The sequence below is a fragment of the Chelonia mydas genome, chromosome 6, assembly GCF_015237465.2.
Source record: "Chelonia mydas isolate rCheMyd1 chromosome 6, rCheMyd1.pri.v2, whole genome shotgun sequence".
In the NCBI taxonomy this organism is placed as follows: domain Eukaryota; kingdom Metazoa; phylum Chordata; order Testudines; family Cheloniidae; genus Chelonia; species Chelonia mydas.
In genome coordinates, this window is record NC_051246.2 from 27,229,649 (window position 1) to 27,487,547 (window position 257,899).

Here is a 257,899-nt window from a genome sequence, read left to right on the forward strand (position 1 = left end):
AACATAAGAATGGACATAACACTGGAAAATCTACTGTAAACTGGAGAACTAACCCTGCAGTAAGGCCAAGGGGATGGACTAGAAAGATGACCCTGGGATGTTAGGTCTTTTCCATCTTAAACTTCTACTGCTCTTCAAGCAACAAAAGTACATGGCTCAGTTTTCACACATGAGCATCCGTTTGGTTAGTTTTACTCTGCAACTGAAGATCTCATGTGCTTCCCCAGAGGAGTCCCTCTGCCTCCAGCCCCACTTTGAGAAGGAGACAGGCAGAGAGGTGAGAGGACTGTCAGTGCCAGTCACTTTTGTACTGCAGGGAGGAAGGGGAATCTGGACTCCCAATGCCAGCTTTTGGGCCTGATTCTGGGAGATTCTAAGCATCTCCTTCAAGGTGCTGAGAGCCCTTGACTCTTAAGAACTTCAGTTGGATTTCAGACCTTAAAGTGCGGTTCTACCCTGAAAAATGATGAAGTACAAAGGGCAGCTTTTTACTTGGCAGGTCTGTTCCGTGGTTATTTGCAGAGACAGATCTGCTGAGTTGGCGGAGAGAAGTCAGTTTGTACTGGTTTCTGATCCTGTGAGCTCTGCAGAGCCAACATAGTGACAGGGGAATCAGCTGGAGTCTATTCCATCTTGTGCACCACCAACAAAATTGTTTACTGAATTCCAGTCAGTTACAGGCAGTAAGGTGTCGGAGGTGTCATTGAGGTCTTAAACTGGCCTAGTGCAAAGTCTTTATTCCTGGTGAGAATTCATGAGAAGGAAAGAACTCAGCTGGACCCTGAGATCTCAGGCTGAGTTTGCAGGGTTAATGGCAAAAAGCCTTGTTATTGTATCTATAAAGGGAGCCCTTTTATCTGTAGTCACTGAGAGACCAGTAAATATAGGGACCCACAGGGTGATTTTTTTTTTAATGATTAATGTACATAGACGAGCCACATTTAAATATTTACACTTTGGCCCACCCTAGAAGTGATGGATACAAGCCTAGGACAACCAGACAGTTTAAATGGATAACCCAGGTGCAAACAGCTAATGAGCAAAAGGCCCTTAACATGCAGGGAGTGGTTGCCCCAGCTTTCCAGGGGGGCCTACAAAGGTGTTCTGTCATTGTGAGGCACATGAGCTCATTAGTATGTAATTTCCTTTCATACTCTAACCCTAGCTTCTTAACGACCCATTTAAATGAGAGGCCCTTTCTCTTTACTGCTCTCTGTGGTAATCTTTGGCTCACTGACTTAGTTACAGCTGCCTATGAATATTTTAGGGAGTTATGGTTTTCCAACCCACTTTTCCTGAGGAGGGTGATTTACCAAACTGCAAGTGAATCCTTTTGCACTCTGCTCTTGGTCAGCTGGGGCAGATGGAAACAGAAGCTGATTAACACTGAGCTGTCTTCCAGTTCTGATCTTTCCTCTGTGTGGATTAAATGGTCAATAAAAAGACAGTGCTGTGATGCATGGAGCAATCCAGTCGTCAGGGCTGAGTCCAGCTGATTTCAAGACTTTGTTCTCCATCCCAGATGTCGAGACTCCAAATGAGTTTTCCAGGGTGTTCCTCTCTCTCCTTAACCCGAGTCTGGCTCCAGGCAGCCTAGATCTAACCAGTTCTGTTTACCCAGTGAAGCAGATGTTTAGCCAGGTGCCTATTGCTGAGCTGTATTAGTCCCTTCTCCAGATGGCTCTTTACCAGAAAGACCTAAGGTTAGAGAAACTCTTCTCCTGTTATGTTGTGGAGCATTCTCCCAAGAGAAGTTGTGGAAGTCCATTGCTTGGCGCACTGCAAACCAGACTTGACATGGTCACTATAAAATATTCCGCAGGCAATAATCCTGCAGTGGCAGGAAGATGGACTGGGTGGCCTAGCGGGTCTTTTAATCTCTAACCTCTATAGACAATCCATCCCTGGTGTAATTTGACTGGTTTCAATGGAGTTTCCTCTGAGATTAATTTGACTCAAGAATTCTATAGCTGTGTCATATGACTGAAGCGATCTTCCCCCTCCACCACACTTTCTACAGGGGCTACCTACTACTCTCAAGCCCTGGCTAACCCCGCATTGATGTAAATGACCCTGCTTTTCTTCTGTAGTCCTTTTACTTTATTAGTGAAACCTCTGGAGTGGAAATACACATTTGATGCTGCTGTCAGTGTGAAAACAACAAAGTAATTTCATTTATGGTGGAATCAGCATTCAGTGCTTGAGAAAATAGCAGGTATTGGCCACCGTCTGTTAAAACCAAGAATGGTGGTTTGTGTACTTTGATATCTCCCCCTTGATACTTGGTGAAATTCACCCCGGGCAGAAGGCCAGCACAAGGGCCATGCATTCCTTAGATTCCCTAAGTGGGAGTTAAGTAATATATAGGCCTTGTGCTAGCCCTCTGCACAGGGGTGAATTTCACCCACTGACATGGCAACTTGGAGGGTGACTGAGACACCCAGAACAATGTGGGTGTAATAAATAGTGTCACCCCAGGAGGAGATTTTCAGGTTAGGAGCTTCACAGCTTTTAGAAAACCTCAAGTGGGCTGGAACTGACCTGGAATGACTTCCAGAAAAATCCAGAGTATCAGTGTCACCAGCACCCACCATGATGCCAGAAGACACAGGAAGAGCCTTGCAGGGGATCTCTGAGATCTGTATGCAGATTTTATATGCACTGTATAAAATGTCATATTGATCAGTGTATTTGGTTAGAACTGCGACAGCGGCTCCTCGCTTTCCATTGCTGATCACACGTGCTGCTGTAATAAAACCACATGGTCCACAGTCTAGTGTTTGATTGAGTTACATCACATCACCTGTTGTAGCAGCATCACAGTGTGATGAAAGCCTATCATCCTTGTGTCGTAGGCATGTTTGTCCAAATGCCAGGTGTCTAAGAGATGCTTTTCTGTTCTAAACCTACTCCTTCTTTCTTTTTTCTTCGTGTCAGGCTTGCCAAAAAATCCTGGTTCGGTAACTTTATCAACCTGGAGAAAGAAGAACAGATCTTTGTGGTCATTAAAGATAAACCACTAAGCTCCATCAAGGCTGACATTGTGCACGCTTTCCTTTCGGTAAGTAAATCTGGCCCGTGCTATAGACTCATCTCACTATTCAATTCCAAGGACATCCTAAGTCCACATATTCTTGGGCAGGGCCCCCACATCCTGGAATTCCTCCCCAGTACCAAATTTCCCCATGGGACTTGCAAAGCGCTAAAATGAAAGAGTCTTCCATGGACCTGCTGATGCTTGGGGTTTAAATGCAGTCAGAGCCTGACGTGCTGCTGCGGTGCCTAGAAAGTCAATTCCCTTAATCGACTGTTCCATTAGATTTATGGCACATTATTTTTCCCTTCTCCTTCTGGGGATCCTCAGGGTGCTCCCTCCATCCCTTGCACCAGATGGGGAAATCGGTCTCACATCAGACTTTCTAGTCTTAATTTTAAATCTCCCCTGTACTTTGCACACATAGAAAGCTCACTTTCTCCTACGGCTGAAACATCCATGGTTGGGGATGGTGTCTGTCTGCAGCTTAAAGTCTCCACACCTGGGATCTTGGGATTAGTGGGGGAGGGGGCATCTCTTCTTCCCAGGCACAGAAGCCCTATTCTCTCCCACCCATAAGTACAAATGAAGAAAATGTAAATGAGAGTGAAGCTGATTTGAGAGATGTTTTTGTTCTAAGGAGTTAGGTACATTTTTTAAAATTTGAGATGCGGATAGGGCTTAGTTTATTTTATATGTTTTGCTGTATGACATTGTTTTTCTGCAGAAAGGCACTAATTTTCGATCTCTATGATATACCTGCTGTAATGAATTCCATTCCATAGAGCAGTCAAGACCCCTGAACTTCTTTGCACACAGCACAGACCTGTAAGAATGGGCTATAACAAAATAGTCTGCATCACCCACTGTAAATGATCACACATTTATTTAAACTATGCCTCTCCCTTACATGAAGTCCATGAATTCAGCTCCACATATGGGACTGGTATATTGGCTTTTAGTGCCAAGAAGTCACTGTGAATACCCCAGCTGCTCTCTCTCACAGCTAGCTTCCTAATTAAAGATAATGCAGCAAGCTGCTGAATGAATCCCTAGGGACAGATTTTCAGAACACCATTCCTATTTAGACACCCAGATAACTGGCCAGCTTGCTAAGATTTTTAGCATGTTGAATGCTGAGCCTATTTGGAATTCTGGCCCTGACTGTCAATGCTGGGCACCTGAAAACCTTGCCCTGAACAGTTTAGAAACTCTGGCTCCAAGTGGAAGATCTTAGGAGTACCCTAGAGGTCACTCAGAGGTCTGTTTCCTACTAATAGGAGGTGGGGGGTAGTTAGGTTTTTCACAGGTAAACAGTCCCTGTAGAGATCCCAGGTTCTGGTCCTGTTTATCTGTCTAGGTCAGCTATCGAGTATCCCTTTTCCTGGTCTCTCTTTGGTATCCAGCTTTGAATTTTCTACCCCCACTTGATATCATTTCTCACTGAGCTGTGAGGATCTACTGGAACTGATGCTTGGGAGGACCCACTATGCTCAGTTGTACAGCAGGGGGAGTTCCTAAGTATGTCAAGTACCTTCACCAGTATGCACTCTTTAAACCTGGCTTGATCCGCAAAGTACTGTGCATTCCTGTGAGGTGCTGAGTGCCTCAACTCCCACTGATTTTACAAGAGTGCACAGCTCATTGCAAGGTGGAGCCCATAGGCCGCAAAGCTTTCTCTCTCCGATGGCTGGGAAGTCCAAGCGAGAGAGAGAGAAAGAGTGGTCTTCTTAAATAGAGCTTTTGCCCTCTGACGATATCATCCCCTACTGCCACCCTGTTTCAGATTCCCAGCCTCAGTCACAGCGTCATCTCACAGACAAGTTTCCGAGCAGAGTACAAGTCCACAGGGGGTCCCGCTGTCTTCCAGAAGCCAGTGAAGTTCCAGGTGGACATAACATACACAGAAGGGGGCGAGGCACAGAAGGAGAATGGGATCTACTCAGTCACTTTCACGCTCTTATCAGGTAACCAAGCAGTGGCTGCAGCCTGTGGGCAGGGGAGCATTCACCCTGCCAGTGGGGAGGTCAGAGCATGAGGGCAGACATGGGAGCAGAGAAGATGAAAGCCTAGAAATCAGGAAGAGAGGAAGAACTTGGGAAGGGAAGAGGAATGACAGTTTAGACCTCCCGCGGTTTGGCAGTGATGGGCATGCTGGGAGAGACAGGGAAGGTCAATGGGAGCAACTACCGTTGAAGAGGATGCCATCATGGTCAGCCAGACAGGTGAGCTAGAGTCACTGCTGCTCAATGCGTTGGACTTGAAATGCTCCATCTGTCCTGGCTTATTGTTGCAGTATAAGGTGTGTCTCTGAGCAAGGTACTGGGCGGTCACCCACAGGGCTTTTGCCCTTACCCAGAACATAAGTAACAGGGTAGCCACTCTATTGTCTTAGCTGGCCACCAGGCACACTGTGAGAGAGGCAGGCCAGTCTGACTCAGAACTGCAGAACTAGGCCCTTGACTAACCTGGATTCTCTTCTGGGTCCTCTCCTCCTCCCTCCTCCGTCAGACCTTTACCCCTTCCCCAAAGGCTGTGAGTAAATTCCCTCCCAAAATAGGTCCAGTATCAAGCGAGCCATCTCGATAGTGGCTGCACAAATCCAGGCTGTGCACCAATACCAGAGCCTCCCCTCCTCTCTAGGGATAGCTCGTATCACCTTTTGACACACACTTGCTCCCCACAGATGGGCTGTCAAGTCTGAGGGAGGAGTCATTTCTGATTTTAAATCCTTGGGAGGAGGGGCAGGGGGGCTAGACCTAGTGGAGATGTGGGCTGTTTAGATTTAGGCTGTTAAGCACCACTAGGTTACAGACATGCTTGGCTTTGATAGGATGGATATAATTATTGCCAGTGTCCAACCAAACCCCATTAGAATAGATTTTGAATGGATCTGGCAATAGGAACCTTTGGAGGAGGGCATTGCTGTAATTCCCACTGAGAATGCTAATTCTGGAGGGCAGGGGAACCGTCTGAGGGAGGAGAGAGATTAAAAAGAGAAAACGAACCTCACATTTAGAAAACCAGCCCCCAGGGCATTTCAGATACTAGGATGGGAAAGGAGCATCTAAGCTCGACTCTTCCATGGAGTCCTTCACAGCCTAGCTCTAAAGTGGTCATTCAGTAGCTCTTCAGTCACACCCCACCACCTGCCCACAGACACACTACCCATCTGATAATGGGGGAGGGGTGGAGATTGAAGGAAAGATGCTTGTTTTTCCTTCCCCTGTGTTATGCCCTGTGCCTTATGGAGGTATTCAGCTCCTGCTCTCTCACCATTGTTTGCGTCTTTTCTCCCCCACAGGTCCAAGCCGTCGCTTCAAGAGGGTAGTAGAAACCATTCAGGCACAGTTGCTAAGCACACATGACCAGCCTTCAGTGCAGCAGTTATCAGGTATGTTGTTTTCACTGTTCAGTGCTTTGCTTCAGCAAGGACATGAAGGTGAAGTGCCTCTCAGTGGGGGGGAGGGGAGAAAAGATGGGGGAGCACATCCCTCTGATTGCAACTAGAAACTAGCTTCATTCAGACAGAACAATAACTCTCCGCCCCCATCCACCCTACTCCTGCCTCCCACACTCCATCTCCAATGTCCCAAGTGACTTCCCGAAGTGAGAAGCCCTTCCCATCTCCCACCCCAAGAGCCATCTGTACCCGCTCAAAGAAAGCAGAAGTTCCAGATTTTCTGTAGCTCCCAAATAGCAGATTAAAGACCCCTCTAGAATGCTGTAGAACCCCCTATATCCACTCCTGGAATAAAGGTTGGAGTTGCCTTTAGCAAGAAGTTAAGAGCAAAGGCTTTCTGAGCATCAGAAGGTGGTTCCCAGCTATGGGTAGTGGTGTTAGACACCTGGCCCTGTTGATCGATTGGTGTAGCCTTCATAGTGTATTCAGGTTCTGCAGGATCCCAGCTTTCATTTTTTTAAAAAGCAAGTTTCTAGCCCCAATGATTGTAAAAACCCAAACAAACAAACAAACAAATAAAAACCTTCCAAGTGGGACCCCAGTGTAATTAATGCAGTCATCTTCCTGAGTCTGCAGTCAGCCTGAAATGGTCACTCAGAGGTGTGAACTTCCTCACTCCATTAAGCACCTTGGAGTGTTCGCCCTAGAGCCTAATGATGACACATTAAAATGTCAGCATTACCACTCATTGCTGATCATTTTAAGAGAATGGAACAGGGAAGAATGTGAGAGTTGAAACCCCTGGGAAGGTTGGGAATTGGGAGTTACTGCAGGAAAGGAAATGCAGCCGGAGAAACAGAGGAGACACAAGAGAAAGAAGGATGGGAAAGGAAGACAAGAAAAGGCAGAAAGAATGGGGAGAATTTTCCCATTTGAATGATGCTGACACCATTAAGTACTGAGCAAATACAAAATGTTAGTAACTAAAGGATATGTATAAGGCCCAAATCGTCTGCTTGACCTTTGTGTAAACCTGCCATTGCTGTGAATTGGGGATTTGCTGTGGATTTAGGTAGATATGGAGTCCTAAAGTTATACCCTGTCCCATGGATTATAATTAAAAATGGAATTTGGCCCTCTTCAAGAAGGAGTTCGATGCCCTTGCTCTAACAGTGTGGCAGGTGAGTGAATTAAATCTGGAGACAGTTCCAGCTGGGAGGGCTATAGAGAGAGTTTTTCCACAAGAAAGAAGTTGTCACTCCGTTTAGGACAGATCTTTCCCACCTCTCCTCCTCCTGCCAGTATTGCCTAGCCCTTTTCCCCGTAGTACTGGAGACTTCTTCGCCCTCCAAGAGCCACTAAAGGAGATGGGAATGACTGGCAGTCGAGAGCTAGATTTGTTTTAGGTTAACTTAATCTCAAGGAACCAAGTGCTTTTTTATTTACTGTCCAGTCTTATGGCATTAAACCAGACACCAGAAAGAAATGAGACCTTTCCCTCACCCGACACCTGGTGTCTTGCCCTCTCTGGTGGGGTTGAGAGAGTTGGGTGATCAGAGAAGCATCCTGTGGTAGAGATCTGGCCAATTCAAACTAGTTCTGCCATTCCTCCTGCTGTTTGACTAAAGGTCCCCCTCTCCTTGCCACTAAGGGGAAGAAATCCCTTATCCTCAGCTGACCAAACCCTATTAAAGAAATTCATGACCTCTCTAACCAGCACCATGCCCTGACCCTCTGTGCTTCATCTACTGAGACTAGCTCGAGAGATTTAGACCCTATTTTTCCCAAGTGTTTAAAGCAACCAGGATGTCCCCATTGGAGAGTCTTCTCAGTGACATGGAACAAAATGCATTCGTCTGCCTGAGAGGTGAGGGAAAGCATTCAGGACAAACCACGCTGTGGGAAATGGATCCAACATGCGTCTTTGTTCTCTCTCTCTCTCTTTTTCTCATGGGAAATCAAATTATAAAAGCAGAATTTCTTTCCTCTGTCCAAAGCTTCCGCAGAGTATCTCTGCGGAGCAATGGAAACCCAGCCCGTTCCTTAACATCACCTCCATGTCACTGAGAAGGGGGGATTATGCATAGAAATATAACATACAACAGGAACAGAATGGGTAGGCTCTTGTAAGTAAGAATGACAATACCCTGCAGCAGGGCAGGGGAAGATTCCAGGCAACAGGACACAGGAGAGACTCCAAGTCAAACAGTCCCGCAGTCAAATATTCTGCTCAACAAGATGTGTATGTTTCTCAATAAGGAGAAAAAGGATGCCCCTTGGAAAATTTAGATTGGCATCTAGGGCCAGGAGAGAGGGAACATGCCAGGGGGAAGGAGAAAAGAGGATTGTTTCCATTAAGGTGGCTGCCAGCATCTGAAAGCTGGCAAGCCAAGGAGCACATCTCCCCAGCTGTACTGGAGCGGGTGAAATGCGATAAGGGGAGGGGAGACAGAGAAAGCAGTGACAGGCTCAGTGTCCATCAGCTAGTCCCAATGAGCTCTGGTGGGGCAGAAGAATTTGTCTTGTTGGGTGGCAGCCGTGCCAGTCATGAAGTCACTTCCCAGAACCTACCATGGGATTAGTCAACTCTCTCTGAGTGGAAAGCAAAGATAATTCTGTTTCTTTCCTCTCTTCCCAAAGCCTGCAGAGGATATGGGCAATTGTGTTCCCTGTCCACAGGGCTTGGGGATGCTGTGGAGACACAGTGCTCAGCCACAGGAGTGGCACCAAACAGATCCGCAGGGAGCTATGCCCAGCCTTGCTCATTCAAAATCATGGTTTGCCACAGGGTGGCGTCTTAGGGAGAGTCAAGGGGAGGACGTGACTGAGAAGGAGGAGAGATTGAGACAGAGCTTGCCCATCCCCCACGCCTAGGAAACAAACCTGTTCCCTTCCTCTCCCATGGCTTCGAAGAAGCTTCAAGTCTAATGATTGAGGCAGCAAGACAGGGCTGCTGGTCTCATGCTGCCGAGGTGCTAGGCACAAGGGGGTCTTCCTGATCGTTGTTAACACCCCATGCTGGGCCTTGTCAGCCTCTCCTGCAACATGAATTTGTCCCCAGTGCTGCTCCTGTTATCAGGTTAATGAGATCCATTGCACTTGGCCTCTGCAGCATGGTGCAGTGGCTCACTTAGCTTTGCCTGTCTCCCTACCAGCCCTGATCATCCCAGCAGTTGTACTGCGTGTTAGATAGGACCTTACTTCACTGGTCGTCCCACTGAAAGCAATGGGACTCCCAGAGTACGGTGCAGCTCTGCATAGGCACTGACTCCGTGGGTGCTCTGGGGCTGGAGCACCCATGGGGAAAAATTAGCGGGTGCTCTGCACCCACCGGCAGCCAAGCTCCCCGCCCCACCTCATCTTACCTCCTCCTCCACTTCCTCCCCTGAGCGTGCCACGTCCCCACTCCTCCACCCAGCGCTTGCCGCCGCCAAACAGCTGTAGCTTGCAAGCTCTGGGAGGGAAGGGGGAGGAGCGGGAACGTGGCGCGCTCAGGGGAGGAGGCGGGGAAGAGGCGGGGCCAGGCCGGGGATTTGGGGAAGGAGTCAGAATAGGGGCAGGGAGGGGGTGGAGTTGGGGCGGGAACTTTGGAGAAGGGGTTGGAATGGGGTCGACAGGGAGCGGGATAGGGGTGGAGTCGCGGCAGAGCCGGGGGCAGAGGGGGGTTGAGCACCCACCAGCGCCAGTAGATGTTGGCACCTATGCAGCTCAGCACAAGTAAGTCTGGCAGGATCTGTCTCCTGCTTGCTGCCACAGACCTACCAACTATGAAGTCATGTCTCCTGACTTCCAGGTCAGATGCCGTTATATGTGGGGCCATTGGAACAAAAATGTATAAAGTGAGAGACGTGTGGGAGGATCAGTTACAGCTTTATTTTAGAGCAGGATTACCCATCACTGAAAGTGTCTCCAGTTCCATCAGTGTCAGTGAGGACTTGTAAGCTCATGATGCTGATGTTTATTCTCTCTCCTGCCCCTCTTTGATCCACTAAGTGACATGCCTGCCCACTAAACCAGCTGGCCTGGGTTTCAGAACAGGACTCACCTTTCTCTGTCTCTCATTTCCCTGAGCTCACATTAGCATTTGTAGATGTTGCACTGTGTGTGTGTGTCTCTCTCTCTCTGGTATAAGTGGGTGTGTTTCTGTGTCACACCTCTGCACCCTCTGGTCTCACTCCCCAGGTAATATCCTCCCTTCATACCCTCATTCTTCTTCTTGGGACTCACTTTGTTTATTCCCTCTCAACAACTCTGAAGCAAGAAAATAAATACATAAATGAATGAAGTCCATAGTAGAACTTAAATTAAAATAGTAAAAATCCATTCAACATCAGAAACAGAGTCCAGTTGGCCAATGTCAGTCCAACACACTCCCCCAGGCAGTGCAGGGAATTAATGCCTTTATATTCTAACTGCTGGGACAACAGCAACATCAATAAATCCATTATGCTCCGCCCTGCCCTGGAAGGACCACGCTGTCCTGGTTCGAGAGAGAAGAATACAGTCTCCAGGGGCGTTCAGCCTTGATCCCACTCCACACACTGCTCTACCTGCCGTACTCAAACTTGACCTAGACAAGACCACCCTCTGCTGGAACAAAAGGATCCCCATGGGGGGAAAAATCTCAGCTCTTTGCCTTTGTCTCCATCCAGTACAATCTCTGCTAAAGTATACTGCACTTTCCTCTGATGCATTCTGACACAGGAATAATAAATACAGCTGGTAAATAGGGGTCTGCAAGAACTAACAGTGATCATTTCACTGTGCATCAGTTTTCCCTGCATTAGCATTTCCTTTCCTTCCTTAGGCTTGTTCCTGGAGAAGGGAGTTCTCCACATACCCTTTTGTCCCGTTTTCTGGGCAAACAACATTGCATCTCTGCAGTAGACTTGCTGCTTCCTTGTTTTCTTTTTGCTACTTTATATCAGGCTTTAACTCTTTGGTAACTGATGATTTCAGAACATTTCAGTGTCACAGCTGAAAATTCCAGCTCCCAACATCAGAGTTAACAACCACATAGATGCCTCCCCCCGCCCCCTCCCCACACACACACACCCCACCTCCTCAAAACAAGGCCTGTATGGATGCTTTCTGCCATATCTCTGTACTTACACCCAGCATATACATATGCTGTCTCCTGTTGTACTGATACATGTACTGTGCAGAATAAATGATCCTTAGCTGACTGAAATAGCTTTATTAGTTTATAGGCTTTTCTTGCTGTGCACTCACATTTTGCCCAGGAGCTGTAACAAACTGAAAGATTACCTAGGAAGATGGATATGAAACTTGCAACGTCCAAATGTGAAAAAGGAATTGCAGATTTTCATCCTCAGTCTAGAAAGGTTGAGTACATAACAACTGAGCAGCAGGAATTTACAAGGAAGTAATTCCACCAAGGGGGTTCTGGTGAAGATCTAAACCATAAGAATGAAATTCAAGCATCCAGATCCTTGATGAGAGAACAATATACTTCAGACAAGTACCCAAAAGCTGGGGAACGTACTTGAACTACCTTGGAGCTGAGCAAGCTAATGGCAATCAAGGGCACTCAGCACCTTGCAGGAGATGCTCAGCACTTGGTAGGATCAGATCCTTGATCTGGAAATCTCACAGCCACAGTCTCTTGCCTGATATTTTCTTTATTAGCAGAAATCAGAAATACCAGGAAACTGGATTTTTTTGCAGGCAAATATAGGAAGCGCAGAAACATATGAGAATGTAAAGAAAAAAGAAAAGAGAGAAAGAAAAGTTGAGAGAACTTCATCAAAATAATAATCATCAAAAATAAGGTTCAGGGCTGCTCTGAATTTTGATGCGAACCAGTGTATCCATATCCTCATGAAACACACTGGATTTGATTTATAACAGGGTCTTTGTTACATCAGAAATCTGATTGACTGCAGGAGTCTCTGTGGTATAAGGAGTACCCAAGATCACCAGCAAAGATATTATTTATTAATTAACATCTGTTGTACACTTTAAGAAGTGCAGTTACATGACACGCCCACGCTTCTCAGATGGCTGAAGACACTTGGAATTCGGCCTCATTTGCCTCACAAGACATCTGGATTGTGCAGGCATCCGGTTCTGGATTATTATCCATGGAGAGAAAACCAGCTGCAGACAGTTTGCCGGGTTGGTTTACATTAAATATTCTATGGATAAAAATGCTATTTTTAGGTTGTGAAACTTTTATCATCTAGAATTAGTATTAGAACAAAACATTACAATATGATGGAAAGGACTGAAACTATTCAAACGGTTGTTATAAGGAAGACGGGGAGGGGATCGTTAACCACTCAGTATTTAACTGATGTCCTCTGAACTACAGTTTCCAGATGCATCTGTGTGGTGTTCTTTAAAAAAAAAAACCACCTGATAATGCATGAGGCAGGCATCAGAACTAAATATGGATTCTTATGCAGTTACAGGTACTATACAACATATAGAAATGCAGTTACAGTCGTTTTGGTTGAACATTTTTAAGAAACAAAATGAGTTATTTGTTTTTGCCCTCCAGATATTTTTCCATGCTCTTGTAATTCCAAAAGAATTTTTGCATTTTTCCCTACCCATCACATACACGTGCATCACATAACCTGCAATTCATATTTTTGAAACAAAACTATTATATAATGCCTAAGATATTAAATTGAATTGCATCCACAAGGCCACCTTTACAATAATTTTTTGTTTTGTGGATTTGTCTTCTTGCATTCGAATCACTCAGTTAATGTATTTGCAGCAATTAAACAATTAGATGGATCTAAATCAGATTGCAAAAACATCTATGATAGCTGACCACAAGTGACTTTTAAAAAATAAACAGTATTTGCACAAGATATCCATTGAATGTAATATTAAGTTTTTGAGCCAAATCCACAAATGCATGGAAATATCCATTTCACTGGAGAAACTCTCCAGTATCTAACCCCCAAAAGCATTACCCAAATATTCCCCTTTGTGTGTGGAGTGTTGGTAGCTGAGGATCCAGTCCAATTCCCTTGGAAGTCCATGGAAGTCCTGAAGTCAGTGGCAGTTGGATCAGCACTTAAAAGCATGGAAATTCCCATTTAAGAATTAGTTTTCAGTCCTTTAAAGGACTGGATCTGCTAATCATTGACTAAATTCCCTGACCTTTAGCAATAGGTGGTGAATACCCCCAACAGCTAGCAGAAGGGGACTATACCATTACACATCAGAGGCTTGATCTAATACGAACTGAAATCAATGGGAACTTTTCCATGGCTTCAGGGCAGTTAAACTGAAGATGGATCCAGCCCAGCTAATGTAAAGCCATTTTTTCTTAGGTCCTGCAACATCCCTTAAGAACTCAAAGCCAAATTCATCCTAATGTAAATCCATTGAAGTCAGTGGATTTATTCCACGGAATAAATTATGCCTTGTGTGCCTCAGTTTCCTCATTGATAGAATGGGGATAATAAAACTAAGCTACCTCCCAGGGCTGTTGTAAGGATTAATGTTTGTATGGCACTTTGAATAGATAACACTATGGCATAGAAGTCCTAAAGGTTATCCTCCTCCAGCCCCATTTGGATCACTGGTCCTTCGTAATATCCCAGCATGCAATTGTGTTGGTGACATTACTTCAACCAGAGAACCAGGGCCTGTCCCTGCTCCGTGGCAGGTCAGGTGAGTGCCATAGTTGGTTTGATTATATGGTGCAATTTTGTGAAGTTTGTAATAGAGATGGGCCTGGAAGTTGGCAATCTGGCTCCAGATTCTAGGGTTCAGTCCCATCACTGGTTTGTAATATTATTTTATAACCAAAGGGTATAAAATATCGTTAAAAAGAAAACCTTTGTAAATCCAGACCACATAGTAAAACAGGCACGTATCTGGCAAACACCCCTCACCCCAGTCCGCTCCTGGCCCTCAGAACAGGAGCAGGCACTGCAGGTGGGGCTGGATATTGTGGTTGGCGGTATCTGCTGTTGGAGGCCTTGGACACAGTTTGCGGCAGCTGGGGGAGTTCTAGCCAATCCAAACCATTTGCAGACTCACCTTTGATGTCCTAGTAAATTTGAAATGTTGTTATGTAATTTCAGTGAGGAACATGGTTTGTGCTGCACATACATAGGAATACATCTAACTCCTACCCTTGCCCTGTCAGGGGCAGGATGGCCAAGGCCCCTAAAGGACAATTAAACCTCCTGGCCCCCCTCATGTGCCTGATCCCCTTCTCTTTGTCCCCCAGTCCCTTCCCTTGAGCCCCACACCACCCCTATGCCCTAAGCCTCCATTACAATCCCTGCCCCCTCCTCCTAGCCCCTCTCACACACCCTATTTTTCCTCTGCTCCCTGATCCCCTTCCTTTTTTCCCTCTTCCCCAGTCCTAACCCTTTTTCAGGAGCCTCCCATGCCTGGTGGGTATTATTTCTCTGATGCCTCTGCCAGCCAGACTCTAACCTTTGTGTTGGGGATCGCTGGAGGTTCTTCTCTGCTGCTCCGACCAGTGGCAATGGACCCAGAATGCTCTCCCTTTTCCATGGTCTCTAGAAAACACCTATTGTGATCTCCCCACCTTGGTTAACATCTGGGGAGCATCTTATTCAGGCACATGGTGTCCTCTACCTTCTTTTTTAATTACTTTTCTCAGCATTCTGGGGAAAGGGGAGCTGACAAATTACCCAGGCCTGCCCCCTTCTTGGCTGGCATCAGGAAGCCTATCACTCTGGTGTCTAAGTGCTGGTAGAGAGTCAGAGCAAGAAGAGAACTTAAACTGAATTAAGTGCATTAGAAATCATCTAGCTGCTCGGCAGCCAGTGGGTGCTCAGGATTGCCCAGCGTTCTGAAGCCATCCCGCTGGGGAATCCAGAATACTGACAGACTGGGGAGGAGTTCCACGTGGTCATGTTCAACCTGGCTGGTCTTTCTGCATTAACACTTACATTTACTCTACCTTCTGCACCCTAGTTTCCTGGATTTGGTTTAGAAGCACTTAGCTGCCATGGTGATGGGAGCTACAAGCAATTTTGATAGAAAGTGCACATAAAACAATTTTCGGGCATATTCCACTATCCTTTTATGTTAAGCAGAACTTTAGTCTGTGAGCAATCCCGTTAAAATCCATCTGACTAAGGGACTACTCTGTCTGAGTAAGGGAGGCAGAATTATGTTTATGACTGAGAGGATATCCCTTGGAGTATATGAGGTGATTTTGTGAGGGGGATGGATGCCGGAAGAGTGTGGCTGACACCTAGATCACATACAAAATAGCATCCTGCCAACGTGGTGGTGTTGCACAGATAGCTGCTTAGTCACCATCTTGATTTTGTAGGGCTACTTTTGTGGCTGGCCAGGTGAAACAATATAGTTCAAGATTTTTAATTCATTGATATAGTTGCAAAACATTATTTGCTTGTTTTAAACATCTGTAACTGAGATAAGAGACTGGATAGAAATGGGGGAAAATGAGGCAGATTGTGCTCTCAGTTACACCGTGGGGGTTCCGCTGGCATAAATGGGGGCACAGTTTGTCCTGGGTTCTGGGTTATGTAAACTCCTAGCTTTGTGCGTTTCCTGCTTCAGGAGATAATGCGCTAAGTGACTGCTTTGTGCACAAGGGTATGGAAACCTTTTTTTTTTTTATGTTTTTCCATCCCTCCCTCCTCTTTCCATTCTATGATCCAGACACCACTAACTGTGTGGAGTTGATGACTGGCAGACTTTCCAAATGTGGTAAGAACTTCCCTTCTGCCTTCTATCCCTCCCCTAACCCCTGCTGAATCACATAATGTCCTCCTCTCCTCCCACTCCTTTTGCACATCTGCCCACCCCCTGACAACTCCCTATACCTCTCATGTACCTTCTGTACATACGCACACCTACTCCTGTTCCTCCCCATCCATACCCCTACACACAGGGCCCATCACAGTTTCACCCTGCACAGCACAAGTATGCGTTGTTCCACTTGTGAGTTTCTCCCCTCACTCTAATCCATGCCCGCTGGCATTTTTGCTTTTTCGCCTTTGACTCAGACTTCACTTTGAAGTCGCCTTTCTGTGGGTGAGGCTGTGCACCGCAATCCCTGCTTTTGAGTTGCTGCCTCCTTGTGTCTCCTGCAACAGAGAGAGAAGACTACTTTCATTCTTCTCCTCATCACTCTCTCCTCCACTCCCCAATGTGTGTTTGGGGTAATCCCCTCTTTCTCCTGGAAGTCCACTGCATAAGACAGATCCCACATTATGGGCCAGATCCTCAGCTGGTGTAGATCAGCATAGCTCCAGTCTGACTCTGAGGATTAATATTGCCCTTCTGGGACCAACCATAGTTGAGGCTTTTTACTAGGGATGGATTAACTTGTTTCTCCCAAAACTCACATTTGACCTTGCTTGAGGTTCCACAAATTTCATTTAAATTTATACACACACACACAGAGATTTTTCCTTTCTTCCTGTGTATTTGCCCTTCCTGGTGAGAGCAGAAGTGGAAATGCCCGAATACACCAAGGGAGGTTTTTCACTTGGTACTTCTGGCCTGAACAGAAACAGGAAGTTCCTGAAATGACACAAGAGAGCCTCTTTTCTTTAGATGTCCAATCCAGGATGGTAGGCCTGAAACATTCAGATGTTTATCTGAACCTGAAGTCCAAACCTGTTTAGGATCTCCTCACTGAGTCAAATACTGCTCTTGGTTACACCACTGTAAATCCCAAGTAACTTCTTTAGCTTCTGTAAAGTTGCTCTGAGGTTACAATGGAAGTAATATCGGATTTACAGAAGTGTAGCTGAGAGAAGAATTTGGTCTGTTACCTTTTATGCTCATGATCTCTTTCCATTAAATTACAGTTTAGCTGGAAGGAGTTTTTCTGTTTCTCTGGAGGGGGTTCATTTTGAATTATTATTTCAGTTCCTGGGTTATATTGTTCCCACTCTCCGCCTGGAGGCTCATTTATGTCCTAGGCAGATCTCCAGCCTCTCTGTAAAAGCGTCAAACAGCAAATCTGTCCTCTCCCTCAAGCTGCAGTTAGTTGCCTGGAACCGGCAGCAACATCATACAAAAATACTGAAATTCAGATTCCACTGATTGCTTGAAAGTTAATTGAACTACACAGAAAACCAGTCGGTGCTCTGCACTCTCTAAACAGTGTGTCTATTGCTGTTCATCTTCTGTCCAGCCACGCCCACCAGCTGTCACAGTGTCAGCTTCCGTACTAGCAAGGGGAAGGGAGACTGGAGCAAAGGCCAGTGAAAGAAAGCATTTTGTAGGCAGAGGAACAGAGGAAGTACATGGGCAAATCCACCTATGCAATAATAGGATTTGTGTGGCTTAATGGAGCCACTGTCTATGTGTCACACACACTTACACACAGAGTAGCAATGACATATGTTGTGCCAAATTCTACCCTCATATGTAACTCCAGTGTCATTCCAGAATTTGACCCCCCAGAGGCAAACTCTTCCCTGTGGCTTTGAGGACAAGCAGCTTTCTGTGAGGCTGAAATGATGGTTCACCAACTAGCCACTAGAGGTGTAATAACAAATAAACAACAGTGTGTAGACCCAAGCACCATACTCCATCAAGTGTCCCAAGTCGTCATAGTCAGAGAGCACCATCCTGAGGGGCTGTGTGGTTTAAGCTTGGTTAGACTGTATTTAGGCTCCAGCTGAAGTGGGTAACTTTGTGATCGCTAATGTTGAGCCCCGCACTGTTATCTATACCAGGGGTGCAGTGGCAGAGAAGATCCTGAGCTGCTGCTCCCTTATGATGACCCTGACCCTGTAGGCACTGGACAGAGAAGTTCTGTTCCTTATAGAATCCCCCCGCCATTTGCTCTGCCCCTTGCCCCCCGACACAGCGGCACCTGCAGGAACAAGCTTGCCAACGTGTGCTGCCCTCCTGTAGCGGAAGGCATGGCTCACCATGTCTGTGCTGTGAGCCTGTACAGAAGGGAACATTCTGGTTTTTGATGAAATCTGACGTTTCTCAGTCTCCTGCTGACTATCAGCCATTACATATATAATTGATGCAATCGGATTGATATTGATACAAATTGTGACCCCAGCCATGGGGGAGTGGATTTGGGGGAGAAGTCCACCATTAAAGATCATAATCCAATCAGGATTTAACTATCACAAGAAATACTACGGGCCAGAGTTTCCAAAGAGCTCAGGCCCAGATTTCCAAGTGCTCAGCACCCACAACTGGGGCCAGATTTTCCAAAGGGCTGAGCATCCAGCAGTTCCCACATGGGGCCAGACTTTCTAGTCTCCAACACCAGGTGTCTTCCTCTCTTAATATAGCAATATGTCTGCCTGCAGAAAACTCCGAAACGTCTGTTTTGATTAGGAATATTGCCATACAATCTGCACTTTATTTATGTCAGTCAGTGCCTCTGAAGGTCCCATGTGAAAGTCGAGGTACTGTGCTAAATAGGAGTGGCTTTCCTTTTAAATGAAACACAGTGTTGATGAGATTATGTCACAGGAAATAGGAGGTGAGAGGCAAGAAGCAAGGAATGAAATTTTCACCAGTGCCACCTTGGGGACAGTTCAGCGAACTTAAAACTTGCGAGTTCACTGTTGACTGTCTGATAGAAAGGGGCAAATCCTGTTCTTAGGTGCCAGTATTGTTCTGGCACCGGGAGCATCATATATGAACAGAAGATGGGGATTGGGAAACAAAGGCCTTTAAGACAATGGACAGTGGCAATGCCCATGATGCTGGCCGCAGCCATGGCTTTAAGAAAGAAAGGAAACCTTATATTGAAAGAACTCCCTGTGATGAATTTCCTGTGTTTGAAGGCCAAACCATTTGCAATGAGGGTATCTTTCAACACCAAAAGCTTAGGCCCCTGTCCCCCACCCTCTCCTGGCATGCTCTCTGCATTGCCAGCAGATGTTCAAATGCACACACAACTCCTTCCACTCCCCCTCCCAGTCGGTTCTCTGTAATGTTGTGTGACAGTAGTGACTTGGCCGGTGCTAGCTCTTGGTAGTGATTTTTGCTGGCAATGATTGATGCACGTACAAAACATTCCTGAAATGGTAGCAGAAAAGAAAGATGCAAGAGAGGTAGAATGTGTGCAAGCCGTAGCAGCTTCCAAACCCTCCTGATTCCTTTTTGTTTCTGATAGTTCCGGCAGACGGAGCTGAGGTTCTTTATGAGGTCAAAGCAAACACAGTGTTCCTGGTGTAACCACCCGCTCTTCTTCCGTGAAGCTTGTCGGCTTTGCCCAGGGTGCCTGTGGCCCCACTGGTGCTAAGTCCATGTCAAGCAAATTTCTTAGCAATGGCAAATGAAATATGGGGTCTTGAGAGAGAGTCCATGCAGCCTATCTGGACAGGGTCTCTTCACCTCCTTGGTCTGGTGTCTGGCTGCAATTCTTTCCTCTTAGTGCTGGCTGTACCCAGTCCATTCACAGTTGCAGCTTCTTTTGCGGCGTTAGGCAGAGTCTGTGCCGCACATGAATTACCCTCTGCGTAAAGATATTTCTATTTCACTTCCTCAATGCCCAACCCCTCCATAGCTTCAGTACTTGTTTTCAAGCCTTTTACCCTCTGCAACATCCACGCCTACCATCTGGCTCAGAAATGCACATGCCCCAATCATGTCGCCGCTCAGTCTCCTCTGTCTAATGAATATAAACTTAATCACCACATTGCTATGATGCTTCTTGCGCTTTACCATCCTTGCTGCCCTTCCTCCGGTGTTTGTACTGCATCCACCAGAGTTTGTACTCAGGATTAAAGAAGCTCCCAGTCATGGGACATTATCTCTCATTCAGAAATATTACACTAACCCTTCGAGACCCTGAGCTGGATTGGCAGATGTGATATATCCCACTGCCTGTACCAGGTACTAATAGCAGGAGACTTCTAAACGTAACTAGTGATGGTCCTGCAGGTTCAGGCCCCATTTTCCTGGCAGTATAAACCCACCAGGTCTGGCAGTTAACCAGCACTCACCATCTTGGTGTTCTCAACATGCCTGGCCCTTCTTTATTTGTCATCACAGAGCAAGTATCAGTGCGGGTGCCCTTTACCCAATCCAAGACTATTATCTAAGTGAGTCCATGGGTGTCCTAGCAGGCAAGAATATGGATGCTGTGGTTGTCCATATTGCCTGGCCCTGGTTACCAACAGGACAAGAGAGGATGGAGACAAACTATTTAATTGCAAGCTCAGCTACTGTAAAAGGCAAAGGAAAGAAAGGGTTAGTGAAATGGCCTATTTTTTTTCAATAGCTCTCTCTGAATATCCCTAAGGATTTCTCACTTCCCATTAAAATTTGAGCTGAGAACGCTGATTATAAGGAATTCAGTAGTGATATCGGCAAAGGGGAGGTAGGCTATTAAATACTGTTGGCCCAGTAAATCTCCAGACACTTGAGAGCCAGTAGGGCATGGGGGTGGGGGAAGAGCTGAATATTTTAATAGGAGGATTTAAAATCCTATATCAGGACTCACCAAATGCAGAGCATTTACATATAAAATGTATTTAGCATTTTGTTGGTCCATTCGTGCAAATTAGACTTTTGTCTTCTGTACCTGTCTATGCAAAGAACTTAAACCTTCCCAATCCCCATAGAACTCTGCTTAGTCTGCCCTCCCCCTTCCCTCTAAGCCTGTGGAATAAACTGCTCCGCTGAATCACTAGAAATACCCCCCTCTCCTTCCCTCCCTAGCCCGCATTTTTTTTTAGTGCTCTCTTCCATTCTTTCTGTCTGCTGACTCCATTTGTGTATGAAGATGAGGGTCCAAAGCCACATAAGAACTTGCCCTGTCCACAATCCTGCATTCAAGGCTGAGTGTTACTTGCATTCCCTGCCCTCCCACCCACCGCGTCCACTCGTTTTTCCCACTGGAAGGGAGTAACCACCTCTAGAAGTAGAGAAGAGTCTGAGCAGAGCGTGTGCCCGCAAGCCATCTGGCTAGGACAACTTCACTGAGCCTTAGAGAGGGGCCTCAGTAAAAATCCTGTGGCTGAAACCTCCATCCCCCTGAACTCTAGGGAGATTTCAGAATCCAAACCAGAATGTGTGTGTGAAATTCATGGCATGTCCAATCTCAGCCACAAATTTAGGATCCATGTTTTAAATTTCCCCCAAATCTGAAGGTGTTGGTGTTGGAGTCTGAGGTTTTGGTGTGGGCCATCTCTAAGACTGAGTCAGGTAGCTAGGTCACACCTGTCCAGCAGCTAATGGTGGCTTGGACTTGACAGCTGTATTCAGTGCAAAGAACCAGCACCTGCACTCAGTTAAACACTATACTACCTACCAGACAAAACCAGGCCTATAGTTATGCAGGTAAATGAGGGCTCCTTACATAATATTTGTGCCTTTTAAAGTGAGGAAATCCCAAAATTAGAGAGACAAGGTGGGTGAGGTAATATCTTTTATTGGACCAACTTCTCTTGGTGAAAGAGAAGCTCTCCTGCTGACAAAGTGCTGTCTACACAGCGGGGGTTAGGTCTGTATAACTACGTTGCTCAGGGGGTGTAGACAAAACCTTAGTGTTGTTCCATTGTGGATGTGGGACAATGACACTTCATACACTAGAGAACCATATGGCAATGATAATAAAACATATCGAGGGTGTTATAGAAAGGGGAAATGGCAGACAAAGAGATTTTTTTTCAGTGACATGAAAGGCTGTGTTCTGACAGATGCGCAGCACCCAATCTGCGCCATAGTTTGCCCTAGTCTCGTGGCTAAATTAATCAAAGTTTCCTAATGCTGTTTTCTATTAGCGTATGACGCTGCAATTCCTTTGGCTTCCAACTCCATAATAGTGAAGCTCATTGGCTGTTTTAAAGAGGGTGGAGTGCAGAGTATATCAGCCTGATACTAGTTCTTGCTTTGTGGTCCCACCAGGTTAAATCGCGGCCAGAAACCACATGTGCACAGGAGCCTGGTCCTGCAGTCTGCTGAGCATTCTCAACTCCCGCTGTTGTCAATAAGGATTGAAGATGCTCAGAACCTTGCAGAATCACAGCCTCACACATACTAGCTGAGGATTACCCCCTTGCATCCCAGCCCTACTCATGTCTCAAATGCTCGTATTCCCCTGGAATGCACAGGTGTTCCAGGTCAAGTGGCTGGCTGAAGGTGGTTGAGTGGGTGTTCAGGGAGAGACCAGTCAGCGTAACTAAAAGAAGGAAGAAAAGCATAATGTGTAACACAGAACTTGCTAAGGCTGCAAGGCAAAGTTGATTATGCATTAATGCCCCACCTTTATCGATGCAGTTACACAGGAACTGCATCCCCTGAGGGTTACAGTCCACTCATAGAGTTGCCAAATAATTCCAGACCAAAGGTATAGCTGTTTCCACAACGTGGTGCGGTGTGCCAGGCTTACACAGCAATGGAGTTCCCCTGCTAGGTAGGATCTCTGCTCCCAACCACATGGTAGCCAAGTAGGACATTCCCCCCTTGGCACGTTTTGCTCCCAGCCTCTTTACTGCCAGAGGTGTCCCATCCTAACACTCTTCCTCTTGCTGCTCATCATCTTCATCCTCCACACACCCCCATGCACGTGGCTCTGGATCTCTCATCACGTTCTTCTTGTTAAAAACCCCATTGTTCATTTGTTTGTTTGTTCTCTCTCTCTCTCTCTCTCTCTCTGTTTCTCTTTCTCTCTGTGGTTTTTTTTTTTTGTCTCTTCTGTTTTGTGTACCCAGGCAGCCCATTGAGTAACTTCTTTGACGTAATTAAACAACTTTTTTCAGACGAGAAGAACGGGCAGGTGAGCCATCCCCCCGGCACGCCAACCAAGCATAGCGCAAACAGCAAGCGGAGCGATTCCGATGCTAATGACTATGGGTCTAGAGGAGACAATAAGTACCCCGCTGGCAAAGACAAGGCAAAGATGGTCTCATCAGGCGGCCTACAAGACCAACCTTAAATAAATACATTTTAAAAAATTAAATAACTTAAAAAACAAAAAGCAAGAAAGAATCAAAGAATATTCCTTAGCAAGCTAGCCTCTAAACTAGAAGGATGTATATACCTTTCCACAACAGTACAAAACTGTCTATAGACAAATTTTGTAAGAAGGAATGACTGTATATATATACATATATATATTTATATATGATATATAATATATATCTCAGAAACAAACACACACACAAAGAAAGAAAGAAAAAGAAAGAAAGAAAGAAAGACAAGGTAGCACAGATGACAAAATCCAGTTCACCAGATCTTGGGTTGTGGCTTTTTTGGTTTGGTTTTTTTTTGTTTTTACATCTCCCTGTATTTTGAGTATTTTTATTTTTTTCCCCTCCTGATGTTTTGTTGGATTTTTTAAATTATTATTTTTGTTTCTTGTTCTGTTCTTGCTCTCTCTGTTTCTGACGACACCACTTGTTTCCGCTCTGCTACCAGGAATTATCCCGAAAAGTTAACATGTCAGCCACGGCTTCACCTTCTGTGCTCTGCGGACACTTGTTGACGGAAGGAAACCGATGTAGACTGTCCAAGGACCAGTCCTGTTTGAGGTTCCCAGCCTCCCCCTCTGCCCCCAGGAAATGGGTTTCTCCCCCACCTCCTCCCAAACACCTCCCCAACATGCACTTTTTCTCTTTTTCTTTTTGGTGCTCCACGAGGGAGATCTGCTCAGTAATGGGATTGCACAACCTGGGCTGGAAGCAGGTTGCAATTGTTGGAGTGACACCATTGCCCTTGACAACATTCATCGGTACAGGTGAACTCAGACTGGCAGGGGGAGGGGGGCAAGAAACAAGGGGAAATGTTACCATGAAACCAGGGAGCTCTCTCAGCCAAAACCACCAAGGAGTGAGTAAAAGCAAAGCGTCAAACCAAGACAATATCGGGGAGTTTCACTGTGGGATTTTCTCAAACTCCTTTCCCCCCCACCCCCGTCCCCACCCTTTCCTTTTGTTTTTGTTTTTTTTTTAAATTGTGTTTGTTTTTTATACTCTTATCATTTTGCTTTTCGACCTGCTGGAAGGGGGGGGGATCCCCTCGTGGGGGTGGGGGGAATGAACAAACACAAATACAAACAAACCTTAAAACTTAGGGAAAAGGCAACATACGGCAGCAAAAGAGGCGGGCAAGGATTCTGCCTCTCCGAGAACAGCCTCTTGCCACCAGCTGCCGTTGCCACTGCTGCTGCTCCTTCTTCTTCATCTTCCTCCCCCGTCTTCAACTCCCCGCCTACCACGCTGCCGGGTTGGGACCTTCTTCCGCCATCTGGATCTGCCAACACCCCCTGCATTTGGATGCAATTGTCGTGTCGCTCGTGCTGCATCAATATCAGTATTATTATTTATTTGCTGGGTTTGATTTATTTATTTGATTTATTGGGTTTTTCAACAAACAGAAGAAGAAGAAAAGAGGATAACTTGGGGGGTATTTTCCCATGTGTGTGCGTGTGCATACCACTGGCACTTAGTTCATTTGAGTGAGACGAGGAGTCAGTGCTATGGGCAAGTGAATCACGAAGCTACTGTAAACTTTAAAAATTACTGCAAGATATTTTTATAAACTTTTTTTTTTTGAAAGGGGCTGGCGGGTGGGAGTGGGTGGGTGAGGACTGTTTTTTGTGCTTAAGTTATTATTAGGTCTTGGTTATTTATATATACATATATATTGAAAAATTTAAGCTGTTAGATAGATCTTCTGTTTTGTTTAATTACTGTGTAGAGGCGACACTGATTCCTATTTATTTTTGGGGGGGGGGGAGGTAGAAAAAACCTTAAATGTTCCTCTTGCGAACTTGACTTTTTATTTATTTATTTATTTTGGTCTTTTTCCCCTGGGAGCTACATGACCAAGTGTAATTTATTCTGGCCCAAGTTCAAATGAACAAACAAACACGGCTGTAAACGTCAAAGACAAAAACACAATGAGAAAGACTTCTTTACTAAGGTTTTAAAAACATAGGGTTAGCATTAGAGTGCAAGTCTCTTATGACCTTCAGTTGCTGTTTGTTGGGTTCCCTCTGGGTGTATGTTGTAAGACAAGAATTTTTATTTTTTCTAAATGATACCATCGGGCAGTTTCTCTCTTTTTGTTGTTGTTGCTGTTGTTGTTTAGTTTGTTTTCCCCCTCTTCGACCAGTTTCACTTGTACATAGGTTTGAAGATTAAAAAAAAAAAAAAGTAAGGCACAATTGGGATGGTAACCTTTAACCCTTGACCTTTCCTTGTCCCCCCAAATGGAAGAGATTTATTTTATTTATTTTTGGGTTGTTTTTAATTTATTATTTTTTTCCTATTCTTAAAATTGTATCGCTGTGTGCATGTCAGATGCCGTGGGGGTGATGGCTGGGGATGGGGGGAGGCCAGGGTGCAGGAGGGGGGGGCAGTTTTAATTGCATGACATTGCTGTAAATTAGTCTCTTTTGCTTTCGTTGTCTTTCCTGCCTCTGCCCTCTCTCTCTGCCTCTCCTCCAGGACCTCCTGCGACCACCTCCATCCTCTTTTCCCTCTTTTCTCTGTGTGTATAGATTTTTGATGCTTCTGTTACATTGTACCTCTACAAAAGGCTGGGATTTCGATACAAAATAATAATAATAATTTACAAAAAAAAAACAAAAAAACAAACCCTATATCAGCAAAATCCATGCAGTACAAGCAGGAAGGGGATTACTTACACAAGATATAAGAATAAACGAAAGCAATACCTCTTGTTATCCTTCCGATTTTGTACTTTGACGACACACATGCGCGCACACACACACACTCACAGAAACAAACTGACATTATTTAACAGTTTAAAATGGACAAAAAATCTGATGTATCCCTTGTTAAATAACTGTGAGCAACTTTAGTTCAAAAAACAATAAATTCATTCAGTAAAGACACTAGCTCTTGAGTGTCCTGTTTATGTCTACGGTGGAGAATCCATCCCCCTGCCTGCCAGCACCGGACTCAGGTAAGTACCGAGCAAAGGCCTTTCAAACCTAGACAGAGAAGTGTGACTTGCACTTATCCAAGTCTCCTCCTAATCATGAATTAAACACAGGTTTGCTACAATTTAGTAATTTATGTTTTGCCTGACCAAGCCGAGTCCTGCACCCACCCAGCCGGGCAAGGACAAACAGCCAGAGTAGTTTAACCGTATGTATCTGTTTCTTGCGTTAACACACATGCAAACGCTGGATATGAATTAGAGACCAGCACAAACCAAAACCCCAGTCTTCAGGAGTGTCTGCTCATTCTGGGCATCTCAGTTTTTGGCTGGCCAGGTCAAGCTACCTAGCTCCTGAGTTTATCAAAGGTGCCAAGCACCCACCGTTCTCACCGGTATTCATTCTGCATAAGGGAGATGTATTTGATTGGTGCCATGGGGTTTAGGGGTGTTTAACCAGCTGTTGAATAGGGGTGAAATTCTGCTCTTTGCATAAGCAGGTCTCCAAAGGGAAAACTGAAAGAAGCGTAATGAATATGAAGTGCACCGAATGCTGTTTTTTGACTTTTGCATGATTATCGACTATGGTGTTTTGATTCGTTTTCAGGCTTCTCCGTGGCCTTTTAATGGGACCAGTCGGTTAACAATATGATGGTAGGCTGCTCCCTGGAAGTCCCAAATAAGGCTTTTACTGTCTCCCTACTATGCCAAGTCCTGTGGATTACAGGGCCTCCCGCTCCTAGAGCGGCCTGTACTTATACAAAAGACCTTTAGCGCTTCAGTGTCTTTCCTACAGTAGGGCCATAAACCACTGGGTATTGCACCTTGAGCTTCACAGGTCTGTTCCGTGCTTTCCATAAGCACCCAACAGCCATGCCAGCTGCGCTGCTGGTAGCAGTTTGTTGCAATGCCTACAGCAGGAGGATGCTTTGCAGTGGGAAGCAGGAGCTAGCCTGCCTTGGGGACTCATAGAGCACAGCGCTACTATTCGCGGGGTGGCTAGTGAGGAGGCTACAGTACTAAATCCTAATGAGTTTTGCAGGGTGGGGGGAGTGTCTGCACCCCCAGCACTGCCACTTCCCCCCAATTCCTTTAGTTCTTAAACTAACCACCCACCTGCCCCCCCCCAGCAGCACAGTGAGGTGGGCTCAGGCCAGGGGTGGGAGGGACGAGCGGGCTGGGCCTGCAGTGCGGCATACACGGAGCAAGCACAAGGGGCCTGGAGGTCTACCAGCGCTTTCCTGCCTCCCCCGGGCGAGGCCCGTGCTCACGAGCCACGCTGCGCTCCAGGCCACATGGGGCCAGCCCCGGCGTGTGAGCGCAGTGCAGCACCCTGCCCCACAACCCAGGACCTGCGCAAGGGGTGAGCCAGCCTGGGCCTGAAAGGGAGCAGCAGGTAGGGGCTGGACTGGGGAGGCCAGTGACCTGGTAATGGGGAGGGGGGAGAAGCAAGGGCTGTGTGACCTGCTCAGGAGAGTGGGGGATGGGGAGCTGTGAGAGGGTGGGGGAGGATTTGGGTGCATAGGTGCTGCTGCACCCCCTTGAAGTGGTTCCCATCACACAGGCTTTAGAGTTTGGTTCAATGGCTCTCCACACCCCTGCACAGGTGGGGGTGGCATGTGACTTGGGGAGCCAGGACCTGATGAGGGTGGGTCGGGGATGGGGGGGCTCTGACTTGGCAAGGAAAGCAGGAGTGTGGGTGGGACTGGGACCTGGCAAGGGCGGGAGGGTGGCTGTGACATGCTGAGGAGATTTGGGGTGCAGGGCACAAACATGGGGTGCATGTCTGGCCTGGGACTCTGCAGCCAAGGGCTGGTGGGGAGCAGAACATTGGAGCCACTGGTGTCCCTTCAGGCGGGAAGGGGCGGCATGGAGCAGAGTTGGGGGGACAGTGTCCTCACAAGCAGGAGGAGCCGTGGGCAAGGGAAAAGAGCCTAAAGTAGGTTTGTTGCTGGATTTTATGGGGGAGATGAGTCAGAGCTGACTTCGAATGAGGGGGGAGTCATGATGTTTTTGGCGGGGGAGGAGTGTCTGATTGCCAGCCCCAACCCTGCCACTTTTTAGGGGCACCAGCTCCCCACTGACATGGTGAACCCAGGAGCAGCCAGCAGCTGAACCTATGGGACGAACCCCTTAACCAACATTAGGCACAGGCCATGTGTGTGGCTGGCTGGTTCTTGCTCACATGGTTCATGCTCCGGGCCTATATGGGGTCAGGAAGAACTTTCCCCCAGGTCAGACTGGCAATGAACTTGGGGATTTTTTGTTTGTTTTTGCCTTCCTTTGCAGCGTGTGGGCACAGGTCTCTTTCCAGGATTATCTGGGTATATCGCACTTAAACATTTCCCTGCCAAACACTGCACGGGAGCCTCCAGCACTGGTATGCCTCAGTCCCTCCGAGTCTCTGCCTGTGGCACATAATAGTCTAAGCTTCTATGGGCTGTAACACTTTGGGCTAATGTGGGTTGTTGGGTTCGGTGTGCGTGTGCTGGGTGGTGCTGGTGGCCTGTGAGGTACAGGAGACAAGAGTAAAGGGGCTGGTGATCCCGTCTCTGTGGCTCTCAGTGCTAGCCAGGGCACAAGAGGCTGCAAAAGGGGGAAGGATATTTTACATCCCCCTATATTTCCCAAGGTAAATATTGTGTCTGATACCTAGAAAATCCCATAGAGTGGAAAACCATTGCTGTATGTTAATCTTCATGGTATGGGCTGAGATGACAAATCAGCAACCAATTGGTTTACAGAGAGTACGACCTACAAAAAAAAGGCAAATGTCAGCACTCGCCTCCAGAGTGTGTTGGAGAAGGTGAAAATAATGAGGTATGTATGTCTGCTCAGCCCATTGTGTGCTAAATGTGTCAGTCAGAAGATAACATGTGCAGGGACTCTCCAACCTAATCTTATTGATGGGTACACCTCACGGACCCCACCCCTCATAAAACCATCATATGGCCATTGCAGCTGTTGCTTATTTGGAGAAGTGAGAGGAGAAAAGTATTAAGTTAATTGTAACTGTTCTGCTGATGGCTCCAGTCCAAGAGATGAATTTTTGCTTTCTCTCCTGCAGATTGAACAGCTAAGCTGGCATCTTTTCCATCTCTCCAGCTGCTTTAACATGGATTCACGCTCAGGGAAGAGCTGTTTGAATACCTGTAGAAACAGCTGGAAGTGGGGAGTTGTAGCCAGCACCATGTAACCTGCCAGCTCTTTGCAGACCGCCAGAAAGTATTCTGCACACTAACAAACAGTGGTCCGTAGACCACAGTTTCAGAACCACTGCCACTGAGGGGTGTATTCACTTCTGTAGCAGATGACATCTCTTGGAAGGCAGTTGCTGTATGAATGGGATTATTAAGGGATGGAGGATTGCATCCATATTGGTAGAGGGTTATGTTACTATAGGAGACTCCATCTCCTGAGGTTGTCTTGATAAAGTTGGTAGCACATGGTATTTTCCAAGGAAGATGCTCACATTAAGTCTCTGGAGTGGATAGCATCATGATTGGGGTGATGCTAACACTGGTAAGATACTCAAGCTTTGTGGGGCAGGACAGAGAGAAAATCTTTAGCAGGTGGCACTTTTTGAGGGTCATAGTATTGTCACTGGAGGAAGGCATCTTCAGAGTGTCATGTTAAAGTCAGTAGCAGGCGCAGTTTTCTAGAATGTTGTATTTGTGGCCAGTGGCATCTGTGCGGGGAAGGCTTTTGCTGAACATCTACTGCAGAAGGTGGAATGTGTAGACTTCTGCTGAAGAGGACATCCCCTGTGGATGTCACATTGTACAGCATCTCCTGGGATGAAGGGTCATCCCAAGGTCATAGCGCTTGGTGTTTATGATGATGTCTGATGCTTATGTTGAAACAAAATTATCATCTCAGGAAAAGTCACTGCTGTGTTATAAAAGGTTTTTGCAGACCTCTCAAGCTGTTGGTGGGGTGGAATGTGTGACAAAGGCCCAAAACAAGGGTTCCAAAACAATCATTCATGCAGGGAACTTGAAATGTCGTGGAATTCAATCTCTTAGCATTGATGATGTGTTCTATAACCATAGTTCGTGATTCTGTATTTCTGATCTAAATAATTTTCAGTTACAAAAGTGACAGGAGAAGCCAGATTGGTGTGGAGTGTAGGTGACTGGTGCCTACAATGAGGGACATTTGAGAGACTTTGATCACATGCCTTAAAAAAAAAGTTTAATTTCTCTCCTTCTCCCTAAAACAGTTGTTTGTAATTTCTTCCGTGTGGTTTCTTTATCCTCCCAGTACTGATTTATACATAATTACCTGCCAAAACGCTACATTAAAAGAAAGCTAAGTTGCCAAGTCAAGCACTCAAATGTTAGGAAATGCCTGAACTAGGGCTGCCTGTGTAACCTTACTCAGCCTCCTGGGGTCATGCATGTCTTTAATTACATAATCACATATAATTTATTTCAATAGGACCCCTGCCTCATTCAGTGCACGGGATGGACGGTGCTCATTAAAAGAGTGGCTAGTCAACATTTCTTTTCATCCTCCTCATTCAGTGTGTCTCCCCCACTTCCCCTCGTTATTTACCTACCAGTCAAACCCTGCTCAGAAGACAGAATTATGAATTTTCTCATGGGCTTTCCTACAGTGCTCTCACTGTAGCAAGGTGTTTGGGATTTTTTTTTTTAAGGTATGCTCTACTTCAAACAGGAATAAATTCAGGCAGGTCTTATGGCCTGTGTTATAAAGGAGGTCAGACAAGATGACCACAGTGGTCCCTTCTGGCTTTATAATCTGTGAATCTTGTATGTCAGTGCTTTCCAAACATTAATTGATTTATCTTCACAACACACATGTGAGGTGATATTATTATCCCCATTTTACATATGGGGAACTGAGGCACAGAGATGAAGGCCAAAACTGTCAACTAACTTTGTGGGCCCAATTTGAGCTGCCTAGGGCCTGACTTTCCAGAGTGTTTCGCATTTTACAGCACTCTACATGTTTAAAGTAGAGCTCCTATTGACCTCACTTGCAGCAGTGAGTGCTTAGCAATACTGCAAGTCAAGGTGTCTCACACTGGGCTCCCAAAAACGAGAAACACCCAATTAGCAACCACCACTGAAAGGTTTGGTTTAAGTGACTTGCCCAACATCACACAGGAGCTCTGTAGCACAGACAGGGAGAATCTGTTTTTCCAGGATGCCATTCAGTGACCTGAACCATGAGACCGTCCTTTCTCTTTCTGTCTCATTCATAACACACCTTCCAGGTTCCTCAACAAATGAGGCTTGGGTGCAACAAACAACAGCCTCCTTTAATACACAACCCTGATTCATTCCCAGACAGCATGTTTCATCCTGTGCACCGAAAGAGGCAGGAGTCCTGGCGGGGGAAGGGAGGAAATTAATGTAATTAAGGAATATGTTATAATGCATGCCGGCAAGGGGGCTGAATTAAGGTAGCAAAGGCAACCTTAATTCCGGTATTACCTAACTTTTGAGTGCTTACTACCTGGTGCCGCCTGTAATATATATGCACACTTTTTATATTGCATATTTATACACAAACACTGCGTCTAACTAGAGAAGCGAACCATTAGAAATTGAACCAGAGCATAAATATGTACTGTATAAGCAAGAAAATAAGTAACGTGTATTCAACAAAAGAGTTGCTCGCGCAGCAATCATAATCTGGTATAACTATTCACCATTCATCGGTACGCAGGAATAAGGAAGATTTGGGGTTGACAAGAACTCAGTTGTTGCTCACTTGAATGCGCATCAGTCCAGGGTTTGCAAGTGAACATGGTTATTTCCTCCATAGTCAGGTTTGCTGTAATGAAATTGAGCCAATACAACGAACAGGATTTATCTTTAACGGTCTAGACAATCAGAATGCACCTCTAGGCCAGTATTCACAATAACAACCAAATGTTTGTAAGGCTGCCAGGTAGTGCTAATTCTGGCAATTTACATGTTATGGACCCAATCCTACTCCCACGGGCTCAAGTAGGAACAGGATCAGACCCAATAGGCCTTTTTGGGGGGTTGGGGGGAGGGTTAAACATTGGGGTTGATTCTGCAAACTGAGCAGAAAACCTGCTGCGATTGCCATGCATGGGGAGCAGGCGGGATCGGGCCCAGTGTCCATGTCAGTAACCCTGTACTCCACTGCAGCCCAATGCTAATACGCGCCTATGAACTCCTAATGATAGGGAAGCAGATTTCACTTCCAAGTGCTTAGTATAGAAAACCATAAGTAAAAAAAGATGGTGTTTAAAAACTGGCAAATGTCTCAGCCTCTGGCTGCGCCCTTTAATCTTCCTATTTCATTTTAAAAAACAAAACAAAAAACACTTCAGCTGCTGCGGTTTTAGTTTTAATTCAGAGAACAAAACCGAGCAGCTGCACTGGCTGGGGACACTTGAGGCCAACAGTGGAGGGGGAACCCACACCCAGGGTAAGTCCTTTTCTTCTTCCTAATGCGCACCTTATTGTGTGGGTTATTTTTAGCGCCATAATCTCACTGAACGCCCACTGTGCCGCGTCGTGCCTGGCAGGCTTTGAAGGGCTTGAGAAATGGGATTTCCTGGTCCACCGGCTCAGAGCAACTCTGGCCATTGTCAGGAGCTATTCTCGCGTGCGCCCGGCCAGAGCAGATAATGCCGTTTCAAGGGCAGGGAAGACACAAGCTCTTGTTGAGCTGCAACGTTAGCAGAGGAAAGAGTTCATTTGCAGACAGAACTAGAGTGTGTCAGCCTCGTTTGGTCACAGGGCTCAAGGGCCTCTTCCTCAGCAGTGGAGACTGCTTCTGGGGAGCATAAGGGAAACACATTTCCTCATGCCCCAACTTGTTTGTATCCCAGTCAGTCTGGCTGCAGGAGTCGCACATCCTCACTGCTGCTCGTCCCTCGCATTTTTGCTTGTGAGACTAGGAGGCAGTCGCCCTGCAGGACCAACAGAGAAAGGAAAGGAAAGCAGGGTTATATAGGGAAACTTCCACCCCCACTGCAGGTGTGGGAAGTACTTTCATTTCCTGAACTGCTAGCACAACATTGGGCCAGGGCACAAGTTGTTACTGCAGCAAAGTGTCCGGTGGAATCGGGTTCCATTTTCCGTATAAAGCATATTCCTTCCATGCTTCTGATGCAGTGGGCTTTGAATCACCTTTCTGATGACTGTGAAGCATTGGCAAAGTGCGATTCCAAGATTTATTTTGAAGAATTAGAGCGGTTCCGCAAATAGCATTGAGTAACACACCAGCTTTAGCATTATACTGTAAACAAACGGCCTGATGTAAATCTCACAGAGATGTAGCTCTGTTGACTGTCTGAATTACGGTAATGCTTAGAGGCCCCAACTCTGTTCAAATATGTGATAAACATTCCCTGCCCCCACAGAGCTTAGGTCCAGCTTTTTAAAGGTATTTAGGCATTGCTGCACTCAGTGTTGTGGTGCCTCATGGATTTAGGAGCCTAATTCTCATTTGTAAATGGGATTAGGGCATTTCAGAGCCAAAATCAGAGGCACAGAGAGGTGAAGCGACTTGCCTAGCTTCACACAGTGGGTCAGTGGCAGAGCTGGGAATAGAACAAGTCCAGGACTCCTGCTGGCCCTAGTCATTGGCCAAGCTGCCTCTGCACACTAGTCATTCAGCATGCCATAGTGGATAGGCCACTGGTCTGGGACTCCAGAGACCTAGGTTCTATTCCTGGCCTGGTGGGTGATTTCTGCCTCTCTGCACCTCAGTTTCCCCCTCTGTAGAATGGGGCTAGTGATACTGAGCTCCTTTTGTAAAGCACTTTGACATCTGCTGATAAAAAGCACTGTATGAGAGCTAGGTAATTATTATTACTACTCCTGATTCCCACCAGTGTCAGAGAAAGGAAGAGCAGGTCCAGAACATCCCACCTATAATTTACTTTAGAACTTAACAGTTTTTTCTTGGGGTCCTTGATGTGGCCAGCTCCTCCTCATGAGACACGCACCTCAGCAGGCATTCCTCTGGTGCTGGTACTTCCAGTATGATGCTCAGATACCATACTGGACATTCTCTCTCATGCTGGTGTAAATCAGATGTAACTCTGGAGCTACACTAGTGTGAAATCTGTAGCAGGAGAAGAATCAGACCCAGTCAGTGCTGTTTGTAGCACATTGCATGGCCAGGCAGTTTTGCATTTCCTTGCATTGCAGTCCTATAGAAAAGAAAAATATAGCTTATTTTGTAAATCCCCAAACCATTCACTATATTAAACTACTTAACTTACACACCCAGACTCAAAACAGGTCTGACATCACTAGCTTTGTACATGCCAGGGCATTTCAGAAAGGGAATCACTGATCTAGATCTTCACTGGTTGGGGAAAAACCAAAAGCAATTGATACTCCACCTCTACATAGAGCACCGTACAGAACAGCAAAGCTGGTGCATTTTTATTTATGCTTGTTGCAGATCACATGTGAGGCATTTTAACCTATAGGCTTGCAGTGTACAAACCATTTAACAGCGAGAGGAGCCAATGGGAGAACAGAGTGGGAGAGGAGAAAAGTGCTATGACCAAGTATCTGCTTGTGTAACCCGGGGAGGAAATATAGAGCCATTCTGCTTACACACCCTGGCCGCCAGAGCAGGTAGGTCTCATTAGCTCCAAGTCAGGGAGGAGAAGTGATTGAGGCTCCCTTATGGAAGAGAGAAGGACCTTGGGACCACGTTCTCCCTTTGTATCTGAACATACTTAGTGTAAGAATAAAGGAAACCCCCAGGAAGAAGGGCGTGGGTGAGTTTGGGGCACTATCCCTGTGTGTGCATGCATGCAGTGTTGCAAGTGGGGGAGGGATGAAGTCCCCACTAATTTACGCCAGCAATGCAGAGAGGCAGCACAGCTTTGACCATCCCAGCCTTGGTCTTGGGATGAAGTGCTTTTACGCCGAGTGCTTGCTTAGTTTGTCAGAATTTTTTTTTTTTAAGTTATGAAACTCATCTTCTGACAGCCTCAGACTGTTAAGACCGCTGCCATGGAAGCCAGTTGGTTCCGTCCTACTTGACAACAGTCAAACTGAGCTCCCCAGCAGTAACTCCCCACTAAAGCATAATGTAAACTTTATGGAGTTGTCCTGTAGCTTCATATGGCATAAAGCTACACGAGGACCTGCACCTCTAAAATCCCTCTGTTTCACATGTTTGTGGATGAATTTAGTCGCCTGATAGATAAATATATAGAGCAGGTCTTATTTCGTTTTTATTTTGCAAATTGGGGCTCGATCCTGGGAGGGGCTGAGCACGTGCAACTCGTATTGAAATTAATGGGAGATGAGGATGCTTGGCCCCTCTCTGGGTTAGCTCCTGAAGTACAGCAACGAATCATTAGAGTTTTGCTTTCTGACATGGACTTGACAGTCACTACTAACGAGAGGAAGGCAGGTCCAGTAGTTAGGGGGCCAGCTTGGGACCCAGGCAAACCAAGTTCAGTTCCGTGCTCCACCCCAGACTTTGTGTGTGACTGTAGTTATCCCTGTGTAAAATAGCACATCAGAGGGGTGCTGTGAGGATAAATCAGAGGTGGGCAAATTATGGCCCGTGGGCCACATCCGGCCCACGGGACTGTCCTGCCTGGCCTGTGAGCGCCCGGCCGGGGAGGCTAGCCCCCAGCCCCTCCCCTGCAGCCTCAGTGCGCTGCACCGCCGACTCTCTGGCCCGCCGCTCCTGCCAGGGAGTACGGCAGCGTGGCTGCGAGCTCCTGCCACTCTGTGTGGCATGGTAAGGGGCAGGGGGTCCCGGGGGGTGGACAGGGAGCAGGGGGCAGTTGGATGGGGTGAAGTTTCTTGGGGGTGGGCAGTCGGGATGGGGAGCGGGGGAGGGGTCCCAGGGGGGCAGTTAGGGATGTGGATGGGGGGGTTCGGGCAGTCAGGGGACAGTGAGCAGAGGGGGTTGAATGGGGGGAGGGGGCAGTTAGGGGCAGGGGTCCCAGGAGGGGGCAGTCAGGGGACAAGGAGCAGGGGGGATTGGATGGGTCAGGGGTTCTGAGGGGGGCAGTCAGGGACCAGGAAGTGGGAGGAGGCAGAGGCCAGGCTGTTTGGGGAGGCACAGCCTTCCCTACCCAGCCCTCCATAAAGTTTTGCAACCCGGCTGTGGCTCTCGGGCCAAAAAGTTTGCCCACCCCTGGGATAAATACACTGAAGACGGAAAGGTGCGCAGTATTGCTCTTATGGGGACCATTTCATAGACTGCAATGGGGACCTTTGGCCACCAGCTGGCAGTAGAGTACGATGTGAACACAGATCAACCCCCTGTACGGTTAGAAAGCTGTATTACCAGCAAGAGAGTGAGTTTGTTTGTGGGAGGGCGGAGGGTGAGAAAACCTGGATTTGTGCTGGAAATGGCCCAACTTGATGATCACTTTAGATAAGCTATTACCAGCAGGAGAGTGGGGTGGGAGGAGGTATTGTTTCATGGTGTCTGTGTATATAATGTCTTCTGCGATTTCCACAGTATGCATCCGATGAAGTGAGCTGTAGCTCACGAAAGCTCATGCTCAAATAAATTGGTTAGTCTCTAAGGTGCCACAAGTCCTCCTTTTCTTTTTGTTTAGAGCAGTGGCTCTCAAACTTTTGTACTGGTGACCCCTTTCACACAGCAAGCCTCTGAGTGCGACCCCCCCCCCCTTATAAATTAAAAATACATTTTTAGATATTTAACACCAGTATACATGTTGGATGCAAAGCGAGGTTTGGGGTGGAGGCTGACTGCTCACGCCCCCCCCCCCACCCAATGTAATAGCCTTGTGACCTCTTGAGGGGGTTTAGAGCTCTCAAACTGACCCCTCTATGAAGGCTAGTTCTGATTATGGTCATTACTCCTGTCAAAGTGTCAGGATAACCCTATTCTGTACACTGATATTAACATGGGACATCAAATAGGGGATTATTTAAAGATTATCCAGCCTATTCTATAGTAATCTCCCAAAATGAGAATTCATTACTCATTATATTAAGCTTTATTTACACTCCCGAGTTATAATTCATTGCAAATAACGACTCAGCAGTTATTACTTTGTTAAATAGACACTGCCCTCATACAACTTGACTGCGCACTAAACCAGCTATATTGTGTAATATGTGATCTGATCATAGAATCATAGAATATCAGGGTTGGAAGGGACCTCAGGAGGTCATCTAGTCCAACCCCCTGCTCAAAGCAGGACCCATCCCCAACTAAATCATCCCAGCCAGGGCTTTGTCAAGCCTGACCTTAAAAATATCTAAGGAAGGAGATTCCACCACCTCCCTAGGTAACCCATTCCAATGCTTCATCACCCTCCTAGTGAAATAGTGTTTCCTAATATCCAACCTAAACCTCCCCCACTGCAACTTGAGACCATTACTCCTCGTTCTGTCATCAGCTACCACTGAGAACAGTCTAGATCCATCCTCTTTGGAACCCCCTTTCAGGTAGTTGAAAGCAGCTATCAAATCCCCTCTCATTCTTCTCTTCCACAGACTAAACAATCCCAGTTCCCTCAGCCTCTCCTCATAAGTCAGGTGTTCCAGTCCCCTAATCATTTTTGTTGCCCTCCGCTGGACTCTTTCCAATTTTTCCACATCCTTCTTGTAGTGTGGGGCCCAAAACTGGACACAGTACTCCAGATGAGGCCTCACCAATGTTGAATAGAGGGGAACGATCACGTCCCTCGATCTGCTGGCAATGCCCCTACGTATACATCCCAAAATGCCATTGGCCTTCTTGGCAACAAGGGCACACTGATCCTTTCTAGTTTAATAAAATAATAACTGGGGACTTAATATTTATCTTTCAGGCTCAATCCATATGGTTCTTACATCACATAGGAGTTTTGTGGCATAATTAATGTTTGTAAAGTGGTTGGTGCTCTGTGGATAGTATGATAGACCTCCCTTTGCCCTAGCATGGAGCCCCGTTGCAGTAAATGGATTTGCTTTTGGGTGCAGGTCCACCTGCATGGATGCAGTTACAGAACCTGATTCTAAGAAGTTTCCACTCTTTGTCTGGTCATGGGTCATTTGTGCATGTTCACACAGAATTACAGGTGCATTCTTTTTTAAACTGTATTTAAAACTGTATTTACTGTACATATACCATGCATTACAATGGAGGTGTAACGATACAGACAGTATGGTCTAGTGCAGGGGTTCTCACAACATATTTTTTGGTGGCCTCAGAGTGCGACCACCAACTCTTGCTGGTGGCTGCGCTGACAATTTTTCCTAAAATACTTAATTCACTTTAGGAAAAACAAAATAAAATGCGCATATACATGTCCAAATCATTGTAATTTATTTATGTAGGTTTTTTCAGACTCAGTAATAAAAATAATGTACAGTGATCTCTATTCTTTACTAAACCTAAACAGAATAGAAACACAAACAGGGGGCTTTGCATGTTCTTGACTTTTTGTTGTTGTTTCTTTTGGTTGCTTTTTTTAAAAAAGCTTGCTAGATAGTAAGTCTGCTGCTGTGACAAGAGATATTTGTATGTTTGTTAATATCACTTTTCACAGCAGACTTACTCAGCCCCAGCGAGCTCTGGGACAAATTAAGCCCTAGATGGGGAGGTGGGCAGGGAGGGCCCAGGGACGATGGCATGGGTGGTGAGCCTGGGACCAGAACCTGGAACAAGAGCCTGCTATGGAGCCCGAAGCGGCCCCCCCACCCCAGGGAAAGTGGGGAATCCTCCAGCGTTTGTGTCTCCAGAGAGGGGCAGGGCCCAACCCGCACTGGTGGCCCTGGAAGAGGGGCCACGGCTTCCCGCCCCCATCACAGCCCAGGAGGCTGTGGCTGCAAGAAAAGCCCCTGGTGGCCGGCCTTGAGAAACCCTGGTCTAGTGGGCAGGGCACTGCCCAGGCAACTGGGAAACCTGGGTTTTATTCCTGGCTCTGTCATCGACCTGCGTTGGGACCTTGGTTAAGTCACTTACTTGCTCTGTGCCTCTGTTTCCCCTCCCACCTTTTCCATCTTGTCTGTTTGGATTATAAGGTCTGCAGTGCGGGACTCTCTCTTACAGTGTGTTTGTACAGCATCTCGCTCAATGGGCCACAATCAGTTACGGCCTGTGGGTGTCACCATAATATAAAATGAATAATATTTTAAAAATTTAAATATTTCTCCCTCCTGGCATTCCAGTAGTGAACAAAGAGAGACGTCTGAGCAGGTAAGACCTGCCCATGTTCCACTGTGCGTTCAGTGGCAAAATTCTCATTGGGCCAAATTCTGCTCTCAGCTGCACAAGAGAAAACCCCCGGGACTTCAGTGGGAACGGAAAAGTAGCCGTTCTCCCAAAATGGGTTGAAGCAGGGAGTGGAGACACATGCCTTCTTGGAAGCAACAGAGCCTGGAAGCAACACTCTGTCCTGAAGATGACACCCTCCTTGGAAAGTCAAACTTTGAAAGCAATCCACTTTACTCTGAGCCTGTGTCAACACTGTGCTGTCGTGTGGACTACAGCGGTGGGAATCACAGTACGCCCCTAGGAGTTGCACTCTAATTGCCCTGTGTGGGCTCTTCTGGTGAGGACTAAAAGGTACCTAGGTTTCAGAGTAACAGCCGCGTTAGTCTGTATTCTCAAAAAGAAAAGGAGTACTTGTGGCACCTTAGAGACTAACCAATTTATTTGAGCATAAGCTTTCGTGAGCTACAGCTCACTTCGTCGGATGCATACTGTGGAAAGTGTAGAAGATCTTTTTATACACATAGAGCATGAAAAAATACCTCCTCCCACCCCACTCTCCTGCTGGTAATAGCTTATCTAAAGTGATCACTCTCCTTACAATGTGTATGATAATCAAGTTGGGCCATTTCCAGCACAAATCCAGGTTTTCTCACCACCACCCCCCCCCCCCCCCCCCCAAGGTACCTAGTTCATGTTCTCATAGTCCTCTGTCTGAAGATCACCTTCCTTGCAACCTAGAAGGGGTTGTGAGGAGAAAAACTGATCAAGTTCACTGTGTCTGCTGATAACAAATGTCCCTGGATAGTCAACATCCTATGACAACAATGGCTGCATTGTCTCTAGCTGGATATTCAGGTAGAACTAGGGGGCAGGGCAGGTGTGAACTTACTCTCTAAATGGGAATACATTGTAATAAGTTTATCATTTTGGGCAGTTCTAAACTGGGCTTCAGATGATCACAGAGCACTGCCCACTTTCCTAACGGTCAGGAACCTGCCTATCCTTGGGTTGCATAAGAGAAGATGGGTATAATGAATAACGTTAAGTAATGGGGTTGAGATTTTTCAAGTATTGGCCCACCTCTGCTGAAAAAAAACCTCCCCAAATCTTCAATGGGAGCCCAGATAGGCCAGTGCTAAACACTTCTTAAAATCCCACTTCAAGTGCAGCCCTCTGCACTAAGCAGAAATAAGCACCAAGCCCCGGCATGTCGGCTCCCTTGACTCACAAGTGCACAGGGTAGAAAAGGATGTGTGAGGTGAGACGAGCTTAAAAGCCCTCAATCCGTCTTCAGCATGCTCTTGAGGCCCTTAGCTATGTTGTGCCCTTGCTGGCCTTGATTCTGCCAGGCAGGAGGAACATGGTGTCCGTACTGCAGCCCTCTCATGAATGCACAGTCAGGTTCTCCTTACTCCTCATTTTTACCTTGTGCTTATCCATGCAGTCCTTGACACCTGCACTGTGCAGCACTCAACCCAACACCCACTGCTTATAGTGTTACCTCGGTGCAAAATGCATTGCTAGGCCTTGGGCAGGACACGCTCTTCTCAGCGTGCCTGCAGGAGTCAGGTGAGAGTTAACCAACCTTGCTGTATCAGAAGAAATCATAAAGAGACCTATCTAGTTCAGTGACGGGTATAAGGCAGGATCTGAGCCCTTCAGACAGGTCAAGCACAAATTAAGGTCATCACTTCAGGGGTTCTGTTCGGTTCTCCGGCGGAATTTCATTTCTGTCACGCTAATTAATATTTAGAAAAGGACAAATGATCCATTGACTGTGGATCGGAAATCAGTGTAGACAGGCTGCAGCAACAGGACATGCAAGTGAACAACAACGTGCAAACAAACGTTTTAAAAAAGACAGAGAAATAAGCATCTTCGCAGCTGGTATAAAGCTGCACAGGGCCTTTGACCTCAACAGAGATACACTGACAGCAGCTACAGATCTGATGCTGAATGAGGAAAAGTTCTGCTTTTGGTCTCTCTGTTACCCTCTTGCCTGTCTGTATTTCTACATCTCTGCTCCATTATGCAATAATCTCAGTTTACAGTACCGTCGCTGATGTGAACCCCAGATCATCACACAGTTCCAGTGAAAAGGTTGTTCTCTTCCTTCCTAGACGAGAATGAAGACATGGCTGCCTAAAAGAGATGCTCTAACTCCAACACAAGTTATTAGGTTCGATGCAGGAATCACTTTGTGCGGGTCTGTGGCCTCTGCTATGCAGGAGGCAAGTCTGGAGGATTGTAATGGCCTGTTCCGTCCTTAAAATTTATGAAAAGTCCTTGCTTTAAAGGTGTAAGCTTTACTCCCGTCACACGCCCTCCACCCCGCAGCCTATTCCAAGAGGGACAGATGTGAATGATAGCTTTTGATCCGTGTCTAGAACAGAGATTCCCAAATCATAGTCTGCAGAGAGCTGGCTGGTCACACAATGCTGGTTCTTTACCCAGTTTCCCCACTATTAGAATATGAAACATTTTCCTAATGTTATTTTCCCATGTATGGATTTGATGTGGGAGTGTTACACAGTCGCAAATGGGAAATTATTGTAGGGTAGAATGGAGTGTTTTAAGTTGTTGAGTGCCAAGGAATTTTATCCCCCTAATTACTAAAATTTACAGTTTAGAGAAAAAAGAAATGGCAGGCCAAACTTTAATAATTCTTTTTTAATGGCAGTTTAGGGATTTTAGTCATTTGGGTTTCTTTGCTGTGCTGTAGCAGAGACTGCAGTTAAAAGCAGGCAAAATGGTCATAATTATTAACTGTGTCCTTATTAAAAAGGGAAAAGAAAGAAGAAAAAATGGCTTGTTTTTAAACAGTGGTTACTTCTGTTACAATCTCTTCTGTATGCCTCTCTTTGGAGAGCTTTTAATAGAGATCATGTGTTAGAGGGTGGGTCCGCTTCTGGTGGAGAAGCTCTTTTCTTGGTCAATTAAGACCACAGTATATTATTTTCAAACTTAGTAGACAGTCCTGTTGTAGCATATCAAAGTAACCAGAACAGTTTCATAGATGGGCCAAGGAATTTTGTTTAAGGCTAGGTGAGCCCTGTTTGATTTATCATAGATAACGTAAACTATTTATAAATGGGCAGAGGTGAGTGATTTTAAACTAACTTTTATGAAACCAAAGAAAGTATTTAAATTCAGTTACTTAAAGAAGCCATTCAAGGAGCTGTCTTGAGACAGACAACCTAGTGAACATTAAGAATTTTAAATATTCAATTTAAGTGTGCTAATTTTTTTTCCTGTTTTACCAAGGTTAGCGTATGTCTCCTCTCCAGGAACACATAGCCTAAAACACAATCACCACTCTCTTCATAACATATTTGAAGACTATTACTAGGTCCCCCCTTCTGTCGTCTTTTCTTAAGACTAAACATGCCCAGTGTTTTTAACCTTTCTTCATAGGACAGGTTTTCTCAACCTCTTCTCTTTTCTCTTGCTCTTCTCTGCATTCTCTCCAGTTTGTCCAAATCGTTCCTGAAGTAGGGCACCCAGAACTGGGCACAGTACTCCAGCTATAGCCTCCCCAGTGCCAAGCAGTGGGCCAATTGCCTCCCATGTAATACATGCGACACCCTGTTAATTTACCCCAGATTGGTATTAGCTTTTTCCACAACTGTATCACATTGTTGGCTCATATTCAATTTGTGTCACCCCCAGATCCTTTTCAGTGATACTAATCCCTAGCCCGTTATTCCCCGTCTTGTAGCTGTGCATTTGATTTTTCCTTCCTAAGTGAAGTACTCTGCACTTGTCTTTGAATTTCGTCTTGTTGATTTAAAACCAATCTTCTAATTTCTCAAGATCATTTTGAATTTTAATCCTGTCCTCCAGAGTGCTAGCGACCCCTGCTAGCTTTGTGTCATCCACAGATTTTATAAGCGTACTCTCCACTCCATTTTCCAAGTCTTTAATGAAAGTATTGAACAGCACCAGACTCAGGAAAGATCCCTGCAGGATCCCACTAGATATGGCCTCCCAGTTTGGCAGCCAACCATTGAGAACTGCTTTTTGAAGACTTCAGAGTGTTTATAAAAGGAATCAGAATTCTCTGTGAGAGTTTAAAACTGAGGTTTCACTTTATACAAGAGAAGAGGCTCCTGTCTCAGCTTTATGTGGTCCTGACAAACAGGTGCTGTACATCCCTTCTTTCTGAGATCCTTGGAAAGGAATATCTCCACATTCCTTAATTAGGGGGAGGCATTTGGCTCATTGAGAAGGCTCTCCTGTTGGGTATTTGCCTTTTAAACCAAACCATCCCCAAGATTACAATCTACAGTAATTTCACCCACAATTCACAATTTAAAACTGCTCCCAAACGCCCTGTACAAAAACAAAAATCACGATTCAAATGTAAAGCTTCTAATATTACATAAAACAACCTATATAGAATATCACAACAAAATAGAAGTTATACAAGTGCATTCTAGTGTCTGGGAGTTGGACCTGGGAGTGATAAGTACAGATTTATGGGAGAGGAGGAGGTATTCTTGCTGACGCTTCTCGTGCCTGTCAGTTATTAAGAGAAAGTTTCTTTAATTAGCTTGAATACTTTGCTTAATAAAACAAACAATTAAAAATAAAACTATTTTTCTCTAAGCACCACGTCTACAAAAGCACTTAAGTATTTCTTCAATTTTATCCAAGACGCAGGCAAGTTTGTAACAACCTAACAAGAATAAATTATAATAATTTTATTGAAGACCATTTCTGCATCTGTGTTGAGGATTATTACCTACACACCCGTGTGACAATCTATGGAGAGCTAGTCCACATGCTGGTAAAGGCTGGGCACAGCTGGTCTAGAATGCCAACCAATTAAGCTAAATGGCTAGAGTGGAGTTAAGTTTAAGTTAAAAGCTACAGGTACTGAATCAATCTCAGAAACGGCTTTTGGGGACTAGCACAGCGATCTCTTTGGCTGTGTTTGTAGAGACCCAAACCAGGCCAACCACAACCATTTTAAAACCCAGTTCTGCCAAACATGGTTTGAAATATTCCCACCCACTTATATTAGCAGAAATATGCTAGAGTGAATACCCCGAACACTGATTTCAGTGGAATTCTACCCGCATTGAATTTATTCTAGCACGTGGAGGGAAGTAAGAAAAGAGGAGATCCCTGCTCAGGGACCCCATCCCTGTAGGGACAAAGGAGATACCCATCTCAGGATCTCATTTGTGAAATGGTGAGAAAAGCAAGAAATCCTGCCCTTGGCCTCTGTCTCTCCTTGGTGATGCACCATCCCTCTGTCAGGATGGAATGGGCTCGCTCATCTCTGAATGGTCAATGACTGGTGCTGTAGCGCCAATTAATTGGCTACATCCTGTGCCCCGCTGTGTATGCAGAGTATCTAGTTCCACTAGCCTGTTTCACATCCGGGAGGGGCACCGGAGCAGTACTACGTTAAGATGGATTCAGCCGGAAATGCATAAATCAGTCTTGGACCTACACAGCATTGAAGGGTTATCGTTCCAGCCAAGGTCCGAGTGCTCCTTGCTCTAGTCAGAAATGCTGGGAGTGGTTTGCAAATATGTGCCTTGCAAGTGCACTAATGTAGTTCGAATGGAGTTAAACCTGTCAGTCCCCTGGCTACTCCCACAGCCCCTGCTCACTACCCTGCAAAAAGGAAAAAGCCCTTTTCTTTCTCAGTAGAGAAGATCTCAAGCAGAAATAAGCTCGTAGCTCATGAAGACCAACCAAGGAGCAACTGCAGAAGATGGTGTCACTGTGATAGGATGTCGCATGCCCATGTTCAGAATAGAATGCACTGGAGAGGTGTTCTAGACGAAGACTTAGTGAAGGGAATGCATGCCCTGAATGTCTGCAAACCACCTTCAGCTGGAATATTAAGAAGAACAACCTCTAGACTCAAAAGCCCTCTTGAAAGAGTGCCCTGCCTCTGGAGTTCCAGTCTAGGGTCTGTAGCTGAGGAGCTGTTTCCTTGCTTTGATCCATAAAGACCTGTATGGTCTGGATCCATTTGTAATTGCACTAGATGCAAAAAAAGGAGGCTACTGCAATGGACCAAATGCAGGTGTAATGTTGTCAAGCCGGCTGCCATGTTCTGCACTAGCTGAAACTTCCAGGTAGCCCTTGGGAATTGCACGGTAGGGTGCATTACAGGAATCCAGCTCAAACGTGGCAAAATGGACAGCTAACCAGCGTGAAGTCTGTATGTGAGAGGAAAAGATGCAAAAAACTTCCTAATTAATCGCAGACGGAGAAGGGCAACCGCTGTCTGAGAATCCTGCAACAGATGACAGTTCGCAAGATCCCCTAGATTATTAATGTATTTATTACTTAGAGGTCACAACTGAGCTCAAGGCCACATTGTGTTAGGTGCTGTACAGACATAAAGTCAGGGACTGTCCCTGCCCTAAAGAGCTTACAGTCTAAATAGATAAAACAGACAAGGGCTGGGGGATAGGAAGTGGTGTTATCCTCATTTTTACAGGTGGGAAACTGAGGCAGAGAGAGACTAACCGACTTGCCCAAGGTCTCACAGGAATTCTGTAGCAGAACTGAGATTTGAATCCAGACCTTCTGCGTCCCTGGCCAGTGCCCGACTCATAAATTGCAAGGCCAGACGGGACCATTGTGATCATGTAGTCTGACCTCCTGTGTAACACAACACACAGAACTTTCCCAAAAGAATTCCTTTGGAACTAAAAAAAAAAAAAAAAAAGTCCTTAGCCTCAAGACCAGGCTTCCTCTCTCCCTGATTTCAATTGTCCTAGCAGGAGCAGTGTCTCGTTCCCCACTGAGCAGGTTGTATGTGCAGTGGTGTCACAAAGAGGCAAGTTTCAGAGTAGCAGCCGTGTTAGTCTGTATTTGCAAAAAGAAAAGGAGGACTTGTGGCACCTTAGAGACTAACCAATTTATTTGAGCATCAGCTTTCGTGAGCTACAGCTCACTTCCTCTTCAACTTCACTGCATCCAATGAAGTGAGCTGTAGCTCACGAAAGCTGATGCTCAAATAAATTGGTTAGTCTCTAAGGTGCCACAAGTCCTCCTTTTCTTTTTACAAAGAGGCAAGTTTGCTCGCCTCCTTGAGACAGGTGTGCATAGATACCTTAATGGAGTCTTCTCCCTTCTCATGACATCACCCCAGAGCAGCGGTTCTCAAACTTTAGCAACCCGAGGACACCCATTTTGATTTTAAATTTTTCGCAGACCCCCAAGCCCTCCCGCCCACTCAGTCCCAGGCCCCACCCCCACCCCTCCTCATCCCCACCTCTTTCCGCCCCCTCCCCTGCGTGTGCCCCATCCCCACTCCTCCCCTTCCCACCCAGTGCCTCCTGCACGCTGCGGAACAGCTGTTCCCCAGCGTGCAAGAGGCACGGGGAGGGAGGGGGAGGAGTTGATCAGCGGGGCCGGCGGACCCCCTGGAGTACTCTCACAGACCCCAGTTTGAGAAACGCTGCCCTAAAGTATACCCTGTGTATGCAAAATAAATAAATAGGGTACATTCAGTCTTTTGACAGTAAAATAGAGATCACAGCAGACTCTTGGCACAAGATCTTTCTTCCCCCTTCTGTTATCCACCGTTCAAACAAGCTACAGCGTCACTGCAGTGAGAGGATATGGAGGAAGCCTGAGTTCACACCAGCTGCAAAGCAGCTTTCCTGTTGTACAAGTAACACATTAAAAACAACCAGAGGCACCGTGATTCTTCAGCACAGGCCAGACACCATTTTCCATGTGTGGAACAAGCAAAATAAAACAGCTTTCTACAAACTATCCAAGCCATTTCTCTGAGTAGCACCTGGAGCAGAAATGAACACTAACAACAGATAATTAACCTGTTATAATGGATTTTCGAATCTCCCTTCTCCAGCTGTAATTCAGCATTTCCCTTCACCAGGGAGATTGGGGGGAGGGATAGCTCGGTGGGTTGAGCATTGGCCTGCTAAACCCAGGGTTGTGAGATCAATCCTTGAGGGGGCCACTTAGGGATCTGGGGCAAAAATTGGGGATTGGCCCTGCTTTGAGCAGGGAGTTGGACTAGATGACCTCCTCAGGTCCCTTCCAACCCTGATATTCTATGTGATAATAAAGCAGGGAGGGTTGCTAATCCAATCAGAATCCCATAATGGGCTGGAACATTCCTTACTTTCTTATTTTGAGCAGTAGGTACCCCCGTATGATTGCCCTGATTCCCATGGTCACCATCCTGTTATTAAATCCAAGCCATGCTGTGGCGGGGCAGAGAGGGGGTGGGCTCCGGTTCACACCAACCCATGAACGTACACAAATGTCAGTGTCTGGGGCTAGGGCTACGCTACAGCTTAAGTCGACATCAGTTATGTCGCTCAGTGGTGGGAATTAGCCACCCGGCCTCACCCCGAGCGACATAACTTATGGTGATTTAAGCGCCAGTGTGGATGGTGCATGTAGGCGGGAGAGCTTCTCCCACCGACATAGCTACCGCCACTTGCAGGAGAGCTGTCGGCTTAGAGCAACCGTACCAGCGATCGTACAGCAGCACTGCTGTAAGCTCTCTAGTGTAACCGTAGCCCGAGTGTTACATTACCAGGTTGCTGACCGGCGGGTCTCCTTCCTGCCCCAAGTCTGCAGAGCCGGCAGGTGGTGCTCCCTTTATGTTCTGAACACTGAACAAACATTAGTGACAAAGGGTATTAATCATAGTTAGCGGCAGTCATTGGGACTCTTTCCACTGACATAAATGGGCCAAGAATCAAGACCTGGATGAGCCATCTTTTGGCTAAGGCCTTTCTAGCAGTGCTCACTTTGAGGGCTTTGTGTGTGTTAACAAAGGCCTGGGCTACACACACAAACTCTAACTACAGGCGTATCTGCATGAGAAAGTTGCACTGGTTTTAATGAAATCTGTTTTAAAAAGGATTTAGTTAAACCAGTGACAGAGTCTGTATAGAGGCTCTTAGTAGGAAAATGTATGTGTGCTTTCCTGAAAATTTCATTTCTTTGAGTAAAAAAGTCCACAGGTCCATTCCAATGGGTACGTCAGCCAGCTTGCAGGCAGACCCAGACTTGTCAGGCCCTGGCAGCTGGGGAATGCCCTGCCCCCCTCAATTTCCCTCTAGTTGAGGCTGCTCCCACAGCCAGGGTAATTCAAATCTACTTTCCTAACGTACCGACTGTGAAATATACTTTGCGAAGAAAGCGCTGTGATTTCTCACCTTGCAGAACTTGGTAAATTCCACCTAATGACAACAAACCCAAATCCTTGGGTGTCAATCGTCACCTCCATTCTGGATGATCCATTTGTCTCCAAGAAATTTTCAGGTGAGCACCAATACGTTTTGGGTTTTTTTGTCTTCATCATGCCAAAGGCTATACATCCATGACAATCGGATTTTTGTCGCACTGGGCCTGTAGGGTGGAAGCAGGCTCTTTATCCTCCATCTTCTCTTGAGCACTAAAGCATGGAGAAGATTTCTGCCAAAAAAAAAAAAAAAAAAAGGGCATTGGCTAAAGATGACAAATACGTACAATTTTGGTGAATTCATATACTGATGGCTATGAAGCTGCCTAGCAGATCTCAGTACAGGAGACATGACTTCTTTGCCCTGAGCTGTCAGTGCTCCTAAGGACTGGATTTTGATGCTTAACAGCAGAAGAATATTTCTTGGATTGACTTGAGGAACGAACGCAATGACAGATGTGAGGACCACCCATCTGAATTAAAAGTACAGCACTGGTTCTCATAAACTCATCTGTTTGGAGATAGTGGCTACCGGGAGGTCTGCTTTAATGAGTGGGAAGTGTAATAACCCCTCCTGCAGGAGTTCAAGCTGGGTCCTGTTGTAAGGAGCAGAAAGAGGTTCCAGGTTCAGGCTCTATGGCCTTTTGGGGCTGGAGTAAGCTTTGTAGCCCTAAGGAAGCCTTTAATGTCGGACTTTGTACAAAACTTCCTCAAACACGCAGCTAACAGTAGCCTACAGAGACTTGACCTTTTCGTTTGGACACCTACATTCAGGCCCCCCGGAGGGAACTTAATGCTATGTTTCAACTTATTCAGCATGGTAGTTACACTATGGACTTTGCACCATGCACTAGACCAGGGGTCGGCAACCTTTCAAAGAAGAGGAGCCATTTTTAAATTTTTTTTTGGTCTTTGACCAAAATATTTCGACAGCCGCATCACACACAAAGCTACTTGTAGAGTTAGAATTTATCAACTAATAATAATTGAACACATTCAAGTTATCATTTCTCACCAATACTTTCAATGCAACTAGACTCCAGGTGCTTCAGCGAGGGCTGCACCAGACTGCCCACAGCCTGGGTCTGTAGCCGCGGTGTTAAACCCTGCTGGCTCCATACCGCTGCATCTTCACGGATATCTTTAGCCAGAGGAGCTAAATTAAAGCAAGCAGAGCTGCAACCACGCATCTGGTTGCAATGTATGCACACCCCCTGCATTTGTACAGGACCCCCAGCACAGTGGGGACCTGATCTCAGTTGGGGCCTACTGATGTTACGGACATACAAATAAGTTTGGACCCATCTCTCCGGCAAATACTTGCGTTTAGATTTGGGTTTGTTAAAATGCATTTGCTACAGGGCCTGCAGTGCCGTGACAGTCCCTCAAGTGAGGCTCTGAATAAGGCCAGTATCCTGGCAGGGGGTCACAGTAAAATGTGCGTGCTCCCTGGGGGCTGAGTGGTCTCTGCCCTGCTGTATCACAGGGTGCCAGGAACTTTGTGTACCCAAGACGACAATAACTACACCCGTGCTGCGGTGGATTATGTGCTTATGAGAACTTCACCCTGGCTTTGTATCAGACTCCAAATCCCCTGCATGCAAACCTCTCACCTCTTCTGCTGGGTGCCAGTCTTCCTTGATCACAAAGCAGGGGATTGGGGTGCGGTGTCTGGGTGCAGGAGGGGGTTCTGACCTGGGGCAGAGGGTTGGGGTGCAGGAGGGGGTGCGAGGTGGAGGCTGTGGCCGGGAGGCACTTACCACAGGTGGCTCCCAGCTGGTGGCGCAGCAGGGCTCAGGCAGGCTGCCTGCCTGCCCTGGCCCCATGCTGCTGCTGGAAGCGGACGGCTGCTGGCACGTCTCTGCGCGCCCCTGGTGGGGGACGGAGGGGGCGTTCCGCACGCTGCCCCCGCCCCCAGCACCGTCCTCACAGCTGCAGGGGCGGTGACTGCAGGCACGGGCAGCACACAGAGACCCGCTGCCCCCCTGCCCCCAAAGGGCCAGCAGCCGGCCGCTGCAGGGAGTGGCGTGGGGCCAGGGCGGGCAGGCAGCTTGCTGAGCCCTGCTGTGCCACCGGCTGGGAGCCGCCTGTGGTAAGCGCCTCCCAGCCAGAGCCTCCATCTCGCACCCCCTCAGAAAACGGCTGCCCGCAAGGGGGCGGCCAAAGAGCCGCATGCGGCTCCAGACCCCTGGGTTGCCGACCCCTGCACTAGACTATGTTCTTTTTTGGGTCCAGAACAGCAATCATCACTTCATCCTAATATCCATTCGAAACTTGTCTGGTCCCGGATGGAAGATGGGCTTTGCAGTAGCAGACCTCCCCTGTGGGCTAGAGGCAGGGGACGGTCAAATGTTAGGTGAAGCAGACCGGAGAACCAGAGCCTCTTCGGCGGGGAAGGCCTGCACAGTAGCACGCTGCTCTCTTGTTCTCACATTTTGCATTGTTCTGGGGGGCTGTGGGAGAGGTGGAAAGAAAAAAAAAATCTCCGCTTTGGGAGAGGTCATTCATTCCAGGTCCTAGCACGTGGCAAGGCTACAGGGTACTTTGTGGCTGTGTCCCGATGCAGAGAGGTCAATCACCGGCTCATCCAGTTGGCTTACAGTATATCAGGATATTTCTGGGTACAGGTTACACTCTTCAATCCAACTTCATCTTGTAGCTGCTGGATGATTTCATTCATGTCATGGCATTTCTACGGGTTGCTTGATATTGGGAATGAAACAAAGCTATTCCTGCGGTTCTTGCACCACTGGGTACTCTCTGTGGACAGTGTCCTGCCACCTTGTTTTGGCCAACGAGACATTTGCTCCCACATTGAAAGAAGCCGTGGCCCCATCTGGAGCCGAACTCCAGCTTGAGCTAGCTGGGAGTCACGCAGATCGCTGTGAGGCAGCGGAGGGAAGCTGCTGTCTCGCCTCAGCACCCTGCCTGCATTTGTTCTAGGCACCATTTGCAAACATGTATTTTCTCCTGTTATTTCAGGGCAGGGATGAAAGTAACTTTAAGGACTTACCGGTATGCCAGAGTCCTGAGCAGGGGGCAAGGCCTCAACCAGAAGGGGCAGGGTCTTTAAAATCCCCTGGCCCTTTAAATCATTGCCAGAGCCCGAGGCCACCACTGCCGCTACCCCAGGGCTCCGATAGCAGGGCTCTGGTGGTGATTTAAAGGCCCTGGGGAAGCTGCCCCCTGCCGGTACGGTCGGTTGTGTACCAGCCCTTGCTGGTACGCCGTACTGGACCGGCTTACTTTCACCTCTGCTTCAGGGACTAACTCACCTTGCCTTGTGACCTCTGTTCCTGTCTATAATGTCCTGTTAGAATTGTAAGTGGACACCTCTGACGACTCAGCAATATCCTCTACTTTACCTTGTAGCACTAAGAGAATTGAGCACGGATTCGCCTGAGCAGCTGATCTCAAGGAGTGAACCTCCATATACCCATGAGAAACAGATTTATATCCCACTATCATTTTCAGGGAGAAGGCCTTAAGCCACGGATTGTTAGGTTGAGCGTGACCCATCTGCCCCCCCTTGTTAGCAATGCTTGTGGAGACGCACAGAGTGTGTGGGATGACAGGGCTGTCTTTTTTTCCCCCTATAATGCCACTGGAGAGTTTTCCTACTGAAGAGACAGGCTTTAAGGTGATGCCTGCCTGGACTTGGCTCCCCGTGAAGGGCTTGTATAGTGAGGTGGCCGCTCTTCCAGGTAAAAACCTCCCTCGTTTAGAAACAGAGCCCCTGAGCACCACAGAACTTTGGTCATGTTACCACGATGTGTTTGGATTGGTGCATACAGAGGAACCTTCTGGCTTTATAGGGTGGAAGGCAGCAGTGGGGAAGGTTAGAAAGAAAGAAAAGTAAGGGGCCAAAAAGCCCCCATAGCATCTGCTTGTTCTTTCACAGCTGGGCTACTGTCCATCTTGTCACACCCTGGCCAGCTGAGATAAAGCATGGGAATCTGCAACAGATGCTGAGGGGAATAACCTGCATACTAGGGAATGGTGACCCACAGCAGCAGGGAAGGACAGCCCAACTCTTTTCCTGTCGTTTAGGTGTGGTAGAAAATCCTTTTGTTCCATCTTCACAAGTACAAAGAGGGATACATACAGCTATAGCTCGTCTAAGGTGGCTGCAGACCTCCTAAGTGTGGTTTCACAGTCCTTTGCCTGATGGAGTCTGACCTTTGGGGGGGTATATATTTGATCAAATAATATATAAAACACCCTAACTCTGGTTTGGACAGCTGCCCTCTTTCCCTGAGGAGGAATCCCATTTGGGGGGGTCTGTGCATGCCTAATGGAATCAGTACCTAGCTGTGGCCTGGGTTTTTTCCCCAGCACTGAGCTGCCAGGCTCCACTCCATGAAGCTGGATGCTTTATTCATTTAGCTCCTTCTGGGGAGTTTGTCCCAATAATTCTGCTTCAGAGAATGGTCCAAAAATATTTCAAGTGACTAGCTATCACCCTGTCCTCAAAGAGGCTGGGTTTATTGTCTCCCCTCCCCTGCATGGGTTTCTCAAGGAAGGCACTGGCTAGGGCTTCAAGATAGAGCTCTCTTGACCCTCTGCCTTCTCTTGTGCATGGAATCTATTTGGTCTGTTCTTTCAGCAGAGATCCCAGCCTGGGATATCACTAGGGATCAGCTGGAAGGTCTGGGAAGAGGTGATAGCAGGAGGAGAGAGCTGAGCTTGAAAGCCCCATCTGTGTCCTCCATCCGTGCCCGGAGATGGCGGCTGAGCTCCACAGGCAGGAGCGAAGGCTCTAAGGACTTGGGCATGAACTTCCATCTGACACACTTCCCTCATGGAAATGATCTGTTCGTGCCTAAGGGCAGTTTTTCAGTCCTGTCTGGCTACTTTCCTATGAGCAGCAGCCTGACCCCAGACCAGGTTGAGCTCCCCAAGGAGACAGACCTTTCTTTTAACTCTGGCATTTTTAGCTTAGATCTATCCCTGAAGCAACACATGCCTCAGAGAAGGGCAAGTGGAACTGTGAGGACAATGTTATCAAAAGGCAGGGACAGCTAGGACCAAATTGTTATTAGGAAGAAGTTTGAAATTCTCCTCCCTAAACCACTACAGCAGGGAGGTGTGGCTGAGTTGCTGACTGCTAGTGAGGCAGATAAAATTAGCTGGAACTTCAGGTGAGATGCAGCCTACTGCCAGTGCCTGACAGATCTGATTCTGCCCCAAGCTACGAGCAGATGGGAATGTCTCAGTCCAATGGCTCTGCGGACCTTACCACATAGAAGGCTTTTGTTTAATTGTAGTTTAAGTTGGTAAGGAACTGACTTAACCTAACAGATAGAAGGTGCTTTTAAACCAAGGTAAGTGTCTACATGGGCTTGCCTACAATGATTTTAAGACACCAGCACAAGCTTCCTCTTAGGCAGGAGAGAAATTTAATCCCATGCTAGACATAGGGAAATTCAAGCAGAATGGGTGAAGTCAACAGGAGCTTTGCCCTAACTTTGATGACTGCAGAACTGGGCTCTAACACCTAAATATTCAAAACTGACTCCTGATTTGGAGTGCCCAACTCGACACTTTTATAGGTTTTGATTTTCAGAGGGTGAATGCTCCGCACTTTCTGAAAATCAGGCCCCTTTAAGGGATGTCTCAGGTTGGGTTCTCAAAAATGGCAGCCCCCCCAAAATTACTGTTTACTTTTGAGAAGTTGGCCCTAGCTAACTTGCCCAGAGGTTAGGGGGCAGCCAGGATGAGAACTGAGGAATTCTTAGCTCTCACTTTTGTACTCTGTACTGGCTGCTCTCCTACCCATAGAATGCAGTTGAAGACCACGATACATTTAACACTGTTTAGTCATCTGTCTTTAATGGGAGGAATGGTTTTTTGTTTTAAATGGGGCTAGGTGATGTCATGGGCTTGTGCATGAATACTTAGTAGCTTTCTAACTTTTGTAAAGGCACTAAATTAATGAATTCCTAACTTACCCTGTGTCCTACTAAACCAGCTTACTGGTTGGAAGTAACTGTCCGATGCTAATTATCCATTAAAAAGATGTCTCCCCTTCACATAGGCAGGATACTGTACCTCAGGGCAGAGGCTTTCCCTTTAGATTAAGGACAGTCACTAGCCTTCTGTCCCTGACCTTGAGCAGGTACAGTGTTGTGGGAAATCTACGCCTGGCATATCATGGCATTTCTGAACATATAGCTGTCCAGCAGACAGGGTTGTGAAAGTTTATGCTCAAAGTAGCCCAAATAGATCAGCCCCTCCCTTAACTTCAAAATCACCACTATTTTCATAACACCAATCAGTGCCTGAATGTCCCTTGAAGCAAGCAATTATTGGTCCAATAGCTGCTCTGGTGTTTCTACAATATGGGGCAAACAAGGGAGTACATACAAAAGAACGATGTTTGCAATAGCCTCGCTAGGATATAAGATTGAGTATACCTTAAGCTGACACCTTCCCTGAACTAATTAATAAGGTTACTGGTCTCTCCAAGTCCCACCTCAAGACTTCTGCCACAGTGCCAACAAGAAATTAGCCAAGCAACTGGTGAGAAGTCTTTATGTAATGAGAAACAATATACAGACTGGAGATTAAAGTGTGCACGAAAAGTTCACACAGGTGTGTATATCCCTTGTCCCCACTACTTCGGAGACTGTAAGCTGTTCAGCACCGATTCTGTACCAACAGGTAAATGCAGTTCTTATCACGCTGCAGCACCCTCTGCGGGTACTTGTTTCTATTATGGTAGCAATGCATAAAATGAACAAAACGCAATGTATGGGTTGGAAAATAGCAGGTTTTTTAAAACTGGTTGACATTATCCTTTCAAAATTAGACTCTCTGCAGGTACCTAGCCAGGCTAACAGTCTCCCATATGTTCACCTGGCAAACCACCTCTGCATCTTTTAAGCAAACATTTAGTGATTTGTGTCGCTGCAGACAAAAACAAGGCTCTTGCCTGATAGAAATTTTTTTATTATTGAACAGATGAACTAAAAATAAGCCAACAATATAATTTTATGCCAACAGCCATCTCTCTATCACACCCGGTGACTGACCCAGTGCACCCTTCTCCCCCTGACCCTCTTTTCTATGGGAAGTTAATGGTGGTGGCTCTTACAGACCCCAATGATCTCACTACTATTATTTCTGGATGTGTGCCTGGGACGGGCGGGGCAGAGAAACAAGTATACATATTTTGTTGGAGCAACAAGCAGAAAGCCTTGTGGATCCTCTTGCAGGCTCATAGACAGATGAAGCATCACACCCACTACATTTGTAGCAAGCCCCTACCGCTACTGCAGTCAAGCCAGGCATCTCTTCTTCCCATTCCAAGCCAGCAAAGGGCAAGATGCAATTGACTGGGGACTCTATGTAAAACTGGGAGGGGGAGTCTATGTAAAAACCAAACCCCAAAACAAAATCTGCATTTAAGCCACTTCAAAGTAAAAGTCACTTCTTATAACATAATATATATTTTTAAAATGGCAGTACCACCATCCTAGAAAGACAGAAGGGCTTGCACTCAAGACTGAGGGAAAAAAGACCAAAAAAAAAAAAGAACAGCAGCCCAACTCAAACACATGGTTCTTCTCTAAAAACAGCATTCGTCAGCCATCTGACAGGGGGAAAAGAAAGAAGGAACAGGAGAAAACAATAAAATAAGATTGGTGCAACTTCTCATCAGATGGTGCATTAACAAAAGCTCCGTACAGTCCCACACGACTACACGTCCTGTGGTGGCAGCATAATTTCTTAAACTTTCATCGCTGTGTGTGTCTGTATATATATATGCACATATACACACACACATACACACACACACATATATATAGAATATATAATATTGTTTTTATGTTAATGTTAGTTTTGCTCCAGAGGAAGGCTCATCTCTCCTTCACATGGTTCTGTGCTCCTGCGCAGCTGTTGCCACTCCCATTACTACTGCTCCCGCTGCTGCAGAGGATCTCCGTGAGGTCATCCATGATGGTGGTTTCTTTAAGGTCCACCAGGTTGAACTCCCTGATGAATAGGATGAAGTGTGTGTAGAGTGTATTTAAGTGTCCATGCAGCTCCAGTGCCAAAGTCTCCTTAAAGTGGGAGGAGTAGATGTGGGCCAGCACATGGAACAGATACTTGCAAATCTTCTTCACTAAGGACTCAAAGGAGTTGGGGAATTCTTTGCCTGTGAAGAGGAGAGAAAGAAAATCTGAGACACACACGTAGTGCTAGGTAATCAAATCCATCGTTTCAGCCAAAGGGAAGCATCTGTCCCTGCCAATGTACAGACTGGTGCAACTTCTTTTTAAAAGGCAGGATATTGTCTTTAAAGCTGTAATGGAGAAGTAGGATTTAACTGGATGGAGCCCATCAGTCAACAGTGCCATTGCTTATTCCCCTTCCAGGGCTGCCAACTCTTGCAAGTTTATTAGGAAGCAAACAAACACCCACATTTATTGTTTTTAATATCTCAATTTTGGGGGCCACAACTCCAGTGAAACCTGGCAGACAACTCCTCATCTGCCTGCCTGTTCACCCTCCTCAGTTGTAACCGCACTTCTGCTCCACCCCCCAGGTTTTCAGTCCACACGTCTGGGTCTGGGCCTAGATGCTGCTGCAAGTACCCGCAAGCTGGGGGATCCATTCGTAGGTGGAGTGGGAACTGAAGAAAGTTCCATACCTGTACCATATTGCACAAATCTAGGCCCTGGTGTGTGCGCAGTACAGGTATAAAGTCCTCTACAAAGTTGTCCATTGCAAGATTTACCATGTACTGCATAATCTAGAGGCACTAATTTAGACTTGTGATATTAGGATTACTTAGTCCTAGACAATAGGACTTTTTATAGCCTGATGACATGCTGCAGTAGGATCTGCACTGCTACAAAACAAGTCTGGACAAACTAAATTTAGATTGCATACTGCCCTGTGGACAGGCACCTGAGTGCCGTGTCCAGAGTCGTGCACCTAACCCAAGATGGAAAACTTATTTTCTTTTTAACAGACTCCTCAGTTTCCTTGTTAATAGCACCAACCAACAGGAGAAACAGATTTGCCTTCTCAGGTTGCTACACAGCTATGTTCCTCTGCCGGCTTGGCTCCCTAACGCACTCTGGGGAGAGCACATGCAGAATTAGAAACATACGCACACTCCAATTAAAGTGCAGGACACAACTGCTGTTTGATGGCACTCATGAGGAGGTCAGTTTTCATTTTCAACCTAACATGCACCCAGGATTTAGGTGCAGACCAGATCAGCAGTCTGGCCTTCATCATCATCATGATAGTAGTCAGATTATATTCAGTGCTGTTCAAACATTCAGGGACAGCAAACATACATGTAGGGGAGGACTTAGGACAGTCATACGCGCAACTTCTCATTTGGCTCCTTTGTGACAGCCACATTTGCTTGTGAAGTAGGCCAATATGAGATCCTGATGACCCCTGTAATAACTAAATTAAAAAATTTCATAGGCAAAAGGGGGTTAAGGAACTGGCTTAGCTAGGAGCTAGTTGCTTCGATTGCCAGAATGATATTCTCACCCCTACATGCCTCTGGTCCACATTCAGATGCTTGTTATTACTCAGCTAGTAGCGCCACACAACATGTCTATGTAACAGCGAAGTCTCTCTCTGGGGGCTGAAGCAGCTGTTTAGTTCTTGATTACATCCGTCCCCCAGTGTGCTGGCCATTCTAGTGTGCAGGTTCCATGATGAATACAAGGGGACTGTTCCCCCCTCCACCCCCATAATAATCTAGTTAATCACATCTAGAAGGTACAGTAAATTCTTTCAGATTCTGTACATTGTTGAGGCCTGGCTATATTGCTAAGATTGCATTTTTCCTTACATTTCAAGTCCTAGATGGGTTTATTGATTCACCACTCAGTAAGACACAGATATGGAATAAGGTGGCAGGTACATCACTTTCTACGGAGCGGGGTGGGGGTGAGGGGGAGGACTTCAGACTAAAGAGGCAAAAGCAACCCAAACTCTCCCCACCACCCTGCGTAGAAAGTTGGGTTTTTTTTGTTTTGTTTTTAAATAGTTGTAGAAAGAGGTTGTTTCATCTCCTGCAGCTGCCTGCTAACTGGTTCATCCCCTTTGACGTTCCAGTGCTCCACTGGCAATGGTGTGAAGGGATTACAGAGGTCAGATGCTGGTGCTATCCAAACAGGCGTGAAGGTGGTCTCTACCTCCGTGAGCTCACAAATAATTTCCCCCCTCTGAAAACTGGCTCCTCCAGAATAATTCAAAAGGACTTTGGGTAGGTCCACAGTTACGGTGGCCTGTAGAGAGTACAGGCACTACACACCCAGCATGGGTGTAAATACAGCGCAGGTGGGGAGGTATTTTTTCGGTGAGTTGAATAGACAGGCCAGAACCCTTAGGGTATGTATCCTACATGCCCAAGCAGTGCCTGCCATGTCTACGCTGCTATTTTTAGCAGTGTGGTGTCCTGCTGCCAGAGCTTTTCCCCACCCCAGTGAAAGACTCTGGCAGTGCAGAAAGGCTCTTTCTAAGGGACACAATGGGGAAAAGTCCCAGCAGCTCCTTGCTGACAGTCTCCCCCTGCCAGAGCTTTTCACTGCCACAGGTAGCTACACATACCCTACACGCCTCTACAACTGTGGACAGGGCCTAAGGGAGTGGAAGAAGATGGAAAGACCGGCTGGTTTGGCAAAAAGGTGGCTCTGCAAATCTCTAGGAGTTCATGGTTTCCTTTTCTCTCCTTGGGTTAAGCTACGTGCATTGTGTGTCAATGATTTAACAGTTCCACAGTCCTTAGTCTGCAGAACACTTGCTGGTGATCTGCACAGAAAGCCAGGTAGCAGAGTGGTAACGCCAACTCCTTACTTCCAGCTACTTGTGCAGTGAAGTAACTACTTCATTGCAATTAAGAACCTAGATCCCTGCTAAAGCAGCTGGAAACAGGGAGGCCCAGCCTCGCTGCTGCACAAGGAGGAGTGGGGGTGGCTGGAGCCACAAACATGACAATTAACAGTAAACAAATGCTTTCCAAATATCACTTGTCTAGGTAGGCAACTGATGTTTCCACAGCAACATTGTGCAGCTGTGAATGGGAGAGGTGTCGTCCCCGGCACTATCCAATCTGTTTATAGAACGTGAACCATGTATTGAGAAGCCCCGTAAAAAGTCAACACACTTTTCCTGGATTAACCATGGGACTATGGGTTTTCTGTGACTCTACGGATGCAGTGTTTATTTCCTGCTACCTCACAGGCTGTCATCTGTCCCCTCTTCTCTGCCTGTGGCACACAACACTTCAGTTTCCTAAGGGCTAAAACGCTTTGTTCGAACTGGAATCATTGGGCTAAACGTTGAGGTATTTGGGCAAAATGTGATGGCCTGTGATATTGGATAATGTAATAGTCCCTTCTGGCTTTCAAGGCTATGAAAATAGGAAATAATGGGATCAATTTGTCCCGTTGTCTCCTGCAGTACTGTTACTAGATCCAAGCTCTGGGAGAGTGTGCAAGGAAAGGTGTGAAAAAGGAAAATGCTCATCACATTAGCACACCAGGAGAGACTGAAGGATTGTGAGAATCAGGGTGACAACCCCGATGCACATGGCAAAGATAAACAGGCCATATTCATCACTGGAGTAACCCCACTGCAATTCAGGGATGAATCAGGCCCAGTATTCTCTCCCTCCAATCAAAATGCTTTTGTAACTAAAAACCAGCTTTAGAAGTTTTGCTCTAGCTTTTCAAAACATTCATATTTGGGTTTAGACCAAGCATGCAAAATTTCAGCCCAGAAAGAAAGAATCAGCAAGTTCAGAGTAATAAATTAAAAATAGACAGCACAAATGAAGTACACTTCTGCACCTTTAGTGCAGCGTTTGTGACTTCTGGATGATGAACACCCCTTTCAGAGAGAGAGATCAGAGGACATTTCTCCCAGGAGCAAACATACCATATTTTGTAGGAAAGACATCCTCGTCCGTCACTAGCTTCTGCACCGAACTCATGACAAAGTCAACGTACTGAGGGGCCGTGCACTTTATCTTCTTTCCCCGCTCATCATACCAGTAGTACTGTCTGTGGAGAGAATTGCCAGTGTTGTATGTTACACTTAGGACCCTCAGCTTGATTTACAGCACACTTATAAAAGTACACAGGCACATGCTTCTGGCCAAGTAGCTTAACGCTCTAACTAATCTATAAGAACTTCAGCAGCAGCAGATAGATTTCTTTTCTTTTTTTTTTTTTTTTAAAGGACACTTACAGTTATATGTTGATGTCAAACTTCCTCCAAAACCCAATGCCTGGCAAGAGACAACATTTATTTTTTCAAGCTGTTTGGGCTTTTAAGCGAGCCAATAACATTACTGAAGTACAGGCCATGGATTCCTATAGCGACTCACTTCAGAATGGTTTCCTAGATAGGAAGTCCGGACACTAATCTCCTTTATAGAAGCAGTACAGAACTTTCCATTTACCGTTCTGCTTCTGCCAGCGAGCTCACTCAATGCTGTCAGCAGTACTAGCAACACCGACAACTTGCAAAGGAAAGTCCTCCATAAGATAAGCCCAAAATGGAGGCCTGTATCACCTGAGTGTTACTTTCCCCAAACAGGACAAATCCACAGAAAAGGGCTAAAGAGAACGCCAGGAGGCAGCTTTGTTAAAGCAGGCTCTCACAGTTCTGTTCCCAGCTTTGACAGTGACATATTGCGAGGTTTGGGTAGGTCACTTACCCTCCATGTGCCTATTTTCCAAAACATTTTGAGGGCTAATGATACCCACCACACTGTACAGCTTAATTGTTTGCGAAGCGCTTTAGAAAGCCTCCGATGGAAAGCACTATAAATGCAAAGTGCTTGGTAAAGCACAGCCACATCACTATTAAATAAAGTACTTTGTCAATTATACTCTGTGACCCTCCCAATGCTTTAAACAAAATTACCAGAACTGGGGAGGAGGGACTCTAGGCCAGTGGCTCTCAAACTTTTTTTTAACCGGTGACCCCTGTCACATAGCAAGCCTCTGAGTGCGACCCTCCGTTAAATGTATAAAAAAGTATTTTTAATTTGTAACACCATTATAAATGCTGGAGGCAAAGTGGGGTCTGGGATGGAGGTTGACAGCTCGCGACTCCCCATGTAATAACCTCGCAACCCCCAGTTTGAGAACTCCTGCTTTAGGCCAACACAATGTTAATTCAGTGTAATAACATTTGCTGTCAGGAGATGGCACCATAATGCTAGGTACCCAGTTTTGGTTTCCCTCCAGTACCTGCTGCATTTCTTTATTAACTAGCATAACAGCTTAGTCCATCTTCAATCTAATTTTTGGACAAATGTTAGAATCCCCTCTGCATCCCCCTCCATCTAACCCCGTGTCTGCATTTACATTCTCCACTCACTCTATGAACTCTACCATCTCTCCCCCAGCATTGTGGAACATGTGAATGATCTGTTTCAAGGGGCATGGGACATGCAAACTGTTTCCAAGAAAAGGTAACAAGTATAATTAAAGTTTACTAGCCCCTAACCATATCAATTAACAGCGGCCTTCAATTAACAGCGGCCTTCAAATAAATCCATTGTTAATATATAACAGGAAATTTTAATAAAGAACCACAGATACAGTAGAACCTCAGAGTTACAAACACCTTGGGAATGGAGGTTGTTCAGAACACTGAAATGTTCATAACTCTGAACATTATGGTGGTTCTTTCAAAATTTACAACTGAACATTGACTTAATACAGCTTTGAAACTTCACTATGCAGAAGAAAAATGCTGCTTTTCCTTTATTTTTTAGTAATTTATGTTTAACACAGTACTGTACTGTATTTGCTTTTTTTCCCTTGCTGCCTGATTGTGTACTTCTACTTCCAAACGAGGCGTGCGGTTGACTGGCGTTTGTAACTCTGAGGTTCTACTAGCTCCCTTCCACCAAACAGAATGATTAGAATCATTGAACTGTAGGGCTGGAAGGGACCTCGAGAGATCATTTAGTCCAGGCCCCTGCACCTAGGCAGGACAAAATATACCTAGACTGTCCCTGACAGGTGTTTGTCTAACCTGTTCTTAATCTCTAAAGATAGGGATTCCACAACCTCCCTTGGAAGCCTAGTCCAGTGCTTAACTATCCTTATAATTAGGAAGGATTTCCTAATATCTAACTTAAATCTCCCTTGCTGCAGATTAAGCCCATTACTTCTTGTCCTGTCCTCAGTGGACACAGAGGACAGTTGATCACCAACCTCTTCGTAGCAACCCTTAACATATGTGAAAACGATCAGGTCTCCCCAGTCTTCTTTTCTCAAGACTAAACATGGCTAGTTTTTTTTTTTTTTTTTTTTTTTTTTAACCTTTCCCCTCGTAGGTCAGGTTTTCTAAACCTTTTATCACTTCTGTTGCTGTCCTTGGAACTCTCTCCAATTTGTTCAAATCTTAAAGTGTGGCGCCCAAAACTGGACACAGTGCTCCAGCTGAGGCCTCACCACTGCAGAGGACAATTACCTCCCGGGTCTTACATACAACACTGCTCTTAATATACCCCAGAATGATATTAGTCTTTTTCGCAACTGCATCACTTTGCTGACTCATATTCAATGTGTGATCCGCTGTAACCCCCAGATCCTTTTCAGCCATACTACCACCTAGTCTGTCATTCCCCATTTTGTAGCTGTGCATTTGATTTACAATTATAATCATTAAAAGGAGTGAATCTGAATTCTAATAATAATTGTGATAAAGTAGTGTTTATTACTGATTTATATTATGGTAGCACCTAGAGGCCCCAACCAAAATCAGGGATCTACTGTTCTAGGTGCTGTACATGTATTTGTTAAGAGACATGCCCAAAGAACTACACTGTGAACAGCCAAAGGGTCGGAGAAAGAAAGTATCCCCATTTTACAAATGGGAAACTTCAACAGAAATTAAGCATTTTGACCAAGGTCACAACAAGAGACTTGGGTTCATATTCCTTAGTCATCCTTTAGGAGTGAAAGACTCAGTTCTGGACACTCCTCAGTTATCATCAGAGGGCTTGGCTTCACTACCAGTGTAAGTCGACCTAAGTTACGGTACTCCAGCTAGCTACGTGAATAACGTAGCTGGAGTCAACGTAGCTTAGGTCAACTTACCTCAGTGTCTTCTCCCATCAACTTACCTTAATCTTCTCAGGGAGCTGGAGTACCGGGGTCGACCGGAGAGCACTCTGTGGTCCATTTAGTGGACCTTCACTAGACCCGCTAAATCGACCCCTGCTGCATTGAGGCAGCAGCGGAGGTAATGAAGACCAGCCCTAAGTGTAAGAAATTGATTGAATTGGTGTCTCTCCCATTTCATACTTCAGGATGGGCAGGGCTTGCCAGGCAGAGTAGAAACCACCAGCCAGTATTGTTTGTGCATCTGAATTGGCCAGGGATATTTTGCCTCACGCCAAGGATCAAGCACAGTCCTTTTGCACACCTGCCCAACTACTGAACTCTTAGCTGTCTTCACTGGACCAGGGAGATGTGTTATCTGACATTCCTCAGAGAAGTCACTTTTTGAAAAGCATTAAAAGGAGATTAGTGCTGTATCCCTAGCCAAACTATTGCTTCACTACAAAGTTGAACCACCTATGTTATCACTAATCCCTGATAAAGTGGGTGTAATGTCCACCCAAGAACACTCACTCATATCTTGGCTAAGGAGCTAGGAAGACTTCATGACAGATGCTGTCTGCCTGCTATTTGCAGAAAAATCTGCATTCAACTGGAAGGATGTGGGGTCACAGGCTGGAAAGTAAAGTTCCATGTGTACACGAACCGTGTGCACAGAACAGTCTCCAAACAATTAAAGGAAAACACTGATTTCAAGATTAAGGCGCAACTGAAAGGTTTGTTCTATTAACAATGAGTTTGTTTTCATTGTCCCAAACGCTTTTCTAGAAACACTAAGGACACTGTTCATGTCCCCAGTGCTAAGCAGAAAAAGGAAACCTCATGAGGTTCTCCTAGTGGCTGTTGTATTCTGCTCGACTGTAATACTTCAGCCTTCACTGCTACTGTTCTCCATTACAGAACTGCAGTTTCAACAGAGGCTAGCAGTGTCAGTAAACAGAGGAGGAGAAAACGAGGGGAAAAAAATTGTAGGATTTTCCTCAATTTGCAGGAAGTTATCAAGACTTCTGCAGACAGCTTTTTGTTTTAATACACTTATTCACTGCATGGTGCTAGTCATTCATATCTTGTTCATGGTTACCTAAAGCAGCATTATTGACTCTAGAAGGGCACAAGAAGGCATGTTCAGGCAGAAAAGCACCAGTTGCAAGTTGCTGTGGAGCCACACTAGGTGTCTAAGACCCACACTTATATGTGGCCTCATTCTTGCACTCCTGAAGGACTGTTCCCCACCACCACTTTTAATTCCCTTAAAAATAGTCGGTATGCTTGCAATAAACAGTGGGTTGGATCCTGAGCTGCACCAAGCACACGTCACTTACCAGAAAGCCAATCTGTCCCAGGTTCAAGTTACTGCGGCCACAGGATTGGCGCTAACTTATGCTGGCCCACAATTGCTGGAACACATTGTGCTTTAGCTGCACTTTTCTGCCTTGGAACACCCGTGTGCCAAGAGGGAGGAGCAGCTGGTGGAGAGCTGGCTATGCCAGCTTTACACCAGCAGAGGATTCTCCCATGCTGCAGAAATCCACAGCTGCCCAGTAAGAGCAACTCCAAGTGCTCTGTGCAGCACAAAGGATTCTGAGGGATCTGGCCCTATTTTAAAAATGGTGTTTGAACCATGCAGAGGGAACAGTGCTTAAAAGAAAAGTGTTAAGACCCTCTTGATGCTGCCCTGATTTGTGCATGATGTTGACAGGGTTAAAGAAACTGTACATGTCTTGGGGACAGAGAGACGAGGTGACACAAACCTTTGATGTCACCTCTACAGATTTCACTTGGCAAGCGAGTGATCGGCAGCAATGTTTGTTTGTGCTTTAAAAAGAAGCTGCAACTGCCACAGAGGAGAGTAAAATTCAGAGGAGAAATTCCAAAAGGTTCAGTTATGCACAAAGAACCCTGATTACCTTCCAGCTCAGACAGGGAGACAGGAAAGTCCTGCTTTGAACAGTGCATGGAGATCTTGGAGTCATTGTGGATAGTTCTCTGAAAACATCCACTCAATGTGCAGCGGCAGTCAAAAAAGCAAACAGAATGCTGGGAATAGTTAAGAAAGGGATAGATAATAGGACAGAAAATATCATGTTGCCTCTGTATAAATCCATGGTACGCCCACATCTTGAATACTGTGTGCAGATGTGGTCAGCCCATCTCAAAAAAGATGTATTGGAATTGGAAAAGGTTCAGAAAAGGATAACAAAAATTATTAGGGGTATGGAATGGCTGCCATATGAGGAGAGATTAATAAGATTGGGACTTTTCAGTTTCGAAAAGAGACGGCTAAGGGGAGATATGATTCAGGTATATCAAATCATGAGTGGGGTGGAGAAAGTAGATAAGGAAGTGTTTACTCCTCATAACACAAGAACTAGGGGTCACCAAATGAAATTAATAGGCAGCAGGTTTAAAACAAATAAAAGGAAGTATTTCTTCACACAATGCACAGTCAACCTGTGGAACTCCTTGCCAGAAGATGTTGTGAAGGCCAAGACTATAACAGGGTTCAAAAAAGAACTAGATAAATTCATGGAGGATAGGTCCATCAATGGCTATTAGCCAGGATGGGCAGGAATGGTGTCCCTAGCCTGTGTTTGCCAGAAGCTGGGAATAAGCGACAGGGGATGGATCACTTGATGATTACCTGTTCTGTTCATTCCCTCAGGGGCACCTGGCACTGGCCACCGTCAGAAGACAGGATACTAGGCTAGATGGACCTTTGGTCTGACCCAGTAGGGCCGTTCTTATGAAAGAGAACCAATCTGACAAAAAGGACACAGAAGTGCTTGAAGACTATGGTAAATTTACGAAGTGCCTAAGAAGCCTAAGTCCTATTTACAAAAGTCAATGAAAGTCATGCACCTAAGTCACTTCTGAAAAGGGAATTTAGGCTCCTAAGTCACTTGCATGTTTCTGAAATTTCCCCCAATACGCCAAATTTTGGCTACCCCTGTGCATATGCACCTGACTGAATTCAGTACTGGGACTATGAAGAAGTTGTATGTCCTAATAGGGTCATTAGTGACTTATGATGGCAATTCCAGTAGAGTGGACAAAGCAAAAAAGTCAGATTGGAGCGAAAATGTTAGGTGAAAGGGAGTCAAAACACTAAACGTAGGCAGGCCACTTCAAGGGCTTATATATAAAAAAAATAAATAAAGTGGGGGGGGGACATTAAGGCCAGAAGGGACCATCATGATCATCTAGTCTGAGCTCCTGCATATCGCAGGCCACAAAACCTCGCCCACTGAAAGTCAACTGGATTTAGGCCTTGCCTACATGTGATGGGAAGGACTATAGCAGGAATCAGCACACTAGAACAGCAGTCCTCAACTAGGGGTCTGGGGCCCCCTGGGGGGCCGTGAGCAGGTTTCAGGGGGTCCACCAAAATAAACTAGAGAGCAAAACAGTCGTTACTCGCTGGGGCCCAGGGCAAAAAGCAGAAGCCCGAGTCCCGCCGCCCATGGCTGAAAGCCAAGGCCAGAGCGACTTAGCTTCAACAGGGCCCCCTGTGGTGTGGGGCTCTAGGCAATTGCCCTGCTCGTTACCCCCTGGCTTTTAATCTACTGGATATGCAGAAAAACAGTTGTGGCACAGGTGGGCCATGGAATTTTTATAGCATGTTGAGAATCCTTGCACTAGAAAACCACACGGCAAAGTTACTGGAGTACCTTTCATCCTGCTAATCAACATCTCCTTTACAAGGAGACAAGCTTTCTCTGTCCACTGATTAACCCGTTTCCTAGCTTTTGGACAATTATCCTCATTTTTGTGTGGGGGAGAGTAATCACTCCACATTCCAGACTGCTTTCAAAATGTTCAGAAAGCTCGTATTTCTTGGGTAATTGGAGCTACGTTCCCTCTTGGTAATCATTAGTAGCAAGGTCCTCTTTTTGAGCCTGCTACTGGAAGTTACCCTGCTGTTAATTTTCATATCTGAAAAAAGTATCCTTTATAACTTCACATACGCCATCTTCATGAACGCAGGAGCGCCTCTCAAATCCCCTCCCTGAAAGAGTGTCAGTGTGAGCTGTTAATACACAACTCTGGAGTTCTTCTGAAGTGCCACAGTATAGGCAGCAATCACCTATTTGGCATTACATAGCAATATGTTGCAATCATTATGAGTCATTTTAATAGAGAGGCCTGTGTTTGCTGTGGATAATCTTTATAGCTGCTGGTGTGCTAAGACATTAACGACTGTTTTGTTTTCCTCTTGAAAACCCATCTTCACTACAGATTGAAGAGATCTCAAGAAGCATAATGGAGAAGGGGGTGGGATTATCAGTGTATGTATGGGGTGGAGGGGGGGAAGAGGAAGAGAGGGAGGAGGAAACTACAAGAGTGCATCTGCTGGAGCTCTCAGATTCCCTCATGTCTGAATCTTTCAGTCAAGAGCAGCAGGTTGCAGTAAAGCCCCATTTTAAAATGGCCACTTTGAGCCAATTGCATTTTCCTCTGCGTCGTGAACATGTTAAAGCACCAATGCTCTCTTTCACACCTGACAGATAGCCAGCCGTAAAAGATTTGATCGCTCCTAGAGCAGGAAAAGACAAAACCAGAACATTTCCTTTGCCCTTTGAGAAACTTCCACTTGGACATAGAGGGCACAAGAGCTGAGGCAGACAATGGCTCACATCAGACTGGAGGTTATCTGTCAAATGGTCTGGTGCCCGGTTCACATTCCAATCACAGAGAGGGACCTCTGAGGTTTTTACTATTCTTCTTTTATCCTTCCTGCCTTCTATAGACTCCCATCAGCTTTCCCAGACTACACCGTTTTACTTTCCACTCCTCCCCTACAAGACCCCAAACAAGGTATTTTCCTTCTGCAGTATGACCTTGCTGCTTTTCTGACTGAGCTGGTTTTCCAAGAGGTCATCTCTCCTTTACTGAATGAGCAGGATTTCCCCCTCCCTCCACTGTTTCCAGGAAGGGTGTGCACTTGTCATGTCCTTAACAGATCATAAGGAGATCCTTCCTTACTTCCCTGTCTAACCGCCTCCAAATCCCACACACCCATCCCCACCAAGTCTAGAGGCTCTGTTGGAGCAGTCCAAGCAGTGAACACATGCAGGCTGTCACTTACGTATTGCACACCGCCATGGTCTGACACGACTCTCCTGTGCAAAATTCTGAGATTGTACTATACTGTAAATTGATATGGTGGAAGAAGGTCGTTGCTAAAAAAGACAGACAGGAAAAATAAAAATTTTAGAGATGTAAGCTACTTATCAGAACACTGACAGGTAATGCACAAATGAACAGGTAAAGCGGCCTAACACTCCTGAACTTGGAGATCTTAATGTTACAATGTACTGACTTAAAATCAGAACTCAAAAGCTGCTCAAGATACAAATATGAGAGTGGTGTCTGACTAAACCCAAATGACTGTTTGCACACCTAACAAAACCAGCATACAGTTTAGATTAATCTCTCATAATTAGCACACACTGCTAAGAAATAAACGTGACTGGGTGTGACTGAAGGTTAGGACTGGCAGAGCTATCTGAGTAGCAGCAGGTGGTGTTGCAGGTCAGAATAGAGATGCAGTGGGGAACGTACATAGCATATTATCTTTAGTCAGCCACTTCTGTGAGTACTATCTTTGAGTAAACTTTAAAATTCAAAATAACTCCACAAGGGCTAGAAGGGGAGATGAAGAGAGAAAGAAAATCCAGCTAAAAGACTTCTAGGTTTATCTTAAAAAACAAACAAACAAACAAAGGAACTTTACTGGGACTTGCCTGCAAGTCAGGGTCTTAAAAAATGTTTTTTGGAAGACCAGTGCCTCCAACAGTCAAACTTGCTGAACCAGCAGTTTTAATACACCCTTCAAAAGGAAAATGAGGGTCCTCAGAGAGACCTCAAAAAAGTTTAATGTCCTCACCAATGTCACAATGAGAGGGGGAAGAAGGGGAGATGCACTAACATTTCCACCCTGTAGAGCACAGTTGGTTTATGCTAAACACAGCTTAGTTACCACTCAAGATATCGTGACCTGCATTGCATAGTAAACATGCAAAAACATTCAATGGCTTTTAGTGTTGAAACCAGTAAAAAGAGAAAATGTAAATGAAAGCCCCTTTTGGGCACGGGCATCAGGCAGTGAGCTGTGTTCACACTACTTACTATTGCTGGCTAGCCACTCATTGAGGTCTATTTCTCGTGGTAACATCACTAGCTCCTTGAATTCAAAGTCAGTAATTCTCAACTTTGTATATTCTGGCTCTAGGTAGAGTTTCTTCTCTTCTGGTACTGGCTTTTTACCATTTGGTTTTCCCTTGGATTTCCTGCAAAGGATTAGAAAAAGAGAGAAATGTTACCATTACTCCTGGTAAGGAGCATACCGATATGGTCTGGTTTATCCAAACTCCCCCACTCATGTACACTCCATGTGTTCTCTTTTGTAGTACATAGTCTAATTAATTTTAATATTAGCAAATAGAGAAAGATTCTATGCTATTAGACGCCTTGCCTGGAGCATACTATCAGCACTAGCAGAGAAAAGATATGCAACCCTGCAGAAACTCAGAATTACAAAACTCCAAGCAAGCAACCTTTAAGTGTTTTGCTTTTTTCCACCAATTTATTTTATTAAGGTATAATAATAAACCCCACATAATTAAAAACCCCATACCGAGTGACTTTATAAATTTCATAGAATTATGAAAGCTTTTGGATGCTTCATGAACTTCAGATTTTTTTAATTTATACATCTTTCGCACTGTCTATTTAGATTGCTCAAGATACTGTGAAAACACACAGTGAGAGACTGTCACTGCCCTAAAAAGAGCTTGCAAGGAGGCACAGAGCTTGGTTGAGGCCTCCAGAAGCTACTACAATGAAAATTACTACAGTCTTTGCTGTATGCAGCAGTATTTTGTACCTGTGATGGGGAGGGATGGACAAGACAGATGTTGGGAACGAGCAATAAAAAGATTCGGAGGTAACGAGGGAACGACACAAGGAAATGCTTTGTAAGCTCTCCCCAACCCTTCTCTACCAGTATATTGCAGCTCATTCCTGAGCTGCAGCACTCCTTGCTACTCCAGTTCTGCATCTTTCCTGAGTGGGGACTAAGAGGTGTTCTGAACTGAGCACTAAGAACTAGGATAAAAACCAGACATCTCACTTTTTAGACACGGGAGCGGTGATGTAGACCTGCATATATGGTAAATTTTGCCTTTTTTCTCATCCAGTTTCACAAAGAAGAAACAAAGCCTGTCCCAGTTACCACTGTTTTCCTCATGGTCTGTCCTGAAGGTTCTCAGACTGAAGTCTCAGCCCAAGCCAACAATCCCATGGCTAGACTTCAGTGAATCATGCATGGTTGAATGTGCTGACCCACCACATGCTCACTGCTCCTGATGGGTTTTTAAACAAAAAGGCAATGTATGCTGTCAAGCTTTTGTTTATTTACCTGTCTCCCATGTCTCTCCAGTTTCACAACTAACCTAACTGGAAGGAAAAGGGACTATTCTGGTGCTGAACAAGTACAATAGGCATTGTACACTTAGCACTGGAACATGAACGTTGGGTACCAGATGCTCAGATTATTTTACCTCAGGCATTCTTGGTTTAGGACAAAATGTTTTTCAAATCTAGAAAACCAAGACAACTTCACCTTTGGAGATCATTGCTTTAAATTGCGCTATTGAAATGAGCCTGGATTCTGTCCCAAGAAAACCTGGCCTTGAAGTCATGCTGTAAAAGGACAGCATATAGACTTCAAAAGAATCTTTAAACAGTGCCCGTCTGTGATGTATGTAAACTGTAATTATGGCTGCAAAGGATCAGACAAATCCTTCCTAGAAAGGGCACTTGAAGGTTCAGTAAAACCTGAATGAGGAGTATGAACCTTCCTCCGCCAAAGGATGTATGACTATCAGAATCTAACTTCTTAGGTACTCTCTCTAAGTGTTCCCCTTTAAAAACGCTTTAAACACTCATGTGGTTGTGTGGGAGACCTGGATTTGATTTCTGGTCTCTTGCTCCCTGGGATGGTAGAAACTAGGAAGCCAATGTAAGAGTGCCTCATATTATTCTGTGCCAGCTGTTCTCAAACTGTGGGTCGGGACCCCAAAGTGGGTCACGACCCCGTTTTAATGGGGTTGCCAGGGCTGGCGTTAGACTTGCTGGGGCCCGGGGCTGAAGCCGAAATCCGAGCCCCACCGCCCAGGGCTGAAGCCCTCAAGCTGTGTGTGTGCGCATGCGCGCGCGCGCACACACACACACACACACACACACACACACACCAGGGCTCAGACTTCGGTCCCCCTTCTGTGGGTCATGAAGTAATTTTTGTTGTCAGAGGGGGTTGTGACAATGAAGTTTGAGAAACCCTGCTCTATTCTGACTTTACATTCAAGAGTTGTCTTCCCACCCCCACTTACTGGCCAGAAGGAAGGCACTCAAGACTTTGCATGTTATCTAAGACAGTTGTAAAGAAGAGAAAAAAATCAGGGAGATCTTCAAGGCTGCAGAGGATGCCTCATCTTGTCTATTTGTACATTTTACACGTATTTACGAGCCACAGATACACAGAAATGTCATAGTAAGTCCCAGTTAGGGGAAGGTCACTTCGTCTAACTACAATAATGAAAGGGTTAATGAGATGGCTGTGAAAGAGGACTTTTGTAACCCCAAACATGTTTTAACTAGTAGGACTGGCCTAGGAAAGTAAACTAAAAACCAGCTATACAAAGCCTGGCTGATTTATTATACTGCTTCTCACCACAGTCAGCCCCTGCCTTCCTGTTGTTCAGAACAGTGAATTCAAACTAAGCTTAAAAAAGTCTGCAAGGTTTCTCTTCTGAGTTTGTCTAACAAAGAGAACCTGGCCTACAAACTAATTCTTCAGACTACTTCCCAGCCAGAGGACATTGTGTGTCAACTTGGATACATTTTCTTTATGTTAAAATCCTATGTTTTACAGTGGACAGATGTATAACAGTGGAGGGCTGCAAAGTTAGAACAACTCTGGGTTTGATAACGTAACTCTTGCCTTCATCCCTGCAGCTGCAGTGAACCTCAAAGTATAATGTTGAGCTATAGACAAGAGAAAGGTTCAGGAAAGATGCACTTGCTGCTTTGAGAGACATAAACCAACTTATGCAATGTATACTTGAATGCTTTGTCTCTAGTTCTACTCAAATTTTCACAGAACTTGAAGTTTTCATAATTGAAAAACTATTTTAACATCAGAAGAAACTGTCTTTTTCAGGTTTCTGTCTTTGGTTTTAATCTAAGTATCTTGACTGTAAACAGATGAAGCAGCCTGTTCGACCTCTTTCTTTTGCAGGAATGTTATACTCAGACTTGGAACCAGTTTATCCTGGCAGTAAACAATATAAATCCAGTTGAAACTATGTACTTAACCCCTAGCTAACCCAAAGCACTCAAGGCCACTGAATTGCTCCATTCCAAGCAGAGACCTACATCACCCCGCCACTGCTCAAACCAACCTAGGCAGGTTCTGTACTGCACCTTTACACCTGCAGAGGGTCTTAGTGGAAATGACCATACATGCAAAATAAAATCATGTTTTGGGATGGTTCAGGGCATTCAGAACAACAGATAGGTGGTGTTTTCAAAACTGAAACCAGTTTCAAACTGGAGCAAAAAGAAGCCTGGTGCATTCAATGTCCTCATCCCTGAGAGGCTGGCATGAAAAGTTTCACTAAATTGCTATTGGCTGAGATGAGTGTAAAACAATGCTCTGAGGGAGAAGAGAATCTGACTCCTGTCTCTTCTACAGGATAGTGCTACATCAAATGCCTGATGTGGCATACATTATTCCTCCATGTCTTAGGCAAGAGCAACCTTCCATGGGCAGGAGGAAGTGGGAAAGAGGGATTAAGAGGTCAAAGCTGGCCTGTCGTGCAGACAGGCTACTGGGGGGAACCGCAGGAGAAAGCCAGATGTGCGGTGCTTGAGACAGTTTTTCAGTGAGTAAGTGGGCTGTTCCTACCTCATGCAATGCCTCTCCCCATCCAGAAATAATACAATTTCAGTACAGAGCAATTTACTTTCACTAAGTCTGCAAGTTTCTGAACACAAAAGGCTATGCTCAATCTTAAAAAAATGTTTACCTGTGCATAGGAATAGCAGTTTTATGCTGCTGACCATTTGACCATTTTGTGTCTTTGCGACATTGCAATGGGCACCAAATCCCTCTATAAAATGCCCAGTTTAGATTTCCAGTACCCTGGAGATGAACTACCTGAAGGAGAACTAGCTCCCTTTCCAATGTTTTAGTCCCCTTCTCAAAAATATTAATTTGAGGGAAATATCCCACTTGCCAAATAGATACATGATCACAAAAAATGAAGGTTTATTCACATCACTAAGACACTTGAATATCAAACTTCAGATGACAGTAGGAAAAATTCTTCTTACCTTGTGCAGCTACTAAGGGCTTGTCTACACTACCGCTTAAGTCGATACAACTTACGTCATTCAGGAGTGTGAAAAAACCACCCTCGAGTGACATATGTTACATCGACTTAAAGCTGGGTCTACACCATGCTACGTCAGTGGGTAATGCTCTCTCGCTGATCTAGTTTCCGCCTCTCGTCGAGATGGGAGTAATTATGCCAACGGGAGAGCATTCTCCTGTCGACATAGCATGTCTTTAGTAGATGTGCTACAGGGGCATAGCTGCATCGGTGCAGTGTTGAAGAACCACCATAAAAGTTGTTTCTACCAGTGAGTTTTCAGTGTGTATTGGTAATAGATGATACATAATAAAAAATATTGTAGTGCACAATAATTAGGCTCAAGAGACTCTTAAGAACATCAAGTGCTGGACTGATCAAGCTTGTGAAATTGCAAAGCAACGCTCCAGCCTAGCAACCGAAGCTGAATTAATTGTTTTCATTAACCCCAGATTCCCAGGTGCAAAGTGCTGGTTCTAGTGTGGAAGATAATAGCCAGTACTAAGTATTTTACATGTTTATATTCACTGCACCATGCCCCAACACTACAGAAACATTTTTAAAGGTGATCACACTTGAGTAAGAGCACAAATGTTGGTACTACATCCCAAATAAACTGGTCAAACTGAGGCCCATACATTAATTTAATGTTGACAAATATAGTTACCTACAAATATAGGTTAAAACATTACCTCCTCCTTCCTACCCCAATCCTTCAATCAAGTTTACACAGTTACTTCAGCTGAGAGGCTGCTTCTAGGAAAACACTCACTATGAAACATTTCCAAAGGCTCTTGAGGAAATATTTTTCATGCTTTTTATAGGTTATAAAAAGCATATGTCCAGAAGCCCTATGCACATTCTTGATTTAATATAAAAAAGCCACAAATAAGTGAAAAATGGCTTATGCAGCCTCTTTCAAGATATCCCAGAGCATTCTCTCAGATGAAGAAAAAAAACACTGATCGTGATATCTACTAACAAATATGAGCAGCAATAACTCCTGGAGCCCTCGATGTTAGAAGCTGCTTAAAATAAGAGGGAGGGTGATAACCAGGACACTGGAATTATTTCCAGTGTGTTCAAGGAACATCACAGAATCCACCATCTACCTGGGTAAATCACTAGAGAGCTTGATCCAATGCCTCCTTAAAAATGTGACCTTAAAAAAAAAAAAAAAAAAAGATGGCACCTATCAAAAAGCAGCACTCCTAGCCCTGCACTACAGTGTCAACACCTAGAACAAATCAAGTCTTGATTCAAATTCTGCATCTATGCCCTTCTAGAGAAAGAGCAGAGAGAACTCGGTAATTAAGCTTTTCTGATTCCAATATTTATCAAGCCCTAGCTGCACCTGCAGAGTATGCACATGCGTTTGTCTTTCTGTATAAAAGTTTCGTTGGTCGGCAGTTGGATACAGTTAAGGAGGCTTCCTGAAAATTTGCCCCATATCAGTGTTTAAATGCCCGTGGAAAACATCCTTCATGAGGCATCCAAGCATTTTTTCTTCCTCATCTGTTGTGATGAGAGATCAGTTCACATCTCCTCTGCTCTCTCTGAGGAAACAGCTCAGCTGTGGTTATTCACAGGTAAAGCAAGACTGCAAACTAATTCTTCATACTGCTCCCAGTAAAGGTTATATCAGAAAAGAGCTCTGTTGAAGAAAATGCCACAGGCACAAATCACACCAGACTGGGAAGGAGTGCAGAGGGGCCTGAAGGGGGTGGGGGCGGGGGTGGGGAGAAGAAAGGACACAGACAGTAGGGGGGTCACTATGTAAAAGAAGAAGGTTAAGTAAACTAGCTAGAGCCAGACAATACGCTCATTACAGCTGTGCTTCTTGCAGCGTTTCCATACTCTCTGCTTTGTATTCATCTGAGAAAACATTTGAGCTCTAAGCCTGCCTGGAATAGCTCTAGAAAAACAGGACGTAGAGAACAACCACAATGAGTGACAAGCCACCTGGGTCACTGATCACTTCCTTTAACTAGCTGCATTTTATTTTTCTTAAAGAGATTTAGTAAAAGTGGCTATTTCCCAGGTGTCTTTGTTATATCTGTTCAGTTAATCAAGATGTGAAACCCCATCTCTCTCCCCGACCCCTCTTTCATATCTTCCTTGACTAGAAGCCAAATAACTTCATTGGCCTAAATACCACTTTGGAGCTTTACATGGTCAAAGCACTGAACAACTGTTTAGCCTCAATACCATATGAAGTAAGTATTATCCCTATTTCACAAGTGGAAACTGGCTTGTCTATTTTCAAAAGTTGCACCAGTTTAACTCAGATTTTAAAACTGACCCAGTGAAACCAACATAACCTCCCTCCCGCACAACATAGGTGAAGTTTAACCTTGTTTAAATCAATTTAACTTGCACTGGCAATTTACTGAGTTAAAATGAAGTTATTTAAACAGGTTGATGGGGTTTTCACAAGTTTAAGTGACACAAACCAGGCCTAAATAACTTCCCTAGCAAATTCTGTAGTTTACGTTGATCTAAGTTGAGCATCACACTATTCCACTGTTCCAGTGTTTTATCCAGCAAACCCATGGTAGCTATTTCTAAGGTGCTGTTGTGACACTTCACAGAATATAGCTAACATTTGGATTTACTTAATAAAGAAAATCTGCTTCATCACTCCCAACATAAATTAACTAGTTTTGGACAGTCACCAATGGCTTGCCTATCTGAGGTGTTTTTATAAACAGCATCGTGTCACAACCTTGAAAAAGTCTAAAGTGATGCTAATAGAAAGCAGTGAAAAGGAAGAGACACCTGCATGCAAGGCCCCACTTATTCTCCCCCTCCCCTCCCGCCTCCGGGGGAATGTAATCCAATGTCAAAATTCCAACCCAAGAATCAATTTCAGTGGAAATTGACACAGGAAGTCTGATAGGCATCCTATGCCAGGTTTCCTTCTCCCCATTAGCCAAGCCTCAAAACTCACAACCCATCCCAAATCCCCAGGAAAAGGAGAAAGGAAGACAATGGATTAAGAATCTGGAGTTCAGGCCAATGAAATACTGATCTGAAGCTAGTAATTTATAGAGACTTTTTACAACGGCTAAATCATGATCTCAGGTATCATCCAAGATTAAGGTTGTGCAGTGATAAATCCTAACAAAAGCCAGGAGATTCAAGGCAAAGCACCTCCCTTACATTGGGACCGCTTGGCTTTAGTGGTCTGAATGTGCAATTTTTTAAAATTAAGTGAACTCAAAGACTTAAAATAATGGATATAAAAATATCATAGAAAAAAAATCTTTACTGAGCAAATTGAATAAAAAAAATCTTTCCAAAAGCTTAATGTTTATCAATTTTTAAAAACAAAAAGATACCCATATAAAATTTACTAATTTCATTTTGAAAACACATAAATCAAAGAAGTTATTTGAAGTTATCTATTTAGTTACTTATAAACTAGTCCAAAATACTAATACCCAAACTCTGCACATTTTCAAATTATTGAATGTTTTGAAAATTGTTAAAGAAATGCACATGTGGATTTAAATGCTGTGTTTCAAACTGGAACAATTGAGTGGGTTATTTACAAACCCAGCAACCCAGAAATGTTATAATGCCTTCAACCTACACACATTTACTGCCATATTACTGTATATATTAACGTCATAAGCCAAGACACTATGCCAAAACATGTTTGTCTGGATTTTATTCTTGAGATTTCAAAAAGAAAAAGGAATGAATACACATCTAGATTTTTTTTTTTTAAAATATCAACTGATAAAATTATAGTGTGAAGCATTCTTGTCAGATGCTACCTTTTCAGTAGTCTCCAAAGACACAAGTTGGCCTCTTAAAACATGAGCTAATGTGGAATTATACAGGCAGTGAGCCAATATTTTAATCATCTCTTCTAGGCCTTGAATTCCTCGATGTTTGATGCTTTGCAGGGAAGAGAACTCAAAAGGGATGCAATTCAAGACGACAATTTTGTTGGATGTTTTAATTTCAGCTTCTCTCTCCACCTCCCTTCTGTGTAATAAATCAAATGGGAGGTGGGTGAAAGGCGAAAGTGAGTATAAACAACTTGAAGAAAAATCTCACGCTTCTATGTGTTCTCTCCCCAGAAGACAACACCAGAGATTTCAGCCATCCACGAGAAAGTCCAAGGCTTTATGGGGAAATGTAAATTAACCATTAATAGATTTCTTCATTACCATTATCCTTTTCTCCATAATCAGCATAAATCAGTGTGAGATTAATTAAAAATTGAAAGCCCCAGGCTCCTCTACTGGAAATCAGTTATCAGTTAATTTCTACTTAGGGTTATTCTGCCTAAGTGTCAGAGCTTTTAATCTATTCACAGAAGGAAGGAAACAGTTTATGACCTAACATTTATGACTTCCATTTAAGTTCTAGGCAAGGAACTCCCATCAAGAACAATGAGGCAGCAAACAACACTGATGTTTTTACAGGACAGAGGTGGCTGCTTTCCCACTCTCAGCCCTTCCCTTCCCTGAACCTCTCTCCTCTTCCCACCAAACCACAGTCCCCATCTACCCTTCCCCCTCACTTAAAAAAACAACACACTTCTTACTTTAGTTAAATATCAAGGCGGGGGGGGGGGGGGGGGGGGGGGGGAATTCTCACACCTTAAGACAGCTCCCTCATAATCAAAGACTTAAAACAACAACAAAAACTTACTTCTATGGTAGGCAAGGCAACTGTCAATGCTGGGTTGCATTTGAAGAGACAAAGTACATCCACTAATTCTGATCTCCCTTGACAACAGTCTGAGACTATTCTCACGTTTCCCTCTCCCTACAAAACCATTACCTATCAATAATGAAAATGTAAGATACAGCTTCTTCCGTCCTCCCCCCCCCCCGCAGGATAGCAGACAAGAGCATACACTATAATACTATGTATGGTTTCATCATCTGCCAGGATGCCAAAGTGGCAGCTGCAACTTCCCTTTCCTTTGGGCTGTGCTATATTGTATATCAGGGCTCTAGACCTCTCACAGTTGGTAATATTTGGCTTTGCATGCCAAGTGTAGATTTTAAAAGGCTAAATTTTTCTGCAGTAGCATAGCCTGTATTATCTAGAGTCAGTGCCACTCCAACAAGACAGACACCATCTGGTGCTAGATCCAACATATCAAGAGAAGTCTGGAAATGTGCATATTTTCAGTGTTGGAAAGGAAAAGAAAGGAAGAGCATCAATATAGAAGGGCTGTATATAGTATAGTTACAAAGGAAGCCTAGATTCCATTACAACACAGCCAACTTGTTCGCAGTCTGTTGTGGTCAGATTATTTCCATGGGACATCGGGAAGGGAAGGAGACAGTCTTTTTGCACAGCAACTATTATGTTTTCCTCCCTTTCTAGCCCTGTGACAGACCCCACCTCAGAGTTTCATTCTTCTCTTCTCCCATCCTGAGTCATTTCCAGAACCCAGTTACAGTGTAGCTCTAAGGGGGCCGTGCAGAATAAAATGTCTTTGGCAGCATCCCTGGCCTTGCTTTTTCATTTTTGTTCTGTTTTTAAAAGTTACTAATAGTTTATTTAAGAGGAGGAGGAAGGAAGAATGTTCCCTGCATGCCAGGGAAACTTTTTTCTTTCATATTCTCATAGCTGCTCTTTACCTTAAAAGGCAATCTTTACTTAGCCTCCGGATGCTATGCTGTAAACAGCCGGTGCCAAGGCATGGCAAGCATGTTAAGGATGACAAGTGCCATAACACTATTTCATAATGTTGCTTCTCAAAAAAAGCGTACAAACATTCTATAGACAGATTTTGAGTTTAAGACCAAATTAAGCTCCAGCTGGCCTCACCTAGGAAGCAAGAGGAACAGGGTGCATCTGGTACCCACTGCATATATTGGTACAGCAGAATTTCCCAGTCCTGTCTGCTCTTTTCCCCTGCTTTTAACAAAAAAAGGAAATAAGTAGACAAGTGCTTATCACATTGCCTGCACATAGTGGTTACATGCTCCTGGCAAGCCATATATAACTGCCTATCACAACAGCTGTCTATTGACAGAAGAGACTCAATTACAAGTCTTTGCTGGTGTCCAGTTTCTGGTACTACTCCTTCTCCTGCCTGGTATTCGCAGCTTTCTCCATTGGTGTACCACTGGGAAGGAGGACTACAAAAGCAAGGCGGAGCTTGCAGAAAGTTCAGCTAATGCTAGAGGAATATGCAGTGTGGAAGAAAACAAGTAGTTAGGGTTTCCTTTTACTTTATCCTTAAATTAACTAAAACATCTACCCCCAAATCCTCCTTTTTCTCTTTTTCTGTTTCCATAGCAGAGTGCATTCTTGTTGTAAAACATACTGAACTAGAGTTTCCTTCTTCCTTCCTGAGCACCTATCCACCAGTAATACCCCTTCCCCCAAAACTAGAGGATGCATCTAACTTCCAGTTATCTTTGATGACTCTTTTTGACTGTACAATCACCATGTCATTCTTCCGTGGTCCCCCTTTCATCAACTCTTTTGCAGGGCGGGGGAGAGCGAGTTATGTGCATGGGTCAGGAAAGGAAGGTCAGCTGGAAGAACAGAACATTTTTGTGGATTTATTTCCAGGAGGCAATGCTGAAATACAGACGCAGCCACTTTCAACAGCTCAAAATGTAGGAAACTGTCCAACCCGACAAAAGCATTCTACGTGGCCTCAATGACGTAGCTCTGCTTTACTAATTTTAAATGCTCCTTTTCCAACGTCTATGACTCTATCCACTAACTCTGTCCACTACAGTTAACTCCTCAGTGAGCCAGTAAGCCTTCATATGCCTGAACCAATAGGCAAAAACATGAAGGCTCAGCAGGTTCCTTATCCTGAAGGATATTTTGCAGTGCAATCTGTTTAACTAAGACTAAGATCACCTACTAGAAAAAAACCCTTCTGATTTCAGGTAGTGGGGAAGTAAGAGGTCTACTGCTCTTCCAAATCTTTGAACCATTCTCAAGAGCTCTCTGCACAGAGCTGTGATTATCTGTGTGTGTATATAAGGTAAACGCAATAGGTCACAGATGGAATAGTGTTATACACAATAAACTTATCTGAACTAATGTCCCGAAAATAGAATTAAAAGGGATAACAAAAAATCAAAAATAGTACCAGTTCCTGACCACCCCAAAATCCTCACATGAATGCCTTTTTTCAAAAGGCAGCTGAATGTGGCTTGCCAGGAATGCAAGACTTGTAGTTTTTCTCACTCCCAATAATTTTTTGAAAGTATCTAATAAGTAAAATATTATCTTTTTCCCTTAAGAAATATAGTTCAGCTGACTTAGTTCTGTATAACAGGTTAATAACAGTCTCAAGATTCTTGGCCTTATGTATAGGAGCTCAGCCCATCAGTTTGAGCGGCACCCTGACTACAAGGTGGCTTAAAGCCTCCTGGGGCACCTGTGTACCTTGCTGATCCCAACAGAAAAGGCACAAGGTTCAGGAAAGTCCTGACTACGCCAGCTACATTCATGATCTGTGTGCGCATTTGCCCTGCTATTTGGACCTTCCCCCCACAGGAGATTCCCTACACTAGAATGATAGTTTGCTATGAGGCTATCACTTTGCAACAGTGGTGTGGCATAAATCAGGCACAGCACAGTGGAGAATTTGGTCCTGGGTAGCTCTTCACAGCAGTGTCACTGTCTTTACCTCTCAAAAGCCCATCAGTTTAGAACACAAATGTGGGGAAGCTCCAGGGTCCCATGTCTTGTCAAACAGGATGCTAACCAAGTAGTGTATTTCAGTAAGAAGTCCCCAGGACATGTACCCTGCCTAACCCATCAAAGACCCTTAAAAATCAAGAAGGTAAGGGCACGTCTTCACTAGCAATGTTAAAGCAGTGCTGTGGCAGCAATTTAATGTGGCTTGTGTAGTCGCAGCACCAGTGCTATAAAAAAAACCCACTTCCACAAGGGGAGTAGCTCCCAGCGCTGGTGCATTATCTACAGTGCCACTTTACAGTGCTGAAACTTGCAGCGCTCAGGGAGTTGTTTTTTCACACCCCTGAGCGAGAAAGTTGCAGGGCAGTAAAGTGGCAGTGTAGACAAGACCTTACAATGTTACTGTATCTAATTCCCATGCAGAAGAACCACTCTCATTAATATCAAATACAGACCCAACTCCTCTTCACTCGCAAAAATGTGAGCTGAAATTTACCCAGTTTGCAACTAGACAGAAGGGTTTGCCTAACAAAGACAGATCTTGCAGGTAAAGTTTCCTCAGGAGGGACAGGGAAGGCAGGGGTCACCTTGCATCTACTAATGTTTTAAAATGGTATATGAAACAGGAGTGCTGACCTCTTACATGTCTATTTGAACAAAAAAAAGTCAGAGGACATGTCTGCATTGGGGATTTTTGTACCAGTGTAGCTACATGGGTGCACAGCCCTAATGTAGATGTGCTGCACCTGTGTAAGCTAGTGACTGGCACCCACACAACTTAGCCCAGGTTAACCTGTGAAAATCTACACAATGTCCTTGACTTCCTCTGAGGGAGGAGTGAGAAAAAAATTGGATGATAAGTAATTATCCTTGCAAGTACTACAGAAAAGCTTCACTCCAAGCAGAAGAGAGACACTGTTGTGAGAATAAGCAGTATGTTTTGGCAACAAAATACAATCGTAATTTTATTTTGTATAGTGTTTTTCCCAGCTATCCCAAAATGCTTTACAGAATTAATACAATTGCAAAGTTAAATGAAATAGGGAGAGACACAGAGATTCAGGCAAGGGTAAGGAGAGGTCTTCAACTGACAAAGTGAGTAACAGAGATGCACAAACTGGTTGGGATACAGACTGCAGACAGGAAGCCTCCTGCAACAGGAGTACTGAACTTTCAAAGCGCAGAGACAAGTTTGTGTAAACGACCTGTATGAAGATTGTTGGTTGGAAAAGAGGTGTTTCAGTCCCCCATGCTTTTGGGAAAGCAAATATCTCCAGATTGCAGCAATCCTTAAACATTTATAGAAAAGTTCTGCTCTAAAAAGTGTGTAATCTTAGAAGAATATGCTCCCTGTCTGTGTGTATTCAGACATATCTGATGACTAAAACAAGCTTTGATAGGTTTCCACTCCTACTGTCTTGCAGAGCCAACATATATGGGGGGGTGGGGGGGGAAGGATTTATTTTGGTTCATTTATCATCAGTAAGACTGAGTTCTAATTGCAGGACCAAATTCTGCTCTTGGTTACTTCCATGCAACTCTGTTTTCTTTAAAGACAGAATTTGAAGACAAGGTTGATGCATGGGTGAAACCAAGGAGAGAATGTGGCACGCAGAACCTATTACTGCAGACACTGCGCACACCAGAAAGGATTCAGTTTGACTCTCAGAACCCCAGATGAGTTTATAGCGCTGGCAGTTAGCAAAGCGCTCTTTTTACTTGTAAACCGAGCAAATTTGATCAGAAAATCTTTGAGGCATCCTAAGTGTGGAATTTCACAATGCCTTTTACACAGAGTCGAGTAGAATCACGCTTTAATAGCAGGGAATAATTTCACCATGGCAACCTGGCTTTAGCAGTGACAGACTTTTTTGCTCTATAACTCAAAACATGCAAATGCAGACAGATAGCTGTTTGCAGAGGGTAGCAGGGTTTAGACTGGTTTGTCTTTGTATTGCAGCTGTTTTTCTTTGGCTCTGTTGTCTTTTTCCCCGACAAGCAACGATCACGTCACACAAGTTTTGAGTATTACACTAGCCTGCAGAAAATCTATTGTAAGTCAAAAACATTAGAGATGCAGACAAAGCCAGCAACAATCATTCCGACCTACCAACATCTTTCTGTCACAAACTTGATGGAAGACTTCAGTTTTAGCTAGAGCATTAGGAGGCCAGGTTTCAGTATGCTAATGCCCAGTGCATTATCATCTCCAGTTCAGAGAGGAGTGGCTATATAATGGGACATGAGGACTGTATTTAAACAGATTTAATAGTCTGAAGACAGTCCTGCCCAGGAAGAAATTTTAAATGTGCCGCTTTTATATAACTTATTGTAAAAAGTTCTTTTGGTTACTATGTATGTTCTTTAATCTCTTTTCTAGATCTGCTATAGAAGAAAAATCTACCCTACTGAACTGGAGCAAACTAAGGGTGGCTGCAAGACTATCCCATTATTGCGTTTTGGGAGTGGGCAGGGCTAGTGTTCAGCTTTTCCTTATGCTTCTACTGTACAAAGTACAAAAATTGCTGCTGAATGAGATTTTTGTTTAACACACTAATTATGTCAACTGCAACTAATTAAATTGTTAGCCTGATTAAATGGAATATTTGGAAATGCAAAAAAACCCAACATCTTTGTAGGTGCACATAAAATTCTATATACTTGTAATCGGATTTCTAAAACAGTTTCTCAATTAAGAAATCTATAAAAATACTTTCCCAAAGATAATTTAGAACTGATACCACACTACTGAGGAAGAAAGGTACAGATCCTGTGAGATTGTCCCAAGGAGTTAATGACAATACTCATTCCAACAGGCTGAGCTCTTCGAAAGAAATATTTTTCAACATGGTGCAACACGTCAGCTCTCAGCTGAGCTCAGTCATAGTTGTTTCTCTCTCAAGCTCCCCAGAAAGGAGAAACAGTAAAGGGCTGTCTTTAGCTCTTCTGGCAGGACTGGACAAGTTCTAACTATTCAGGCATGAAAAGCCTTGAGCTGAAGGGGTTTGGTTACTTTCTTTTGTATGTGTGGGTGGGGTGGGGGGGATGGTCATTTATTTTTCACACCTGCCCTCTGCATCTGTATTTCTACCTCTTACCACCCATGACCACCCATTATAGATACAGTTCCACCTTGGATAACTTCATCTCATGCATGAGCATAGAGTAATCAAGTTTGGGCTGTAAGGACCCTTTACACACAAAGGGTATTTTGAATCTGAAGAAGTTGCTACAGAGTTTAAACACTGTATGTACACATTAAGTAACGAGATACTCAAACCGTAGCTGTCTTGGTTAACGAAAAAATGCAAAGTGAAATTCTGTCACTAGCTTTAGCTTTGCTGGGTTACAGATTAAAAAAACCTTACCTATAGAATAAGGGTTAAAATAAGGACTGAGTATCTGAATGGCTGATACAACGTAACAGTTCTGTTAGAAAGTTAACACTCTCTACCTCAAAGTAGCACCCTGGACCCCCATATTCACCACTCTCATATGATGATATGTTTTGTACAATGCATGCCTTGTGAGGTATCATTTTAAAAGTCTTGATCTGTTGAACATTAATATCCTGTTGAACTATATGTGAAGTTATGAAGTCTTGCTATATGTGTTACTGAAATATGTTGTGAGGTTGGGAAATGCCCACAGTTGCAACAAAGAACAGCTATCACTGGCCAGACAGGCGTTAATGGCCCAGAAGAATCCACTCTCCCAGAGGCTCCTTAGGAGAGGGCACTTACCCAGTGGGAACCACCTGACCTCCAAGTCTGGGCAAAGATCTTTCTAGCAGCTGGAAGAAAGTATAAATGAGGGACAGCAACATCATCACTTGGCCTCTTTCCCCCACCCCTCCATCCTCAACACCCGGAAGATCATATGGAAGACAAAGTCTTTGAACCAAGGAGATTGGTCCCAGGCTGGAGGGGAGATCAGTGTGAGTAATGGTACTGAGAACTGTGAGATGCCTATAACATCTATTAGAGAGTGAGACACTACTTGATTCAAATCTTGCTTAGGTCTGCAGAATTTAGGCTGCAAATTTATTTTTTATTTCTTAAGTAACCAACTCTGATCTCTATGCCTGCTACTTATAATCATTTAAAATATATCTTTCTGTAGTTAATAAATCTGTTTTATATTTTATCTAAAACAGTGTGTTTTTGGTTAAAGTGCTTGGGAAATCTCAGCTCAGATTACAAAGGCTGGTACATGTCCATTTTCCTTTAAAGAAGTGGCAAACTAACTAATGAGCTTGCACTATCCAAGGAAGTCTTGAGCAGTGCAAGAAGGTGTATTTCCAGGGTGCAAGGCTGGGGGCTGGAGTGATTGGCTGGGGCCTCTCTTTGTATGATTCATGAGTGCCTCAGGGAGCATTCATGCAATTTAGCTGGGTGTGTGACTCTACATGCTGATGGCTGAGTGGTCACAGCGCCTGGAGGGGTTTGTTGCTTGTCACTGGCATAGCTTTGTGAGAGACAACCCAGGATGGAGAGTTAAGGAGGCACAATGGTCCCACAGTTCCAGGTTGTACCCCGCAGATTCCATCACAGACACGAACTGGTGAGTGTTAATTGGTTTGAGAGAGAATAGGGATTTACGATCCCAATTAGAAGTGACCCCAGAGTATTGTGTAAAGTTACAAACTATGGGAGACTGAAAAGAATCGTAATTAATAGAATTTTATAGATATTTACCAAACTGTTAGCAATTAAAAAATACCTTTAACCTTGGGAAGCTAACTCAAAGAGCTTATTGAAATGAAAGTTCACTCATCAAATATCAAGAACATGATTATATTAAAAGGCACATAACTAAGACAAAATACCTTAAGGATATGATTTAAAATAAAAAAACAAACAATCAAAATCAGGCATGTGTTAATATTGGTTTCCAGACCTTATAAAGTCTGTGCCACTAAACAAACAGGAGCAGTTCTACAGAAACAAAGCAAGAAAAACATAGGTGATAACTCCACCCACACTTAAAATTGAGAAATGGGTCCTTCACTGTAGAGTCCAGTCTATTGTAAACTTCCTCACCTCAGCATTGCCAATGAATCCCAGTTCTGACTTAAGGTATACACTGTTAAGTTAGTTTTAGATACTCTTGAGCACAGACTGAATCAGGCTGATTAGTGATATGGATTACAGACCACTAGAAAGTGGATGGAGCCACCAAAACCCTTCTTTAAATTTGATCTAAGTGGCATTTGAATTTCTGCCTTCAGAGAAGAAAGCCAGTTTGTTAATTCATTGCACCAGCTACTCTATGAGAAATGTACAACTATTCAAAATCTGTTCATCGTGAACAAGGAGGAGACTGCTCAGAAATTTTTCACTGAGAAGTAGATATAAACACAGGATACAGATACTTCTGTAGTGGGGTGAGAGGAGGAGAGCCTGTTACTTTCACTGCTGCTTCCTTGTATACCTACTTTGTATTTTTCCCTACCCAACATATGCACCTCTCCTATGATACTCCTTCTGTCTGGAATATCTTCCCTTACCCCTTTAGTCAGGGAACTTCTCTCTCGCTCTCTCTGATCTAAGCTGTCCTCTTTGGACAAGCTCTGAACCCCACTTATCCTTCAAAATGTGTGGGAGGGAACACAGCTAAGATGAAAGGGGAAGGGAGAGAAAATGGGAAGACTGGTCTGGAGCGGCATTTTCTGTTGAACTCTGAATTACCCAGTATCAAACAGATTTCCAATATCTGTGGTCTCACTGAACCTTATACAGATCATTAAGGGCTTACATTAATTCCGAAAACTTGATCATCTTTCTTCGAAAGAGTGGATGCAGGGCTAATCCACATTCAGAGGTTCCCTTTCAGGAGGATAAGCAATCACTTATTTCTATAATAAAGTGTCAGTGACCAACGAACTATGCAGACACACTATGTACTGGCAGTCCACAAGTTAAAATCAATGGGTGCAGGACTTCAACTCACTGTTTTCTCTCACCAATAAAAATAAATTCCAACAAGAGAATCGCTTTCTCATTTTCAATTCCCTATCATAACTGCAGAATCTGTGCACATCAAGACAGGACAGTCTGTAAAGAATGGGCATTTTTTGTTAACGTTGGCCAGTAGCAAGAACACCCGACTCTCATTAATGTTGATGGGCCTCAGACAGGCATTTCGGATCAACTCGATGTTGCAATATTGTTTTCAGATGACTCCAAACTTAACGCTACGTTTCCAAGATATAAATAATGCAGCAGCAAAACCTGCACTAGAACTAGTGTCCCAAAAGTGGCGGAACCAGAATGCAGATATTCTGAAGTCATCAACAGACTAAATATAAATTTAAATTTTGCTTGTTTACTAAAATAAGAGTCAAAGCAAATCGAAGTACTTTAACAAAGCCAACTAGATTTCTGTTCCACTATTAAAGCACCATGCATACCCCTACACTTGGTGATATACACAAATATTAAATAAAATGATTAAGCATTTATATAGCATCCTAGTAAATAAATGTTCAAGTAAAGGCTCATTTTCTGTACCTTAGGATACAGAAGTCTGAAGTTTTGATGTGCCTGATAACGTAGAGGATACAAACAAGATTAGGAAGTTGCTTCTCCTAGTTATCCAACACAAGAATTTCTTACCTGCTATTTATTTTCCGTGACTTGGCTACATTAGTGCAAACTGATGTTTGACTGGTGGGCAGGTAAATCTGGCCCTATCTCTCAAAGACAGTGTCAAGCAAAAAGAGCTCAGAGTTCTAGTAAGATATTTCCAATCAGCAGCCTGCCCTAAAGGAGCAGAGTTATAAAATGTTAGTTAAAAAAACAAGAGAAACTGCTCTGTCAAGAGAAAAACAGAACTGATTTTGTGGCCTATATACACTCTATTGGTAAAGGGTTTGGGAGTGTTTACACAGCATGAGAAAACATGGCACAGATGGACTTTCAGTTCACACAGAATGCTGGATACTTATTTAAAATCTCTGAGATAAAGGCACCCTCCCCCATCAAAGGAGAGCAAATACTCAATAAAAGGATGAGTTATTAAAACATGGAAGATAAAATGGGAAATCAAAGATTCCAGGGAATTCTCAAAAAGGTTCATGCTGCATGTTCATCACTTGTGTGCACAGGAGTAGAGAACATGATCTAAGGCAGAATTAACCAGTAATTGAAATGTAAAGCAACTCCTATGACACAGACCCACAGCAAGGAGTCAAGAGACAGAGGATAGCAGAACAGTTTCAGGGTTTAAGATTTCTGTGAACGGTTTATTATTCCCAAAGACTGGGCCCACAGGGTCCCAAAATGCCTCGGATTGATCTTTAGAAAAAGACCAATATCTGTACCAAAGCTGAGGAAAGAAAGGTTTAACCATAAAAGCTTAAAAAAAACCCACACACACACAACTAGTGGGGGAAAATACAGTAAGGGTTATTTCAACACACAAAAAAATTTAGTGGTCCTACCCCCTCTGGCTACCACTTTGCAGGACAAAAAAATATGTAACCAAAATACCTGCACAACACTGTAAATGCCTGTGAAGAAACAGTGACTCCACTCCATTAAGCTAACTCCAAAAGATGGTACACAAACATAAGCACTTTTATAAATACATATGGGTCATGACATTTCTACAGCAACTACAGATGGAATATCCTTCCACTTATTCAAGTGAAATGGAAAACTGCATGGCTCAGTGGGCTGGTAACAGGATGTAGAGCCTCTCTCTAGATCACCACTTCAAATCCAGCCCAACTGGTAGATAAACTTTTTAGCATTCTTTGAAAGAAAAACAGCATCTGACGGCTCGTAGCAGTCCAGTTGCAAGCAGAAAAACTACCATCTAAAAGCCCACTCTTATTACCAGCACTAGAAGCAATTTTGTTGGCCACATAAGCAAAGAAAGTAAGGACTGATAAATCAAAGTAATGTACATTAGAAAACATAATCCCAACTACACATATAAAATGATGGGGTCTAAATTAGCAGTTACCACTCAAGAAAGAGATCTTGGAGTCATTGTGGATAGTTCTCTGAAAACATCCACTCAATGTGCAGCAGCAGACAAAAAAGTGAACAGAACGTTGGGAATCATTAAGAAAGGGATAAAAATAAGACAGAAAATATCATATTGCCTCTATATAAATCCATGGTATGCTCACATCTTGAGTATTGCATACAGATGTCGTCGCCCCATCTCAAAAAAGATATATTAGAATTGGAAAAGGTTCAGAAAAGGGCAACAAAAATAATTAGGGGTATGGAATGGCTTCCGTATGAGGAGAGATTAATAAGACTAGGACTTTTCAGCTTCGAAAAGAGGCGACTAAGGGGAGGGGGGATATGACAGAGGTCTATAAAATCATGACTGATGTGGAGAAAGTAAATAAGGAAGTGTTACTTACTCCTCCTCATAACACAAAAACTAGGGGTCACCAAATGAAATTAAATAGGCAGCAGGTTTAAAACAAATAAAAGGAAGTATTTTTTCACACAACACACAGTCAACCTGTGGAACTCCTTGCCAGAATATGCTCTGAAGGCCAAGACTATAACACGGTTCAAAAAAGAACTACATAAATTCATGGAGGATAGGTCCATTAATGGCTATTAGCCAGGATGGGCAGGGATGGTGTCCCTAGCCTCTGTTTGCCAGAAGCTGGGCATGGGTGACAGGGGATGGATCACTTGATTACCTGTTCTATTCATTCCCCCGGGGCACCTGGCATTGGCCACTGTCAGAGGACAGGATACTGGGCTAGAATGACATTTGGTCTGACCCAGTATGGCCGTTCTTATGTTCCGAGTCAATCTAGAGAACTAGCTACATTTTCCCCTCAAGTAGTGGTCTCCCCATCAACACTGTGGGGAAGCCTGCACTGCTTCTGCCTAGACTGTATCCATTCTGGGCATAAGTGGAAGAGTTCAGTCTCCAGGGATGGTTGGAAATAGCTCATTTTTGTTAGCACTTGATTCACACACCAAATTAGGAAAAGAGCCACCCACAGAGTCCCCTGTATACTTCTTCCTTATCATGCAATGGCAAATAAAATAAATCTTGCCCAGTCTCTAATGTCAGAGAGGGTTCAGTCCCAGGTCACTTCCTTTCTATCTCTTTGCAATGATGTAATGAGGAAGCCTATAGTGATTTTGATTAAAAAGCAATCATGCTTCACTTTAAAAGGTAAGACACTGAACTCTTACTGCAGACAATGTGTCACGCATTTCTCCTTTAAACTATTTTAGCACAATGGAAGTTAGAAAAAGAACAAGACAAAAATAATCAGGACAGTTCTAAATGGCCCCAATCTACCATGTTAGGGAACATGTTTAGCCATGTTAGGGAATGTTAGGGACATTTATAGCTAATATAGTTAACATTGTAGTCTGGGCCAAACTGTTAAAATAGTGTTTTAACCTAGGCTAGAAATTTATTTATTTATTTATTTTAAAAGACACTGCTTGGCCTATCTGCACTGCACACTTCAAACCTCATTAAAAACCAGTTGGGATAGCTTTTAAACAAAGCTTGTTAACATGGTTAAAAGGCCAGTACAGATACCACTTAGTTTTCAGGTAAGTGCTGGGGGAAGCAAACTGAGCAACATGAAAAGGTGTGGGGGGCAGGAGGCAGAGAGATCATTCAATGACAAGAATAAAGTGCAACAGGAGATTACAGTATGGATACTATCAAAAAACAGAGTACAATGTCAGGACTATGCTTTTTGTTTTCTTTTTAACCTCCCCAATACCATTTGGTGGAGAGAAGGCTAAAGGAGTGGGAGCTTTGTTTCTGAATTCCTAAATATTTTTTGGTGTATAACATACAAAAGATACTGCACAACTATGAGAATCCGACGCCAAGACAAATCAGTCTATGAAAAAAATGCATTCATGTATCAAGCATCAAGGCAAGTTACAGTAGCTTGATAAGAGACCAGACGCACATTTATATTTTTCTGCTTGCAAATTGCCTTACTTAACTTACCACAAAGAAAGGGGGAGTGCTAGCTAGAAAGAAGAGTCTAAAGTAGCCTATTTTTACAGACTCTCCGAGAGGTGAAATATGTAGGCGGATGTAAAGCACCATGCATACTATGTCTAATAACCGGGGTCGTTAGATTACATAATTCAGGCAAGACCCAATTTACATCATAACATATCTGTGACACAAGGCAACTACCCAGGATGACTAGATTTCAGCAGAGACTTAAAAGGAAATGCAAAGGCATGGGAAGAGATGCTACATGATAAATGAAGTCAGTCATCTCTGAATATTGCCTGCATAGGATCGAAGCTGTCAGAGGAAAAGCAGACATACCACAGACCACTCCCACTCCTGACTCAGGTTCTGAATCACATTTGGGTGTCTATTCACATGATGAAAATATTTACACAGATAGAGAGAATTGTGTCTTAAAAGTATTAAAACACAGCTCAGAGCAAGTATTAAGAGTTCAACTGGCCCAGGTCAATTACTAATGGGAACAGAATAAGGAAGGGTGGGCTGGATAGATTAGTGTTACTTCCTCTATTATCTTTTAATTATTCAAGGTGACTAAAAAGAAGATTTTGATGAACAGTCTATACTAACCTCCTGCTTTCTTGTGCATGGAGTTTTACCAATATTTGAAGAGTGACATATGGGTAAACGGAGTTCAGTGTGCTTACAATATTTTGCATAATTATTTTTGCCTTCTCCCCCCCCCCACACTCACCCACCCCAATATCTCCATCTTGTGCTAAACGGAAGAAACAGTACACAGTGTTATCTGTTTAATTTTCTTTCTATAATTGGATAAAAATAACTGTCCAGAGTTCATCTATGTTTGGGGGGAAAATAGTTAAAATTAACATATTTCAGAAAGGCATTTATATATCAGAGAGCCTTTTACCTGTTGCCTGGAAATCCTATTAAACTCCTTGCTAAGTGACATGTGCAACTTCAGGTCAGCTATGTAGAGGTGAGTTTATCACTGCTCTAATGGTGTTTTTAATTTGTTATATCTTCAGCAAAAATCAGCAGGCTTTGTACTGGGGCTAGTAAGTTTTAGGTAAAGTTTGCAGTCTATAAGTATGGACAGGATGAAAAAGAGGAACTGTGCCCAGCTCTCCAAAGACAAGCCCCCTACAATTTAAAGGAATATTAAAAACACAAGAGTAGGTCTCATTTAAAAAAATGCAAGTAGACAGACAATACATCTGCTGCTTTTGTTGCCCCTACTTTCCCTTCCTGGTTTCATTTGGTTTTCCCCTTTTCTTTCCTATAAAGGATTATGGTTCATATTTTCTTAAGCTATCGATTGTTTCTTCTTTTTCCTCTATTCACCCACTTGACATCCCATTCTCTTTCCCTACTTTGTTATCTTACACCTTCCCTATATACTCTCCCTCTTTTCCCTCTGTCCCAAAAATCTCTCTTTAGTATACTATTTTTGAAACGTATACATTAATCTTTCCCCACTGGTCTCTCCCCTATGGTTTGGAGACATTACCTGACACAACAACAAAGACGAATTAACCCTACATTACCACCTAACAGAAGATAAAAACAAAGGTGGGGGGCATTGCAGTGCAGAGAAAAAGTTAACTGTAAAACATTACTTTTAAGTAAAACAACATATTTGTCATGATTAACGTGTAATGCATCTGCACTAGAAAATGTGTCACTTGTAATTCTCAGCCTGTGCAGCTCCACAAGAGGTAGCAATGGTGGACTCTGTGTAGACAGTGGAATTTTTACCACTGTTTTTTGTCACTGCTGAGCCACGTCCACATCAAAACTTCCAACAGTGGAGCTGCACCAGTGTGGAATTTACGGTTCTAATTTTGCCAGTGTAGACAAAACCTTAAAGGTCACAGACTATTTACATACTCAGCACTGGCACACACAAAAATCCACCAAGCCTTTCTCCACCCAGCTAATAGCAGTCCCTTTGATGTTCTCCACAAGTAGTTTCATGGCCTGATCTACACAGGAAAATTACCGGTCACTGCCAATGGGCGTCATTCAGAAGTTCACACCACTTCAACTTCAGTGTAGACTACCACAAACAGAGTTTGGTATGGTTTAAGAAAGCCACATTCATAACTGTGCTGAATACATTTTGTCCTAGACTAGAACATAACAGGGTTCAAAAATGAACTAGATAAGTTCATGGAGGATAGGTCCATCAATGGCTATTAGCCAGGATGGGCAGGGATGGTGTCCCTAGCCTCTGTTTGCCAGAAGCTGGGAATGGATGACAGGGGATGGATCACTCTATGATTACCTGTTCTGTTCATCCCCTCTGGGGCACCTGGCATTCGCCACTGTCAGAGGACAGGATACTGGGCTAGATGGACTTTTGGTCTGACCCAGTAGGGCCGTTCTTATGCCCTACGCTTGAAGTCAGACAAGTACCAAACCAATGACACCAATCATTGGCAAGAAGAAAATTTTCCTATAACCAGGCCTATGTCTCTCCCACTTTCATCAACAGCATCACTGGCCTCACATGTGGCTATGAAGTGCTAGCAGACTATTTCTGCAACAAACTTGCATACCTCACTCCTTAGACGAGAGGTAATCAATTTTTTGTCAAGATCAAAATTTCTTGGTGACGTTATAGCCAAGGTCCAAACTCCAGAGCAAATTTTTATACCACAACAACAGTAATGATAAGAAGTAGTAAATAAAAAAATTCCGTAGTTCATTCAAAGCATCTGGCAGTCCAGATTTGGCCTGTGGTCCACCTATTAACTTCCCCTGCCTTAGACCAATCTCAGACCTATGTTCTTACTATCCCCCATCATCCTAGTATCTGAGCTCTTTATAGGGTGATGAATTTATCGTCAACACTCTTAGGAGGTAGGGAAGTATTATTCCATTTCACAGACTGCAGCAGAGCAAGATTAAGTGACTCACACAAGGGCACATGAGGAGTTTGCAGCAGATCCAGGAAACGAACCCAGATCTGAGTCCCCGGCCAGAGTCCAAACAGGCTGAGCTGGGCTGGGCTGCTGTCTGGCAGGGACAGTGAGGTGACTTCACATTTTCTTCTTTTTGGATGCAGAAGCTGGTGGCCCAGGACAAACAGGCAAATACAAAAAAGGACAGCGACACACAAGAACCATCAATTCATGGGAAGTATTCAAATGTAGGAGAAGAGAAAGTACTTGTGCATTATCCATACGTTATCCACAAACACCTGTCCAATAGTAGCCTAGGCAAAATAAAATCCACCTCATTTCTTCATCATCCAGGCCCAAAACATTACACATACTGCAGCAGCTTTTCCCTTCTTTCATGCTAGAGTTATGGTATATGCTTGAGAAAATGAGACATGCCATAGCACAAGTAACTTCAGAAGAAATTACTCTGTGGTTACCAAAAATAAATTATACAGAAATGTAATATACGCACTCTCAAAATAGGGAAAAAAATCAGTAAGACTTAAAGTTCATTGTGACTTGTCAAATTATTCATCTCTCAAACATACAAATGTATATATGTTTCACTTGTAAGGCATAGGAAGTTACCTGTATTTAAGACCAGCTATTACAGACCCTGAACAAAGGCTTTGGCAATACTTTCCTTCAGAGGCACCAATGTATCTACATCTGGGAGTGTTGCCAATAGAACAGCTACTAAACTTCAAAAAGGTTCACAACATGAATAGCCAGCCCCTGGCCAAAGTGTTTTAAGATAGGACTTACTGCATACCACCACACTGAATTACAGAACCTAAAAAAAAGCTTGCAAACAAAGAATGGAACCTGAAACAGTTCTGAAACACTCAAGCTAGGAAAAGAACTTACCATTCCTCAAAACTCTACCCCTTAGAAAGTATCAATGAGAGACAAAAGCATGAAAAGGGGAATGACAGAGCAAGGAAAAGGGGACGATAGCTATTATTTACAATTAACAATTTAAAAAAAATGCATCCCACCTAACTTAAGCACAGTCAAGTTCTCTAGCAGAAATGAAAGTCAGATCTTAGTCCAGTTTTCCCTGTCTTTATTTAGTTGTCACAAAGCTCAAGTTTAATGAACATCTTCACAGTGCAGACTGTGGTGTCAGAGAACCCATAAATCAAGGAAGGAAGACGTGGGATAATGTTTCTGTTGACAAACGTTTTTAACAATTTGCCATCAATAAGAGGAAACAGCCGCAAGCAGAGGCTTGCCAAATAAAGTTATGTGCATGCAACAAAGCCCCTCTTTGGCACTAAGGGCACTAATTCTTCAGTTTAGAAAGATATTTGAGCTCATGTTAACGGAAATAAAAAGCTACATTTTCCCCAACATCAAGCCTGTTTCTCCTAATATTTGTGAAGAAAATTTCCTCTCAACTCAGAACAGATCAGACCTCTCCCCGATCAAGGTATTATACTTGCCAAAAGTTTTCCTTTTGGTCTTGATATTTACATACACACATACAATCAGACCCATAACACTATGTTTAGAATACATTAAAAAAATTAGTTCAGCATATTACAAATATACAGACAAAAAAGCCATGTGCATTATGTAGATTCTTGGTCAAACTACTTACTCGAGTAACACTACCAATGAAGAAAACAAGTACCCATTCACCAACCATCCCCTTGAAACTCAGCACTCTCAGATGCCTTCAAACTCTGTTTCACAACAGTATTACATTTGACAAACAGTTTTAAACACTGGTATAGATTCAAGAAGTTTTTGGGAGAAATTCCACATTTAATGGCTTCCAGTTAAGTTTTTGAGACAATCAACACAGCTTTCGATTCCCCATTCCTTAAAAATGTTGGATAAGACCAACAGTTACTTTGCCAGTTGTATACCTCACAACATTGTTTAAGTCCCCCTCTCACAATGTATCTCCACTTTACAACATTGTCTTTACAGAGTTTCCACCACTACATACCTTATTTGTGCTTATGAAATCAAATGAAATAAAATACTCCCCATTGTGCTGTGCATGCCAACTCCCTGCCCTGTACCTCTCCCTTAATTTCTAAAATGATGACAACCTGATTGTTACCTTAGCACTTTACCCACCGCCTGTAGAACCATTTTGCAGCTTAATCCAGGTTTGGGATTCTGGGAGAGTACAGGTCTGTCTCCAGAGAGGTTACAATGATCCCCAACCATGGCACAAAGAGAAAAGGAGGGACGGGAGGGAAAAGCTGAGGGGAATGGCCAGTACAGCCTCACCTCCACTCTTTCAATATCTCTCCCTGTAAAAACTAGTCCAACCACATTCACAGAGTGTACACAGCTTACTTCACCCAGTCCTCCCTCCCTCTTTTCCTCAGCCAATAAGCAAGCAGCAAGAGAAAGAGAAAAAAACCTCAGCTGGAAAAGACAAACAGCTGCTCTTTTTTTTTTTTTAAAGCATATTCTGAGCTAGAGCCAAGTCTGAGGAGCCAGAGCCAATAAGGGAGCATCTGAATTGGCCTTTTCAAACCGGCGCCAGCCGTGCAGCAAGACAAGAGTAGTAGTGTGGGGGATAAGCAAGCCTCTTTCAGCCAAGCTCTTTGCAGTACTGTGTTGGGAGACGTATTTCATTAACTAATCCCTGTAGAGGAAAGGAAGCAGCACTTTTACACCAAACTTCATATTTTATCATTCTTATTCCCAGTGCAAAAGGCTAGACCAGGGTGCACTGGGGTACACAGAAAAACCCATTTCTAACAATATCAGCTTCTGAAGTCCTCTACCACGCTCTGCAAGACACTGCACAATAATTTCATAATAAATTAATACCACAAGCAGAAAAACCCAGGCAGAGGGAGAAATTCTACATAAAGAGAAGTGAAATTGTTCCAAATACAGCATAACAAAACATCATCGACAAAGTAAAAGTTTTAGGTATTTTTAAGTGGAGAAGATGGATGTGAAGGGGTTGGGGGATAGTATCCACAGCAAAGACAATTACCTAATAACCTAAGGCCTGCTAGTGAATTCCCTAAAAGAGATGTGCGGATAGAGTCAGGATGAAGTTCAAAATCATCAGCAGCAACAGTTAATTTACAAATTTATAGGCAGCCAATAGTAAACAAGACCAAGTGGGCATTATAGGATCATGGTTGTTCAAGACAGTGAGCAAGCACGCTATTGTTTGCAGCTTGTGCAGAGCCCAATGACGTAACCATGCTGAAAGCCCTGCTAGAAATGGGAATAATTATACTTCATTATCAGCAAGGTAGTGTGTTGCTCTTTAGGGCTTGTCTACACTGGCACTTTACAACGCTCCAACTCAGGGGTGTGAAAAAACACCCCTGAGTGCTGCAAGTTTCAGTGCTGTGATGTGGCAGTGTAGACAGTGCACCCAGCGCGCACTGCCATGGCAGCGCTTTAACGTTGCCAGTGAAGACATGCCCTCATACACCAGCTCAGCATAAGGGCACAGCCTATCGAAACCACAAAACTGGCCAAGCCAGTCATGTTAGACATAGCTTTCCATGTTAAAAACATAACGTACGAAGGAATCCCCTAAACAAAAGGAGGAAGGAGTGTGCAAAGGAAGGGAGAACAAGAAAAACAAAACAAAACCACCAAGCAGATTATTTCACAATTACAATCTTTACAGCAAGCCTACTCTTCCCAGATTGAGGACAAGTAAGCTTAACTGGCCTTATATTCCTGCAAGACAGAGATTGATCTAACAGGGATCCAAGGGAAGACATACATTGTGAAAAAACAGCAGCATACTGAATTTAGAAAAAAAAAATCTCACCAAGAGTTTTCATATACGCATTGATAAGTCCTTGAAGGGATGCTGCATAACTGATCCCTTAACAATGGAAAATGATCATTGATCTGGTGTCTTCCTGTTATTTATCTAAGTGCAATTCTTAACTGTCCCAGATACCAGTGACCTACTAAGGTAGCAACTTATGGTTAAAATCACAAAAAAGGAAGGAGAGGCTCAAAACGGCCCAAAATATTCAAGCAAACATGATCTAAAAATCAGAGTATTATCTGTGACCCTGACAAGCACGAACAACTCCTAAAGAAGGCTAGAACGCAGACTGAAACTGCTCCAGGGTAGTTTTACATTAATCCAAAAGTGGCCGTTTGATACAAGGTAACTACTCCCAAGCTCTTTGCCAACAAGAGGTTTTCTGAGGAGTCTTCCTACTGCATGCACTTGTAGGACTGGCGCCCTGCCTTAACTAAGCAAAGCACTGACAATGCCAACAATAATGGCCATGTATGCACCACTTCCTTTAAGGATTCAGAATGGACAAGAGCATGTCTGCAACTGATGTGCATCAGAAGACTATGGACATCTAATTATACCAGGGAGCCTGTGGCTTAGTCAAAAAGCCCAGGGAGAATACTGTTTTGCATTTATGTAGTACCTTCTATCCACAGGATTTGTAATCCATTAGCTTTAGTCTCAATATCCTTGTTAAGTAGAGGGATATTACAGTAGGAGGTATTTTTATCCTTGTTCTTCCAAGTGATCCAGCTGAGACAGAGGATAAGTGACTTCTACAATGTCACATAGGAATTCTGTGGAAAGGCTGGAAAGAAAACTTCTCTCTCCAACTTCTTAGTCCTGTGCCTTAATCACAAGATCATCCTCTCTCTTGGAAAAGTCTGGTACTGCCCAAACTTTTCCCCCCTAAATAATGCAAACTTGTTATATTAAGTCAATCACGCTAATAGAATGAGGCAGAATCCCCACAGAAGGAACACACAGTAGCAAGGGAAACCCACACACTTTATTCACCAACTAAAATTCACACAGACATTTAGTCCTTTTAAGTCAGTTGTAAAACAATAAGCATTTTAAAAAAATTTACAGTGCACTAATGGACAAAATATTAAGGAAAAACCTTAGTGTCTCCAGGTAAGTTAAAGACGATTTCATGGATCAAACGAAGGTAAATATGAAACGCTATGATAACACTGTTAACAATTTTAACAAGAAAGCTAGCCTCTCCATGCCACATTAGTAAGCTAAAAGATTCACACTATCAGATAGAGGGCCTCAACATCCTCATATACAGGACCGAATTTAGGAACTTTCGTGATACACCTCTTGAGAAGGATGTCAAACAAGAAACGAAGACTTGAACAATTTGAAAACGTGATCTTTTCCCCTTGACATATGTAATCAGTGATCCATTTGCAGATGGTTAACCTCTGTACCACACTTCTACTTTCAATGCTCTTTTGTGAAACTTTCCCCAACCCCCAGAGCACTCTTCCTTTCCTCTATTTCTCCAATTATCAGTTCTCTGTTGGGCAAGCTGCATCCCTTCTTTGGGCTGATTGTACTATACAGTTGTACGCTTACATAAAATCCAACAACATCTTTTAGTTAAAGATGCTGAATCTCAGTTCTTATTTTAAATACCCCAAAATCATGCACCTGAAAGTAAAGGTTTTTAGAAAGCACAACTCAACCACTGTGAGCAGGTATGTTTACAATGTATGCTGTCAAATTTAGTAACTTAAAAATATGTGCAACATGGCCATTAGGTGTCATGGAAAGTGATAACTTTGGATTTTCAGAATTTTAAAACAAGAGACTTTGATCATAAGTTCAATGAACAGACAACAGATTTAACTGAAAACAGTCGTATCCAAAAAGGAGTACTCAAATTCAGCATGTTTATTTGAAGGTGTAATAACTGAAAATAACGATGTATGTTCAAACTGATATTCACTTGAATTACAACAATGGTGTACATTAAAGGTCCAGTGGCAGACTTCACACTCAATTATATTCTTCCCCTTTAAATTCTCCTGAAAGTTCCTCCTGGATACATAGTTTTCATATGCTATCTAAAATTCTGCACAATTGTTTAACAGCTCCTGAGTTCCACCTTGGACATATGTGCTTTTCAGTAGTGGGAGAAGTGGTTCCAAAATATCCCTTTCCTACAACACAGGGATAATAAAGAGGCTTTTTTTGGAAGGTGCACTGAAATTAGAGAATAAAGTGTCAGATCCCCACAGTGGGTGTGAGAGGGGTGGGCCAGTTACAGACACACTTTGTTATAGTAGCAGAATCAGACATCTGAGCATAGATTCTCCCAGTACACAAGATAAATTAAGGTTAATCTCATAATTGATGACACAGGGTAAGAAAAGGTACCAATCAAAGACAGTGGGAAAGGCAGAGCACCCACTGACATCTATTCATAAAACACATGCATATACTGTATACTGAGGGCACACTTTCCATACTAACTCCAGCCACTGCCAGACCAAAGACAAAGAGCTTTATGGTTGATACCATCTACACTCAGACCTCACCCTGATGGGAATGTTGACCCATCAGGTCAAGGAGTGATATTCAGAATCTTATGAATAATGCTTTGTGTGTTTACAACCATTTTATAACCAACTGTTGCTCAGTTAGTTATTTATTTGCCTCTTTCAGGGTTCCATAAGAGCAGCATAAAGCAGGTATACAGGGAAGTATAGTTGTATCTAGAGGCTTGGAAAAGAGCAAGTCAAAACCACTCAGACAAGCGAATAATATAAGAAACAAAAATAGAGGCCGTTAAAGTGCAACTCAGCATTTATATGAGAAATGAGGGCTTGTAATGTCAGATTGTTAAGTTCTGTTTTAAATTAAATTGCAGTCTATTGTGTGTCTCTGCCTCCCATGTAATATTTCAATTCAGCTAGCTAATTGCCCCTTTTGTTTGACTTTAATGTGCTTGTGCTATTACCTTGCCAAGTAACCTTTCTAATTACCACAGAACATGTCCCCAGCGCTCTGGGACCACTCAAGAATTAGCAGCAGGAACGTTTACATCATTTAGTTTACCTCCAAGTCTTATTTACACTGGAAAGTAATTTCAGTCTTCATTCTGCTATCATCCCAACAACAGCGGGAGGGGAAAAGCACTTGGTGTTTTGTCCAAATCCAAAGTCTCATAGCTCCTGACAGAAACTGAAGGCTTGTCTACACAGAGCTGCAATGCACTCTGCGGGGTTTGATTTGCAAAGTGCTCCAACATGCTGTCCATTAACTGGTCTGTGTAGACCATGCTGGTACAACCAAAAAATTCCCTAGTGTGCTTTAACATAGTACTGTTTTAAAGTGTACTACGGAACTTTTTGTCGGTGCTAGTAGGGTCTACTTGGGCCAGTTAGCGTGCAGCACATGGAGGTGCTCTAAAAACCACACACCCATAGAACACATTGCCTCTCTGTGTAGAGGAGCTAGGGTTGCCACCTGGCTAGTTTTTGACTGGCCTAGCCAGTTTTAATGCTGTCTTGCCGGTTACTCAGAGATGTGGCATGCCGCTGTGATGCTCAGTACGTCAGGGAAACACCCAGCAGCCCCATGTTCATCCTTGTAAAATGATTGTGTGGTATCCAATGCAAAGTGTGTCATGTCGGGTGTCTTCGGAAGGCTCAAGATGCACTGAGCATGGTTGTTATAGGGATGTTATAGTAAGATTATAATTTCATGTATATAGTTAGGAGGCTGAAAATGTGTCTTTGTGGTTTAAAATAAGCCCAGGCAAAAATTCTTCAAGAGCAGAGAGGCAGTTCACACCTCATCAAGGCATGTATGGGATAAACCCAGCCCAGCCTCACAGGAACAAAGGATGCTGGCCTAGGCTGCAACAAAAGGATCTGTTGGACTCTCGAGTGAGTCACCCACCCCCCTTCCTTTGGTCAGTTTGGGACTGCGATGAGGTAATGCTCACCTGACTCTGAAGGGTGGGGAAGGGAGAGACGTTCACCATGCTCTTCCTCTCTCTTCCACCTCCATCTACAGACATCACAACCAAGCAACTGAAACGCTGATCAAAGGAGAGAGCCTAAGGAGAGGGCTAGTCTACACTGGCTACGTTAAAGCGCTACCTCAGCAGCCCTTTAACTTGGCTTGTGCAGTCGCGGTAGAGCACTGGGAGAGAGCTCTCCCAGCTCTCTTAAAAAAAACAAAAAACAAAGAAACCCCACACCCCAGCTCCACGACGGGCGTAGCTCCCAGTGATGGTGCACTGTCTACACTGGCGCTTTACAGTGCTCAAACTTGCTGCGCTCAGGGGCGTGTTTTTTCACACCCCTGAGTGAGAAAGTTGCAGTGCTGTAAAGTGCTAGTGTAGACAAGCCCTACGTTTGTAAGGGCACTGAAAGTGTTAAGATCAGCGTGGAGTGCGTTTTGCTTTTATTTCATTTGACTAAATCTGCCTCGTTATGCTTTGACTTATAATCAATTAAAATCTATCTTTATAGTTAATAAATTTGTTTGTTTATTCTACCTGAAGCAGTGCCTTTGGTTTGAAGTGTATCAGACTCTCCTTGGGATAACAAGCCTGGTACATATCAATTTCTTTGTTAAATTGATGAATTCATATAAGCTTGCAGCGTCCAGCCGGCATAACTGGATTTTGCAAGACAGAGGTTCCTAGGGTTGTGTCTGGGACCAGAGATATTGGCTAGTGTCATTCGGTTGCACAATCCAAGGAGCAGCTTACATGCCAGAGGCTGTGCGTGAACAGCCCAGGAATGGGGGTTCTCACAGCTGAGCAGGGTAAGGCTGGCTCCCAGAGTCAGGGATTGGAGTGACCTAGCAGATCACCGGTACAGATAACACCAGGGGAACATCACAGACGCTTTTTGTTTTTGCTGCCCATGCAGCAGTCTTGGCTCCTGGGAGTGTCACAACCTGGACGGTGCCCTACTCCGCATGCATGCAGCATGCTAGGCCCTTGCCTCCTGGCTGCCAGGGCCACAGCAGCTTCTCTTGGCGCTGGGACTGAAGTGGGGGAAACAGACCCATCATCCAGGGACAGGACTCACCAGCTGCAGGGGTGGGATGGGGCACACAGTCAGTGACCCACTTGTCTGTGCCTCAGAGATGACAACCCTAACATAGGCCTTAAGAGTGAAGTCAACCCAGAGGCAGTTTAGTGTTGGGGTGGGGATCCTATAAGAAGGAAAGATGTCAGAAATGTATTTTCAACTCAAACCCAGAAACTTCAGGAAGGGAACACGCCCTCTTGACCACAAAGCGTGCTGAGATAAAAGCCCCGTAATTCAATTGATGCAATAATTTCAGAAAATTCATCAAATTTGAAAAATACTTTCGTAAATACAAAACGTTGACATGGTACCTAAACTGATCAGTATTTTACTGTATTCTTAAAGCTGTGGTGACAATGGTTAAGAGTCAGTATTTGGAGCAGCAACCACTTTCTTTAGCTTCATCTATTGCTATGCTTTGCTCTGCAACAGGCGGAGAGAAGAGATTGGTACATAATATTCTCACTAAATGCAAAACACCCGCAACAGCCAGCTGTTCTGTGGGGGCAAGAGCAGCAAGTTGGAGTGTGGAAGTCAGAAGAAGCCTAATGTGAACCTGCAAAAGTCTTCAAGATATTGTTCAAATGCCAACTGGACTTCTTAAAGCATTTGAATTGTGGACAAGACCCACAAAAAGTAGGACAGTCATTGAGACTCAATAAAGTTAGACCTTACCAAAAACAGGAAAGTGAGTGTTAGTGCATGTACTAAGAAAAAATAAATCATGAGGAGTTTGATCAGAAAACTTCTAGCGAGTATGTAGGCGTGCACCCATACCACCTTGTGCCGAGATCACTTCAGATCTCTAGCTAAATGGAGCTAAGTCAGATCTGTATTTGGATGGGACACTTCTAAAGAACATGGAGATGTTTGAGTAAAGATAATGGTTCAGCAGATGGTACTCTTGCCTGTGTCACTATTGAAAAAAAGCCGAAGAGTTGTTCAGGACTGCTATGCTGTTGGAGGGCCAGTCTCTAGAATTAGGATATGTCTTCAATGCAGAGTTAATGCAAGTTATCTACATTCTACAAATTCAAGTGAAAACCTTGCAATGACCCAATGCCAAATTAGACAGCACAGCAGTGTGTGGTTGGAAGGCGCAATTCACCTTAGACAAGATAAAAAACCCTTTCATTTCTCTACATTCTCTCCCCTTCAAGAAAAGATATTCACATTCTTTCTCCCTCAACAGGAAAAAGAAAAAAAATCCACAAACAAGGTTTAGTTTCTACTAAAAAGTACAGGTACACTGATGATCTGGTACATATGTCCTTCTGAAGGCACCAGCACATGGCTGCAACATACATACTGAGAAGTGAAGTCAGAGAAAGCAATCTTACTGAAAAAACGTATCTGCCTCAGTGCAGCATGGATGAGTTGCTCCTCGTAGACCGCAAAAAACGGGGCGCTCAGTTATGCCATTCCTAACCATTGTTTTTTTTCTGGAGATCATAAGAGATGGGAGTTTTATCTCAGACTTAACTATTCCTTTTATTTTCTTGCCCTAATTCTGAAGCTTAAATGGCCTGCTCTCCAAGGAAGGATTAGTGCAATAATGTATTTTAATATTAAAGAGCTAAAGTGAAAGACTCCTGTTCTTCTCCTTCCGTCCCACAAACACACAAGACCCCTAGCTTCACATTAAAAGGCTGAGCTTCTAAAACTTGGCTAAGAAATTCTCCCCAGGGTCATTTAACATTCTGAACTACTTTCTACACATATACATAACCTCCCTGTAAGGTGTACAACACAACTACTGTTTTCAGTTTTACGTCAATATGGCATAGCAAACGAAGCCAAACTGCAAGCTGTCATGGAATTCTAGGCTGAGGGCTACAAGGTGTAATCAGCATAGAGAGGGAGGGTCCTGGAGTCTGCAGTTCTCATTGGACAAGACTATCCATGCTTTGGGTGGGAAAGGAGTGGAAGGAAATAAGTGGAGACTGCTTGGAGTTTTCCCAGACACAGAGCACCATTCAAGAAGCACGAGTTTCTCCCCCTACTTGGTGTTATAACTCCAGCCTCATTTCAGTCTGCTCTAGGCAGCATTACTGTAGATGATTTTATCTGATAATGTCACACTTAGATGAGGGCACAGGGAAAACAAGGGTTCATAAAAGTAACTGTGAAATATGCTTGAGGAGAATTCTCTCCAGGCATGCTATATTAAATACATGTGGAAACACAGTTTACATTATGTGAGATTAAACAGTAGAAGCTATTCAGTGCAACTCACAGCATCTAACAAAAAATGTCTCAACTACAGTTATTAAAAGCCAGGTCACAAAACTCTGAAGGCACAAAACGAACTTGGTTCACCCCAAGCCCAGGACTTGTTAGCATCCCTCACAATTAGGCTTATTACAGGATTAGCTTTACCTATAGAACACGCGTGCTGCACCTTCACCTATTTTCAAAACACCTAGCAGTGCCAGCTTAATCCAGTGCTGAGACAGGTGCACATCAGCTCCTACGATGTAAAATATACCATAAGCAGTCTAGTTAAGACCAAAAATTGTAGGAGCTTCTGAGACCAAAAAGTTCCCAGATGCAGCTGGGTCTTGAGCTGTTTTACTGTTGTTTGTATTGCAGAAGACCAGTTTAGGGGGGAAAGGACCACTTTACAACCCCAAAGTAAAACCTGTTTGGACAGTGTGCATGTAATGGCATGAGAGAGAGGCAGACAGCTGCAGAAAGAATTTAACAAGTACCTCATCCCAGTGACCTACTTACTGCTAAATGTAAGTCAGAAAGGATTGGTTAGAAATACAACCCCAAGTAATAATGCTGAGGATTGTTACTATGAGGGACAAAGAGTCCTGTGGCACCTTATAGGCTAACAGACGTATTGGAGCACACGTTTTTGTGGGTGAATACCCACTTTGTCGGATGCATGTCACCCTCAAGTCTGACATATTGCTAAAATCTTATCGGTTGATTATGAAGTACTTTTGACAACTTACAAATATATTTTTAAATGATAGGGTAGGGAGGGGAAGTAAAATTTTAAAATTAAAAAATTTTAAATGTATATTTACAAGAAAACACAAAAACTCCACCTCCATACACTTTGTTATAGTTGAGTTGTACATACAAGAAGTAGTAATGACATGGCTCCCATACCAATTGCAACTTGGCTCCCTGGTAAGTATGTTCTATTTTCTGCACTTGTAAATTTTAGTGCACACAGACTGTGTGTGCACATGCATTTTCCGTTCCCCCCACCCCCCTTTTCCATCTTCTCATGTCTCTGAAATCTTAAATTACAAAAATGAATTTAGTTTTCACTTTGATGTTAAAGAGGACAGTGTTGGTACACTTGACTGAACACAATTTATCCATTTAATTCACATCTTAAATGCTTGGAGACTATATAACTCATTGTACCGCACTTTCCAGAGAACACAAAATTTGAACGGATTGTGCAATCTAATACTCACATGTTCAGACAAACATGGTACAGTGGATTCAGATTAAAGAATGACTGGCCAGTATCCAGAGTACTCCAGTGTAAGACTGGTTTATGCTGTATGCAGTATTTCATTCCCCAGACATTGATGGAGCACATGAATCTGGACCACAGCAGTCTGGTATATTAAGGAATTAGAAGAAAACAGAATCCTATGCATACGGTCTTCACATTTTTTAAACTTACATAATTTGTAGATAAAAATGTCTTCAAAAACAGGACACTAATATTCATTGAACTAAATTCGTGCAAAAGTTTAATTTAGGGTTTTTAATTATCAAAGAGCATCTGAAAGACTGAGTGATAGAAACTACTATTTCTTTCTTCACACTATAATATATCCACTTAGATACGTTTTTTGAATTTTCTCAAACTGTCAAGTTTCCTCCCTGGTCTCAAAGTTAGTGTAAGTAATTTTAGCCTAAGGGTAACTTCCCCAGAAAACAGTAAATGCTTGGAGAAAAAAAAACCAGAAACACACACACACACCACTTATGATGCAAGTGTCTCCCATGCTTCTGTTAAAATATCATGCCAGTGACATAAATGTTATTATAGGGACACATGCATGCACTGCTATATACCCTGGTTTTTAAGAGCTTGTAACTTTGATATAGACAATGAAAAACCCAACAGACGGGCTATATTTTTAGAGACTGACCAAAAACTAAAATAAAAGAAAGCTTTTAAGAATTTGAGTCTCATCAGGCCATGAGAAGGCAAAAAAAAAAAGTGGCACAGAAAGCATATGGGATAGGTCCTGATTAAGAATCATATTAATTGAGATAAAAAGGGGAAATATGTAAACAAAGTTAGGTGCAAGTGTGGATGGAAGTCTCCCTCTTTAAAGAGCTCTGGTTGTTGGGTTCGGTTTTGGTGACATTGCTTGGTTTGCTACCATTGTCTTGTCCAAACTTTTAAATTCAGATTACAATCTCTAATTCACCCACATGTACTTGACTAGATTTACGTTTTTTTTTCCTTGTTAGCTGTTAGGGCTCTGGAATGGGCCTTCACTGGCTAGAGAAAGGAATAAAAAGCAGTGGATAACAGAAAAGATTCACTTTTTGTGAAGTTCTCTATTCACTACTTGCAGTATTTCTAGCTTTGTACTGCAGCAGATTATGTTTGCAGCCAACACTATTATGTAGTAAGAAAATTCACCTGCTCTAATTGAAATTGGCTGCTGTACTAGAGAGAAAGTCTTGAGGTTAAGGATTGAACTGGGACTTAGACTGGAGTTAAACTCTTGGCTTTATCAAAGACTTTGTGTATGAATTTCAAATAACCTAGTCTTTGGGCCTCAGTTCCCCACCTGCAAAATACTACTACTTCCTTCTCTCATCTGTCTTGTCTGTTTAAGCCATAAACTATCGTCTCCAGGGACTGTTTTAGTATCTGTATGTACAGAGTCTAGCACAACAGAATGCCCATGTCCTACCACAATATAAATGCAACACTGTTACCAATGCAGGTAGCAGACCTTAATTATAACCAGAATGAAACAATGTCAACATCATCTAGGCTTTTGAACAACAGCCAGTCTGAACAGGGGACACATTGTGTGAAAGAAAGGGGTTGAAAAAGGGGTTCAGATTCCTCAAAACGAGATAGACCAATTATTATTTACTATTTCATTTACTACAGTGCCTAGGAGCCGCAGGCACGGACCAACACTCCATTGTGCTATGCACTGTACAAACACAAATTAATGAGGCAGTGACTGATACCCAACAGGATTCTAGGAGAGGAACAGAAGGCTGTAATAGAATCCTATTTTTTAAATGACTGATGAAAAACACATTGCTACTAGGAGAAAGCTCTGCAGAAAAGGTTAATGGTGCCAGAATATGTAAGCAGGTGACAGGGGAAAAGAGAGGTAATATGTTCTAATGGATAGACAGTAAGGACTCCTACGTTCCAAGTCCAACTCTGCCACTAACTGCAACTGACTTCCTGTCAGAATTTAGCATCCATTTGTGCCTCCTTTTCTACCCACATGTGTAAAGTAGGGATTACCTACCTGTCATAATAGGAAGGTTGTTAGGAGGTGTATAAAGTAATTTGTGATCAGATGAAATGCACAATATATGAGAATTATTAGCATTAGTATCAGGGCTAGTTTGCTAAAATATTTTTTGTACATTTGCCTTTTAGTGCAGAACAGACATAATGCCAACAATATTTGGGGTGCAATATATGTAACTTATCTCCTTCTCACTTACTGCACCTTACAAAGGCAAGTTATGTGCATGAGGCAACTAGCCCCAATCCATAATAAGCAAATCTCTTGTCTCCTTGACATTTTGGTCTAAAAATTATGCAAAACTCTGGAAAAATACACTCCCTTCTGGAGTATAAATAGCAACCTTCCCCTTACAGTATATTCTGATGAGAACTGCATCATGACCAGGACACTTGCTACGAAGACAAATATTTACAATTATTATTAGTGTGCTATATTTTTTCCCCACATTATAAAAATACATACATGCACATACACACTTAGTTCAAAACTATCTTTTTTCACTTGATACTCTTGGTTAAGAAACAGTTATTTGTAACTTCACTACTTTTTATAAAAATATCATTATGCTCTTCACTTTTTCGCCACACAGGCTCCCATGTCTCTTTAAAGTCTCTCAACAGGAGTGACTTTTTGAAAACTTGCATATAAATTAGTGTTCTGTCTTTTTCTCGGTCCTGCTTAAAGTTTCATTTCTTTAAAAAAAAAATCAGTTTGAAGTATACGGTTAACAGGGGAGAGAGAAGAAAAAGGGCTTCCACTAGCATTCTTGCACAAAATAGGCACTTCCATGTTTGACATCAGAGAGGGGTACAGTTTACTTTTGATGTGTGTACGCACTATGAGCATTAACAGCAGTTACCACCAATAGAATGTAGTAAAGTGCTGAGAGTGACATTCAAAACTTCACAAGCATTTCTGTTAGTTCTCCAGTAGCATGAAATACTCCAGATCCTTCAGAACAGGGATAGCCCAGTATTATCTTATTTACATACTTATCCCAGTCAATGCTTGAATCAACCGAAGTACCCATACTTGATTACATAAACCAGCACATTTTACTTTGAGTACAAGGCCAACTAGTCTGTGGAAGCCAATGACCTCAGTTGTGGTGGGCTCCTATTCAAGACAACAGCAACAATGATTGATAAGATTGGAGCAACCTTTAATCTCATGGTGATGCTTGGACACAGAAGTACATCAACTCCTCACCCATCCACCCCAGGTGGAAAAATGTAACCGAATTTACATTATTAAACAATGTACAGAAACATGGTGGAAGGTTAAAAACAGTTTTCCACTTAAGTGCTTTTAGAACTTCAGAGAATGAATATATTCTATAAAAACCTTTTTCTGAGGCAGGGTGACGGAGATTACAGTTCCTTATTAACAGGAACAGAAGGATAAAAACACATTAAAATCAGTCAGCTACAGCTCTAATCCCTACTGTAAAAAAAACTTTGCATTAACCAAAATAAATTTATCATTGTGTAACACGAACTCCCGGAGTAAGGGAAAATCAACTGGAATAGCTATTCCAGAATACAGCCCTGTGTGGACACACTTTTTTGGAATAAGCAGAATCCAAAATGGATTAAAAGCTAAACCAGAAAAAGGCACTCATTCTGGTGTCCACAGGGAGAGTTATTCTGGAATAGCTATTGTGCTTTAAACCCATACTCTGCCTTAATCTAAAATAACTTTAAAGTGAAACAAGCGCTAAGACTCGTAATAGCTGTAATCAGAAATCCTCTCAGTGTACGGGAGGAGAGGGGAGGTACTGTCAACCAAGAGGATAAATAGCTCCTTAGTTTATTTGTAAATCTTCCTGTCAGTGGGCTTCAACCGTAAAATTGTCTCTTACACTGTTTCCCTTGAGTATTCTACAGAATTTCTCTGAATACCAACGTTACTTGTCTATTAAGAAAAAAAAATCTTTGCATCTCTAATCAAATCAGTAACAATGGCCAAGACTCAATCCCACACAAGTTTCGCTATATCTGATCAAATATTCTTGAGAAGAAAAATTAACTCTGGTAATCCATTTGCTACCGTGGACTACAGTATAATCACTCAAAACACCTACACACATGGAGGCCACAACACAAAATCGGATGTTTTGTTTCAGACCTTATCTTCACCACAAAGTTAAGTCGAGTTATTACTCAAGTGTTACCCTAACTCTAGTCCCTGCCACACACACAAACTGAACTACAGTGGTGGTTTAAATTCAAATTGGCTGGCCCAAGGTGGCCATACACTCTGTAGTATGCACAAAGGCTAGTGCCACTCTACACCAATGTCCTCCCACAATTCCATCTGGGTGCCCAGAAAAGAGAAACCAGTTCTCCCATAATTCACTGAGAATTCATTCAGAGCAGCTCACCTTACCGCAGCATTAAGAACCAGAGAACGTGCCCCTAGAAGTCTCAGCGCCACATACAAGTATAGCACCAGCTGCTCTCACTCAAGTTATGCTAACTTGAGGAGTACTTTGAGTGTAGATAAGTTAATTCCCCAGTGAAGATATACCCTTAGGCGCACATGTTCAAATGCCTCATCCCTACTTTGTTCTAATCTTTTGGTGAAGGAGATTTGGGGGAAGAGACAATGAACATGTTGCTCCTGACAGGATTACTAAAACTAGTTGGCCCGGTATATGTGGATATTCTCCATTCTGCACAATCCAACTATTCCAGTACTTAGCTTTTCCTGGGCAGAAAGACTGCAATAGTGCAAAATTACCAAACTACATGGTGAGCCAAATAAGTTTACACTTGAAACAAAATAGATACTAAATTCATCCTAATTGTGAGTACAGGAACTGAACCCTGTATTGAAAAGCTAAATGCATTCAACCACAAAAATAATGGAAATGAAAGCCTCAGCAACACAACAGAAACACACCCCATAGTCTCCAAGAACTGCTGAACCCTGACTGGAGGATGAAAAACAATTAAAGGTTTAGTGGATTGTTAATAGGTAAATCAAAGCTTGCTTATGTAATCCTCCACCTTCAAGATGTTCTATTAATACCTGAATGCAAACTGAGGTTAACACTTATTTGGTGCTTCATTTATTGGCTCATCTCCATTAAAATCAATCAACATGATCTTGAAAGCCAGTGTTTCTTCCTCATGTGACAGGAAAAACAAAAAACAACTGTTTAACCTCCTCCTGTACAGGCCATATCAGCTTTGATATCAACTCCTATTTTGGCAGATTTCAAAAAAGCCGTCTGGGCAACAGACCAGCAGCTTAGCACTTGTTCCGCTTTTGTAGCCTTATACAAACAGTCTTGCATTTCAGATAAAACAATCAATTTCTGCTTTTCTGAAGGTACAGAAAATGTTTTCCTCATTTAATTTTATTCAACTAGTTCAGTTCAATGACTAGTTCATTCAAAGTTGAGAAACTGATTATAAGAGGAAAACAAATGTTCTTGTTTTTAAACTCCCAGTCTATGAAGAAAAATTAGGTATGAGAAGATGAGAGCTACTGTTGTAAAATCGTGAAGGACATGGTGAGCAGAAACCATCAGTTCTATTCGCTAATTGCGGACACTTTCTTTGTTTAATAAAGCAGCTTTAAATGAAAAAAATGTTTTGATAAATCTACTCTCTTATGTATCCAGGACATGAAGGTAGTTTTCTTTAAGTAATACATTTTAAAATGCTGGGTTTTGCATTTTAATTTAATTCCCATTTCCATACAAATGTCACTTGACACAAATCATAAGTTAAAAAACCCCACAAGCTAGTAAACAGAAGATGAATAATGCATTTCTTTAAAAAAATAAAAATTAAGAATCTGAATAAATGTTAAAATACACGTTTGCTTAAACAGATGTGTTTAGATATAGTGTACGCTTCTGGGTAGCAAAATGAAGTACCAAATTATACCAATGAGAATCAACTTTTCTTGAGGAAAATAAAAAAATTCCAAATGTATAACAAGCTTAAAACTGATGATTTAAACCAAGGTTTCCCACTTGTTGATTTAAATCACGACTACAATCAGTGATTTAAATCAATCCACCTTGGAGTTTAGGAGACATCCTTTCAGGGTTAGTATTTTATTGTAGATAGAGCTGATGGTGCCACCTCTAGTTAGACATGGCAGGATTCGATTTAAATCATTTGTCAGTAAAAACTGATTCCACAAATCCATGAAAATATATCCATCAATGACAATTGGCGAGCACAGCATCCATCATACCCACAAGGATCTGATGTCACTGGCCTTGGAGCCATGCAGGGAGCCCTCTGCAGCCCCACTGTCATGGTTTTGCTTACTCACTCATGGCCAGGAGTGCAAGGGCCACCCCCAGGCAAAAGCCATTCAAAAGTGGGGTGGCCTCTCCCATGCCAAAGTGCTTGTCCCTCTTCCCTCCTTGTGGCCCTGGCTGGGGGTCCCTGCTCTGCTGGGCCAGGACTATGGCCTCTCCAACACCCAGGTGTCTCAGGCCCCCTGCAGCGTCACTGTACGCACTGCTCTAACACTAACCCCTCCCCTTATTTTACTGCAACTGTAAAAATTAAAATAGTTAATAAAAAATGCTTAAAAATCATCAACATTAAGCATCAGAATTATAAAAAATAAAAATCCAGGTGTGCCGAACCTACCTATAATTAAGGTAGCCAGACAGTTCCCATTATAAAGCTCTTGTATTCAGCAGCTTATACTTTCCCAAACGTCAACCACTCAGGTTGACATTTCCCATGCTGGGTTTACACCTCAAGGCCGAATATTTTAAGAAAGTATCAGCTAAAACGGTTCAGCCATTTCAGAGAATGAGATTACGGAAAAATACATCATGCCCAGGCTTAAAAAATTCTGAAATCCATTTTGCTGAGACACTCTAGTGTCTTCGTGCTTTTGGAACAAGGGCTCAAAATATGGAAGGTGGTCACCCTGGTATAACAACTTTTTGTGGTCCCATATACATATCCCCAAATTATGACCATCTGAAAATTCACATCTGCTCAGCAGACTTGTTAGGGTTTGTCAGCTAAATTCTCCGAAGAGTGTCTGCACTCAGCATGCTCCATCCTTGGAGTGCCAGGGATGATGAGTACTTTCCCAGTAAATGGTTCCCCCTGAACTAAAATGAGAGATTGTCAGTTCTCGGCCCAAAATGCCTCCTCTCCTCACCCTGCTGGCACCCAGGCCTTGAATACAAATGAGTTAGAAATGGTAGGGAAGGAGAGGAAAGGGGGATCAGAAGGGTGTGTAGATAGGAGCAGTGAGGCTGGGGAAGCAACAGGAAACATTAATTCCGGCATATTCTAACTTCTGAGTGCTTGATTTTGTAACCTTAATGTTATTTTAAGAGTTTTTTGGATGCAATAATCTTATAGAAAGGCTAATGATGTCCATTGGATGCGATGATATCAAAACATTAATAGAGTAACAAATACTTTGCACTTATGTAGCTCTTCCCAAAAATCTGAGCACATTATCATCCCTATTTTACAGAAGGGGTATTGAGGCACAGAGAAGAAACGTAATTTATCTAAGCTGTACAACAGCTGCTAGTGAACTACTATGGTAGAGGAAAGAGCTGATAGTGTCCAGCACGGCCACATGGCAGATGGAAGAAGAGAACCCTTACACCAAGGAAGGAGTTCCATTACTGGATTCACTAAATATCTTAAATGACAGACATGACAACATGGGGGTCCTAAAACAACTTATCAGTAGGTAGCTCCACCATCTCCTCACTTTTTTTGTTTTGCTTTAAATACTAGATCTACATTTTAAAATAGCTGATATTTGTATATAGAGTAACACACTCTCTCTCTCACACACACACACACACTTAATGCCTGCGAAGCATGCATATGGAACCATAACTACATACCTCACTGTAAGCAATAATATTGTACATACAGTTCTCAACTGAAGCAGACGTTAAGCATGAATTAGGAGTGCTTCGAGCTAGGGAAAGTAGCTTCCATGTGAATGAATTTTTTTGTGGACATAGAGCCTGATCCTCCACTGCTTCACATCTTGGGTAGTAATCTTTGCCAGCAGTAATCTATACCAATACAAAGTTGGTATGAAACTATCATTTTGATTTGTTAGTGTTTTACATCACAGTGCACAGATGTAAATGTCTGCACAAAGTGCAAGATGGTAGAAAATGAGGGTGAGAAAGTTTAAAGCGGACTGACAGCAGGTTGCTGAGCAGGAATTAAAGCTTACTGGGCTAGTTATATTTATTCATTTAAATATTTGTTTATGTAACGGTTGAATGGTAGTAATGCCACAGCTGTTTTTCCACAGAATATATATGTAGTATATGAAAGGATACTCTGGAAGTTTGAGATGGTCTATTTTGTTATATATTCTTAGTACTGTAATTAAAGGAACACAGGTTAGCAAAGGACTCAGAGGCAAGAATCCTTATATGAAGTACTGGGTTTGGGGATTACAATAAATTTGATTAAGCTACAAAATAGGAAAAAAACCGAGATTAAAGGAGGCAAGGAGTAAGATGAAGAGTATTGGTCAGTGAAAGAGGTGGACGGGCCTCAGGAAAAGAAAGCTTGAGGTTGAGGCTACCAATATAAACCTGCACTTCAATATAACTTTACCAGACAGTTTTAGTTGGAGATATTATTCTTTACTTGTTGTGTATTGTCACTAACAGAAACAGCTTCTGTGTTACACCCTAGAAGGGATTATATTTCAGTAATGAGCATGTGGTCTTTCTCCGTCCATCCTCCCTTCGCAGGCCTGTTATTGGAGAGCTTCCCTAAAACAACCTTGGATATGTGGTGGTACGTTAAAAAGGAGGGCAATGGATTTTTGGAAGACCTGCTGCAAAAATACTGTAAAATACGGTTTTCACAGTTTCAAAGGGAAATTTTGGATCTAACTGACATAATAAAACAAGTGTCTAGCCCTCTGTTTCAACTGTAATAATTTTTCTATCAATTTATAAAATTTTCAAGAAGTGCCACCAGTAAGATTGATGGTAATACTGTTCAGTTTAGCGGAAAGCCAAAACAAAGTACTCTATCCTTCTACAGTTTGTACGTTCAACTCAAGCTTGTTTTAGCAGGAGCTGCATGTGCTTGTAGCCATTGCCTTCTGTTTTCTCCTTTGTTTCTCAAAACAAGAAAATGCATCCAGATTTTCCCCTCCCTTGTCTGGGAAACAGGAAATAGCAGTTAGATAGATCCAAAAGTCTCTCCCACACAGACTCAGCAGGGAAAAGGTGGAGTTTGGCACCATTAAGGTTAGTTCTTAAAATGAAGGCTATTAATTATTTGAAGGTAAGCAACAGGATGGCTGGATTTACTGATGTTTACCCCTCGCTCTGCTACAGTTCTTAAATTATTTATATTTCATGTAATCCTACTTACAAATTTAAAGCTCATTTCATCTGAAAAAAATACTACTTTTGCTTGAATTTTCAGCGTTTGACTCATCTGTATGAATTTCTCCATCACTCACATATAAAAGGAGCAAAAAGCAGTATGGTTTTGAGTTTTGATCCATTACACTGCGCTAACATATCAAAACATCATATGCCCAATAGAATGTCTCAGGCCCCGTTTGGACCACCACTATATAGCATTTACACAGCAATCTTCATTTTTTTAAACCACTGTACAAACTAACTAGTCATTAACACTCCTGTGAGAAAGGTGACAAGACATTATCATTCCCATTTTACAAACGAGCCCATGCTGTTTTAGTCCTAGAGAATACATCAGACAACAAGTGGACATGACATTTATTTCTAGGGACTACATCTGATCCTAGAAACAAAAATCTATCTTAAAGAATGGTGAACCACAGAAATGCTACTAGGACAAACTGTAATATGTTCTCTCTAGAAGGATGTCAATAACTTTCTTACAGAAACTGCTATCCTTCAACCCTTCTAGACACATACTTTCAAATTAATCACCACCTAAATACCAGGAATTTCTGAGCCTGAAATATGCAGCTTCAAAGCCAAATTAACCAGAAGGCAAATTCTCCTTTGGAGCAACTGTATTGAGGAACAGGTTTGAAAGATGTGCAAACAAACTACCTATGGTCATCTCAGGATTCCCCATTAGCAGAAAATCTGAAGAGTTTGACAAAAACACTGCTTCCACAGCTCAACCGTGGGGGTTTTCTGTTTGCTTCGGTCAGAAGTGCAGATGCTGGTTGGAAGAAACATTGTAGAGAATCTTTTAGATCTTTAACTACATTAGATAAAAACCTGCCCTAAGAAAACTTCCAAAAACCGCTCCAACATATTTTAAAAACTGATTCAACATGCAGGGTTTTACCTTGCATTGTATACAGAGCACAATTTGGCTTTAAGAGTTATTTATACACAATCTAGATTAGCCAAGAGTAGAAACTCAGATCCAAGACTCCTTTACGGTGCTCACACAGATGGGAAGGAAGAGATATCAACTTCCACAACTGCCCTACATTCAAAAGCAAATACTAATAATCCTAGTTATCATAACGAGGAGTAATATTTTTAAAGTAGTGTTAGCTCTTATTTAAAGAAGGAAGAGTTAGCAGATGTGCCCTCTGCCAGTTGGCATTGAGAAGGCACACCATACCACAACACACATCAGGCCTGACACACTCATTGCACCAACACACTGTTGTAATAATCTGTATCTAAAAGGTGTCATGTAAGTTATCATATGCAGACTGGTAACATGCTGGTCATTAATAATACTGTGTGATGTATGCATGGGCAGTATATAAAGAATTATAGATGTGTGCTGGAAATATGTTCTTAAAAGTTGTTTTGCAAGCAGTGCAGAAGCCCAATCTGTCCTAGACAAACCCTTTGCCTGTTTTTCTGTGTCTCCAATCAAAACTGAGCCAGGAAATACCTCAGAGGACAAGTACATCTACACAGAAAGTAAACAAAGCAATGGAGTTAAATAGGCGGGAGGAAAACCACTAAACAATCATGATAGGGTAACAGAGCCTGCATCCCCAGGAAGCCTTCCTGGCCCTTAAAAACAGACACCGCACACTTTGGGAAATATAAACAGAAATAGAAAGCCATTTTGGCTTCCGTCTCCTGGAGGACAAAGAGGGAGCAGCGACCTTTGAGCTCATGAAAAGTAGATTCTCTTGGCCTGAAAACCAAGAGAATCTGGAACTGACTACAGGTGAGAAACCTGCTTCGACAAAGATTGTAACTTACTGAAATTTAAGTTTTAGCCACCAGAAAGCATGTTTGGTTTTCTTTTACTTGTAATCCTATCTGTGTCTTCTGTTTTTACTTATTACCACTTATCTGTTCTTTGGTAATAAACTTATTCTTGTCCAATTATAAAACCCTCTCAGTGCTGTGTATTAAACTGAAGGGTGAGGTCCTCAGCTAAACTAAAAGGCTGGTGTGTGCTCTGTCTCTTTGGAGGCAGCGAACAACTTCTGTGAGTATCCAACGAGAGGGGCAGGACACTGCAGGGAAGATGATTTGGGGAAGATTCAGGATTGGAAGGGTTGCAAGGATTAGCCAGGCTGGCGGAAGCCACGGTGAGGCCATTGTGCGGCAAGCATGTTGCTAGTGTCAGAGCCAAAAGCACAGAAGCAACAGGGTTACAGGCAAGCGGTGACAGGAACCCCTACTGGTCTGAAGAAGCCCCAAAGCATCATAGTGTCTCGAGAGAGGTGCAGGGTTATGAAAGTACTAAATGAGAATTAACTGACCCGTCACCCAGGACTAAGAAATACAACCGACTCCAAAGCAATAAAACATTCATGCACCTATGAAAAGGAGTCAGAATTCAGTGCAATGGAAATCTTAAAACTGCTGGGGACCACCTAAGACATGACTAGTATTGGTATCACCTGTTCATCAGCCTCTTTCCAGCCCTTCTGCTGTGCTCCCCTAGGGGAAAACGAAGAAAAGCACATCTTTGTTTTAGCTGAGCTAGAGGCAGTGTGAAATTACTGATATTGCATCCTGCACTGTGGCAAGAGAGAGGATGGCTGAGAAGCAGAAGAGAAATCATTAATAGACTTGCATCTGTATTTTCCTTTCATGGCTTTAGTGGAAGAGCCTTGATAGACAGATCACAGCAAAGCTCGATCTTTTAATATAGCAGGAGGCAAAGATGCTGCAACTTATATCCCAGTTAACTGTACGACATGGTATCCAGCGTGAGTAGAGGGGAAGTGAGTTGTTATATTGTTTCAGTTAAACACCTGAATTCACTGAAAAACTATTGAACAAGTTAAAAAGTTAAAGTCTTAGTATATCATCTGAAGAGAAGAGAAGTAAAGAAACTGTCCTTGGTCTGTTCAGTGTTTACATATCAAGTGATTACATTTGGTATTCATGATCACTGGCATCGGAGAGAAGGCAGGAATCTTAGTAGGATTAATTTGTTGCCTCTACATTCCTTAGATAATTATAATTTAGGACTTTGGTCATTCTGGTGTACACCAATAGGTAAATTAAATACTCAGTTTTAATGGGCACTCTTCCACCTTTGCATATGCATTACCCTGGCTATAAGCCTTTTCCCTTCTCCCCACAATGCTCTCCACTGTGCAGGTTACTAGAGGTGGTGTGAAGTCAACAACTGGAAATGTCAAGGCTGGAATTTAGTGATAATTTATCTCCATCACCCTATCCTGAACCAAGCTTGAAATGGTAAGTACCTATTTGAAAATAAAACCCCAGCCCTAATCGGAGCATTTTAATTGGTTAAGATTCGGCATTAAAATATAGATGATAGCTTTCTAGAGGATGCACCATTGCATTGTTTACATACAAAAGAACACTGAAAGATTTCCAGGCATAACAAGTACTTGCTAGGGGGGAAAAAAATGATAAAAGGGACAGAATACATTAACACAGACTTGAGAATTCCTGGGATACCATGAGCTGCGGCTGTGAACCCAATTTCTGTTTCTGGAACCTTTTTAAATTAAGTCTATGTTAGAGTTATTGGTAGGTTGTGTACAGTTAATAATCCATTAGAAAGAATAATCCACGTAAAATATGATCACTGATTTATAATATTCCCAAAGGATGGGAGTGAAAGCTGGGGGAGAGTGACTAAAGCCCAACAAGATTAAGAGGTCTATTAAAGATAAAGATGAGCATCTTTCCATCTTGTGTCCTGATTCTTTCATTTTTTAACAGACTGTACAGTTTACCTTTAACACAAGTAAGTTTTCCATTTAACAGACAAAAATCTTTAATTTGTTTTAAACAAAGTCTAGCACTAAAGGATTACCATTCCAGACCTATGTTACAGTATAAGTCTATATTACATGCTCTGCTGATCTGAATAATTGGCTGATCAAAAGGGTATCAAAGACTATTTGATCATTAAAAAACATACAGACCAAGTCACCATGAAGAAGGGCCAGTTTGAAATCCACTTTGTCAAACAGTTTTGTTAATACCACACTACAATTTGCAGAGCAAGTCCTAGTGAAATCTCATACTTAGGGGCTTGAAGTTTGTGTGTCACATATTGGAAGGGGACGTTAACCACTTCTGAGTTATGGTAGCTGCCCATTTCTCAAGTAAACAAGCAATGCCAGTACACTGTGGAAACATTCCAAACCATGAAGAAGAAACAAGCCTTCAGTAACATGACTGTCTGCAGTCATCCCACCACAATCCCAAATCAGAGTGCACTTTGTTCATGATTTAGGTGGTCAGTTTCCTAATCTAGAATTCCATCCCCAATAGCTCTCTCCATCACCATCTTAGTACCAGCTTTCCCACCTTTGTGCCATCTGCAAAACCCCTTGCCCTTGCTGGCTCTCTTTAGGCAGCTTCAGATGGCCCCACACCTCTTTCCACTGCCAGCTACAGGCTCCCTTACCTCATTCTGAAGGCCTTACTCCTGGCTTCAGATACCCTTATGGCCCCTGAAGACTCCTTTTGCTACAACCCAGTCAATAATAATCATACCTAGCAACACTTATGATTATGAGGTAAGTGGTAGCTTCTAGCCCTTATCTGGAGGGACTTACTTCAGCCAATTCAATTTTGTGAAGTGTTAAGATGCTATTCAATCAGGCCAGAGCCAATGTGGGCTATACCCAAGTTTATAAATACACATCCAATGTTTTTAGCCAACAGCTAAATAAATTTGGCTTGAGCAAGCAAGTCCAGGTGTCTGTCCTGATTTGTGGACTTTGGCTACTCCAGCATCACAAAATCATGTACACTGGAAAGTAAACAAGCATCCAGAAAACAGTTTCATCCACCTGAGATAGATCATGAATTTAAGTTTAAGATTTTGTCACAGATATTTTTAGTAAAAGTTATGGACAGGTCATTGGCAATAAAGAAAAATTCACAGAAGCCTATGGGGAATCAGAGCTGTGGGATCCCTCCGCGGCAGCTGCTCGGGGCCCCCCACCACCCACGGGATGAAGTCACGGAGGTCTCTGGAAGAAACATGGATTCTGTGACCTCTGTGATAAAATCGTAGACTTAATCATGATAGGTTTAAAGAATCTCAGGTGGTTGTCAACCATACACACACAGTCTACAGCCTATGTAGTACATTTTATAATGGTCATGGGCAGAGTCAGCCCTTGGGTACGGCAAATCGGGGCAACCACTCCAGGCCCCATGCTTTGGGGGCCCCCGTGGGCTGGTATGATGGATTCATCACTTCTGCCCCAGGCCCTGCACTCCCCTAGGGACAGCCCTGGTCATGGGGCAGCACTAGGATACATAATGGCAGTGTGCGTGTGTGGTGGTGGTGGTGGCGGCGGAGGAAAATCAGTTGCTGGATTTCAGAACTCACTTTAGCACAGAAGATGCTATTCTTTCAAACCATAAATCTCCTCTCCATGTTAACGTTTCCTGTTGTCTTGCTGTGACCTGGTGCACACTTTTCTTTCCTTAAGCAAACACACATACCTCTCCAACTCAAAATCCCTTTCCAACTTTGTGCACATGTTCACACACTGAATACTCTGCAACAACATGGCTCTTTTCACTTAACTGGGAGGCGAGGAAAGACAGTGTGATACAGGAAAAATTCCAATTTTTTGGAAAAGGAAGCTTCACTGTGCTGGGAAAAACGATGCTAGGATCATTTAGGCAGATCTCACTGAGCTCTACTCTGCAATCAGAGTTTCTTCAAACTGCATAGATTTGGATCGATATGCAAAACTGCCTGATTCTACTTAAACACGCTTAACCCTGGATCTAAAATTGCTTGGTTAAAAAAGCATTTTAGTACCAGCATTTCAGTACAGCATTATGTACGACCCACACCATTCATTTGTAATTGGACTATAATGAGTTGAGGTCACAATTCGCTACTGTACTGAAAATGGAAAAGCACCTCCTCAAACCTCTGCTAACTCCAGCCCATTAATAAGTATGAAATGGGCACAAATGGCCATTGCTGACCAGGAAACAAACAAGGTTCCCTTCAGCCTGAGTCACTCAACACTCAGGGAGCAGTGCTGGCATTGCACCTTAGCTTATGTCTTTTTGCCATTAAAACCACTTCCTTTAAAAGTCTTCAAAAAAATGTTTCCTAATATAGCGAAACATCTATGGTAGCCACATTCATTGTTGCCCCCAGTTCTGACCTTCTACACAAGGTCTAGAAGAGATTAATTTTGGGAGCCAACAAAATGTTTACATCAGCAGAAGGAGTCAGTTAATCACAAGTTACTCCTAACCATTCCCTCTTCTTTGCCCCGACCCCAAAAAGCAGTGCATTGCCTCTTTAAGGTTCTGATTTGTAACTAAAGGCTCCAATGAAGTGAGCTGTAGCTCATGAAAGCTTATGCTCAAATAAACTTGTTAGTCTCTAAGGTGCCACAAGTACTCCTTTTCTTTTTTTAAAGGCTCTTGATTATGCAAGCTCAACTCTTAGCCCTTTCCAACTATTAGTCAGCAAGGGAGACTGGGAAGAAACCAGCCCTATAAAAGCAAAAGCCATACTACTAGGCTGTTGGGCCAACTCAGTTGGAAACAGGGCATCCCAGCACAGAATGTCATTTCCATACAAATATCAACAGGCTCTCACTGCACTCATTCTTGTGATGAGCCACAATTTCTGGATTGTTAAACACGCACTGCAGGGGAAAAAAAAGTTTAAACCAAGCAGAAAACTCAACAAGACAGGTAGAGAAGTGACAACTTGGCTGCATACCATACAATGGAAACATACATAAACAAAGCAGTGACTCTGCTTAGCTGCTTGTGGCTGAAGCTGCCTTACACACACTTCTTCTGAAAGCAGCCACCAACAATCAGAGACCTCCGACCACATGCTGTATTGAAAGGCACAAACAAGCATTTCCAAACACAAGAGAAATCAAAGTAGTCTTGTCAAATACAGTGCTGGAGAGAGAAAATAAAGTAGCTCTGATGTCTCAGCTGTTTGAATTTACAACAAAGCCACCTGACACAGCAGGCTGAACAAAGATTTTTCAAGAGCGTAAAATGAAGGTTAATCAGCAACTGAGGAGCTAATTGACTGGTTAACCACAAACACTGCATTTTCAAGGCTTCATCCTGCCTGCCCCCTCAATGCAGCATCACCCAGCATTCCTTTTCCTCTTACCAGGGGCTCGTAATACATACCAACCAGCATTAACTTAGCAGCAAGAAGTCAAATCTGGGACCTACTGAAAATAAAACTGTCATAACTAAATTAAATTAAATAAGACCCTTTTAGTGCAATGCTCCAATTACATAAAACAGATTAGAAGTCCTATAACAGACTAAGCGGTCCTATAACAGACCAAGAGGAGACCGAGAAAGCCCACAAGCTCTTGCACACTCACTACAGAAAAACAATGGAAAGTTCCTTTCTGTGATATATATTTTTTTCATTTCTGGGAAATAGCCTATCTAAAATCTTCACCCTGTACCAGCGATGTCTGCCTTAAAGTATAGACCATATGATGTGCTGCAAGATTTTCATTGCCATGAGTTTGGGATGACCACCACACATGAATTGCAGAGTGCACTGTTCAGACAAGCCTTAAGACTCTGCACAGGCTTTGCACCTCTGTAACCATGTCGGTTTAGAAACTGACGTAGCCCGCATCTACATTGCAAACTTTTCTCCAAATAGCTATGCTGGTCAGGGATGTGATGAGGCAGACAAACACAGCTGTGCCAGCAAAAGCCCCTAGCATAGACACAGCTTAAGCCAGCAAAACTGTGTTTTTGATGATACAGCTTTTTGTGCCAGGGGGGTGGCTGGAGAGGGAACGGATGCCTGGAATATACAATGCCAGCAAAAGCACGGTTTTGCTAGTATAAACTGCGTCCACACCACTGGAAGCTCTTTGCTAGCACAGTATTGTAGAGCTATATCAGTAAAAGCTTTCAAGAGTTGACTAGTTAAAACGGTACTACCCCATAGCGTGGACAGTTATACTGGCACCTTTATAAATAGTGGTACCAAAAAAAAAACAAAAAAAAAAACACGGAATAGACCAGCCCTTAATGATTTAAGGAAATCAATGAGTAAGCAAGCCCAACACACCATTATTTTCAGAGTATACGTTCGCTCTAGGTGGGTTGGGAGTCTATTTTCCCCAGCATCCATGCCTGGTTGTATATCCTGCTAAAATCAAACAAGCAGGAGGACTTACAATACACATGAGGAAGGAGAGGCAGAATAAATAAAGCTAGAGATTTCCCAGGCCTCTTGTGCAAGAAGAAAGGTGCTGACTAGCATGGAGAGGGTATCAGGGAAAAGAAATACTGAAAAACACAGCACCTGCGAACAGAATAAGTTAATGCACTGGTGTATTTTTCATTGCCAATAAGTACGACACTAAGCAAATAAAAAAAGCAGAGTTCGGATGACCGCAAAAGCACACAATTTGCAAAAGGAAAATATGCAATGCAAAGAAATATGGGCAACAAATTGCAAACCAGCATTTCAGCAGTAAAGCTGACTTCACAGAAGTGCCAAGATGATGCTGGCAGCTGTAAGGCTCTGCTTCATTCTTGGCAGATTTAAGGCAAGCATCCCCAGGAAGGATCCTTTGACAAATTCACTGAACTAGACTTCATTGCCTACATAAAAGTTCTGCCCTCCTGTTGCCCACAACCCCTTTTACAAATACACACCACACACACAGGTCCACAACACTCCTGTAATACCAGTTCAGTGAAAACCCTAGAGCCATGTATTTATAAGCAAGCTCATGTCTACTTAGGAGAGATTCCTGTTCACAGCTACGGTTCTGCCCACAATTAATGACAAAGTGCAGCAGGATATGTGAGAAGTCTGGAGGGAGCAGGAGCTATCATTTAAGTATATTATATTTAATAGCATTCAAAGGTCTTATTCCAGGCACTTCAACCAAATAATTCTTCCATCAACCTAGCTACTGCGTCCTGAGGGGATAGATTAACTACAGCAATAGAAAAACCCCTTTTGCTGCTGTAGCATCTGTAGTGTAGACCAGCCTCTATTTTACTACACCTTCATGGTTTTAGACAGCTTAGGATGGTTTTTATGAAATTTCTAAAGAGGTATTAAAAATCTTTCACCTCTAATAAGACGCAGTGAAGGATACAAAAGATGGGACAAGTTGTATTTTAACTACTGTTAGCCGGTTGAGTTGAGCCAGCCCCTGACCATCCATAGCATGAGACAAGTTCCCAAGTTGATTCAAACCTGGGTTTGAAGTTTCAGCACAAAAAGATACCAAGGTCAGCCAGTAGTGTCTAGATTTCCAGGATTATACAAGCTCACGCAACAATACAATGACATGTTACTTAATGCAGTGTCCCCTCCTAAAGTCAAATCTCCACTGCTCATGCCTCAGACCAATTCAGAGACAACATTAACTAAACATGTATCATCAAGGCATGGAAATTCTAGTTTAGCTGTTGGAGAAGAGGGAATAGGGTTATGATGTAGTATTTATAGAGGTCTTTGGATGTTTGTTGATTAGAACTTTAACATTAAGAACTGCTGTACCAACACTCATCAACTTATTCATGCATAAAAAAAATTAAAAGAAAGCCAAAGTGAAAAGAATTACTACATTGTACATGAGAAAAATTCTGCCTCGTGACTTGCTGAAGACAGAAATGGGTTAAATAATTATCTGTTTACCTTCTTAGCACCAAATAATAAGATCTGGAACTTGATTAACCAATCATATCACAATTGCATCCTGAGCAGCTGTAGCAGAGTTTAATGCAGTCTATTATTTACCTCTAACGAACAAGTTGGCATATCCCTGGACATTTATTTGCATCAGACAGTAATGAAGTTAGAGGTGAAGAAAACAGCTATTCTCCCCTTTGGAATGTTCTATTTAAGTGAAATCTGATGCACTTTTGAAGTTTATAGTCATAATGGAAAGATTTGTGGGTATTTCTGATTAAAACAGAATGTATGTGACTTAGCATACAGGTCAAATCTTTACACTAAACTCCACAGAAGTCAGTATCTGCTCACTAAATTCAGAAACTGTTGCAAGTTAGGCTAATTTTGTTTTAAAAATATAATCTGTTCAAAACATTTAGGGGTACAGTATATACAGGAAACTGCAACCAAACTGTATTTTTGTTTTAAGGTTAACGTTTCAACAAAATTCGAGCCCCCTTCCCCACCCCCCAGTAAACGATATACACAGCATTTTATTTAGTTTTAACCAACAGCTATTCATTACAAAAATTAAGTATCTATTTCAATGTCTAGATTCAAAGAAATCAACTGACTTTGCATCAAAAGTTAATTCACATTATATCAGTTATACTTGACAACCATACCGACATTTTATTCAATCAGTTTTACACCATCCTGGGTACTCCAGTCATTCAGAATATTTTGAGTGGGGTGATGGAACTGCAGATTGTGGGGGTTCTTTGAACGTTCTGAATGCTTTTGGATACACTCATCTGGCTGTACAAGTCCCCCTTGTAGTTACAAAACATGCAACATTCTGTGCACCGAGTTGAAAACAGATACCTCAGTGTACTAGGTACTGCCTGCTGTTCGCAGTCATTTGACACAGTAGCCTCAATCTTTTTTTTTTTTAAAGCAATTTTTCTAACAGCCCTCATTTACCATATCACATTCCAGCATGCAGACCTTTACAGTTTGCCTTCCAAAGCAGCCTAAACCACAGGTCTGTCAATGCACCTGACAAATAGAACATGGCCTTCCAAACTAAAGTGTGCAACGATCCGGAGCAAATCTTTCTGCTAACACACTAGAAGTGTTAGCTGAACACGAAAATAATATTTTCTTTAAAGCTCTGTTTCCTTTACTTGGTGTTATTTCCCAGACCTGAAGAGCTCTGTGTAGCCAGAAAGCTTGTCTCTCTCACCAACAGAAGCTGGTCCAATAAAAGATTTTACCTCACTCACCTTCTCTCTCAAATAGCCCTTGTTTTTGTGAGTCTTTCACAAAGCAACCAGCAACAGGGGGGAGAGATTTTTTTGTTTGTTTGAAACAGAAAAAAAAATTTTAAACACATTTGACAGGGTGACTTGGGCAGTTTGAAGTATCTGAAGCTCTAACTTTGCTTGTTAGCAAACAGCACTTATTTGCTACAAAACAAAGATTAAACTTTTCAAGTAATGATGCTCCCTCTAAAGGGAACGTAGTCAACTTGAAATTTAGTTTAAAAACTGAATTTAATCTCATAACTAAACAAAGACAAAAAATTAAACTTCATCCTTCCCCCGAAGAGAGAGACTTCCTAAAGCTTTGTACCTTTAACTGAGCAGCTTTCTTCAACCCTCAGAGCCACTGCCCCACCCCACTTCTAGATGTACACACTTTAAAACAAAGCTGACTAAAAATACTAAATAAAAATTTAACTAAGCTGCATGTTATATATTTGGACATCTACCTTTGGGGTTTTTTTGTTTTGTTTTTTTTGTTTTGTTTTAAGACAAAACACTGATTTTTGTTGCAGTTTTACATGTCCTATCACCAGAAAAAAAGGTTTTGATTTTTGTGCAGATTTAATGGCAGAGTCAAAGGAGTAAATATGTATGCAGTCTATTTCTTACCTGCTCAATGTGTATGACCCATTCCTCTTAAGCCTCATGCTTGTGGATAGAAATCTTAGGAAAAAATCCAGAATGATGGTTTGTCCTCTATTTAGACAGAACAGAGGCACCTGTTTGTTGGTAGGTCTTTCTTTTGTTAATCAAGGGATCTCTTTCCTGTTTCTCTGAGTCATCAATTGGGAACAATGAGAAATAGCCAACAGAGCCAATTAGCAGGAAGCGCAGAGGAAGTCAGCCCAGGCAAACAAGAGCCTTGAAGTGTAAAATACCTCACCCCTCCCTGAAAAATCATAAAGCCTCGCTTTCAAAAGAGAAGCAGAAATTTGACAATTGGATAGGAAGATTAAAAAGAGTTGTATGGTACCCCACCAGATACAAATTTCAAGGGAAAAAGTTTTTGGAATAATGTAGTTTATTGGTGGGATTTCTCTTCTTCCAGTTAGTCGAAACAGCTTCAAATAGTCTCTCTTCCTCTTGCTATGACTTATTACTCAAATATTCATCACAACCTCAAAAATACAAGGTAATTCAGCAACAAGCCAGAGTAACAGTGTCCATGTTCCTTTAAAGTCATAAAAAAAATCAAGCTGAGGACAGCTGTGTGGAGGGGGACACATGATAATTACAAAATATTTAAAAAGGTTTATTTTTTGTAGGAGGCTAGTTTGAAACAAGCAGCTCCGAAGTCACACTTGCACACTGCAGAGAAAATTATCTTCCAGCAGCCCAGTCCTGGGCAATCTGCCCTGCATAAATCACAGGATCTACAGTGTCTCTGATTAGGTTGCTTTGCTTCCCTTCCTATTCAACCCACCCTTCTGTGATAGCTATGAACTATACAGCTGCCCTGTGTGACTCCTGGAATAGTATTGGTTAAATAAATTGAAAATAAATTTCTCTAGATATTTGTTATTTTACCACCTGTGAAAGGATCAAGATGTTATGACACAAATGGTGAAAGTTACATGCTTTCCCCACAAATACTGTAAGCTTGGAAAATATTTTGTACTAAATAGTGAAGTAAGAACGACTGGAACCCTTTTAATTTCTTCATTACAGCTAGAAAACTGCATACATATGTGGGAGGGTGGAATCTTTATTCTCGCTAGGGAGAGACCTGGAATAGTTTTGCCACTTGAGAGGTTTCTCAAACTCATTAACATTAAAAATATATCTCACACATGACTTTTCATCTGCTGTACCAGTAATGGTAACTCTTCCGGCTATTTCTCCAGAAGCAACTATATGACCAGTTTCCAAATTGTTATTTTAACTGACACTATTACGAAGAGCTCTGTGGAGCTCAAAAGCTTGTCTCTTTTGCCAACAGAAGTTGGTCTAGTAAAAGACCCTCCCCTGGTCTCTCTCAGTATTACAAAAATTGCATTTCATAATGCACTTAATGAGAATCACCAGATGACAATGTATGCATCTATGCACCAGTCACCAGTCACAAGGTATGTGGTTCCACCCAATAACCTCATGCCTTAAATGTGCAAGGGTACCTCTACCCTGTCATGTAAGCCTGGAGTTAGTAGAACTCTAGTTAGACTCTGCGTTTGTTAACCTAGGGCTGAGTGTCCACATTCATTTGTAACCCCAGATTTGGAATTTTTGAATCCTGGGTCCCAACCTGGGGTTCCAGCATCTAAACAGCATTATGGGGGCCCAAGTCCAACCACTCATATCCCAGACTTCCTAACCCTACAAAAAATGTGGCTGCTCTAGCCCTTCATGTGTGGTGTACTATCGGAAAAACTTGACTGTCCACAAAATTTGACTGTCCAGAGGACAAAGTCAACCCATGGGATTATAGAATATTTTTGGCAGACTCCCAGGGCACAAGTCCAGTGGGGCTGCATCTACACTGCAAAGCAATAGGGCTGGAGCCTGGGGTCCCGGCTTGACTTAGGCTTGGACTCTCTACCCCGTGGGGTCCTGGGACCTTGGGTTAGCATGTGTGTGCAGACAGAAGAGGGGTTAGGCTTGAGCCCGAGTTCAAACCCTGGGTTTATAGTTCGGTGTAGACATACAGAGGAGTGGGCAAGACTATGTAATGAGCAGGAGTGTCAGCTCAGTGGTGTTTGTCACTGCATGAGGAATTTCCTCTTGCATACATGTTAGTGCAAAAACTTCAAATTAAAAATTCACATGCAAGTTATGGTGGAGAAGAAGAGATACATAGGGGGCATTAACGGTTTTACTTTACAGATACTATTTTCCTTTCTCTCATTCCCTCCTCTGCCTTGACATATTAAGTGTTCTGTTGTGCTATAAGTTGTTCTGATGTACATACTTTATACAGCAGCCACCTGTTTTAACTGACTCAACTCAGCTGTTTTAAATAATAACTTGTGATGGTGAAAGTATGTACAGAACTATGGTAAGAGAGGACGACAACATTTTGCACTTCAAATGTATTTGAATTACTTTTGATTTTAAAAGAAATGAAAATTAGTAGAATAACCATTGTACTGTTTATCGGAATAAATTAGCGCCATCTCACTCGACTGCACTAAACATCATAAAAAATGTACGCAAAAGAATACTCTAACAAATAGAGGCTACGGTAGCTTTTTTATGGTAATTTCTTAAATGCTGTATGCCTGTGTTTCTCAAACTGGGATCCATGGACCCCGGGGGTCTGCAAGAATACTCCAGGGGGTCCGCAGGCACTGCTGATCAACTCCTCCCACTCCCTCCCAGCATCTCCTGCACACCAGAGAACAGCTGCAGGAGGTGCTGAGAGGGAGGAGGAGGAGCGAGGATAGGGCACGCTCAGGGGAGGGGGCAGGAAGAGATGGGGCAGGGGTGGAGCCTTGGGAGAAGGGGTGGAGTGGGGGAAGGGCCCAGGGTTGAGCAGGAGGACTTGAGAGTCGGCCAAAAATTTTAAATCAAAATGTGGGTCCGCGGGTTGCTACTGTCTAAGAACTGCTGCTGTATGCCAGTACCTCCATGGCGCCGAGGCTGACATTTAGCACTCCAAACACTTGCAGAGGAGCACTTACTTTCTTATTACACTTCAGTTGTATTTCACTGAAGGAAATTTCCTAACAACGAAACCAGTCAGGGACTAAAACAGCAAGATCTATTTAAAGGAGCAGTTATAAAATTAAAAGGTCAGTACTGTGGGTACAGATTTCACCTCAATCTCCCCATCCTCCCAAGTCATATAGGAATCTAGATATGTTCCCCGTACACGGGGTATGGTATCTGTTCTGATTACCAGCTTTTCTGGATCTAACATCAGGAGCTGTTGATATGAAGAATGAATTTAGGCTTGTCTACACTGGCACTTTACAGCACTACAACTTTCTCGCTAAGGGGTGGCTACACCTCTCGTGGAGGTGGTTTTTCTTAGAGCGCTGGGAGACCTCTCTCCCAGCGCTCTGCCATGACTACACAAGCCACGTTAATGCGCTGCCCTGGCAGTGCTTTAGTGTTGCCAGTGTAGACTAGCCCCAAGAGATACAAACACTGGATCTGAGCCAAGATCTTCATATACCAATTTGCTGCAATTGTTGGCTGGAAGCGAAGTGAGAATTGTGCCAGGTATCCACACATCAGACCACCTAGCCCAGGAGCTGATTGAGAGACTCTTAAGAGAGGTGTGCTAATGTTTGGCTAATCAGACACCATCTCAGTAAGTATCTTTTGAAACAAAGACAGTCTGGGGTGATACAGTCGTCAAACTCCAGCATCAAAGGTAATAGTCCCTTCACTTGTTCACTCAAAACCATGTTTCTGAAGGCTTTTAATGACTGTTGATGGGCCCTGTGTTACACAAAAAGGTTGTCAAGGTTTTTTTGTATTCAGATTTGGCACGTGTGCGCGTGTGCAGGGTTTGGCATTTCATTTTCTAAAGACATAAGTGTCTATGAAGTCAGACTCATTTGTGCTTAAAGGATTAAATTTAGTTGAGAGTCTGAGGTATCTTGCTCAAAGCTCGAGTTTTAGAGATTTCTCCTTTTTAGAGGAGAGACTCTTATGAGAGGTTTTAAGACTATGTGTTGTTCCTTTCACAGCTGATTCTGAGCAATATTTTTCACAAGTCCTTGGTCCAAACCCCTGAGAGAAAAAGAGGGAGTGGTAGGAGACTACTAGAGAGACTGAAAGGACACCCTGCAGGTACGTATCCTGTTGGTCTCCCTAAGGAAAAGGGTAGCCACTTTCTGCCTCCCTGTGGGATCTCCCTGGAATCGGGAAGTGGAAAGACAGGTCAGTCTTCCTCCCAGGGAAGGGGATGTTAATAATTTTACACCACGCCCCCTGCTCCCGAGTCCAAGGTGAGTGGGAACTGAACGCACAGACTGTGAGTGAGCTTCAGCCATTGGAGACAAGTGACTCACTAGCATCAGAAAAGTCATAGGAGCTGACACTTTTCATGACTGTTGAGGACTTGCAAGTTTAAAAAAAAAAAAAAGCTTGCAGGAAGAGGATGTTTTGTGGCCATCTCCACAATCTTAACATGGATCTTACCTATATGCTAGCTGGGAGCAGGAATTTCTTCCTTTGGATTGCTACAAGGGAACTTTGCCTGCTGTCAGGATTTGGTGAATAGAGTTTCCATGTGGCCTGCTCTACCATCTCAACATAGGCCTCACCCACACTCAATGGCAGGCAATTTTACTGTGGTCCACTTAACTGTCTTGGCACAGACCTCTGCCCACATCCAAGCTGAAAGCTGGTTTCCTCCAGCCTGCTGTCTGCCAGCCATTTGAGGGGGAAAGGGAAGTTAATGATGTCCTTCAGACCTGCCTCAAAGCCTACAGGGTTCCCCCTCCTCTTCCCCTTTTAGTTCTACTTCACTATTTTTCTTCTCAAAATTGCCAAGGAAGAAACTGAGGCAATTCAGTTAATCTTTCAAAAAAAAAAAAAAAAAAAAAAAAAAAAAAAAAAAAAAAAGCTGTGAAAGCTCTGCTATAGCGGGTGACCTGGAGTTTGCTGTGTGCCCCACCTGGCAGAGAAAGCTAGGAAGTCCCTCCTGATGTGCAGTCCTAAGCCCAGGCTCAGAGCAAAGATCTGGTCCTCTGCCAGCTGTCATGACAACAGGAAACACCTCACTGAGAAGAATGACATGGAGAGGATGGAGAACTGACTAAACACTGCACGTATAACCAGTCGGAGATAACGAGAGGCCTGAAGGGTTTTGGGTGCATGCTAATTTGCACGAGCAGTAATAATACATGGAGTTGGAGGTGACTTTAGTTCTGATGACTATTAAAAACCACTGCACAATACCATACTGTAAGATGTTAGGAGAAAGATCAGAAAGGTTTACCCCAAAATGGACATTTTTTAGCTGTTCCTTAACTTCTCTATGCATGCACAATTAAAGTAGGCTACCCACAGATTTTTATGAGCCTTTTGTTTTTACTAGCTATCTCACTACTTTAAAAATAAGTTTTAGCATTCCATTGCAGCAACCAGCTGCTGGCGATTCCAAACTCTACTCCTGCTGAAATCTATCAATGCTCTTTTCTCTTTCACACCCTCCCCCCGGGCTCTTCTGGGGATTACAGAAGCACAAGGGTATGCGTTCTTTAATATCTCCATCTGAAAGCTATTATAGGAGACCAGCAGCTAAATATAAAATGCCCAATCAGAATCAGAGCTAACCATGTTGATGCTGAAGTCCCCGAGTGCTATCAAGGTCAAAGTACTTGCCACAAAAAAGACCCCAGTGGTCAGTATAACAGTTCTTAAAATTAATGGGCTCTGCTAGTCCACTCTTGGTACATGAAAGAGATGCTGCTTCAGTTTTCAGACCTAAGCATTCTTTACCAGATTAGTTAAGAGATATCATCCTGTAGATCTGGTGCCTGGACTGGTATAGAAGATAAAAGATAAAGCTTTGCATCCATGGTTCAGGAGGGTTATCATGGCTGTGAAAGCCATTACATGACATGTCCAATATAAAATAGGCCACAGAGTGCATTCAGAGTCTTATTTATCTACACTACTTTTAAGGGAAGAACTTTTTAAACTAAATACAATGGGCATTCCTGATTGAAGGTAAAGAGGCCATCAACACTGAAAAGCTTACTGCAAGTGCTTCAGAATAAGCAAGGACAGTGTCCAATGAAGCAAAGGAACTGAAATAATACAGAGTGCTCTGCCTGGAAATAGAAAAGGGTGGGTCCACACTACCCCAGGGATAAAAGCCACGATTTTATAAATTTAGAAGAAAACCACCCAAAAACGTCTCATTTCAGAGCTTAACTCAAACAAAACTAGATTTAACAGCCTTTTATCATCATTTGCCGAATCATTCTTAACAGGCATCTGCCCATGCACAGGAAAGAACTAATTTTCAACATGGGCCAAACCGTACCAAATAAATAAATAAATAAATAAATCTGCTTCAATCCCACACTTTTTGTAGCATACTGAGGGTAGGTTCGTGAGTGAATGAACACAGGCAGCTTCTTTTTTGGAGGGAATGTCATGAAGAGTTAAGTAAGGCAAAATTTAATGTCAGAGCTGAAGCGTACTTAACATTGCTTAGAATGAGGCTGACTTTGATTGCAGCTTTATATCTAAAAGCACACAACAAGCAGCTAGCTGGACCTGAACACAGATTCTACCCTGCTGAAAAGAGGCTACACAGAGTTAACACAAGACACTAAAGAGAATCTTTCACATTTTTGGGCTAGATGTGAAAAAAGTTACTGTGCTTCACAAAGACTGGTGATGTAATTGGGCATGTTAACAGGAGCTTATGCACATATCTGTAATAAGTAGCTGAAAATTAACTGCATGAAGACACCTATTCAGGTCAGCACCCAAGATCCTGACTAAGGAAGCATGTTCATAAAATGGTGTAAATAGAAAAAAACATGGGAAGACTGATTTTTATATTTTAATTTTGTGCAAAAGAAGCAAGCGGGTAATTTAGAGCAGGCACTGCCCCTTCAGTCCAACAACAGGAAGCAACTGCATGACTTGCCAAACTGCTCCACCCAAGTTTTCCCAGTTGGTATAAGAGTCTTTGCTGCAAAATTTAGCCAGTAATACTATCCAGGAGGAGGAAAGTCTGGAAGAACTGCAGAGGGAGAAAGAAAAGGAGGACTTGCGGCACCTTAAAGACTAACAAATTTATTTGAGCATAAGCTTTCGTGAGCTACAGCTCACTTCATCGCATCTGATGAAGTGAGCTGTAGCTCACGAAAGCTTATGCTCATATAAATTTGTTAGTTTCTAAGGTGCCACAAGTCCTCCTTTTCTTTTTGCGAATACAGACTAACACAGCTGCTACTCTGAAACCTGCAGAGGGAGAGTGGGAGACAGATTTCTGAGAATGAGACTTCAGCTAAAAAAGCCAGGCCAAGACAATCACTTAGGAAACCCTGGAGGTTATAAACCCAGTGGAAAAACACTAGGAAGTTTTGGATTACACATTATAACTTGATCTGGTTTTTATTTATTTTATTTTTTTTTGGTGTTTAATTTAGCTAAGCGCTCTCACTACTAGGTTGGTAAAATCTGCCCAACTGTACTCCTCCAACAAAAAAGTTTGAAACTGATATTAAAAAAAAATTAAATCTAGAACTTTCAGTAGAAATAGTACACAGATTCTCAACCCAGAGAGAAGGTGGGGTCTTTGTGTGTGCATGTGTTTGTTTTTTAAACACTAGTAGAGACCCATTAGAGGGGAAAGGGAGAGAAAGATTTAAAATGTCAACAAGGAGGCTGTAATGTTGATCAAAATAAAGCTTAAATCTGAAACAAAGTTAGACAATGCATATGGATAATGTGTTTATTTTATAATACACTTAATGCAATATAACACATTAATATTAGCAGAACAATCCATGTAGACGTTACACATTTAACAGTCTAATAGTAATTAAAAACATCACTTTTTAAATATATACACATTAAAATGGAGGGAACCCTCGCCTCTACTTCATTGCCCTTTCAACTTTTTCTTGGCTTGACAAACTTTTCACCCTCAGCCCCCCCACCCCCACCCATTAGCACTACTGCAGCCAGAAGAGATTCTCCACTTCTTCCCTTCCTCTACCTATGGGAAGGAATTCACAACAGCCCTAGACTCAGACCTCCAACAGAACCACAGCTGCTTATTCCCACACCCCAACACGTGAAGAGACCAAGTGAAGGAGTCACTGAAGTGGTATTGGATAAACCAACCAGGTAGGAGATACACCCACCTTAAAGGTTTCATATTTGGACCTATGTTGGACAGATGAAAAGAAATTAAGCTTCCCCTAGATCAGCAAAGTGGCCCATGTGCAGCCCCCTAGTCAGGTATGCCAAAACTGATGAGCACAGATCTTTCTGCCCCAAATGTTTGTTTGGGGAGATGAAAGGAGGATCAACTGTCAGCATAATTCACTGTTCAGCAGAGGCAAGGTCAACCTACAACTAAGTTCTGCACCACTCAGGCGAAAAATCTGGGAATTCTGAACCAGTTTCAGATACATTTACAAATGGAGATGGTGATGGAATACACTCCTGTATTCACTCTCTCCACACTATTGTAGTAAACTTTGTACAAAGTGTAAGGTATCATTGTAAGGTATCATTTGAAAACTCAACTTGCTGGTCAGTATTGTCCTGGTAAAATGTGTGGGGCAACACTATGTGAAGTTATAAGATTCCCCCTGTATGATGTTATTAACACATGTCCCAAACCCCACAGCATTGCCAGGCAGAAGTCAGGTCTGCTCTAAACAAAGGAAGGAATGTGTGTTTGCCTGAATTTGCATTTAAGCAGTAAACAGAGTCATCAAGCAAGGAAGGAAAACAAAGGAAGTCCAAACAGGTGTAAAAAAACGCACCAGAGAATATCCTTCCACTTAGATTCTTTGTTTCCTGGGTCTCAGATGGAAATTATTTTCAAGAGGGGGACTAAAACTATAAAAAGGAGGACAACCACCAAAAGGCAACCCTCTCTGTCCTCCTGCCCATTGCTTTCTTGGCACCTAAGACGACAAAAGGAAACAGCCATTGTACTTTGGGGGAAAGGGTCCTGACCTGAAAGTTTTGGTCAGTAATCTGCTTGAGCACATGATGAGAAAGGTTGCTTTGCAACTAAGATAGTTTCTTAAGTAGATGCTAGTAAGCATTTTATCTTTATTTTTCTTGTAACCATTTCTGACTTGTATGCCTCAATACTTGTACTCACTTAAAATCTCTCTTTGTAGTTATTAAACCTTTTTTACTGTTTTATCTAATCCAGTGAGTTTAAGTTGAAGTATCTGGGTAACTATTTAAGGTAATAAACTGGCATATTATTCCCTCAAAGGAATTAACAGACTTAATATATATTTGTACAGTCCAGGAGAGGGCCGGGCAGTACAGGACATACATTTCTGAGGGAAGATCTGGGACTGGGGGAGCATTGGGGTCACCCTGCAGTATAACCCAGGCTGGGAGAGCCAGGACATAGCTGGCAAGCTGCAGTTACATACAGACATTCAGGGTGTGGCTTACACGCTGGAAGGCTGTTTTTGAGAGGCCCAGGTGGGAACTACTTCAGCAAGGCATTGTAAGGCACTCACAATTGCAGGGCAGGGTGATACCCCCACCCACACTAGTCCAAATTCTACCCCTGATATGTCACAGAGGTTTAATAAAATTAAATACAAAAATGAACACAAGCGAATACAATTAGTACAGTAATCAGTTTATTTTATGGTACACCGCACTATGTTTATGAAAGTGGCATTTTGTATTGAAATATGTATAACTGCCTTGTAGAAACTACTGGGGGACTAGATACCTGCGGACCAAATGGTTGGGGCTTTTGGCAGTTCAATGGACAGTTTGAAATTGGGGAGTAAGCACATTAATAGGGTGTTTCTGCAAAGTTTATCAGCAGTGGCATAGTTAACATGGACATTTCAAATCATCTTTAAGTTTCAGAGTCAAATAAGCACTCAGATGAATGGGGACAATTCAACCCTTTCAGAACCACTGCTGCAAACTTCCTGCAAACTCAGACAGAAAACATTACATCAGTTAAACCTGAACACGTGAACAGAACTGTTTCTTCACAACAGTAAGGAATAGAAGGTGGTTTTTTTTTTATTCTGGAGCATAAATCTGCAGCAAGGGAAGCATTCTGCAGCCATGCAATACTCTGGGCCCTAACCACAGGGAATTACATATCAGAAGTGTCTTATCTCCCAAAGTATTTTATGCCCTTGTATATGTGTCCACATACACAGTGCGGACTGTGCCCCTAACAGAACACTTTCACCCAAGATAACTGCAATTTCAGCCACTAATACAGCAATAAACTAAAGGGCATGTTTAGCCTTGAATGATTGTGCTTCTATAAAAAATGTCTCCTTTTCACTGTTAGGTCTTCACTACATTAAGATTTGCACTGGTTTAACTACATTAGCAGTTTCTTAACATAGTCAGGGCTGAATATTTGGCTGACAAGAGCAATGTTGTACTGACTACATTTATCTAAACATAAAAATTAATCTTGGACATGTCTATTTGTCCCTTCCTTCTCCCCCATTCCCCAATTTCTGCAGGCTACTTTAAGAGCCTTGCTTTTTAGGATACTATTGTAGATTTTGATTGTTTCTTTGTTTGCCACGGTTCCCTTTGCTTTCACATTATAGAACCCTGTAGCCTTATATGTGGATGCATCACTATCATGTCAGCCTTTTTAAGAACTGCAAGAAGACTTAATATAGCAAAGTCATTTTCTCAGCTTAAAAAGTAGAAAGAAAAGAAAGCACCACCATTAGTTGCAAGAACAGACATTGCTGAGACTAAAAAACTAAAATAAAATAAGGTAAAAGAATCTGCTTAGCTTCTTCAGTGCATTGAAGAAAAACACATTTGTATGCCTTCCCAGGACAAAAATTAGTTTCTGTTTCTGGAGGAAAATCTGACATTCATTTTTTTACCACCGCACAGCAGCACTTCATTCCTTTTCTTGCTCAAAGATAAAATCAAACTTGAATAAAAACACAAAAATGCAAGGTCTCAAATATAAAGATGGGTGACAGCAGCAATAGATATAGTGAAATCAGCTGCTGAAGCATTTCTGTATAGTTCCAGAGGACATTTCTCACCTGCAATGATCCTGCACCCATGGCAGCTATTCTAAAATCAGCAGTCCATTTGACATGGTATTCAGTAATAAGCTTGAGCAGCCACATAACTGATGGCTTGTCTATATGAAAGGCATATGAACAGTTAGTCTGCAGTAAGATGGGGTGTAAGACTGCCTTGCACTAGCCTGCCCCACTCCAGCTGTCCATGTGGATCCCGCTGCTGCTATAGGGAACTTTTAGTGTAGTGTGCTTTGATCTATCCCCTTTCAAAGACACTAACCATTTGTAGAGATCAACACTGAAGTCAATCACATTTGAGCCTCTGCCACCAAAATAATTCTTATCCCGGAGTCACATAAGAGATTTGATTTCTTAAAGCAACTTGGAGCTATTTAACAGAGAAGCACTTAGAGGTCCCAATCAAGACTGGAACACAAAGACACTGTCCTGACCCCAAAGAGTTTACAATCATGAGGAAATCTTGGCACTATATCCATGAAATTTAAGCCATTTAGCTGAACATAGACAGCTGACTATAGAGTTATTTGTGATTTCCCTTAAAGCTTTTCAATAAACACAGATGTGAAAATCTGAGATCAAGTTTGTAGAAATTGACCCTTGCAACTGTGTGTCGGGGGGGGGAGGGAGAAGTGACTGCAAGATTGTACTTCCTAGAGCTTTTAAGCGCACTAGCATACTATTCCTTTTCATGCCACTAGATCAAAGGTGTTACGGTTCTTCCTAACCAGTTGTGTACAGTTGCCAGACTTCTTAAAAAACTAAGTATTGTTTAATCATAATAGCAGAAACAAACCATTTAGTGAAAAAGGATTTAAAAAAAAGACAGCCTATACATGTCTAACTTACCTAAAACTCTACACTAATACGATAGTGGTCTAGCTTTTTCAGATTCCCCAGCGTGTGCCAGTGTCAGTCTTGTTTCTCCAAACAGCTCCCGAATGGCTGCCTTTTCTCTTGAGAGAGCACCTTGACATTCAGCCTTTGGTTGGGTCAGTTCCCACGTTTTGACCCTGCTTGTCAAAAACTAGGAGGCGGCGGCTCAGGAGGTCAGGCCAGACGACTCAAATCCAATGCCTCTGCCACTGTCTCTTAAAACCCATGAAGTGTTTGCTAAGCAGTAGCTCTTTTACATTCCTGCTCATTTTTTTTTTTCCTTACAGCCTGCTGTTAAACTAAACCAATATATTAATACAGTAAACATCTCAATAACCGGGTCAACAAACAGTTTTCATAAATCACAGACCCACATCCATCACAAAGGGCAAGTGTCCAACTGCTCCCACTAAGAATCGATACAAAAAATAAGCCTGGCTAATCAAGTAGAATGATCAGTCATTCATCTGTACCAATCCTGAATGGAAGATGAAATCCTTTTTATAGAAACACCTAATTGACAATGCAAACTTGGCAGGCCCTGGTTCTTTCAAGTAAATATACAGAGAGAAGTTACAGTACCTTAAAATCCAAAGGATAAGCCAGTTGTAACAATACATTTACCTTCCTTCAGAATCCCTAGACTGAACATGCTTCCATTGCCCTAGCAATTCCCTCCCTTTGATAGCGAAATAAAGCCTGTGGTTTATTTAGCAGTAAGCCCAGGACCCGGAGAAAAGAATGAACAAATTAAACAACAATCATTAAATAGTCCAATACACAAATCAAAGCAAGAGTTTGAGTAAGAAACAAAGCTCACATAATAAATAAAGCTACAAATGGAGTATAACTATTCTAACTATGAATCAAGCTGGCCGTCAGTCTGTCTCTGAAAGAGGATGGCCCATCACCAACAAAAAGGCATTCTTCTGTTCTTGCTATATTGTAGTCTGTGCGCCTTGACCAAAAAAATAATTAAAAAAAAAGAAAGTGTACCATGATGGTATTTGAGGCAATCAAAAAGCTACTGAAGCCAGAACTATAAGGTTGCATTTTCATATAGTCATACTTCTGTGTTATCTATCCAAAGAAAAAACTTTAAAATGTCTAAAAACATGCAGAAGCTGTTATATTGTATAAAACCCACCATGAATAGCAGTTTTAATCTTTATTTCACTGTAATTCTAAAAATAGACAGGCAACTGCTTTTAAAAGGAACAAACTGCAATAACTGAGTATGATACCGAACACCATACACTTATCTTCCACATGCAAGCCATATATCAGACATGTTTAGCATCCCATCTCAGAGGATCGGAGTATGAAATTGACATCTCTAATAAAATATTTAATTTCAGTGGTGGTTTTACAGTTTATCCAATATTATTATGTCTGCACACACAAAACAGCCTTTTATGTGAGCACAGAGTGAGCGATATATTATGTGTCAATGACACAAGCAGCAGCATGAATCACCCAATGAGCAACACTAGCCTTTTTATGAAACTTACACTAACAGACCCGTCACTGAGTTGGGCTTTGGCCGCTATTAGTTATATTTTCACAAGCACTGAAGTTTCCAGTGCAAGATGAGGTTTTTGCAGACATATTTAAAAAACATAACCCAGATCACCCAGCCTTCAAGGAAAGGAAAGAATGTTTCACCCAAGTCAGTCTAGGCCGCACACAAGGAAATAATATTAGAACACAGAATTCTACATTCCCCCCCGCCCCACCACCACCACTGTACAAACATTAGTTAATCTTCACAGTGCCCCTGTGAGGTAGGTAAATATTATTCTCAATTTACAGATGGGGAAACTGAGGTAGGAAACAGCTGTGGTTCAGCAGAAAGGGCAGAGGAAAAGGAATTCCCATCTTTGCCACTGACTCACTGTGTAACCTTGGACAAGTCACTTGGGCCTTGTCTTCATAGGGGAAAACACAGGCTCTTACCTCATGTTAGGTAAGACATGGCAACAAACAGAAAAAATCCTAGTGAAGACAAGACAGTTTGTAGTTTTCACACAAGTTAGCAGGTCCAGGCAAAGACTGGCTCCTCTACAGTCTTTGCCTGGACCTGCTAACTTGTGTGAAAACTACAAACTGTCTTGTCTTCATTAGGATTTTGCCTTGTGTTTGTTGCCATGTCTTAGTTCATAGAAGGTAAGAACACTTTCTAGTGAAGAGACTCCCTCAACCTTTATGTCTCAGTTTCTCTAACTGTAAAATAGGGATAGTTATACTTTCCATCTTTGTGAAGCACTTTGATATCTATGGATTAAAAGGGATTGTATCAGTGCTAGGGTTTTATTATTACTGACCTGTGTAAAGCCACACAGAGAGAGAAAGACTTAAGAACAGATTTCCTCAGGTTCCAGCTCAATCCTCATTACTCTAAACCACAGTATCTTTCAATGGGCCTCTAATCTAAGGTAATAAAAAGAGAAGTCTTCAGCTCTGGCCAGTGGCATTTTTCCCTCCCCCTACAATTTGTCAGCAGAAATCTTTAGTTAAAAAAAAAAAAAAGCAGCTCCGCTCCCAAGGCAGGATGTTTAGTAAACTGTAACCTTAAGAACCTAACTTTGTATCTTCCCAACCCTAAGTTTTAAAAAACTAATTCTTATTGCCAGCACTACATTTCCACCAACTGCTGTCTGGTTCTACTTCCTGCATGATAACCCTCTTATATCCAGTGAAAATCAACCTGACCGTCATGAAATGTAACCCAGGAACCTATCCTTGCAACAAAGCCCGATGCCAACTCTGTCCACATATTTATTCAAGTGACACCATCATAGGACCTAATCACATTAGCCACGCCATCAGGGGCTCATTCACCTGCACATCTACCAATGTGATATATGCCATCATGTGCCAGCAATGCCCCTCTGCCATGTACATTGGCCAAACCGGACAGTCCCTATGCAAAAGAATAAATAGACACAAATCTGACATCAGGAATCATAACATTCAAAAACCGGTAGGAGAACACTTCAACCTCTCTGGCCACTCAGTAAAAGATTTAAGGGTGGCAATTTTGCAACAGAAAAGCTTCAAAAACAGACTCCAATGAGAAACTGCTGAGCTTGAATTAATATGCAAACTAGATACCATTAACTTGGGTTTGAATAGAGACTGGGAGTAGCTGGGTCATTACACATATTGAATCTATTTCCCTAAAGTTAAATATCCTCACACCTTCTTGTCAACTGTCTAAATGGACCATCTTGATTATCACTACAAAGGTTTTTTTCTCCTGCTGATAACAGCTCATCTTAACTAATTAGTCTCTCACAGTTTGTATGACAACTTCCAACTTATCTGTATGTATATATATTTCTTCTTACTATATGTTCCATTCTATGCATCTGATGAAGTGGGCTGTAGCCCACAAAAGCTTATGCTCTAATAAATTTGTTAGTCTCTAAGGTGCCACAAGTATTCCTGTTCTTTTTGTGGATACAGACTAACGCAGCTGCTACTGTGAGATCTATGACTGAATACATATTTTTATTCTCCTTCCCCACTTACATAACATCCCCTCTCCTTGCATAACAGTTTACCATTCCTAAAGCTCTTCCCAGGCCAGGATGGCTGATCTGAGATTCCTTTAGAGGAAATGAGTTATCTGATCAGACTCACCAGTAGGTGTGTCCTGGCAGAGCAATGCAAAGTCACCCTTCCTCCAGGGCTAAAAATTATATTCCAAGTAACTGCTGGAGTTTGTGTGTGTTCCCTGAAGTAAAATGCAGAACTCCTCTGGGACACCACCAAAATGTGTAGCTTTTTTCTGTGCTTTGGCCAGGCTGCAGTCCAAGTACCTCACACCCCTCTCACCCCCTCCCCCCCCCCGGCAAGTGACATAAGTTCCACCAATATAAGTGCCGGCATGGAAAGCGCTATGTTTTCAGGAGAGCTTCTCCCACCAACATAGCTTCTGCGGCTCGTGGGGGCTGGAATAATTAAACCAATGGGAGAGCTCTCTCCAGCCGGCTTACAACAGCTACATTAGAGCGCTTACAGCAATGCAGCTGCACCGCTGTAAACTCTCTAGTGTAGCCGTGCCCTTCGTCACAAAGTTTCATGCCACAGATTGAAGTTGCCACAATGCTTGTTGTGGTCAGAAAGGCTCTTGGGTGTTGCTGGGAAGGTTTAAACAAAAATCTTATATTCTGGGTTCAGCCATATCCTTGCTTGCCCTTCTGGCCAACCAGACACGGTATTTTAATTCTCCCAGCTTTCAGCTCGCATACCTACAATATTTGATCCAAGTTTTCCAGTAACGCGATCCATGCTTTGTATGCCAGGCAATGGGTCCAGCCTTTCCTCACCACAGAAAATTCTCTCCTGCCCACCTTGCCAAACTAGTTTAGGTCAAATTGTGTGTTCTTCCGCTTCCCTTCTCCATTTAATTCGATCTTCACTTCTCTGAATGGAAGTTCCATGCGATCAGTTTTTATCAACTTCTAGCCTGCTTGGGCTAAGGGCATAGACTTGTAACAAAAGGGTATTAGGCTAAAGCACAAATCCATTAGCTGCTGTGAGTGACCCACAGATCTGAATAAAGATAGAACAGCAAAGAGGCAAGGGAACTCAGCTGCAAGGCAGGGGTATTGTGTGGGCATGTGACAAGGTCTCCCCCACTCCTACAGAGTTGGAGTTCAGGGTTGGGGAAACAGGGTACCCTAAATCTTTTCATTGCTTGGTGGGGGGTAGTGTATAGCCAGAAAGCAAAACTATTTAGAGTTAACTAACCTAGATCTCTTCATAATTTAGGAGAGTGATATTGGGTGCAAGAGCCTTTCATTAAAACTACTCTGAGAGGAAAGGTTTTTAGGTTGGCCCTTTGATGACCTTTCTGTCACAGTCCAGGACAACTACACCAGTATTCCTATTCTAGGCTCCAGGCTTCCTAGCCATCACGTCTCTTGGGTGAAGACAAGCATCTTTCCCTCCTGACCAGTGCATGTCCAGGCTGCACAGTCCCCTGACTATACTAGGATATCTTCCAGTAAAAGACAGACTGCCTAAGCAGACCTGCTTCACTTCTCTACTCAGAGAAGGTAGACATTGTAATTGCCACAGTTACGTTACCACACAGACCTTTATAAGCAGGCACATTTATTTTTAAAGCGAAAGCATTAAGCATTACAGACAAAAACATTCAGAACAATAAAAACCTATACACCTACTAATAAGCAGACCAGAGATCAACCCATCACTCCAACAGGGGTTCTGGTTGGTGATTAGTCCTTCAAAAGGTCACACACGGGGTTTCTCCTGTGGTCACAAGTTCATCACAGTTCAGCTCAGAACCAGCAGCCAAGTCTTGTGGGGCCCCAGTGGGCCAAAGACCATTGAATCCTTCTCTAAGTGTTAGAGCCCCTGTAAACCAGAGGTGCTGTCCTTTTGCTGGATCAGAAAAAAGCCTCAAGTCAGTTCATCATCAGGTTATTGACCCAAAAATCTCTGATGGTTCCTGGAGAATCCAGTTTGAACTAACAAGTTTATGTGAACCTCTCCAGGGACTGGATATTCCCTGGAAATGTTACAACTGGAGTGACTTTGACTAATCACCCCTCACTGTTCTCAGTTCCTGGAGGAGCTGTGTTTTTACCATTCCCATGGAAATACATACAATCCCCAGGATCCCATAAACAATTGCATTTTTAATACAATGGGCCCCATGATATTAGGTTTAATTCAATGACGTTTAACTTAATTCAGTGAGGTTTATCCAGGATATTGGGGAAGATTACCCTATTTGTCAGACTTGTATAGCAAAACCAACTGCACAATCATTTTCTTTTGAGTTGCTATGTGGAATATCTCTTTTCTATGTTTTTGCTTTTGTTTTTTTAACCTGATTTATGTAAGGGAAACACTACCAATTAGAGAAGGTTACTATTTTCAAAGCTTTTTGCATACAATTAACCTACAATCCTTATACACTTCTGCAAGGCAGGTGAAATATTTCCTACTTCACAGAAGGGAAACGGACGCAGAGAATGAATTAAATGGGTTAGGATAGCACTAGTGAATTAGTGGTGGAGCTAAGTTTACAGCTATAGAGTGGCTGGCCACCAGGCCACACAGTCCCATAGACAACACTGTATCTCTGTCCACCCCTGTATGTCTCCATCATATCTGAGAGAGTATGACCATTCACTGCAAGAATGAAACTTGGGCAGCAAGAAACACTCTGCATTGAGGGTGGACAAACACAAGTTAACTTATGCTACAATTAAGCCTCATCTGTGTTATCCAGAAAAAATATACACATGAAAAAACAGAATGTCTCATGTAGCCTCCTTGCAGTCAGACAGCTCAAAAATACAACTAGTTTCCTTCAACATCCTCCAATCCTGAATAACCAGTGTCTATAAACCTCACGGCTGAAAAATATATATACACGTGTCTCTGTGTATGCATGCGCGCACTCTTCCCTAGGAATGAAACACAGTAAAAGTCTGTGGCTGGAAAATGATGGGTTATAGGAAGAAGTCAGACAACCTCAGGTGAGCCTTTTTTCAGATTCTGGGCAGGCACAACCCTCAATCGGATGTCCGGGGGCAGGATTTGACACATACCACTGGGTGTCCTAGGTCTGCCCAATACTGCTTCTCACTCAGTTGTCAGAGAACAACTCTACGACAGGCACAGCCTCAGTTTATTATACTGCCAATGTTTCTCCAATCATTTATTTTTCTGGTTTTCTGGCTTTTAAGATAATATAGGACATTCAAAAAATTACATTAAAAGAATATTAAGGCTGCAAAGTAAAGCACTGAAAAGTTCGGAAATGCTGGAATTGAGGTTACACAGCACACACTCTGTCAATGAGTTTCGCAGCTATTTGCTGGGGGCAGTGGAATGCAGAGACTGAGGAGAGTACTGTAGTGGTTGGAGACCCTGTGCTCTTCCCTTATTCAGCTTTTCCACTGTACCCCCACACTTCAAACCCTCCTCTCCCTGTACCCCAGTCCCCCAAGCCCTAGCTCTTTCCCTCTCTGTGTCCAAGTACTTCCCCTCCCCAGTTCCCTGCTGCTCTGCTCCCTCCTTCTCCCAGCTCCTGCAACCCCTTCTTCCTCTGCCCCCCTCCCCTCCCAGCCTTTAAAAGGCTGTTTCTCCCTTCTCCTTGGTGCTATAGGGGGAGCATGGAGAGCACAGGAAAGAAAGTCTCTTTTCTCCTTTGCGGTGCCCAATGCCACAATGGCCCCAGGCCAATAAGACGAGCAATTACAGGGGGAGTCCTGCTCAGCCCCAGGCTGCAGCATACTCAGTGCAGACAATCTTTGGAGAATTTAGCTGCCAAATTCTAAACAAGTCTAGGCATGTGCAAACAGCTAATTTTCCAAGGCTCATAATTTGGCCACATTTGAGTAGTTTTTAATACAACAGCAGAAGGTGCGTCCCTGATACTAGAATAACCCCCGGACAAATTTCAAGTCCCTGAACCAAAATAGAGCTCTAGTACGAGCTTCTAAATGAAACAGTTGGCACACAAAAAACAGCTAAAAAATCCCACAAGGGCAAAGTAGTGTTTTTCCTAATCTTGTTCTCAGGAACAGGTCAATCATTTTACCTGAAACTTTAAAAAAATTCAATTTGAGACAGACACCCAGCATGGAAAATTTCAGCTTGAACGGATCAAGTTATAAGCAACTGATAACAGGGTCTTATAAATGGAAAGCGTCAGACAACTTTAACTACAGGTGGCACTACCAATGCTGCTCCGCCTTTAATTATATATACACCCCATGACCCCTACGCAACCCCCTTTACACAACCCCCTTGCCTCAGCCTCTTTAAATTCCTTTAAGAGAATCTTACAGGCGTTAACAAGAAATGGGGAGTTTCTCTTGAAGTTCAGACCTGAATTGGCTCCAGAATAGATAACTAACTGTTACATTCCTGGAATGACTGTTTACATTCACACTACCAAGACATGAACATCAAGAGTTCTTTAACCCAACATGTTACTTACAAATCCAATCTACTGCATTGTACTCAGGTAACTGAAATCCCACCTCTCATTTGAAAATTTCCAAATCACCATTCAGAAAACTATTCCCATTGCACTTTGCCCTCTTCCTTCTAATGCTATTTTGCTAATAAGTTATTGAACTCTCTACATTCCCTCTGACTCTGTTACAATAACGGGTTATGAACCACCCCAGTGCACCCAAAGCAAAAAACTCAGTTTACAGCAGTGAATTGACTGGTTGAATATCTGAGAAACAGTATGATCTGAAGACAGGGCTAGACGCCTGAACCTCTGAGTTCTAATCTCAGCTTTGCCAATGTCCTTGCCTAAATCTTTTAACTGCTGTGCCTGTCTCCCAATCTGTAAAATGGAGGTATATTAACTAATCAAAAACTGCCTACTCAGTAGGTAATGTTTGCAAGGCAGTTTACAAACACAGAATTATATATTTTGTATTACACACCTAAATTACTTTGAGATAGCACAGCATGGTTTTCAGACATATTAAACAAGTCCAATTTGAAGGCCACTTTCCCCTGCTCCCTACCTGCATGCACGCCATTTGGCACAGTCACAAAGGGAAGACTAACTCCTTTATCTCTGGGCACTACCCAGCAACCTCACTATCAGAGAATTCATCAATGGAAAGAGGCCACTCACACACAAGGGTTGAACAGAAAATGCCCAAGAACCTTTTCCCACCACCTAACAATGCAGCATATGGGGGAAACTGAGGCACACAGTACCCATACAAAATTACAGAAAACTCCCACTCTGTGACAGACAGCAAGTCACATTTTTAGACCGCTAAGGTGTGCACGAGGTACAAGAAAACCACCACTTTTCTTTGGGCTAAATGTCAGTAGTACGTCTACAAAGCCTGTGGCAGCAAGTTTCCCAGTCTGGGTCAAGAGACTGGGGTTTGTGCTACCACACTAAAAACAGCTGCATGGACAGTGCTTTGAAGCTGTGACTTGGGATGCAGCTGGGGCTTTGAAGCCCACCTGCCTCCTTAGGATCCAGACCCTGAGCTCCAGCCCGAGCCTCAGAGGCCACACAGCTATTTTCAGCAAGGTAGTGTGAGCCCAAGACTATCAACCTGGGCTGGGAGGTCCGCATACCCAGTGAATGCAGCAATTTTAAGACTGTCTAGTTAAAGAGGAAAACATGGTGTTTTAAGCACACACACACACCCCTTCAGTACCAAGCTTTGCTTTGCAATACTGTCCAGTCACACCTCTTTCCTCTGGACTCCAAAACGCACTCTAACCGGAGAGCAGTTTACTACTGAGCAGAGTTAATCCTCAACTTATTTTAATTACAGCTCCAACACTGGCTGTGTACAAAGCCACTGAAATATTGATAGCCCTTCCTGATAAACAGGTCTGTGACAGTTATATACAGGCATTACAGGGAAGAGAAAACAAAAGGCAAACCTTTCAGCAGCCTGTAAGTGACTGTGGCAAATGTTGTAAGGTGCACAGTGCATAAAAGGCTCCCCCCTGCCCCCAGCTCTGTTGGAAGAAGACAACAGGTATGCAATATTTATATGGTTTAAAGACTCAGAACTGTAGATCATTTGACAATTAGGAGTTCACAAGCGTAAAGGATTTTTGTTGATTCAATTTGAGCTTTTAGCTACATAAGAATACAGCGGTTTCAGGTGTGACAAAAAACAAATTAATGCAGCAGTTCTTGACAGTATACAGAAAGGTTCTCTTTCTGTACCCCCACTTTCCTCTCCTACAACTATGTCCTCTTCTACAGATTACTAGGTATAAACAAAGCCACACGGTTTAGGTCTGCTGAATCACTTCGGTCTGCCAGTTGGATCAGAGGGCACTGACACAGAATCAGTTAATATTAGTCATAGCACCCACTAGAAATGACATCTGGCGACACAGAGACATACGCATTGCAATATCTTGAGAGAGGAATAATCTTACCTCATTTCAACTTCTACCTCCAAGAAAAAAAACCCACAATACACAAAACAAACATTTACCAGATTCTAGTAGATTCCCCTTAATTAATATAAGGCTGTGTGGAAATGAAAAAATATCCATTACAACATTTCATTGCAGGTGGAAAGAGGTTTGAAAAGATTAGGTGAAAATTTTGCTCCAGTGCATTATACATATAAACCACACCCTTTAAGCACCATTCTCACAAGTCAAGGAGGAAGAGTATTGTTCTTCACTAATGTTAAACCCCCATTTACTATCCCTTAGTACAATAATAGACCTTTGTTCATTAGCCTTACTATGGGGGGGGGGGGGGGGAGGCGCGGAGGAGAGAATATGAATACGTTAGAACAGAGAACGCAGCACCCATTCTGCTACATATGAAAGCATCAGGCCACGTTCCAGCAAGTCAGGCCTGATGCCTCTTCTAGACATATAAACCCAGTCAAACTTTTTGTTTTAATGCAAAAATAAGAGCTTTAAAAAGCTTTGTTTATTTTGGGCAGACAAAGGAGGTGTTTCTATATAGGAAAACGACAAGGTAGGTAAAATAGTTCCATGACTTAAAAAACCTGCATGCACAAGCACTAAATGGATTCTATTTAGGCCTGAAAAGGAAGGCTGTGTGCTTGTTAGTGCAGCACAGTGGTTTTCCTCATCTGCCTCTCATCCTTACTGCTATACTGACCGAAAGTACAGTAATGCTAAGCAGCTCCCCGCCTCTATCCTTCCATGTCTCAGACACTTCCTGTCTCCACTGGACACAGTGCATTTATTTTCAGCCCTCAAGATTCCTTTCTATATGTTCCAGGAATCCTTTAGCATCCTCTGTCCAGATGGCAACCTTCAGCTGAGGGGAACAAGATCTTGGAGAGTCTTTTCTTGGCCTGCTTCTCAACAGGCTGTTGGAACAGTGAGAGGCAGGCTGAATATCACACAGACTCGGCTCTGTTGTACTGCAAAAGCCCTCTCTCAATTTCTCTCTAAAACTTTCCTCAATACCCTCTTTGTCTTCCATCAATGTTTTAAACCTTTTAATAGCCTCTGCTTTCCAGGGCCACACTTTGTATGATCAACTCTCTACAAAGCCCTGTAGATATCTGATCTGATTCTCTAGCAAAATCCAGTAACAAAGCAAAGGAGCTCAGAAACCAGTGTGAGGCATCCAGAGCTTCTGCTTCTTCACAGCAAACACAGCATGTTCTTTCGAAAGCAAAACCCTGCTTCGACAATCATTAGTTCTTGATTCCAGATTTAGTGAACTGCCTTTGCTTTTGGTCTCCATCCTCTGCAAGAGACCACTCCTGGGGAAAAAAAAATTTTTATGAACTACAGATAACTATTACTCTAGTGAGCAAATTTTAATCTGACCATCCCAGATAACCATCACCTTCATCTCTAGCTTGGGACAATTGCACCAGATGGCAACACCCGAAGACAGAGAGAAGCTATTTCACCATCCAAGGCATCATGGAGTGACCTTATATAGGTTTCATTCCACCATTTCAAAGGTGTGGCAACAAAGGCAGGAGAAAACATGCTAGTATTTTGCATCCGACTGGGACATCTTGGGAAGATTAACAGAAATGCTACAGTGTTTGGGATTGGGATCATGTTCTCCTTTGGAAAACACCTAGCACATTTTAGCACTACATTTGTAACATTACAAATATTCTCTTCTGTTATTTAACAGCTAAGTATTATGCTGAAGTTTGGCGTTCCAGTTTCATGCACTTCCTGTAGATCGTCATTCAAAGTCACATACTATTTCAGGAACATTTTGGAGAACTAATCATGGCTACCATTTTGCCACCATTCATCAAGCAGGCATCTATGTACCTTTGCTGGTGCTTAACTCACCATTCAGGAGTTAAACCACACATCTCTGTTATCAAGTGGGCAATCCCCAGCCAAGTCACATTCGTTAATTGTGTCATTTTGCTCTTCATGTACAAACTATCCATCAACCTCACAGCCCCAATACAACAGTATCACAATACATGCAAAGCACACTGCTTTGAGAATGGCCAAATTAGCAACTATATCCAGGAAAGACAGGTTAGTCAAGTCACCACCCCAGCTCTAAAAACCAGACCAACTCTGACTTCCCAAATAAAGAGAGGACTGCCTTAAATCATGGTTCCAGCAAGTTATTCATGTTTTACAGAGAACAACTGTTAGAAAAGGAGCATTCCTACGGGGACACTCAAATCCATATATTGTTACATTCTAATCACTTTAAGCCTATCCAAATGGTCTACCACCACTCAAGGTGGTGTTATGAGGGTTGTCCCTGAACAATCAGACTGTACTTTAGGACCAGCCTATTGGGACAAGTTCTCTGGTGAGTGAAGCACAGTCTTATACTTGTGTCTTGTACTTCACAATCAAAAATTCAAATGTTTCATTGGTGCTACTCTAATATATTTAAATATTGAACAGTGTTTCACACATTTTCTTCTGTCTGAAAGTCAAACAATATCCAGGTGGAGTGATAATCAAAAGTATGCCAACTTTGGAGTTAACTGCAACCCATTAATGACAAGGCAGTGCAGCTACTATTCAGGCGCAACATTAGCAGGCTATTGTCACACAAGTCAATACACTAATATCTATCAGTATGCCCTTCCCATCCCATCTCATTATATTTAGCATTTTACTATCTGGTCCTTACTTGATATTTAATTGTTAAAATGCAATGGGGCTTAAAGGCAGGTTTTTACAGATTACAACCTCCCATGGGGCCTTATAGAGTTTGCTGGTGGGCAGGACAGCTCCAATGCTCAGCTCTCCAGTTCTGCCTTTGCTACTTCCTTCAGTGACCTCTTCCCGGTTGGCTGGACACAAGACCAGAAATGGGACGTGTTTCCTGCCAGCTCAGGAGACTCCCTGCCGAGGCTGTACCTGCAACGGTAGACAGGAGCAGAGAGAATAGCCTGAGTCGGCAAAGAAGTGGTCAAGCCAGCAACGAAGAAATTGAGCTTCTGGCCCAGCAGGAGCAACCAAGCAAGTCCAATTCCTACTCCTTCCCATAGCAAGTCTAGTTCATGGGGGGTGGGGGGGAGGGAGGGAAACAGGAAAATTCTTGGAGGCGTTCCTCAAGTGCATTTGTTTATATTGTTATGCACCCAACCAAAACAAGCTAGTAATTGTGAATAAAAAATGCTTTTATTGAACTGCTCTAATCTAGAAATTAGTTTGTGTTTCTCCCTTCAATCTGCTAACCCATTTGAGTATGTTCAAATTACAAAAACCTACCAAATATGCTATGGTCTGCTTGTTTAAATTGTACAACTTGCGAAAGGGGTTGGAATGACAGCCCTGTAAACTGGACTTCTCTGCTTATTCACACAATGGGTGCAGCCATAGTGCAAGCTTCCCCAGGATGCCTTGCTAATGAACTTAACCCTGACTTGGAGGAACAATCTCCAGGAGGTGATCAAGTAGGCAGACCACCACTACTCTCCCTGCAGACTCATAACAGTACTAAAGGTCTCACCCTACTGAGTAAGGCCATATCTACACTAACTAGCTTACAGCGACACAGCTGTTCCGATGCAGCTGTACCACTATAAGATCGCTTGTGTAGCCGCTCTACGCCAGGAGAGCTCTCCCATTGACATAATAAAACCATCACCACGAGTGGTGGTAGCTATGCTGGCGGGAGAAGCTCTCCCCTGCCAACACAGCTGTCCACACCAGTGCTTTCATCGGTGTAACTTACGTCACTTGGGGGTGTTTTTTTCCCCCACACCCGAGTGACATAAGATATACAGCAAAAGTGGTAGTGTAGACATGGCCTAAGCCTTATCTAGTAAACTGAAACGAATACCGATCTACCGTCAGGTTCTTGAGTGCAAAGAAACCATTTGAAAGCAGAGGAGCCACTCCATTTACCTCCCTCTTGCCACTGGGGGATTAGAAGTTTAAAGCTGACAGCATGGCTTTGATTTACAAAGCGGTCCCGTAAATTTTAAAAAAATACTTTATGATTACTGGGATAATTGGAAGGGCAAAATTTATATAACTACTCCTGAATGCTGGTTAGTAAATCACACTGAAGAATTAGGGTGAATCCAGAAGCAGCACTGGACATTGCTTTATTTAGGATCTTTTTGGCTCCATTCAGGTTAAAGGATAGGACATCACCAGGTGCATATTATTCACTGCTGTGAGACCCCGTTTCCAAGAATCCATGCTGGTTTTAATGCAAATTATTTAAAGCTACCAGCTCTGAATGCTATAAAGTCTAACATTATCTGCTCCAACACAAGCGTGTTAGACCAGTGCCTGCTCTCCATTCAGAATGTGGAGCAACAAAAGATGATCTCAATGTAGTCCTTGGGCAGGAAAATCCTCATTTTTGGCATGCAGGCACAATACAAAGAATGAAATTGTAGCATCCCAGAAAAAGCCCTTGAAAAGAAAGACGAGTTTGGGCTAGAGCCTGTCCGAGAAGGAAAAATTTCTCAATTTTAAGCAGAGTAAGAAAAATTATGCATTTCAAAGGAAGTGATAGAACAAGTACACGCAATATTTCAAGTCCAAGATGGGGCTCTTCATCTCTCTCTGTTGAGGAGAAGATGATGGGGTTAAGTGCTATTTCCTCATATAAATTAACAGAAGACACTATACAAAAGGAAATGCATGTATTGCAGTGTTATGAGTCTTGTTCTCACTTGTTAAAGGAATTCAGTTCACATTTCAACAAACAAAGCTTTGAGTGAACTCTGGAGCTCAGTTAGCATTCGCTGCACAGGGGGGAGGAATGACATCCAGAGTATTTAAAAGGGTGGCCCTGAAGAGCTACAAAATAGACTTTAAAAAGATTTTAAAATGTTGATAGTTGTCACCTTTTGCTACTTGAACTCTGTTGCCATCTGTAGTCCTTAGGCATTTCCTGTATCGGACAACAGCACTGCAATAGACATCTTAGGAGAAGAGATTCCCTTGTGTGTTATTTGGACCAAAAACCGTCAGTGGGGCACACTTTAGAGACTCTCCCTTCATTTTGTCTCCTTTTCCCTCTATGGAATGGTTGGCATGAAATTCCCAGACCGTGTGGTATAATTAAAAACAAGATTTCATTAAGAAATCGGACACAAAACCAGATTAAACATAAAAGAAATTGAATATGCACAACATGTTGATTCTCACATTTTGCAAGGCTCACTGAGATAGGCATCCCTTACTTTTAATTATAGCGAATGAAACATCACCTTATATTTCTAGAAAGCAGTCTTCTCTCTCTGATCCATTTGGTGAGCCAGAGATGAATTGGTTCTCGAGTACCTCCTCTTTCAGCTGTAGCCCATGATCATTTTGATTGTAAGGGCAATACTAGCTTCAAAAGTCATATTCAAACACCCCTCCCCCCGCAAAAGGTATTACAGAAACAACTTCCTCAATGAGGACATCACTGCCTTCTAAGAAGTGTCCACATTATACTCCCTGTCCTTGGTAAATCACTTTGAGGTTCCTGTTTTTCCTCCTTGTTGCCATTATTTCTTCAACTGTTTGAAGGTGTAGCCCCACCATGGATGATTTCAGTCCACAGTTACATCTCCATACCCTGTGGATGATTGTTACTGAGCTGCATTTATTTACATCAGCAGAGGATCTGGCCCAAGAATTATAGTTCCCTCATACCAGTATATGAAAAGTAAGTTACGAGCAGATTAAAACCAGTTATCACAATACCAACCTCAGTTGAAGAAGATAGTTAATGAAGCATAGGCGAAGTGAGCCAGATTGACAATCCTAGCGAATGAAGTGCTCTAGCTGCAGAGTCATTAGCGCACAGGCAGACACAATGAACTTCCCCACCATGACCTGGAAGGATCACCTTCAGCCATAGGGAGTGGGGCTTTAAATTTATCAGTTACCTACTAACAAGAAACTACAGTAATATGAAAGTTGGAGTCCCCAGGCAGGGTTCATAGAGAGCAACCTGGTAGGAATCCAACTGAGTACATACAGCATGACGAGGAATTTAGCTTGTGACCTGGATGTTCTCCCTTCTCCACCCCACCCGTACAATTTCATATCAGCCTTTGGCTAATAGGTTTAGTCTCTAGCCATTAGGTGTCTGGAAAAAAATTCCAACACCTATGTGAGAATGAATGGTGAGAAGAGGGAAGAGGTACCATTTAAAAAAAAACTAATTCCATCAGACATTTTGAGGAGGGGGAGAAAAGAAAAAAATACACCAAAGCAGGTGTCTATTATGGGAAAGAATATGTGGTGTAAAGCCACAAAGGGAAAGAAGGTAAAACAAGAAATGGTTACTTCCATGTTTCTGTAACAGTTCTTCAAGATGTGTTGCACATGTCCATTTCGCTGTAGATGTGGGCATACCCAGTGCACCAATGTCAGATATTCTTCCATCAGCAGTACCCATCGGGGCAACCCGAGCACCCTCTGCTCCCTCAGGTTACTGCGTCCAGGTATAAAGGGCAGAACCACTCTGATCCCTTTCAGTTCCTTCTTACCGAATATAAAGAGGAGGGAGGGCTGGAGAACTGACATGTACAACACATTTCAAAGAACCACCGTTACAGAAAAAAGGCGAATAGCCATCTATTCTTCAAGTGATTGCACATGTCCATTCAACTGTGATTCAAGAACTTTAAACTGGAAGTGGGCTCAGAGTCTACTCGAACAGGGAATGGAGACCTATTTGTCCAAATTTGGCATAATCTCTAGACTGCTGATAGATAGCGTAGCAAGAGACAACCGTATGGAACGATAACCAAGTTGCCACCTTACAAATGTCCAAGATGTGCATGAGAGCCAGAGAGGCTGCAGAACTTGACTCAGACCCAGTTGAATAAGCAAATTCTCTGTTTGGGAGCATCACATTAGCCAACTGGTAGCACAAGCGAATACAATTAGATATCCAAAAAGAGATCCTTTGGGTGGGCACTGGATAGCCTGTCTGTCTGCTACTGCAATGAACAGTTGCACTGACGAATGGTTTAATTTGATCCGGGTAAAAGGCTTTGGCTCATCTCACATCTGCGGTGTGGCGCTTTTCCTTATCTTTATGCAAATGAAGCTTTGGGAAGAAGGTCCGTAGAAAGACTGATTGGTTAATGTGAAAACCCGTTTAGTAAGAAACTTCAAGTGAGGATGAAGGTAAACTCTCTCTCTACAGAAGACTGTATATGGTGGTTCTGATACTACCACTCAACTCCCTCACTCTTTTTACCTGAGGTTATAGCAACCAGAAAAGCCACTTTCATTTAAAAGTGTGGAAGGTAACAGGTCATCAGCATTTTGAAAGGAGTGGCCCATCAGCTTTGCTAAAACTAGGAGAACAGGAGTGTTTGAAAATTGGACACTGAAGATGGCAGAGATCAGTGGGAGAGAAGTAAAATTTTTCGCCCACTTTCAGCCACATCTACCATAGAAGCTGGCAAAGACGACCATACTTCTAGTTCATAACATCACCACCTGCCTGATACTGCTCCATATTTGCTAGTTAACATTCTATTCCCGATAGATTATATCTGTGTCCTGCAACCAACATTGCATTACACAGGGCAGAACTCTATAAAAACTATCCAAATGAAATCGCTTGCCGCACCCTTCATACTGACAGATATTTCTACTCGGACAGCAATAAACTGATGTTACAACATCTGGTGAATTTGGAAAATCTAAAGAACAGAGGTGAGGGCAGAAAAATTTTATTCTTTAATAACAGTCCTGTGATGAAACATATCGAGATAACGATGGCACTGTCAAAAATTAGTTTAAAGAAAGAAGGGCTCCTTCTCTGGCTCTGCCAAGGATCAAAAGGAAACATCAGTGACCGACTTGGACACCGCCTTGCTGGGTGACCGAGGCACATCACTTCACCTCTGTGACTCAGTTTCCTCATCCGTAATATGGGGATAATGATGCTTGTCTCCTTTGTAAAGTGCTTTGATATCTGCTGAAGAGTGCTACATAAGAACATAGGTAAATCCAGAAAGTACCTTTGGGCCATTGCAGTTAGTCAGCCATATACACTCTGTTCCAGTGTTTTAACACAGCCACCTTGTACTCCTCCCACTAGCCATGTGCTTATGTGAACTACCTCCCGCTTCCCCTCTCAACAAGATCTAAAGAATTAGTAAATCTTATAATAAACAATGTACTGTTTTTTCCTACAGTCTTTACATGCAGCCTTGCTGCCTTTGTAGTGAATATACTTATTTTCTTGAATCTCATGTAAGTAGGTAAGACTTACAGGGGAAACGGAGTCCAATTACACAGGAATGGGAAAGTTACATACAAATATCCTAAATCACACTATCTGCTGCCAAATATAACCCAGAAGTGTCATCAGAAAACAAAAATGCACTCCAAATTCATAAGTTCCTTAACATTAACACCACATATCCCTTGTCCAACAACACTGGGAGCCAAAGAACAATTGAACTGTGTCAAGTATTCACCTTCGTGTTAGTGAGGGTGGAGCAGGTGACAAACATTTCTAGTCAGAAGTTCTCATCCAAGTTCTTACAGTGTCCAGTTTGGTGGCCTAGTGACAAGAGTTCTGTACTGCCAAATGAGGAATTGTGACTAACTTCCCATCTCTTGCTCACTAATACCTTATCTGACCAATGCTATGGTCACAATGCATATAGTCCAGGCGGGGAACAGCCCCGCATGCCTGGTTCAGCTGAGGGCTTGTCTACACTACAGAAGCTACAGTGGCACAGCTAGGGCGCTGTAGCTACACCTCTGTAGCGCTGGAGTGCAGATGTTCCCTACAGTGATGGATGGGGGTTTTCTGTCAGAGTAGGTAATCCACCTCCCCAAGAAGTGGTAGCTAGGTCAATGGGAGTATTGTGATCCAGCCACGTCTACACAGGGGTTAGGTCATCATAGCTACAGCACTCAGGGGAGCGATTTTTTTATACCCTGGAATGACGCTGATAAATGCAAAGTAATGCACATTGGAAAATTTAATCCCAACTATACATATAAAATGATGGGGTCTAAATTAGCTGTGACAACTCAAGAAAGATCTTGGAGTCACTATGGATAGTTCTCTGAAAACATCCACTCAATGTGCAACAGAAGTCAAAAAAAGCGAACAGAATTTTGGGAATCATTAAGAAAGAGACAGATAGTAAGACAGAAAATATCATATTGTCTCTCCATAAATCCATGGTATGCCCACATCTTGAATACTGCATGCAGATGTGGTCGCCCATGTCAAAAAAGATATATTGGAATTGGAAAAGGTTCAGAAAAGGGCAACAAAAATAATAAGGGGGTACAGAACAGCTTCCATATGAGGAGAGAATAAGACAACTGGACTTTTCAGCTTGGAAAAGAGACGACTAAGGGGAGATATGCTAGAGGTCTATAAAATCATGACTGGTGTGAAGAAAGTAAATAGGGAAATGTTATTTACTCCTTCTCATAACACAAGAACTAGGGATCACCCAATTAAATTAATAGGCAGCAGGTTTAAAACAAACAAAAGGAAGTATTTCTTCACCCAACACACAGTCAACCTGTGGAAATCTTTGCCAGAGTATGTTGTGAAGGCCAAGACTATAACAGGGTTCAAAAATGGATGAGCAGGGATGGTGTCCCTAGCCTCTGTTTGCCAAAAGCTAGGAATGGCCAACAGGGGATGGATCACTTGATGATTACCTGTTCTATTTATTCCCTCTGAAGCACCTGGTATTGGCCACTGTCAGAAGACAGGATACTGGGCTAGATGGACCTTTGGTCTCACCCAGTATGGCTGCTCTTAGGACATCACTACGTTGATCTAAATTTTAAGCATAGACCAGTCCTCGGACTCCTCCAGCCAGTTAGTAAGTGACAAGACAGATGCCAAAGGATATGCTATTTAATTCTCTTTTTTGACAAAGGAATGTTAGCTGCCACCTAGGACCTCATCAGTGGATGGCACAGAAGTGAGGAAGTGGGTCTTGTTGACTGAGGGTCTCTTATATCAGAGCATTTAAGAGATGGAAACTACTATCTCACACAAATGGCAAAATTGTTGGTTACGATAACGCCACTAGCACTTATTGCCACAAGAAAAAGCTAGTCTGAGGCAGGAAAAACACTGGCTAAGCATTATGCTGACTGTTCTTTCCCTTCTACAGCTACACCACCACCAGGCAGTTCTGAGCTAACTCCCTTCCCAGTTTTCGCCTGCCTAGGGAGTATCAATACATGCCCATACTTGTCTGCAGTAGCGAGTGAATATAAAGAATCCTCTTACCAACCCCAGCAGGATGAGCAGATGATGAATTCCATTCCAACAAATTTAACAGCAGGGATTTTCCAATATGATGGAGGTGGAAAAAAGATCAGGATAATATTTCAGACTCTGTGGTGCTAAAGCCTCAAGGAAAAGGATATGGGAGGTGCAGGAGTCTGTAGATCCTCGAGATCTCGTAAATTGAATAGGCCTTGAAAGATCACTTCTCCAGGTTTCAGCAAGACAGAACTTCTAGCAGGAGGGGGGAACTGGGAGAAGGATTATCTTCCAGTAAAAGATACCTGCCCTGAGTTCTTCCATACAAGAGAGCTGCTCAAGAAAAGGGAAGGTGCAGCTTGCCTCTCTTTTCTCTATCAGAGAGTTGTTATCAGTAAGTTTCCTAATGGGTACTAAAATTACAGGCTCATATTTCAGGACAGCCTGTTCCAAGAAAGCACACTGCTCCCATCAGAAAGAATATTTAGCAAACTCCTCTGCGTACCTTTGTCTTCTTCCCTCCTGAAAAGCATTCAAAGTCTCTCAATAGTTGGCAAAGAGATAAAACAGTTCTCCACAATGCTCAAGGCTAAGGTGGCAATAGAGTACCTAGAACAGATAAATGGTCTTTTTTACACTTTTCCAAAACCTCACGTTAGGTGATGGGTCCCAAGGGATTGATACACTATTGAAGTTCAAAATATTTACTGTATCCTTCTGACAGTTTTCTAAACCCCATTCCCTTACATTTAGAAAGTGCTAAAGTGCTCCAAGCCTGCTTTTCTTTTATGAGATTTCAGGGAATTCCCATCCCTCTCTCTCAGCTTGTTGTTCAATTTAGGAAGATCTTTGCTTGAAGAAGATCTGTAAGGCACTAATGGCAAAAAAGAATCTGAAAAAAGATTCCAGGCACAGCTTACTTACTGTAAACCAGAGGTGGGCAAACCATGGCCCGTGGGCCACATCCGGCCCTTGAGCTCCCGGCCCCTCCCAGCAGCCTCAGCTCGCTGTGCCACCAGTGCTCTGGGCGGCGGGGCTGCGAGCTCCTGATGGGCAGCGTGGTGGCGTGGCTGGCTCTGGTCGGACCACGCAGCTGCCAATCCTGCTGCTCTGAGCGGCATGGTAAGGAGGCTGGGGAGGGAGGGGTTTGGATAAGGGGCAGGAGCTCCCGGGGGGCAGTCAGGGGGCAGGGGGGGTTGAATAGGGGGTTGGGTACCCAGGAGCAGTTAGGGGCGGGGGGTCCTGGGAGGGGGCGGTCAAGGGACAAGGAGCCGGGGGGGTTAGATGAGTCAGGAGTTCTGAGGGGGGCAGTCAAGGGGCAGGAAGTGGAAGGGGGTGGGGGCCAGGCTGTTTGGGGAGGCACAGCCTTCCCTACCTGGCCCTCCATACAGTTTCGCAACCCCGATGTGGCCCTCAGGCCAAAAAGTTTGCCCACCCCTGCTGTAAACAATCAGGGAAATTTCTTCATGCAATCTACCAGGTGCCCAAATGTCTGTCTGCTGTTTCAATGGCATATTCACTAGAGTCAGCATTAGAACCTGCTCACCCATAGCAACAAGTACATTATGCTCCTGGAGTCAATATTTGTGTTTACTCTAGCGCCAAGCAGCTGTGATTATACTCATGCTTCCTGGACCTAGTGCGTAGCAAGCACATTGCTTCCAGAAGCGGCTGCACAGCATTAAGCAGGTAGCTACTGGGCTCAATACCCACTCTATCCAGAGGTGAAAGGATGGGGAACCACAGACATTTGCAAATTGCCTCTGCACAGCTGCCTGAAAATATGGCAGCCCTAACTTTAAAGGCCTAAGAAGGGCACAAAAATAGCTAATGAAATCTCTTTGTCTTGTAATATTAGACCAGTGGTTCTCAAACTAGGGGCGCTGCTTGTTCAGGGAAAGCCCTTGGCGGGCCGGGCCGGTTTGTTTACCTGCCGCGTCCGCAGGTTCAGCCGATCGCGGCTCCCACTGGCCGCGGTTCGCCGCTCCAGGCCAATGGGGGCTGCGGGGAAGGGCGGCCAGCACATCCCTCGGCCCGCGCCGCTTCCCACCGTGGCCAGTGGGAGCTGCGATCGGCCGAACCTGCGGACGCGGCAGGTAAACAAACCGGCCCGGCCTGCCAGGGGCTTTCCCGAAAAAGCAGTGCCCCTAATTTGAGAACCACTGTACTAGATCAACCCCAACCTTACCTGAGAATTCTGACAGCCTTCACAACCCCTCCCTAGGCAACTTATTAAAACAAAATCTTAAAATCACATTGAAAGGAAAACATGCATAAAATTATGTTCTGTTCTTGCTAGAATGTGTGTTAACTTAAGAATGGCCAGCAACAGGCTTTCTTCTATACACACTGCTTATAGGTAGAACCCTGTGTTTTTCACAAATGCAAACATATAAAACTAAATAAAAAAGAGTAACTCACTCTGCAGCTGTGACTATGCTGTGGGGCTGGACCCAATTCCCCACTCCAGGCATTATGACCTGGCACACAGGGTCACAATGCCACTCAAATTTGGCCCAGCCACCTCTGTCATCACAGAGGGGCAGCCAGGCCAAATCTGAGTAACGCTGCAACCCCATGAGTCGGGAACAAAACCCAAAGCAGGGAGCCAGGCCCGGCCTCACAGGACACAAGGTGTTGCTGTAGGATAGAGTGTGGGGCAGGCTCGCTCTGCAACATATCCCCCCAACCTCCAAGGCAGTCCACCCTCCTGGGGGCAGGAACTGACCTCTCTATCACCAACACCCTGAACAACGAAGATAAAATGTAAAATGAATTCCCCCCCAAAAAGTTATTAAAACAAAACATTTCACAGGGCTCTACTTATAACTATTGCATTTCTCCATATCTGAAAGACAATTGGGCCAGTGCTGCCCTCTAGTGAACAAAGTATTCATGTAAAAACTAAAAACTGACAGCTACACCCTCTTCAGTGTAGAAAAATTAAGTGTGTATAGCACTTCCCCTTTTTGCTGTAATCCCTTGTAAATTTAGTAAATTTTAGCGGCTCTCTTTTCCTGTGGGAATACTGAAGCTTAGGGGGTAGGAAAGCTACAAACTTACGTACTGCAGTAACTGCATCAAAAGTTTTTACTTAGAACTTTATAGCGCAGTAGCACCTAGATGCCTCAAAGATCAGTGTCCCATCGTGCTAGGCATAAAATGACGGTTCCTGCCCCAACTATGACAATCTAAGTATATGATGTGGAAACAGGTGGATACAGACAAAGGAAGCACAAAGAACAGGTGTGCCCACAAACCCAAAAGGGTCAGATATAAGTCATCTAGGGTCAGTGTGACTGAGCCTTCAGCAGTTCTTTTGGACAGCAATGAATGACATACCTAAAGGAACAATGTATTAAAGCACCACCATCCATTTGAGATTCTTATCAATTTTGTTTTGAGATTAATGTAGTTTCAGATAATCTACCTGTGCCAGAATCCTCATTACTAATGTTTTGTAGTTTTGCCACCCACATCTGCCTAGTTATCAATTTTAATTTTCTCTTTGTGTTGCTTTGTTAAAGACCATCCCAAACAGGGGAACAGTCTATACAGGAAGCACTGTCAAATGCAGAAGGTAAACAAAATAACAAGCTTTTCCCCGCCCCCCTAATCTTTCAGTTATAGTAATGTTAGCTATTACTTACATAAATATGTGAAAAATTTCTTGTAAAAGTGTGATTTTTTTTAAAAACTGATGCGTCTTTAAATGCCATGAACTAAAGTTAATACAGTATCAAGGTTGAGAGACCATGTACTCAAAAGTCAAGAAATTCCAGTAGTTCAGATTGAATTATGCAAGACCAAAAGCTTATCAGAAATTGGGGGAGAAGTGTTTTCCGCTCCCTCCCATAGCAAGATCATAATTCAAACCACCAGAATTAAGCAACAAACAACAAAGAAAAACGTCAACCTTTGGTAGTATAGCAAGCAATGAAAATTTGCACTCCAAGAGGAATTTCCCAAAAGGAAGTTATGGGAAACTAAAATGAGCTAGGATAGAAACTGGAAATCAACCTTGCCTGCACTGGCAGCTATTTGCAGTGTTTTTCCCCAGATATTTGAAAGAAGGTGGGTGAGGTAATACTGTGACGGGTTCCCCCCCCCCGCATTAAGCTGCCACCTGGTGTACTGACACACCACTGAGCCCGCCTGTACTGCCAGCCTGGGCCCTCTTTAACCTGCCTTGCTGAGCCAGGCTCTTAAGCCTCCTCTAGCACACACACGCAGGCATGGCCACACCCAGCTGCAGAAAGACACAGACACTGAGATCAGCTCTGGGAAGACTCAGTTTGAAGGGACTTGTCCCAGCACTCAGGTGCCCACGTCCCTTAGCGTGCAGGCCCAAGGATATATTGTCTTGCACTGTAGAGAGAGATCTGTACTGTGCAAACTCATAAAAATCGCCCCCCCCCCCCCAATGTAGAGGGAGATATTCACAGCTTTTCCCTCCCTTCCCCCCAGATCTGAATTGCACAAATTGGGTTTTGAAACAATAAGTTTATTAACTACAAAGGGTAAATTTTAAGTTATAATAAGGGATAGAAAATGGAACAAAGCAGATTACCTTAGTAAATGAACAAAAACTGCAAACTGAGCTTAACACATTAGATAGGTAGTATATAAATTAGCAAATTCTCACCCTGAGTGATAAAGTCTGGCAGATTCTTAAGGCACAAGTTGCCTTAGCTTTCCCATGTTTTCATACACAAGCTAAAGATCCTTCTAGCCTGGGACCATCACCGATCCTTCTAGCCTGGGACCATCACCTCCCCTTCCCACCGTTCAGTCTTTGTTCCTCAGGTGTTTCCAGGTGTGTTGTTGTAGGGAAAGTGAGGTACCCCCAGGATGTCATTTCCCCCCTTTTATATCTTCCCCCCTTGTATATCTTCTCCCCACGTGCTGGAATGCTATTGTGCCGTGACCTGGGTCAAACAGTTCCAATTGAAACCTCTGAGAGCTTTCTATTGTACACAGTTCCTGGAGTAATCCTTGTGTGCATTTCCGCAATAAGCCATTAACATTTTTTGGCCTTTTCACTGTCCTACCTGAAGGGCTGCTTGTGGGTGTTTTCAACCTCAGGACATGTTTCAGCAACACATACATAGCCAAACTTCATAACTTCACATACAACAATATCACATACAATCCAACAAGATATTACTGTCTAGCCGATCAAGACTTCTAGAACGACACCCCACAGGGCATACTTTGTATAAGACATATCCTAATTACATTAGAGTGGTGAATATTGCAGTGTCAGGGTGTAACAAATATTTTATTGGATCAACTTCAGTTGGTAAAAGAGACAAGTTTCCAAGCTACACAGAGCTCTTCTTCAGGTGCTATTTGTGCCAATAGTAACAGGTCTTTGCATTAGTTATGCACAGGTCAATTTGTTATCCATTCTTAAAAAAAATAAATCTGCAAAGAGCCCATTTAAGTACTTGATCAAAGGTCACTACCCAGCTTTGACCAACATCCTTATTTAAAAGATTTATAAACTGTTCAAATACATGTATTTTATAAAATAAAGAGTTTCACAATGAAATTAGAGTCTTCCTACTACCTCTGTAGTCATTAGGCATTGTTGGGAAAGTGAATACTTCACATGCTTTCTCTTACACACAAATGTCACAAAACACACGCAGCTCGAGTGAAAGTGATCTTTAGCAAGCTCTCCATAACTGAAAATACCCTGCTCAAGTCTTGAATAATAGTGAAAACTTGACTCTATGGTACAAATAAAATTGATGCCACTTTCATTTAACAATATCAGAACTAGAGGTCTTATCTTCCCACTTAGTTAGCAAAACAATAAAGAGCTTTTACAATGGGTACAGCTATTCAGCAGTAATAAGAGCTACATTTCTCGAAAACCAGAAACACTTGAAAATTGAAACGCTCTCAACAATTTTACACACACCTTACCAGTGCAAATATAAGGCCGCATTTTCCATGCTCATAGAAAACTTTCAACCGTGTAAGCTCCCTGGGGCAACTTTAATCTCTTGAACAGAATGGAATTCAATTAATTTTTATAGGTTTTATCATACTTCAGTTGCATTATAAAGAGGTTTCTTCATGTAAGTCCTTACCTCACTTTCAGGTATTTTAGGGCACCTATTACCATGGTATCCAAGCAGTGAACTTTCTAGGATAACTCCTAATGCGACTTTGGAAAGTCGCATAGTGTCTCCCCAGTTTTTATGAGGAAATGAAGCAAAGTCTGTAAATGTTCATAAAAAAGTACTTTCAAGATATAAAGGCACTATGAAGGTGCTAAGCAATAACCTCATTGACATTTATTGTTAAAACAAACCAGATCCAGTTACTTGACTTCTTCCTACATCCAAGCAGGAGACCTTGGTTCAGTGTTCTGCTACAGTATCTTCCTATAAAGGAGATATTCACAGATTCCCTTAACAAAACTCACAGCAGAAAAAATTTACCGAAATGCACAGAATTCTTCAAAAAGCTGCAAGTTATTCATTTCCTCTCACCTCAGAGATAGAGTTTTAACAACCACAGAAGTATCTTATAGTAGGGAGATGTGACATGGTAGCCTGGCTCCTAAGGGTAGTACTGCCTACTGGTCAGTCCTCCCTATCATGCAGCATGACCCTTTAAGACTTGAGATGCTCTGATACACCTGGAGTCTTTCAGAGAAGGTGGGGCTGGGCTCCCCTCTCACCTTGCTAATCAGGTATGGGCTGGGAGAAGGAGACAGCATAAATGTTGCCACCTCCTTCAGCAGACAGAGCAGATACCTATAGACACTGCACGGCCCTGAGTGATCAAGGAGAAGACAGCAGCAGAGGAAGATCTGCCTGAGTGGAGAAGGGCTGGTAAGGAAAAGGGCCATCTAGAAAAAGCTGCACGAGACTCTACAGCTGCTCTAAAGTAGAACTCCAGCTCCAAGGAAGAGAGCTAAGATGTTCCTGTCTTGAGGAGAGGGACAGAGGGATTACCTAAAGTAAAACCCAGCTCTGAGAGGATGGCTGGGATTTCCTGAACAGGAGAGGAGACAGACCAGGACTCTTACATGGACCCAGAGTAGGCATGAACTTGAGCAGCTCAGTAATTGAGTTCCCCTCAGTAGAATGAGTGAATAAACCAGATTCCACAACGGGAGGTTAAACTAATTTGTTCTGGGTAGTTGTCTGAAAAGATCCAACAGGTGTGGAGTGCAATGTGCCTGCAGGGCCATGACAGGCCACAAGGGGGGTGGGTGGGACACCCATGCCCTACCACAAGAGCAGGTGGAAGCAGTCTTTAGCATTCATTCAAAATCTGAGTGCTGGGGGAATAGTTATTTAACAGTTTGATATGGAATCTAATTTGAACTCACAAAAATAAGTAAATTCAGGAGTTATGACTGAATTGTTCTCAACTCACCTGGATTAGTCTTAGTATTGCAACACTACACCACTATTGTTTGAAGATACAATATATGACTGTAGGAGTCTCTTAAATTGATAAGAGGGTGCTCTATGACAATCAGTAGTTAGGGATTGTTTGTGATTAGTCACTGATCATTTTTATCACACACGAGAAACCTAAAAACATAAGTTTTAGTTTTTAAGTGCTCATAATAGTCTGAAATGTTGGATACCTGAAGTGCTGAACAACCCTACAGTGCTGGAAAGTAGAACGTTTCATTCTCACCAGCACAAAATGACATTTGCAGAATGATCTATCTGCTGGGGACGTTAGGGAGTGCAAGGCTTGGGTTTGTTGAACATGAGGTCTTTCAATTCGTAAGAGAGATGTAAGCACAACATTTTCCAAACAGAGCTAAGCATGTCACTTTGGAAGTATATTTGGCTTCTGCTGGCCTGGAACTTGAGAAGCCTGAATCTCATCCCTCAAGCCCAAGATCCCCAGCTAGCAGCAGCCAGCAAAAAAAAAAATCTTCCAATTTCAAAGGAAGAACATTCTGTGCACTTCGGCAAGTTTCCACAGCTGCAGGCTGATTCCATTCCCTAGAAATCATCCAAAACACTCTAAACCACATCATACTGAGCTGATTCCATAGAAGCACTGGCAACTAGCTGGCTGCAGAGGGAGCCATTTGCCTGCTTTTCCAGCTGCATGAATGGTGAGACATGAAGTCAGCTTCCCCGAAAGAACAGGTTGTGTCAGGCTAGCTAGAGTGATTAGACCTATTTAGAATCCATTGCTTAGTTTCAGTCTTCAGCAATGACTGTACAAGAGTTCTACCAGTGGAAAAAGAGCCCGTGGCTGGTTGTGGAGAAAATAAAGGCCTGATCCTCTGCAGTGCTATGCAGTGATGAGCTGCACGAAGCTGAAGAACCGGGTCCTTCATTCGCTCCGGGTCTTTGGCGGCACTGAAGGACCCGCCACTGACGGCGCGGAGCGAATGAAGGACCCGCCACCGAAGTGCTGCAGGGCCACCGGGTGAGTAAAAATTCTCAGGGGAGCTTCCCCAGCCGAGAGCTCAGGCAGGATGGACAGGACAGTCCCGCGGGCTGCGTGTGGCCTGCGGGCCGGAGTTTGCCCACCCCTTTAACAACCGGTTCTAAATCGGCTTCAAAATTTAACAATCGGTTCGTGCGAACCGGCTCCAGCTCACCACTGGTGCTATGCACCCTCAACATCTACTAGTGTCAATAGGAGTCAAAAGTGCTCAACACCTGATGGAATTGGTCCCTAAAAATAACGCTGCTACCGCTTTAGTGTTCCTCCGTTATTTGGGAGGTATACCAACTCTTGGGCCCCAGGAAAATTTCATTTCATGCAAGACTTCTCAGAAAGAAAGACACCTATCCTTTCTACGAAGAAGTATATTTTGTGGTTTTGCAAGTTCATTGTAAAAACCACACCCTAGAATGTTCAAGGTAATTAGAACACTTCACTAGCTGAACATTCTGACATCTGCTTCAGAAAATAATGGGTCAGCTTGTATGGTACACGAATGGACCTCTCCATATCTTACTGGGGAAGATTTTAAAATACACTAAAGAGCTGTAACTCTATCCATGTACTCACAATTTTAAAACTCCTATTTTATTCCCAAACCCCTCCAACCCTCTCCCCGACACACACAGCAACCAAAGGGCCAAACAAAAAACCTAACCCAAGCAGAATTTTGACCCTGAAACAGTGGCGGTACCAGAGACTCCATTAAATCCACTGGGAACTTCACCATTGCTATTGATTTTATATGGAAAGTGCTCAGATACTATGGTGATGGACGACAGCATAAATCCCTAAAATACATAGAAAACATAAGAAGTTAGATATATCCTACTCAAAACTGCACACCTGGACCTTTTTTCATTGCATCTCTTCTTTTAAAAAGAATATGGTCTCTGGGGAAAGAACACTGCATCTTCCAAGCAAGCTTTTATCTTGAAAATACAAAATTCATCCTTAGGCCTTAGTTGCGAAGGAAAATAAGGATCCAAACTACTGATTCCAACAAGCAGACCTATGTATAGATGAGAAGAACTTTCATCCCAGTAGTAGAGAATCTCCCTTCAAAGTAAGCTTCACCTATGATTCTTTGTGATGAAGCCACAGTGAAAGTGGACTCTCTGTTCTATCTATAAAAGGAGTACAACATAGCATATATAGCACATGATGTAGTTTCAAAGACACATTCACTGTAGGTCCATGTAAGTGTATCAACACAGTAGCTAGCCTGATTAAAACAATACTTTATAATTGTGTGAATTCCTTTTGTTCTCTCCTTACCTTAGTACCTTCAGTGCTGCCTGTATTACCATTTTGGACATGTAACCTTAACCCGCCTGGTTACCATGTGAGAGTGGTTATTTGGATTACTTTGCTTGATGGTTATTCCCAAACACAAAACACTTATTTTACGCAAAATGTTTTAGTACTGATCTACAGCTACATATTTCTGAAACTATCAGGACTGCTTTAATTACATCAATACTGAATTCAGGATCTCAGCTAAAAAGTATTTTTAAAAAAGAATTCTTAAAGACAAAAGAATACAAGTGGAGCTTCATAAAATACATGCATAAAATAAAATGTGTGTGTCCTCTGAAAATAATAGCAGAACGTCCATGTCAGCACAATGAGGATGAGAGAGAACTGCTAGACATAATCTATCCATTTTCTTCCCTTCATACGCACAAGAGTTTCAGAACAGGTATCTGTAAACTTAGAGCAGGGGTGGCCAATCTGCGGCTCTTCAGAGGTTAATATGCGGCTCCTTGCATAGGCACCAACTCTGGGGCTGGAGCTACAGTTGCTAACTTTCCAATGTGCCGGCGGGCGTTCACTGCTCAACCGCTGCTCTGTCCCAGGCCCCGCCCCCACTCCATCCCTTCCTCCAAGGCCCCTGCCCCTTCCCCGAGCCTACCATGCCCTCACTCTTCCCCCTCTCCCCCCCAGAGCCTCCTGTGCGTGCAAAACAACTGACTGCGGCAGGTGCTGACTGGTGGGGCTGCCAGCGGGCGGGAGGCGCTGGGGGGCGGGAGCTAACGTATTACTGTGGCTCTTTGGCAATGTACATTGGTAAATTCTGACTCCTTCTCAGGCTCAGGTTGGCCACCCCTGGCCTAGAGGATCACCACATGCTTTGTCACTGTAACCATGTCTTTCTGCTTGGCAGCATCACCATACTTTTTATCACCCTTTAACTCCAGCACCCACAAGCTTGGTTTCTCCAGCTGAGAAATATTCAGCCTGCTACACCACCTCCCCTGCACATGCAAGAGCATGTGCCATCAAGGAAGTCTGTGGACAAGGAAGTCTGTGGACAAAGCAATCCATTTATGCTGGTTGTCACTGCACCGCACACAGTAGTGCTACACGCTGCCACTTCGATTTTATGTATATTTATGTTGTTTCCGAAATCCACCATTTACAGAATTCCCACGAGGATAGATCAACCTCAGCAATTGCATATTCATTAAAAACCAGATCAAAAATTCCTATGAGACGCAACAGTAAGTGACAAAGACTCGGTGGACCACAGAAGCGACGTGCTTCTTCAAGATGACCGGATATTGTATCCACTTCTTCCAGCCCCTCAACCACGAACACAGTGAAAGCAGTGAAAATGGCAGCTTTGCTCAGACCTCTGGGCTATAAACAAGGCAATATAAGCAAGCAGCTTGATTACAGGGAGTGGGGCAAAAAAAAAAAAATATTCCTCAAAATTATGGTATGAAAATATGGTAGAACAGGATAACACAAATCCACTAGGAGAAAGTGATCATTTTGAATTAAGCACACTCATGCATTGTTCATCTTAGGATTGCACTGACTTCACCTATTTAGCATAAGGAGGAACCAATTTAATTTGCCCTCACTAATATGACCAGCCCATAACTAGGAACCCAGCATGTTTTAACTTGACCTGCAGGTATTTGTGAAGCAACACATCCTGGAATTTTTAGTCCCTACAGACAGCTGCTCTATATTGAGGAGAAGAGTCAGGTAAGTTACACGCTGCAACATAAGGCTCTAGATAAATGACACTTTGCCTATCCTTGTCCTCTAAACCATGATGTTTTGAACTATTTGACACTTTTTCGTCATCTTTAGACAAAATCCCAATGGTTACTCCCTACCTCAGGAAGCATGCAATGTGGAGTTTCTCTTACTATGTCTGTGGCTCTATGTTAAAAAAGGTTCACATCTTCCCCAGGGTCTCCTCTCCGCTGCAGCAGATTTTGTTCGAAGGTTATAAAACCTGTTCAAAATAGCGTCATAATATATTGGTCCTTGTACAGTTTAAACCATTTATCTAGCACAAGCTTCTGTAAGGTTACTCCTATTATTCTGTTGGAGAAACTAAACAGTTTCAGTCAGTCAGTCTTATTGACAACAAGAATTTAAGGGGGGAAATGCACACAGATGAAGAACCCAAACAGCAATGGTATGTATGGCATCAAGCAATTTAGAGTTTGACCACGTTATGTAGCTATTAAGAAAGGAGATCTATTTTTCCTACCTGATTAGTTTGCTCTTTGAGATCTTCTCAGGCTTCAATGATAAGACTGAGAGAAACTGCTAACTCCTTACCGACTACGACGCAATCAGAAGGCTTTGTGTTCTGTCTTCATCTGCGCTGGGAAGGAACTATAACCCAAGTGTCTGGACTGGTATAAAAAAACTCCAAGAGAGAATCCCATATTTTACTACACATACTTGTGTAGAAATAGCTCCAACTAAAATCTTAAATCCAGGCACAAGAGAAATGGCTGCACACACAGTCATCCCAGTTGATAGTCTATGGGGAAGGAATCAATTCCTGAGCGAGCCTTTTCAAGAGAAAGAGTCCTGTGCCCTGAATCTGTATAAAACTGTTGAGAACAAAAGTAGGGAAAAAGTAAGCGTTGCCTGCAATGAACTCCTAACCCAGGGGTGGGCAAACTATGGCCCGTGGGACCGTCCTGCCTGGCCCTTAAGCTCCCGGCCAGGGAGGCTACCCCCAGGCCCTCTCCCCCCATCCCCTCTCCCCCGCAGCTATGCCACTACGCGACTGGCTCCGGCCAGGCGTCACGGCTTCCAGTCCTGCCACTCTGAGCGGCATAGTAAGGGGGCGGGGGCGGTCAGAGGACAGGGGGGGTTGGATGGGTTGGGGGTTCTGAGGGAGGCAGTCAGGGGGTGGCAAGTGGGAGGGGGCGGATAGGGGACCAGGCTGTTTGGGGAGGCACAGCCTTCCCTACCAGGCCCTCCAGAGTTTCGCAACCCTGATGTGGCCCTTGGGCCACAAAATTTGCCCACCCCATCCCAACCATAAGATCTCTATTTCTTTTAAGACTAACTTTAAGCATCTGCAAGGTTTAAAAATGGTGTTTGAATACACTTTTACAGTAGTTACCTCCTGCACTCCTCACAACATTCTGTGTGGGGCAGCCATGTGCTATTTCACTATCCCATTGTATGTGAGGCCAGACTGTTTTTTGCATTATTTATGTATTTTGAATAGCAGTGCTCAATCTGTGGTTATGCACTGAGGTAACTGTCTCATTTGTCCACCCAATTATTATAAATTTTGATTTTAGGATTGGATTTTGTTGCGTGGTTCTATAAATGTGCCACCCGCTGTGTTTTCAGTCAGTGGTGGTAATTCAGCAGCCCCAGTGTTACACATTAGGGGACTGGTATTCACTTTTTTGGTTGCTCCCCATGATGTATCCTTCAGCAGTGGTGCCACTGTGCTGTATTTAGCTGCTCAGTGTTATTCAATATTGGTGTTTATCCAGTGACAACAAACTGTATTTCAACATAAACTAAAGCCTAAAATAGAAATGCTGAAATGGGCAAATGCAATACAATATTCATTAGAACAGTGTCCTTAGGAACTATTCATTCCTCCAGCCATTATAGCGAAAGTGACTCAAACAGGATCTTGTATGCTCAGCGCCAAAGTGCAAACTGCATAGGACAACTTGTCTGATGCACATGTATTGATTTTGGTCAAGGGGCTCTTTCCAGCAGGAAACTGAAGTAAGCTCTTGACACTGGGTGAACACTGGCAGTCATGTTCACGTCAGTGGCTTGTACAAAGAAAAAGGTCTTTTCACATTATTACCAATATCAGCAATGTTTACCTTATTGTGACTTAATGGATATTGTAAAATGCTGTGTGACAGCCTCCCAGCTCATACAAGTAACGTGAGACCCAACACGTACAACTCAGCTGCTTAATGCAGTAGTCCATGTCTGTGTGTACCCATATATTCGTACCCACGTGTCTGAGTATAGGTATTTCAGCCACAGGTATGGGAAGATTGGCAGACACAAGTAACATTTTTTAAAGTAATGTTATGGAACCAGTTCGGAGATTAACAAGATTCCGGAGCAAGAATAAGGAGCAGCAACTACTCTGATTCAGGCCTGGATTTAGCAGTCTTAGGACTTGGCTACACTTGCGAGTTACAGAGCAATAAAGGAGCCCCGGGCACACTAGCTCACTACCTGTCCACATTGGCAAGGCACGTAGAGCGCTCTGACTCCTTGGCTACAGCGCTACTGGTACTCCACCTCAGCGAGTGGAATAACATTTGCTGCCCACCCACTGGAGCGCCGCGGCGTCAGTGTGAACAAGGTGTTGCTTTACTGCGCTCTGCTCAGCCTCCGGAAACGTCCCATAATCCCCTTAAATCCCGTAGGAATGCGGAAATGCCTGCTGAAAGCTCCGTTTCTGACAGCCTGCTGCTTATCTCCTCCGAGACAAAGCAACCATTAGTGTGGAATGCTGTGTGTGAGAGCGAGGCGGGGGAAGGAGGGGTCTGCTGCTGCTGAAGAACTTACAAGACAGCATGCTGACATGCTTTCAGCCCCCCAAAAACCCACTCTCTCCCCCCCCACATACACACAACACACTCCCTGTCACACTGTACCCCCCAAATTTGAAAAGCACGTTGCAGCCACTTGCATGCTGGGATAGCTGCCCATACTGCACCGCTCCCAATGCCGCTGCAAGTGCCGCAAATGTGACCATGCCAGTGCGCTTGAAGCTGTCCGTGTGGACAGACTGCAGCGCTTTCCCTACTGCGCTCTACAAAGGCTGGTTTAACTCAAAGTGCTCTACATCTGAAAGCGTAGCCATGCTCTTAGAAAACTGGCATCAAAGATCTGCAAATAGGCAGCGCTGTAGCTCAGCACACTTCTAAAGCAAAATAATTTGCAAATAGAATTTCACTCTCTGGTGCTACTAAACAGCAGAAAGGTAAATCATAACCAATAGAGATTCTATGTATTACCACTCCATAGACTGCTTTTCAGTTCACCTCCCCCGTTCCTCTGCTTCCATGGAACGTGAAGGTACACTACTGTGTGAGTACAAGGTACTGTAGGTATGTCTACACTGCAAACAAAACAACAACAACAACTACTACTACTCCTCATGGCACCGAGCCTCAAAGTCTGGGTCAACTGACTCAGGCTCGCAGTGCTTGGGCTGCAGGGCTTAAAATAGCAGTATAGGCATTCCAGCTCTGGCTGGAGCCCAGGCTCTGAAACCCAAGTGGGCACATCTACAATGCTATTTTTAGCTCCGCATCACAAGACCTGGTGAGACACAGGCACATCAGAAGACACAGGCTCTGAGACAGTGCCACAGGTTGTTCCCCTCTGCCCCCCAGTGTAGCCATACCCTGTGACTGTAGGTCTGGAGGACCATGCTCAACATCACACACATTCTTTGTCTTCAGTGCTTAAAAAGGCAATCGTGGGGGATTGTTTTGTTTTTTGTTTCTACAGTGTGAAAACACACAATACTTATCTTGCTGTAAAATCTTAAGTTGAGACAAGATACTTTTAGTGTTTACTGTAAGATAGTTAAGCAAGGTCCGCAATATTCCCCTCCTTGGCCTGTGTTGAATTCTCAAGTGTACCTCACAGAAAAACCATAGTGCCTTGTCTCCACTATGTCTTTACACTGGGATAGCTAATGAACGTTAGCTATCATGCATCTGACGAAGTGGGTATTCACCCACGAAAGCTTGTGCTCCATCTGTTAGTCTATAAGGTGCCACAGGACTCTTCGCCACTAATGAACGTTAGTAATCCCTGAGTAAAGACAAGCCCTTGGCGTTCTAGTCTGCATGATTCACAAGGGGTTATCCACAGCTACCATAGGGTTTCCCTTATGAAGGAAAAATCAGCCAGTCTTATAGTGGTAGCACTTTGTCTGCAAAAGTTAGCTAGAAGCATTAAGCCATTTTCATACGTAGCAATCATCTTTTGTGCTGAAACGAACAGTCTAAAGTATACTATTGGACTCTGCAAGTGATCCACTTTAGCGATTACCCTGGTCACCCAAAAATATCAGTGTTAGACAGTTAGTCCCTAATCATTAAAATCAGCATTAAAGAACATGATAAAAAATGCTTTACGATTTTTGAAGGAATCACATTGGAGGTCTGACCAACGGCCATATAGTATTTTTTATCCATGGATTTAAAAGCACTTTACCAAGGTAGCTAAGCACCATTATCGCCTTTTTATAGACTGGAAAATTGAGACAGAGGTTAAGTGACTTGCGCAAGGTCATACAAGTGAAATGAAGCATACATCTCCTTAATCTTTGTATGGTATGCCTCGTTCACTGGACCCAAGTTCACATTTCAGCCAAACGGACCTTGCCAGCAGAAGGCTCAGATAGGCCAATCTGAATTTTAAAAAAATGTAGGCAAGGACTATTCACAGATTTCTAAGATATGTCCCATTACAGTCCTCAGGCACATGTACAGTAAATCACAAGTTAGAAATAAGAGGTAGAAGAGTACATGTGAGAAATTCTTTTTCCCTCTCAAGTTTCAGAATGATGTAACTCAAACAGGGTGCAGCTTCTGAAGTTAAACTGCTTTTGATTACCAAGTTTTGTGGTGTCCCAGAACTAAATAAAGCTGTGCTACTGACTGAAAGGAACCAGGTGGGGGAGGGAACCAAGCTACTGCTGCTGAGCAGGGAACTACAGACACAAATGTACGACTACTTTAAAAGTTGTGAAGAATACAGGATATTGAATGCAAGATCAACATGATTCTGATGAACAGTGGTGTCAGCAATCATACCACCTGCCAAAGGGCAGAGATTATACACCACAATTTCACTGGATTCAGTTTACAAACCCTGGTGCAGCAGTTATGACAAATACCTAACGATAGCTGTCCTCATAATCTGATCTAGGACAGCAATGAGTACAATTCAACAACAATCAAAGCTATTTGTATCTATAAGGGAAAGCAAATAACTGGCCGAGGTCTATCTACAGATGCTGTACTGTGGTCCCAACTACACTCACATCTTTCCTTTTTATTAATATTTTTAATGACTGTGGTGCTTAAAGGCCCCAAAACAGGGATTGGGACTTTATATCTAATGCTGTGTGTGTGTGTGCGCGCGCGCACGCGCACACATGTGTACACACACACCCTATTTAATGCCTATTTGATGCTCTTCCCACAAGGGTGAAGCAGATTTTAAAGATGCAGTTCTTATAGGATGTTTTTAAGCAATAATGCATTATGGTTTTAGGACTTCCTAATACCACCTTTGGAGACCAAAGCAAAAATACAAGCAGTGTACTGTACTGGTCTAGCAAGTCGTCATAATTGTGTAGTTCCAACTTCTTGACTAATACAGCATCCTAAATATGGCACGTAAACAGACATCAAATGGAAATATGCTGCTTCACACCAAAGACTTATCCCCAGTCTAACAACTTCTATTGCTTGTGCAACAATTTGGAGAATCTCTCCAGTCACAAGAACTAATGCAGGAAATCCTCCACACTTCCTTCCATTCACACGAACTTCCATGGTTATGCTATTAATCTGGTGATAAAAGCGGTATCAGCAGCATCCTCTCTGTTCAACATTTCTGTTCTTGATTCATTTGAGGCAGTGCAGTGTACTTCTGCGCAGATGTGACAGAAGCTAGGAATTTGAGTTACAACTCCAGAACTGACACGGACTTCCTCTGTGGCCTTGAGCTAGTCAGTCTCTCAGTACCTTCATCTGTTAAATGGGGATAACATCTACACCATAAGAGTGTTGCGAGAAATACTGTATTGTTCTTGTAAAGCATTCTGAAGCTATGAAGTGCTATATAAGTGACAACATATGGAGGCATGCTTAAAGGGCAAAGCAAGCAACAAGTGAAAGAATAGCTTCCTGTTTGGTAAATGCCTCAGTTCCTTCACTGAAATGTTATGTTCCAATGAGATGCATCTTACCACATTAGATGCTATTTTTATATTTTGACAATGAGAAATTTGGTTTTAAATAAAAAATCCCACCCACAACCACTCATAAATAAGGAAGAAATGAGGTGATGTTTCATAACCACAGCACTCAGCAGCAAAATCTCTCCCTCAAAAAGGAAAGGAAAATTCTCAGCCTTGAATCACTTCAGTTCTTTTATTCTGGCAGAGGAGGTAAGACCCTAAACTAGAGTGTTATGTAAACAAGTGAAGGAACTCCATGTGAGGGTTAGGCAAAAAGCATGCTTGCTTGTGGACACGCATACATTCAAACAACTTACTACAAGTGTCCTATGACCAATACATGGCATTGTTTTCTATGCTCTTGGGCTACTGTTCTGATAAGGGGGTCCCAATAAGGGATAAGATGTCAGTGAAACCCTTTTTCACTATTACAACATTCAAAAGTTAATTGTGGTCTAGGATTTTGCGTAAAGTTATCTCTGGTTTACTGCCATTTTAACAACCACCATTCAAAATCATTTTAACCTTTTATCAAAACAAAGAAAAAGGAAAACATGTAATACATTTGGAACTTAAAGAATTAAGGCAGGCCTTTTTAAAAAGCAAAACAGATTTCCCTTGTAATTTTCTTTTCTTTTTAGGCAGTGTTGATTCTCCTTTTTGAAAGAAAAGGGAAAGTTAATTACAAGTTTCTGAACTGTTGAAGTCTGACCCTGTTGCCTTAAACGCAAAACAAGGCAACCACCATAAAGAGAAAGAAAGGATAATAAAAAAATACCTAATGTGGATTCAGTCTGATACTTACTTTTGCTTGCAACCTAGCTTCTAAGAAAAATTACAGTCATGCATGTGGTCTCTCTCAGACTCAGAGACCTGGCAAGCTTGTACCAGTGTTGACTGTAAGACATTGCTTGCAGTTTGCCTTTCTGGTCACAAGATCACAGCATTGCTGCAAAATGTGGAGTTGTCTCAGCATCTAAGCCAGGCTTAGAGAGAAGACAAAGATATAAAGGAGCCATAACATGAAGAAGGAAAATGACTAGGGCGGGAATGAAAGGAGGAACCTCAGATTCACATTTAGTTGTAGCTCAAACTTCAGCCGAAGCCAAGGGAGCTGGTGATGTCATCTTTTTCTTTCTCCCTGGCTCAAGCCAAAAGACTGCGGTGGCAGCAGTAGTTATAACAGGGAAGCTCACTCCTTATCACAGTTTAACTTATATGATCCAGTATTTCTGTCTCTGACTTTTGTTTACTTCTATAAACAACTTTGTAAGATGAGCCAAGTTGGACCATTACCTTTGACAATTTAGAATATAGGTCTTCGCACACCTCCGCTTGTTTCTTGGGCTACAGCATGGTTGCTACTTATTTCAATGTACATATCTAAAGTCAAAGTGCAAGCAACATTGACGACCTGGCTTTAAAAATCCACTTCTAATTTAGAGAAATGATTCTGGTTGTACATTCTTGGTATTCAGGAAGCCCAGATGGAGACATCCGTAAACAAAAATTTCAGCTTGTTTCCTTTAAGTGATTTGTTCCCTAACCCTTCCATTTCGTTTACTTAGAAAGATTTGATGCTGCCCCGGCTGTACACGTCCAGGTCTGGCACTAGCCAGTTCACACTGTGGCTGCAAATATGAGACAGTAAGAGTGCCTGGGTTCTTCATTACTGTGTGAAGTATTGTTTCTTCAAATAAGGCTGTTCCCCAGCATAAGAATGGCTACTGAAACCAAATGGTGTAAAAGCTGTTCAGAACATCCCCTTTTAAAATATGCTTCCTATTTAATTTGCAAGATTCCTTATAGAGGCTGACAACTGTGTTTATATCACAAACATAATTCCTCCTTTGGGCTTCTGGCACAGTGAATCTGGGTTTACAAGCCTTCTCTTAGCTCTCTCTCTCTTACATTCCGCTGAACTTTCCCTTAAACGATTGTTATTCCCTATTTAAGCGAGAAAAAATATTGCTACTACATAAAAATGTACTTCATCCCCTCACCTGCTCTTCCCTCAAATACCAAATTGAATTAATACCCATCTGATACTCTCTAAGGGTTAGGCCCATCTTCTTTAATAAAAGAAGATGGTCCCGACCCTGCTCTTCAAACACAACTTAAGTGAATTAAACGACTCATGTATAGTTTATTCTAGAGCATTTCTGAAAGGTGCGGGCGCTGCACTGACAGCACCTAAATTGGAAAACTAAGTTGGTAAACTATCCTCAGAACAGGGTATTTCATAGGCATCAGTAGGACAAGCTTCCACGCACATTTTTGGAACAGTTATTCCTAGAAAGGGTTCCATCCCTGAACAAGGATCAAAGGATTAAGATCAGTCTCGCAGACCACTCAGTTCTTTCCCAAGACTTGCCAACAAAAGCACCAAATGTAGTAGGTTGTATGATCAGTGAAACTGTCAGCTAGGAAGTGAACTGAGACCATCAAGCCATTTCTGAAGACACTGAATAGCCATTTGTCATAGGGTGGCCCCACCTGGAGTGCTCTCTTGTGGCAGGCCATGGCATGTCAGGTGTGCTTGCCTCAGCTTCCCTTCAGTTCACCAATTAACAAAAAAAGTCTCCCCCGATGTCTACTCAAAATCCTATCTTTGGACATAGTTTATTCACATACATATACAATAATCCATAAAACCCTCATAGTAAAAGTCATTCCCTCAATTCCACACAGTAAAACATAGAAATGTACAGAAATTTTCCATGCTCCTCATGCTTGAGTCGACTAGCACTCAGTTCCCAATTGCTCTCTGCCCTTTTTCCAGGCCCCCATTATCCAGGCCATCCACCTGAAAGTGATCAGTCCCATCACTCATCTGCCTAAAACACTGTCCAACAACTCAGCCTTTTTCCCCCTTCCAGGACTGACTCAGGAAGGTCCACAAACCAGCCCCTTTGCTGGTCTCCTAGCCAATTCCTCATTATTACCCAAGTGAGGGTCTGCAGAACTTCCTGCTCTCTGCAGACTGTCTCTCCCAGGCAGTGATTATCTGCCCTTTACCTTTGCTCCACCAATCCATGATCTCAGATTCTTCTGAATCACGAGGTCTCTTTCTCACTGAATCTCTCATTGGGAACCTTTGTAGACTCTAGATGCCACCCCACCCTTTTAAATTGACAGAATGGGAACACCTGTTCTGACATAGGGGCACAGGACCTACTTCAATTACAGGGGTCAGCCACCATGTGAAACCATTAGAGTAAAAGCTCTCGTATCTGATGAGGACATTGCAGCATCTCATCTGTTCTCTTGTGGCTGTATACTCCAATTTGCAAGGAGGAAGGTCAAGAACACAGAGTGTAGGCTCCCACTCAAGACTTGGTATGACAGCTGGCCCTTTTTTCAATCAGTTTTTCACATCTGTCTTTCTCAAAGTGTTCATAACGTTTATTGATAATTGCTGTACAATAAGATCTGTCCTTGGCTGTGTCTTTGAAGTTCTCAACTTATGCAGCATAAATATTGATATTCTGACTGGGGGGAGTCTTTGAAACCTTTACACTGACAACCCCTACTCCGCTTTCCAAGTTTCAGCTCACCATAGACATGAAAAGAGTCCTCCAGCACCATCCACTCTGATAAGACTGTCCTTCTAAGCTGAGCTTTGATAATCATTGCCTTCATGCTGGTTGGTTTTGCTCTTTCAAAGGACATGTGAAATTTTTCAAGTGGATGTGTCTTCAGTAAACTGTTCATGTTTCACACCATAATAAAAGGGATGCTATCACTACTGCACAGTACATCACCGATTTTGGCAGTCTGATAGTATGCTAGTTGAATATCCTATAGCAAAGTCTTCCAAAAGCCTGGATTGCCTTTCATATTTTGTTTGATATTTCTTGATCCAGGAAACTGTCACTTGAGATGGTACTCTCAAAGTGACGGATGCTCTTTAGTTCTATACCACCCTAGCTCCAAGTGTAGATGCAGCCTTAGCATGATGGGAATGGGCATTTATCCCTCATAGTTACACTCCACCTGGTTTAGACAGGCAGTGGAAGCAGTGTTGCCACGCGTGGCCGCTGCCTCACATTTAACAGCTCCCTGGAGGCAGAGGTGAGAGCTGGATGCAAAGTGAGGACCAATTAAACAGAATCATTCAGAGTACGTCCACACTGCAATGAAAAACCTGCAGCTGGCCCAGCCTCCTTGGGCTGTGGAGCTGCTTAACTGCAGTGTACACTTGCCGCCCTGGGCTACAGCCCAAGCTCTGGGGCTCTCCCACCTTGCAGGGTCCTAGAATTCAGGCTGTAGCCTGAGCCCAAAACTCTACACTGCAATTAAACCAGCCCTACAGCATGAAACTAAGTCAGCTGGCCCAGGCCAACCACGGGTGTCTAACTGAAGTGTAGACATACCCTCAGAGTGAAACTGCCCTCACTTTCAGAGATACTACCTCTCCTTCTTTACCCCATATACATGTGTAGATTTTTTTTTTTTTTTTTAAAGGTAGATAAGCCATCCCCATTCAACAGACTCGCAAAACAAGGTGATTTCAAGGTCAGAGTAAGTTATTGACAAAGAATCATGTTTAGCAGTACTCTGCAGGCAAATAAAAAAAATTAGCTTCACCACACAAAAATTAGGACTGTCAAACTATTAAAAAAAATGTAATTTATGGGAGATAATGCGATCAGCTTCTTATTTACCATGTCACCTGAAAGTGACATGGTAAATAAGCATTATCTTCCATAAATGTAAACAAACTTGTTTGTCTTAGCCATTGGCTGAACAAGAAGTAGGACTGAGTGGACTTGTAGGCTCTAAAGTTTTATATTGTTTTGTTTTTGAGTGCAAGTTATGTAAAAAAATAATTTTATATTTGTAAGTAGCACTTCCACAATAAAGAGATTGCACTACAATACCTGTATGAGGTGAATTGAAAAATACTCTCTTTCTTTTTTACAGTAATAAGAAATATAAAGTGAGCACTGTATACTTTGTATTGTGTTTTAATTGAAATTAAAATGTAGAAACACATCCAAAAAAATTTATAATAAATTTAAATGGACATTCTATTATTGTTTAACAGTGTGATTAAAACTGCAATTGCAATTAATTCTGGTTAAATAATTAAATAATGGTAAGTAAGTGAAAGATTTCATACCTCAAACAATAAAACCTATAAGTTACAGGAGCTGATTCCCTTAACTCATTCTCTCTAAGGAACATGAACAATACAGAAGCAGGTTAGTTTATCACCCTGAAGCTCTTTGCTGATTTGCAGGTCTGTGCATGCACATTTATAAACATATTTCATGAAGCAACATCAATAGGATGAAGTGTCATGACCAGGCCAGAATGAAAGGAAGAAAAGTAGTCTAGTCAATCTATTAATGGAGAGAGAGACTGACACGCACGCGCACACGCACACAGCCTGCAAGACTTCATGCTTCTCCAGAAATGACAGATAAATGCAAAATTTCTTCCAGAAAACTAGACATACCTTGAGCCTAAGAAGGTTTGCAGATTGCAGTTAAGCTTCAGTGAATCAATCTGAAATTGAAGGACATCTTTGCCATCACCACAGCATCATTCTGTCCAAAGCTGGATGAAAGTCTCGTGTGATGGACAAATGTTGCTCTCACTAAACAGAACCGACTGGCTGCCGCAAAGGACCCATCAATTGGCTGATGGTCCTTGCTGTGCCTGCCAACCATTGATTTCTACCCTGTTAGTATAGTGAATCTTCCTTCTGCACTTGTGGTATCATTTATCCCGACCCTCTGCAATATGCTGCACCCTGCAGTACCCTCTGTTTTTGAAGAGTAAACCAAGATAACCGGTACCTTCTGAAAAAAGTAGCTCATCTATCCATTCCTCTGTCTAGCTATTTCTCACACACATTAATATCAAAGCACTCTTATTCAATCAATTGCTTATCTAGCTGATATTCTTAGAAGTATGAACAATAGTGACCACCACCTAGCTGTATGAGAGTTGATGAAAACAGCTATATAAAGTACTTTACAAAGGAGGTTCCCTACTTTACTGACAGGGAAACTAAGGCACAGGGAGGTGAAGTGACTTGCCAAAGTTCACCCAGCAGGTCAGTTGCAGAGCCAAGAACAGAACCCAAGTCTCACTGCCAGAAGCTGGGAATGGGCAACAGGGGATGGATCTCTTGATGATTACCTGTTCTGTTCGTTCCTTCTGGGGCACCTGACAGTGGCCAATGCCAGAAGACAGGATATTGGGCTAGATGGATCTTTGCTCTGACTCAGTATGGCCATTCTTATGTTCAGTTCCCTGTCCAGCGTCTTAATTGTTCTTCCTGTTGCGTATTTCATAACCTCTTGATTTTAAGTGTAATTACCAGGAGAGAATCACTGTTGGATAACTACAAAAATGGTATTACCTGAAGTCTAGTTTCTAATATCTCCTTCCTCTTCACCCCACTAAAAAAAATATTCATATTAATCACTTGAATCAGGCTAGGGCAGCAATCCTTGTTCTAACAAGCCATGCAGCTCTTTCAATCCAGCGTCCCTTCGCCTGCCAAGTCAAGTGAAAGGGGAGATGAACTGCAGCTATGCTATGCACTTGCTCATAAACAGATGCATTCTCACTAGCCAGGGTTACCCTTAACTTTCTCTTGTTAGAAGTGTTCAGTTTATATGTTGTTGGATCCTGTTGGATAGGTAGTGGTAGTCTACCTTCCGGTGGAACTTTATGCAACAAAATAGAGAAATATACTATCTGTAAAAAGAAATACAACAAATTAGTACATAAAGCTGATTACTTCAGAGAGCTTCTTTTTGATTGCCACATGGCTCTTCAAACCCCTTATTTTTACCACATTTTTCTTCTTAACTATATTTAGGACATGATACTTTGATATAAGAGCCCCCACATGGCCTGTACTGGTGTATACACACGTGGTAACCAGTAAAAAAACTCAGACTTGCATAGTAGTATTAGACTTAAATTCTTTGTATGCTACAGCCACTACAGGGCAAGACGTGCAGAATGCAGGGTCAGATAAATGTGTGCATGCTCATGCACAGGTAGTACAGAGATAATTTCAGAATGGGTATTTGGGAAGTTGGTTAGGTCCAAAGTTTGACATACTTTTTAAACATTTTTATCGTGAAAGGCTCACCAAAGCTGCTTTTTCTCCCCAAAGAAATGGGTCTATATTCTTAAACAAAAAGACCTGTGAGAGTGAAGGATGAAACATTTGAGTGTAACACTGCCATCAAGGTTTTTATTATAAATTGGGTAAAATAAGTCCTTAATCATGGAAGATATCTGTGGACTTACTTTGAAGGAAACCACTTCCTGTTATAGGGTATATGGGTCCTCTCTCACAACACTGGCCGAAAGTACCAGACTATGCTAGCCAGGTAACTAGAGAACTGGGGCACCAATTTATATTCAGTATGTTACTTTAGAACTCATGCAATCTCCAAGAGATCTTCTGAGACAAACAGCTGCACAGATCCAGGAATGAGAGCTGATGAGGCATGTATGTAATGCTATTACAATGCAAAATAAAACTGGCTTTTCAAATTCAGAGGGCCTAATCCAAAGCCCACTGAAGTCAACAGAAAGGCTCCGTTTACCTTCAGTGGTTTGGACCAGGATCATACATCTGAATGCTGCTTCCCCCCCCCCCACACACACACACAAACAAACACCTGGAGATGTGCTAATGGGCCACTTCACCTTGAACAGTCCCTTGAAATGTGTGTCAACTGCTTATGCTAAACAATCTGTTTTACCTTCTGTTTAGCTGTGACACCCTTAACACATGCTCCAGACCTGAAGAAGAGCTCTGTGTAAGCTCAAAAGCTTGTCTCTCACCAACAAAAGTTGGTCCAATAAAATACATTACCTTACCCACCTTGTCTGTCTAATACCTGACCAGTGATACAAGGAATCATTATTTTGCTATCAATTCTCTCTCAGGATTTTAAGATTAGGTTGAGTGGAGTGAACAATACTTGAGTATTCCAGTAACTTTTCACAAAGTGATCCTGCCCCACCATTTCTATTCTATTTACTCACATACAGTAAATAAATTGTTTAGTAACCCACTTACATCGTAATACAATCAAACTTCAGTAGATTCTCTTCAAACTTCTATACATTTTGGTAGAAGACCTGCGTTAAGTGTGATTGCCTGAACCCTCTTAGCTCTGCTCTGTCCTTTCTCTCTCAGATTCTGGTTATTTTTCCCCCTTTCTTTTTTTCTAATCAGTACTGCCAAAGAGTACTGCAGTGTTCCAGGGTCAAAGCACTATACAAGGAAAGCTGGCAAAGCACTACAGCAATGTTCCTGGACTGCACAGACTGGTTGTCTCTATAGTCTTTTCTGTAAGGTGCGTCCAGGCAGAAGTCCTATAATCATTGTGCATAAGTGCTTTGGAAAAAACATTGAATAATGTATGATGTTCCGAAGCATAATGATAAACATTTTAATATTTAAATATTTTCCTTTCTTATTTTTAATGGCTGATGACAATTGTTGAATTTGTAGCTCTAAGAACTGAAGTTCTCCATCCACAAAACCGGCACTGCATGGATGGCAGAAATGCATCTTTGGCTCCACCATGCTGGCAATATATCGTAGCCTTGACCTGGAGGAGCCACCATGAAAGAATAGTTCAGTTCCCATGGTCATTCACCCCCGGCCCTCTGTGATCAAAGTTGGTCCAATAAAAGATATTACCTCACCCACCTTGTCTCTCTAATCTCCTGGGACCGACATCGCTACAACAACAAGACTGCATATGAGTTTACAGAGATATTCAGCACAGAAGCTTCTGTGAACATAAGAGATTTTTAGGACACTTACTCCCATGAAGGTATATAAAAAGAGTATCAAAAGGGATTTAAGAGATTCAAAGGTGGAGATGGGGGCGCTGCATGGCAAAATCAAATGCTTTAAGATAAATTGCTGGGCTAGGAGCTTTTTATTTGTACATTTCCGCTTTGAAACAAAGCGACACCTAAAATAAGTTTCCTAAAACAATGCTAAAATATTTGACATGCACTTGTCTTTATCCACAGGAAGCACCAACAAAATATAAACATTTCTAACTGCCCCAAGTCACAGCACTCAACCTTGACTCAAACTCAGCTGTCCAAAGAATCAACATAATGCTTCAGATCTGCCACTGCCAGAATGTGTTATTGTAGGCAGAGGAAGATTACTTCCTCCCAAAGTGCTTTGCCACCTCCCCATGCTCCAATAGAGCAATGCACTGAAACACATATTTAACTGTAGATACATGCTTTACTCTATTGGGGCCTTAACCATACATGGGGAACAGTACAATCACTCATGTCATTCACAAATCTGGAGCAGGGCCAAGTGTAAGCTCTTACTCCTGGGGAAATTCTTTGCCACTGCACACTTGCAGAACTCATGTCCCTTACAGATTTCTTTGCTTCCCCGCAGAAAAATGACTTTCTGGTGGGGAGCAAAGGGACACTGCAAGATCAACCACACCTCCCCTCCCTCCCCCGAGCAGCACAGGTGCATTGTTTCAAGTGCCCAGAGCAGCCAGCAGAGAGGTAAATTGCCATGGGGGAGGGAAAACGGGACACACCCATGGGTGTAGTTTGTGGGGGCACAGGGGCACTGCCCTCCCAAAGAGGGGAGAGGGGGCATGCAGTGTCACTGCCCCTGCTCTTTTCTGCAAGTGCTGAGCTACTCAACACTTGCTCTGCTCAGCCTGCCAGGAGGGAGGGTGCTCAGTCATTCCCACGCTGTCTCTCTCCCTGGGCATGTTTCTGGCTCCCTAGGCTCCTCTCCCCACAAGCTGGGCCTGAGAAGAGAGCAGAAGAGGTGGCATAGAGCAGTTCCTCTCCTGCCAGGTGAGGGAGGGTGGCTGCTCTGGCTCACTGACTCTGCAGAGGCCTCCTGGGTCCTAGTGCTGGTCATCTTCCCCTTCTATGAGTGCTGGGCGCCCTGCATGGCCAGCATCCTGGTGCCACTACAATGGTGAGTGCCTCCGGTGGGGTGGGGCAAGGGGCAAGAGAAAGGGGAGAAAGGGGGAGCCCAGCATGTGGCATCCCCTCAGCAGTAGCTGGGGCTCCCCCATTAAGCAGGCCCATCCCCTCCAACACTGGCAGCAGAGGTACGACTCCAGGCAGCAGTAAGGGCCAGTCAGGCAGGGGGAGAGAAGCGGACAACTGGCACATGCACACGCCCCCTCCCAAAAATATAGCAATCAAACTACACCTATGGCGCCCTGTCTGGTGGTTTCTACCCTGCAGTAGGCTCAACTGCTAGTCCCAGCTGGGCTGTGGGTAGGGAAGGAGGAGACTTCCTCTTCCCCTGCAAGGAGCAGCCAAAGCTGGGACTACCCCCAGAAACATCCCCCGGCTGCAGGAAGCGCTGCACCCTCCCACTTCCTGCTCCCATCACCCATCAGCAGCAGGGGGAGGGGTCACTGTGTGGGGAGATGCTCCTGTCCACTCAACCCCCATGCATGAGGACCTTCCCCCATACCCAGACCTGCCCCCCATGGAGCCTCACCCCCTGACACACTCAGAACCCCCCACAAGCTCTCCACACCCAGAACCCCCACTCCACCGAGCCTCAGCCCCTCCACCCAGAGTGCCCCTGCACCTGACCCACCCCCACTAAGCCCCACCCCCTGCATCGAGACCCCTCCCACCCCAAGCAGCCCCACCCTCTGAACCTGAACCACCCCACCATGCTCCACTCCCCCAACACTCAGACCCCCCACTGAGCCTCCCAAACCCAGACCCCCCTGCCAAGCCCATCTTCACCTGGACCCCCCCCTGCAGAATCCCATTGCCCCTGCACCTGGAATCCCACAACAAGGCCTTGCGGATCCAGATCCCCCTCTGCACTCAGACCCCCCCACTGGGACACCTGCATCCAGACTACTCCACACAAAACCCTTACATCCCACATCTGGACCCCTCCACACTAAGCCCCTCCACACTTGGATTCTGCTGGGCTAAGCCTGTCTGCCCACACCCGATGCACCTGGCGCAGAGGAATAGGGTGCTGGGGTGTTTCTGGAACAGGCCCAGATCTTGTGCTGAGTCAGGATTGGGGCACAGCCTCACCACTGAGTCCATATCCCGGGGGGAGAGGAAGGCACGGGCTGCAGGGTCATCTCCCACCTCTGAGCAGCCAGTGGCCTGTGCTTCCCCCTGTCGTGCTGGAGTTTCCACATTTATTTCTTAACAAATAATTTGCAGAATTTTAATATTTTTGGCACAGAATTTGGCGGGGCTTCAGCCAACTTAGACATCTAGTTCCATCTCCACACCTATGACTAGGTTCCTCCATACCCATGACACTACACTGTCTGCCACCACCACCACACCAGGGACTGTTCTATATGAACCAGGAGGTAGGGCCGCAGTTCAATTTTGCATGCTAGGGGAAAGAGAGGGATGCATATTAGGGAACACTTTCTTTGTTGCAGCCCTCTGGCAACAGGGATACGTGGGATGGTGCTCGGGCTGGGTGTGCTCATCTGTTGTTGGGCCTTATGCAACCATCTAGGTAGCACAACCCTACTGCTGCCACTGTTCCCTATGAGAAGAGTGCGTCATCGTTCTGTTTTTAAAATACTTCTTTATGGGAAGACAACACAATTTCAAACTTGCCTAGTCATTAAGTATACACTGAAGCTGCTCTCCAGCTCCATAACTTTATTTAGGTGTTTGTATGGATGGGGGACATTTTACAAATTCTAAATGCATACAAAGAACGGTCATTTCAACTCGTTTTATGGGTCAAGTTCTAGTATTTTTAAAAGATTTACTCACCAAGACTGTTGTGGCATCAGCCCATCAGGTCACTGCCAGTGTTCTTTTTATAATCTACTTCACTTGACAAAGTTTAGCTTCCCCCTTTAACTACCACAACAATACGTGACACAGCCTTTGCCTGCTGGATAGATATAAAATATCCTTATCACATCTTTCAATTCTGTTCTGCTTCCTTAATGGTGTCTGAACAAACATAAAAAGCTACAGGAAAGGAGAAACTGTCAACTCTCATGTTATCGACAGACTTGATCAGCACACAGCCAGAAGTTGCAAACCCAATCGTGTGTGGAAGGCTTCACTGAAAAGCAACCCAGACGAGCACCTAATCTGGGAATGCCTGATTACCTGCAGAAGAAGTGTGTCTTATTCTTAATATGCACTACCCTAAAACTGATTTAGAGTTCTGGACTTTCAAAGTCACTGTTTACCGTATATTTTGCTTGGGCTTGATCTGGAATCATTAATGCACGATGGTAGCCAAAGTCTAGGTTCATGGTATCTGTGGAACTAACTCAGACCAGAGGAAATCAGATTTTTCATGGACACAATTCACTGACTCTGGAAGTACAGCAACTGGCTGTCCTCAGTGCCTGATCAGCACTGGTATTTGCTGAGCTGGGGCTGAAACCTGATTGCCTCCACCTGTAAGAGCGAATTGTTTCTATTTAGAGAGGAGAAAGGTGATTGGCAGAAAAATGGTTTTCTTCATGAGGCTCTTTTAAACCCATTTAGCCTGCCCTTTACTCAGATAACCTATTGGTCCTCTGTGGTGAGGCACTTCATGATGGAGCTCTTCCTCCATCAACACAAACAAGCCCACTGCTATTTATCTGGTGCATAAGCCTGGGGTTCTCTTAGACAATTAGGAGGGAAGCTAATAATAACCCAAGAGACAAAACTGCCATGTATTTTTTTGAAATACGAAGTAGATTCAATTGACATACTTTTCTACACTAGCCTTCGCTTTGTATAATCAAGAGAGCAGGACTGAGAGAGTGGCATTTTCTCCCTTGCCCACTGTGGACTTTTTCCAGGCCATCTGTGTGGAATGCCAGACAGGACAGTCTATCTTCCCTGCAGAATAGCATAGTGGTGCCAGCCACTTCACTACAAAAAATGGAGGGGAGAGTGAGGGAGGAAGGGCAGGCAGGGAGCTTCTTTTGTTTTCCTTATTTGTTTGTTTGCTTTACTTGGGCAGCAAACAGAGGGCTTTCCTCTTGCCAAATTCACTCCCATGGTGAAATGTTCCCAATTACACTGTGGTGGAGAGAAAAAACGAAGTTTGCAATTAGAGCTGCAGGAGTTTGAGTGTCATTTCCTAGGCAATAAGTGAGACTGCCAAGTATGGTGCATCTCTGCAAAGAACTCAAACCTGAGCAGATCAGCTACTACTATTATTTCTTCAATAATTATTTTTATAAAGTGCCTTTTCTTTAACAAAATACTCCAAAGTACGCTGAGTACTCACCATAAGCCTCTGTTACAAGTCAGCCTTCTATAAGCCATTTCACCATCTTCCAACTCTCCTCAGTTTTATATTTGCAACACCTGCAAAGAGCTGGATGGCTAATTCAGGGTTCTGTAGAACACACAGCATAAAAATAGTTCTTATACTTTCACAGCGCACAGGGAGGTTGTTTTACATATCCTGTGCAAGTCAAATACTTCTCCTTGTGGGATTCTCTTTGTTGGAGCCCTAAAATCACCCATCCTTCGTATGTCTCAGAGCCTCAAATTGCAATGGTCTTTCTTCCACTCTCCAGAGGAAACCGAAAGAGGCATTATATCTCACCTCACATAAGAGAAGGAACTCACTCCCTGCGTAGCAATCTCAGCTCCTGCCAGACCAGGAAACAAGAGTGTGGAAAGAGATTCTAACCTGGACATTGCAGAACGCTGTTCATGCACCAAGACAGTCCCAGGTGCTGGACTTTTTACATTACGTTGCATGGCAATAGCCTCAATTCCTTTCAATTTTGGTGCGATGGTGAAAGTTCAATATGTTCCACAAGCAGAGCAAATGGCAGACAGGAAAAATACAGATGCAAGAGAGTCCGTTGGAGTTGAATGGTGAATCAACAATAGGTTCTCACAGGGCTGCAAGCCCCACCCTAAAAGATATAATCCCCCCAAATATAAATTCAATCATTCTGGGAGTTGTACAGCTGTTTAAGATTAAAGAAGAGCCAACACTAAAGATTTGCATTTGCAAACTAGGTCCTGAAGTCACACCTTGATAAGTTTCACTGGACTTATTGTCCCGCTTTATGGCCAATGGTTAGCCAGTGTATGTTTGAAGAAAAGGAATAACAGGGGAGAAAGGGAGAAGAGAAGAAGAATGGCAACAAAAGCCAATGTTCAACCCCTACCTCCAAGGCAAAAAACAAACAAACCAAAGCTACTCTGTACCTACTGTAAGACCTCTGTCCAGTTTTGATCTGCCATGCAACTTCTGCCCACAAAAAGAGTGCAGCAATACACTGAAAGTAAACATATTTGGAAGATAAAACTTGCCACTTGCCACACAAATGTTCCAATTTTTTCCAGCAGAAACAGAGCAAAAAAAAAAAAAAAAGACTGTTTAAATCAGTTTGCCTAAAATAAGCCATCCCTTATTACATACCACTCCCTCCCTATGCAGAGGGATTTAGGAAGCATGTATTGCCATGATCTGACAAGAGGTAATCCAATAATCCATAGATCCTCTCTCTCTCCTGGACAAGGACACAGATGCTTTGACCCCTCCACCAAGGCCTTGTGTCCCCACCTCACTTTTGCAACACACCAGCCAGCTGTGCTGATGCAACAAGCGTTAGACACTCCTTTAAACAGGGCTGTACTAAGAACAACATGCAGAGATACCCACATTCTGAAGGTTTCTTGTACCACAAGAAAATCCTAATAGAATGTCTTACTTCTCTTCATCCTCCCTTCCCCCCTTCTACCTCCACTGGTCTAGTACTGTTAAAACTTGGTGGGCTTCCCAGGCAAAACTCTCACCTGCCTGGTCTAACCTGGCTCTAGAGCTACCAGCTCCATTTGCCCCCTCCTCACCCCCAATGGAAACATTTACAGAACAAAAACAGCTGCTTCAGGATAAACCTACAGGGCTGCATCTCACAGTACACTAGAGAGCTGTGAAACACTGTTGCTGAGCACAGTACACTTAGTTCTGAAACAAGTGTATCAAACCATTGCCTCTCATAACACGGTGCATAGGAATAATAAAGATAAAGCAACAAACGCCAGAATGTTTAGAAGTGGTGAAGAGAAAGCTCTATGAATGGAGGCCAGGCTGAATGAACCTATTTGCACCCAGCAATTGCAGGCATCTTCTGTCAATGGATCTTACATACTGTACAACAAGGGTTCTCAAACTTTATTGCACCATGACCCCCTTCTGACAACAAAAAGTACTACACGACCCCCTGAGGGGGGACTGAGCCTGGGCCTGACCAAGTCCAAAGCCTCAGGCCGGGGGAGGAGCAAAGCCCAAACCCCATGCCCTGGGCTGGCGGAGGGGGGGGGGGGGAGGGGGGAGAGAGGGCAAAGCCAAAGCTCCAGGATTTCAGGCCCAGGCGGGAGGCCTGTAACCTGAGCCCCCCAACCTAGGGCTAAAGCCCTCAGTTTTCGTCTTCAGCCCTAGGCCCTACAAGTCCAAAGCCAGCCCTGGCGACCCCATTAAAATGGGGTCCTTACCCACAGTTTGAGAACAGCTGCTGTACAATATGTTGCAGCACACCAGGAGGAAGGGATTGAATTAACTGTTTCTATTTCTATAAGTTTAAGAAGAGACCTTCCCCTTACAAAGCAAACCCACTCCCTACTGTAAGGTGAGTTAAGACTCATACAGCCACACAGCAAGCCTTCTGGGAACATAATGCAGTGGATACTATTAAATACTGCACATCCCAGTTTCACTTTCCCAAGTCATGTGACCAGTAGACTACCACCATCTGGTGCACAAAGGAGAGATCTGTGATGGAGGGGGGTTCTTTACCATTGTTCTTCTATAATCAGGTACTCTTAACAAGATTTCACTGCACATATAAAAGCAGCAGCAATCAACGGGCAAAAAAAAAAAAAAAAAAAAAAAAAAAAAAGGTTTTGTGCACCAGGTCTGCTTTCATTTACATCTGCCCAGTCACACTGCATCTGATCCTAGAGCCTTCCATCTGGACAGAGGGAATCAATTCCTGTGCCCAATACATACCATATTCTCAGTTTACCAGCTTGATGTCTTAAAACCAAGAGAAAGACCAGGGAGTGGAGACAACTAGAAGTAGGGACTTTTGTTGGATATCCTCATAGGTGGTGACAGAGCAAAGCAGAGGTGGTGATGCTGCCAGACTAAATGATCATGTTGGTCCCTTCTGGCCTTATAGTCTAGGAGTCTAATATTGCAGAGTTTAGGTGCCTTGCTTTATTCTCTTAGCAGCAGAACAATTTGTTGCACCCATTAAAAACAGAATGCTAATCTAATTTAAAATAAAAAAAGACAAATGCCATGCAAACTGCTGCTCCAGTCCAAAAATACTAATCAGTGTACAAAGCCTGAATCTTAGCCTAGTGCTGTACATTTCTGGATACTGTGCCAGGGCTTATGTTAAATACAGCCATTTCACTATCACTTTCCAAAAAGTGGCCACTTTTAAATGTTTAATATTTGGGCAAATATTAAACAAAGTTTTTCCTTTCATTGGAAACTGGTTTAGCAATCTGACAATGGATGCTATACTATTACCATCAGAAATTGTCACTTGCAGCAAGAGACTCATCAGCAGCAGGCAGCTTAGTAATTAAAAGCTGTATATTCACGGTATATCTATACTGAGTAGTGCAGCTAACCTGGATTTTGCAGACTTGCTCACCTCAGCAAGCTGCACATATAAAATACATAAATAGAGTCATATGTAGGGTAAAATTTAAGTTTCCTGTCCTAGACACTTTTTCTCTGCACTTACCTGCGGTTATGTAGTTTCATAATAAGAGTGAATACTCAGACCACTGTCAGACTGTTTTATTCTTACTGTGTATGCTGAGGCAATCCCCAAGATCACATGCTAACTGAAACAAGATTATATACCCTGGAAAAATGTTTCCAAACAAGCTAAAAATCAAACCCGAGCAACAGGCAAGAGTATTTCCCTAAACCCATAAGCAGCACATGAACATGTGCATTTCTATACCAGCACTGAACAACTATGTTGGCTGCAAGGATGAGACTTCCTCCAGCTACATTTTTTACAGAACTGTTGTAGACAAGAAAACAGCTAACAGGATGCGTGCAGGAGGTATTCTGCACACATTACCAACTTATTTCTGTAAGGGAGAGATTCTGGAGCTTTGGGAAGGGAAGAAAGGAAGGACAGCTTCAAGCCTAGAGCTTTATAGACTGACAACACAGACAAAAAGTTAACAAGGGGAAGAGTGTGATAAGATTATGCTTAAAAAAAGCTGTTAGCTTTGACTTCTGGTTAGACAAGTAGCCCTACAGGAAATATAGAGTTTAAGTAGGCTAACTTATTTCCTATTGCTTCAGTGTTTAAAAAAAACCCACACATTCTCAGTATGCATAAATCAAGATGTCATTGGCATTGGAAACACAAACCCAGCTTAACTCCATAGCTACAAGGCTTTTGTTAATCCCCCACTAACATTCCCACCAGGTTCCACAGCCTTCCTTTACTTCTATTACAAGACATCTTGGTTTTATAACACACAAGGAAATACCATCAAATTCTCCTCTTATATATTCACTTATGAATGTTTCCTTCATGGGTATGACAACAAGAACTGAAGTCACCCAAGGTTATTATTACAAGACACTTACAACTACTCCAATATCTTTACACATGAATTCATTGTAAATTCTTGCCGTAGCTCTCATGATTTTGGGTAATAACACAAGTTTAATTTAAAATTCACCAACACAAAATATCCATATCCAATGGTCTGATCTGCAAAAAAAGGATTAAGTTTTATTTATATATCAGATTTGTTCATTCATCAATTATGCCTTTTAAAGAGATTTCAGTATGCAGGTAGGATTTACACAACAGTATTCAGCACACATTTATCTTTAGAGGTTATTTACAACAATCCCCCCCAAACATCTTTAAAATAAGGCTGTTCCTTCAAATTAAATATTTAGGTCCCTTGACCAGGTGTATTAAGTAACAAGCAATACAAACAGCATGCTGGAGAGGTAAATCAGAATGATGGCAATCAACAACTCTGATCTGGTAAAAGTTTCTCTCTTGGCATTAGGCACATAAGCTAGAAATCAAGGAGAGAGGGTTTTAACTCCCTTTTGACAAGATATGTAAGGAACATACCCTTAGTATGAAATCCTTAGGAAAGATATAAACAAGTCATTGGCACAAGTGATCTGAGAAAAAAGCCACTGAACCTTTCTTCACATTTCATCTCCTGGTTATGTAAACTATTTTCAAACGCTTGCAGAGAAGTTAGTAGCAACTTCATATGAGCTTCTTAAACCCCCTTTTGCAAATTTTTTGCAAATTTTGCAAATGTCTAATTCCCAGAAGGAAAGCACAGTGGTTTTACAGAATGTTGATGGATTTTCATGACAAAGGCCCATACGAGTTGCTACCTGAGGTCTGGTGCATTTCTGATGAGAAGGCACCTCACATCTTTGTATGTACAAGAGTAGTGGCACAAGAGATATAGGGCTTTACATAGTCTTACATTTTACATTTAGCTAAACGAGTACAAACCCTGTATGAACACACTTAAATCTGTTTACAACTGGTTATCAATTCATCTTAATATAGTAATTTATTGAGCAGGAGCGGGGAAGGCAAGTAAAGTTGTCAATTTAAAAACAAAGTTTGTAGTGAGGAAAGAATTTTAAGGAACAAGAAAGGGTCATCTTTAATAGCTAAACACAACCCAATTATCTTATGATGTGGTCCTGTTTAAGGCAATCTCTGGCTGATTAGTTGTTTGTGCTAGCCTTGTCATCTACAAGAAAACTATTAAGTCCTATGCCTACCCCAATTCAGCCAATTGAATTTCATTTGGTAGTGCAAGAGCGTCATATATACAGCGTTGTGTAGCAATGTTGGTACCAGGATATTAGAGAGAGAGAGACAAGGTGGGTGAGATGACATATTTTATTGGATCAACTTTTGTTGATGAGACAAGCTTTCGAGCCACACAGGGTTCTTCTGATCTGAAGAAGAGCTCTGTGGGGCTCAAAAGCTTGTCTCTCTCAACAACAGGATTTGCTCCAATGAAATATATTATCTCACCCACCTTGCCTCTCACATATACACATGAACACTTTAAATGTTTCCTATATAATAAGACAGTTTTTCCAACATTAATATAATCAGTGGAATGAAATTATATTTGGCCTGCTCAGTTAGGACTGGCCAATAACCTCATAGCTTTTCAAAACATATAGATTTCTTTTATGTTTCTGAGTCAATGCTTATTCTTTATATATAATAACAAACTTGCTACAGCATGCAACTAAGAGTTAAAAGTAAGACAGCTACTATGTTTCCTTTCCGTAAAGGCCTCTCCCCACTACCGCACTTGGAAAAAAAAAATTAAAAAAAAAAAAATTTACACTTCAGTGTTAACATGGGGTGATCCCCAATAGTGATGTTATTTTTAGCAAAAGCACCCCCAGCCCAGGATCTCATCTTTGAACTGGATCTTCCTGGATGTAGATTCAGCCCAATTGAGGGATTACAATGAGCTAACAGTGCTTATAAAACAAACATTCAAGTGTACAAAGGTTATGATTAAACAAAAAGAAATGCTGACTGATGCCAAACACTTCAAATTCAGATATAAAAGTCTACTAAAATCTGATCTTGTGAATCATCAGTTCAGCATACAAGCCAGAAGCAGTATGTGAGCTGACAGTACATAAACTGTCCAGAAAGAAATACAGACTGAAGTGGAGAGGACCCAGGTCAACATGCCATCTCAAAAAGTGTTGCAGTCAACCCAGAGGAATTCTATATTAGACCTTATCCTAAGAGATAAAAAGAAACTGACCACAGAACTAAAAGTTAATGGTACCTTGGGTACAAGTGGTCACTACTTGATCACATTTAATATGTGCAAGCAGAGTCAAGTCCAGACCAGTAATATGAAGGTGCTTTAATAGAACAATTATGAGCCAAATCTGGGAGGAAAAATTTATCAAAAAACCAAGTCAACGAGAATAATTTAAAACCACCTTTACTAGATGCCCGAAAAGTCACAGTCCCACAAAAGAAAAAAAAAAAGACTATGCTCCTTAAAAAAACAAAAACCTAGTTTAGAGGGGAAGTGAAGGCAGCTGTAAAGAAATTTTTTTTTTTTTTTTTTACAACAAATGGAAGAAAGGAGAAGTTGATAGTAATGAGTATAAATCAGAAGTTAGGAATTGTAGTAAATTGATACAGGAAGCCAAGGGACACAAGAATAAATCTACCACCAGTAGCATTAAGGACAATAAGGAGTTTTTAAAATATATTAGGAACAAAGAGACACCTGACAATGGTATTGCTCCATTGCTAGATGGAAAAGACAGAATTATCAGTAATAATGCAAAAGAGGCAGAAATGTTAAATATTTCTCTTCTGTATTTGGGGAGAAAACAGCTAATGTATCTCATCGTATGGTGATAAGATTCTTTCTATGCCACTAATCTCTGGAGAATATTAAAACAGAAGGTATTAAATTTAGATATTTCAAAATCAAGTGGTCCAGATAATTTGCATCCAAGAGTTTAAGAAGGGATAGCTGAGGAGCTTGCTGGACCACTAATGTGGAACCTCTTTGGAGGTGTTACAATCTGAGTGAATTTACCTAATCTCCCCGCACTGTTCCTAGTTCCAGGCCCACAACCATAACTAAACTTATTACAGTAAGATCTCCCAAAGATATTGCAGGAAACTGCCAAATCTGTCACAATGGAAACAACTTAAATTTAAATACCACAGTGATTAAGTGTCACAAGAGTCTGGGATACTTGTTCAATCTCCAGAAAGTCCAGCTGGATCTGGTCGTGAGGTGGGGTGGTGGAAAGGGGAGTGTTTTAAACAGACAATTCTGTCCATTCCCTTCCCCTAGTATCATGAAATCATTACAAGTTTTAACATATGCTCACTGACAGACAAGGTCTCAAAGTTGTGACAACCTTGGGGACCAGTAAATATCAGGAGCACAGACTTTTCCTGGCATCTTTATAGACTAAGATACTGTAATTTACCTTACTTACAACATGGGTGGGGATGTAACATAACAGGAGACCTGACCCATAGCTCCATAATAGGGACACTGTCAGAAGTTCACATTATCTGAAAAAGGATGGAAGGAGGGATAATTGTTTCTTAAGCCTGCAGTACGAAGACCTCAAGGAAGCGCAAATGGTCGGAGAGTCACAGACAGCACCAAGAAACACGATACATGAAATTGCCGTTTTTTAAAACTTCCAGATAATAAGTTAATGAACTAGTGCACTTAATACTACCGTAAAAGCAGTACAAATATTTCAGCTTGCAGCTAAATTGGAGGAGAGGCTATTCTCAAATAGGAAGAAAGGCTATTTCAATATATTTTAGAGAGATGTCTGAAACATAGGTCCAGACATACTGAAAAAGACCAACGGTCCACCGAGTCCAATATCCTGCCTCTGACAACTGCAATAATAGATTGATTCAGAAGGCACCATAAACCTCTGTAGGGGAAAGTTTCTTGCTGGCTCTGGCTGATCAGCTTATGCCTTGACACACGAGGACAGAAAACACTTGCCATTTTTATCGTAGCTAGCACAAATGCAGAGAACACTCTGGTTAATATGATCTAATCTTTACAGAATTATACTAAGCAAGTTGCTTTAGTGGTATTATACAACTTTCAGTTCCACAGGTTTATTAAGTATTGTGTTTCATTAGTGTTACATCCTTGCAGATCCTTTTATTTAATCAACTGCCCCATTGTTCTGGTCTTATGGTAACAGTAAGCTGGAGCACAGACTAGCCTCCAGAATTCATTTCGGACTCTTCCCTCTTTACCCTTTTCTTCTGATCTTGCTATTGTGCTTCCATACCGTGAAGAGAAGCAAGCATTTAGCTGAAACTTGAATTCATATAATCCGTTTAATAGTAAGCGGAGCATAATGGAGAAATGCCCACTGTCTTATTTCCACTGCCACTGACCTCCCTTCCGACACAGGAGCCAATATCCAGCCCTACAGGTTGTGTGAAGAACTGTTGCCCTGACTAGATTCTCTCCCCTAGGAGAGCTTGCCTTCAGCAGCCAAACTGCTTTTTTTCCTTAAAAAAACAAAAAAAACCCAACCAAGGTCTTTTTAAAAACTCTTTCTGTGCTGCTATTGAATGGTTAAAGGTCAAAATGACAAGTGTAACTCTGAAGTGAGGCAATTTAGAACTCCTGCAGAAGAAGCTGTCTCAAGAATGGGGAAACTTCTAGGAGTCCAATTGCCCAAAACGTGTGAACAACCTCTGGCAGGAACATTTAATAAGACCACGTTTATTCTTCATTCACAAGGGAGAGCTCGTGTGGCTCACTGATTTAACAATCCTCAACAGTACTAAAAGCAATGCGTCACTGCCAAGGCATCACATGCCTTCCTTACAGAGCTTGCTATGGCAAGAGAAGCAGCCTCAGCTTTTTGTATTCCAGAATAAAGTGGGTGGAATACTACTAACAAGGATGTTTAAAAACTGCATTCAGTAAACAAGCTTCACAGTCTCCTCATCTTGTTAACTAGGGAGCGGAAACAGTGCACTGCAGAAAAGGATACACGGTAATACACTAGTTTACTTCACTAGCATATCACTTTGAGACCTGGATTAAAATTCTGCCTTTGATCAACAACAGTCGCAGTATACGCAGACCTGGCAAAGGAGAGTTCAGATTTGCTTAATGCAGCTGTTTAAAAATCCCATAATCTCAACGTCAATGGGCATCCAATTATTCTTGTACACAGACTGTTAGTGAATGATGCCACAAGCTTCCCATAGTGCAAAGCCATGCAGACCACCAAAACTTGAGCTGATCCAAACTGCTGCTTCCTGAAACTTGTCCTGGGCAGGGTTGCTGCATTCAATCAAAAGCTCCCAAACTTCCATTTCCCCCCAGATTCATTACACACCTGTTTTCGCTAGGCAAAAATTCCTTTAGATCCATTTATAAATTTTTACTTACTCTCATGAAAAACATCCAGTTAGTTATCCCATTTACTGTTTTGCCACAGAATGATTATAACAAAGACTTGAGGCCATCTCTTTATTATCTACTGTGAGGTAACTAGCCTACCCCCAATAATACTTGTTCTTGGCTAGTCAGGGGCTCTCTCCAGTAGCCCACTAAGCTAATAGAAAAGATACATGATTGGGCAACCAGAAAAGAGAATCAGCTCAGTACATTTTGTTTCAATGTGTTAACTGTTTGTACTGTTCATTGCAAACAGCTTAATATAATGCATGACTTGCTTCTAATATTTGCCATATGCCCAGATGCTATGGAAATGGGCAAGTGGAAGTCATCAAGAGTTACAGCCTAGTAATGAATCTTCCCAGGTGTATCCATTGAAGGCCTGTGTCTGGGGAGGTAATTTGTGGGATCTAAACTTAAATTAACAAGTACCTGCTTCCTCATACTCTGCTCTCAGTCAGAGGAAAACATTGCCAACTGCTTTTTAAGAGTTTATTTACTTGTCATTGTATATGACACCCAGATGGAAGCCTGAAAGATTTTTTTTCCCCAGAGTTACTTATCAGTTAGTGTAAATATAGTTCATGCTTAAAAGGAACTTAAGTGATAGTGGCTCTGTTTATGCACTACTACTGATGTCAGACCAGTTCTAGGAATAGTGGTTTTATAGTAAACACATAGCCAGTAGACTGAAGACAGAACTTAATTTCTGCTTAAATTCAAATATCTTAAAATGCATCATTAGTATGATGAAAATATGTCATGTTATTCAGAAAAAGGATTCAGGAAAAAAGGGGATCAAGAGACAGTAAGCGTTTTCAATATTTACTGAGGGCCACAGTCATCCCAGATTTACACCCTGCAGCGTTGCAGCACTGAGTTAGGAAAGAATTTGAATAAAAAACCCCACTGTAACAGATACAGGGTGGATCAAAGTATGAACTCTGAGTGCATGAAAAGCGCAGTTCCCCCTCAAGTACATTTAATTCAATTTTAAGGATATCTGTTTACATATTCACATGCTTCTCTAAATGTTTTGTAGGAATGAGCATCCCTGTGCTGTGCCCTCTACAGAAAGCAAACAGGAAAGAAACTTAAAAGGAGGGCCAAGTATGGCTGGATACAAGCAGTACTGGGTAGGAAAAAAGCAAAAACAGCTTCAGACACATCTGACTCTCTTTACAGGAAGCCTTAATTCACTTACGTGCAGAGTAGTGCAGCTGCAGTGACAAGAGGAGGAAACAATTCATCAATAACCGAAGCTCAACACAGCATGCAAAGTCATTAATGTCTCAGAAGCATAGTAGAGGACACCAAGCTTTTCCTGATCTCCCTAGTATTGTAATTACTGAATTGCCTTGATACCATCAAACTGCATCCTAACCCAAGATCTTAGCATAATGGCTAATTATTTCCAACACTGGAAACTTAGGGGGGAAAAAAAACCATGGTGACAGCCATTTTATTGCTCAGATGGAAAGCGAATACCAAACTCAAAGTGCAGTTCTGTGGTGAGAGTGTCAGCCATGAGGCTAACCCAAAGTATCTTGACATTATACTGGACCAAAGTTTGACCTTTCGACAACACCTCATGAACACAGCAATAAGATCAGGTCTCATGTCACGCTTATCAGGAAACTGGCCGGAACAGCATGGCGCTTCAGTCCACGGGCCCTACAAACCGGAAGTATATATTCTGCGGCTGAATACTGTGTGCAAGTGTGGACTCACAGCAGTCACACAACTCCTTGATACTCAACTCAACAATGGCATGTGCATAGTGTCAGGAATGCTCATATCTGGCTCCCAGTTCTATCGCACATCCAGCCTCCACAGATTAGAAGAGCTGCCCAGACATTTTGCTTTCTCAGCCATGTCAGGGCAAACATGAGGATCCCATTGCACAATGCATCACCTGCAGAACCCGCCAAAGTCAAGATTAAAATCCCACAAGCCTTTATGGAACTGCATCAAGGCCCTTACACTCAACTTCAATGCTGAGGCTCAATGGAGAGCCACATGGAGCATTTCGACTGCTCAAAACAAACAGCTTGTCGTTGAACCTGCCGAGGAACCGCTGGTTTTGCTTTATGTCGGAAAGACTGGTGTAGATTGAATCTCATGGGAAATGTGGACAAACCCTGTTTAAATGGAAAATGAGGCAAACACTTGTATCCGACTGTGGTCACCAGGCACAAACAATGGAGCACCTCATATCTGAGTTATTTCACTGGGGGTCTGAAGGACGTTGCCGCAGCAGTGAGCTGGTAAATGTGATAGCTATCAAATTTAGATATAAATTTGTAATGGTTGCTATCTACCGAAGCCATACGAAAGAAGCAGCAGCAGCTGAATTATTAGTCTCTTTCCCATGCCTTCACCCGCCAGAAGAGATGCAAAATCCCATTGTGACAGTCTTGATAAACTTTCGGTTCTATTATCTGTTTCTTTCAAGCAAAACTATATTTAGTTTCACTTTAATAGAGTCTAGAGATATTTAGAGTGTCCAATGACATGTACAAATTTTATTTGGGTTCAAAGAGCATAGATTTAACATGTCCTTGGGTATTATGTGTGAGAATGGGAAGTGAATGAGGAACATGTGACTCTTTGATAGGACCATGCAGGTCTGTGTTTTACGAGTCTATTTTCAACTCTCTCCAAATAGGGAAAACAGCTCATGAAACCCTGATTTTGCAGGGATTATACAAAAGGGAAACACCTGTTGTGAGGTCAGTTAAAAATCAAAATGAGCATATATTCGTGCACCTGAGAGAGGTTCTAGCAAAGCTCCATGGGGGGGGGGAAATCACCTTATAAAAGCAGAAGGGGAACGAGGGGAAACAAGTTAGCCTCGTTTTTAACGTCAGCTGATGGAAATGCTGGTACTGCAGTGTACAGAACTGAAGGTAGAAATGTAATTTTTTATTTTAATCCATATTTTGGGGGTAGGGCATTCTGTTGTAATTAGTTAATTTCAAGGAATCCCCAAAATTAAAATACTTCCTTACACAAATGTCTGTTCTGCACAGGCCAGGAGTATACTGCTTTTAACCTTAATCTGTTCAACTGTACTGGGGAGCAGCCAACCTGAACACAAAGCATGCCACATACTTCTTCACTGTTCCTAGCTATATGCTGATTTCCTTACATTTAATTTATACTGTCCAAGCACAGCCAAAGGGCTTGTCTACACTACCACGTGGGGTCGATTTAAGATACGCAACTTCAGCTATGTGAATAGCGTAGCTGAAGTCGACATACTTAGATCTACTTACTGCGGTGTCTTCACTGCGGTAAGTCGACAGCTGACGCTCTCCCGTCGACTCCGCTTGTGCTCCTCGTTCTGGTGGAGTACCAGAGTCGAGGGGAGAGCACCCAGTGGTCAATTTATCGCATCTATATGAGACGCAATAAATCGACCCCCACTGGATCGATCACTGCCTGCCAATGCAGCGGATAGTGTAGACAAGCCCAAAATTAAATCTAGCACAGCTGAAAATTAGCATATTTGATTCTTATTGGCTTGTAAAGTCAGATGTAGGTAGAAGTGTTACAACTTAAGTGTTCTTTGTATACCTTTAGTCTCTAGTTATTAGCTATTTAAAAAGTAGCTCAGTGTTAAGACCTCTCCCCATAATAGTAGTCTGCATATGCTGATGAAGCTCATTTTCAATTAGACATTACCTCAAGAATACACAGCTTTCTAATAAAGAACTCCTGCATTCTCATAAGTCTTCTAACAGGGCTATAGTTAGTAGTATGCAATTCTGGTTTTGTTAACTAGCTTCACAATCTACAAAGCAGCAATGCTACCACTCCAAAACTTTACAACTCACAGGATGTTCTAGCTTTCCACATAGCGGCCTGAAGAAGGAAGAGAAAGTCGGTCAGAAGCCTGCTGGTGGAAGGGAAGGTTTGCCACTTCATTTTAACTTAAAATACATTGACCTTATCCAGGTAAAGGTAAGATCATGGAACCCTTCTACACTAAAGGACTGGATCTCTGCACAAGGTTGACCACTGCAGCTGAGATTCTCTTTGACTGATTCTTCAGACGGATTAGTGTCCACACTAAACAGTTGTTTGTGTGGACTAATACACTGTGTCCACACATAGCACTTGCACCAACCTGTGCATTGTGCTACTTATCCCGTAATTCCAGGAATAGGTATTTGTGGTAGCAGGTGTATGCTAGGCAGGGAACTGTATGTACTGTGTATACATATGACTGTACATATATAATTTTTATACAGTTGCATGTGAGATTTAGAGAAAGAGAGGTGTTAAAGTTATGTTGGATTATACCAATGAAGTAACCAAATGATAATGTCCAATAGCTCTCTCCACTGTGAATGTATCATGAAGGGCAAGGGCTTTTCCCTCAATTACATTCAAAACACAGAAGGCCACGAGTTGGCCACAGAGTGCTTACGTAAACTGTACCTGGTGTCTTATATGAGCATTGCTGACTTCATGTACCAATACTCTTAAGATAAGGGGCTTGGTTTATAGTCTCTAACTTCTCCATATTTTGGAGAACTATTTCTTCTTATCACCTCTAAAAAAGTCAGATACACGAGTGAAGGAAGGACAGCCCTCCAAGCTGCCTAAAAATTCTTCACTCCCACAGCACATGTTATAATGTCCATCTCCTGGGGAAAGTACTAGGGGAGAGAGGTCTGAGTAGTGGCTACTGAAATACCATGGATATGTATGAGCGAGAATTTAAACCAGGGCATACAGTGCCCTCCTCAGATATTATAGGTCTGGGAGATACTGCTGAGGCAGACACTTCACTGCCATGCCATTTCAACCCACAGTAAGGCACGCATACATTTGTTGCTATAAAATTAGCATGTGTACATATGTATTTTTTCCAGGAGCTAAAGATCCACGGCCCAAAAAATATTATTGTAAAGTTGTACTGAATAATATTTATTATAGAATAAAAATCGCACAACTAAATAGTTACCTTTAATAAGCTATTGTGTGCTGCATTCCTCCCTGGGAGAGAAGCAAGGGGTAGAGAGTAGGAGTAAGAGCAAAAGCAAGACCAGGTTAGTATCACCTATCCTGTATAGATCCAGGAATTGGTGGGAAGAAGTTGTGACAGCTTGGTGGGAAGATCAAAGGAAGCATCGTAGCTACAATGCTATCATGCTTGCATTGAAACAGTTCCAACTGAAGCAGTCTGGACAAATGCATTAAGACTTACTCAGAGATCCTACAATCTTATTGGTACTGGAAATACCTTGTGAAACATCTGGACACAGTATTGGGACTCCGCATTTTACCAGCATTCCAAAGGACCACACTGGTACCGGGAATGCCACAATTCTCTACTGTGGACGGAATATGGATACATGGTCAACAGAAAACAATATCCACACAAGTCTAAGAACAGCATTTGATTGCGGCAAATTGTCTAGGTTGCAAGGTCTTTCACGTGGTAAAAGATGACAGCACAAAGAAAAATTAGTCAAGAAAACATTATAGCTTAGTGCAATACAAAGACGTTCTTTTTAATTAAACAATTTTCACTCATTTTTCCTCCCTCCACCTCAGTCCTTCCATAAAGCAGTAGCTGGTTGTTAACAGGTAGTTTGCTGGCAAACTGATTTTTCTTTTTAAATATCTATGTAACATAAAGCTGCTCTGCATATTCAAAGTCATTCTTTGGATGGCATAGATGTTACAATTTATGTATCAGAACCCCGTATTTAAAAGAGTAATCAAGGCTTGTGAGATTTACAACTTCATTTTCAAAAAAGGTTTTGTCCTTTACAATTAAGAGTTTTAAATTCAAATTAAAAAGGTTTCATAACTGAAGGAACAATATCTGTCTTTGTTGCTACTTTAAATTTAGTGTTAAAGATTTTTGGCTCTATTTGTAACAGCAAATCAATCCTCTTTCAAAATGAAATACTAAGTGTATAGCCTAGATTCCTGTCAGATGTCAGTGAACACCACCATCCAAGCATCTGTGGTCTCCAATCAAAGCCATGGTACATATTTTCTATGTACAATGGGAATACTTTTAGCTTTCTCTCTTCTATTTATAAAGCTCCAAGATATTGCACAACTTATTGTTCTATTCTTTCCAGACACAACTCTCATTGTAACTAATAGGAGTTACACATATATACCAAAGAGAACACACCCTTCAATCAGTAACATTGTTACGGCAATGTTCAGGAGAAAGATAAGACATTTTCCAAGGGAAAGGAGAGACTTAAGATTTATTAGGGTCTTAAACTAATATGTGATTGTATGTATGCCAATAGCTCAGTTATGCAGCTTTCTCCCCTAGAACTTCCAACAGTTTTAAGGCATTTGAGAGAACAATTAACCAAACTGATCACAGTGACGCTCTGGTGTGTGGCCAGCCAAGCTTACTGTTATTTGCCGATTCTTTGATAAATTCATCATTGTTTATAGGCTCCAGTTTCTATTTCTGTATTAAGTGCTCTGTGGCAATCTGAGACACTTAGGCTGCTGCCCTCTGTGGGATGATTAGAACTTCCCCTTCCCCCACTTCCCAACACAACACTCAACTGTACAGGACCTTTAAAGAATAAAGAGGTCTAAGTGCAATAAATGTGAGATGAGCTGGAATAGTGGGAAGCTAGAACATGGTTAGCTGCTGTTGCTGCCTCGTTTATATTTTAAACAAAGAATTTTCATTTGCCTTTGAAAGCCAGTTTCTATAACAATACAAAGTTTAACATGTAGAGCGCTTTCCAGTCCAGAGCATTCAAGAAAAAATATGATTGATAACATGAGGAAAAACATTCTTGGGAGTACTAACACATTTGACACAGTATTCAGAGTTGATTAAGAAAGAATTGTACTCTTTCCATATTAGTCTCATTGATACACAGGGACATCAGAAAACAGACTGATGCAGCTTAATATGCAGAAGTGAGACAGGAAATTCATTAAAAAAAACTGTGGTATTCCAAAGTGCAACGTTTTGTTCTTCCCTCTTTGTGCAGGTTTTTCTGCAGCTCCTCCTTTCCCTTACAAGAGATTGGAAACAATTGCAGTTTTAGTTGAAGATAAGGCAGACTGACATTTATTCAAAGCTCTGCTGTAATAAACTGAATACCATAAGTTTCTTTTTCAGTAACCTGAGGAATAATTTCACTTAGACACACACAGTGCTGCTGACAGAAGCACCCAGTTGGACAGATTGAGGCCTGGTCTACACTAGGAAATTGAGTCAGTAGAACTACCTTGCTCAGGGGGTGTGAAAAATCCACACCCCTGAACAATGCAGTTAAACCAACCTAACACCCGGCAAAGACAGCACTAGGTCATTTTCCCCCCCTCAACTTAGTTACCACCTCTGAGGAAGGTGGAGTACCTACACTGATGGAAGAACCCCTCCTGTTGGCATAGATAGTGTCTTCACTGAAGCGCTGCAGCAGTGCCACAGCAGAGTTTCTATAGACAAACCCTAAGAGGTTGTTGACTTCTCCTCTCTCCCCCACATACCCACTGTTTTCCTTCCCCTTATTACCCACAAAGTCCACACAAAACTTCTACAAACTTTGAAAGAAAGAATGTGTCTCCAGAGTACAAGTAACTCAAATTAGCACACTTAGATTAGGGGCATTGAAGCTAACATAGCTCGAGTGAGAGTAACCACATTTCCAAACAACATGAGTTATACACGGTGATTTGATTAGCAGCATAGAATGACAAGACTATCTTCTGATGACATGTTGTAACTCAAGTTATTGCATCCCCACTGCGTTCCTAGTTCAAGCTTCAGCAGCACTCAGCTTCAGTCCCTCCACTGGCTAGCTACCTTGAGCTTAAAGCAGTTTTCTCGAACTATAGATTTGTGTGTGGGCAAAGGGGTCAAGTTAGGGGTAATATTTGAGTTATAACTTGATCTTACTGTGCTGTGAAGACACACCCTGTGACAATGCAAAAGACTGCAATGTACACAAAGTTTGGACATTAACAGAAGTATCAGGTAACAGCAAAGAACAAACGTAATTCACAGACAAGCCAAGATCAATGAAAATTAATGTAGGCAAAGAGACGTTCTCCACTCCAACTTGAGTTCACCCACCTTGGAAAGATTACATGTACAGTGGCAGCAGTAATACATAGCAAACTTCCAACAAGCCTAAAAACATGAATGATGAGAAAATTTACTTTCTAATACAATGAAAGTCTAGTAACATCACAGTTTGGTTCTTGGCTAGTTTATGATAATAGTTTGTGCAAAATGGGAGTGAAAGAACCATCTTAAGCCGTCTAAGTCTTCTGTTTAAGTACTGGGATACGCTTTTTCCTCTTTTTTTTAAATGAAGCTTCCTTTCACTTCACTCTCCACAACAATACTCAAGTTTCTTTTAGATTTGTTTATATAAAGTAAATATGGTAGGCTCTAGTTGCCTAGTAGTTGCTAAAAACACAATCAAAAGAAACCCAATTAGACCAACATCTTCATTATTAGTAACTAATAACAGTATTTCCTTCTAACCTGCATGATGCCAGCTTTCCAATGCATATCACACAAAAAGGCCTTGCATGTCTCAAACACTATACTTCTATTAATTAATTTGTTGTAGGAAAGCCATACTAACAATCTACCCAGAAAATGTGCAGGAGTCCATGCCCATTAGCTTATTAGTCAACATTACAGTTAATACTAGTTATAGAAGTCTTGACAATTGGATCTAGAGTTGGACATATCCAGTCCAAAGAAATCTGTCTTCTTAATAAAAGAGCAGAGCAGACAAATGCTGTCAGTTTACCAACTATCCAGTTACTTCAGTTTCAGAAAAAGAAGAAGTGGAACTGGGTAGTTTTTCCATGTAAAAAAGATACTATCTGACCTAGCAACACAGATAGGTTGTGATCCCATTTTCCAGTGCTGTCATACTCTGGAGGATGTAATACAGATAATAAAACATCACACTAAGGATCAAACTACTGTACAAAACCACCTAACTTAAGACCAAGGGTCACTGAATCATAAATTTACCGTCCACCTGATTCTGATCCACAGTTATTCAGTTCACATGAGTACAGGTCATCAGCAAAATTCTTGCAATAAGCTATCAAATCTCTTTCTCTGGGACACTGATAATATATCAGGTCACTCCATTCTACTGTACAGGTGTCTCTCTTGCTAAGATTTTTAAACATAAAACTAGCAGCAAATCGCTTTCTACCTTCTGTCTCTGTGTAATTAGCACTATTAATCCCATGCTATCCAAGTCCTCTGGCACAGCAGTGATTTGGTTTTAATCTCTGCCGAGTTGTCTTCCTCCACTCCCCAGCAAGCCATTCAGATCAGATCTTGGCAAACTCCTAGGTCAGAACTAAATTTCTGCTGCAGAAATAGCAGTCTCACTACACTGATAGAAATGTATTGAGACATGCAATGCCTGCCTTTTTTATATCCAAAAAAGGAAAGAAATTAGTTGCTCTTATACAGATTAATTTGCAGAACAGGGAAAGTTCTTTTCTGCATCTCTCCTACCCTGTAAACCAGTCAACAGCCAATTGCCACATAGCAATCAATAGACAAGGTACCCAAATATAACCCCAAACATTTTACAAGCTTGACACTGTGTAACCCTATAAGCACATTCTAATATGGTATTTCTCCTCTCAATGTCACTGCTGGAGACCACATGTACTGTCTTTTCAGCCCTGAACAATTGATTAGTCATGTATTTCTCTTGTCCCTTAGCAGGAAGAGGAGTCCCATGCTATTTCACTGTTTCTCATGCTTCCCAACCTGGGGAGCCCATGCTTCTCAGCAGGATAGAGTCCCTTACCACCCCAGTATGCTCCCCTCTGTTCACCAACTGCCACCTTTGAGGTGTAACCAACAGTCTCTATACTGCATTAAATTTTATGGCCACTATCAGACGGCACCACATAGCTCAGGGGGAAGTTAAGAGGCTTTTCACTCTGAGGTTTTTCGCTAATTCCTGTGTTTTCCGTGTCCCCTGGTCTCCCTATGCACTTCAAACTTGGCCGCGGGGTCCCCATCTCACCTGAAGCTACCCCATGTCAGTGTATTCCTTGCCACTCAGGGACCAGCGGGTGGCCACCAGCTGCTTAGAGGCACCTCCTGACCCCAGATAAGAGGGGAAACTCCTTGCCACTCTTAGCATCACCTGCATTCACAGATAGGCAAGAAATCCCCAGGCCGCTCCACACACACCCTGCCCCTCCCGAGCCAGACGAGTTGAGGAGAAATGTGCAAGGGACCCACCCCTGGGCTGCTGACACAAGAGCTTGCCTCCATTGGACAGAGCAAGAGGATTCCCCGCCTAGGGCCACCTGCGCTTCACACCCAGCACCCTCCAGCTGCACCCCCCACCCCGCCCCCCCCTCCAGCCGTGCCCCCCACCCCAGCCTCCCCCCAGACCCAGGCCAGCAGCCCCAAGTTCTACCTGTACCCCCTCAGCCCCCCCCAAGCTCCCAGCCCCCCCCGCTCTACCTGTACTCCCCCAAACCCCCCAGCTGCACCCCCGCGACCCCAGTCCCCCGCAGCCCCCCGCGCCACTCACCCCATAAGCCAGTCCATGGCTCTCCCGGGGGCCGCCTGCTCCGCTGCTGCGCCGCCCGCTGGGTGCGGGGCCGGGGAGGAGCCGGGGCGGGCTCCTGCGTCCTGCCCGAGCTCACCACCCGCTCCGGCCTCTGGGGCTGCGCATGGGGCCGCCCGGCCCCCGGCGGCGGGGCTGGCGCTGGCGCTGGCGCCCGCCCCCACCTGGCCCCGCCCCCCCGGCGACGGCGGACGGGCGGCTCAGCCGGGCTCACGCTCCTGCCCCCAGGCTGCGCCGGGTCCCCCTAGCCTCAGACACACTCCCAGGGAGGCCGGAAGTAAACACACAGGCCCCCGCCCCCGGCTACTGCTAACCCGGAAGTGTCCCCCCTTCCCCACCCGGGGCACCATGGGAAATGTAGTCCGGTGTGCAGGCTGGGGCCACGTGGAGCCCCTGCTGGGCGGAGCGCACTGGGCAGGGTGTCTCCTCTGCCACCAGACGCCTCCGGATCGGGGCCGCTGAGTGACTGTTAGTCCACCTATCAGAGGGGTAGCCGTGTTAGTCTGCATCCAGAAAAACAATGAGGAGTCCGGCGGCACCTTAAAGAGTAGTCCGGCGGCACCTTAAAGAGTAGCCGATCGGACTCCTCGTGCGCGCATCTGGTGAAGTGGGCTGCAGCCCGCGAAAGCTGATGCCCAGATAAATTCGTTAGTCTCCAAAGTGCCACAAGTCCTCCTTTTCTCGTTGTTTTTGTTATTCCTTTGGCTTCCTGTTTAATAATTGCATGGGGCCATCGCTGTGACGGGGTTTTACTTTATTACTGATCTGCCCGTTAGGGGATTAGCATAGCTAAGAACTGGGTATTATTATGTATTTAATTATTTGCCATCCCTTATGGGTGTTTTAATATTAACGATAGTTATATTGTTAGTTATCTATTGTTAGTAGACGGCACTGTGGCCTAGCTGCTCAAACCCAGTATGGGGAGCTAGGACTCCTGAGTTCTGGTTAAGGGGGCATGGCCCTAAGAAGAGGCTACATGCACTTCCTACAGAGTAGTGGTTTTCAAACTTTTTTTCTGGCATCCCAGTTGAAAAAAATTGTTGATGCCCACGACCCAACAGAGCTGGGTGTGAGGGGTTTGGGGTGTGGGAGGGGCTCAGGGCTGGGGCAGAGGGTTGGGGTGCAGGGGTGAGGGCTGTGGGGTGGGGCCAGGAATGAGGGGTTCAGGGTGTGGGAGGGGGCTCCAAGCTGGGCCACGGGGTTAGGATGCGGGAGGGGGTGCAGGCTCTGGGGTGGGGCTGGGGATGAGGGGTTTGGGGTTCAGGAGGGGGCTCCAGGTTTGGTGGGGCTCAGGACTGGGGCAGGGGTTGGGGTGTCAGAGGGGGGTCAGGGCTCTGGGCTGGTGTTGCAGGCTCTGGGGTGGGGCCGGGGATGAGGGGTTGGGGGGGCTTAGGGCTGGAGCAGGGGATTGGGGTACGGGTTTACCTCTGACGGCTCGTGGTCAGCGGCGCAGCCGGGGTGCAGAAGCAGACTTCCCACCTGTCCTGGCTCCGCAGACTGCACTGCATCCCAGAAATGGACAGCCGGTCTGGCTCCTAGACAGTGGTGTGCAAGCCCACAGGCACCGCCCCCCAGCTCCCGGCCAATGGGAGTGCAGAGTCAGTGCTCGGGGCAGCGGCAGCATGCGGAGCCCCGTAACCCTCCTGCCTATGCGCTGGACCTGCTGCTCGCCACTTCCGGGGCGCAGAGCAGTGTCAGAACAGGTAGGGACTACTCATTTTTACTGGCCAGACACCAGGGTCCCTGAGTGCTAAGCAAGATGGCCCAGTGCCTTGCATTCCACAACCCAGTACTTGGTCACGACCCGAATTTTGAAAACCACTGCTATAGAGCTGTGGCTCTCAACTTTCCAAACTACTCCTTTCAGGAGTCTGATTTGTCTTACGTATGCGCAAGTTTCATCTCACTTAAAAACTACTTACAAAAATCAGACATAAAAATCAAAAGTGTCACAGCACACTATTACTCAGAAATTGCTTACTTTCTCATTTTTACCATATAATTCGAAAATAACTCATGGGAATATAAATATTGTACATACATTTCAGTGTATAATATATCGTGCAATATAAACAAGTCGTATGAAATTTTAGTTTATTCTGACTTTGCTAGTTCTTTTTATGTAGCTTGTTGTAAAACTAGGCAAAAATATAGATTAGTTGATGTGCCCCTTGCAAGAACCCTGTGTACCCCATGGGTACACGGACCTCTGGTTGAGAACCACTGCATAGAATATGTGAGACATCCCAAGGGCCTGGGTTACGTGTACTCACAAAGAAAATGCGGTTGAGGGACTGGTGAATCCGTTCATTTGTTTTCCACATTTCCTAAAACCAAGAAAGAAAAGTGTTTGCTCTAAATATTTATACTTGGTTTCTGAAAAATATATTGATGATGGTCCAATGTTTACTCACATGCTTATAGTTAGTGGTGGGCATAAGAGCTTGTGTGATCAAGGGCTGCATTAATAGGCTCTGCAAAATGCTCAGCTACAAAAATTGTGAAGAGTTGGAGGTGAAGACCACATCGGGAAAGGCTTGTGGGGTTGGTTTGTTTTTTTAAAGATCTGTCATTTAGTGCAGGCTGATCAATCCCAAAGGCCACAAAATTTCTCTTCAGAAGAATTTCTGTGAATTCCAGCAATAAATAATCTCTGGCTATAATAAATTAACAGTAGCCAGTCTAAGAATGAGTGGGCTAGGGAAAGCGTCCAAACCATCCCTTCAGAATGGTATCAGAATTTTAACAAAGGACTCCAATAGAACTCCACTAGGAGTTCTATTCCCAGCACTGCCTCTGACTTTTTATGTGACCCTAAAACAGATCACTAGGGCTCATGTTTTCAATAGTATCCATTGATAATTGGATGCCAAATTTGGGACAACTATGGCCAGATTTTCCAAGCTGCTGAGGAGAACCCACTAATCTAGAACTGCTGTGTTGTATTCTTGGTTTTGCCACTGACTCAGTGTATGATCTTAACTGAGTCATATAGCTTCTCTGTGTCTCAGGTCACTTTCCGCAAGTACAAAGAACATAATAATAGTTATCTATATCACAGGTGGAACAGGTTTCAGAGTAGCAGCCGTGTTAGTCTGTATCCACAAAAAGAAAAGGAGTACTTGTGGCACCTTAGAGACTAACCAATGTATTTGAGCTTAAGCTTTCGTGAGCTACAGCTCACTTCATCGGATGCAACAGGTGTAACAGTAGCCATTCAAGTCAGTAGATCCTGACTTATGCCATGTGATGGGAGCATTAAGCTGTTGTAATCCTGACCCATGTCAGGTGACTGGATGAACAAATAAATACTAGTCTCCTACCAGCACTCCTGCCCCATCATACATTTTATTACTAACAGGAACATAGAATTATAGGACTGGAAGGGAGTCAAGGCAGGACTAAATATTATTTGGAGCATCCCTGACAGGTGTTTGTCTAACCTGCTCTTAGTGAAGACTTATTAATTAGCCCAGAGGCAGATTTACAGTGAAACACAGGGTGCCCTGGCACATGGCCCCCCAGTGGCAGGGGGCTCCAGGGCTGGGCAGCTGCAGGGGCAGAAGCTTGGTCCTGCTGGCTCCCAGGGCTCCTGCTGCAGGCTTCTCACCCACCAGCAGCAAAGCTTCCCCCTCCTCCGCCTCCTCCCCCGAGAGCACCCACCCCTCCCCATCCCTCCCAGCGCTTCCCCCACCGCAAAAACAGCTGTTTGCCGGCACTCAGGTCACTCCAGGAGGGAGGGGGAGGAGCAAGGCCCCAGCACGCTTGGGGGAGGAGGCGGGGGCGGGGCCTTGGGGAAGGGGGTGGAATCGGGGCAGCGTGGAGCAAAGGCGGGGTCCCTGCACTCCCCCTACACATACCCCACCCACCCCCGTGCCGTGAACCACTCAGGGCAGGGGGCTGGGAACACCGCCACGACTCCAGCCCACACCCCCAGCCCCTGCCCTCCCTGACTCCTGCACACCCCCCACATCCTCCCCACCCTGAGCACCAAACGGGAGCTCCTGCACCCCCCCCATTCCCACCTGCACCCCTCGCACCAAATGGGAGCTGCCCCGGATAAGCGCTCCACATCCCAACCCCCTGTCCCAGCCCTGAGCCCCCTCCCACACCCTAACTCCTGGCCAGACCCTGCACCCCAACCCCAGCCTGCTCCTGCAGCCTGACTTCCTCCCAGACCCTGCACTCCCAGCCCTGAGCCCCCTCCCGCACCCTAAGTCCTGGCCAGACCCCGCACCCCAATGCTTTTTTACTTTTTTTTTTTTTATAAAGTGCTCTTATCCAAAGCGCTTTACAATTGTTAGCTAACCGTACAAATAATATTTGGAAAGATCATTAAGTGGGCCACCGAGACCCCCAGCGATTTTCAAGTGGTCTGTGAAAAAATAAGGTAGACTACTAAAACAATCAAGGTACCTCACTTTATTTTCATTTACTTCCTATTACTTATAGGAGGAGGATGAAGAAAAAAAGAATGAAAAACGGGGACAGAATGTTCTTTTTCTTGGCTGGTCCCAAGGAGGGGCCCCCAAAATGAAGATGAGCACAGGGCCCCACTAACTCTAAATCTGCCACTGAATTAGCCCCTTTATGGTATAAGAGTGTATAAAAAGAAAGGCTTGTGATTAAAGCACTGGACTGGGACTCAAGACATCTGGGTTAAATTCCTTGCTATCCCACCAGACTTTCCTGTGTGACATTGGGCAAGTCATTCTGCCCAGATTTTTAAAGGTATTCAGATGTTCTGGTGCTCAGCATTGCAAAGCCTAGCTAAGTTAGGAGCCTAAAGCTCATTTTCAGAAAAAATTTAGACTTTTAAGTGCCTAAAGTTTTCAAAATGAAATTTGCCTAAAGCAGTTAGGCTTTATAAATACTGAGCACCAGAATATGTAAATACCTTTAAAAATCTGGGCTCTCGTCTCTCTGTCTAAGATCCCATCTGCAAAATGGGGATAGTTGTGCTGCCTTACTTCAGAAGGGTGTTGTGAGAATAAAACCATTGCAGACTGTGAGGTACTTTGACGCTATTGTAATGGGGCTAGTCCAGTACCCTAGTTAGAATTCTCAAAACTTTCTCTAAATTATTCATTTCAGGGGCTAGGTTTCCTCTCTCCAAACCCTTAATTCATGGTGAGTCCATCCACTAAACCAATTAATTTCCCTGGATCAGCATTAGAAATCCCCACAGAGTTGCAGAGGGGGACACCAGGTTTGAAGTGGGCTGGCTCATGGTTGTTCAGCAAGCTAGTACTTTTCCTTACGAGCTGCATCTCACGCTCCAGACTCTAATCTTTCATTTAAAACATTGAAGTCTTTAGCCCTTCTGGTTGCAAAGATAACCTTCCAAATGTAAACCAGATGAAAACAGATGCAATGATACTGCCCAAGTTTGCAGACAGCCTGGAACCATAGCTCGTAGGCATGGTTACCGTTCTGTTCATTTTAAGGAAGGTAATCATTTTGAAGCCTAATGACCACCATTCAAATGTCAACATTGTTCACTATTTAACTAACCACATATAAAAAGAAGGACATTAGTTTCATGGATATTTGCACACTCCAGGACTGGTCCAGGCACTGTTTTTGCAGCCATTTAGCAGATTCAGGATCCTCTCCACTCACAGAATCATAGAATCATAGAATATCAGGGTTGGAAGGGACCTCAGGAGATCATCTAGTCCAACCCCCTGCTCAAAGCAGGACCGATCCCCAATTAAATCATCCCAGCCAGGGCTTTGTCAAGCCTGACCTTAAAAACTTCTAAGGAAGGAGGTTCCACCACCTCCCTAGGTAACACATTCCAGTGTTTTACCACCCTACTAGTGAAAAAGTTTTTCTTAATATCCAACCTAAATCTTCCCCATTGCAACTTGAAACCATTACTCCTTGTTCTGTCATCTGCTACCACAGAGAACAGTCTAGAGCCATCCTCTTTGGAACCCCCTTTCAGGTAGTTGAAAGCAGCTATCAAATCCTCCCTCATTCTTCTCTTCCGTCGACTAAACATCCCCAGTTCCCTCAGCCTCTCCTCATAAGTCATGTATTCCAGTCCCCTGATCATTTTTGTTGCCCTCCGCTGAACTCTCTCCAATTTTTCCACATCCTTCTTGTAGTGTGGGGCCCAAAACTGGACACAGTACTCCAGATGAGGCCTCACCAGTGTCGAATAGAGGGGAACGATCATGTCCCTCGATCTGCTGGCAATGCCCCTACTTATACACCCCAAAATGCCATTGGCCTTCTTGGCAACAAGGGCACACTGTTGACTCATATCCAGCTTTTCATCCACTGTAACCCCTAGGTCCTTTTCTGCAGAACTGCTGCCGAGCCATTCGGTCCCTAGTCTGTAGCGGTGCATTGGATTCTTCCGTCCTAAGTGCAGGACTCTGCACTTGTCCTTGTTGAACCTCATCAGATTTCTTTTGGCCCAATCCTCCAATTTGTCTAGGTCCCTCCAGCGTATCTACCTCTCCTCCCAGTTTAGTGTCATCTGCAAACTTGCTGAGGGTGCAATCCACACCATCCTCCAGATCATTTATGAAGATATTGAACAAAACCGGCGCCAGGACCGACCCTTGGGGCACTCCACTTGCTCCGGCTGCCAACTAGACATGGAGCCATTGATCACTACCCGTTGAGCCCGACAATCTAGCCAGCTTTCTATCCACCTAATAGTCCATTCATCCAGCCCATACTTGTTTAACTTGCTGGCAAGAATACTGTGGGAGACAGTGTCAAAAGCTTTGCTAAAGTCAAGGAACAACACGTCCACTGCTTTCCCTTCATCCACAGAACCAGTTATCTCGTCATAGAAGGCAATTAGATTAGTGAGGCTTGACTTGCCCTTGGTGAATCCATGCTGACTGTTCCTGATCACTTTCCTCTCCTCTAAGTGCTTCAGAATTGATTCCTTGAGGACCTGCTCCATGATTTTTCCAGGGACTGAGGTGAGGCTGACTGGCCTGTAGTTCCCAGGATCCTCCTTCTTCCCTTTTTTAAAGATGGGCACTACATTAGCCTTTTTCCAGTCGTCTGGGACTTCCCCTGATCGCCATGAGTTTTCAAAGATAATGGCCAATGGCTCTGCAATCACATCCGCCAACTCCTTTAGCACTCTCGGATGCAACGCATCCGGCCCCATGGACTTGTGCACGTCCAGCTTTTCTAAATAGTCCCGAACCACTTCTTTCTCCACAGAGGGCTGGTCACCTCCTCCCCATACTGTGCTGCCCAGTGCAGTAGTCTGGGAGCTGACCTTGTTCGTGAAGACAGAGGCAAAAAAAGCATTGAGTACATTAGCTTTTTCCACATCCTCTGTCACTAGGTTGCCTCCCTCATTCAGTAAGGGGCCCACACTTTCCTTGACTTTCTTCTTGTTGCTAATCAGAGGGGAGGATTAAAGGCGTCTCCAGTGGTAATAAATGCTCACATGACAGATGCAATGGAAGTGCATAGTGTTATCATAAAGCTAAAAATAAGTTGCAAAGGTAAGAATACATGTCATCCTGGTGGTGGTATTTCTCCCTTAGCTGAGGAAAGATGATGGAATTATTTTTCACCAAGGGCTATATTGTGCCATCAGTTTTTAAGCAGAACCCTCCATTTAAGTCAGTTGGGAATCTGTTGACATAACCTGGATCATTTACTTTGCCTCACTCCCAAAATAAACCTCATTACTGGACATTATTGCCATATTAGGTAGAGTGATAGAGACAGAAAAGACCAAAGCTCAAAGAGCATGCTGTATGTTGTCAGATAAAACATTTTTCTTTATTGCCTTGAGTCTGTTTTTCCTGTTTCTCATTTGTAAATACTCGGCGTGGGGTAGGAAAAGTTTTCTTTCTTTCTAGTGAAATCCCATATACCTAATGCGAAGCTGGTATGGGGATTTTTTTTATAATTTGTAAAATACCAGATCAAATCATCTGTGGAAAAGAATTATGCTGTGTGCAGACCCTTGATCTAGTCATTATCTGCAAACATTGGAGAACAGATGTCCCTCATTTGAATGATGTTTTCTTGTTTCTCTTTGTTAAGAGTACTTTTGGCAGGGTGGTTAAGGATGAATTCTATCCAATTTCACTGTGGGGTGCATTGTTCCAGGAGTTGGGTGTTTAGTCATATGACACCCATTTTAGTCGAGAGATGACTCCTAATACAATGAGTTTGTCATGGCTGATTAGCTACTTCCTGCCTGTTCGTAGCAAAGAAAATATATTGCAAATGGCAAAGGAAAATTACCAGCACAATATGAACTCAGGAATATTAACATCTATTTTATTAATCATTTATATCACATCTTGCAATACATCACAGCATTAGCGCATATGTCACTAAAAAATCTAAATATATATTAAAAGGTTCCTGGGAGCCAAAATACCTAACAATAATTCTTTTCTTCATTCTGTCCCTAGGCATTGGGAACTCGAGAAATACCTCTACCAAGCAAAATGTTTCACATTCCCATACCTGGTGAGTCTTCCCCTCACCAGCCCAGGAAAGAAGGCAATGCTTTAAGGGCATAGTGTTCCCTCAATGGTTATCCCTTTGTCCCTCTTCTATTTGTAAGCCCTCTTAAAAACCCAACCCATTTCTTTCATGAACGCTTCCTACATTGATCTTCTGGACCATTATTATTTGTGTGGCAGTAGCAATCAAATATGACAAACAGAAGGAAAATAGTGAGATGGTCATGTGTGATATAATGGGGTCTCTGCACTGACTCACACCTCAACTGTTGCCCTTGGTCTCTATTAGGACCTGATGTACAAATCCTTCAGTGGCAAGTCTGTGCAAAAAGTCAACAGGCGTTCCATGCGTGCTGGGTTTGCAGGATCTGGACTGTAAGTAGGGTGACCAGATGTCCCGATTTTATAGGGACAGTACCGATATTTGGGGCTTTTTCTTATATAGGCCCTTATTACCCCCACCCCCTGTCCTGATTTTTCACACTCGCTATCTGGTTAGGGTGTGTAAGCTCTTTGGCTCTTGCTGTATTCAATAAACTACCATGTTTATTGACAAGGGGATTGATTCATCATTGTCCTAAGGTCCCCTTTTTCCCAAGCTAGCTGGGACAAAGGGGCTGCAGTGCAAGCATAAACCCTGGCCCTCCCGCAGGCACCGTGAGACCAATATGTCCAGGTACAGAATGTCTTCTCTAGTTCTGCATCACCTCTGCAGTAGTTCTGGGCAGAGGGGACATTGTGGAATAGGCCAGAGGAGGGAGGGAACAGATTTGGGGGAGGGAGAGGTAGAGGGACATGGTCAGTCCAGACCTGTGGCATGGTGATTCTGCACTTGTGCAAAGCCCCATCGGGCTCAATAAAGCAGAAGCACAAGTTAATACTGCCCTGAAGGCTGTCTTAGTCTGAGCTGGGGGGGCCACATCATCCCCCATAGCCCCTGAATAGAGGAGTCCATCAGCCCACTGAATACAGCTCAGCGTGGTCAGAATTATCGTGGAATCAAACAGCAAGTGTGAATAACAATGTTTCCTGCTTTCCTCCCCCTGTGCGTCTCACAAAACAGATTTGTACAAACAGAAGGTTGATAAAAGAGCAGGTGTTTCTCATATAGAACTCTCACCTGATCTTTGTATTGGCTTTTAACTGAGCTTCTCTATACTTACTGGATAAAAAAGGGTGTCAGAAAGGATGAATTGCCATGATGAATTAATCAAGGTGGTAGGTTTAATGAGGCTGTGCCAGCTCACTGCTTTTATTTAATTGCTCTGTATTTTATCATTATTACTGTACTTTTTGCACCACAGTGAGTGCAACAACAGGTGAACAAACATTGATTTTGCATGGCAGGCTGCTAAAGAGTGGAATTGAACTTTGCTCCTTTATTTGTTTATTACACCAGGGAAGATAGGCCTGCCACTCCTTCTGTTTGGAGCTTGCCCAAACGGCCCCGTATCTGATCGCTTGACGCGTGGAGGCAGAGAAAGCGGGCCAGATTCTCCAGAAGTTGAGTCATTATAAGAAAAAGATATGGGTTAAATAGGTTCAGGTATTTCCTCTTCTCTCCCCAAATGGCTAGTGATGGTATTTGGGGGCAAGGATTGGAGTAAGGGGGAGCAGAGCTAAAAGCAGAGTGAGAGCTCCCCTTCCTTGTTTGAGGGATCAGTGTTCCCATGGAGACCCCTCCCGCCCCAATCTCCTGGATTAGTGAGGGGAGGACTCACCAGGCCGTGAATGTGACACACTTTGCCTGGCTGAGGCCTTTCCAGGGCTCCCACTGTTCCTGGCAGCGGATGGAGAAGCAGCAGCATGTGAACGGTGTCTCGGCGAGGAGTTTTCCTCTGCAAGTGCCTCCACTCCACATGCACATCAGCAGTGTCAAAAGACCAGCCCTGCCCACACGCCACTTGATTGATTTGGGGATATCGCTGCCCGGATAACAGGAACGGGATTAATATCCTACCTGAGTGTGCATTATCTCTGCGGTCAATTCCTGCCTCTTCAAAGGCTGTGAAAAGGAACCAAGAGTTTGGGCCTTGTGAGAGGCAGAGTTCCTTAACCCCAGGCATGGGTCTTAGGATTTGGAGACTGCCCAGGAGCATAATTTCAGAAAAAAATCTTGTGGGGGAGGGAGGAGCTGGAGTGGGAAAGTTCTGTCAGCATATAGGCCATTTTATGTGAAATTATATTATATCCTGCAAAGACAGAGGCGGTGGAGCATACTGACCTATTAAAAGTCAGGTGGTGGAGGGCAAACCAAGGTCCTTCTACTGCCTAACGTATCTCACTGTCAGGAAGTCTTTTTTTCTTAGATCCTGATTTTCCCTTTCTTAATTTCATACCACTACTACTAGCTATACCGTCAGACCCAGACCCTAAACTGGTGAAAATCAGCATAGTTCCATTGTAACCAGCTACACCAATTTATATCATCTGAGGTTCTGATCCTCAGATTTTGATACTCAATAATGGAAGAAAATAAATATTTAGTAGAAGTACATAACAATTTGAGAGTTTTGGGGTCAAAGAGGATATTTTGCAGTTTTCTTGAATGTGGCAGTGGCTCTTTAAATCAGCACCGTCCACATACTCCTTCCCTAGGACAAAATGTCTTTGTCTGTGTGCGTTATTCACGTTACGATTAAAATTCCTGCATAGCCATTCGAAAAAGGCAAGTGCATGTTGCTGGCAACATGGGACTGTCTGCAACTCAAAATGTGATTGTTAATCATGCTGGATATTAATAACAACATCTTTTTCTAGGTGGAACATTTGATTTTTTTATAAATAACCATCATGACTGGTTGTAAGCATTGATTGCTGCCTGTGATAGCGAGAGTACTGCAGTCATACAATAAACCTAGACTAGGGCCATATTTTCTAAAGAGCTGAGCAGGCTGGGTACTGGCCTTTTTAAAAAACCTGGCTCTTATTTAGATGTCTAAATGGGAGCTGGGTCTTTTGAAAATCTGGTCCCGGAGGTGGGTGTTGAACACCTGAAAATGTGGCCCATAGGGGTCTGATTTTCAGTGATGCTGAGCATCCATAACTCTCATGGACTGCTGCGGGATTTGTAGGTGCTCAGACCTTCTGAAAGTCGAGCCCATACTACATGTAGGAACAGCAACATCTTAAAGTAAACTTCTGGGGGAAACCGTCCCCAGTATCCCAGTCAGAAGAAGAAAAAGATGCTTCCTTTTTTGTAGAAGAACTTATTATTAGTGATTAAACCAAGGGACTGGTCATAAGGACTTGTGGGTTCTATTTCTGTATCAACCACTCATTGAGTAATAACCTCCCTTTGCTTCATTTTCCTCACCTGTAAACTGAGATGAGATTACTGAGGTAGTATTTCCCTACCTCACAAAGGTGTTGTGAGGGTGTTTGTAAAGTGCTTTCAGATTCACAGATCTAGGAGTGCCCAGTATTAGAATTATTTATGCACGTCTTACACCTGGAAAATGGTGTCCTCCTACAAGAAAACTAAATTTTTTTTTTAAGAAGCGAGAGTGATCAAGTGAATAGTAGGTAAATGACATTTGGTTTCAGGTTTGGGGATTAGCTAGAAACCTTAGTGCATTTTGATTCTCATCACCAAAGTCAGTTTGCCGGCTTACAACTGCTTGTACCATAGAGCCCTGTAGAACTAGTATAAGTGCAGGTGGTAGGGGAACATGGGTGGCAACATGTCACTGTGCGGTGGCCAGATAGGCTCCACCCAAACTCAGACTCAGATTTAGTCTGCTCAACACTGACCCATCTGAATGATCTTTCACCAACCCCTTTACCCAGTCCTAGTAATGAGTCCCCTCAACATCAGCCTGAAGAGTATCTGACAGCCCCCTTCTCATCCAAGTACGCTCTGGGGTCTGAGAGAGAAAGAAGTCCTCTCCAAAGCCAACCCTCAATGTAATGGGCCAATGCAGTGCAATGGCCAGAGCTGTGGTGGGTTTCAGTCAGGTTTTACCAGTCAAAACACTTGCAAAGTCAGGGAAGGGTGGAACCAGAGTGGATTCCTTGGCCCTAAAGACAAGGCTCATGTTTAGGATCCATGTTTAGGATCATGTTTAGGATTCTTAGGCCTGGTCTGCACTAGAAAATTAGGTTGGTTTAACTACGTTGGTCAGGGATGTGAAAAATCTGAGCGCCACAGTTAAACCAGCCTAAGTACCCATGTAGACAGCACTAGGGCAACAGAAGAATTCTTCTGGCAACCAAGCTACTTCCTCTTGTGGATCTAGATTACCTACGCGGATAGGCGAATTCCTCCCACCCGCATGGGTAGTGTCTACACTAAGCGCTACAGCAGTGCAGCTGGGTCACTGTAGCGTTTTCAGTGTAGACAAGCCTTTTGTCTTGCTGCTCATGTCCAGCACTGAAATACATACAGTCAGCAGATGGGAAATTGTGTTAGAGCCTGAATCTGCATGATGTTAAAGTCCCCCAGCTGCCACTGATTTCAATGGGAATCAAAGGGACCACTCAGCACCCCCAGGAGGTGCTCAGCAACTTGCCCTTATGTGTCTTCCCAGGAATACCACCAGCTGCATGCTACCACCCAAGGACTTTCATACCCAGGGGATAGAATTCACAGGGAGCACTTGCTCCACACCCCAGATTTGTATTTGCTCCCCAACACTCTATCCCACAAGCTACAGCTTCTATGATACAATGTAACTCACTGTGGTTGGCCCTGCTTAATGATCAACTATCATGTGTTATTTAACCTGTCACAGCATCTACCAGGGAAAGAGGAAGGGCATATGGTAAGAAACAGAGTCTGTAACTTTAAATTAAGGACAGGATATCTGCCCCTCAGTGAGGGTGGAATGTGAGCCCCCATCAAGTGAAACGGAGCAGAACCTATGATTTTCCCCTCCCAATTTTAGAGGAAGATGGAGACACTGGATTTTTCCCAGAAATTGTTTGCATTGTTTCATTAGTGCAACACCCCTCTCCCACATGGCAGAAACTCCCCTGGGCCTCGACATAGAAGATACACCAGGCAGCAAAAGGAGCAGCTAAAGAACGTTTTATCCTCTTTTTCAAGGTCCTGAGCACTTTTAGCCAAACTGAGCCGAGGGAACTTTTGCAGAGGCAAGAAGGGCATTCGGATATTTCCTTCCAGTAATTTGCCACTGCAAAACCCTATCAGTAACTTCCGATTCTTGACACGTCTCTTGTAAAGTTGAAGAAACAAGGTCGGTGAGGTAACAGCTTTTACTGGATCAACTTCAATGGAAGATATTGAATTTAGACGTCTTATAAAGTTGAAAGTCAGGTGATCTGCAGACTACCTTCCCTGTATTGATTCCAGCACCACAAGCTATAGTATAGCACCCCCTTAAGTCATGCCCTTGGTATTGGAACAGTGCTAAGCCAGAGAGAAAACACCCTTTACTGAGCCACCAGGACCACCTTCTTCAGCACAGCACCTCCTAATGCCAGATCTAATCTAGAGGGATGCATGCACCAACTGCATGCCCTGAAGCATGTGGTGTTCCTTACACATCACCTTTTCCAAACTCTGTCCACACTGACCGTACTTAGCTTCTGGGCTCTGATGAGTGCGCAGTGCAAGGTGGTGTTGTCATAGGCTCAGTCCTGCCTCTGTATGTCTGAACATGTGCAAGCTGCCTACCATGTAAGACCAGTTCCTGTACCTGCAAGCCCAAATGGAGGACTTGGATTGCCAAGCCACATGGAGATGTGTGTGATTCAGGGTCCCCTGGACAGCATCTAGCCCAAGGGCTTGATTTACTGACATGCTGAGTGCCCAGAGTTCCGAGTGAAGGAGCGGGATGTGCACAACTCCTCCGACTGTCAGCAGCACTTAGTTAATATGTAAGAGGACAAACAAAGGGCTTGATCCAGTAAGCTGCTGGGCACCTGAATTACCACAGAAATCAATGGGAACTGAATGAACTCAGCACCTTCCAGGTGCACCTCACAGGACTGGACCCAGTGGGATCAAATGAGGCATCCCATGACAGTGTTAAAATATTCCCACCCACCCCCTACCCCATCCAATACAAAGAAAGCCTGGGAGAACAGGAGTCTGTCTGAAATGCTCTGCACAGACAGCTTCTTCTGTAACTACATCTCACATGAGCCAGTAGCCCAGAGAATAAAGAGGAAGCCATCTCTGCAGATTGGATCAGGGAAACATTATTTCATTGGCAGGGGACAGGGTCTAAATTGCAACAATTCTCTCTCCCTATTTCAAACCCCTCACTCCTTCTTAACTGAGCATGGGTTTGACTCTACAGAGCATTCCCTTTAATTCTCTCAGCCTCCTTGCCCAATATGATGGAAGTCAATGGCCTGTCTGCCATGCATATGACACCACCATCACCATTCTCAAAATAGCCCCCAGATGACAACTCAGCACCAAGTATGGGGGAGAGGCACAGGCTGCTGTTTGGGCTTCTGTGAGACCATGGCGCATTGAGAAGAGAAGTTATTTTAAGGCACACAAAGGTTTATGCTGTGAAATTGAAGTAGGCTCCCACTGGGCTTGGAACTCATCCAGCCCTGCCCAGCAGCCATTTTCATCACTGGCTAAACTCAATTTTCTCTCTGTCTCCTCCCCCCTCCCTCACCACCAGTCCTCTCAGTCCCTCTTATATATATATATATATATATATATATATATATATATATATATATATATATATATATATATATATAAAATGTAGTAATATATCAACTATTTCTTTATTTAGGAAATTTTAACAGGTTTACAAATCCTTATGTAAATATCCGAGACAAAACAATAAACATTACAAGAGTGAGCTGCTATATTTTTTGCTTACATCATGGACAATAAAATGGATCCTGAAAATATAATAGCTGTGATTATTTATTTGTATTGTGGCTAACAGCCCCATTCATAGGCCAGGGCCCCCACTGTGGTAGGTGCTGCACATGCGCGGAACAGAAAAAGACAGTCCCTTGCCCAGCGGAGTATTATCAATACAAATGGCCGAGAACCCCTGAACTTGTCTGGAAAAACGAAGCTACAGTTGGTCGGAAAGCCTCATGCAGCGTGTCCTGATGCATAAATCTCTGCATCTGGTCATTTCCAAATTGTGCCCCATGCAAAGGAAAGGAAAGGAGCAAGAGGAGGCTGGGAAGTGTGGAACCTACATCAAAATAGGACAATGTGTACCCTCCCCATGGCTGTTCCCCAGAGTGGTCATGGGTCTGGAGAGACCATGCTCCCTCAAACAGGAAGGCCTTGTCTTCACTAGGAAGAAAGGAGGCATTTTTACCCTATGTTAGCTAACATGGTCACTAACAATTAAAAACATAGTGTAGACAAAGCAGTTATTTGGTTGAGGTAAATACTAGTGTTTACCTCAGTGGTCCCCAAACTTTTTATCTTGCCCCCCCTTCCCCCTGTCTGTGCCCCCACCCACACTGGGGATAGGAGTGGGGTGACGGCTCCGGGAGGGGATACGGATAGAGTTATGGGGCCCGAGGCTCTGCACGTCGGAACAAAGGATCTGTAGGGCAGGTATAAGGCCCCTCCCAATCTGAATAGCCCCCAGTTGAGGGGACCCTTACACCAGGTAAAGTGCCAGCTCCTCCAATTCTAAGTCACCTCTGCAACAGCTCCAAGACAGGGATGTTCCAGCATGGAGCGAGGGCAGATGATGGGTGGCCAGAGGAACGGGGGGCAGATCTCTGGCCAGGGCATGCCTAGGACTCAGAGATTCTGTGTCTCTGCAAAACCCAATAGGAGCCATTGCAGCATGGGCACAAATTAGGGTAGCACTGAGGGGCTGCTTCAGTCTGCATGGGGGCAACGCTATGCCCCACATACCCCTGAACAGAGGAGGTGCCAGCTGTATCTTCTCCATCCCTGCACTGGTTCTATTTGCGCCCCTCCTTCCTGGATCTGGGCAGACATTGATGATGATGCTAGTGCACAAGCAAGGGAGTGAATAAACATCCATATTGCATCTCCACCTGCTTTAAATGCCAAGCTAGTGTGTGTGTGTGTGGGAGGGGGAGGGGTTATTTGCCAAATAGAAAAGGCCAAAACCAATAAGGAAAGAGAAAATACTTTTGACCTCCTCCGAGAATGCTACAAACAATACCGAAAATGAGAAAGTAGTGCCCAACTGTCCCTTTAGCTCTAACAATATGTCATGAGTCAGCAATGCAAGCCAGTCTAACAGCTGATGGCCAGAGCAAACAGGCCAAGAGACAGGGAGGGGAATGAAGAATTGTTATTATTGTTGTTTGTATTGTGTTAGCACTTAAGAGTCCAATTCACAGACCAAAGTGCTAGGCGCTGTACAAACAGAAGAAAAGGACACTCTCTGTCCCAATAGCTTACAATCTAAGCTGTAATTGTTATTGTTATTTATTATTTGTATTACCATAGTGCCTACAAGCTCCAGTCACAGACCAGGACAGCAATGTGTGAAGCACTCCCATTCCTGTAGAGTTTGAAGAATAATTTTTACACTTACTTTAAAAATCAAAATGTGTCATTGATTATTTTCAACGTTGAACATAAGAAATATTTTAAATGATTTTTAGTCATCTTAATCACCAAGTAGGATGTTACAAATATTTAATTTTTAAAATAATTTTAAATATTTCTTGTTTCAAAACCAGAAAACAACGAACAATAATTTTCAATCAAATTACAAAAAAGTAAGTCTCTTGGAAAAAAAAAAACAATGTTAAAAAAGGTATTTTGTTGGACAAAAAGAATTTTCATTCAACATTTTTTTACCATCTTTTTACCATAGAAAGAAAGACAGGAATTGGACTAGAAGACCTCTTAAGGTCCCTTCCCATCTTATGGTTCTATAATTCCATGGTTCTAAGAAAGAAAGAATAGAGAAACCAGGGTAAGTCACATCAGTGTAAGTCAGTGCTTAATATGTGCCAGGACTGATCACCAGCACTTCTAGGCTTGGCAGTTCATAGGCCTGGCACCTCTGGACTTGCTGCATCAGTTATGAATGTAAAAAAATTGCTTGAATCTTGGCACTTCTTTCATTACAAATTAAGCACTGGCATAAGTCCTGTATTAAAACAGTGCAATATAACTACACTAGGGTTCCACTAAAAATCAAAACTGCCTTGAAATCCAAAATGTAAGTCTAGTCAAGAAGCAGATTTTGATGGGTCATTTTATTGCATCAGTAAGTACTGTATTGGGCAGCTCTGATGGGATTTTGTTGTCTTGACAGCCAGGGAGGAACTTTTGTACCAAAGAAGACTCAATAGCACCATCTGATGGTTATATGAAAAACAGCAACTGCAAATTAAAAACCAAGATTTTTCTCCTAAGGTTAGTGGGAGGTGGGGTGAGAAAAGCTGCTTTGAATATTTTCAGCCAGCTCATTGTTTTGTCCCAGGCATTGAACAGGACAGTGGGTGTGATGGGAGGGGGAGTGCATGGTGGAGAGTTATGGTGGGAAGTCAGGAAGGTGCCTGTGGGACAGTGGGAGGATTTTGGCAACTTGGGGAAGGCAAAGAAGGGGTCTTAGTTCTCTCCTGCTGCAGCACAGCAGGGCTAGGGGCATCTCTGAAGAAGGTTTACAGAAAGCAGGGGTCAGGAGGGGAGGAAAACAGGCATTGTAGAGCCAACTTGGCGAACAACTCTAAAAAAGTGGGCTGGTCAGGATCCTACTCAAGGGGGAGAAAGAGCAGCATGAAACCAACATGTCCGGCTGGGTAGCAGCCAGGGATACCTACCCTGGGCCAGGTTCTCCTGACTTCAGCTAGCCTGCTGCTGTCAGTTTCACCAGTCAACTGGCCGATGGCTCTTTCAGGCTGCCTAGTCAAAGCCTGCAGGAGCGCGTGCTGCAAAGTACTGTTTGTTTTTTAAATCAACAGGGACATTCGTTATTTTCGGGGCCACATGATCACCCTCACCTTGTTGGAAGGGTGATCATCAGGCCCTCAGTAGACACACTGCGGCTGGCCTTTCGGAGCAGCTGGAGCGGGGGAATTGGCAGTCTGGGTGCTCTATGCTCTTGTGTGACTTAGTTTCAGGCAGTGACCAATATGTGTTTTATTCTCTAGCAAATTCACAGAATATTTCGACCCCTCTCCCTGTACGTGTTTTACTGTGTTTACTCCACCTCTAGTTCTGAGTGTTAGCAACCTGGCTCTTTGTAGTCTCCTTCTTTGATAATTCATAGCTACGAAGCATTATAATTATGAGGGGTTAGCCTAAAAGTGATCCTCACACCTTACCATGCTACAGGGTTAAATCTAACAGAAGGATCAGAGGGAAAAAGCTTTTGCCCAGTGTAATTTATTCAGTCAAATGAAGGAGTCTGGTGGGATTGTAATTATATTTACATTGCCTCACAGAGAAAACCCAGTGAGGTTTGGGCTAGAAAAGGCCGGCTAGGATATTATTCTAGTTGAAAACAAGCATTGAGAGTTTTCTCTAGGTTGGAATATGGGAGGATAGGAATCACCCTAGTCTGGCTCAGAGCAGTGGCCCCTCTAGGCCAGTTCCCTGTCTCCAGCAGTGGCCATTGCCAGCTGCTTCAGAGGAAGATACAAGAAACCCTGCAGTAGGTAGTTATGGGATTATCATGTGTATTGTGGTTTTGCTCAGAGGCCCCAGTCAGGGATCAGGTCTCCATTGTGTTAGGTGCTGTACACCCACATAGCAAAATAATGATCTCTTCCCCAGAAGGGTTTACAGTTTTAACATGTCCCCACTTAAGGGGAAATAATGACTATAGCAATAACACCACTAAACATTTGGTGTCTATGGAAGCTGTCTGTGTACAAGTTACTATGACAAAAGGAAACACTTTTAATATCCTGGAATTCACTCCTTCTTGTGGTTTCCCAGAGGCCATTTAGAATTCCGTGCATTTGTTCTGAGTGCTCCTTAATATGGCTGCTGTCAGGAGCATATTTATTTCCCGGGTGGAGCTAGTAGACGCAGGGGAAGATTTGACCTGTCCGTTGTTGGCAACAAGTGTTTCTGCTAATATCTGCAGCCTCTAGTTATTAATTTATAAAAGTCTGCCCAGGCTCTGAAAGTCTTTGAGGGCTTGTGTGCAGGGCCAGGCAACAAATCATTGTATAAAACAAAGGTAAGAAGCCCAAAGCTAAGGAGACTCTGGAAATACAATTGACTTAGTTCCCCAGCACAGTAAAAGTATGAAGGAGTAAACTCCATCTAGAGAGGAGGGGAGGACCTGTAGTTAAGACACTAGGCTGGGACTCAACAGTTCAATTCCTAGCTATTTCCACAGGTTTCCTGTGTGATCTTGGGCTAGTCACTCGCTCCCTCTGTTCCCCATCTGTAATATGGAGATAAGAACACTTCCTCTCTCCAAACTTATCTCTATTTAGAGGACAAGCTCTTCAAGTCCGGGGCAGTCTTCTTATGTGTTTATACCGCACCTACTACAATGGGCCCTTTTGACACTGCACCTCATATTCTTCACAGTGATATTATTATGAGAGGTTTATGGCATAATTATGATGCATTTTGTACAAGATAAGTCATGTGAGATGGTAACTGTGCCTTTGTGGGTCACAACTGAGAATACCAAATTCAGGACAAACTGCTGAGAAATAAGGCAGCTACACCCCAAAACTGGCGGTTATTCTTCCATAAGATATACCAAACCAGCAACAAAAGTAAACTTCTGTCTCACCACACTGGCTAACAAGAAGTCATAAAAGCAGTTTCCTTAAGTATTCCAGTCCTTGTATCAACCCCCAAAAACACTGGCTTTAAAGGTGAGTAGTTCTTTACAACCAGTCTCATCAAATAAAAGGACCAGCCACACACCCAGGTCAATATATAACTCAGATCTTACCCCAAAAATCACACTGATGCCAAACCTTTAGTATCTAAAATCTAAAAGTTTATTTATAAAAAGAAAAAAAGGTGAGAGTTAAAATTGGTTAAAGGACTCAAATACACACAGTAATTGCAAAGTTCTTGGTTCAGGCTTGTAGCGGTGATGGAATAAGTCAAGTCTCTGGCTGCTTCCAAATCATTGGAAGGACCTCAGTCCATTGGTTAGAATGCTCCCATTAGTATAAGTCCATAGTCCAGAAGTTTGAGCAGGAAAGAGGCAAAATAGAGGTGTTTCCAGGGCCTTTTGTAGCTTCTTCCATGTGGAGGGAAACCCATTGCTTCAAACAAAGCCCTCAGCACAGCTAGTGGAAAATCACAAGTGACTAGATAGTGTTTCGAGTCACATGGGCAAGTCCCATGTCCATGCATGATTCCATTTGGACACAGTAGAAGCCATTACCTATACCTCAAACAGAACGTTTACAGGACAGTCCATTCCATATAGATGGGCGTCTCCCATGGTCCATTGTCAATTCAGTGTTGCTTGATGGGCCACTTAATTTGAATTAAAAAAAAGGAGGCCTTGTGGCACCTTAGAGACTAACAAATTTATTTGAGCATAAGCTTTCGTGAGCTACAGCTCACCTCATCGGATGCAACTGTAGCTCACGAAAGCTTATGCTCAAATAAATTTGTTAGTCTCTAAGGTGCCACAAGTACTCCTTTTCTTTTTGCGAATACAGACTAACAAGGCTGCTACTCTGAAACCTGTCATTAATTTGAATAGTCCTTCCAAGATGTACAGGCTAAATACCTTGTGGGTGTTACCCCAGGAGCAAACATTTGAAATCCAGGTATAGAGCCAATACTTATAACTTCAAATACAAAAATGATACATGCATACAGATAGCATAATCATATTCAGCAAATCATAAGCTTTCCATAGACATCTTGCATGCCACATTTTGTACAAGATTTCTTGCAAATATAAAACAGTGGTTGCAACAATGATCTATACTGTCATATTTTAATCAGATAACATCAGAGGTATCATTGGAAAAGTTATGATTTTCTGAATATGATTATCCTATTTGTATGTATGTGTCATTTTTGTATCTGAAGTTATGAATATTGACTATGTATCTGTATTTCAAATGTAGTTACACCTGGGTAACGCCCACTAGACAAGATGCTGTCAGTCTAGATAGCTGTTTGGGAATGAACCATTAGGGAAAACAATAGGCCTTAGGAGAAGCTGATCTCCCACCTGGTCAGCTTTCCTGAGAACACTCCAGACAGCCTGTAAGTGATGGCTGCTATGACCAGGCCACATGATGCTGGTCTCCATCTTGGGATGTCAGTATTTTTCCATAGATTGGTCTGGGAACCAAGCTTTGGAACAAAGTGTTCCTGCCATATGCAAAAGCTATATAAGACAGGAAGTGACACCATCAGTGGTTCTTCATTCCCATGCAAGATGACTCCTGGAAACACCTGAGGAACAAAGACTGAACTGGGGGAAGTGCTGGACCCAGGCTAAAGGGATTTCTAGCCTATTTATGAAACACCTGGAGATTCCAAACTGTAACCTTAAGAATCTGCAGCCTGCTTGTATCATCTCTTAGGGTCAGAATCTGCTAATTCATATCCAATCTATCTAGTATATTAAGCTTAGTTTGCGTTTTTTGTTTATTTGCTAGGTAATCTGCTTTGATCTGTTTGCTATCCCTTATAATCACTTAAAATCTGTCTTTTGTAGTTAAGAAACTTGTTTTTGCTTTAATCTAAACCAGTGAGTTTTGACTGGAGTGCTTGGGGAAAATCTCTGCATGGTTACCACAAGTGTGTATTGTTCTCTTCACATTAAGGGAGTGACGGACCGGGTATTAAACCCATATACTGGCCAGATTTGACCAGGGCAGGACGGTGCTGCTCTGGGCCCACAGGGTGGGAAGCTGGTGCTTAGAGAGCCTGTGTATAACTACAGCTGGGTGTGTCCCTACCTGTCTGAATGCTGGTTACTCCTGAGGGCATTCTGCACCAAAAAATTAAAAATTCTGCACACAATATTTTAAAATTCTGCAAATGTTATTTGTCAAATAAATGTGGAGGCTCCAGCGTGCACTGGGGAGCACAGGCCACTGGCTGCACAGAGGTGGGAGATCACTGTGCAGCTCCCATTCCCCCAGTGAGGGTGCACCCAATCCTGACACAGCTCAAGGACAGGGCCTGACCCAGAAACACCATATTGGCAGCTTCCCCACCCTGAGAGAGGATGCAGCATGTGCTGCCACCCCTCCTCTCCCTGGGCTAGTGCAAGGTGGGTAACTCCAGCCCTGACACCCCTTTTAGAAAAGCTAGAGTCACTGATGGTGGTAGGTATGCAGTGACCATGCTGCCCAGCCACACTGTTGCTGGTCCTGGAGCAAGGGCTGGAGCCTCCTCTCCTTCCCTTTGCACAGGGCTTAGCCATGAGTTGGCCTCTATTGGCTGACACAGGGATCCTGAATGATCAGGTGTCCCTAAAGTTCCCACCCAGGGCTCTTCAATGCAGAACATTAATTCCATCTTGGTTGACTCACTAGGTGGAAAAACGAGCTTCTCTTTTACCCTCCCTTAGTGGCAGAACACACCGCCAGGCAAACTAAACAGGCAATAATTGCCAAACAAAACCCCACCCCTTCGCAGCTCTTCCAGCTACTGCCCTTTAAGTGCTAGTCTCAAGGTCTCCCTGAGAGAATACTGCTAGAGGATGGGGGGAGGAGGGGAGACAGAGATTTCCTGAAATTGAAGCCCTGAGGGGGAAGTCTAAGTGGAGGAGATCGATAGCCACACTTCCGAGAGCCTCCCAGACACTCTAGATCAGCTATAATACAGAGATGACTTCATTGCTAACAGCTCTGGTGGGCGCTGGAGCCAAGGGCCCCGTGCATGTACAGGAAGAACTTCGGTCTCCTCACCTCATGTCTCCATTAGTCAGTACTGTCAGTGGCTCTGCCTGCCCACATCCTTGGGAGACAGGCAGCCAGAGTGCCGTGCAAGGAGGAGATAGAGTATGCCCTGCCCAAAGTGTGCTCTGGGAGCTACCTGGGGCAGGGACTGTCTTCTTCATCACTCATCTGTGCGGCAGGGGCCCTGGCACCCCAATGGCTGGGACTAGCCTTGCCAGGGGATAATGTCCCTCCCTTACTTAGGAGCAGAGCTGCATTGAACTCAGAGCTTTGACTTTACAGAGATCCTTAAATAATGAAAGTGAGTCTTCTAGAGCAGTTTTCATCCACAGATCTCAAAAGGATTTTACAAACAAGGTAAGTATCATCAGGGGAAACTGAGGCACAGAGCGACTCTGTGGTTTGCCCAAGGTTGCAGAGACAGGACAGAACCCAGACCTCAAGTTCTGGTGCAATCCCTCAATCCCACTGGGCTATAAATGTTTACAAATATTTTTTTCCCATTCACAGGCCTTCACACCCTTCTGAGTTTCAATTTGAGTACTGGTCTCAAGTGAACCCCACGATGTCCAAAAACTCAGCAAAGCAGAAAAGTTTCTCAACTGCCTTTTCTACCAAAACCCTACACCACCACTTAAGTGATTCTGACACAAACCCACAACATAGGCTGTTTGACTTAAAACTTGGCCCAGGTTCATTCGATGCAGCTCATGAGAAAACTCAGAACAAGGTTAAGTTTCCTGTGGTCTAGGGTTTCAGAGCCAAAATTTTGGTACCACTCAGAGGAAAACATGCACTTGCATTGGACTGTCACTAGGTGTCGCTGTCATGCTTCTTTTAACAGGTCTGGTCTCTTTCAGAGGGATTGATGGAGTTCTGCAGCCTAAAAACACTTCTTTTTCTTTGTCAGGTGTTTGACCTGCTGAGCAATCTTGGGCAAGTCATTTCATCTCTCCGTGCTACTGTTTCCCCTTTGTTAGTATTATTCTTCATTATTTGAATTACGTAGTGCCTAGGCACCCCAGTCATGGATCAGGGTTGCTTGTGATGATGGGTGCAGGGCTCAGCAGCCCTTGGGCTCACTTCCCATTTATATCTTATGTTCTTTAAGATCATGCTTCAGGGTTTCAGCTTGCCACCTATAGGGGTCAGGAAGGATCCTTTTTCTCCCCCCAGGATATTCTGGTTTTGTTTGTTTGTTTTATCTCCTTTCTCTGAAGCCTCAGGGATGGCCATGGCTGGTGATGGGACATTGGGCAGGGTGGGTCATGGCTCTGAGCACTGTCACGCTCAGGTGCTAGCTGGCTGGTTCTTGCTCACATGCTCAGGGTCTAACTGATCGCCACATGTGGAATTGGGAAGGAATTTTCCCTCAGGTCAGATTGGCAGTGACGTGGGTTGTTTTTTGCCTTCCTCTGCAGCATGTGGGTGCGGGTCACTTACCAGGATTATCTAATTCTCTCTCATGTAATAATTTCCCTGACACTTTGGCGGCCTCGGGGCACTGGGGCACCTTGGCCCCTCCTATTCTCTGCCCGTGGCACACAGTAGTCTGGTCTCCAGTGGGTTGTAATACTTTAGTATAATTTTGGTTGTTGGGTTTAGCTGGGTGATGTTGATCGTCTGTGATATACAGGAGGTCAGTAGGGTCACCACCTTTGAAATGCAAAAAACCTGTCAGCTCTCCCCCCAACAAGGCAAGCCCACTGCAACCCCAACTACAAGGCAATTCCACAACCCATGTCCTTCAACAGCCACTTCTAGTATCTAGAGAGATAACACATATAGATAATAGTGATAACATTGCATGTCTCCTCACAGTCATGTGACTCAAACCATCTCTCACACACGTGCAGTGTGCTTGTGTACTGGTGGGAAGACAGCTGCTGTATATTCAACAATTTTGATCTGTTATTGCTTAAACCGCAGAAGTGGAACACTGCAGCATCTTTAGCTGGACACAAAACTTTTAACATTAGATATCCCAGTGTGTTGTGATAATAATGCAAATCTTTAGATCCACATTTTAAAAAAACAGCAGATTAAATTATTTTTCTGGCAACTGGCAAATCCAGAAAAAAATCCAGCCAGATCAAATACTGGCCAGGTGGTAACCCTAGAGGCCAGACTAGATGATCTGGTGGTCCCTTCTGGCCTTAAACTCCATGACTCTAAGGGCCAGGATCCCATTGTGCTAGGTGCTGTACAAACACACCCCAAAAAGACAGACCCTGCCCCGACAAGCTTACAATCTAAGTATCAGACAAGAGACAACAGATAGATACAGACAGACCAATGGGTCAGTACACATGAACAATGAGACAATACTGCTCAGGATGATAGACAGTGATTTCTGCACACCGACAGCCTAATTGTTGTCAAGTTTTTTGTAGGCCTCTTAGCAAAGAAGAGTTAAGGAAGGATTTGAAGGAGGATAACGAGGCAGCTTTGCAGGTGTTTATGGGGTGCGCCACCCAAGAGTGTGAGGGCAGCCATAGGCGCTGACTCCGTGGGTGCTCCAGGGCTGGAGCACCCACGGGGAAAAATTGGTGGGTGCTCTGCACCCACCAGCAGCTCCCCGCCCAGCCCCAGCTCACCTCCGCCTCCTCCCCTGAGCGTGCCTTCCCCGCTTCTCCCCCTAGCTCCCAGCGCTTGCCGCCGTGAAACAGCTGTTTCGCAGCGGCAAGCGCTGGGAGGGAGTGGGGAGGAGGGGGAATGCGGCACGCTCGAGGAAGAGGCGGGGCCGGGGCGGGGATTTGGGGAAGGGGTCCACATGGGGTAGGAAGGGGGTGGAGTTGGGGCGGGGACTTTGGGGAAGGGGGTTGGAATGGGGGCGGGGCAGGGGCAGGAGGGGACTGGGCAGGGGTGGAGTCGGGGCAGGGCCGGGGGTGGGGGGGGTCGAGCACCCACCAGCGCTGGGAAAAGTTGGCGCCTATGGGGGCAGCATGGGAGAAAGCGTGAAGCTGCTTGTTTGAAAATTGAACAAGTGGGCAGTGGAGGCTGGTGTAGTCAGCTAATCACAGGTGAGTATCAACGTCTCGACGTCTTCACCTTCCTCTGTAGCATTGGGCACGGGTCACTTGCTGGAGGATTCTCTGCTTCTTGAAGTCATAGAATCATAGAATCATAGAATATCAGGGTTGGAAGGGACCTCAGGAGGTCATCTAGTCCAACCCCCTGCTCAAAGCAGGACCAATCCCCAATCAAATCTTTAAACCACTATTTGAGGACTTCAATAGCTCAGACATAGGCGTGAGGTTTTTCGCAGGAGTGGGTGGGTGAGATTCTGTGGCCTGCGTTGTGCAGGAGGTGGGACTAGATGATCATAATGGTCCCTTCTGACTTTAATATCTATGAATCTATGAAAGGTAGGGTGGGGAGTGACTGTGAAATCCCTGAAAGTGGATATATCCAGCTTATGTTTGATGCGGTAGAGAAAGGAGTGCATGTACACTGTAAGCTCTTTGTACAGCATCAAGCACAATGCAGCCCTGATCTTGGAGCCTCCAGGGACTATGGCAACCCAAGTAATAACAATGACCATTTACACCCTTGAAAATAGGTGTAAAATGTGACTATTCTCATTTGGTATTCTCATTTATGTCACCTGGGCACTCACTTTACTCTGATGTAAGTGACTGTCCAGGATGCAGGGCAGTGGAGAATCAGGCTCCTTGACTACTATGGGACCACTGGTGGAGAAAGTACTGTTCAATGACGGTGTGGAGGTCAGAATCTTACCCATGGTGATTCCTTTAAGAGGCCCCCCCTGCGAGATGGGCATGTGTTAGTTGCCAGACAAATGTCACAAAAGCTTGATGAAGGAAGGGATCATCCAGGAGGAGGAGGAAGATGAGAATGAAGAATGTTTCTCACCGCACACAAATATTATGGTCACTGGCAATAAACAGGAAGAACAGGCAGCCTGCGGGCCTGATTCTCCTTTTACTTACACACAGCTGAATTCCACGGCGAGGCCAGATCTGCAGCCAGTAGAAGTCGGTGTAGCTCCGCTGGCTTCATCCTTGTTCATGATAGGCCCTGTTAACTGTCTGATTCAAGTCAAATAAAAATAAAAAAATCGGAAATCGCAGTCGCTTCCTCATGGTCAGGAGCAGGAGGGGTGTCCTGCGTTCCCCCAGTGCAGCACACGTGTGACTGCGGAGGGGTGACTTCCCTCTCCTGCTTACCAGCCTCCCCTTACCCCTCTGAACACTGCATCAGCTAGTCACCGCCAGCTTCCCCTCAGCCCACAGTAAGTAACGTGGCAGCTGAGGACTTCCATGGGCTTAGCCGTACTGAGCGAACACACTCAGTTCAAAGAGACTTTCCTCCCATCAGTCAGTGACGGAAGATCTCTAGTCAGCCACCACTCCCTTGCAGGTGCTCAGTGCACCAGTAGAACGAATGGAGGAGCCCTTGGGGCCTGACTCAAAGCCCAGTGAAGTCAGTGAAAAGGCTGCCATTGGTTGTAAGGGCACAGGATTAGGCCCTCAGAGTTTGATTTACGTAGTGGGGCTTAGAACTGTGTTCCGCTCCCCCCCCCTTCCTTAAACGCCAATCCACACTACTCCTGGCAGGCAGTACTGTACCTGGGGAGGGGCGTGGAGGCGCAAGGCACTGTCGCAGCTCGGCGGCCTGGCGGAGGACAATGTTGGGAAAAGCAATTGCTAGGGTGGCTGCAGTGTGCTCACCAAGTCGCTCCCATCCCGCTGGGTATGAAAATCTGATTGAGGATTTACCGGAGGCCATCCCGAGCAGAAGACGTTCGTTAGAGCCCGTGGCCAGAGTTGGTCCATACGGAAGGTCACCTCATCTGGCAATGTATCGGGAACCAGGAGAACTAGCACCTAAACGGGAGTTCTGTGATCAGCTGGACTGGACTGCAGGTGCAGCCCAGGAGAGAAGGACCTGATCCCAGACTCTCCTGGAATGGACGCAGGGCATAGCCTGCGGGAGGAGAAGGGCCTGAAGCTGGGTGCTAGGTTTAGCCCCTGGGATAAGAGTTTGAACTGGAGTTTGGGAAGCTGTCTTCCTCTTCCTGTACCCATGCCACTCCCCACCCATCTGGATAAGCCCTGGCTTCTCTTTGTGCACTTTAATCCGCGGATTTACTGCTAACTCGGCACATAAAGCTCAGAAAGACATTTCCTTGCTTGACTTGAATCCTTCTCACCTCACATTGGGGGCTATTCCAAAGGAAGGGATAGGCGTGGGGAACACATTCACTCCCCCAGAGAGAGCCAGACTCTAGTCATAGGAACATAGGACTAGAAGGGACCTCCTGGGCTATAGAGCCCAGTCCCTGGCTATTGCAGGCATCCCTGTCATATAAGCCTGTTAATAAACTTAGCAGGCTCCATCTTAAAACCACGTAAGTTTCTTGCCTCCACGACACCTATTGGAAGGCTGTTCCAGAACCCATGAGACTTTATGACATTTAACTAGTCACAGGGTGCACTCTGTCAGTGCATAAACTGCTCATCAGATAAACACAACAGATTAATTGTGGCCCAGAGTCTCAAGTTGGTGTAAACACATGTAGCTAATTGGAGGTCTACAAAGCTACACCTATTCACATCATCTGAGAATCTGGGCCAAACTGTGTGGCTGGCTGGAGATGCATGTATAGACACACACACGGGGTGTGTGTGTGTATCCCTGTCCCATGCCTGCTTGGTGTGGTGCTCTGTCTCCCTCTAGTGGCACACAGACCAGCTAGAGATTGATGAGTCTGCTACAGCCGCAGCTAAGAAAGAGGTGGCTTTTAGCTCATGCAGTACAGGCTCATACACTAAGCTTTAGAGGTCCCAGGTTCAATCCCATCCGCCAACAACCTGGGTCTGTTAGTGTTACATATACATACACACACACACACACACTTGTTGACCATGCATATGTTTATGTGGGGTGTGTATATATTCATATGCATACGTTTACGTGGGGGTGCATGTATGTATGTGTTGGTGCCTGTTTTCTTAGTGAAGTAATCCTCTGAACTGGAGTGATATGATGAGGTAATGTCAGCCCATTACATTCCCTGAGTAATGGATTCCAGTCTGCACAGATAACTCCTGGGGTCTGTATCAGTGTCCCGATAACAGGCAGCGGGAGATGTGTTTTTAAAGCTGTTTTCACCGCAAATAATTTTTTCTGCCTTAAACCAATGATCCTTCCATTTCCTCTGCCAATAGCGACCCGCTTCTCCGCCCCCCCCCCACTCATTGTTGACCATGAATATGTTTGTGTGGGGTGTGAATATATTCACATGCTTCTCCTCCACCCACTGCCGACGTTCCATGTGGCACAGACCATCTTAAAGGTGCTGAATAACTGGTGATCTCCTTCTCTGTGTGTGTGTGTGTATGGGGACACAGCGATGAGCATGGGTATGGGTGCATACATGCACCGAGAATCAATCAGGCCTCCTGCGGGATGAACGCTTCCCGGCTCTCACGGCTGAAGGAGTGGAGCTGCTCCTTGCGTCCCCAGCACCAGACATGCAGTCCGGTGATGCCTGGCCTTTTTGGAACCACGGATCTCTGCATTCAATCCTGTTGCTTCCTTCCAACGTTCTTGCCCTGTACCCTGAGAGCCAAACTCAGCCCTGCTCTAAGTGGGTGGAACTCGTGGCAGAAGCAGAGACTCCTGAGGCGTTGAAGCCACTTACACCACGTCTCTGTTTGCTCCTATGCGTATAGACATGGGTATTGAGACTTCACTTGTGAAAGAAAATCTCTGTGACCCTGACTGTTAGTTGCTGCATACCTGGGCGTGTAGCAGGAATGGAGTGCAAATGGGGCAAGGGAGTTTGCTTTCCCTATTTTGGGGCAATTTGGAGGCCTGTCCAGCCCCTGGTGCAAGTTTAGAGCAGACTCAGGGCTGCTCTAATGTATGCTCTGCTTCCCATGGCCCCTTATGGGCTTTGGGAAACAGGAAACAGCCATGGCGCAGTGTTCTCCTGACCTGCACCCTCCACAGAGGGCTGGGAGCAGAGCCCTTAGCCTAGATCAGAGGCTCCCTGTGCAGGGGTTATTCCTGGGGGCCCGTTTACATTCCGATTAAGGCCCCTATAAGTCATCATAGTTGTCATAGTATATCTAAGAATCTGGCCCTGTGAGAGGGGAAACAGCAAAGAGAGAGCGGGAGAGGAGGCAAGTGGGGTGGAAAGAGTGAGGAAGAAGAGGAGGAGAACAAAGAGAGGGAGAGAGTATTAGAATGAAGGAGACAGAGAGAGAGCAGGAGGAGAAAATGACTGACACGGATAGAGAGGGAGAGAGGAAATGACAGGGTGTGCGTGAGACAGAGCTGCCTGCCCTGCTTTGCATTGGCTTTACAGTGTTGTTTACACTGCGCAGACCCATTACACTGATGTCATCTGTCTCTGCTGAAATGAGCCGGCAATGACTTCACTGCAGTCCGTTCAGCAGCCAGAGTGCTAGGTGCTCATTTAGCCACAAGGCAGAGCAGAGCCATAAACATCGGCCTGGCCGGTCGATCCCCTTTCAGGCCGCTAATCAAACAACGACAAAGCTGCCTGAAGAGCCAGCGCACACGGACCACTGGAGCCGCTTTGGATTATTGGGTCATTGTGGCTCGGGGAAGGTAGTGAAGGTAAGGAACAGAGGTCGACTGATGGTGCTGATCAGAGAGGTGTCCGAGCCACCAAGAACACACCAACATTGGGATCCGAGCTTCCCTCAAGATCGGGGTTATGCGGAGCTGAGGTTCTGGTTCAGGCCCATCTTTAGCACTGTTAACAGTCAGACAAAGAGTGTATGAATAGAGTGTAGGGGAGGCCAGCACTGCGCAACTGGAGAGGGAGGACAGTCCAGTGGTTAGAGTGCTAACCATAGACCTGGGTTAGAATCCCTGCTCTGCCCCAGATTTTCCTGCCTGCCTTTGGGCAAGTCCCTTAGTCTTTCTGTCTCTCCCTAAAACCCTTGCCTCACGTGGTGTTGCGATGATTAGAAAAGATGGTGAGGTTCTTTGATACGACTGTAAAAGGGGCCATGTAAGTGCCAAAGGTACAAGTCCCCTTCCTGCAGGCCCCCCTTCTCCCACTGATCTCCCTGTGCACTTTGATCCTGAGCTGCAACATGAGTTTCGTGTCCCACCCCTTGCAACCTGCCAGTCTTGTCTGCTTCCAGGTCCTCTTCTGCACAGCCCCTTATGCATGCTATGACACCCCTGTCACCCCCAAGCTCATGTGCAAGGCCCCTGCCCTCTCCACTTTTCAATCCTTCTTAAAAACCCACCTCTGCCATGGTGGCCATGGTGAATCTTGTGGATTTGTATAGAAAAATCCTTTTTGTTGTTCCTTGACTTCTGTCTACTTGACTCCATCTGTCGAGTCTGTGAACTCCTTGGGATACAGGGCTGGAAAGCGAAGGCACTACCACAAACCATACCTCAGACCTTGCACCCCTCCAGGACTGGGATCCCACAGAAGAGGGGGCAATGGCTTCGTGGTAACAGCTAAGGATGAAGCCAACCACCTCATTCTCAGTTCTGACCTCCAACCAAAAATTAAAGCTCAGACTCCAGAGGTTAAAGGTTAGCTTCCTGCGTACTGCAGCATCCAACCCAATTCCTCTGCCCTACCCCCGATTGTCATAGGTCACCGCCAATAGCTGGCAGGGCAGTTAAGGAGTCTGAAAATATCTTTGTCAGACTTATTAGGCTGCCCTTATATTCAAAGTGCCATTCAGTTTTGACAGTGGCATTGTGAAAATAGCATCACAGGGTCTTAAGTCTGTTGTGTCTCAACAGCTTCCAGAGCAAATGCGCTCATTTTACAGGTAAAAATATGCTTTCTCTAACTGACAGCCCTGGAAATTCAGCCTGCAAAATCAAGCTGGGCCCTTCCTTTCTCTTGCATCAGCACCGGTAATAAAGGTTCTGAAGGATAAATTCTTCCCTCAGTGACACCTGTGCAACCCCATTGTTTTCAGACTATGCCCTTTGCTGCACCTGTGCTGCCCAACGGCTGCCTGTGAGTTTGCACAGGTGTGACAGGTTGTCCCTGGAATCAGAACTGGGTAAACAGTTCTGTTGATGAGGCACTAGAAGGAATCGAAAGCAGCTTGCTCTCCTGCAGCTGTGACGACTCTCCAGGGCAGACTGGAGCAAAGAGTAGTCAGAATGGATCTTTGCCACTAATATGAGTATCGTAGATCCAGCTTTTAAACAGTCTCTTGGAGGAACCCCTTTGGTATGGTAGACCTTAGAGAAAGCCCACCCAATCTCATTGCCTCCTAGATGGAGCCTCTGGGTTCCGGCTCTCCTTCACACCGAGTGAGTCCAATTGATACAGGACCCCCCCCAGTCAGAGACTTGTACGCTTTCAGGGACTAATGCACCCCACGCACTGTTTGCAGTGACACCTAACAGCCTTTTCAAGAGGGAGCAGGATTTGTTAGTCAGGTGGAGCCCAGCATTGGAAGTCCTGACCTTAGCACAGAAAATCAAGGTAAAAGCATAGTCCATTCTGGTCAAGCCAGAGCAAACCCCCAGCCAAGCTGTAGTGGATTCCATCTCAGTTTCTCTGACCTCTTCAGTCAGGGGAGCAGTGGGTCATAGGAGGTAGCAGACAGCTTACCAGGAGCCCACACTTCATCCCCTGCTGGTGGTGCTCAGTCCTTTGTTCTTGAGCTGGTCTCTGTTCAGCTTTCCTGACGAGAGCTGGGGGGAAAACCTTTTTCCTCTGAGTGGCTGTTTGTTAAGGGTCAATATTCTGGCCATTGGGGCTTTTCATTGTCTCTGTGGGATTATGCATTGATAGGGGGTTGCTTTCCATGGGTTCCAGCCAGTTCCTTTATGACCGAATTGACTGCGGGGATTGGTCCTTCTTTGAGCAGGGGGTTGGACTAGATGACCTCCTGAGGTCCCTTCCAACCCCGATATTCTATGATTCTAGATTCTATGAATACCCACACCTCGTATCCTGCACTGCCTCCAAGTACAGACTTCAAACTTTTCCCTCCACTGGGAAAAGTGCAGAGGGAAACTGAGGCATACATAGGCTTCATAAATATATTACAGAAAGTTCCCACTGTGTCCCAATGAGCAGCTGTTAATCAGAATGCCTCCAGGGAGCAAATCAGATGCATACGAAGAGTTCCTTTTTTCAGAGTTGTTTTTTAGAGTAGAAGTCCATTTTCATGTGGAAGGGTGGCTTGCAGAGACGACAGTTCCCAGCATGCAAGGAAAAGTCTGGCTGCTGGGATCAAGGTGGAACATTGCATGCTGGGAGCTGTCCGCTCTTTAATATTAAATATAGGGCAGTCCTGACTGCACTGTATGACTCCAAGAGCTGTGTCTGGATTGCAGGTCACACTGTGCCTTCTTCTTCCGGAATTTATTTTTGAGGAGGGGATTTTATTTGCACATGGGGCCATGAAGCCTGATTTTGCAAGCACCTATCTTTGCCCCACTCCCATCCCGACCACTGCTCTCTGGCATGGAACTGACTAAGAGAAGCACCGTGAGGCTGTCAGTGTGGAAGGGTGAAGCTTCTCAGCTTTGGGGCAAACAAATGGTTAGTGGTAAAGCCTCAGATGGATAATTAGCTCTGCTAGCAGAGGGAGGCTTTTGAAACAAACAAGCAAATAAAAGTGCCTTGAAAGGAGTGACACAAGCCTCATCCTTGGGACAGTGCAGACCGATGAGTAATGGGGCCCTCTGAGTAACGGCGTCACCAGCCAGCTCTGAGTCACTGAAAAAACAGAACCATCCCGGAGCCAGGGATGTGGCTCTTCTTAACCACACTGTTTCTGAGAGACACCTTGTATGGTAAAGAAGTAGGTTTGGGGGCACAGGGAGGGGGATGTTCTCTCTGAAACTGCTGGCCCTCCTCTTTTGTCTTATGACCATTCTGCGCTCTGCCTACGTCTCCGAGATGGTCTCCCACTGCTCACTTGCCTGCAGTGGTGCTCCGCAAGTCTGCTTCTCCCACTTGACTTTCCAGGGCTGACCCCCCTCTACGGCATCTGCCTCTTTGACAGATATTGCTGCCCTGGACTGTATCCCTCTCTCTCCTCCCTCAAAGGAACCAATGGGACATGTATGCAGCAAGCTCTAACTCCTCACACTCCTCTTTCCCATACCCCCCACTAGCCCTTTGCTTGTCATCCCCAGCTGCTCTCATCTAACCCAGGCCAATACAGTGTGGCTTTTTGGCCCCCTGCTAGTGCATCTACCATGTACAGAGCTTTGTGTGTGCTGCTGGGGTGGGCTTAACAGAAGTGGTCCCTTAGCTCAGGCAGTAGCAGCTGATGCTTTTAGATGCAGAGGTTCCAGGTTCAGGCCCCCCAGATTACTCACCTGTGGGTATCATTACACTGTATTTCAGGTCGTTTCTGACTCTACCACCCTTCCGCACATGGAGTAGTACGTGACTACGGGAACGAGCCTGTCTGTGGCAGGACAAGGTTCCACTCTGTGTTAGCCAAGGTGGCAGATCTGGTTCCTTGAGATTACAAGCAGAGTTTGGGGTAGGGAACTGGGAGGCACTAGGCCACACCTGTTTCCCTGCAGAGGTGAATAAAACAGTAGGGGGCCTGATTCAGCCCTCATGGTGAAGAGCGCCTGGCTCCCCAAGAAGCTCTGTTTGTTTCAGTGAGCCAGATTGCACCTGGCTATCCTATGCCTCCAGGCAGTAAGGGGATGTGAAAATCAGCCCAGCTCCCTGTCTCTTAGCTCAAGCTCTGGAGAGCAGCTTCTGAGGGCACACTCCACCCCACCCAAGCAGGTGGGCAAAGTGGGTGGAACCTTGGCTTCACCACCACCCAGCAACGCTGGTCAGCAGCATTGCCGGGGGGAAATATCAGGTTACACTTTGTAAAGGGCTCCCGAAAAATCACACCCTTGGGAGTGCGTGTGCCTGAGTCACAATTCCTTCCCAGGGGTGGCACAACTAGTGCACCTCAGAGGAGGTGCTGGGGCAGACCTGTACCAATTCTCCACTGGGGGAAGGTCCCTTGAGGACTACTCTAACACTGGGGCCAGATAGTGCAGGATCAATGACGTGCAACCAGCTTCCGGATGGCCTCGCCAGCCCTATGTTAACTAACATAAACTAGCTTAAGTAAACAAGTACAAGTTTGCGTGCGGTCAAGACCGAAGACCCCAGTCTTGCAATGAGCTCCACATGAGTGATCTTTCATTTAACTGGGGCTTGAGCTTTTAACTGCTTTGAAGACTAGGGCTAAACCCTTGGTATCAGAAGCTGACTGGAAGCCTGCAGAGGGACTTGAGCATAGGCTTGATGTGCTCACAATGGCCTGAGCCATGGTGAAAGCGGGCAGCCGCCGTCTGTCCCAGCTGGAGCCTGTGTAGCATCTTCACAGTCAGCTTCAGGTACAGTAATCCAGTCAGGAGGGGACAAATGACTGCAGCTGGGTCCATGTCCAGGAGGAGGGGATGAAGTTTCCTAGCAAGCCACAGGTGAAAGAAGGCATTTTTTTAGATTCTGATGCTACCCAACCTTAGTGAGGAATCACACGGGACCCCACTGGGCTGTCTGCGTCAGGGCCAGGCCATGGGCAGCCTGTGTGCAGCTGCTAAATTGCAGTCAGGAGCTAAGTAGCGGGGTTGGGAGCCAACCAGGTCAGAATGTCAAAGTCAGGGTCAGGCACCAAGTTGCAGGCAGTAGGCAAATAGTAGAGCCAGAGTCAAGCAGGGCCAGGATACCAGGGAGTTGGGATCACGCATGAGGTTATAGACATCAAGCAAATGGCAAAGTCAAGAACAAACCAGGGTCAGAAGCTGGAGTCTGGGGCAGGGGCAGACAGAGAGTCTGCATTGTTACTCAGAAAGCTCCCCATGCTAGCTTCCTGATTTAAATAGTAGCATCTGCCAAACAGTGGGCGGTAAGGGGCCGTTAATTTCTGACATGGTACTAGCAGTCGCGATGGTGGCTGCATCAGCTGAGAATGAGATACGCTGTTGAATATCAGTGGCATCCGGTTGGCAGCTGAGCTCACTTTGTCACCCTGTGGTCACATGTAGATATTGAAGAGAAGTGAGGACAGTACGGATCTCTCTGGAACCCCACAGGCAAGGGGCTTTGCAGTGGAAGAGCAGTTACCCCTCACCACTCTGAGTTCTGCTGGAGAGGAACAATTGGAGCCACTGTTGTGCTGGGCAGGCCATCTACTCCTGCTACATCATGTTGGTGTTTTAGTAGCGTCTGCAATGCACTGTGTCAAAGGCTGCAGAGATTCCAGCAGTATGAGCATGGTGATTTTCCCCTGTGTCTATGGCCATGATTTCAATGAGACTGCTCTCAGTTTCAAAGTTAAGCACATAGAAATGGAAGGGACCTTGAGAAGTCACCAAGTCCAGCCCCCTGTGCTGAGGGAGGAGCAGGTGAACCTACAGCATCCCTGACAGGTGCTCGTCCAACCTGTCTGAAACCCTCCTGTGATGGGGCTTCCACATATCATATGTAAGTCTTTCCAGGATCAGGGCTGATAACTCAGAGAGCTGTGGTCTGGTGTTACAAACACAGCACAAGGAGCCAGAAAGTCCCAAGTACTAAACTCAGCTCTGACACTGATTTTCCTCTGTAGCCTTGGGCAAATCACTTGACCTCTCTGCTTCAGTCCCCCACCTGTAAAATGGAGATAATGAGCATGATTCTCTTCTCATTTACACCAGTGGAACTCCATTGATTTTATAGAGTTCATTCAGATTTATATGGGTGTAAGTGAGAAGAGGATCAGGCCCAATAACAATAATAATTACGTAGCTCCCTCCCATGGGTGTTGTGAGGATTAGTTCATATTAGTAAAGCGCTGTATATGTGCTAAGCATTATTAATGTCTTGGATTGCTCCAGGAGTGGATATAGCTTTCCAGGGAGTGACTGGGTTTTTTCCTTTGCTGGCATGGGTCTGCAGTAGAGTCATCACAGCCCAAGGTAAGCAGGATCCTATTTCTGTTGGCCTTGGAGCACAGAGCAGCGCCTGCTTGCAGTACTAATGCTGCAAAGCGTTCTCATCTTTCTTTCCTGCTGTATTTTCTGCTTTGGAACGGGGGCTGTTCCAGAAAGGTGCAGCTGTTACATCAATGCACAACCAACACAAATAATTTCCTGTTTAATTCTCGCCTGCTTATTTAGTGAGCTAATCACTTTGGGTGAAATCCACCCCTGTTCAGAGGCCAGCATAAGCCAATGAACCACTTAAGCCCTATGGGTCAGATTTGTGGAATAAATAGGTCCTAGAGGCTCCAACCAAGATCAAGGTCCCATTGTGCTAGGTGTTGAACACACATGCAGTAGAAGATAATCCTGGCCCTGAAAATCTTACAGTCTAAATAGACAAGATAGACAACGGGTAAACTGAGTCACAGCGAGGGGAAGTGACTTGCCTGAGATCACCCAGCAGGTCAGCGGCAGAGCCAGGAATAGAACCCAGGTCGCCTGCATCCACTGCCCTATTCACTTGGACACACGGCTTCTCTCCCGAGTTGGTGAGTTCTACTCCTTAACCAGTTACAACCGTGTCCTGACCAGCTGAAGCTCAGGGCCCGAGGTTCCCCTCAGTTACACCTCAGTCACTTCAGTGGAGTGGCACAGGTGTAACAAAGGGAAATGTGGCTCCTAAGTGCCAATTCTTCCTGCGCTTAAATGGAGCAGCAAATGAGGGGAGAATATTTCCCCCACCACGTATCTCTTATACAACCAATGACACCAAAGATGAATTTGGCCCCTCCATACCAAGGATCACATGGCATCCTGGAAATGGGGTAAATCCCCTTATACTGCAGAAAATGGAATATCATCGTTTCATTAATGTTTGCACAATGCCTTGCAGATGTCCAGTGCTCTGTTAGAGGGAAATGTCACTCTCTTTTCCAGGTTAAAGAGGAATGCTTCGCTTCTTCATTAAGGGTGATTTCCTTGATTTATAATTGTCTCACGGCAGTCCTCAGAAAGTATGAGAAGGAACATAGGACTCACCAACCTGGATCAGCCCCGTGGTTCATCTACTCCCGTATCCTGTCTCCAACAGCGGCCAGTGCCAGAGACATCAGAGGAAGGTGCAAGAAACTCTGCACTCAGCAGTTACGACCTAACCAACCCCCAGGGATAGCTTCCTCCTAACCCCCCAGTAGCTAGAGTTTGGCTTATGCCCTGAAGCCTCAGGGTTCATATCCCTTCCAAACCCCAGCTATTTTAAAATCCTTATTATTGTAACTGTAGCTGTTCTTGTAATCCATATAACATGTCTGATTATTCTACCAGTCCTGTTAAGCTCTTGGCCTCAATGATACCTTGTAGCAATGGGTTTCACACGGAAAACCTGGCAGCAGTTCCACCGAGGTCTGTAGCGAGTCATGACTTTCTAATGGGGGTAAGGAGGCACTCCTTTATGCCGGGTAAATATGCCCCCTCAAGGGTGAGGTCAGGCATTTCCACGGAAGCCCAGGCTCATTCTCCCGCTCAACCCAAGGTTAATGGCCAACAACCAAACTGAGAACTGTGAGGTCCACTGTCTCTGGCAGGGAGGGGACAAGTGCGTGGCAAGTCAAGCAGCATTATGGTACATTATGAGTGCTGGAATGAGACTTCAGATTCCATTACAGAAGTGGAGTTCAGCTTCCTGCCATTAGTCCGGAGCTCTTTATCTGCAGGGCAGCCGTCAGCTCTGTACGTGCAAGCAGAACGGAGAATGTGCTACTCTGCTAACCTCCCCTCCCAGTGGGAGGGTGGATTATATCACACAGGTTCTGTGGGAGACCCCAGCTGTCAAACCCCTTTTTCCTACCCAAGAGATCCCATCTCCCCAGGAGCAGGAGTCCCAAGGCGTCTCCCCACATGTCCGCCCCCAGAGGCTACCCCAAGCCTGACAATATTATCCCTGACACACATGGGCCCTGGAGGCTCTGGAAGGGAATGCCCGACAGAGGCTTTTTTTGCTCAACCCCTCAGAAACGTACGCTACTTTTGGTGACCCTCTCTCCCTGCATTGACTCAATCGCTCACCCTCCCTGGGTGGCCACAGCACGGTGTGGGACAAAGCTAAGGTAGAATTAATCCTGGCTGGCGAGCTTTCAAAGAGCCCACAAGCCAGATAAATGGGTTGCAACCTATTTCAATGGCTGCTATATTTAGCACGAGAACATTTATTTATAGGCTTGGCAGCCCGGCTGAGTCAATAAAAGCCGGAGAGCTGGAAAAAGGCCGTTCCTGTGTTTCGCAGGCAGTCGCAGTTGCGGCCAAACGGAATGTGGCAGGCAAGGCGGGGTGTAGTAGCCCCCTGCCTTGGAACTAGGGCAAAGGGGAGAGGACAATCCTGGACATGTCAGAACGCACATACTCATCCAGCCACTCCCATCTCCTGCCCCACACGGGTATGCGGGCCAACATGTGTGCATGCATATACGCCCTGAGCTGCGCACACATGACAACACACGTATTCACGTGCACCCCCAGCATGCACACAAGGAGACACATATTGCTGTGTGTGCCTATGCACCCCCAGACATGCTAATCACAGGTACGTAAGCACACTCCTATTGCCATGGCCACAGAAATCAGACGGTTAAACTGAGAGCTGATTTGCTTCAACAGTATTAGCAGAAAAGAAATGCTTTCTCTTTCCAAGTTACAGATGGAGCTGGGGCCGTCCTACTGCAGAAGCCATACTCCCGTTACACTCCCAGGTCTCGAGCACAGTAACATGTCCACACCCCGGGCACTAGTCTCAGGAGTTACACTGCCAGCCTCCGTGGGCTGCAGTCTGCAATCAGTTTGTTACGCGTGCTTCCATGCACTTATCCCTGCCATCCCTCCGTGGAGCAGAGGCATTTCCAGCATGGAGGCAATAGGACTGGTTAGTTCTGACTTTCTGTTTGATCCCTGACACATAGCCTCAGGACGTGAAACCAGTTCTTTAGCCTTAGAGCCAAGGACCTCAGGTAGCACAGACCCTCAATGGTGCCATTAGTGCCTGTGTTAGGTATTACTAATAATACAGGGTGGACCCTGGGAAGGACAGATGTTTGCGGGGCATGATACCTTTTGGAGACTGCTCATTTCCCCCGTTCAGTGAGGGCAGGTACTTCACATTTATGGTATATACCCTGCAACAAAGGGTAGCTATAGGTGAGAGGGGAGGGCTGCCAGCTCCTCCATAGTGCCAGGCTCTGTGGCTGCCTGACAGACTGTCAGTACCTGTGATGCAAGGGAGAGACACTTCCAACTGACCGGTTTACACCGCAGCCACTGGCTCAGCCAGGGCCAGATGCCCCTGCCGTGCAGCTGACAGAGCTGCTGCCTTCTGAGCACAAGGGCACAGATTTGATTCTCACCTGAGGTGGTGTCTGGGTTACCCAGTGACGGACACAACCATCCCTAAATTATTGAGTTCCCCCCAAGCCCATGGAGATCAGCCATCTCCTTTCGCAGCCCACTGAGCAAAGCTGGAGCGCAACCCAGCCTTTTGTCACAGAACTTGCATGATGCAGCCACACGGATTGCCACGTGGGATCCCAAACACGCAGGGACTACTGTGCATGATGGCAGGTGTTCTGTATGCAGTGGCAGGGAGCCTCCCAGTTACCCAAAGGTGAAGTCTGCAAGGCACAAGGGAAATGCCTGTGTGCACATGCCTGCATTAGAAGAGGCTGGTGGCCATGAAAGCAAGATAACCCTGGATAACCCCACATGGCTCTACCAGTGCACTGCCATCCAGATCTGTGATACTCCTCTCTGAGGCACCGGTGAGCCTCCTCCCAGCTCTGCCAGACTACTGATGTATTAGGTACGAGCTTGCCCCTGCTTCGTGAATACTCATACAGGACACATGACATGAATAAGGGCTTGCAGCACTTTTCCTTTGTGCTCCCCAAGTTACACCCACTCCTAGTCACGTTGCACTTGGGGGGTGGGGGGCCTCCTCTCTGGAGGAGCTTTCTGGAGCTCCCTCGCTTGGAAAGATGTGTGCACATGAGAGAGAGAGAGCTCCTGCCCTTGCCTAAAAAAATCCCGCCTCCCTTGGCCATGAGCTGGACTTCTCTGCATGGGAGAAAGAATGTGTCTGGCCCCTCTGACGGTATAACTGATGGAGTCAGCCAAGCAGTAGGGCAAAGTTTTGCTCACTGCTTCTGAGCCAGCTATGTTGTTAAAAATCCCCTGCTGCTCTAAGTCTGGCCTCTAACTGCCCAGACAATGGAACAAGTATCCTACCTAGGTCCAGTCATTGCAAAGTACAAGGGTACAGGATCCCACTGTTGCTCCAGAGTGATTAACTAAGAAAGGTGGTAGCCATTCCAGGTAATCTGCCTGAGGACTGTGGGACTGCATCAGGATTAATGATCTCCTGGTTTGACAAGGTTTGATTTGTACAAGACATCGAGATTTAGCTGTGCCTACAGTTACCGCTTGGCAATGGTTGGTGGCTCCAGATGTTACTAAGGCCTTGTCTACACTACGAAATTAGGTTGATTTTATAGAAGTCAATTTTTAGAAACTGATTTTATACAGTCGATTGCGTATGTCCACACTAAGCGCATTAAGTCAGCGGAGTGCGTCCTCACTAGCGTGGCTAGCATCAACTTACAGAGCATTGCACTGGGGTTAGCTAGCCCACAGTTTCTGCAGTCTCTGCTGCCCATTGGAATTCTGGGTTCAGCTCCCAGTGCCTGATGGGGCAAAAACATTGTCGTGGGTGGTTTTGGATACTTGTCGTCAGGCCCCTCTCCCTCCCTGAAAGCAATGGCAGACAATCGTTTCATGCCTTTTTTCCTGGGTTACCCGTGCAGACGCCATACCACAGCAAGCATGGAGCCCGCTCAGCTCACTGTCACCGTACGTCTCCTGGGTGCTGCTGGCAGACGCGGTACTGCATTGCTACACAGCAGCAGCTCCTTGCCTTCATGGCAGATGGTGCAGTAAGACTGATAGCTGTCATATGTCTCCTGGATGCTCCTGGCAGATCTCGGTAAGGTCAATCAGGGGCCCCTGGACAGTCATGGCTATCCTCCTCTTAGAGCACCAAATAGGAGCCAGAGACTCCAGGTCATTTTCGTCTTTAAGTTTCATCTCATGGAGATCCAGGCCTGCCCGGAATATCATGCGAGCTGGAGGCTTCTGCCTCAGGCTGCTCTCCCAGCCGTCAGCACCATGCGGTCACGCCTACCCCTTGCTCCCATGGCTCATGAAGCCTGGACAGTAGTAAGGAGCACTTCAACTGTAGGCTGAGCAAGTGCAGAATGGTGGTAGAATGTGCCTTTGGACGTTTAAAAGCTCGCTGGCGCTGTTTGATGACTAGGTCAGACCTCAGCGCAACCAACATTCCCATTGTTATTGCTGCTTGCTGTGTGCTCCATATCATCTGTGAGAGTAAGGGGGAAAAGTTTATGGAGGGTTGGGAGGTTGAGGTAAATCGCCTGGCATCTGATTTTGAGCAGCCAGACACCAGGGCGATTAGAAGAGCACAGCAAGGCGCGCTGCACATCAGAGAGGCTTTGAAAACCAGTTTCATGACTGGCCAGGCTTCAATGTGACAGTTTCTCCTTGATGCAAACCCGCCCCCTTTGTTGATTTTAATTCCCTGTAAGCCAACCACCCTCCCCGCTTTGAAATAAAGTAACTATTGTTTTGAAACCATGCATTCTTTCTTTATTCATTAAAAAAAAAAAAAGAGATAACGGACAAGGTAGCCCGGGTAGGGTGGGGGAGGAGGGAAGGACAATGCCGCATTGCTCATTGTAGCCACACTACAAATCAAACTTTTTGAATGACAGCCTTCTGTTGCTTGGGCCATCCTCTGGAGTGGAGTGGCTGGGTGCCCAGAGCCTTCCCCCTCCCCGCTTTCTTGGCTGTCTGGGTGAGGAAGCTATGGAACATGGGGAGGCGGGGAGGCAGTTATACAGTGGATTCAGCGGGGGTCTGTGCTCTTCTTGGCTTTCCTGCAGCTCCAACAGACGCTTCATCATATCCGTTTGCTCCCCCATTAGCCTCAGCATTGCATCCTGCCTCCGCTCTTCACGGTCACTTAATGCTTTCCTGGCCTCTGCCACTGAATGCCTCCATGCATTAAGCTGTGCCCTATCAGTGTGGGAGGACTGCATGAGCTTGGAAAACATGTCATCGCAAATGCTTTTTTTTCACCTTCTAATCTGTAAAAACCTCAGATGATAGGGGGAGCGTAGAAACATTCTATGCTCTACAATTCTGGGGGGACTGCATGGTCACCTGTGCTGCTGGTGCTGCTGAGTTCGCCACGCTGACCAAACAGGAAATGAAATTCAAAAGTTCCCAGGGCTTTTCCTGTGTACCTGACTAGTGCATCGGAGTTCAAAGTGCTGTCCAGAGTGGTCACAATGGAGCACTCTGGGATAGCTCCCGGAGGCCAATACAGTCGACCAGCAAGGTCGATTTTAGCGCTACTCCCCTCATTGGCGAGGAGGACAGAAGTCAATTTTAAGAGCCCCTTAGGTCGACGGAACGGGGTTGGTTGTGTGGACGCAGTCATTTTTAAATCTACCTAACGCGGCTAAATTTGACCTAACCCCTCAGTGTAGACCAGGCCTAAGTGTGTTAAAGTCAATTAGTGCTTTAGTTTGCTGGAGTCTGATTAATACAGTGCCTGCTCATGCTCTCTCCCCATGCTGACAGTGGAGGGATTTTGTTTCAGTTTAATAAAGTTCTTCAGAACTGGTCACTGATCTACACATCTCAGGGGTTTGAAATGAAGTGAGGACAGGTATTCAGCTAGGGAAGGGATAAGTTCCAGGTTGGCTCAATATTGTGTCAGTCCTGGGGGGATCTACATGGGTATCTAAGAAATAACTATCAGACTTAACAATTACTGAATTACTTCGCAAACACTAACTAATTTATGTTCACAATGACCAAAGCAGGCTGTTACAATATCAGGCACTGCTAGATCAAGAGGAAGCTGGGAGTGTTAGAGGTCATTGTTGGATAAACAACTCCTCCCTCTCTAATTTGGATGGGACATAGTTGGGTTGCATTGCAAAAATGTAAACAAATATAACTAAACCTCCTGTGTTCCTGTGGCTGTTTGGAGTGAAGTGTGTTCTGCCTCAGTCACGACCAGGAACACCTCCCAGCGGGTCCAGTCCGAAGCAGAGACTGGCCAGCTTTTCACATTGTGTGGGTGGGTGTTGACAGAGTATGTGCATGAACAGATCATGCATTTTAAAGCCAGAAGGGACCTTTATGGTCATCTAGTTTGACCTCCTGCATAGCATAGGCCATAGACCCTCACTCAGTAATTGCTGCATCAACGTCTAACTTGCGGCTGAGCTAGCCAGTGATGAGCTGCCAAAATCTTAACGGGTTCCCTCTTCACCCCACGAGGGGGTCATTGCCCACCCCCGCCCCCCGGGACTCCTGCCCCATCCAACCCCCTCCCCGTCCCCTGACTGCCCCCAGAACCGGGCAGGAGGGTCTCGTGGGCCACCGTAGTGGGTGCCCACCCCACCCCTAAGAGCCAGAGGCACCTGCTGGGGGGCGAGGTGGGGAGTCCCGGAGGTGCTTACCTGGGGCAGCTCCCAGGAAGCATCTGGCAGGTCCCTCTGGCTGCTAGGGGCAGGGGAGCGTAGCTGGGGGGGAGCAGAGGGAGCGGCCGCTCCCCCACTGATCACATCAAAAGTGGCACCTTAGGCTGGAGCGCCCACAGGGGCTGGAGCACCCACGGGAAAAATTTGGTGGGTGCAGAGCACCCACCAGCAGCTCCCTGCCCCATGCCCAGCCCCAGCTCACCTCACCTCCGCTCCGCCGCCTCCTCTGAATGCACCGCCCCGCTCTGCTTCTCCGCGCCCCCCCAGCTTCCCGCGAATCAGCTGTTCGGCGGGAAGCCCGGGGGGCTGAGAAGCAGGCGGCAGCTTCACACTCAGGCCGAGGGTGGCGGAGGTAAGCTGGGGTGGGGAGCGGTTCCCCTGAACGCCCCCACCCCGGTTACCTGCTGCAGCATGGGCAGCTCTCCTTGCGCCCCCCCCCCGCCCCAGCTCACCTCTGCTCCGCCTCCCTGGGCCTGAGCGGGAAGCTGCGGCCTGCTTCTCAGCCTGCCTCAGCTTCCCATGCGAACAGCTGATTCGCGGGAAGCCTGGTGGGGGGTGGAAAAGCAGAGCGGGGTGGCATGTTCAGGGGAGGAGGAGGAGCGGAGGTGAGCTGCGGCCGGGGCGGGGAGCTGCCGGTGGGTGCTCTGCACCCACCAAATTTTCCCCTTGGGTGCTCCAGGGCTGGAGCACCCATGGAGTTGGTGCCTAAGGCACCACTTTTGGCCAGTTAAATTTAGAAGCCCTTTTAGAACCGGTTGTCCCTCGCGGAACAACCGGTTCTAAAAGGGCTTCTAAATTAACAACCGGTTCTAGCACCACTGGAGCTAGCAGAAGACATTCAGTCTTCATTTAAAGATGTCAGGTGATGGAGAATAAACCACATTCCTTGGTAAGTTGTTCCAATGGCTAATCACCCTCACTATTAAAAATGCGCCCCGATTTCCAGTTTGAATTTCTCTAGCTTGAGCTTTCAGCCAGTGGACCGTAGGTGGACAGATCTTCCAGCAGGGCTTACCTGTGCAGATGGATCCCACCCAAACCCATTTCCATGTGCAACAGACACAATTTGAGCCTGCTCTCCCAAGAGCAACTGTTCAGGATAGGATCCCACGGCACCCCCCGCATGATGGTCTCACCATCAAAGAACAAAGCCAACACCAGCTGTTAAAACATCTTTGTGGGCATTTATTACAACACATTGTTCCAAAGTACAAAAGAAAGGAAAAGAAAGAGGGTAAAAAAGCACTGCTGTTTACAGCCTCCAGTAATAAATAAATAAAGACAGGGCAGGGCAGAGCTGGTCTCTCGGTCCTGCCAGGCACCATCTGACTTCAGCATTGGTGAAACAGGCAGGAGATACGTTTGGTTTCAGTGACTGAGAAGGGAATGGAACACAGTGGGCTGGTTGCAAGATACTGTCTCCCCACCTAGCACTTACAATGCATTCCGAGTGCCCCTGTCCATTCTGGACCCAATCTCTCTGCTGAGGGGCGCTGTGTGTTTCTAATGAAAGGCCTGGTTCTCTCCCGTACGGTATTGCACACCTCCTGAGCAACATTAATGGGGGCTAAGAGTGCTCAGCCCCTCACATGATCAGGCCCCAAATGCACAGCATTGTCTGGGGGCAGGTGATCCTTCACCTGCCCAGCCACATTTAACCCCCTAGCCATCTCTGCCGGGAAATGC

General features: G+C 44.0%; 2 protein-coding genes across 29 annotated transcripts in view; one reads left to right on the plus strand and one right to left on the minus strand.

The window, feature by feature from the left end:
• The window catches only part of BRSK2 (BR serine/threonine kinase 2), a 427,587-nt gene extending 401,352 nt beyond the window's left edge, over positions 1-26,235 (plus strand). For 4 of the 19 annotated variants that reach the window (XM_043548958.1, XM_037899612.2, XM_043548963.1 and 1 more), the window contains 4 exons: positions 2,938-3,061; positions 4,821-5,001; positions 6,339-6,428; positions 23,790-26,235. In XM_043548958.1, the coding sequence (XP_043404893.1) occupies positions 2,938-3,061; positions 4,821-5,001; positions 6,339-6,428; positions 23,790-23,809 (415 nt within the window). In that variant the 3' untranslated portion in view covers positions 23,810-26,235. Of the gene's footprint in view, positions 1-2,937; positions 3,062-4,820; positions 5,002-6,338; positions 6,429-16,094; positions 16,143-23,083 lie in introns of all 19 variants that reach the window. The other 15 variants (XM_043548952.1, XM_043548953.1, XM_043548955.1 and 12 more) reach the window with 8 other exon arrangements.
• A 29,349-nt stretch (positions 26,236-55,584) lies between these two features.
• MOB2 (MOB kinase activator 2) lies at positions 55,585-211,687 on the minus strand. 10 transcript variants are annotated; one of them, XM_043548482.1, is made up of 6 exons: positions 211,408-211,687; positions 206,112-206,202; positions 69,906-70,066; positions 68,863-68,956; positions 60,568-60,692; positions 55,585-56,812 (listed from the first exon to the last, which is right to left on the minus strand). In XM_043548482.1, exons 2-6 carry the CDS (start codon positions 206,147-206,149, stop codon positions 56,514-56,516), a joined length of 717 nt encoding a protein of 238 aa, XP_043404417.1. In that variant the 5' UTR covers positions 206,150-206,202; positions 211,408-211,687; the 3' UTR covers positions 55,585-56,513. The 10 variants fall into 10 exon arrangements, with proteins under 10 accessions (XP_043404417.1, XP_037755542.1, XP_037755543.1 ...); XM_037899614.2 differs by lacking the exon at positions 206,112-206,202 and adding an exon at positions 149,433-149,510 and having other exon boundaries at positions 211,408-211,650; XM_037899615.2 differs by lacking the exon at positions 206,112-206,202 and adding an exon at positions 208,944-209,000 and having other exon boundaries at positions 211,408-211,647.
• Positions 211,688-257,899: the final 46,212 nt, after the last annotated feature.

Bases quoted from the DNA above. Each gene is read 5' to 3' on its own strand.
- MOB2 (XM_007066616.3), bottom strand. From the start codon at position 96,951: ATGGTTGGGGATCATTGTAACCTCTCTGGAGACAGACCTGTACTCTCC. The intron at 60,693-68,862 runs GTAAGTGACAGC...TTCTCTCCACAG, and splicing joins ACCATGGCGGTGTGCAATAC to ACAGTACTACTGGTATGATG. The intron at 56,813-60,567 runs GTATGTTTGCTC...TCCTCTTCACAG, and splicing joins TGTCTTTCCTACAAAATATG to GCAAAGAATTCCCCAACTCC.